Here is a 288358-nt window from a genome sequence, read left to right as displayed (position 1 = left end):
GCTATAGCCACAGGATAATAAAAATAGACATGACAACCAGTTACGTGTTAGATAAAAGACCTCACCTAAGGTGTGAAACCAAAGGATCACAGGAGTTAAATAATGAAAAATTAATAAAAATATCATGACTTCATCCTTTTACCTCTAGTCAAACACATCATCAAGGCACTAAAAGTGCATGATAGCATAGAAAACCATTATGTGTGAACCAGGCATGCTTCTAGTTGTGTGTAATAGTGTTGAGTTTGTTTAGGTTTTCCAGGAAGTAACTTGTTATACTAGGTGGATGGGAAGGCATGGGATGTGTCAGTGGTGATTTAGTAGTAGAATCTGGTAGTCAGTGTGCATCAGCAAAAATTTGGGTGGCTAAATGTTGAAGCCAAGGATCAAGTGTATCGAGTACTAGTGTAGTGGGATGCAAAGAGTGGATACATGGAAGATTAGTATAGAATAAGGCTTAGGTGATGGATGGCTATAAGGAGGCGAATAGTATGGTTATGAATCAAGGTAAGTGAGGAGTAGAATGTGATTATTGGATGAATTGAGAAGTTATGGAAATCGTGCAAGTGAAAGTATGTTGGGCTCACCAGATCAGTCGCAGCAAGAGGGTGATGCTAGCCAGGGAAGGTGGATGAGGCAAGGGAAAAGAGTGAAACGCGTTAGGAAAACTTTCAAGGAGTGGGTGGATCAGTCAAAACTCCAAGGTTTAGCTTTGGGTTTGGGTGAGGCAAGCCAACCAGGACGAGGGCTAGCACAACTTGAGGAGGTAGAAATGGAGGCAAAAGAAATGCCCTTATCAGCTTTAATGATATTATTAGGGACTATAGTGCAACAGGCATTGCAAGTGGTAGTAGATGATGAGCCAATGATGCAGGTGGATGATAGTCTACCCAAGAAGATGAAGAGTATGTCAGGAGTAGAGGAGGAAGTGGGGGAAATAAAATCTCCTAAAAAATCCATGGGAGAAACTCTAAAGGATGTGGGAGATGTTAGTGGTGGTGAATTAATGAGTGGGATGCATCAGTGGATTAGCCTTGGGATACTAGGACAAGGGTCAATAGAAGGGGGAACAAGTGGTGTAAATGTGGGGGAGCCATAGCTAAAGGTGGGGGACAGAGATCAATCATCATGGGATGTGGAGGGATTATGAAGACTATTAGCTATAGAGAGAGTTCAAGTGGAGAATGTAGAATAGGAGGTTGCATTTTAATTGGGATTGATGGAAAAGGCATAGGAGGATGGGGTGCAAATGAAGGAAAAATGACTACAGGCAGTGGTAGATGCAGAGTGGGCATGGGTGCAATCACTAGAGATAGAGTTGCATGTTGAACATGCATGAGTGGAGGAAACTAATGTAGGAATGCAGACCAAATAGTCAAGGGTTTAGTGGTTGCAAGAATCAATGAAGATGGCACAGGTGGGTTTGGAGAGTGTGCAGAATGAGCTAGTTTTATTGCAATCGCAATCTAATTCTTTAGGGAAGCAATCGCGAAGGTGAACTCATTGGTGTTGAAGTTGCAAGAGTGATTAGCATTAAGTGAGGGGAAGGTGAGGCAACTACAGTAGTGTTTGGGTGAGGTAAAAGTGGATGTGAAGCATTAGCAAATGATGACTAATCAAATTCAATAGGAGCGGGATGCGGCCCAATGAGCGATCACTGCATAGGGGGTAAGCAAGTTGGTGGAGAATGTGTTTGTGGAAATGCACCAGACAAAAAAGGTAAACCAAGAAATTTCTTATTGGATGGGACGTTATCATCAAACATTCCTGAATGATGACCAGTGAGAGACGTGGTTTATAGATAGGGAATTTATACATCTATTGAACATGCAATTACGTGGTGCAATGTTTCCAATTCCTATGGATGTGGTGTGGACACATAGGGTGTTGACACTAGAGGCTTCTTCATCTAGAGCTAGGCCAGAAGAGACACCATTGATTGAACACCCTATTTTACCACCTTCCCCGGGAGGCTAGAATAAATAATCTGCTAGACACTATCAGAATGTAATGCTATCATTGTCATCACTGGAGAATAAAAAGTTTGTGCTTGTTGTTGTGGCAATCAAAGGGAAAACTGATGTTGATTGTAATGCATTATCATGTGTATTTGTGGTATTTTCAAAATATATTTGGATTTTTTTGGGATGTTTGGTAAATATTTGAATGTTTTTATGTTTTTGTGATAAATGTCAGAGTGGTTTGACTCTTGTAAAAGTGGGAACAATATAATACATAGAATGAGGATGACCGTGACTAGTAGGCAAGAATTTCTATGTGTATAATAAGAACCATTACTGATAATATTAAAGCCAATGTGAGGATGTTTCGCTAGGTGCGTGATGAGACAAACATTCTTGAGGCTTATGAAAAGGTGTTTGGGGCCCAAAAGACATCAATGCTTGAAAAAGGCAAAACGAGGCCTTGAGAAAAAGGCGTTGGGGCCAAAGAAGTTGTTTGAGGCCAAAAAAGTCATTTGAGGGGCCTAAGAAAGGCACTTTGGGCCTTAAAAGGTGCTACAGAGGTTTGAAAAGGATGCTTGGCCTTGAAAAAGGTGCTTGAAGGCCCTAAAAGGTGCTTCGAGCCTAAAAAGGCACTAGAGGGGTCCGAAAAGGCTACTCGGGCCTTGAAAATGGCACTTGAAGGCCCTAAACGGCACTTTGGACGTAAAAAGGTGCTAGAGGGGTTCAAAAAGGACACTTAGGCCTTGAAAAAGGCACTTGAAGGGCCTAAAAAGGTGCTTTGTGCCTAAAAAGGCACTAGAGGGGTCTAAAAAGGATGCTTGGGCCTTGAAAAAGGGCACTTGAAGGGCCTAAAAAGGTGCTTTGGGCCTATCTCATGCTTACGCTTACTTATTCTGTGCATCTAGTTGAGTGAGGATGAAAGAGTCCAATAGATATCTAGGATTTTGTGGTAGAATTAATATACTTGTTGAAGGGGGCTAGACTAATCATGGCCATTGCAACTAAAATAAGACTAATGATCCATGGGGAATTTTTGTTCTTGGCAAGAGGAAGGAAATGGGGCACCTCTTGCGCTATCTGCATCGTGCCAAATTTTCCAAGGTCTCGTGAAATGTTTCAAGACACTACTATGCTACTTCTTAATATCACCAAGGCATGTTGGGTTCACATATCTGATGTCCTATGGTATAGCCTAATTGAGCTAAAGTGAGGTAGGAATTGATAGGAATTTTGGGGTGTTGTTAATGTTTCAAGCTTTCACGGCCATGTTTAGCAATTATGAGCTCCTTTTGAATGCTTTTGGGCTATTTGTGAATATTTTTCTATTTTTAGATGATTTTTGAATTTTCTTTGATATTTTAGGGTTTTTTTTTTTTAATAATTTTAGGCAATTTTTGAATTTTTTTGATATTTGGATGATTTTTGGGTCTATGGGGCTGAAACAGAGGATGTGAGTGAGATTTTTTGGAATATGGGGGTAACCAAGACCATGTGAAGTATCTAAAGAGGAAATGTAAGGAGTTTATGACATCAAATGGGTTGACTGCGGGCTAAAATAAAAATTGGAGATCATTGGCCAAGGTGGATAGTAGAGATGTGCATTGATTTTCCTGTAATTCATGTCTATGGTATCTCAATACATAATTAGACTCCTTGTTTTGCTGAATTTGTTGTGCTCCCCGTTGTTGTTGTCATACTAGTTGTCTCCACTATTGTGAACTACATTTGATACCAAAGAACCATGGAATTGTGACCCACAAGTGTTTCTTGAATCCTACTACTCCCACTTCTAGTTCTAGTTTAGTCTTTGCTTTACGGTATGGACAAGGGCTGTTGCATGAACATAAAGAGTTGTGGGTGTACATTCAATCAAGGAAAATGGCTTTGATTTGCTCTTGTTATTGTTATTGTTATTGCTATTATGGGCTTTGTTTCCCTTGCTCTATTGTTGTTGTCATACTGGCTATTTCTACTGCTATGAACCACATTTGATGCCAAAAGACCTTAGAACTGTCACCCACAAGTTTTTTTCAATTGGGTATGTGTGAAATTAACTTGGTGGTACTTGAAACAAGAAAAATTTGTCCAAAGATGGTTGCTTGAGGATTTTCTTGACTATTTTTCAGCATTGAAGGACTTGTGTTGTTTGAAGAAGTCCAAAAGTGCTATCTCTCACCCCTTTTCAAACCAAAGGTGGCATTCTCACTTCTCTTATACCAATTTTTTTTTTTTTTAAATTAGACAATTTTTTAATTTTTTTAATTTTTTTTGGTATTCTGGATGTGTTTCTCAGAGCATTTAGATATAAAACCATTTGAGATGGATGCTATTGATAGGTTCTACTAATTTTGTACCATTACAATCTAAAAGTTTCTAAGTACTAGTCCCAAAGGATTCTATGATAAGGTAAGGACCAATTCAATTGGCCTCCCATTTTCCTTTCTTTTCCCTCACTGCTTGGTTCTTACAGTTTTCTCTACGCACTAAGTCACCAATCTAAAAGATATGGGGTTTGACCTTTTTGTTGTAATGTCTTGATAATCTATTCCGATACACTTTGAGATGTTCATGTGTTGTACATTGATTTTCTTCTAACAACTCTAGCTATTCTAGATGGGCCACTTTGTAATCCTCATCTGATAGTACATCTCAAAAAGTAACTCTCAAGGATGGGATCTCAAACTCTAAAGGGAGAATAGCTTCATAGTCGTAAACCAAGGAGAAGGGTGTCACACCTATAGGTGTCCTAACACTCATCCTATTGGCCCAAAGGGTGGGGTTCAACTATAAATGTCAATCCCTACCAATATCATTGATGACTCTTTTGAGGATGTTGATAATGGTTTTTTTGGTGGCCTCTACTTGGCCATTGCCTTGGGGATAATAAATTGATGAAGAGTGGTGTATAATGTGAAATTTTTCACATAATTCATCAATTATTTGATTTTTAAAGTACAAGGCATTATCTATGAGAATGGCATGAGGTATTCCAAACTGATAAATGATATGGTTGAGAATAAAAGAGGAGATCTATTTTCCCATAGAGTTGGCAAGTGGCACTGCTTTGACCCAGTTGGTGAAGTATTTGGTAGAAGTGATAATCTATTTATTCCCACTAGAGGAGGGTGGATGGATGGCTCCAATCAAATCAAAGCCCCACTGATAAAAAGGCCATGGTGTGGCCAAAGGGTTGAGCTCTTGGGCTAGTGCGTGAACAAGGTTACCATGGATTTGACATTTTTTGCAAGTTTTGACATAGTCAATAGAATATTTTTTCCATGGTTGACCAAAAACAGCCCATTATAAGAATCTTCTTTGCTACTGTGAACCCACTAGAGTGTGACCCGTAAATCCCTACATGGACTTCCTACAGAGAAACTCTAGACTCAACCTTTTTGAGACATCTAAATAAAGTACCATCAAGACCTTTCCTATATAGCGTATCAGCCACCAAGGTGTAACGAGAGGTTTTTTGAATAAAATTTTGTTTTTGGTTACATGAGAGTCAAATAGAATGGTGTTATCATGGAGGTAAGTGATAATGGGGCTATACCAAAGGGAATCGAGAGTGTCTAGGTGGTAAACAATAAGGGAATCGAGTTGAGTAAATGCCAATTGAACCACGTATTCCATTAGGAACTCATATCACTCGTGTTTCTCTGGGAGCTAAAGTAAGGAGGCCAAGGTGGCCATAGCATCTATTGCTCTATTCCCTTCTCTGGGAATTTGTTCAAAAGTAATGTGAACAAAACATGCCTTGATTGTATTGACTATATGTTTATAAGGCAATAATTTTTCATCTTTGGTCTGATAAGTGTCAATAACATGATTGATGATTAAGTAGGAGTCACCATAAACCTCTAGGGCTATCAATTTCCATTCCAAAGCTAGCTTGAGACCTAGGCCCAAAGCTTCATAGTCGGCCATGTTTTTGGTGTAAGGGAAGAGCATTTTGTAAGATTTAGGGATGGTAACACCAAGTGGCGTGATGAAAAAAATACCAGCGCCTGACCCATGGTGTTTGTAGGAACCATCAAAATAAAATTTCCATGTTACTGGCTCTAACCAAAGAATGTGCATATCAAGAAAGTCAACTAAGATAGGATTGGAACTCTCTATAGGTACATCTGCCAATTGATCATCAATGGCTTGTCCTTTTATTTCCTTCCTATCAACATACTCAATGTCAAATTCACTTAGGATCATCACCCATTTATCTAGTCTACCTATTAATGTTGTCTTGCTGACAAGGTATTTGAGAGGATCAATTTTGGAGATGAGCTTGAATTTGTGTGTTAGGAGATAATGACGTAGTTTTTGGGAAGCAAAAACTATAGCTAGGCAAGCCTTTTCAATGAAAGGGTAATTAATCTCATAGTTGACCAAGGTATGACTAATGTAGTAAATGGCTAATTCTTTTCCTTGGTCATTTTCTTGCACTAGGAGGGCTCTGATTGATTTATCTATTATAGAAATATAAAAAAGTAATGGTTTGTGTGATACCAAAGGTACCAACATAGGCAAATTCATCAAATAGGTTTTAAGTATTTTAAAAACTTTCTAACATGGATCATCCCACTTAAAATTTATGTCTTTATGTAGCAAGTGTGTGAAAGGTATACACTTTTCCGCCAACTAAGAAATGAACTAGTGAATTGATTGAAGCCTACCTTGAAGAGAGTGTAATTAAGTCAAGTTCTTTGGAGGTTGCATACTAATTATGGCTTGTACCTTTTTGGGAAACACTTCTATCCCTTTGGCTGAGACAATGTATCCTAGGAGCTTGCCTAATTTGATGCCAAAAGTTTATTTCTTGGGATTGAGCTTGACCTTGAATGCTTCTAGGCGGGTGAATATTTTGGCCAATATGGGAAGATGTTCTTCTTGACTATGGGATTTGGCAAGAATTTCATCCACATAATCTTCCATGAAGATATGCATCATATCATGAAAGATGGTGGTAATGGCTTTTTGATAGGTAGCCCCAACATTCTTTAACCCAAAGGGCATTACATTCCAACAAAACATGCCCCATGCACAAGTAAAAGTTGTTTTCTCTTGGTCTTCTAGTGCTATTCTAATTTGATTATACCCTAAAAATCCATCCATGAGTGAAAAATGGAATGAGCTGCTATGAGATCAACAATAGTGTCTATATTAGGGAGGGGAAATTCATCTTTAGGACATGATTTGTTTGAATCCCAGAAGTCAACACAGATGCGTATGTTGCCATTCTTCTTTGATATGGGGTTAATGTTAGATATCCATGATGTATACGCCAGGGGCTAGATGAAATTGGTGTTGATTAATTTTTTCAATTCTATTTTGACTAATAGGGCTATATGGGGAGGCATCTTTTTGAGTTTTTGTTTTACTAGCTTGACCTCTAGAAAAATGTTAAGATGGTGGAGAACTAAGGTCAGGTCTAAGTCAGGCATGTCCGTGTAAGACCACGCAAATTTTATCTGTCTTTCTTTGAAGAATTCAATGAATGCATTCCTTTCTTCTATGCTCAAGGACTGTGCCAAATAAATGACCTTTGGTTCTTGTTTTGTGTCGATGTTGACTAGTTCGGTCAATTCAATCAAAATAGAAGATTTCTCCTTTGAATGTTTAGGTAAGGTATCAATTACCCCATCTACAGGTGCCACAGTTGGGTTTTCACCTTGGGATGCATCACTTCTATTTATTTCCATTTTTTTATCAAGATTAGCCACAACTTGGTGTTGTTCAATAAGGTTACAGGATGCTTGCCCTACTCTAGTGTGACTGAGGTGATTAATACCTAACTCGACCATATGCTCTTCTTCCATTCTTTTTTGACAAGATGGTTCAACCATGTTAAGGTAGATGAAAACTTCATGGTTAGTGTCAAAATGAGGGAGGTGATGAGGCTTGATTGTATCCTAGTTAATGAATTTGGGATGGACTAGGGAAAGTGATTCATAGTATGGGAAGGGTTAAACAAGGTTTAAAGACATAATTTCATTGGATGGCTCATACATTGTATCCATCAAATATATGACATGAACTTCTTCTAGAGTGTCAAGGAAAGTAGAGCTTGCAAGAGGCTCGTAGTAATCATCTTCAACTTCTATTGGAAAGAAGTTAGGGAATAAGGTTTGAAATTGAAACCCTTCAATGTGGTCATCATCTTCTAAGCCACTCTAATTTACTTTGTTTCTTGGTGAAGTGGATCTTGAACTATGAGTTGTTCTTTGTGTAGCCAAACTATCAAGGGTGGGTATGTGGACAACATCACATTCTTTATCATAGAGAGATTCCTTAGATAGTGACTCAAATTCCCATTTAGCGAAATCATCATCATCTTTTTTATTGGAGGTATTTATGGGTGGTTCTTCTACAGAACATGAACTTGAGAGGGATAAATTCACATTTATGATATCAGTTGTTGCCAAGGTATAACTATCCTTTTGTTTGGGTACCCACACCAAAGTAGAAGAGGAAGGATCATTATGCTTTGGTTGAGCTTCGGAAGAAGTTTGTGCCTTGTCTTGTCCACCATACCCTACCCCTATTTTAGACTTATTGGACCTCAACTGTGCCATTAGAGGTTTGATGATGTCTTTCCCTTTCCCTAAGGGACCATCTCCTGTGTATCACATTTTTTTCATTATGCCAAAGCATTTCCCATGTAGGTGGGAGGAGATGTCAATGTTTTGTTGACTAATGTCTTCCACTGAGTTTGGAGGTGTGCCACTTGCTTTGATAAATGTGCATGATATGGCTTGGTGGATGATAATTTTCCATGAGACCTCAGAGAAAGTGGGGGATCAAATAGGGATACTAAGTACTCGCCTACCCCTTTATGGTGCAACTTACACTTTCTATCAAATTCTTTCATTAGTTTATCCATTTCTTCGTAGTGTGATTGTTTAGGATCTTTTGATGATGACGGTGGTGAAGGAGTGGAGGGACTCGAACAAACCACTTTCTCTTTACCCTTAGTTGATGTTGATGAGTGGTTTCTTGTTTGGTTAGTAGAGTGTGAAGTGTTTGTAGCTATGGACTGGTTGATGTCATCTATTGGTGTGTCACCTTCTTCCCTATTATGAGGGACAAGTGAGTTACAATACTAGGCAAAGTGTTGATCTCTAGGTGTGGTCACCTCTTGACCCATGTAAGGCAATTTAAGGCATTGGTGGTAGGTGGAGGGAACAGCTTGCATGTCATGAATCCATGGTCTTCCCAATAGGATGTTATAAGTTAATTGTAAGTCTAAAACCTGACAGACAGTCTCTTTCACAACCAGTCCTACTCTAATTGGTAATATAACCATGCCTTTGGAAGATCTTTCTTCATCGTCATAAGCCTTGATGGTGATTTTTTTTCTTGGGTCAACAACATCCTTTGTGTACCTCAGGGCTTTCACTAAATTACAAATATTGAGATCAGCCCCACCATCAACCAATGCTATCTTAACTCGGTCCTATGGATGAATACTTCAATGTTCTAAAAAAGACACACAATGAGGGGAAACTAGGTTGCTGACCATGTTTTGAAATCTTCTCACATCTAGGTCTTTTGGCACTAAGGCTTTGGTGAGTATTTCTTTATGCTCTGGGGAGATTTGCAATAGTTCAAAAATAGAGATGTGGGCTAGAGTCTTGAGTAATTGGTTAACCAAGTTCTACTTGGGCATGAAGGAACTTGGAGCTGCTCGGTCAGGATTTGTCATAGGTCTTGGTAAGATAATTTTAGAGGCTTTACCTTGGTAACGGTGTTTGAGGACTATTTTTTGTTTTTATCTTTAATTATGTAAATTTTTATCTTTAATTATGATGACATTTACAATGTCATCAAATCTAGAAATCATGCCAATGGTATTATCATAGTGATGCGCATAATTAACCTTGGTTTGAGGAGGTGCATTTTGATTGGCCTTGGAAGACTCCCCCTTTTCATGACTCATGAAGGGGTTCTTGAAGGCCGTATGGTCTTCATTATTGCTGAGATTGTTTATTTCAATGGTTCCATCCTTTATTATTTTTTGGATGACCCCCTTAAGGGTGAAATAATTGTTTCTTAAGTGCCCTCAATTTTGATGATAGGCACAAATGTGTTTCTCGTTCCACCATTTCAGCTTGACTTGAGGTTCATATGGTTTGGCCTCAGGTAACACGATGAGGTCATCGGCCAAGAGTGTTTGTAAAGTAATCTCATAGGACACCCCTATGGGTGTATGCTCCTTAGGTATATCAAAAGACGAATATGTTCATGGGGGAGGAGCTTGATTGTAAGCAACTTGTTGATTAGACGTAGAGGGAGTCTTCATGTTACGTCGATAAAATAGGTAGGCATTATTTTGTTGAGGTGCGACAATCGGACCCAGTTGATTTAAAGGGGGTTGAGTTTGAGTTTTGACATGGCTGGCTTCAACTACCCCATCATTTTGGTGCTTTTTTTATTGTTTCTCCACCACAATTTCTATTTGTTAGTGGGCCAATTAGAGGAATTGTGCATCTGTGTGGAATTTTTGGAGAAACCTTTACCATCTTTGAATAATTTAATTGTCTCATTGTTTACCAAGGTTTCTTCCAACTTTGCTACGTTTTCTAAAGTGGTTTTAAAATCTTTAGGTCATTGGAGTTTGAGTCAATAATTCATTGTCTTTGAGAGACTATTGATTAAGATATATGTCTTCTGTTTATCTAGTATGTCTCTATGGTATTTGGCAAATGTGTGCCTCCACCATTGTAGGAATGCCTTGAATGATTCAATTGGGAGTTTTTTTGTGTTACATCGATCAATCATTGTAACTTCTCTTTCAATGTTATAAGAATACTGGGTGATAAAAATGGAGGCCAATTGATCAAAGATTTTAATATTGGAGGGTAATTTAGAGAACCACTCCATGGCTTGCCCCCTGAGGCTCCTAGGAAATAGACACATTAGGTATTTTGTGTCATGGAAAAAATCCATTCTTAGTTTATAGAATTTCCTAAGGTGATCTTGTGGATCTGACATACCAAAATATTTTTCATATTTTGGTATATGCATATTTGGAGGGAAAGGTGTGAAGGTAATGCTTTTATCAAATGGTAGGGGACACACCTTTTCAAGGCTAAACTCTGCGTGATTTATTTTCCCTCTTTTCATCTTTTCCATTTCTAGTTTTAAGTCTTGCAATTTTTGTGTGACTACGTGTAAAGGTGACTCTTCTTCATCTCATTTTAGATTAGTCACATCAAAGTCAGATGGCAATTTTGCACCTTATTTTGCTAATGTGAGTATGTAGCATTGTTTGTATTTTTCTAGTATCTTGTCCATGATATCGACAAGTTAAGGATTTTGCTTAAAATATTTGATTTTAGATTCAATACTTTTATCATCTCATGCATGCGATGAACCCATTGTGGCTAGAGATTCTAAATTTTGATTGAATAAGGATGACTCAGGAGTAACTTTGTTCTATGTGCAATCCATTGCTATAGTAGATTTGAGGAGGTTTAGAGGTTTTGTGTGTTTGACAGTTCTACTTGCTATCCTAGCACTCACTTGTATGTGTGACCATTTTGATTTTGTTGGTACACCTATTTTACATGGTGGCATGAAAGGTAAGTTGGATTCTTTTAGTTTTTAGGCATTTTTCAAAAGGTGAAGGTTTTCGTTGACCATGATTTGTTTGTAGCAACAAGATAGATTGGACAAGGTGTTTGCCACTGTTGATAGGATAAGGTTCACTTTCACGAAGTTAGGTAAAGTGATAGATGTGTGTCTCTGAACATTCCTGGCTTGATGTGCAAGGTGAGGTAATGGTAATTGTTGGGTTGATGATGATGTATTTTTTCTTGTTTCAAAAGATGTCTTCGGTCAAACATGGAAATTCTCATATTTTATAAAATACTAGCAAGGAAAAGGGTGATATTGCTATCAGGATTTAATTGTGTGATTTTTGAGTCAAACTCATTGACCCATGTTTCATGAGTAGTGATTCAATATGAATCCATCTCTCATGAGAATAAATGAAACACTTAGCACTCATTGGATCTAGGTGATGCTCACAGGAGTGAAGCACTGGGACTTCTCGGGAGGTCACCCATCCCAGTACTACTCTAGCCTGAGCGTGCTTAACTACGAAGTTTCCTCCATTGTTAAACCCAAAGCTTGCAACCCCATTTGAAAAACCTTCACCAAGTGTTGTGCCTTATGAACCATTCATTAGAAAGCCCCTTAAGCTCATCAATTGATAAGTAGGAGATAATTTCCATAATAAGTCAAATTTTGATATTGCTATCAAGATTTAACTATGTGATTTTTGAGTCAAACTCATTGACCCATGTTTCATGAGTAGTGATTCAACATGAATCCATCTCTCATGAGAATAAATGGAACACTTAGCACTCATTGGATCTAGGAGCATCTCCTAGATCCAATGAGTGCTAAGTGTTCCATTTATTCTCATGAGAGATGGATTCATGTTGAATCACTACTCATGAAACATGGGACAATGAGTTTGACTCAAAAATCACACAATTAAATCTTGATAGCAATATCACAATTTGACTTGCTATGGAAACAATCTCCTACTTATCAAGGAAAAGGGTATCCAAATTTATCATTTGTTCATGATTATTATGCACGCAAATAGCCTTTTTTTATGTTTTTTCTCAGATGCATCATAGGAATAGTTAGATGCAATGTTTCAATAATCAAATGTGTTATTTCATTGTTCATATGTTCTATTTAAATGCTCAGATGCGCTATTTTAACTATCATATGCAATGTTTTCTAAATCAGATGTGTTTTTTAAGTCTCAAATGCATTGTTTTATAGGTGTATGCGTCATAATAGAGATCAAAAGCATTATAGGAATATTTAGAAGCACTATTTTATGCAGTATATGTGCTACTTTTAGCAATGTCTTCATCTTAGACTTGGTTTCTCGCTATTGATTTGAGATTTGTCTTTCTAGAAGGTTTGTGATCTGCACTAGTGTTCATTATTAAATTTTAAAGCACTCCCAAGCACAATAGTAGTGAGATCAAAACAAAATGAAAAATCACATGCACCTAGAAAATGGAAGAAAAATGGCTTCCTATCAAGGTTATCTAAGGTCAGTGACTAGTGGGTCTTAGTGTTCCAACTATGTTTGGATTTACCTCTCCTACAATAGAGAGTTTCCCACCAATGCCAGGGAGGTTTGGCAGAATCCATTGTGGGACTACTAGAGGAAGGCTATGTTTCAAACACATGTGGTTTGCATTCAATTAGGAATACAAGATTAGGGGGCAATCCCTCTCATTGGCCCTACTAAGGAAACTCGAGAGGTAGCCCTTCTATGGCTAGATAATCCTACCTAATGAAAAGAAAGAAATGGAAGTCACAAATAGGTCTAGGAATTTGATCACTCAAGAAGAGTGAGAGCATATCCCTACTCTTTTGGCTCCCCAAACACAACAAACACAAAGGTTTAATTACTTGCCCTTATACTACTAAAGATAGGGGGACTCCTAATTAGACTATGTGTGGGTTTGTTCCTCATTCAATTGTGACTAATCTTTATAAAAGGTTAGGCATTCTGATCAACTCAAAGGAGTTGAGAGCATAGGCCTACTTCCTTATCAGATCAGCGAGATTGAACATTCTTATTAAGCTATGTTTGAAAACTTAGAAATGCCACACTTTTAATTAACAAAAGTTGAGGTCCACCTACCTGTTTCAGAGCTAGCAAAGGCTAGGTGCATTTATGAGGGTCTTCATTCCTGTTGTGTGTTGTTTGTAATCTAAAGGCCTTTTTGTTAGCATGGAAGGGACCTATAAGCAAAATATATTTGGATCTAGAAGTTAGATTCAAAAAGCTACAATTTTTACCAGATGTGCTACAAAAATGCTTATATGCATTATAGTAAACCTTATATGTGTTATTCTATCATGCAAATGCACTATAAGAAAATCAAATGTGTTGTAAAATGCTTCATATGGTCTACAAAAATGATTAAATGCATTACAAAACTAGTCAAAAGCACTATAAGAAGATGTAGATGCATTACAGAACTATGCAAATGCATTACAGAGCAATGTATGTTCACTACAAAATGATTAAATACATTAAAATAGAGCTCATAAGCATATCTCTTAGAAGCATTGAAACAAAGCGTAGAAGTATTAGAAGATTTAGATTCTGCCCTTCTATGCTCGAGGAATACTTTGGAATGTTGTTCTTGCTGATATGAGGTCTCCCAAGAACAGTAGAACCTGTATTTGATCAGATCTACAAAAGAGAATAGCAAAAAACATAGATCTATACTAGAAATGAAATATTAGACTTAAAAACTTGAAAATAGAGAGGCTTTTAGTTCAGCCCCATGGTGGGTGCCATTTTGTACACAGTGAGAATGCATATTCATGAAACTTTAGTGTAGAATGAAAATAGACTGATGATGAACTATGCTAGACCCAAGATATCATCATCAAAATGTAATCTCTACAAACGTCTCATGTTTCCCTCACTACATCTACTAAAACAGCTCTCAAACTAGCATCTTAGTGATAGTTCTAGAATGAGATTATGCTAAAAATGCAGACCTACAATGAAAACATGCAAGATCTATGACTAAAATGAAAATTATATGTGAAATATAACTCCTAGAAATGCTCTTGAAATGATCATGCCATGAACTAATATGTAATAAATGCTAAAATTCTATGAACTTGCTACAATGAAAATGTTAAAATGATGAGTCTAAATATGCTTATAGTATAGATGCATAAAAACTTGGGTCTTTTGCCTCTTAGATTTCCCTCCTATTTATAGGATTTCGAAAGGGGTAGGGGTAAGAACCAAGATTTTCACTTTCATTGGGGGTGAAACTAAAACTGAAAATATCTCATAAGAGACCAAGAGAAAGAGTCCAACAAACTTGGTTTTGAGGATAATATGAGGATTTTTCAAATTCTTTTAAATGGTAAAAGGGGGATTTTAATTCTTGTGACGATAAATGATTTTATTCATTTAATAAATGTCTTATTTATTTTCAACACTTTTGTCTTTTTCCTCCTTTTTTGAATTTCATTTTATGAATTTGAATTTTTTTCTTCCTCTTTTTAATTTGATTTAGATCTTGTCAATTTGATAGGTGATTAATGACCTGATGTGAATTTTGATTTGAAAGTCTATTGTTTTTCTTTTGATTTTCTCTTTAATTTAGACTTGATTGACTGGAATTACATGATTTAGGTCTTTGCCAATTTTTGGGTGTCTATAGGTAACATAAAACTTTCTTCTTTTTAGCTTCTACATGACCTATTCTGACATGGACTCAATAGAACTCTTATGTATATTCTTGAATAGACGAAATTGCTTGCTTCAACCCTTACATTTTCTTTAGAAGACCAAGCTTATAATCCACAAGAATGATTTTTTTCTTTAAGTTATCCACCATCCAATTCCATCTTTTGATTTTATCATTTTCCCTTCTATTTTACTCCAATTGATTCTTCTACCACCAAATATTTGCATGATGCTTCAATCTAGATTTTGCAAACTTGACCCTATTAGGATATTTGATATCTTCATGCTCAAAATATTCTTCTAAGTCATTGAGCCATTTGATTGATTCCTCTAGAATAAGATTTCTCAAAAATGTGGGGACTTCAATCTTGGGTCTCTTCCCAATCTTTGAGATGACACTAAAAAGTATTTCCTCCTCAAGATTCATAGCTTTTCCTTCTCCTTCCTAATCAACTTTCTCTTCTTCTTCTTTGAATTCATCATCACTTTCATCTCTTAATATGATATTTATCCCATTGTGAATCTCTTCTTGTAATAGGGCTCTAAAACCCTTAGGTGTCACACCTTTGGCCCTTCTATCACATTCCTTTTGTGGAGGCATTTTTGTGCTTATTTCTAACACTCTAAACCATGGTCCTTCTGTAAACTACCTCATTTTTAGTGATCTATCTACACACATAGGAATTTTTGACTTGGTGGTCACCACCTCCTTCAGGGTTCACGACATGGCTTAACCGTCTCTCATGGATTCGGGTAAGTCTAATGTTTGTGACATTCATTGACTACTCAAGATTTGGTGCAATGAAAAACATGCCAAACAATAGTATCAGAGTTTCAATGTAGATATCTTCATGTTAATAATGAATTCATCCTTTGTCATCTGTGTATGACTAATAACATGGTTTTTTCCTTCTTCCACTACTACTTTAGGCAACTCCTAAAGTAGGATTGTCTACATCAATTTGTAAGATATTTTTTGATCAACACATTTGATGCAAAGCACCATCTCAAGTAGCCTTGCATAGGGGAATCACCCTTAATTTACCTCTTAGATATTAATGAGCATTCATAGGTAATGATACTTGATAGCAATATGCTTAGTCTTTGTGTGCATCAAAGGATTCTTTGATATGTTAATAAAACTAGTATTATCAAAAAGATAACAACTAGATCAATGATCTCTTCCTTCATTCCTTTCAGCAATTTCTTCATCCATATGATATTTGAACAATTCAATCTTGCTACCACATACTTAGCTTTAGTTGTTGATTGAGAAATATAGTTCTACTTCTTGCTTCTCCATTAATCTAATCTCTTTCCTAGAAAGAAATCTCCTCCACTTGTACTTTTTTTGTCATCAATATTTTTTGCCCAATCTAAATCAGTGAACACTTTCAGTTAGAACTTATAATTCTTTTTGTAATACAATCCATAGTCTTATGTTCCTTTTAGATATCTCACTATCCTTTTCACTACCATCATGTGATTCTCCTTAGGACTTGCAAAAAATCTTGCAACTATCCCAACTACCAATGCAATATCAGGTTATCTCCTTGATGTATTTAGATTGAGTGATGAAGATACATTGCTTCATTTGATAAACTTATAAAGAAACAAATAATTTGTTCTCACCAAACATAGACAGTTAAAATTGTGAATCAGTACATCAAAAATTTATCCATTAAAGCATTCACCACACATCCACCTCACAATTTTCATGTCAACTAAAATACCAAAGTAAACATATTCATCCATATCATGGAAATAGTAAACATTCAACAAATATGACACAAGATATTTGGTTACCTAGAAACCCTCTAATGAGAAGGTAAAACCAAGGTCGAGATGACACCCACAAATATTCACTACTCCATTTGTAAAGTGTATTCAATGAAGGTTATAATTTTTTGATCATAAACTATAAGCTTTAAAAGGTCTTCCCTATTGAAGGCTTACAAAGATTGTTAGATGTTACCCTGTTAAAGGATTTCAACACCCTGTTAGAAGTGTGCCTAGTTAAAGGACTTCAACTTACAATGAAGCAAGCACTCGGTTAAGATATTTATACAAAAGTATACTAGAACTTGAAACCTATTAGGGCTACTTGACTAAGATATTTTATTGATTCACCTCTTAGAATGTTTCAACCTTGATCCTTTAGCTAGCACCTATTTGCTAGATATCAGATCACCTCTTTCCTTATGTATACTTGATCCTCTCTAATCAAACATATTCCTTCTTTCCTCTCTCTTCTTTCCTCTATTCTCTCTAACTGATTATGTAATTCAATCCTTTGTCAATACTCCTTGGTCAGCATGAATGATTTGTCTGCACATGCAAACTTCTCTCTTTGCTCATAAACTCTTTAATGTTTTCCTTCCTTAAGAAGACCTAGGTGACCTAAGGTTAGGTAGGAATCAACAATTGTGATTCACCCATTTTTTTGCTTAATTCATCCCTTTCACTAATTGGTTGCATGTATTGCATAGGTATTCTCAATATAGATTTTTTCTTATCATCTAGAATCGGAAAACAATCCTTAAGTTGGACCAAAAATGGTTTACATAGGAGTTTGTTCCATTACAAACAACTATGTCCAAAAAAAATTACTTGGCACTTGAAGCCTCTGATGCTCAACAACCACATATCTTCAATATTGTAACATGACCTTTGAATGACTCAGCATCCACTATTCACTCGGTACCTATATCACTTGGCATGTATTAACTTTCTCATCACTGGAATGACTCAGCACTAACTTTTTGCTTGACACATATTGGTGGTCGGCACATACTATATATCTTGCTCGGCATGCATTATCTAACATTTTATGCTTGGCATACACTACTTACTTGGCATGCACTAAGTGTTGTTAAGTAATGACTTTAAGTGTGTTGTCACTCATATGTCAAAACCAAAATGAGATCAACACTATCTCCATCTCATCTGCAAAGGATCTGCATAATACTTCATTTCCTCCAAATATGATATCATCAACAAAGATCTTAGATAATAATACATCATTGTTATTACTAGTCTTCAAGTATAAATTGTTCTTATCATTAGTTCTTGCAAAATTAATCTTTGCCAAATAATTTTGTAGTCTTTCATACCATGCTCTAGGGGCTTGTTTCAAACCAAATAGTTCCTTGTGCAGCTTGCATACCATATTCTTCTTGCAAGGATCTACAAATCCTTCTAGCTACTCTATGTAGACTTATTATTCTTCAAGTATCCCATTCAAAAATGTAGATTTGACACCCATCTAGTATACCTTAAAGCCTTTATAAGAAGAATATGCAAGTAGTGTTCTAACTCCTTCTAATCTTGGAAAAGGGGAAAATGTTTCCCCATGGTCAATTTCTTCTTCTTGGGCATATCCTTTGCATACCAGTCTAGTTCCTTGTAACTTTATCTTTTTCATTTAGCTTGTTCATAAATATCGACTTTGTTCCAATAACATTTTTTTCCTTAGGTCTAGGTACCAGTGTCCATATTTTGTTCTTTTCTCTCTACTGCATTTCTTCATTCATTGCTTGTATCCAATCCTTATTCTCTAAAAAAACTTTTATTGATTTAGGATCAAACTCACAAAGTAAGCATGTCTCACTTCTAAGTCTTTTCCTTGTCATAACACTAGATTCTTTATCTCTAATTATTTTCTTAGGTGCATGATGTCTTCTTACATATTTATCTAGTACAAGTTCTTTCCTTCTTTCCTCTTCTATAGGTTCATCTTGAAAAATGATTTCAAGATCATTTTCTCTTTCTAGTTCATGTTCTACTTTCTCAACATTTCCTTCTTTATTTTTGACTATGTCTACATGTACCTTAGCATCATTTTATTGTTCCTTTCCACCCACAGTCTATTTCTTATCAACTTGTTGTTGCAACTTGGAATTCATATTTTGTTGTTGATTTACATCTTTGTTCTCTTGTTCAAGTGGGGTGCCTATAGTCTTCAGGTTCTATCTTGTATTCAACTTCATTCTTTTTTGCATATTCATCAATTTTTGCATTTTCATTTTCCACAACTTTGTTAGTGTTACAGTTCAAACACTTATAAACTTTGCTCTTAGTGGAATAACCTAGGATTATGCCTTCATCACTTTTTGCATCAAGTTTTCCATTTCTATTATCCTTAAGTATATAAAATTTTTTTCCAAAACCTTTAAAATATTTTACATTAGGTGCAGATCCATACTATAATTCAAAAGGTATACCATTTGTACCTTTCTTGACTTGCACTTTGTTCATGGTATAAATTGTTGTACTTACATCTTCTCTCCTATATTTTTGTGATACATTCTTCTTCATTGTTAGTGTTTTAGCATAGTCCATGATTAAACTATTTCTTCTTTCATCTATCCTATTTTGAGGAGGGATCCTAGGTATTGACATCTTTTTTATTCCTCTATCATTGTAGAATATATTAAATTCATTGGAAATGAATTCCCCACCTCTGTCAAATCTCAATCACTTCACACTCCTTCCTATATCATTTTTAGCTCTAGCCAAATACCATTTAAACAACTAAAAAGCATCATATTTTCTTTAAGAAACATCACAGTCATCATTCTAGAATAGGCATCAACAAATAGAATGAAATATTTTTCTCTACAATAGCTTTGAACACCAATAGGTCCACATAGGTCAGTATGAACCAATTCCAAAATATCATTTTTCCTAATTGACATCAAAACTAGACTTTGTCATTTTTCCCAATTGACATTGTTTACCCATAGCATTGTCAGGTTGCTTTAGTTTTTGCAAGCCTCTTAATATTTTCATCTTACTAATGCTAACCAAATTGGAAAAATTTACATGACATAACCTCTTGTGCCATAACCATATATCTTCATATTGTGAAACAAACATGTCTCATCAAAAAAATCTAGATAGAACAAGTTACATTTTTTTTTATCACTACTTCCAATCAGTTCACCATCAATATCAAATATCTTGACTTTTTTGTAATGGAATTCAACTCTATATCTTGATTTTGTTCAATTGTGAAACACTCAATACTTTACAATTAAGTCCTTCAACCCAATAAACATTATCCCACTTGATCTTATCAGTCAATTGTATTGATCCTTTATCTTTCATAAGACATGGTACATCATTACAAAACTTAACACAACTACCCTTGTATGGTCCAATGGTCTCAAATTTACTTTTATCACCAATCATGCATAGTCCTTGTTTATCTTGCTGTCTTAGTCATCTCTTCTTCCTTTGTACTTGATTTCCCTCTTTACATCCTTTTCTTCTCTATTAGGACATATTACAACAATGTGACCAACTTTTTTGCATTAAAAAGAATTGTAGGAAGTTTACCTTTGCGGTTTCCTTTGCCACCTAGATGTCTTTTAGCCATCATTTCTTCATGCTTATCAAGTTTAGCATCAGAAGTATCACTATCACTTTTTACATATTTTCCATTTTATTTCTTACCAAGAACCAATTGTGATTTAAAAGTAGATTCAACAGAGGTATGAGTGAAGTTATCAAAATTTGACATCTCAAAAGAAGAAATCTACCAATCACACTTCAAGAGTTAGATCATTACCTGGAGTACATCTTAGATCTTGTATTGCAAAAACCCTAATAGCATAGATGGGAAGTAGAGTTCTCAACATCTTGTTGATTATAGCCTCATCATTAATCTTTCCATTGGCTCCTCTTATAGCATTTACAACCTCTTTGACTCTTCCAAAATATTGAACTATATTCTCACCTTTTATCATTCTCATTTCATCAAACTTACCTCTCAAGCTCTATGATTTTGACCTCAAGACATTCTTGTCTCCTCCATAGATGGTTTGCAGTGTGTCCCACATTTCTTTAGTAGTCTTGCAATATTTTATGTCATCAAACTTGACATAGGTAAGGGTTAATGAAATCTCCAACATAGCTTGGTTGTGTTCTTTCTTCTCCTTTAGTTGTTGAGTTGTTAGAGGAATTGTTGTTATCTCCACATATGCATTGTTCACAAAATGTATTGCAACTTCTCCAATTCTCACTGCATGTAGTCTCATCAAACTTTTCAATATAGGGAAGTTTTTTTTGTTCAACCTTGGGCACCTCCTTTTTATACATCTTGATCTTTCACTTCAAGTACCTCGAACTTTTCTCTACAAGTAGCAATAATCTGATACCAATTGTTGGAATGTTTAGAATAACCAAGAGGGGGGTGAATCAGTTATCCAAGGCCTAGATGTGTACCAATTGAAAAAAAAAAACACTTAAATTACTTTAGATCTTAACATCCATTAGCTCAACCTCTATGGTAAACTTTTAGTAACATAAACTAGCAATCCACTATCCTAAGTATTAAAAACTTGTAGAATGTAAACGTTAACAATAAATAATCACAAATAACATCCATATAAGTTTGATACTAGAATTTAATGTGGAAACCCAATTTGGGAAAAACTACTAGCAACTTGTCACCAATATTTTCACTCTTCTAAAGTGAGCTCTATTAGGAGCCAACCCTTTTAAAGGTTTAAAAACACATTGTTAAATGTGACCTTGTTAAAGGATTTAATCTCCTTGTTAGGAGTGGCCTTGTTAGAGGACTTTAGAACATTCTATTACAATGTTGTCTTGATTAAAAGATTTACATATGACTATTAGGTCAACCTTGATTAAAGGATTTCAATACTGATACACTAGTTAGAAAGTAACTAATGCAAGAGCATCCTAGGTGTAAGAGAAATCTTGCATCACCCAAAAATATTGTATTTCAGTGGTTTGAATAAGGGTTGTCTTAATGCAAAATTGTTGTCTATGGAGGCTTTCTACTTAGTAAGTCAATTATATGAGCTTGAAATGTCTTGATTTCAAAGGTGGATGTTCATCTTGGATATATTAGAGTACTAGTTAAGGCTCAGTGTCATATCATGAGTATTCATGGACTTATTGCATATTTTGGGTGTGCAACTTTAGTATAAAAACTTTAGGCTCATAATTGAAGGCCTGAATGTGCCCAGATGATGCCAAAAACTCAATGGATGGGTGCTTGCACCAATCCAAGCCTATAGATTAGAAGCTAAGGATCTTGAAAAGTGCTTATAATAGCCAATCATAGCAACAGTGCAAAATTTATGGCTTTTCGAAGTTGAGCTAACCAAAATTTCAAAAATAAATGTCACAAGTGTATTTGGTTGATTCTATATATATTGTTAGGGTATGTTGGCCTTAGGTATTAAGTTTGAGTTTCTATAACCTTCTCGAGTGGCATAAAATTGATTATTTAAGAAATGTTTGTACATTGTCTAGGACAGCTCTGGGTGATAGTCACAACCTTTTATTGCATAACATTGCAATGAAGGTGCCCATGTGTGTTAGCATATTGTAATTCTAAATTATGTAATTCCACATTTGTGGTGATAATAAGAAGCCCATATTTTATTCTCATGAATTGTTGTTATTTCTTTGTTTTTGTTATGTATTTATGGTATAAAGGGGAGATCCCTTCATCAAATGGTATCAAAGCCTACTTCTTGAGTGTGTAAATAGATCACCAACTATGAGATAATTGTACCAATACCATGGTTTGGGATGAGTGTGTAGACATATTTCCAATTGTGAGGTAGTTTGCACTAAGGATTTAGTGGAAGCACAAAAATGCCTCTATGAAGAGAGTGTGGTGGAAGAGTTGTAGGTGTTACACCTAAGTCTTTTAGAGACCCTCAAATATAGATGCAAGCATTGGAATAACAAATGTGTAGAGGAATAAATCTTCTCGTAAGAGATGAAAGTGAGGATGAGGATGAAGAAGAAGAAAATTATGAAGTAGAGGCAATTTTGAACCTTGAGGAAGAGAGGCTTTTTAGGGTCATCTCCAAGATTGGAAAAAGACCAAAGTTTGAGGTTCCCACATTTTTGGGAAATATTAACCCCAAGGAGCTAGTTGATTGGATAAATGAATTGGAATAATAATTTGAGTGTGAAGATATTGAGGATCTTGATAGGGTCAAGTTTGTAAAGGAAAAACTAAAGGGACATACAAAGATCTAGTGGCAGGAGATTCAATTGGAGAAAAATAGAAGAGGAAAGGAAAAAAATCAAATAGGACTAGATGATATCTAAATTGAAGAAACAATTCATTCCTATGGACTATGAGTCTAATCAACTAAAGAAAATACATGGGTTGAAGCAAGTGGGAAGATCTATTCAAGAGTATAATGAAGAATTCTACCAAGTTCGCATTAGAACTAGACATGTAGAAGATGATAAGGAGAAACTTTCTCATTATCTTCATGGGTTAAGTCTTAGCATTCAAGAGGAGAAAAGTTTGGTTTGAATGAAAAGTATTGAGGAGGCATACCAGTTTCCCTTATGAGTTGAGGAGAAGATGAGAAAAAACATTGATTAAAAAATAGTGAAAGAGATCGTGGTAGAAGGTCTAGCAGATGATCTTATGGATGCCAAAATGATGATCAAAAGAAAAAGGATGAGTCAAATAGTACTAGTCAAAACCAGAGGGAGAATAATTCTAATCATTTCCATGATCAAAATAATAGAGATTAGAGAGGAAGAGGCAGAGGGAAAGGATCTAGAAGAGGAGGCTTTTGTGGAAAAAGTTTTCATTGTGGAGAAGAAGTGCATATAGAATTTGAGTGTTCCCAATGCCAAGGAAGGACATATCAAAGAACCAAAGGTCAAGCCAAACTTGTGCATGTTGATGAAGATACCAAATCATCCCATTTTGAAGATGTTGAAAGAGGAGAAGTCCTAGTTAATAGGAGAGTCTTGCTAAGTGGTGAGAATGAACCTAATCAAAGGAGGAGTTTATTTCACGCCAAGTAAAAATGTGAAGATAAGTGTTGTGATGTGATCATTTATGGTGAAAGCACTAACAATCTAGTGTCAAAAAAGTTGGTCACAAAGTTGAATATGAAGAGGCATAAACACCTATATCCATATTGTATTGCCTGGGTGTAAGATGGCCACAAGGTCATGGTCAATGAGCTATGCTTGGTGAATTTCAAGATTGGAAGCTACTAGGATGATGTCATGTGTGATATCATACCAATGGACATATGTCATATCTTGTTGGGTAGGCCATGGTAGTTTCACAAGCATGTTATACATCATGGGTGAGAAAATGCCTACACTCTAACATAGGATCAAGTAAAACATAAGTCGAAGCCATTGAAGGACAAAGAAAAAAGATATGTAGTGCTTTCATAATATATTTTTTTGATGGAAAGGAGTTTTTTCCAAGGTATGAAGGATGAGAATATGTGTTTTTTTGTAATCCCAAAAGATGGAGAGAAGTAGAGGAGGTACGTACAGAAGTTGCAGATTTGTTGGGAGATTTTCTAGATATTGTGTTAGATAATTTACCTAATGGATTACCCCCAATATGGAAGATTAGTCACCAAATGGATAGGAATACAGGAGCTAGTTTTTCAAACAAAGCAATGCATAAAATGACACCAGTAGAAAGTGAAGAGTTGAATAGACAAATTTATGAGTTTTTGAAGAAAGGGTGGATTCAAGAGATTTTGAATCCATGTGTTGTAGTATCATTATTAGCAATAAAGAAGAATGGAGAATGGAGGATGCACACAGATTCACAGGATATCAACAAAATCACAATCAAGTACAAATTTCAATTGCCAAGGATGGATGATATTATGGACTATTTAGGTGGACCTATGTATCTCACAAAGATAGATCTAAAGAGTGGGTACCATCAGATTTGCATTAGAGAAGTAGACAAGTGGAAGACTACCTTCAAGACAAGGGAAGGATTCTATGAATGCTTAGTCATGCCTTTTGGGCTAACCAATATATTAAGCACTTTCATGTGGCTCATGAATGAGGTACTAAAGCAACTTTTGGGTAAGTTTATCATTGTTTACCTATAATTTTATCACAATTTCTTGCAAAATCAGCATTTTTGCAAAAATTGCAAAATTGCAAAAGAGCAACTTTTGCAATTTTTCTTGCTTGTTTTTCTTTAACACTTCTAATTTTTTATTTAGGCTATTCCTTAGCAATTCCATGCTAGGGACTATCCCCTAATCTAGTGAGTCATCCCTTAGGTTACTCATTACCCTATGGTAAGGTATACCTTGCTTTTTAAGCCATTTATGACTCTACCTGGGACATTTTGACTTCCTATGCCCTATCTATCACACTTAGGTCCAATGACCCTTATTTATACTTACAAAATCTCTCTTGGAGCACAAGACAACAAAATTGAAAAGGTGAGGGCCCCATGTTTCAAGGTGCCCCTTTACCATACTCCCCACCATAGAAGCTAAGTCCCCTCCAAAAGGTGGAGATCTATGCCTTTCTGCTTGAACTAATTCTTAAGAATCCATGTAGCCCTTGAGTCTTTTTTATCATGCCATTTGACAAGGTGTTCTTTGTATGTTCCATATCTAGTCTTTGCATGAATTCGAGAATCAAAAATCTTTTATGCTCGAGGCTTTGGCTTAGGAGATAAAGTTATTGTTTGAGTATCATTTTGAGCTTCCTCCATATACTGATCCACCTCAGTAAGAGTGCCTTTACACCTAACTAGGTCTACTACATTAAAATTGGGAGAAATAGCTAGATCCTCTGGTAATCCAATCTTGTAAGCATTTTTCCCATACTTGGCTAGTATTGGACATGGATCAATTCTTCTCAATTGCAACTTTGTAGAGGTTCCCTTATCTATCCTTTCCTTGTTAAGGTGAACGATAACTAAGTCCCCTACACCAAATTGGACTTCTCTTTTCTTAATGTTAGCTTTATCCTTTATCTTTTTGGTGCTATCAATGAAGGACTATTTTACTTGTTCATGCACTTCCTTCATAGATTGACTGAAATCTTTAGCATAACCACTATTAGGTACTTGTCCATCTAAGTTTCTCAACTCATATATAGCCCTAGGATGTATCCCATACACAATCTCAAAGGGACTTTTTCCCATAGTTCTACTAATGCTATCATTATAAGCAAACTCTTCTTGATGAAGGATCAAATCCCATGTCAAACTCCTTGGTTAAGCATCTTAGCAAGTTGCCAAGTGATCTATTGACCACTTCAATATAACCATCAATTTGAGGATGGTGGGCTGAACTAAAAGATAGATTGGTAACTAACCTTTTCCATAAGGATCTCCAAAAATGTCCCATAAATTTGCTATCTCTATCAGATACAATGTTAGTTGGAAAACCCTAAATTCTCACAACTTCCTTGAAAAATAAGTAGGCAATATGACTTTCATCATGAGTGACCTTGCATGGAATAAAATGACTCATTTTGCTAAATCTATCCACTACTACATAGATTCTATCAAAACCACTCTTTGTTCTAGGTAAACCAACCATAAAACCCATATTTACACATTCCCATGGTCTACTTGGTATTGGGAGCGACTGATAAAGTCCTACATTTTTAGAAGTACCCTTTTCTCTTTGACATATGATGCATTTCTCAACATAAACTCTAACATCTCACTACATTTTAGGCCAACAATAGTACCTTTAAACCAACTCCAAGGTCTTATTCAAGCCAAAATGGCCACTCAAACTTCCATTTCTTTTTTCTTGTATAAGGTTCTCCCTCATGGAACCTTTTAGCACACATAGTTGTCCACCTTTAAAGAGTAATCCATTCTACAATGTAAATTCTGCAAACTCACCATCAATGTGATTTTGGTGCTCTTGACATGCTTTGTATGCTACTGCAAAATCTTCATCAATTTGGTAGAGTTCTTTAAAATTATCCAACCCTATGATCCTTACTTGGATTTCTTGAACTATAAGCAACCTCCTACTCAAAGCATCAGCTACCTTATTGAGTTGCCCCTTATTTTGCTTTATGGTGAAGGTATAAGACTATAGATACTCCACCCACTTGACATGTCTATGGCTTAGCTTGTCTTGAGAGTTAAGAAAACTCAAAGCTTGGTTATCTGTGAACACTACAAAATCCTTGGCCAAGAGATAATGTCTCCACTTTGTAAGGGATTGAAAAAGTGCATATATTTCCAAATCATAGGAAGAATACTTTTGTTTTGTTGCATTTAGCTTTTCACTAAAGAAAGCCATTGGTCTATCACTTTGGCTTAAGGCTCCTCCCACTGCTATATTACTCGCATCACATCCTACAACAAATGGTTCATTGAAATTAGGAAAATTAAGAATAGGCTTAGTAGCTACCTCTTTCTTTAATGTTTCAAATCCCTTCTTTTTTTTTGGTGTTCACATAAACTTGGTATTTATTCCACCTTTGATAGTATCCATCATGGGAGCACATATCCCATTGAAGTTTCTAATGAACTTTCTATATTACTGAGCTAGGCCATGGAAACTCCTCACTTCACTAGCATTCTTAGGAGTTTTCCAACTCAATATTGTTGCAACTTTATCTTCATCCATTTTCGAATCTCCTTGTAAAAGAACAAAGCCTAGATAAACTAGTTCTTGCTTCATGAAATCACACTTGTCTAGATTGATGGTTAAGTGTTCCTCTTTTAATTTACACAATATAATTTTAATATGCTCTAAGTGTTCCTCTTTACTCATGCTGAAAATTAGTATATCATCTAAATATATTACCACAAACTTACACGTGAAGTCTTTCAACACCTCATTCATGAGCCTCATGAATGTACTCGAAACATTTGAGAGGCCAAATGGCATAACTAACCATTCATAGAGTCCTTCAATGGTTTTTAAAGGTGGTCTTCCATTAATCTCCCTCTTTGATTCTAATTTGATGATAACCACTCTTAAGGTCTATCCTCGTGTAGTACTTATCCCCTCAGCAATCCATTAAGTCTTCAATCCTAGGTATGGGAAACCTATACTGGATTGTGATCTTGTTTACGACTTTGGAATCTATGCACAGTATCCATGTTCCTCCTTTTTTTGGTACCAAAATAGTAGGCATATCACATGGGTTGATGCTTTTCATTATCAACCCTTGATCCATCAACTCTTGCACTTGCTTTGCAACTTCCCCATTCTACTCAGGAGTTAGCTTGTAAGGTGCTTTTTTTGGAAGAGATGCTCTTGGAACCAAGTCTACGTGATGGTTGATTGCTCTTTTAGGTGGTACTACTATTGGTGTACCATCTGATATAATATCCTTAAATTTATCAAGAATCTATTGCACCTCATGAGGTATTGCCTCCTTCTTAGCTTCTCCTTCTTCCTTGGATTTCACCACAATGGCATAAGCCACTCCCTCTTCTTTGTCAAGAGTCTTCATGAACTTTTTCCCCTTCAATAGAATAAAATTAGGTCCACTTCCTTAGTGTTTAGATTCTAGTAATGACTGAATTTTATAACTTACCTTGTCCTTCTTGAAGGTGTATGAATTGATCTCACCATTGTGTATGGCTTTCCTATCAAACTGTCATGGTCTACCTAGTAACAAGTGATAGGCATCCATGGGTAAAACAACACATATAATCTTGTATTTATATCCTCCTATGGTGAACTCATCCATGCTTTCTCATTTACCATAACATGTTGATCCTTGTTTAGCCAAGTGACCTTGTAGGGAGTGTTATGAGGTATTTTTGGAATCTTGAGTTTAGCTATGGCTTCCTCTAAAATTATGTTATCAAAAGACCCTGAGTCTATGATAACTTTTCATACCTTTCCATAATCTTGCATCTCACCCTAAAGAGTGATCTTATTTGCTTTGGCTCTCCTTTAATTGGTTCTTTGATCAAAATCCTCTTTATCATCATGTTCTCCCCACTTTCAGAATCCAACTGAATGTTAGTTGACTTCACACTTGAAGTATCTTCATGGATGTAGGCTATCTTCTTTTCTCCTTTTGATGTTGATCCCTTTTAAGGACACCTATAGGTAGGATGCCCAATTTGTTGACAATGGTAACATTTCATTGTAGCAAATTAGGATGGTCCCCTTCCTCCTGGTGATCTACCTCAGCCTCTACCTCTACTTGAACCACCTCTTTGACTAGTTTCTCCACTTTTTTTAGTCAACTTAGACTCACCTTGGGATCCTCCTTCATTACTCCTACATCCATAGCTTCCTCTTTGTCCTCTACCATCTCTACTTCTTCCTTTGTTCTTTGAGGTATGGTCTTGCTTTCTTTTTCCTTTCTCTTCCACCTTTAAAGCCATCTGATAGCATTGGTGGACTATTTTAGGAGTGACAAGGCTCATGTCTTCTTGGATAGACCACTTGAGTCCATTCAAATATCTTGCCAATTTGATGTTTGCATCTTCTACCACCTTGGACCTTAAGCATAGCTTTTGGAACTCTTCAGTGTAAGAGTGCACATCCATGTCTTTTTGCCTCATATTTTGTCTCCTCCTATGTAGCTATATTTCATAATCTTCAATAATGTAAGATTTCTTGATTTTAGCCACCATTCCTTTCCAAGTGACAATGGGACTTTTCCCTTCTTTTTCCCTCTTTGTTTGAACAAGCTTCCACTAGGTTAGAGTAGTACTTCTTAACCTTAATTTTTCCACCTTGAATTTTTGAGCATCAGAGACACCATCACATTCAAAATGATTCTCCATTCCTTGAATCCATTCCATGATGAGGTTTGGATCCATCTTGCCACTAAATAGAGGAATTCCTTCCAAGGCTTTACTATTTATTTCCTTTATTTCCTTCAAGAAAGGCTCTTCTGACAGAACAGGGTTTGGAGTTGGAGTTTCTTCTTCCAACTCAATCTCTTTCTATTTGGATTCTTTCTCTTCTTTCTACTCTATCTTTTCCTTGACTTTATCAACTGTGTCTTGGACCTTGCTCAACAACTGTTCAAGTTGTGCCAATCTTTCTCTCAAAGATGTGTTGTCTTCCTCTTTCTCTTCTACTTTCTTCCCTTTTTCTTCTATCTTCTTGGCCAATTTAACATTGGTCACCATTGCGCTAGATTCAATAGGTGACAACATTCACCTTACTTTTCACTTTCTTTTCCCACACCTTTTGCAGGCTCTAATACCACTTGATAGAGAGAAGTAGGGATGGATCAATCATTGATTCGTGATTCTTCTATGCCTGTGAGACATAGGGTGTCTTTCTAGACCACCACATGGACCTATAGGACCTTTTTCAATAAAATATCTCCCAATCCAAAACCCTACTCCACTATCTTGAACAATTTCCACTGCTTGTTGTCTGCCACGCTCTTATACTACATGAAGAGCATTCAAAGTCTTCAACAAAACTAGGTCTTTTAGACCATTATTCTCAATCACTTGTAGGATCATGGAAGGATTCTTAACAAATTTCAATTTACTCCTTTTCCATCCTAAAACATCTTTCTATGGTTATGTTTCTACCCAATTTCACCCTTTTTCTTCAAATAGGGCTATAAGGAAGAGCCCCAGTTAGCCCTATTTCATCTACAAAATAGGGATTTTCTCACTTTTCTTCCACTAAACCTTCCAAGTGTCTTTATGTACCTCTAATTATTTTATGGGGGCTTTAAAAAATTTTAGGTTTTAGGCCTTGGAATGGTCGTACAGTGTCAGTGTTGAAATGGAGGGTTTTTGAGGGTTTGTAAGGGAAAATTTATGTTTCATCTTGTTTGATGGCTAAATGGATTTGTGGAAGCTTATCCTTCCACACAAGGAACCTCCTCTCACTCCTATTTCAACCTCCAAAATAATTCTACAAAAATCTCCACAATCCTATAACAAACAAGCTCTGCAACAGCACTATTCCCTAGCCATGCATGCTTTAGCTCACCTAGGGCAAGAGCTTAAAAATTCTTTCCAGCATTTTGAAGGGCCCTAATTTTTCCAAAATATATTAAATTTAGTGTACTCACTATCCAAAATAAGTTGTACAATTCCAACAGTAGGATAGTGACTTACACCATTATTTCTACAAGTTGATGAAAACAGGGCAGCAAACTGTCCAAAATGGAAAGATTTTTATAACTATGAAAAAAACAACTTTCAAAGAAAAATTACTAAAGAAAAAATGTTCTAATTAACCCTATCTATGATTCCATTAGGTACAAAAACCAAGAGAAATGCCAAAAATGTCTTAAAACTCAGAAAATCAATAATTTTGCCTTCAAAATGTCACGCTACAACACTTGTCCATACAAGATGACAATCACTTATGGAATTTTAGGGTTTGAGAAGTCTATTATATCTCATCATATGTATTTTACCTCCATAATTATGGTTTTTATCAGCCTCTTTAGTGGTTTTAAAAGGAAAGTCACAATTTCTTGCAAAATCAACATTTTTGCAAAAATTGCAAAAGAGCAACTTTTGCAATTTTTCTTGCTTGCTTTTTTTTAACACTTCTAATTCATTATTTAGGTTATCCTTTAGAAATTACATGTTAGGGACCCTCCCCTCAGCTAGTGACTCATCCCTTAGGTTACTCATTACCCTATGGTAAGGTATACCTTTCATTTTAAGCCATTTATGACTTTACTTAGGACATTTTGACTTCCTACACCCTAGCTATCACAGTTAGGTCCAATGACCCTTATTCCTACTTAAATAAGCTCTCTTTTAGCACAACACAAAAAAATTGAAAAGGTGAGGGCCCTATGTTTCAAGGTGCCCCTGCACCAAGAAGACTAGTGATGTTGTTCATGTGGCAGAGGTGTTTTTCAAAGAAATGGTGAGACTACATGGTCTACCAAAGAGTATAGTTTTAGATCAAGATACCAAATTTATTGGGTATTTCTAGCATACATTGTGGAAAAAACTGAAGATAGATTTGAAGTTTAGTTCATCACATCATCCACAAATTGATGGACAAACAAAAGTTGTGAATCACAGTTTGGGAAAATTGTTGAGATGTTTGGTTGGAGATAAATCAAAAGGATGGGATTAGATTTAACCATATGCAAAATATGCATATAATAATTATGTAAAAAAGAGTACTAGTGAATCACCATTCCATATTGTATATGGGACTAGTCCAAAAATGCTTTTGAATTGAAGCAAATTGAAAAAGGAGAGATAAAAAGGGTTGAAGTAGAAGAATTTGTTGAACATTTGAAGGAAAACCATGAGGTGAGGAAGCACATTATATAGCTGAATACATAGTACAAGGGTAAGGCATATGTGAACAGGAGGTATAAGGAATTTCATATTGGAGATGAATTCATGGTTCATTTGAGAAAGGGACATTTTCTAGTGGGTACATATAATAAGTTGAAAATGAAGAAGTTTGGACTATGTGAGATGCTGAGAAGGCATGAACCTAGAAATACCTATAAAGTGGAGTTTTCTATTGAACTGGATGTTTCACTAGTATTTAAAATTTCATATTTGATAGTGTAGCAACTAGAAAATGGGTTAAATGCATAACATACTATGAGAAATCACAAAACTCAATCAACATACGTTAGCACCCACTAGTCTACCATGAAAGCCAAACTAATAAAGAAAGCAATAGAAACTCGCTCTTTCCTTTGTAGCTCCCATGTCCTTCTTTCTTCTCCAAATGATGTAGCTCCAAAGTTTCCTATAGTGCACACAAAATTGAAGCAAAACTCTATGATGTGGATAATGCCATGAGAATACTAGAAGTGTGATTTTAAGCTTGAGAGAAAATGGTGTGAAAATGAAAAGAAGTTAAGGATCTAATGACTTCCAAGACAAAGACTTCAAGGATTCAAGGACCAAAAATGAGAGAAAGAGTGTACAATTTATAATTGACATGGAGGATGAGAGCATTCGATTTGTCACCCATAGATATGCGATGTGGCAAGAGACTCCTTTGAGAATCCATGATGCATATGAAAAAATATGCCAATTGTAAGATTCTATGATGCATGAAAGTCAAACTTGGCTAAATGTGGAAGAGAATCTATGACACATCATAAGACACCTCAACCCACTTAAAGCCAAGAATCTATGATGAATAAGCCAAATAGGGACGTGCGTAAGAGGTAAGAATATTTGATTACGACAAATCTTAACCAAGTGTCAAAGGAGAATCCATGAGGTGTCATATCCAATTTTCATGATGATGCAATATTTTATGGAATATTCAAATTAAAAATTCTCTTATTCCACAAAATAAGAATTAGTAGAAAATAGAATTAATGATGGAAAATAGAACTTAGGAAATTGTAAATTTCCATGGTTTGCAGATAATGAATCAATTAATTAATAAAATTAATTAATTAAGGATGATAATTAGGAAGAATAATTAGAAAGAATAATAGAATTAAATTATGGGTTATTTAATCCTATAGAGAAAATTAGTAAATGATTGGCCAAATTGATTAAATGAATGCGACTGTATCCTTTGATGAAAATGTGATGATGATATAGATATCAAATAAGATGATGATAGATAGACCAAAGCCATGGTCAAATTGATTGATAGATCAAAATTGATAACATGCTAAGCACACATGACATGAATTGGTTGATATGTAACATTTAACCGACATCGTAAATGCTACAAGATTGAAATTGATTGAAAAAGGTTTGATCATAATAACATCGATGGACATAATCAATATTATTAAAATGGTTGATAATGCCATGATTTAAAATTGAAAGCCTCAACAACATCAAAGATCAAATGACATAAATGATAGTTTGACCTAGCACTGAGAGTCGTGACAGTACTAAGGTCAAATTGATAAGATTGATAGGTTGATCAGTTTCCAAGGCACTGAAAGCCACAACAATACCTAGGAGAAGATAAATGATGATTGATTTGGGATGTTTGATATGTTTCTGGTTGATTAGGACTGATTTCAAGTGATTCTAGGTTGATTTGGGGTGATTCTGAGTTGATTTGAAATGGTTTTGAGTTGATTTGCTATGATCCCGAGTTGATATGAAATTGATGTGAAAGGGGATACAAATGATGAAATATGGTCGATTTGGCCAAAATATTAGAGTTAGTAGAATGATAAAATGGGACAAATTAGTATAAAGAAGTAATGAAACTGTATATGTGAACCATTTTTTAGCATCTACATTTTTCCCCTCTTTGATACAATGTGATTTAGAGCGTTGTGTCAAAGAATGCTAATGGAAATTCCATAAAAGCATGCCCCAACAATATGGTATATATTTATGCCCCCTCAATAAATTGACCAATATAGGCATATGATAGTTCATTTTCATCGACAATGAGAAAACAAAGCCATAGCAACTGACGGATCAAAAATCGGAGTTAAAACACAAAAGTTATGGCCTCTGGAGTGCAAATAGGCATCGCGACCAACACAAAAAGGGTCTTTGGTACAGCCATCTAGGCAGTAGCAAGTTATAAAATGGCTTGGAGAGGAGTTTGAAAGTCATTTTCACTCTCTCATTTGGAAGGAAAGAGCTCTAGAGCAAGGAGGATGGATCGACTACCTAGGGAGCAACATCGTGGTGAACAGGTGTGAAACTTCTGATGGTGAGAAAATGTTGGACCTCCAATGAGTACATCGAGAGCATATTTTTACTTTTTACATTTTTTTCATGCTTTTTGTTGTATTTCCATTCTTTTTTACTCCTTTTTAGGCACCTAGGAGTTTGTCGAGGGGAAACAGGGTCAATCAGGGGTCCTGGGGCCAATTAGGGCTTCCAGATACCCAAAATGCAGCCAAGTGCATCAATGATGTAGTTGGTATGACCAACTCATCAATGACGCAGTTGGGAACCCCAACTGTGCCCTAAGATGCTCTGGGGCTCTGATCGAGGTCCGAATGGTCCTGGATCGAATTGAAACCTGGTACGGGTTAGCATAACCCTAGGGGGATGTTAGAAACATGAGAAAATGTAGTCAAAAGTAGTAAACATGCTTAGAATTTGGTCAAACTTAGGGAAAATGAAGGTCAAACCTAGGTAAATGCTGACAGCGAACAGTACAAAGGGCCCGAAAGGGTACAAATGGACTCGAAATGACTCAAAATTTGGAACACATGTTCAAAAACCTAGGAAGAGTTGAAAACATAGGTTAACTGAGGCTAGGATAGTTAAAAAAGTCAAATTTGGTCAAACTTAGTTTTGATAGAGGAAAAAAGGTTGATCGATGCATAGTGATAGGGTCAAAATGATGCAAATGAGCTCGAAATGACTCGAAACTTGGGAAACATGTTCAAAACCCTAGGAAGAGTTCAAAACATAATTCAAATTAGTCAAACATGCTCAAAGAAGTCAAACTTAGTCAAACTAGAGTCAAACTAAGTTAAACTTGAGTCAAAAGTAGGGTAAACTAGATGCAAACCATAGAAGGTTGACATAGGCTATGTGATTATGCAGGAGGAGCTACCCCTATTACGGGTACAGGGACATAAGCCATGAAGCCTTAGACTACATCATCAAATGACACCTGGTGAGTTAGGGATATTGGTTGGGTTAAGATTATATCATGTGACGTTTATGCCAGAGGTGAGGGGGAACAGGGCTTTGCTAACAGCTTTGATAGAGAGGTGGCACTCAAAGATGAGTTCATTCCACCTACCGACTGGGGAGGTGATCGTGATACTAGAGGATGTATGGCACATCCTTAGGATCCTAATCCATGGAGAGCTAGCAGTGTATGACCCGGCTATAGGGCGAGCAGCTCTACATCGACTATTTGGATGTGGAGATGCAGAGCTAGGGATTTGAGACTATAAGATCATATGAGACTTATTAGTGGCACGCCATGAGTGGCTAATAGTTGTGATATGTTGGGTGATTGGTGGATTGTTGATACCTGATAGATGGGGACATGGATTCCTAGTTGGATGGGGTCGAGTACTTGAGCAGATGATCATGGAGGGCACTATGTTTGCTTGGGGCCCATGCATGTTGGGGATGCTATATTATTATCTGCATTAGGTAGCGTACAGAGGGGGACTATCCTTCAGCACTAGTGGCACATTATTATAGATCTAGGCCTATAAGCATATTAAGGTATTTAGGCCTCTGGTAGAGTGAGTGTTGGTGGATGATATGCCATATGCTTATAGCTATAGAGGTGTCCTAGCCCAAGGACCATTGGGATATGCAAGGTATTTTTGCCATCAGATAGACACGATGACTCAGTTCATATGGAGACCATACAAAGATTGCCCCAGATGGGATGATGATGACATCCACTTACATACTATGGGTAGGAGTGCTACCTCATAGGGCACACAATGATTGGTCACCTGGTTATAGAGATGTACCTACCAGAGCAGGTGCAGAGATAGTTTGGGGAGACACAAGATGTGCCTACAGGGTTAGCTCTATTTGCCCAATCTAGAGCAAAGGTGTGAGAGTTGGGACCACCCATGAGGACACAAGTAGCATATGCATAGTTAGCAGAGTTACAGCCAAGGCTATGGGGGACAGCAGCAGATATAGTGGATGCAAGCACAATAACAGCATATGATAGGTGGTTTGCACAGCATCACCTAAAACCGTTGATAGATCCAGTAGTACCAGTACCTAGAGTGAGGCCACAAGACAAGGATGATGAGGAGGAGGAGGAGGATGGGGGAGAGGATGAGGAGGGATTTGATGATGGCGATGATGAGGAGGGAGATGAAACTGAGGATGATGAGAGGGGGGATGGTGAGGGTAACGAGGATGATGCAGGGGATGATGAGGGTGAGGATGAGGGTGATGATGAGGAGGATGCTAGGGGAGAGGATGAGGGCATTGATGAGGAGGAGGGTGGAGGGAGTGTGGTTGGGGATGAGGATGACTACTAGGAGGATAGGGATGCAGCTACGATGGATGTGGAGGGGGATCCCATGGATGACACTGAGAGAGCATTAGTACTAGTTAGGCAGGGCCTAGTCATTTAGATCACTTGGAGGTGATCAGAGGGCTATAGATTTAGTTGGGTCAGCATGTGACAGAGAGGGATTCCATTATAGTGGAGAGAGATCAAGCAATGCCTGAGAGAGATCAGGCTAGGGCTAAGAGAGATGCAGCTATGCATAGGGTAGAGATGGCAGCACAGGAGTCTCAAGAGTTCATTAGCAACATCAGAGATGCAAACTTCCAAGATATGGAAATGATGATGAATGGGGCTCACATGGAGGCACAGTATTGGTGAGATCAATATGAGAGGGTGGTGCCACCAGGGCAGAGAGTAGAGAGTTTTCGTGCATCGAGGTCTCATTCCCACAGGACATAGAGGACATAGAGCAGTGCGAGGGTGATGGGGCTTATGAGGCCACCACAAAGAGAAAAGGGATCATCCTCGAGGCTAGATAGAGGCCACGAGGCTAGGGATAGCATGGGATGACACTGACATACTCACATATAGAGAGGCCTCTCTATGTTACTTTTTGGCTTCTATTATGCTCTTTCATGGTTCACACCTATAGGCAGTTAGTGTTGATGTAAACCATGGTCACATACTCTGACACCTTTGTGTGACATTTATGAGATGGACTTATGTTATGATGACTATATGTTATGGATTATGCATATGCTTTAGATGTTTTATATGGATACATTTATGCTTGTTGTGTGGACTTATATATGATGACATCACATGTTGATTCATTAGATGTTAGGTGTAGGAAATGCCATCTTTTATTTTTGCCACATATTTTTCTCATGAATGATTGCTTAATGTAATGCGAATGATATGGAATGGATGTAAATGAATGCAAATGAAATGTAAAATGATAGGGAATCAATGAAAATAAAATGTAACATGGATGTAAATGAAATTTGAATGCCATATTTATTGCTTTGGATCATTTTGGACTTTGGACATATGCAGGAATGCAGGATGACAATGCTTTTGGTGTATCACAGTATGAGACCAAGGTAGTAGATGAAGAAGATACAAAAGACTGAGAAAATGAGATGAAGAATTGTTAGTATGATGGGAAGACTTTTTCTTGTAGAAAGTGCACTATATGTCAAATGGAGCTTTATTTTGATATGGCAAATAGAATGCAATGCATCATGGCATAAAGGGCCAGAGCGCAAATGCAAGCCTTTTGCGTAAACAAGCATGATGTAGACAAAAAATGACCTTATCCTTCCTAAGGCATATGTACATGCCCCAAACTCTGAAAGGTACATTGGAATAGACAAAAATAGAAAAAGATGACCATGAACCGTCCTGGCCACTCTCATAGATCAGTTTATATCATCAAGTAGCATAGGGACATGATCAAGAAACAAAGCAAAAATAAATCACTCACTAAACAACGTGAGCCAACAACTACTCTTTTCCATTATTACATTCTTGTTAATGTCTTAGGTGTGTAGATAGTGTTTGACATGTTGATAATGTGATAGTTTTGGTTGTGGATTGATTGTTGGTTCATGTTGCTCAGATATTGTGATTGGCATTGAAGTGTAGTGCTTTGAGTTTCAGTCTACAAAGTGCAAGTGTTTACGCAAAAGGGGTGGTTATCCATAGTGAATATGTACAAGGTTTATTGCATATTTTTGATGGGTTTTGTGATTTTTAGGGTTTTTGAGGATATTTGATTTTTTGCATTTTTTTAAAGGTCATTTTATGATTTTTAGTATTTTTTCAAGATCGTATTTGAATGTTTAGGATTTTTTCATGACATTATGTGATTTTTATAGAGTTTTTTAGGACATTATGTGATTTTTAGGATTTTTTCAGGATCATATAAACATATACAAGTGTTAGCTCCAATCTGTTATGCGATAGGTCCAATGGATAAAAAGCACATAGGGACATGCCCCTAGTTCAAATTCAAACTCATGCACCATGTAGGTCATATGCCCCTAGACAAGATGCAAACTATTTACAAAGGCTAATGACAGAGTGTGTACAGACTAGTAATGCTTGGTAAGATAAAAAAAGGACATTAACCAGTTCATGAGCCATGGTCAAGGAGCCAAGGATGTCTTGCAATAGGAAGAATATGATCAAGGAATGACAAAGGGGAAAAAGACCAGATGGAATCTTGATAGATGGAGGAGCAACAACTGATTACACATGGTGCCTGTTTGCCAAGTTTTCACCATGGTACTTGCCCAAAGTGCTTGTTTGCCAGGTTTTCACTTTTGGATAGAATTTTTCTCTTAACTCAAATTTTTGTGCCAAGACGCTTGTTTGCCAGGTTTTCATCAAGGCATCCATTTTTTCATGACTATTTTCACTTTTTTCTTTTCTTTTTTCATGACCTTTTTCTTCTTCTTCTCTTTTTGATATTTTTTCATGACTTTTTGTAAAAATTTTTGGTATTTTTTCATGACTATTAGACAGAATAAAGTGTAGTACTTGCAAAGATGCATGTTGTTGATGGACATGGGCAATGGTTCACCCTCTAGAGTTGCAAGCTGATATACTCCAGACCCAAAAGATGCAATAACTACATAAGATCCTTCCCAATTTGGCTCAAATTTGCCTTGTTTTTCTCTATGTTGTTGTGTCTTGTAGTTCATCTTTAGGACCAGATCACTGACCTCAAAATAAAAACCTCAAACTTTCTTGTTATAGCTCCATTTGAGTCAATTTTGGTAAGCTTGCAAGTGTGTCAAGGCAGCTCGTCTCCATTCATCAAGCATTTCTAGCTCATGGAGTCTAGATATTCGGTAGTTTTTATCATCAACAACATCTTGTAGGGATACTCTTAATGATGGAATTTCAACTTCAATGGGAAGTATGGCCTAAGTGCCATAGAGAAGAGAGTCTGGTGTTGCACCAGTAGGAGCACAGACACTTGTTCGATATGCCCAAAGAGCTAGATTTAGTTGGAGGTGCCATTCTCAACCCTAATCATTGACAATCTTTTGGAGAATCTTAATGATGGTCTTGTTAGATGCTTTTTCTTGGCCATTGCCTTGTGGATGGTAAATACTAGAGTATCCATGGTATATGTTGTACTTCTCGCAAAGCTTGTCTACATCTTTGTTTTGAAATGGAGTACCATGGTCAGTGATAATAGCCAAGGGTACTCCATATCGACATATGATGTAGTTCAGAATAAACCTTGAGATCTGATTGCCAGTGGTGAAGGTCAAAGGGACAACTTCAACCCGCTTGGTAAAATATTCTATTGCTATGATAATGAACTTATGACCATCAGAGGATGGAGGAGAAATAGCTCCAATAAGATCAAACGCCCATTGTGAAAAGGGCCATGGTGATATGACTGGCTGCAATTCTTGTGTTGGTGCATGGATTAGATTGCTATGTATCTAACACTTATGACATGTTTTGGCAAAGTCATGGGCATCTTGTTCCATGGTGGGCCAATAATACCTAGCTCTGACAAGTTTCTTGGCTAGACTCAGACCATTGAAATGGCCTCCACATATACCTTCATGAACCTCATGCAAGGTAGTTTTAGCTTCTTGCGAATCAAGGCATCTAAGAAGGGTTTGGTCAAAAGATCTCTTGTAAAGGGTGTCACTGATGATGACATATCTAGCAGCTTGACAGATAAAGGCTCGATGGTCATTTTTGGATAAGTTGGGTGGTAGGATTTGGGCATGTAGGTAATCATAAATGTCTTGATACCAAGGAGAATTGGGACCAACAAGTTCACACACAAACTTAGATTGGGGGAGCTTGAATGCTGGAATCAAAAGTTGCTCAAAAAGGAATTCATAGTGTTCCACATTTTGAGGCATATCAATCATAGAAGTGATGGTAGCCATAGCATTAGCTTTCTTGTTGTGTATTCTTGGTAGCTGATGAAAAGAGATAGTAACAAATTTAGACTTAAGGAAGTATGTCATCTGCTTGTAGGGCATTAATTTATCATCTTTGGTTTCATAGTCATCATTGACTTGGTGGATAACCAACTAAGAATCCCCAAAGACTTGTAAATTTTGAATGTTCCATTGGATGGCTATCTTGAGCCCTATGATTAGTGCCTCGTATTCTGCTATGTTGTTTGTACAATGGAATGCAATCATGTATGACTTGGGGATTATGTCTCCTTGAGGAGTGATAAAAATAATGCTAGCTCTTAAACCATTTTGTGTATGTGATCCATCAAAATAAAGCTTCCATTCATTAGCTACATCCATGTGAAATATGGCTTCATCTGGAAAGTCTATCAACATAGGATGATCATCTAACATAGGGGCTTCTTCTAATTGATCTGTTATCACTTGCCCTTTGATTTCCTTTTGGTCTACATATTCTATGTCAAATTAACTAAGGACCATGACCCATTTGGCTAAGCATCCTGTGAGAGCAGCCCTACTGACGAGGTATTTCAGTGCATCAATCTTAGAGATGAACATTGTTTTTTGATGGAGCATGTAATGTCTAAGCTTTTGGGCTGCAACGACAACAATAAGGCATGCTTGTTCAATTAGTGAATAATTTAGCTCATAGCCCACAAGTGCTCTACTGATGTAATAAATGGCTCGCTCTCTTCCTTGTTCATCATTTTGTGCTAAGAGAGCCCTTAATGCGATATCTGTAGAAAATATATATAAGATGAATGGTTTTCTTGGAATAGGAGCGATTAAAACTAGTGGATGTAGAAGATAATCCTTGAGTTTTTGGAAAGATTCTTGGCACTACTTATTCCATTGAAATGATACTCCTTTACGTAAGAGGTGTTGAAAGGAGTGACAATTATCGGCCAATTATGCAATGAATCTGCGGATAGACTGCAATCTTCCTTGTAGACCTCTTACAGTTTTTAGATTTATTGGAGGAGGCATGTCAAGTATTGCTTGTACTTTCTCAGGATCCACTTCAATGCCTCATTGAGAAACAATGTAGCCTAGGAGCTTTCTAGAGACAACTCCAAATACACACTTTTTTGGATTTAGACAAAGCTTATAGCTTTCCATTCTAGTGAATATCTGATCTAGGATGCCCAAATGATCCTTCCTTTTATAGGATTTCCAAAGTAAATCATCAACATAGTCTTCCATGAGGATGTGCATGAAATCATGGAAGATGGTGGTCATTGCTCTTTGATATGTTGCCCCAGCATTTTTAAGACCAAATGGCATGACATTCCAACAGTATGTTCCCCAAGGACATGTGAAAGTTGTCTTGTGTTGATCTTCAGGGGCTATTCTTATTTGATTATAGCTAGAAAAGCCATCCATTAGTGATAACATCTCATAACTAGCTATCATGTCTATAATGATATTTATGTTTAGTAAAGGAAAATCATCCTTGGAACATGCCTTGTTAAGATCACAAAAGTCTATGCATATCTGAATGCCCCTAGAGTGTTTGCTTACTGGTACTAGATTAGATATCCACTCTACATAATGAATGGGTCCTATGAAGCCAGCATCCAATAGTTTCTTCAATTTAGCTTTGACAAGGAGGGCAACTTGAGGATGAATTTTCCTCAACTTTTTCTTTACTGGTTTCATTCCTAGTTTTAGTGGTAAGTGATGAAGGACTAGTTCAGAATCTAATCCGGGCATATCTGCAGAAGACCAGGCAAAGTTGATCTGCCTCTCTAGAAAGAATCTAATGAATTCATCCTTCTCTTCTGGTGATAATGAGGCTACAAAGTGTATGACTTTGGGGTTGTTAGGAGTCCCCAGATTAATCTCTTCTATCATCTCCACAAGTAATGTTGATTTTTCCTTTAATGAGGGTGTGTCCAATCTTCCATCCTCGGGTGCCTCAAAGAGGTTTTCACCCTCAGATGCATCCTTTATTTTTACTTTTTCATGGTCTAATGGCACCTTTCAATTTTCACCAAGAGACCTACTTGTGTCTTTTTTTGTTATTTTCTCAATTTTGTGACTAGAAGATGGAGTTGACTCCCCAAAATATGCCATGATGTTGAGATCAACAGAAAATCTAAACTTGTGATCACCTTGTGGTACATCTTCATGGAGCTCAATGAATTCTACGATGGCATCATCATTTTCAAATTGGTCAAACATTGGTGGTCCTTTTTGGTCCCAATCAATAAGTTCAGGGAAAACTAAGGAAATGCCATCATTGGTGTTGAATAAGCTTTGTTCCAAGGCATATATATGGATATCTGCTTTAGTGATGTCATCGGGATCATGTTCAGAAGTAGGAGGGCTTGGATCCGAAAATGTTTTGATCCAAGGTGAGGAATTGGTTTGAGTGACAGGTGGATTGACATATTTATCTTCCATAGGTAAGCTATTTGGGTTTGCAAACATATGATCAAGACCAAGGGAGGTATCAAGATTGTCAACATTAGATACAGAGTGGGTGGGTTTGAGTTGGTTTTTTTTAGATGCCTTGTCATCGTTTGAAGCATTCACCTCCTTAGATGAGGATGACTCAGTATTAGGAAGACCCAAAAAAAATGGTTTGAATCCAAGTCTCAAGCTATGAGGTCATCTTGATGTAGTGATGAGTTGAACAATGCCTTGTTTTTGGAGTCACAGGCCACTACATCCATCATATCCCTTTTTCTGTATGATGGTGAATCCAGGTCCATACCTGTCGAGGGATATGGGAGTAATTTCTTGTTCTACTTTAGCCTTTTCAATCCATGTAGAGGTATTTTCATAGATGTGTTCTTCATGTAGCCCAACTCCATTGGTGAATGCCACAGAAGGTCTCTTTTGAAGTGCAAACTTAGGCTTGTTTGTATAAGCTAAGGTTTACCGTATGACTTGGGGGATAAAGGAAGTTTCCCAATGTGAAAGGCATGAGACATGGAGTACACACCGCAACCTTGGTCTTGTATTTTAAGCTTTCCTTTAGATGCGGGTGTGAGCGTGGAAGGATCAACATACTTGGAGGACTCTAGGGGATTTGTTGCATGGTTTGTTGGGACCTGGTATGTAGTAGTTCCTCTAAGATTGACATAGAATTGGAAGGGATTTGGATCACTTGGGATGGTTACCTCTACATTATTATAGGAGAACTTTAGGCATTGGTGATATGTAGAAGGAACTGCTTTCATAGCATGGATCCATGGGTAGCCTAGTATCATATTGTAGTTCATCTCTATATCTAGGACCTGGAGTAAAGTGTTCTCAATAGCTGGACCAACTTTGATAGGTAAGATGATAACCCCTATAGAGAAATGCTCACCATCATCATAGGCTTTGATTTTGATCCTTCGAGAGGGATCCACATCATTTTCAGAATAACCCAAACCTTTGACTACTTTAAGTGTACAGATATTTAGCCCTGCTCCTCCATCTATTGAGACACGTCTGACTTTAACATTGTGGACAAAGACTTCGAGGTGGAGGGGATCATTGTGGTTGGTTTTGTCTTTAGGAACATCCTGAGGGGAAAAATTGATATGTTGTGATGTAGATAAGTTCCAAACCATGGCTTGGAACTGGACAACATCAATGTTATCTAGGACAGCTGACTCTTTAAGGGCTTGATCCCAGATCTTTTGATGTTGGGGAGATGCACACAGTAGGTCCAAAATGGATATTTGTGTAGGGGTTTTTTCGAGTTGCTCAACGAGGCTATAATAAGATGAAGTAGGAGCAATAGGTCTACTTGGGGGTGTAGGTCTAGTAGAAGCAGTAGGTCTAGATGGGGCTCTAGGTAGGGTGATCTTGCTATGACGTGTAGTGATAGCACAATGAGGGTCTTCAACCTTCAATGTGAATGTGGATATGTGAAAATTAGACTCATTAAAGAAATTGATGGTGTAGTCATAGCCGGTGCATGTGTAATTCACATTACCTTGTGAGTTTGAGTTTGAACTTGAGGGCTTCTCTTTTTCATGATTACCCAAAGGATCTTTGAAAATAGTGTGATCAAAGTTGGATGCTAACAGTGATGGACCAATCCTGATTACACCATCATCCATAAGGTCTTGTATTACATGTTTCAATTGGAAGCACGATGAAGTCTTTTGTCCTTTGGTGTGATGGTAATCACAATACTTTTTGTCATCCCACCAATCTGCTTTAGTTAATGGTTCATCTTTGATTGGGGGTAGCTGCAGGAAGTTATTACTCAGTAACTGTTGTAATGCAATCTCAAGTGGTATTCCCAATGGTGTGAATTTCCTATCTTTGGTTCTAGGATGTCTTTGAGGTTTGTCTTGCGTGGAAGTCTCAATTTTCTATTGTGGATCTGATGTTTGATTAGAGGTTTGTGAATTTGTAGGGTTTGCACCTTTCAAAGTTAGTTGAGTTTGTGTTGTGCTAATTGTGTGAGCATCCACAATGCCATCATTAGTCGTATTCTTGTTTTTGGAGAAAAATTTTGCCTTGTCATTAGACGGGTTGGTGTTTTTGTTTTCTTTGTTTATCTTGAGGATTCCCTTATGGATAAGAGCATTTTCAATACTAGCCCCTTTTTGCATCAATTTAGAAATGGTGCCTAGACTCTTGATTTTAAGTTCATACATTAAGTCTGGGACTAAGTTTTCAATGCACAAGTTTACTTGTTGTTCTTCAGGAATGTCTAGTGATCATTGACTAACTAAGCTACTCCAATGTAGTAAGAATGTGATGAATGATTCTCCCATATTTTGTTTAGTTAAGCACAAATCAGAAAGTGTCACCTCATTTGTAATGTTAAAGGCAAAGTGGGAGATAAACTTGTCTACTAGCTCTGACCAAGATTTGATATTGCCAGGAAGTTTGGAGTACCATTCAAGAGTGGGTCCACCTAGAGAATGAGGGAACAATCTCATAAGGTAAGTGGGTTCATCACTGAGTTTAGTACATGAAACACAAAATTTTTTGATGTAATCAATAGGGTTGCCTTTTACTCAATATTTTTTGAACCTTGAAGCTTCAAAGTGTTTTGGGAATGGAGGCATATACAGACTTTTATCGAATGGGTTAGGATGTAGGTCCCTTTCTGTATATAGAGCCTGTTTCTTTTGGACTCCCAATGCCTCGACTTGTTTCAAAAGTTGTTTGAATTGTTGTAATAGTTCTTCATTGGGGTTTTGCATGATGGTCTTTCTTTCAAGTCTTTTGTGTCTGTGAGTAGATTGTTTGTTGTGGCGGGAGCTGTGTCTACTCGATTCTGACATTTCTATGTCTGATGAGTCTAGTGAAGTGTCACTAGGTGGTGGAGGTATGTTGGCACCTCCAAGATAGAAGGGTCCTTGTTTTTGGGGAACTTGTTGTGGTATTTGATGTGGCACTTGTTGAGGGATTGACTGTGATTTTTTTACCATGTTTTGTTGTTGTGCCATGTGTTGTGGTTGTTGTTGGGATACCTCTGTTGGTTGTATGTGAGACCATGTGCATGCTTGTTGTTGTAGAGGTATTTTTTGAGGTTGTTGTGGCACATGTTGTAAAACATGTTCTTGGTATGCGATTTTTTGCTCAAGGCATCTTTGGTATTCCAACTATTGCTTGAGCTATTCTTGTTGTTTAGCAAACATCGTTGTTGTTGGAATTGCTGCTGAAATTGTTGTTGATAAATTATGTGTAATTCAAGTGGGTTCACATGGGATTGCATATTAGGAATGTTGGATGTTTGCCCCACTTGAGATTTTTTTCATTGAGGTTGATGTTTTTTTTGATATGTGGGATGTGTGTTAAGTGGATGTAGACTTGGTGGTGCCTTGGAAGTGTGAGTCCTTGTACCACTATAGGTTGTTATTGTCGTGGGGGTTGACTAAGTCCTCGAGAATTGAACATCATATTTGGATTTTGGTTTTGGTACCTTTGTGTGTTAGATGTTCCTGCTTGTGACATCATATTGACTTGACTATGAGATGTGTCCATGTTGGGAATGGGTGTAATGTGAATAAGACTTTTCCTTTGTGTGTCCATAGGGATGGTTGTACTTGATGTTTCACATGTTGTACTTATGAGAGGCTCCATAGCGTTTGATGTAAAGTTAGGAGCAAAGGTGTACTTTGTTGATTTGCCTCCAGAGAAGGTATGTCTAGCACCCCTAGAGCACAAGTCCCTTTAGGTGCATCTTGTTGTTGCATCATGTGACTAAAATCAAGTCTTAATGTACTTTTGGGGTGTTTAGGGATTGGTGGTATTTTGTTGAACAAGGGGTTAACATTGATGTGTTCAAATGTACTTTGGAGGATTTCAATGGTTGATTCTTGATGGGACCTTATAGGTGCCATTATCGTGTTTGAAAACTCCAAAGGTTGTTTTCCCTTATCTAAGTCCAAATTGATCATGGGTTGTATGTTTCCAATAGTTGTGTTGGTTTGATGTTTGGACTTGGGTCCTTCCACGTTTGGGTTGAATTTGACAATTTCTTGGGCTGCCAAAAGTTTGAAGTTTTCATGGAATCTTTTGTCTTGACATGCTCTAGCCATTTCTTCATCAGTGATGCCATAATCAGTGTCAAATTCATCACTTAGGTGTTGTATGTTTGATGTGTTACGTTGGCTAAATTCAAAGGAATGTGATTGTTCATCTTCAACTGTGGTTGGTACACTTCCTCCTCCTGGTAGTATTGGCACGAATATAGGCTCAAATTCAGGACTCCATTGAACCATCCCATGTGTGGGGGAAGTGTTTGGAGGAAATCTCATGGTAGGTACATTGTTCAAGGTTTGTTGTTCCATAGCTTGATTATGAGGATCTTGCAGATACATGTTCAAGGGGTCTGCTAGTAATGGTTGTGATGCCTTGATATGGTCTTCATCAAAGGTTTTTTGGGTTTTCTTGCTCCTTCTCTATCTTGGACAAGGTTTTGGTTGTCCTTGTGGCTCAGAAAATAAAGGTTGATAGAGTTCCTCGGGTCTCTGAGCTGATTGCGTCCTAGTAAGTGCTGGCATGATACCTAAGAATGCAGATACAATGGAAATTTTGAGTGTTTTGAGTGATTTAGAGTGGTGGGTATGAAAGATATGAGTGTTTTTGGGATTTTTTAAGTCTTTAGGGATGTTATGCAATGTGAGGAAATGCTAAATGAATTAGGGGTTTGATGTACAAAGTGAAAATGTCCTAGGGATGTTATGAAAATACAAATGCAAGATGATGTGTTGAGGGTATTCAAAATGAAGGTTAGGGTTATGTTTTGGACTTGGTAATGACACTAAAGATAGGTGTATGCAAGGTAGACTATGCAAAGGATGGTTTCCAAGGGTTGATAATAACGTTTAGGATATGCAAAATGAGGGTAAATGATCAAGAAGGCAATTTGGTTGATGGATAATCTGATAGGGTTTGGTAGTGAGAATGATGCAAAGGTTTGGACCGCGCAAGATGAAGGGGATATACCACTAGGGTAAGTCAAAATGACATTTAGGGATGCCAGGGGTATGATTATGCTATGACAAGGGTATAGGGAAAGTTTTGAATTTAAGTAAAACCTTTAGAAAGTATTTTTCCTAGGAGTTTAACTTTGTGATAAAGGACTTTGGATCTTGACCAAAAACTAATAAAAGACAAAAAGATCAAATTGATAAAATATGACAAGGTCAAATCTATCAAGACATAGACAGATTTTAACCCAAGAAAATGATAAGAAAAGATAAAAAGACTAGTTAATATCCATTATCCGTCAACACTAGGAGATACTCTAAGACTCATACTTTGTCTAGATTTTTGACTAAATTCAAAGTTTTTGGGGGTTCAAAATGATGTTTTGGGGGCTCAAAATGGTGGTGATGTTGAGTGGATATGTGATATGGACAATGCCTATGATGTAAAATGGGATTTTGGGTGCAAGATGCAGCTTTGGGTCAAGTGTAGAATGGGGAGGTGTAGAGGCTCCTAGATGCAATTTTAGGGTTCTAAAGTGCAGTTTGAAAGGCCAAAATGGTCCTACAGGTACCCAAGTGTGCCCTAACAGTGCCAAGTGCACTCAAACAGTACCAACTATGTCATTGATGCATTTGGAGCCAATTTGGGTGCAACTGGTAGTTTTTGGGTGCAGTTGGTAAGCTAGGAAGAATGTTTGCTGGTTTTGAAGGGTATGGTTACCAAACTGATATGCCAGGAAGGGGTAAAAGCACAGATCTATGTCATCATTTGTGATATCAAAACCTGTTTTGATCAAATTTCATTTCTCTATCAAAACTCAATTTTATTCAAAAACTAAAAATACCCTTTTATAGATCTTAGATTCAATATCACCATTATATAAATTCTAGAGTGTTTTGATTAGTTATAATATGTTAGAATTTCAAAATATTATAAATCGATATTTCAACATTTCAAAAGATGCTCACTTAAAAAAGGGAAAAAAATAGTAAATCATACCAAAAAAAAAAAAAAATTATATTTATCTCTAGAGGAGAGAGTCCTCTTCATGAATATGTAATTTTTTCTTAAGAAGGTGTAGATTTGATTGGGAAGTTTTAACGGGAGGAAAAAATTGTTGGCTTTTGAGAAAGTCGAGCTTGAGTACTTATAACAAAGAAAATATAGATCAAAAATAATTATTTCTTTTTTTGTGCACTAGATATACATGTCATCTATAAGATATTTTCAAATCAAAACAAAAAAAGATGATTTGCATTTTATTTTTTGACGGGAACTACACCCTATATTTTTTACAGTTAAAAAAGGGACTTCAAAATAAAAGAAATGAATAAATTCTTACTCAAAAAAAATTTTTAAAATGATAGGCATAAATTTCATCCAATTCTACACATTTCATCAGTTTACATCATTTTCAAATTCTAAACACAAATACCAATTTTTTTTGTCATTAATGTTGAACTGTCACATTCTGATATCACATTTCTTCATAAAAGGTGACATAGGTTTGTGCTTTTACCCGAAGCTAAGATGTTGGGGTTGATGTTAGGATGGGTTGGGATATGTAAAATAGAGATTATGACCTACAGAATGATGTCTTAAGTGAAGGTGATGAAGACTAGGTGATGCAGAACACAGATCTGGGCAAGCTAATGCAAGGGGAGCTAACCAAGTACCTAAAGACACAATTAAAGCCCCAAAATGTTATCTGGAACCCAAAATTGGGCTCAGGACCACCAAGTGCACCCAAATAGTGTAGACTATGTAAATGATGTAGTTGGTATTTTTTGGGCACAGTTGGTAGTTTTTGGGTGCAGTTGGTAAACCAGGCTGAAACTGAGGCAATTTTGGGAGCTATGATTTCAGGATTGATGTTAGAGAGAGGTAAATGGTAGGGGACAGTGTTAGGGCTAGTATGAATGCTCAAAATGATGGTTAGGACACTTGGAATGATGGATAAAGTGGTCAAGATGATGAATAGGTATGCAAGGATGCAAGGTGGTGAATGCAAAGTGCTAATTTTGAGATGGGAATGCAAAAACTAAGGGAGGTAAACTGAACCTAAATGGATGCAATATGAAAGGTAATAGATGTTAAAAGAGGACTAAAAGGTGCAATATGAAGTCTACATGATGCATGAATGAGGCCTATACTAGGGTGAATGCAAGTGAAGTCTATGCAAGTGTGAGATCTACATTTTGCCAAGCACATTTAGGAGCACAAGTCACCATGTTTTCCAAGGTTTGAGTGTGTTAAACCAAAGTTTGCAAAGTTTGATAAAGGTTGTAAATTCTTGACAATGTGTAATGTTTGGAGAAGGTTCAAGGTGTAAATTTTAATGTTGGCTATTATCTTGATTATGTTTTACACACATGCAAAACACATTAGGACAAGAATAGCTATTGTTAAAAGTTAACAAACACACCACAACCTAGACTTTTAGGACTGTATCCACTAAATTCCTACTTGAACCGAAGTTTAGCCATGCTTATCCAAAGTTGACAACCTAGGATCTTGGCACCATAGGCTCCCCCTTATAGTGCACTGACTTCTTAGGGCTACCAAGATTCGCTTCCCAAGGGGCATGACTTCCCAAGGGACTGTTGCCTCTACTAAGGACCGCAAGAATGTAGGATGTCTTCACAGACATGGGTGACCCCTTGAGCCAGTGGATAGAAAGGATTTTGGCCACTAAAACACAATTTTTAGTAAGGGCATTTCATTCGAAAAGTGAATGATAAACTTCTGCAAAAGGTCTCCCAGCCCCAAGAATTGGGGTTTGAAACACCACAAGGGTACTGGAGGAGAGCTATCACACAACAATACCACTGACATGGCTTTCACCATAATCAAATTTTATATAGCAGTTGGAACATTGACCTAGATTTTGGCCCATTAATGCTCTGAGGTCATCCCCTAGCATACCCAATATCGAGTATCTTGGTCCAAGGCAAGCCTCCTATAGAAGTTACACGGATTTCTCTTACACCCAAGATCCATGAATGGCGAGGGGAGAGGATATCTCCAATGCAACTCCTAGGGATTTAACAATGTAGACACACCAGGCAGAAAAGAAAATAGGTTCATTTTAAGCACCAAATGAAGTGTTATCTAATCTAGGAAATCCACACACATAGTTTTGAAAGACACACAAAGTCTTCGACAACGTCCTACAAAGCACACATTAGTGGTTTCTTATGATCATTTCTTCATCCAACGATCACCACATGCTACAAATAGACCATCAGTAACACAAAATCACCTAATCTATGTCCTAGAGAGTGATAGGAACCTTAGATGCAAATTCTAATTGATGCATGTGCTTACTGTGAACCCAAGTGTGCTCTGACAGAGTAGATTGCTCCCTAGAAGGCCAAAATGGCTCTAAACACCCCCAAGTGCACCCAGATAGTGCATACTACATCAATGATGTAGTTGGGGCCTAGTTGGGTGCAGTTGGTAGTTTTAGGGTGTAGTTGGGAAGTCAGGTGCAAAGTGTGGGGATATGGTGCCTAGACAAGACCCAAAAACTAAAATTTTCAAAGCTACACTCCCAAGTGCACCCAAACAGTGTATACTGCATCAATGATGTAGTTGGGGCCTAGTTGGGTGTAGCTGGTAAGTTAGAAACAACAGAAACAGGTTTTTGTGGCTTCTGGACTCCTAAAACTACTCCTAGGGGTCCCAAGTGCGCCCTGATAGAGCAGAGTGCAACCTAGGATAGAAAGCTAATAGAACGCATGAAACAAGAGCATACAAACATCTTATTGGACCCCCTAATTAATCTAGGTGTGAAAAGGAATAGCAAATAGTCATTGTACCCTTCCAAGTGTGCTCCTTCCTTACACCTACAAGCACAAAACAAGAAAACCCAAGTTAGATATGCATGTTCACGTCGCATTCACCAAATGTAGCAACTAGAAAATGGGTTAAATTTATAACATACTATGAGAAATAACAAAACTCAATCAACATACACTAGCACCCACTAGTCTACCATGAAAGCCAAACTAATAAAGAAAGCAATAGAAACCCCCTCTTTCGTTTGTAGCTCCCATGTCCTTCTTTCTTCTCTAAATGATGTAGCTCCAAAGTTGCCTATAGTGCACACAAAATTGAAGCAAAACTCTATGATGTGGATAATGCCATGAGAATACTAGAAGTGTGATTTTAAGCTTGAGAGAAAATGGTGTGAAAATGCAAATAAGTTAAGGATCTAATGACTTTCAAGACAAAGACTTCAAGGATTCAAGGACCGAAAATGAGAGAAAGAGTGTCCAATTTATAATTGACATGGAGGATGAGAGCATTGGATTTGTCACCCATAGATATGCGATGTGGCAAGAGATTCCTTTGAGAATCCATGATGCATATGACAAAATATGCCAATTGTAAGATTATATGATGCATGAAAGTCAAACTTGGCTAAATGTGGAAGAGAATATATGACGTGTCATAAGACACCTCAACCCACTTAAAGCCAAGAATCTATGATGAATAAGCCAAATAGGGACGTGTATAAGAGGTAATAATATTTGATTACAACAAATCTTAACCAAGTGTCAAAGGAGAATCCACAAGGTGTCATATCCAAGTGTCATGATGATGCAATATTTTATGGAATATTTGAATTAAAAATCCTCTTATTCCACAAAATAAGAATTAGTAGAAAATAGAATTAATGATGGAAAATGGAACTTAGGAAATTGTAAATTTCCATGGTTTGCAGATAATGAATCGATTAATTAATAAAATTAATTAATTAAGGATGATAATTGGGAAGAATAATTAGAAAGAATAATAGAATTAAATTATGGGTTATTTAATCCTATACAGAAAATTAGTAAATGATTGGCCAAATTGATTAAATGAATGCGACCATATCCTTTGATGAAAATGTGATGATGATATAGATATCGAATAAGATGATGATAGATAGACCAAAGCCATGGTCAAATTGATTGATAGATCAAAATTGATAACATGCCAAGGACACATGACATGAATTGGTTGATATGTAACATTTAACCAACATCGTAAATGCTACAGGATTGAAATTGATTGAAAAAGGTTTGATCATAATAACATCGACGGATGCTGTCAATATTATTAAAATGGTTGATAATGCCATCATTTGACATTGAAATCCTCAACAATGTCAAAGATCAAATGACATAAATGATAGTTTGACCTAGCACTGAGAGTCGTGACAATACTAAGGTTAGATTGATAAGATTGATAGGTTGATTGGTTTCCAAGGCACTGAAAGCCACACCAATACCTAGGAGCAGATAAATGATGATTGATTTGGGATGTTTGATATGTTTCAGGTTGATTAGGACTAATTTTGAGTGATTCTGGGTTGATTTGGGGTGATTCTGAGTTAATTTGAAATGGTTTTGAGTTTATTTGCTATGATTTTGAGTTGATATGAAATTGATGTGAAACGGGATACAAATGAAAAAATATGGTCAATTTGGCCAAAAGATCAGAGTTAGTAGAATGAGAAAATGGGACAAATTAGTATGAAGAAGTGATGAAACTATAGATGCGAACCATTTTTGAGCATCTACAGATAGAGTATTATCAAAGAGGTGATGGATATGAAGTTGCAAAAGTGTAATGGAGTATTCCAGTAGCTAGTTCAACTACAAAGGTGATTAAGGATATATTGGCCAATTGTGTTGGCAAAAATACAAGGAACACAACTTGTGAAGAATACCTTGTCAAGTGGAAAGAGAGGCTAGTAGAAGATTCAGCATGGCTAGCAAGGGAGGAGGTTAACCATATTGTTTTTCCTCTAAAAACCTGAAACATGACAAGGTCACTTCTCAAATTACCCTGGGTGTCTAATGCAGGAGCATCCTGAGTTCAAGAGCAAGCTTGCATCACCAAAAATATTTTGTTTCAGTTCTTTGAATAAGGGTTTCCCTAAGGCAAAGTTTATGTCTATGGAGGATTTCTAGTCAGTAAGTCAGTTATACAAGCTTGAAATGTCCTAATTTCAAAGTTAGATGTTCATCTTGGATATATCAATCTACCAATTGAGGCTTGGTGTCATATCATGATTATTCATGGATTTATTGTGGATTTTTGTGTGCAATTTCAGTTTAAAAATTCAATCTCACTGTTGAAGGCCTAAACACTCCTAGATGAGGCCCAAAAACTCAATGGATGGGCCCTTACATCGATCTGAGCCTATAGATTAGAAGTTGAGGATTCTGAAAAGTGATTATAATAGCCAATCGTAACAATAGTTCGAATGTTATGGTCTTCCAAAGTTGGGCCGACTAAAATTTCTAAAATAAATGTCAAAGGTGTATTTGGTTGACTCTATATGTATTGTTAGGGTATGTCAACCCTAGGTATTAAGTTTGAGTTTCTAGAACCTTCCCAGGTGGCATAAAATTTTCTATTTAAGAAATTACTATACATTGTCTAGTACAGCTCTGGGTGATAGTCACAGCTTTGTCTTGCAAATTATTGTAATGAAGGCACCCATGTGGGTTAGCATTATGTAATTTGGAATTTTGTAAATTCTACATTTGTGGTGATATTAAGAAGCCCATATTTTGTTCTCATGAATTTTTGTTATTTCTTTGTTTATGTTATGTGTTTATGGTATTAAGGGGAGCACTCTTCATTAGTAATAGCAGGTTTTGATGTAGAAAATGCAACTCACTTTGCAAATACAAATCTGAAATCAGCTCAAATGTTGATCCACTGACTGGCCTTCATTGTCATCATGGTTTTTAATTCCCTTGGCAACCCTTCAAGAAATCACTCTTCACCTCTTTTCAACTATTCTCGACCTTCTACTTAAGTTCGCCAATCAATAGCATCAACAACTACTCTAACCTTACTAGGTTAGTCCTTGTATCTCTTTAAATAGGTAACTCAGATTATTTTCTGCTTAAACATCACTATAGATCTTAGTCTTTCATTAGATTCATCGAATCCTTCTAACATTTCATCTCTTATTTTCTCTTCTAGAAACTTCTCCAAACTTCTCCTTGAATCCTTTCATAGAAATGTGCAAACACAATTTCCCTTTATTTAAATGTTCTAGGTCATCTATTCTTATCTTCAACATGCTTTACATATTCCAATAAATCAACTTTTTCAGTTTGAAATCATGATTTTCTCATAAACTATCAAAATATTGTCCCTCGGCCAACACTATTTTCTAATGCTTGTTCATCACTATGTTGCTCAGTCGCTAACAAATTTTTGTTTGGCACATATACTATCTCTCAGTCAATAATAATGCTTAGTAAACACTAGCATCACTTAGTATGAAGTTCAGGTTCCTTAATCTTATGCTCTGTTTCTAAGTTATACATCCCATAGGTGGTGTCAAGCCTATGCATTTGGTCAATCTTTCATCATTTCTTCAAGGCTTCTCTACAATTTTATTCTTCACTTGTAGCATGATTAAACAAACACTTTATCTTGTCAAAATCTAAGTAATCAAGTGTCCATTGTAGTTGCTTCTCATAACTCAACCTTTCCTTTAGGTACTTTTGTTATGTCCAACTTCTGAAACCCTCTTAATCAAGCATCTAGATATAACACTCAAATCAAATAGAAAATTGTCTCACCAATAAGGTTTGACATATCATCCCCATGGATGTATGTCATATGTTACTAGGTAGACTTTGGTAGTTTGGCAAGCATGTTGTACATCATGGTCATGCAAATACTTATTCCTTGACAAAGGATGGAGTGAGGCATAAGCTAAAACCATTTAAGGACATAGAAGAAAAGGTATGCAGTAATGCTAGATATGTTTAGTTAATGGAAGAAAGTTTCTAGATGGTATATGTCATGAGCATATGTGTTTTTCTTTATTTTTGAAACTTGGTAAAAAATAATAAGAAGACATACCTACAAAAGTTGTAGATTTGTTGGATGATTTTAACGATACTATATCTAATAATGTGCTTAATGGATTACCACTGGTAAGGAAGATGAGTCATTAGATAGAGTTGATTCCGGGTGCCAATTTGTCAAACAATGAAGCACACAAACTAACACCAACTAAAAGTAAAGAGTTAACCCAACAAGTACATGAGTTACTACAAAAGGGATAGATTTGAGAGAGTATGATTCCATGTGTGATAACATCAGTATTAGCATGAAAGCAGAATGGAGAACAGATGATGTGCATAGATCTTGTGGTTCTCAATAGATAGATCACAATAAAGTACAAATTTTTATTTTCAGGGATGGATGATATTATGGACTATTTGAACAAAGCTATTTATTTACAAAGATAGATCTAAAGAATGGATATCACTATATTTGATTCAAAAAAGGAGATGAATAGAAGACTTCATTCAAATCAAAGGAAGCTTTTTGTGAGTGGTTAGTCATGTCTTTTGGGCTAATAAATACACAGAGCACTTCCATGTCGCTCATGAATGAGGTGCTCAAAGAATTTCAAGGTAAGTTTGTCATTGTTTACCTAGATAATATTTTGATCTTCTATAAGCTATTAAAGGAGCATATCTTGCATATTCATAGGGTATTTGAGAAGTTAAGGGAAGAGAAATTATTGAAGAATTTTTATAATTATAACTTTGTGAAGGAGTTAGTATATCTAGGATTTATATTTTCACTATAACTTCTTAAAATAGAACCATAAAAGGTGAGGTCTATCCTTGAATGGTCGAGTCCAAGAAGTGTGACTAAGGTGAGACCTTTACATAGTTTAGCTATAGTTGACACAAAGATTATCAAGAATTTTAGCAGTGTATGTGGATCCTTTACTGAAATAATGAGAGGAGATAGGAAGTCATTTAAGTGAACTATAGGAGTAGATATGAGTTTTAAAATGTTAAACAAAAACTTACAAAAAAAACTTGTTATAACACTTCTAGATTTAAATAAGGTATTTTAAGTAGATTGTGATGCTAGTGGTACTATGATAGGAGCTATTTTGAGTCAAGAAGGTATACTAGTTTCTTATTTTAGTGAGAAGTTAAACGATCAAGAGAAAATATTATGTTTATAATCAGGAATTTTATGCTAAAATTTTAACATTGAAGAAGTGGAGACATTTCTTCTTCTTATAATATTTATTTTATATATTTAGTATCAATACTTTTAATATTTCAATAGTCTAGTATTGTAACTATCTATTTATCTCTCATTGTTGTTAATATTTTTAGCATGGAGGTGCTCAATTTTTTTTGGTTGGTTGACCCTTTTGTAATACTAGCTCTATCTTTCAAACTATTGATGAACTCATTTAATATAATAGAAAAATTGAATAGTCAAGGAAATTTGAATCATACGCATTCAAAATGGGTTGATTTTATGCAGTTATACATCTTTAAACATGAGAGTGGGAGGTTTAATAGTCTTGTATATTCTCTTAGTAGCGATATGTTTTGTTAACACTAATGCAAATTAAGGTTTTTAGGTTCAAGGAATTCAAGAATTTGTATCTAGAGGACCTTGATTTTGGTAAAGCTTCAAAAGCTTGTACAAAACTTGTTACTCTGGACAAGACCAAGTAGTTGTATTTCATCATCTAGATTTGTATTTTATTCAAAGGAAGTTGATTGTGCATTCAAGGGATTTTTTTAAGGGAGAATATCAACAAGAAGAATCATAGTGGAGGGTTGGTTGGACATTTTGGTAAAGATAAAACTATTGCTTTGGTTAGAGAATTATTATTGGCCACAATTATAGTAAGATGTCAAGAAGTTTTTATAGAGTTGTAGAGTATGTCAAATGAAAAATGGAGAAAAATAGAATACAAGCTGTAACAACCATTAACTATACCAGAGAAGTCATGGGAGGATATTGGTATGGACTTTATTCTTTGTTTACCAAGGACTCGACGAAGGTGTAACTCAATTTTTTTGGTGGTTGAAAGGTTTTCAAAGATGGAACATTTCATTTCCTTTAAGAAGAGCAATGATGTATTTAATGTGACCAAAAAAAAAATTAAGTGGTGAGACTACATGGTCTACCAAAGAGTATAGTTTCAAATTGAGACACCAATTTTCTTCGGTACTTTTGGTGCACACTGTGGAAGAAGTTAAAGATGGATTTGAAGTTCATCTCATCACATCATCCATAGGTGATGCATAGACAAAGGTGGTGAATAGGAGTTTTGGGGAATTTGTTGAGACGTTGGATTGGAGACAAGTCAATGGGATAGGATTTAATTTTACCACAAGTAGAACTTTCATACAATAATTATGTCAATAGGAGCTCTGGTAAATCACCATTCTAGATAGTGTATGGAAGTAGTCCCAAAAATGCTTCTAAATTGAGGAAGTTGGACAAAGAGGAGATAAGCAGTGTTGAAGTTGAGGATTTTGCAAAGCACTTGAAGGACATCCATGAGGAGGTGAGGAAGCAGATTACCAAGATGAATACACAGTAAAAGACAAAGACAAATGAGAAAAGGAGGCATAAGAAATTTAAATTGGAGATAAAGTCATGGTTCGTTTGAAAAATGAGTGGTTTCTAGTATGAACATACAATAAGCTGAAAATAAACAAGTTTGGAGCATGAAAGATAATGAAGAAGCATGATTCAATAAATGTCTATGAAGTAGAGTTTTCCATTGAATTGAATATTTCACTAGTATTTAAAATTTTAGATCGAATTGAGTATTATGAAGGTGGTGTTGAAGATGATATTACATAAGTATAGTGGAGTATTTTGGCAACTACTTTAGCTACAAAAGAGATTGAGGATATACAAAACATTCATGTTGGCAGAAGCACAAGGAACAATACATATGAAGAATATATGGTCAAATGGAAAGGATGACCCACTCTTGACAAGGGAGGAGTTTAATTGTCTTAGTTTTACTCTGAATGCCTAAGACGTGACAGGGTCACTTCTTGAATTACCCTAGTTATTTGATGCAGGAGCATCCTAGGTGTAAGGGAAATCTTGTACCAACCAAAATATTTGTATTTTTCTTTTTCAATAAGGGTTGTTTTAGTGTAGAGTTATTGCATTTAGAAATTTACTATTTTAGTAATTTGGTCATTTAAGCTCAAAATGTTCTAATTTCATAGGTGGGGATTTATCTTAGATACACCATCTTACTAGTTCAGTTTCATTGCCATACCATCTGTATTGGTGAAGTTATTGAGGATTTTTCATATAAAACTTTTGAGCTCAATTTTCAAGTCCTTAGATGCTTTTTGAAGAGGTCAAGCCTTGCCTCACAACACTTACATGACTAAGGCATTGTAGATCAAGAATTTTCATTTCTAAAAAGTGGTTATAATACCCAATTATAGTTGTGATTAAAATTTTATGGTGTCTAGAAGTTGGGCTACTGGAAATTATAATTTTAAATTGTTTTGAGCCAACTCTAATGTAATAAATATGGAAAAAAAAAAAAATTAGGGTTTTTTGGTCTCAAGGATTAGGGATAGATTACAGAACCTTCCTAAGTGGTGGAAATTTTCTTATATAAGAAACACCCATAGGGTTGTCTAGGGAATTTTTGGGTGGCTATTGGTCACTCTTGCTTATAGAATATTGTAAGAAAAATGCCCATGTGAATTTGCATGTTGTATTTCTAAAATTTTTAATTCCATACTTTTGGAGGTAATAAGAAGTCCATTTTCTATTCTAGAAAATTGTTGTTCTTCCTCTATTTTTGTTATGTGTTTGTGGTGTTAAGGGGAGCACCCTTCATCACATTGGTCATAACATAATTCATAGTGATAATGACAAATAGAGATTTTGTATATCACAGGAAAATTATTGGCACAATGAAGATGGCATATAATAGGTTAATCTATAAGAGCTTAGGATTATGTTCAAAGATGAGAATATATATTATATTTATGTTCGTTGGAGATTATGTTGAGTTACAGTTCATTTGGTGAAGATTGGTAACAAACCATTGTATAGGAAACAATCTGAAAGATGGTAGCATATTGGTTGTGTCTTATCAGCAAGATTGAAGTTACATCTAAGCTTGAAAATTGTTAGAAGACACTTTTTTTATGCTATATTTATGATAGAAAGGCTTAGAGATCATTCTAGATTTGTTGTTGTAGTGAAATGCATAGTTTAGTTTACTTGAAGCCAACTGTGTTGAGGAGAAGTGTTGGTTATCATTGTGAAATGTATTAATTTTATTGTAACATATGATAATCTTAATTTAATAATTGTAATTATTCTTGAGAAGGCTTGTATGCCTTAGTGTGTTCCTATGTAAAATGTAAATTTGGGAAGCTCGAACAAGATGACCAAAAATAATTAGTGAGAGTATAAGGAAAGTCATTTCCTTGATTGAAAAATCATCATGTATGTAATGTATGTGGTCAGTTGATGTGAAATTCAATGATGGATGATCAGAGAAGAGAAGAGAGTGGTTTGGTTTATGATATATAACTTCAAAGGAACTATTTTGGAAGGTTGCATATTATTCAATTCACTTAATCTAGATTTCTTATCCTAAATTTTGACCTTCATTGGAACAATTTAGAGAGTGGGTATATTTATTTGTATTAACCTTCAATAGGGTCAAAAACTCCTAATAAAGGTTCAAGACCTCCTAGCAAGGACTTGTCCTCTAACAAACACTATTATATTGAATGTACTATAATTGGCTCCTAATAGGGTCACATTCCTTCATAAGGAACTTTTATATTACTACACTATCTTGTGGGTTTCATCCTCATTATGGTTTTCCCTCTAATAAAGGGTTTCTCTACTCAACAAAAGCATTGTGTTATGGTGTATAGTATCTCTTATTGTGCATCATTGTTTAAATTGTTGGATTTGAAATTTATAAGTTTGGATCATAGATAAATTTTTCACAACTAATTCACCCTCCCCCTTGCCTCCTCTATTTGTGTGTGCACTTAAATTATTAACAATTGGTATCAAAGCATTAGATCCTCTTTGAGAAGATAGATTTATAGCTTGAGGAGATTCATGGCTTACATGAAGGAAAGTCCTAAGTTTGATAGTGAAAACTATGATAGTTGAAAGAATAAAATGTGAACACATTTGATCTACATGGGAATTGACTACTAGTTAATTACAAAGACAAAAGTTAAGGTTAAGAAAGAAAGCGATCTAACTACATGCATAGATGAAGAGAAGAATATCTTTGAATGTAACATGATTGCAAGGAAAGAACTAATTAGCACACTTTTAGAAGAAGAATTAATTGAATTAAAATTTCTTGATCTTTCTTATAATATTTGGACTAAGTTAGAAATATTATACAAAGGTGGTGAACATAAAAAGAAGAAAAGTTGTGAATTAGAAATCTAAGTTAGAAAGTGCTAAGATGCACGAAGATGAAATTGTCATAACATATGTCCAAAGAATTACTAATATCATTATAGGTATATTAAAAGCTCCAAAGGAACCATATCAAAATATGAAGTTTGTTAGAAAATTTTGAGATCCTTGACTCCTTAAGATAAAAAAGTAAATGCTATAGAAGAATTTACTCCTCTTATGAAAGGTTTTAATAGATAAACTTTGATTGGAAACTTTCATTATTTTGAGACTAGAAGATTAAGAGATGTTTCACCTAGAGTTAAGGCTTCTTTTAAAGTGACTGTACATTATGATAAGAGAGAACTAACAAAGAGTGAAAGCACCAGTGCATATTATGCAAGAGATTGGATAAAGATTCAACCAGAAGAAAACAAGATTGATGAGCTTGTTTTATTGAATGCAAAAGACAACCTAAAGGTAAGAAACCTAATTTTGTTTGTTGAAATTGCAAGAAGTTTAGTCATTTTTATTTTATTTATCATAAGAGAATCAAAGGCTAAACATAGAAGACCTTACGAATCAAAGGGTCCTAAAGAATGTGTGTAAGTGATAATGGAACTAAAATGAAAGAAATTAAATTTCTAGATAGTCATGATGAAGATGAAATTGGATTTTTTTCTATTAAGGAAGAGAGTCTTGTGAAGGAAGAAAAGGAAAAGGGAATTGTTGCACATGTTGAGAATAAGAAATCATATTAGGTAATAGATAGTGGATGTTCACATCACATGACAGTTGATGAAAAAGATGAATTTGTTGAGTTTAAAATGTATGATGGAGGTGTATTTAGAGTTGTTAATAATGCACCTTGTCCTATTAAGGGAAATGGATCCATTAATCCTGCGTGTAAGACTAACACTGAGGACGTATGTTAGAAATAGGGAATACTGGGGGGGGTGGGGGTTGGTGTTGGGGTTGAATCAGTATTCTACAAACTTTAGCCCAAAACTAGATATTATTAATTACTTTATAACTTGCATAAGAAAGAAAACTAATTATATTTAGCAGTAAACATAACCATGCAATAAGAGAACTCATAACACCATATTTTTTTAACTAGGGAAAACCTGGCCAAGGGAAAACCCCGGTCTAGATGGTACCCAAAAAATGATCCACTAATAAAAAGTATATGGTTAAAGATATTGAACCTGTTAAGAGTATATTACATTTGTATAGTGTCTCGATCCTTGTTAGAGGACTTTGGCCTTGTTAGAAGCCTCAACCCTATTAGGAGTTGTTATACACAAATACAAAATGTATGCAAGAAGAGCCCACTACCCAAACATGCAATATACAATGTAGTTCCTTGATAGAAAAAGATAGATACAAAAACACATTTTCTTGTGGCTGATATCTTCAATATTTGATACAGCTCTCGCTACTTTTCATAGAATTTGCATTCCTCTTATCATACATAAGAATTTGCATCACATATAGTTTCCATACTCTTCCTTAAAAGCACACTTAACTTCACACTTCACATTCAACCTTTAGACCTTTACAATATACAAAATTACTATCTAGTTGACCTTCAAGCTTTCACATGCTTTACAAAATATATTGTTATAACTCGTTGACTTGGAGTTAACATCTAGGATGTTGTCCCTAGTTAATTAACTAATTATATTGTAAAAAAAATAATTCCTTAATATGTAATTATCTCTTTTCTGTCATGCTATGTTTTGTATGTTCTCTATTGTGACTGGTAAAATTGTTATATCTTCTTCTGTATTGATCATATTGTCTCACACTCACACATACGTCATCATGAAAATTTGATCTTTTTGTACTTAAATTTGCATGTGCCAATAATGCCTCTATCAAATACACATATCAAAACTATATCTTCTCTGCCAAATAAACTAACTGATACTTAGACAATTTTCTAAGTTTAACTAGTGTACCTTCAAGTACACATTATGCTCTCTTTATATATATATATATATATATAACTACAACTCATCAACCTTGATAAATTTCCCACAATATCCCCATTTTACATTGATGGCAACATATGGAAAATTTGACTAATTCCCAAATTGTTGATCAAAACTTTAAAAAAATCTTGGCCTTGAAAAAATTTACAAAACTTCTAAATTTGTGAATCATCGTATTTTCACATTCATCTTCCCTTATATATCCTATTACATTATAGCTCCCCCTTTGACTATAATACTTTACATTATTACTGCTCCTTTCTACATACATCATACAATTTTCCTATATTAATCCCCCTTTGACATCAATGACAAAGGTTTCAAAACTTATATATAGTTCAAAATTTGTATCTCTACTTTTGTATTAGGTAGATAGCCATGTCATATATTCATCAAAACTTTTCTTTAGAATCTTGAAGCTCTTCTCCCATGAATCTCTAACTCATTTTGATATGCTAAGAAGGGCGCAAAGTCCATGGGATGCAATTTCAACTACATTCAAGTCTAAATAGACAAAGTTATCAAGAGATGTCTTTGCCTAAAGACATTCATGTACTTGTTCCAGAGTTTCTATCTTCAAAGATAATTTTTCTCTGAGAAGTGAAAACCTTTTAGCAATTCTCTCTTTATTCATCTCAATAATACTTATATCATCATAATTCTTTCCAATATTAGCCTCAATGTCTTCTATCTTGTGATTAGGTTGTTGAAGCTGATTTACTAGTACTTGGAGTTCTTCATGCTTCTTCTTCAAATCTTCATCACTATCTTTAGTGATTTTAAATGACAATACACACTTTGAATATAGTGTCTTTCCTTCATGTTCACATCTTCTCAGCTCCTTGATACATGCATCAAGAGCTCCCAAGTCATTTCTAATATTTTGACAAATAGTGTCAAACTTTCTACATCATGTTTGGCATGTGCTTGAACGGTTGAAATATATGATAAACTTGTGAATTTTGCATCAAAATCTTGAACTACAGCTTTTTCTTTGTCTTGTGGATCTGACTCTATCATCTTCCCAACTAAAGTTTTTTGAAGTCTCTCTGTCATTTCCATCAGTGAACTTTGTAGACTTTTCACCTTCGTATTCTTCTCAATAACCTTGTTGAGTCATGAGATCAATTCAATCTAATCATCAACACTTGATCCTGTCAGTGTTGCTAATGTAAGGGGTGTCCTAGAAGAACTAATTACACTAGTCTTTTTCTCATCTTCCTCCTTTTTCTTCTTCTCCTCTTCTTCTTTTATTTTCTTCTCTTCTTCCTCTTTCATTTTCGTCTCTTCTTCTTCCTTCTTCTTTTCTTCAACTTTCTTCCTCTTCTTTTCTTCCCTTTCCTTTAGCTTTCTTTCTTCCTCTTTCTTTATGGTTTCTTCTTCTCTTAATATTTTCTCTGCTTCCTTCTTTCTCTTTTATTCTTTTTCTAGCTTCTTCTTTTCATCATCATCTTCTTCTAAGCTAGTATAGCTGGTCAAATTGCCAACATTAGTGCCAAAATCCTTGAAAAGGGTCTTTAGAAGTGTCAATAATTACCTTGGTGCTATCAATATGCAGGGTATCTTTTCTTATGGTAATTTATGGTGTTGTTGTTGGTGCTTTATTTAGATCTTCCATCATATGTACTATGTTTTTCTTTGTTGCTTAATTAACCTATTGATAATTTCCTCTCATAATTTATAATACGTCTAGTCTTTTTCCTAAGATAGGGCTCAAGACTCTTCAGTAGAATTGCTAGGTGCTCATCACTATCAATCTTACACAGTTTTTTCATTTGGTTTTCTCTAGTTCTTTTGTCCTCATCTTCTACTCCCTTTCTTTTGTTTATCATCCTCTCATAATGGTCTTTACGAATCTCATCCTTAAAATCTTCAAATCCTTTATTAGACAATATCACATGTCTAATAAGTGCATTTTCTAGTTGTAATCTATCAATTTTAATGTAAAGGTGGTAAGGCTTGTTCAATTACACAAAGTTACCTCCATCAATGATTTTGGAATTCAGCTTCTCAACTGTATGCTTCCATGCCTTTCTTCACGTTCTTGCAACTTCAAGTTGCTTCTCTTCTAGTTTTGAGGCTTTTTTTTGTCCTCTCATCTTCTTCTTGGGTATATTTTTCATTATCCCCTTGTGTCTCTTCCCAGGTCCTATTGTCATAGTCTTCATTCTTTTCTTCCTTGGGGAATCAAGAGACTTTTGTTTAACCTCGGCCAATTTGACTAATTTTCTCTTTACCTCAACTACTTCCACTTCTTTTTCTTCTTCAAATGGCTTAGATAGTGGAATAGTAGGTGTGACAGATGGTTGATCCTAAGATACTGCTACATAGGGTGCTATAGGTGTGGTCGTAGATGGAACTACTATAGTAACTAACACCTTTTTTTGGTCATGTCAATGCCAAGGGTGGAACATTCATCATTCCTTGCTAACATATGTGCATTATGCCTATAATGGTTTGCTTCACTTCACTCATCTCTTATTTTGACATGCTTGCCTCCTACATCAATTTCTTCATTACTGAGTCAACTTTCTTCTTAGTAGACTTTTTTATTTTTGCTTTTCTTGCTGATTGCATCAACTCATCATAAGTTCCAAGCCATCAAATTCATCATGCTTATCTAATTTAAGGATTATCTTTGCATATCCTTCAATTTCTTCTTCTGAGATCTCATAGCCAAGTGGCTCAACATATAGCATTCTAGGTTCTATTGCCTCAATGTATGAGAAATTGGTATCCATCATGAAATAAATAACATCTCTAAAATTTTTTAGCATAGGGGGTGGTATTTTGAGTCTTTCCCTCATCTAAAAAGTCTTCGTAATAAGATCTACATTGCTATTGATTTTATCAATAAGGTGTCTTTTATGCATCTCTATTATTTTCTTCATATTGCACTTATCACTGTGAGCGAATCAACTACTGACATAAAATAAAATATCTAAATTATATGGAGAAACATATGTGTGATCAATGATTGGAATCTAAATTGATTATTCTTAACCTTCTTAATCCTTTCAAGATTCTCAATCAACTGTGCTCTTAGGATTTCACTTAAATTGACCTTCTCTCTCAATACACACTTTATAGGTTGCTTGTATGAATCTAATCACCATGTTATCATCTATGGAACTGGAAAAATATTAGTTGCAATGATTCTACTTAAGAACTTTACATCATCTTGTTTGATCTTACTTATAACTATTCCTCTTCCATTATAAACTGATTTTGTGTCATCCAGAACTATCTTCTTAACATTCTTCTCATTAACAGGTATACTGCCCTCATTGCAAAGACCAATCACTTAATGGATTAGGTTATCTAAAATTTCTACTACATTATCTCCTAACAAAAACTTTCCATCATGGATTCTATTGAGTATAACCTTAGTCTATTCTTCATTATCAAATTCATAATTTAAAATAGAAATTTTTAGGTCATTTTCCTCCAAATGCACAAACTCTTATTTAAAACTCATATAACTATTCCTCTTCCAATATAAATTGATTTTGTGTTATCTAGAACTATCTTCTTAACATTCTTCTCATTAACAAGTATATTGCCCTCATTGCAAAGACTAATCACTTCATGAATTAGGTTAGTTGAAATTTCTACTACATTATCTCTTAACCAAAACTTTCCATCATGGATTTTGTTGAGTATAAACTTAGTCTATTCTTCATTATCAAATTCGTAATAAAATAAATATTTTGCTAGGTCACTGTCCTCCAAATGAAGGGAATTTCTAATGAATGGTTCATAAGGCACAACATTTGGTGAAGGTTTTGCAAATGGGGTTGCAAGCTTTGGGTTTAACCATGGAGGAAACTCTGTAGTTAACCGTGCTCAGGCTGGAGTAGTACTAGGATGGGTGACCTCTCGAAAAGTCCCAATGCTTCATCCTTGTGAGCATTACCTAGATCCAATGAGTGTTTAGTGTTCAATTTATTCTCATGAAAGATGGATTCATGTTGAATCACTACTCATGAAACATGGGTCAATGAGTTTGAATCAAAATCACATAGTTAAATCCTGATAGCAATATCACAATTTTATTTGCTGTGGAAATTATCTCCTACTTATCAATTGATGAGCTTACGGGGCTTTCTAATGAATGGTTCATAAGGTGCAACACTTGGTGAAGGTTTTGCAAATGGGGTTGCAAGCTTTGGGTTTAACCATGGAGGAAACTCCGTAGTTAAGCGCACTCAGGTTGGTGTAGTACTAGGTTGGGTGACCTCCAGAGAAGTCCCAGTGCTTTACCCCTATGAGCATCACCTAGATCCAATGAGTGCTAAGTATTCCATTTATTCTCATGAGAGATGGATTCAGTTGAATCACTACTCATGAAACATGGGTCAATGAGTTTGACTCAAAATCACACAGCTAAATCCTAATAGCAATATCACAATTTGACTTGCTATGGAAATTATCTCCTACTCATCATATACTAGTTGTGAATTAGACTCAATTCCTTAGAAACATGTTATTCTCCTACTATTTCAAACTTTCTTCTAATGTAGCTACTCACGTCTTCAAAGTGAATGACTATTTCCAGAACTTTAGAAAACGTAATGCTAGGGTCATCCTCTAAGGGTTTCACTAGGTGGATTTTCATCTTAAGTCTTACTTCTTCCTCAACATTGTGAATTAAAGACTTGTCCAATTTAACAATCAAACTCTGAACTCAACTCTTGCGTAAAATGTAAAATAACTCAATTTCACACTTAATTAGGGTTCTCTGAACTTCACACTTCAATTCACCTTCAATTCACTTGTACTTTGTTCTTTACTTCTCCTTAACTCTACACACACTCAAATGGTACACAAGAACTTGTTCACATCCTTTAAATATGACCAAATCAATCTTTGCATTAATTGCAAAAGTACGCAATTCTTATAAAGTTGTTTTTGATTATCAGTATACTTGACTTCTTTCATGCACTTCACATGCGATCTCCAAATCATATGCGCTCTTAACCATAGCTTCAACTCATCATGAAATACCTCATATTAACTGTTCATGTCTTTATTTTCCATCTGGTACCTTTTATATCTTTCTGATGATTATTTCAATTATAAAATATACTTAATTCAAATAGGATGAATCACATACAATTCTTGACTTTAGATTTCCTTCAGGTACATCGAATGATTGTTCTTCTAATACTACATGCGAGCTTGATGGATCTTTGGCTTTGACAAACACTTCTTTGAATTCTTCTATATGTTATCTCAACTCATATTTTAGAATGTCATTGTTTCTATCATTCCTTCTGACAGTTTTGTTTGTGTTCCTTTTGAAATTTGGGTTCTTTTTTATGTTCCTCATATCCACTCTGTAAAATATTTCTATATGATCGAATTTATTGCATAATTGACATACTAGTGCATTATTTCCAAATTTAGGTCCAAGCTAGTTTACAGGTGCTCTACAATTTTTGGTTGTGTCCAAAGTTGTTGCATTTGTAACACACAATATTGTTCATTGCTCTGTTACTTCCTTCATTGGATCTCCTTCTTTCTCCTACAACGTTAGTATTGTTAGGAATAAGGTGTCTCAACCTTGGATAATTCCTATTCTTATTATTTGTTTTGTAAATGTATTTTTTGCAAATAATGTAATTAACTGTGAGTGTACATATCTAGTAGGCATGTTGATGTGTCATTCCACTTGTATGTGTCAACGTCTTGAATTGTGTGTAATGAGATCATGGTTGAAATGGTTATGGTGAATTCATATGGCACGTAAGAGCTATCTTTGAAAGATTTGATGATGGGTGAAGATGTGAAGACATGTGACAATTGATCATTGAGTACTATACACTTGAGTCTCCATCTAGTGCACAAGGTTTGAGTTCCTACTTTTCTAGAGAATGGTAAAACCCTAATACAGTTGTTCTTAGGAAGTTTCCCTAAAAATGGAAAGCATGTGATATAAGCATTTTTAGGGTTGCAAATAGGAGAGAGTGAAAAGTGTACTATTGGTTGCTACTAGATTAGTCCTCCGTGTCCTATAGAACTTGCATTGCAAGTGTGTTGTAACCTTTCTGTTTAAGATAATACATTATGCAAGTTCTAGAGGGGTGGGGTTGTTTTACTGAAAGGTTTTTCCCCACCATAATATCTTTGTGTTTATGTGTTTTCTTTCTCTATCTATTTTATGTATTCATGGTTGACTGCAATATTATTGTTTACATAAAATTGAATCTAAAATTGCAAGGATTTAATAGGAATTTGCACAATACTTTCCTTAAGGGATTAGTGTAGGAAGTTGTTTCCGCACCTGAGTTTCCTGACAAGTACCTCTAAACATTCAACTATTACTATTATTATTATCAATTTTAGGTTTCTTACAATCAACTTCTCTATGACCAAAACCATGACAATTATAACAATAAAAATTAGTAACATATTTTAATGGCTTACCTGTGCATTCCCTTTTCATATCACCAATTTCATTACACGCAAATCATCTACCTTTGAATTCATACCTTACTTTCTTGGGTGATTTAATTTTCTCAAATTTCTTAGGTTCATCAATTTGTTTAGGTTGGTCAACTTGTTCAATCTCCTTAGGTGAATTATCTGTTTGATTTGGCTCAAATTTGTTTTGTTTTTCTTTCTCTTGTGTAACCTAATGAATCTCATTTCTAGCTTTAGATTTCTTGGCTGACTTTTCTACAATAAAATATCCAAGACCAATCTTATCATAGAAGGTCTCTGAAAATATAATTGCTCATCAATTTTCTCACTACTAGAGTATAACTTCTCTAATTTTTGCTTAGTCTGGGTTAACTCTCATTTCACAATAGTGTTCTACTTCTCAATTTTTTCATATTCTAATTTGGTGGATTCAAGTTTGGATGTAACTTTTGTAAGATGGGATCTTAGATCTGCATTCTCAGATTTTAGATTTGACTCGATTTTCCTATCATATTTCTTTAAACTTAACTTCAATTCATGTTTAAGGATCTCATTTTCTTTCTTCAAACTTGAAAATTCATCACTATCCTCAATTTGATATTTAGGTTCCTTTCTGGATTTGAGATGATTAATCTTGTCTTTTAGCTTACCAATATAGTCTTTTGCATCTTCATATCTTTCTTTCAGGTTATCTCTTTCTTCAGTGAGGATGTCGATCTGCTCAAGGGATTCTTCTTGGTTCTTTTGTAATTGTTTCATATCCATATGGATCTTACTTAATTTGTTAATCCTCTTCTGAGTGACTATGCTCTGATACCAATCGTTAGAAATAGGGAATACTGAGAAGGGGGTGAATCAGTATTCTATAAAATTTAGCCCAAAACTTGACATTATGAATTACTTTATAACTTACATAACAAAGAAAACTAATTATGTTGAACAATAAACATAACCATGCAATAAGAGAACTCACCACAGCATATTTTGTTAACTAGGGAAACCCTAGCCAAGGGAAAACCCCAGTGAGGATGGTACCCACAAAATGATCCACTAATCAAAAGTATATGGTTAAAGATATTGACCCTATTAGAAGTCTATTACATCTGTATAGTGTATTGGTCCTTGTTATAAGCCTCAACCCTATTAGGAGTTGTTATATACAAATACAAAATGTATGCAAGAAGAGCCCACTACCCAAACATGCAATAGACAATGTAGTTCCTTGATACAAAAAGATAGATACACAAACCTCTTTATTTGTCGTTGATATCCTCAATGTTTGATATAGCTCTCACTGCTCTTCACAAAATTCACATTCCTCTAATCATACATTGAAATTCACATCACATATATTTCACGTAGCCTTTCTTAGAAGCACTTTTAACTTCACACTTTACATTCTACCTTTATACCTTTGCAATTTACAAAATTACTATCCAGACACCCCTTCATCTTCACTTTATACTCTCTTTACATTATACTCTCTTTACACTATACTCTCTTTACACTATATAATGTGTGTGTGTGTGTGTGTGTGTGTGTGTGTGTGTTTTCATAAATGACAACTACAACTCATCTACCTAGCCAAATTGCCAACAACATCTACTTTGTTGATAGCTTGAAACATAACTTGTTGAAAGTTGGTGGCTTGTTGACAAGGGTTGTCATCTATAGCTCAATGAGAAGACATCTATAATCAAGGATAAGCATAGAAAACCAATTACAAGAACTAGAGGTAATACATTTCAATTAAATCATGTTGAGATCAGTTGTTTGGTTACAAAAGTGGATGATATTTGGTTATGGCATAGAAGATTTTGTTAGATAAATTTTGATGACATAGTGAAGGTGAGTAATACTAATGTTGTAAGAGATCTACCAAAGATTGTGAAACCTTCTACTATGTTGTGCAAGGAATGTGTAATGGCTAAATAGAAGAAGAGCACTTCTCCTAGCAAGACATTCACTACTTTAGAAAAGTTGAAAAGTGTTAATATAGATGTATGTAGTACTACAAAGAATAGAACTTTCCATGGCTAGAGGTATTACATTCTTTCTGTTGATGATTACACTAGAATGATGTGAGTTGCAATTTTTTAGGGAGAAGTAAGAAGCTTTTGACAATTTTAAGATTTACATTGCTAAATTTGTAAATGAATCTAGTTTAAGAATCAAATTTTTGAGGTTTGATAGAGGTCAATAGTTTACTTCTGATTAATTCAACGCTTTTTGTGAGGATAATGGAATTTGTTGTCAAATCTTAACACCTACAACACCACTAGTGGATGATAAGAAAAAAGAAGGAACAAAACAGTGAGTGAAGTAGCTAGAGTGATGTTACTTGAGGGTAAGGTATCACATGTCCATTGGAGAGAAGCAATTACTACTACATATACATTATGAACAAATTTTAGATCGGCCAAGGAACAAGTAAAACCCTTTATGAATAATGGTTTGTTCAAACACCTACAGTAAAGTATTTCAAAAAATTTGACAGCAAATATAATATCAAAAGAGAAGATGATATAAGGAAGTTGAAAACTATAAGTGATGAAGGAATATTTCTTGGTTATTTTACTAAGATTAAAGCATACAGATGTTAAAACCTAAGATTAAATAAGATTATTGAGAGTGCAAATGTTAGGATTGATAAGATTCCAGACACAAGAAAGAATATGTGATTATGATTTTGATGATGATACGAATCAAGCTAGTACAAGTAAGAGACAAGTAATAAATCAAAACACAGAACAAGAACAATACTTTGAATCAGACAATAAAATATATGTATAGATTGAAGAACCTAAAGAACAGAAGAGAACACGTAAATATGTTTCAAGGAATCATCTTGATAATTAGACTATTGGTAATGCTAGTAGAGGAGTAATGACAAGAGGTAAGAGAGGAGAAGAGATTTTTTTAATTTTACAAGTTAAATCTAACACCATTGATGAGGCGTGTAAGGATAAATTCAGATAAATGCAATGAAAGAAGAACTTGAGTCAATATAAAAGAATAACACATGGGAATCAGTACCAAGACCTAAAGATACAAATGTTATTGACACAAAATGGGTATTTAGGAAAAAATGAATGAACAAGGTGAAGTTGTAAGGAACAAAGCAAGGTTGGTATGTAAGGGCTATTTACAATGAGAAGGTATAGGTTTTCAATAAACTTTTTCTCGTATAGAAAGACTAGAAGGTGTAAGAAAGTTTTTTCCTTATGCATCTAACAAGAATTTCGAAATGTATTTGAAGTTAGATTTCTTGAATGGTGAGTTGAGGAACAGGTCTAAATTGAACAACATGTGCTTTTCATTGACTGAAGAAAAAGATATGGTATATATATGTTGAAGAAGGCATTATATCAATTAAAGTGAACACCTAGAGCTTGATATGCTAGAATGGATAAACATTTACTAAGTTTGGGTTTTAAGAGATGAAATGCAAATAGAAATATGTATTTGAAAACTAATATTGATGGATTGTTGCTTATTGATGTATTTGTTGACGATATCATTTTTGGTGGAAATGATGAGGCAGTAACATATTTTTGATGAAATGAAAGATGAATTTGAGATGTCTGTGATTGGTGAAATGAAATACTTTTTGGGATTGCAAACAACATAGAGTAAGTGTGGCATTCTTATATTTTAGGCCAAGTATCTTAAAGATTCATTGGTGATATTTGGTATGGAAAATTGCAAACATGTTGGAACACCTATGGTAACTAGATGCAAATTATCTAATAAAGATGATTCACCCAATGCTATGAAAACATGGTACAAATCAATGATTGGTGTATTACAGTACTTAACCCATACAAGGCAATATATGAAAATGACGTTGAAATTGTGGCAAAATTTCAAGATCATAAGGAGATGCACTAAGTAGCAATTAAAAAAAATTTCAAATATTTGAAAGGAATGGTATATTTTGGCTTATGGTATGACAAATCTAAAATTTCACATTGTATACATATACTGATGTTGATTGAGTAGAAAATTTTGATGACAGAAAAAGTACAAGTGGAGGAGTATTCATTCTTGGTGGAAGATAAGTATCTTGGTCAAGTAAAAAACAAGATTGTATTTCTTAGTCCATAGCAGAGGCATAATATGTTGCAGTAGCTAACGGTTGTAATTATATTATGCGGATAGAGTAAATGCATAAGGGAATTATTATTGTATTTTCTAAACCTACCATTATGCATTGTGATAACATGAGTACAGTAAGTTTGTCAGATAATCATGTTTTACATTCAAAAACAAATACATGCAATTAAGTATCAATTTTTGAGAGAAAAGATTGCAAAGAAAGAGATCAAATCGGAGTATGTGAATACAAAAGAATAGATAGAAGATATATTTACAAAACCATTGGTTGAGGACACCTTTGAGTATCTTAAGGGTATGTTGGGGCAATGTCCTCACCTAGTAAAGAATAATCGGTGCAATATTGCATCAGTCTTATATAAGAAGGGCATTATTCATTCATTTGCTTGGTATTGCTCCTTAGGGGGAGTGGTCAAAATAAGAAAAGCTACATAAATAGCTGAAGATAAAGCTCTTATGCTTATTGTTTAGCACAATAGTGTTTGTTGGCACTTGATACATTTCAATTAATATCGTTTACATATTGCCACCTTTATTATTGATGTCAAAGAGGGAGAAATTCAATGAAAAACCAAGAAGAACCAAGGGGAGAGGATGAAATAGAAAATATGGAAGCATATGGGGAGATTATTTGTAAAGGTTGTATGTGTTGAGGATATTCAAAACAAGGATATCCAGAAGATTATGTTTGGATTGATGGTTTTTCATCATATATTGCCATCAATGCCAAAGAGGGAGATTGTTAAGAATAGAGGTTTGGTTGGCACTTGGATATGTTGTTTATGTGTTGTATTGATCATAGGTATTTTCATTGATGACAACATGCTTTTATGCAATCATGATAAACAGAGATTCTATAATTCATTTGGTGAAGACTAATAGCAGACCAGTTGTAGAGGAAATAATGTCAAAGACAATTGGTAGCATATTGGCTATATTTTATCAGTGAGACTGAAGTAACCAACGAGCTTGGATTGTGGTAGAGGACATGTTCATGATGCTATGTTTGTGATAGAAAGGGTTGGCGATCATTATGTAATGGTTGTTGTAGTGAAACATGCAATATGATTTACTAACACTCGAGTGGGTTGATGAAACGTGTTGGTTATCATTGTAAAATTTATTAATTGTATTGTAACATATGAGAACCTTAATATTATAATTGTAATGATGCTTAAGAAGGCATATATGCCTTCATGTCGTACTATGTAATTAAGTATACATTGGAAAAACTCTAACAAGCCGACCTAATTTATTATTTATGAGGGTATAAAGGAGAATTGTTTCATTGATTAGGAAATTTTGTAGGTAATGTATGTGGTCAATTGATGCAAGCTTGAATGTTGGATGATCAGAGAAGAGTAAAGATTGGTTTGTTTGATGGTATTGGGCTTCAAAGGAACTGTTTTGGTAAGTTGCAAATTAGTCAAATCACTTAATTTGGATTTGTTATCCTACTACATCTTTAGAATATGAAGACTCTTAACATTTTCATTTACATGGGCAACAATTCCATTACTCTCATATTTTATGTTTATCATCTCTTGGTGTTAGGGAATCTCAAAAGATATCATTTTCTCTACAATTAAAATAACTTCCACAAAAACGTCCTCTTTTAGGTCCTAATCCAATTCTTTCTTTTCTCTTATATCTCAATTATTTTGGTCATGAGGATGGTAGGCATTATTTCCATTGTGGCCTTGACCACAACTATTTTTTTCTAATCTTCCTTTGACCTTCATTTTGTTTTTGACTTTTCTATTTAATTTCACCTTCAATAGAAATTGATAATAATCCACATTCTAACTAGACTGAACTCTTTTGTATACTTGCTTTTAACCAATTGAGGCAACAAACTCCTTTCTCCTTATCAACCTCAAAATGACATGTTCTAATCAAAATCCAATAGTATTCTCCTAAATACTCCTTTGTAGATATGTCTCCTTTCTTCAATCAGTACATCTTTAGCAACTCAAGCTCACAATCTATGGTAATAAGCTACCTCTTCAACTTCTCCACCATCTAATCATATATTTCTTTTTTTATTGTCACTTTTTAATTTGGTCTTTGCAAATCTAACCCTATCAAGATCTTCCACCTCTTCATATTTAAAATACTCCTCAATATAATTGATCCAACTAATCAATTCCTTTGAATTCAAGCTTGCAAAAAATCTTTAACACTTCAACCTCATCAAATTCTTGGATATAGCCCTCAAAAATCTATCCTCTTCAAGATCTCTTACAAACTCTTGCTCTTCCTCAAAATGAACTCCCTCTTCAAGATCCCCACAAACTAGTATCCTTCCTCAAATTGTTCTTACTCTTTAGATTCATCCTCAATTTAATCTCACCTACTTTGTTCCACTCTTCTTTGCAACTCCACTTGCATTGCTTGCACTTATCTCTAAAGGTCTAAAATCCTCATTTGGAACAACTTTCCCTCCACTATCATTTCTTCCACTATACATAAAACAATTGGTTTTGGATATATACAAATTAAAGCTACAAGCCTTCATCTTAAGCTCGATGATGGACTCAATTCTCAATCCCTAAACCTCTTTCGCCAGCCCCTATTTATACTGCTCTTTAGCATCTTGTGATTCTCATGCCCCCTCTAGGACATAAACAAATGGCATTCAATTAATGCTCCATTTAGCGCATACATACCTCTAGAACTTTTTACAATTCACATTATAGGCACCTAGAAAAATGTCATGTTCATTCTCCCTAAGCATTGAATCTTCCCCTTATTCCTATGCCAAGAAATATGTTTTCTTATTTTTTACAACATAAATAATAGGAAATTGTATCTATTCTTTGAAAATTTGCAATTGTCTTACATGGCTAAAAATTAAATAATCTAACCCTCTTTATTTCCTCTTGTACACTTTTGTAGGTATGAAGACACTTATAGATGCTTGCATTTATTTATATTCATCTATTCTTAACTAAAAACTAAAATAACATGTTTGGATAGTGCAAGACTTCCCTACACTCGTGGATATTCCTAAATTATAAATTATGAACATGGAGAATTATATCATTCTAAAAGTCTTGAGACAACTTAATTTAACAATGGATTGTTGTCCAAGAATGTGGAAGATCTAGCAATGGATTGTTGTCTAAGGCTCTGGTAGATCTATAACTTCATTAATTGCACTTAATTCAAAATATATATTTTCTACAACAAAAACTAATAATATATATATTTTTCCCAACCACCATGTTTTCTTGTGTAGAATGTAAACCTTATGGAAGGCATTGGAATAGTAAGGTTTACCTTTATAAATTCCCGTTAGTGACATGTTTATTTTTATTAAAGAATAATTAATTACATTCTTCTAAATTAGTTGAAATTTATTTAACAAAGACAAACTGTAATACATTGAAAAACAACCTTCTTATTAATACTATTAATTTGTTCATATTTAATACTGTTCAACTGTACATTTTTCCAATAAGCAACGTTGTTTGTAATATTTTATTTCACGGCATCCAGGTACTGTAGTAATGTCACTTCCAAAAGTTTGCATAACATGATTCCATTACAAATCAAATGCAATCTCCGAAGGTAATATTGGAAAATATTGTAAATGAAATTCACACAATACTCAGGTCTATGGGTTCATAGCAAATAACTAAATGTCAACCTACCATTTTTGACAAGTCCTGGCAGACCGTCGGCTTCCTTTGTGGTTGACAAATGCCATGATAAGGGCAAATAGTTACAAATCACATATAATTAATTAATATTTTATACTCAGTAAATGCTAACAAAATGCAATTTAAAACATGCGTCCTCTCACCTCTGGTGGCTGCTACTTTAAATGAACATTTTTTAGCGTTTCCACAATGGAAAAGGCAACTTTGATATTTCAAATCCTTGACCCGCTTCATCACAATAAATACATTATAATTAGTAACCTGGTCAAAAATTCGTCTCACTGCCATAATATCCAATGTGACATCCAAGCCTATGTTAAGCCCCAGGCTAGGCGAACTTCAATGGTAAGCGTAGCAATGATTTTATTATATAAGATCTGACCAAAAAAAAATTGTTAAAAAGTGATGTGGTTTTCAAAATGATACAGCCTTGTAGGCTGCATCCATCTCAACGTGCATCCTCAACAGTATCAAACAAAACCTTCCAAGTCAGATTACAAATGAATCCAACTCTTACCAACCACTGCTTGTGTATGGAAATATTACCATGGATATAATTCCAGAAGTGTAATCGAACGGAATCATATGCAGAGTTGTCAATAAAGAGATTATGTAAATATATCTGCTATAACATTGCCGGCAGATCACTTATAAAGCATTGATTTGAATAACTTATAGGCGTTTGCACCTTCCCACTCTACTTTGTTACAGTTTATTCCATAAACACAAGAGTATTGCCACATGTATTTTACAGTCTCAAGGATATTGAGCCCTTGATGATAAAATTTTGGCACTATTTTTGGGACCAAATAAAACGACGATATGTATTTCGAAATTCAATTATTATTGTGTTCATCATATGTTCAATTTAGCAGCAAAACCTGCTTTGAAGAACTGAATCTTTCCACGGGGGCAATAAACTTGGAGACAATTCTATCATTTTTTATTTTTAGCAAATGATGCGCAATACTAAAAGAGAGTACATTTTCTGAAGTACATTAAAAAAAATTGCTATGTACACAAGGATAGTCCAATCATGTCTTTAGGAAGAAGAATGACTTATTTGAGGTGTGTTTACCATCATCAAATTGTGCATTTTGAGAAGATTTGAAAGTTTCTAAGAAGGCTACTGCATTTGTCATCTCCACCTTCTTCCTTGCTTTGTCCCAGCCATGTTCTGCAGCAAGTACCTCTATAACACGAGGCAAGGATCTTCTAGCTGCATCTGTGTCAAGGAAGGCAAGCCTTGATCGCCTGGCAATGAAATCAACCGCTGTCTCACAGTACTCATTGCGTGCACAGTATGCAATCTCTGCCTCCAGAAAAGAATATCCATGTGCTAGCCTTTTGCCAAGATTTTCATTCTACAATTCACAGCAGAAATTTTATTTAAGAAATGAAAGCCAAATTCTTATAAGATGGTCATAGACAAAGCACATTTAAATTTTACAACCTAAGTCAAAAAAAAATTCCTTCTTATCAATTGAAGCATAATTTGGCATTTTTATCAAAAGTCAAATTAACTTGGGTTCAAATTTGATACACAAATATGCATAAAGAAAAACATTTATGTTGCTTATAACTTTACATTATATACTCTTATTAATTAAAAACATGATAGTGCTGACTTAGACGAGCAAAGCTTTTGACCTTTTGACCTAGAGATGATTTTAGAAATAAATGTAACACAGTGGCAGCAAAAGCCTTCTGACCTATTAAGTTTAAAAGTACAAAAAACAACATATGTTATTATTCAATCAAATGACTTACATTCTCGAATTGTACTTTAGAGGAAACAAATACTCTACATGTGAGTTGTTATTAACAACTCAACAAACATATATATGTACAACTAACATATTCTAATATTCCACATAATACTAACAAGCCTATAAAAAACTATGTGAACTTCAAGAAATATACCAACACTCTCCATTAATGACAAACCTAACAGATTTTGTCATTACAACAATTTGAACACACATAAGCACTTCTCCAAGAAATGTGGACATAGAATCTCACAACGTAAACAAACAAAAAATAAAAGAAATAGTTCGATTATACCCCTCCATTAATGACAATAACTGAAAGAATGCCCAACTTATCAATATGCAAATACTGAGCAGTTTTGTCATTATGTCAGCAACTTGTTCATCAGTTGGACAATATTGAAGACAGGGAATGTCAGATATAATGATGATGAATTTCAATATGTTTCGTGCTGGCATGATAAACAGGAATCTAACCGTCTTGAGAACACTCTAATTGTCACAAAAAATAGGTGTTGGCTAGAATTCAGATGTTTTCATAACATTTTGGCATCAGTTGCAAGGGTGTTGCAGCCACTGGAATATGGTACCACACAGTCTAAATTCAGTTATGTCAAGATCATAAAGAACTTCATGTAACCAAACAGCTTCACAGCTTGCACTACGCACCACTTCATATTTGGCTTCTATAGATGATAGTGCAAAAAAATGCTGCAATTCTCTCTCCAAAGAAATAGTGCCAGAACCAAGTGAGAACATGCATCCGATAGTTGATCGAGAATCATCAATGGAACCTACCCAATCTACATCTGTCTGCTAATAAATATACTAGAGTCAAGAGTACCTTTGATATATCTCAAAACTCACTTTGCTGCAAGCCAGTACTTTGTCTTTGGATTGGACATGAATTGAGAGAGAGAGCTAACGGCAAAACATAGGTCTGGCCTAGTAGCAGTAAGATAAATCAAACTACATAATAGTTAAGTAGGAGATATTTTTCCACAAGTCAAATTGTGATATTGCTATCAGGATTTAACTATGTAATTTTTGAGTCAAACTCGTTGAAGATTTAACTATGTTTTATATAGACTAGGATCTTAAGGACTTCTGCCAAAATGAAATACCATATTTCTAACTCTCTCTTGAATAAGGATGCTCGAATGCTAAACAGTGTATCTGAATTGTGTGATCAAATGAGACAACCTCAAGGTTCTTTCTTGTTGTGGACTTTCACTCAGTTTTATGATGTGATATGTTGGTTATCACAGAGGGACTTACGTTGCTCATTCAATTGATATTACTGCTTTCACTTCTTGGATCACTTCCAACAAAACAACTTGCAAAGAGATAAGTATTTAGAGAATCTAATGTAACTCTAAGAATGTAAGACAATGTTGGTGATGGGGTGAGCTTCTAATGAATCCTTACTTTGTTGTGACGACTAGGCATAGGAGGGTGCTATCTTCCAAGGATTCGGTAATGATTTTCAGATTGTCAATACTCATTCAAATACCCTATTAAGGTCCAATCTAAATGAACATCTCCACTAGAAATTAAAACACTTACAATTTAGTCCCAGACTAACCCTGCACTTAGTGTAAAATTTGGCTCTTTCATAGGTTAGTCTATGCAACAAGTGTAAAATGGAACTTTCGTAAAATTTGGTTGTGTGAAAATTAAGCAAAAATGGTAAAGTTTGGCAAGTCTGAAAATCAGAAATTGAAATTAAAAGTGACCCAAAAATATAAATCCTAAAAAATTGCCTAGGTTTAAATTTTCATAAAAGCAGTGTTACCCTAAGTTTCTAGGATGGGTATGATAGAGGATAGGAGACAAGTTTCCAGGATGACAAATTAGTTTGTCAATTCTGGGGATGGTTAGGGGATGGCAAAGGGGACAGCTATATAACAATAAGGAAAAAATTAAAAGATATAGAGAAATTTGAAATATTAATATGAAAACATTGATAAAGCATGTACTTATTATTTATACATATAAAATCCTCAAATATAAGAATTAGTAGAATTCATGTGCCAAATTTATGTTACTTTGAGAGTCAAAGTCAAATTTCCTCTAGAAATCAATGTGAAAGTCCCCTAGTTGTCCCCTATCCTTGGGACATTTCTCAGATGGACACGGCCACAAAAAATTACTAAGGGTAACATTGTATATAAGGGAAATAAATAATGAGAAAATAATTTAAAATATTTTCCCTTTTAATGTTGACGCTTGAAGAAGTCAATTCCGCCTTCTCAAGTGGCAAGGTTGCCACATCAAGGAGTGGATGCCACCTTCTCAAGTGGCATTGACACATGGAGAAGTGGATTCCACCTTCTCAAGTAGCAAGGTTGTCACTTTGAGGAGTAGACTCTACCTTTTCATCTGGAAATTGACAATTCGAGTGGATTCCACCTTTTCATGTGAGAAAGTTGCCACATCAACAAGTGGATTCCACATACCCATGTGGCAAACCAAGAAATTAAGCTTTTATTGGACAATGGAAGAAACACAACTTGATGAATTTAATGAAGGGAAAAACAATACAAAGTGGGAAGGCAAGAAGTTTGAACCAATCACAAAACCCCCTTTGCCAAGATTGATTGGCCTTGGAGAGGCTAAATTTACATCAAATGTAAAATAATGGGCAATACTTCGAACTTGCAACCATATAGAGCCTCAGCCAATCAGCAAAACCTTAAAATCAAACTTGAGGCCAAATTTGCAAGATCTAGGCCTAGGATCAATCCAAACGAAAGATCTACAACAAGCCCTAAGCTAAACCATGACTCAAAGCTCTATGCTTGAGCCTAAAACTGATATAAAACAGCTGCACAAGGAAACATGAAATCAGAATACATGCTTCAGATAAATCCACATAAGCCATAATTAGGGTTGCATAACCAGTGCTAACAAATACTCAATGCCTACCCACTTACAATTAAGCACCACCGTGTGGGCCAGTTAGAAAATTACATTGCTTCATGGGCCAATAAGAAGGGAGGTTAGGTAGAAATTTGCAAGAGAAGACACCTATTAATGGGCCAATGAGAAATTACATGGCCTTTTATTTACCAATCAGAAAAGAGTGTACTTAGAAGCTTGTAGAAGACAGAAACTTGCAGAAGACACCACCATTTAATGAGCCAATAAGATGATGCCACTTGTATTTACACCAACTTAGTGTAAATACAAGTTGTATTAGGGCCACAGTTATTGAATTTAAGGCCCCCATGTTTCATTCAAGACCAGATTTAGGGCCTCACAATACCTTGTGCCCAAGTTTAGGACCCACATTTAGCTGTTTAAGGTCTATATCTCGAGTTCTTTGCCCACGCACTAGGCTAAGGATCTGATTTCAAATTAGGGCCTTATTAAATCAGATCAGGCCCACATGCTACCTCCTTGGGACTGCTTTCATGTCCAATCCATTTAAATTTGCCATTTGATTTGTAACTTCAAGATCACACGCCTTATTCTAGGGCCAAACTTCACCAAATTTTGTGCCCAGATTTGTGTCTTAAACCCACACGCCTGAGATATAGGCTGATGGTTTTGATTTTTGAGCCTATGTTTCATTAACAAGGCCACACGCTTAAGGCCTGATGTAGGGCCTACCCTATCTCACGCACTTGAAGATGGATAGGATTTAGGACCTGACTCTGTTTGAAATTAGGCATGATGCAAACTTCAAGGCCACATGTTACACCTTTTAGGCCTCACAGTTGAGATTTAAGGCTATGTTTCAGATTTAAGTCTTGCTCATTTGGATTTAGGCCTGCACATTAGCTTTAGGGGCCCATATGTTTGGTTTATGGACCTGTTTAAGCCCATATTCTATTGAATTAAGGCCTGGTTCAATTAGATCAGGCCCACGTGTTTCCTTTTGGGGCTGTTTTATCAATTTTAGGCTCAAGCATAGACCTTTAACCCACGTTTTAGCTTAGGGCCCATTGTAGGCCTCTCATTTGGATCAATCCTCAGCCTAGCGTTTGCAAGTTTGGCCCACAAGTTTGATTTTAAGGCCTCACTGATTGGCTGAGGCTGTATACACTTGCAAGTTCGAAGTAGGGCCCATGATTTTGCATTTGAAGTAAATTTAGCTTCTCCAAGGCCAACCGAACTTGGCAAACAAAGTTTTGTGATTGGTTCAAACTTCTTACTTTCCCCTTTTGTATTGTTTCTCCACTCCTTCATTATACTCATCAAGTTGAGTTTCTTCCTTTGTCGAATAAAGCTTAATTCCTTCCTTAACCACCTTGGGGAGGATGAATCCACTTCTTGATGTGGTGACGTGTTGTGACCTAATCACACATTGCTCATCAAAGATGTGACTCCTATCTTTTTGCTCACTTGGCCATGTTGTTTTTCTCCATAGATCTAGTGGTAGTCTAATAGCTTCTCTCTGGTTCCAACTAAAAAGTGTTAAGTTTTGATTAAGTCAAGACTCTGTGTTATGTTCTTGCCCTTTTTAGTCTCATTTTGGAGCGTTTCCAATTTCAAAATGTGAATTTGATGAAACACTAATCACGTGTTATCCGAAGGATTTCCAAAGTCACTTGAGAAAAGACTCATTCCAAAGTCACTTGGGAAAAGACTCGATTGCACCTAAGTCAAGAAAGCATTGAAAAATTAAAAAGCAAGAATGCCAAAGATCTTAGTATAGATTCTGCTTGCATAGAGGAATTACATATTGACTTTTGGAATTCAAATTTGAGGCTTCTCATTCGAGAAGTGTATCCAACTGAAGGCAAGGAAAGTCTCATTGAATTTTAAAAATGGCAAGATACTCATCAAGGGAGCATGGAATGTTGTCATGCCTTCAAGGTCACCAATTTTCAAGTTGATCAGAAAATCGAGGTCAATGTGCAAAGTGAACGTTCAATAAAAGGGCATGAAGGGAGGACCAGGTATGTAAGGATTCTCTCGTCAAGACATTCAATCCATTTGCATGCAGAAATCAGTCATAGGTTTAAAAGTCCATCAAGAACCTCATGACTATGCCAAGAAAAGTTGTGTTCACAAATACTCTATGCTCCACGGAGTTTTCGGGACAGGGACGTTTTAGGGGATGGGGGCGTGTTTCCGGTACGAGTACGAGTCGAAGCCAAAATTTAGGGGACAGGACCTCAAGGGACGCCAATTAAAAACATAGGGGATTTTTTAATATATAGAGACAAATTCAAATATGAATATCATAACATTGATAAACCATTCACCATAGACATTTCAGAAGATCCATACATGGAATATTATCAAATGACAAATACTAAGTACTTCCATTATAACCATATCACATACATATATAGAAAAAATCAAAATACCTAAAGGCTCCAAGTATCATGCTGAAATCGGAATGAAATAAAGAGAAGTCCAACTAAAATATTTAGTAAATACTAAAGGCAAGCTTTCCTCACTAAACACAATCTTTCCTCACTGCTGCTATTGCACTTATGCTTTTTTTCTTCCTCTTAGCAAGTATGTCAAATCTAAAAATGACTAGAAGAATTAGTGTTTTGATTGGCCAAATATGGGCTGCATATTTTTATTATGTCTTTATGATGACTAGGGGCCGTGCGGGCAGCAAAAATTAGGAAAAAAAATAAATTTTTGGAGGCATTTTGCCTTTACCAGATTGGCTAGAAAAAAGGGGACTACCAGCAGTTTAGGGGACGGATAGGGGACAGCAAAACCGTCCCCGGTGCTGCTGGCCATCCCCAAGTTTCTTGCAAAACAAAAAAATTGCTCATTTCGAGGAAGTTTCCAAATTTGCCAAAAAGGTGACAACTCAGGGGATGGCCAAAATCCATCCCCGTTTCATCCCCGGTATGGGTACAACCCTAAAACCATAGGGGACGTGTCCTCGTGGAACACTGCAAATACTAAGTCATGCATACAAAGAACATATTTTAAGTGATAAAATGGTTACAGGATGGAATATTCTCATTAAAAGATATTGTGTAAGAAATGGATAAGTTTAGCAATGAGTAAGTCATCAGTTTAAATGATTAGGTATGCTTGCAAGGTACTCGGTATGGAAGAGGTAGAGATGTGGTCCACCGCCTTCAACTTCGGTCACAACCTCATGACTATGTACTAAGAGTATAAACGCTAAAATACTAAGGCAACGAAGGGCATTCAAAGCACAAAATGCTCCCATGGAGTCTATCACAAAGATAGAGGATCGGCTAAATACCCTTTGACATGACTGAAGAATCTGTAATCAAACAAAATCCAAGACAATAATCTATAACAGAAGCATAACAATCCATGAATAGAGCGTAAGAACATGTTGCGAGTGCTAGAAATGGTGAACATATGGAACCATAGTCCGTTCAAAATGCTAATTTAGAGAGCAAAGGAGGCATGGTACGCAGAAAGCATGTGGCATAGGCCTCAATAAGCTCATGGTCCAAAAATTATGAAATGAACAAATCACTAAGGGGAGAACGAGTTTGCAGATAAATAAGTAGTGCCTAGTACAATGGAAGAGCAAATTATAAATCAAATATAAAAAATCTGTTAGAGACTCAAAGGTACAGCGAAGGAAAGTTTCACCCACTATATCCAACAAGGGCAATAAAGAAGTCCGTAGAAAGAACAATGAAACATGTCGAGCACATTTTTACCAAGGGAGAGAATAACATTCTAAAATAAATTGTCCGTCATGGATACCCATGGTATGCAGAGTGGACTTCAATGCTTGTCAAGGACAGTCAAAGATTTTGTTAGAACAAAAATCCTTAATGGCATATGAAATGCGCATGGGTACATCATCAAGCACAGATGAGCACAAGTTATGGAATTCTCTAAAACTATAAAATCCACTACCCCAACCAGAATGCACTCTAGTACAAAAGCCAACACAAATTACTTTAGCAATAGAACTAACAAACAAGAAAAGTCTGCGACCCACCCTCAAATCTGCCAACGTACTCCTCCAAGCGCATATTGACCAAAGCTAAGAAATTTATCTAAAAAGGAATAATCCTTCACGAGCGTGAAAATGCGCTCCAATACAACTTAGGCCATGTTAGTAAATAAGTTAAAGATAAGTTCCAAAAGACCCAATCAATGTGCTCTAGGTATGGATTCTTCATGCTTTGGGAATGACTTTAATAGAAAATTTTAATCCTCAAAAAAGATCTTCACACACTAAGCATTGAGGGTTAGGGAGAAGAATTTAAACACATGGAAATCTTGGAAATTCCTTGGGAAAATTGTAAAATATTGAAATTCCAAAAAATTGAAAATTTGAAAACTCTTTACATTCCAGAGAAAATCGAAAAAGATTTAAAAATATTGAAATTCCGGAAATTCAGAAATCTTGCAGTTTCAGTAAAGAAGCAAATTTGTTTAAAATGTAATTTTGGGGATATTTTGGGAAAATTGGAAACTTCTCATTAATTATTGCGATTGTAGAAATTCAAGCTCTAGAAAAGGGGGGAGAAAAGAAAAAAGGTTGATCAAAAGGATTTAAAGCGATTTAATTAAATATTGATTATATTAATATTTAATTAATAAATTTTGGAAAAATTGAGAAAAAGCAAAATAGATCAAATTTAATAGCATATTACGTTATTTTGTGAAAAACTAAAAATGCTCACAAATTCAAACTGGTAAATTCATTTTTTGGGCTTTAAAATCAAATTAGTAATTAAATATTGATATTTCATTAATTAATTTTTGAAAACATAAAAAAATACAAAAATCTTTAAATCGAAAAATCATGATGAAACTTCATGGTGAAGTTAAAGTGCCAAAATTGGCAAGTTTTAAAAGCTAGAATAGAAAGGGCAACAAGTGGCAATTATGTAAGAGAATCTATACAAAATTAGTAACTTGGGCTGAAGAAAAGGCAGACTCCTAAATTTAGCCTACAACTTTTAATGCAAGTTTTTTGGGCTAAGAATATATAGAAGAGGTCCTCTCTTGTTTCATTCTCACACATAGATTCTAAGAGAAAATTGAGAAGTAAGAGTTGAGGTTCTAGAAAGTTTGTAAGAGGATTCAGAAGAGCTTTTTTTGAGAAGAATGAAATTCCTTAAGAGTGAGAATTATTTCTCCAAAAACATGAAAACATTCCTTGTTGAAAAAATTCTGAAACTATGAAATTTGGAAGGGAACTTTTCAATAAGTTTAAAAATTTATGTAAAAGCATAGACTTTGGGAGGAAAGAGAAACATATTCTTGACAGTTGTTGACAAATTTCCTTTTTGAAGAAATTGTTCCTGCTCTTTTCTCTTTCTCCATGCTCTTATGTAAGTGTGTATTTTATTTTGCAGGAAGCTGAGATGGCAAAAGCCAAAGGACCAAACAAAACCAGAAGGCAGCTGACAAAGAATGAAATTAGAGGATTCTATCCAAAATCCAAAATTGTATCAAAGTGGGCAAAAGTTGGAAACAAATCTCGGAGGCCTGGACATGAGCGAGTTTTACAGAAGAATGTTTGGTTACCAAGATCATTCCCCGATAAACCTCGCTGCTTGAATTGTCAATAGTGAGCTTGTACCTACAACTGGTTTCCATCTAGCTTTTTAGCATTCCGAGATTATCGTGGGATATGAAAAACATTATGATTTCATAGATAAGACAATCAAGGATACAAAAGGAAATATCATTCTAGATGTCTCTCTAGTAGCCACTTTAGGGGCATTCAGAATCTCTTCATCTGGTAAGTTGGTTCTAAAGATGAAAGAAAAAGAAAACACGGTCTACATCTAGAATTCAATATTGCGAGACTATCATGAATGATAAATGAAAGAAGAATAAGACCCACTTCACCAAATTGCCTATAGAGCTAGTGTGGTTAGATTTTCACCAAGAATACAGTAACTTAGTCATAATGCTAAGTAGAATCTTTGGCTTGTCGCATTCCTAATGTGGTATTTGTTGAATAGGTAGTTCAAGAACACACTCATGTGGATTGAGTTGGATTAATCAATGATGACTCAAATGAGCAGTTGATGTAAGAATAGTGCAAGGACATGAGCAGGCAACAATCCAGAGGGATCAAAGTGTTGTTCTACAAGGGGTGCGACAAACGATTCAAAAAATCAAGAGACGGAAGTTAATCATACAGTTGAGCTATAAGAAATCCTATAGAACAAATCAATTGACTAGAAGAGAAAAGTAAAAGCAAAGAAGTTTACGAAAGTTGTCAGAGGAGAATCAAGATCAAGAATTTTGCTAATTGCAACTCTTGTAGTTGACAAGACCAAGATTCAAATTGCTCCAGATGAGTAGCACATTACAAAAATTGATTTAGGTAATGCTTTCCCTGCACAAGTCATAGAAGAGTTTGACAATTAAAACAAGTCATAAAGACAAAATGAAGAAGCTTGAAGATAAATATCAAAAGGTGAAAGATGAGATCAAGACCTTGTGCGAGTTCATAAACAAACTACCTCGTCTACTGAGAGGAGGCCCATCTTTTGTTCCCCCACCAGCTATTCCAACTAAATCAATTGAGGATATTGACAAAATCAGGCAGATTGCTTAAGGTGCAGACGTTTGAATCGAAGGCGTCCAAAGTGAAGCATATGTCAAGGACTCAATACAAGTTCATGACAAGGCATTGGCCATCCTTCCTAGAATTCATTGCATGAAAGAGTAATGGGAGGATGAGTGCATTTATCTTAACAAAATGGTCTCGAATTTGCAAGAATTAATAAACACCCAAGTAGAAATTGGTTGATAAGGTCATCAGGCAAGGACTGCATATGACTTTCCTCTTGGTATGGCAAGGGAAATGTTTGCATATTTCACCAAAGAGTCCACTTAACTAAGGGGTACAGCTAACAATATATGATAGGAGATCTCCAACACTGTGCCTTATTACTATCACAAAAGTTGGCTGAAAATGAAATAACAATGAGCAACCTAAAAAGAAAATTGAACTTTTTCACTAGGGATGACTTTAAGAACTTATCCACATTCTCAATGACATGCACACAACCTAGTACTAGGTATCAAAATGGGGAGAAAGCTTGAAAAAAATTGAGCATGCAATGACAGCCTTGGAATTCAAGCATGAATCAGTACCAATCGTCATTATGAATAAATCAGAGACACTATTGGATAGATTCCAAGAATTGAAATGCAAGTCAAAGATAGGATGCAATTAATGCATAATGGGCACGCATTTTATTTCAACCCCACACTCTTCCACAACGAGCATGTGTAATGAGCATTTATTACCTACTACGGTAGTGGATTCCTTTTGACTACTCTTTGCATTCATGTAGATTCTTCTTTCTTTTCCCTAACCCTAATTAGGGCTGAGGTGGCAAAATTTGGGCCTCGATTATTGTTTTCATCCAAGCCACTTGTTGTTTCTAGAGATATATATAAAGGCCTCACTTCTCATTTGTAAGAAGTGGGTTTTGAGATTGTTGTTATGAGCTACTAAGACAATAGTGTTCATTGAAGTTTGGTGACTACGTGAAGTGTTTTGTGCTTGCTTCTTCTCTCATTTAGATTAAGATAGTTTAGATAGAGTGTTATGATTGAATGGAGAATATAATGGTGTTTTGATGAGTTCCTTCGGTTCATACTTTTGACAGTTTACTAATTGTAAGTCGTCGTACAAAGTTAGCTTGAACCATGTTCTTCTGTATGCTTAACTTCTATTGTTCACATGTATTGTTCTTTCTAGTAGTGTTTGTGATGATATGAAAGTCTTTTGCATTAGCCTTGAAGACTGCATCAGTTCATGTGTAGTTGTAGTTTAACTTGGCCAAGCAGAGTTGGGTTATTGAGGAATTTGTCCATCAAAGTATCGTTTGTTGTTGTCATTACTTTAAGGAGTAGATTAGAGTTGCTAAACTATAAAATCCCACAGTTAAAATGCAATTGATACAATGGACATAACAATTGATTCAATTTACCATAGAATGTAATTTCGACAAATTGATAATAACAAATCATCAGGAATAATGATTTAAAATCGTTTCATGAGACAATTACAGAGATATGAAGAATTAAGTATGCAAAATTGTGCACCTATATAGATGTAATGGTTCCAGCCAAAATATCTTAAGGAAAATTCTCTTGCCAATGTATATACTTGCCCGAACAGATATATAGTCAAGTTAATTTCTGAATAGTTCACCCGATGTCTTCAATCACCCATGCTTACTTGTGCATACGATTGGAGAATTATCAATACCCATTTGTCTTCAATCCTTAATGTAAATAACTTGTCAGTTGTGTGATCTCAGACTTCTCGCTAGGTACATGACTTGCCAAACCTGTATCACCCACTTCTCTCTGATATGTATGCATGTTCCTATAGCCACGTCCACCCTTCTTCTAAGCCTTTGCCACTAAAACAATTGAAGAACAATCACATATAGCAAGTCACAATCCTTGTCTTTTATTTGGATAGAATAGTCGACAGACTTGTCTTCCTCGCAAATGTATTAGTTACTTTGATGTCTTTCTTTCGCCACAAACAAAAACCAACTTTCCACGATATGATTTGGCAAATTATTAATTCACAATTGTTTGCTTCACGTGCCTGATACTTCTCTTCACATTATACGTTTTCACTGTATAGGTTGGACCTGTTGAATTGGTTTCACTAGGTCAGGTTATCTCCTGACGAAAGGATGATGACTTCCGATTCTTGAAGAATTCTTCAGGAATTGATATCTTATTTCATCTTTCATGCTTCTTCGTAGAGCATTTGCCTCTATTTAACAATGGAATCCCATAAACTTCCAAAACTAATTCATTCCTGTAGAACTGCCAAATAGTTATTCATAAAAGTTTTTATTTTATTAATTCTCATTATTAATTAATTTATATTAGTTTATGAAGTTGAGACTAATATAAAATAATTAACATGATATATATATATATATATAGACTTGTAAAAGACGGTCTTGGAGGGATATTACATAAACCCTTTCCCTTTTCTTTCTACATATTCCGTGAAAAAACGAAAAAAGTACTTGAGCGCAATATCTTTGTATAGCTCCCACATCCAATATGACTTGAAATCAATCTTAAGTGAACATATGTAAGGCCCCTTTTGATATTCAGCAGTTCACATCAACCACCGCTTATCCATGGTCAAGACCTGACATTAAACAAACCTTGAAGTTGTCGTATGATCTTCTCACAATCTTAACATACAGAAGACTTTGTTCAAGAGAGGATAAGATACATGAGTATTTTGTTCTATTGTTCAGTGGGTCATAAAACACACATCAACACGACCTTGCCACATGAAAAGATGGAATCTACTCAAAGTGTTAATTGCCAAATGAAAGGTGGTAACCATTCCTCAAATTGACGGCCTTGCCACTTGAGAAGGTGGAATCGACTTCTCTGTGTGTCAGTGCCACTTGAAAAAGTAGAATCCACTACTTGATGTAGCAACTCCGCCACTTGAGAAGGTGGAATCCTCTTCTTCAAGGGTCAACATAAAAAAGGATATATTTTTATTTATTTTTTCACTAATTATTTCACTTGTATGGAAATGTAAACTTAAGCAATTTTTTAGGACACTTATTTTTGGTTCAATTTTAATTTTAATTTCTGATTTTCATACTTCACGAAATTTTCCCATTTTTGCTCATTTTTCACCATTGTACACTAACGCGAGGGCATATTGGGATGCCCATGAGTTTCCAAGACTAGGGGGGACAAAAAGCCTCAATTTTGGGATGACATGGGACAGCAGGGTAATGGCGGTTGGGGGCAAGGGGGAGAAGGGGGTTGGTGTGTACATGCAAACCTTGAAATGCTAGTTATGAAATGATGTTTCAGTATAACATACCAAATTGGAATACTTGAACATAGCAAAATCGCAACACCAAACAAAACAAGTGAACATTCAACACAGTACATACCCAATACTAACATTCCAAAAGTCAAAATTCAAAGATAGATTCAAGTACCCATCCCATCAACAACATGGTTGTAGAATGGCAGAGGTGGGAGTAATTAGGTACTCCAACTACCCAGTGCAAGGATGTCTCAAGGATTGGTACTTCGAGGTTTTTGGGAGGTGCAAGTCCTCGAGTTTCACTAGTTTTAACCCAACCAAATTTTACCAATTTTCAATTTTTGGACAACTTTATTTTTGAAAAGGCTTGGAAAATTCAAATTGTTGCTAAATGTGCTCTACCACCTAAACCTATTGAAATAAAAGGAAGTGATTCCTATTTACAATGAAGCAATGATGTGAAAACCTCACAACCATAGTTCAAAATCTCATTCTCTACCACTTGTCAGCAAGGCCAAAAAAAAAAATCTCGGCAAATATTAGAGAGAAATTGGCAACTTCTCGGGAAAATATCGAGAATTTTTAAAATGACCTTAATTTAATTAAAAATGAATATTTTTCGCAAAATTCAATAAGTAGATGCCTGTATTGAGTTAGTAAATGAGCAAACAAACCAAACAAGCTGATCTAGACATATATAAATGCAATAAGTAACAAAATCGCATCCTCATGTGGAATGTCAATGTAGTCGGAGACTCTTAACCCTAAAGCAAACTACAAATACCGGATTGTCTTTGTAAAAATATAAACAAATACAAATGTCAAGTTCAATGTGACACTAGTCTACATCTTCCTCTTCCCCCTCCCAATAGTTCTAGCAAAAACTATGGAAGAGGGAGGGGATCTAGCAGCTCTAGCCGTAGTAGTTGTTTGTGGTGGTGGTGTTGTTGGCCCTGGCAATGACTCCTCATCCTCCTCATCCTCACTATCACTTTACCCATTGTCAGTGTCCTCACTCTCACTGCCCTCCACCTAAATGTCATCCAGTCCCACTGCAAAACCACCGTCCTCCATAGCCTGCCTCTCCAACTCATATAAGTCATCCTCTATGAACAATGAAGGTTGCTCCTATGCTATCTAATCACCAAAAGGATCTCTATCATCCAGATCAAGTGGCTCAACTACTAATGACATTAACTTTCTAATGCATAACTTGAGCTTATAATGCACAAAGACAAGGTCATTTAAGTGTTTTTTGTGCCAACTTGTTTCTCTTCTTTGTGTGAATGGATTGGAATAAGCTCCAATTATGCTCACAACTAGATGATTTGCATAGCTGACATAAGATGCGAAGAGCAAGTTTTTGCCAATTTGGGACATTGCCACCCCAATTTCGCCACCAAGCATCTACAAGATAAATATTAAAGAGTTTGAAAGCAAGGTGAGGACATTTTTTTATAGCTTAGTATTTATCTACTTATCATGCATATGAAAGACTACAAATTCCAAATATTGTACCTAGGATTTGAGTGTGTCTGCCTCTCTTTGCCAAGGCTGAGGAGAATAGTTTACCCGTTGCATTTTGATACACTTCCATCTCGGCCACAATGAGGTCTCTCACTGCAATGTCAGGTATCTTTGCATACATTCTCTAAAGCCCTAAATGACCTCTCCATTGGGATCCGCATATGATGGAGAGAAGTGGTAACAAGGTTTGAGGAAATACCCCACTACATGAATGGCTTTGTGGAGTTGATTGCTCCACCTCCTATCAATAATATCCCATATTGGCTTAAGTTTTAGGCTTTCCCCCTGTACTTATTTCTTACAGCCTCTTTGGCCTTATTCATGGCCTCAAAAAATGGACCCCATTGGGGTTCGTTCCCCATCTACCAAGCGGAAAACTCTAACCAAGGGCTTCACCGCCTACAATTAAAAAGACAAAAAACAATTATTAATCAGAGAGTAGGGCTATAAATTATCAATGAAAGACTTGATTAATAAATACAAAAAAAAATATTCAACTTTTGAAGTTTCCAAGTTTCCTCAATTTCTATAGCTCGATCAAAAAACTGGATGTCAAACACAATGCGTGCAACACTCTATCCATCGGCCTTCTTTGAATAACTTGACTGTAGCCATTTTGGACACACAAACATCTAGCTCAAAGGATTCATATGATGAAGAACATTTTCCACCATCAAAAAAATCGTTACAAATCTTGTGACTGCGGGTCTAACCAACTTCTTGTCTTCGGTGAAGTCTCTCATCAAGCGAAGGACCCAAGGGTGATTGTCGATATATTTTGTTATCTTCCTTGCTTCCTCTACAACTGGTTTCACGGTTCACCCAATCCAATTTCCCTATATCCTCCAAAAGAAGGTCAATAACATGTGTTGCACAAGGAGACCAAAAGAGTGTGTTATCTTTTCTTGTAAGATCCAACCCGCTACCACATATGGCGCTGCATTGTCAGTTATGATTTGCACCACATTTTCAGCCCCAACCTCCATCACAACATTCTCTAGCATTAGAGACAAAGTCTCAGTCATCTTTATCTTGTCCGAGGCATCCAAGGATTTAACAAAAACTACTTGATCCTTGCAAGAAACTAAAAAGTTGATGATGGTACGATTTCTTCCATTTGTCCATTCATCTAGAAGTATGGTGCAGCCATACTGTTTCATTTGTAACTTTTTCTCTTCAACCACATTTTTACCCCTAGAAACGACATCTTTCAGCAATCTGCAAGCACAAAATAAAAAATGAGATTAAGTACACAACTTTGATTTTAAAAAATTACTTTCAACAAAAATAAGTAAATTGAAAATTTGTAAAAGTATTAAAGTTTGAAACAAGTAAACTAACCTCCCCACTCAAGGCTGTTGGAGTAAGTGGCTTGTAGCCCTTTCCCGCTACAGTACAACTAGTCATAAAAATTTAGAATATATGGACTTGCTGCAACATTGAAGGAGAGGTTAAAAAACCAAAAATCAGCACATTGAATGTCAAGTTGCTCATACACATCACGGTTCCATCCAGTACCCTCCAATGATGGTTGTGATCTAGGTGTGTTTCTATGCACAAAATAACCATCAATAGAAGAGTCTTATGGTCTACTAGAGCTAGCAGATGCAGAAGTTGAGCCCAAGGACCTGCCACGGGTAGGTGTGTTCCATACACGGATTAGTGGGCCACGAAAAAGGCCCACTATCACCTCAATTGCATCTTCTTCTTCATCAAGGGTGATTGGGATACCTGGTCACAACCCACATCATTTCATAATGAATCATGATAATTGTTTTAGCACAATCATTAGTTGTGATTAGAAAATGATAAATGATTATTAAAAAGGAAACATACCTTACGATTCGTAAATGGATGCCCTCATGGCCAATTTTGCCCTTTCCCTTTTCAACTTCTTCTCTTCTTGGGCACTAAGAAAAGCAATCATCTCCCTTTTAATTTCCTCTGTACTCTCATCACAAATCCTTGTGTCACACTTTTCTATACCAGCAAGGTGGTACTTCAAACAAGATATGCCTCCACAACCTTGTTTTTCGCATTTTATGCATATCACACTATCATACTTTGTTCCTTCAAAGCCATATTTCCGTGCAAAGTATGTAGCCCCTTCAAGGCGCGTGCCTATGAATCCAAATGGACATGTTATGTGGCCATTGGAATATGTTGCATTTGACCCAATTGTAGAGGAAGCCATATTTGCCATTTAATGTAAAATCAACCTACACATACAAAATAAGCCAAAAATTTAGAAATTTAATAAACATATTTAGAAACAAACTATATTAGATTAAAACTTCAAACAAGTTTAAACACAAGCTGCAAATTCAAAGAATAAAACAAAAAATGTATTAGGTTAGGAAATTATTGAGAAAAAAAAGTTTTTTTTAGAGAAATTGCAAAAACATGATGTTAGATCTTTCTCATTACTCTCTAAAACATGTTAGAGAACATTAGAAATGGTATTCGTAGAGTCTTAACTAAATTAGATGCAAGATATGCAAGTATGGCAAGGAAAAATGTTTTTTAACTAAAAAGAACAAAAAATTAAGAAACTTATATATGAATTCGGATTTGCTTGAAAAGAGCTTCAAATCCACTCTAAATCAACCAACAATCGCTCTAAATCACTAGCAAACACCTATTTTCTCCTCCCAAACCTTTCTCCCCACACCCAACAAACTCAATGCTGCAAAAAGGGAAAAATGAAGTCATTTTTGGGCATCACAGTGTTTTAACTGGCAACTCACGCGTTGCCCACGAGAACTTAACAACTTCTCGCAAGAAATTGCAAAGAAATTGTCGAGAAGTTAATGTTTTATCACCGCAAGAAGTTGATTTTCTCTAGAACTGAATCTCACGAGAAAAGGATAGAATTTCTCACTGCAAGAAGTTGATTTTCTCTAGAACTAAATCTCGTGAGAAAGGAATAGAATTTCTCACCACGGCTAGAATATCACGATAAACCGAGATATCACCGCTATTTTGGCAAGAAGTTGAACTATGCTCACAACAATATCTATTTTTGATTGTCAAAAGATTGAGTTGGAGAAGAATTCATGTATCCCAAATGTATTTTTCATACACCAATGTGGACTATCCTTCTCCTTGGCATCTTCAAACACTGAATCTCAACTACTTAATGAATCATCATATGTACTTGCAAACTCTTCCTTGACAACAAATTCATTGTCTAGAACCTCAACTGGTTTACAATCATCTTTGAAGTAAGTTGTCTTTCCAAGAACAAACAAATCTCTACTAGCAATGAATTTGTTAGTAATTACATCAAGTGATACGATTTTGATTTTTCATTATAGCCAACAAACATGAAATTCTAAATTTTCCATAGTTTACCTACATTCTTTAGTTCAAACAGCGCAAATGCTACACACCCCAAAAAACAAAAATACAAAAATAATCAGCACTAGGCTTAAGAATAGTCCAGACATCGATTAAGAATGTGTACAACAGTCTCTAATGTTTTTACACAGTAACAGTATGTTACTTTCTGACTATGCACATACACCGAGCCATTTCAACTATCATTTTTTTACATTTGACCACTCAATTCTCTTGTTGGGTGTATGGTGTAGGCATATTGTTGATGGATAACCTCTTGCTTGCGAATGTTGGTGAATATTATTGAGGTAAACACTCCACCATTGTTTGTCCTCTAAGTTTTGATATTCCTACATGTTTATTTTCAACTAAAGATCTGAACATCTTGAAAAAACTAAAATATTGGGATTTTCTTCAATGAAAAACACCCACATTTTCATTGAATAGTCATCTACAATTAGCAAAATATATCTAGCCTCACCAATGGATGTAACTCTAGAAAAACCCTATATATCCATGTGAAAAACATTTAATAGACCATGTACTCTCTTATGCTGCCCCTTTGCAAAATGCAATCAACTCTACTTTCCCATCTGACAACCTTCACAATCATCTTGTTGATTATGTATTGTAAGAAGAGCATAAACAACGGACCATATCAGTCTTGATTAACTTAGTTAGACAGTGATAATTTATATGACCATATCTCTTCTGCCAATGTGAATCATTATCATCTTCTATTACTCAGGTATATGAGTTTAATGTAGCTATGTCCACAAGTTTGTACAAACCATTGTCACCAACTTCAAGGGTTATCAACTTGTTTACGTGAGTGACTTCACACAAGTTATCCTTAAAACTTACTGAGAGATGTAGATTCTTACTAATTCAACTGATAGATAATGGATTCTTATCCATATCTAGTACATATCTCACATCTCTGGAAGTGCATGTAGCCTTATCATCTAATGTTTTCCATACATCACCATGTCCTTGAACGAAAAAGGTGGCACCATCACCCAGAGAAGTATTTCCTTTTTTATCTGAACAAGCTGCAAAAGAAGCAAACCAATTGTTTCGACATGCATAGTGTATTGATGATCCTAAGTTGAAGTACTACTCCATGGACTTCTGTAAGTCTTCTTTTAATGAGATGAATGCAAACTCCTCATCTTGTTCATTAGGCTTTACTATAAGCAACATTACAAATATTGCCATTATGTCCATGTTTCTAACAAATGGCACAAACCATACTTGGTTTAGATGATTTACCTATTGTCTTTGAGGGTTAACCAGCCACTCTTTTTATTAAACCTATCTTCCTCTAGACTCCTTTTGTCTTTTTCCCTTGAATTTTGTTGCAAAAGCACTTTTTGTGCTTCCTAAACCAGATGCTTCTTCCTGCATCTATCTCCTCTCCTTCTGTAGAAGCAATATAGACATTCTGTCAAAGTCAAGGATCTGTGTTTCAGTAATCAGAAACAAGGATTCTACAAATCCTTGATATGAGTGTGGTAAACCACAAGTACTACATTTACCTTGTCCTTATTGTCTATCTGCATTTCAATAGCAACTGATTGCTCAAGCAGATCCTTGAGTCACATGATGTAGCCTGTAATTAAGCCTCCCACCTGCAATTGAGATGAATATAACTAATTCTTCACAAATAGGGATCTGCATGCCTTTGTGGTGTAGTACTCGTCGTATAACTTTGAACACAAGTCTGCAACAGATTCTTTATTGTGAACTTTGGGAAACAATTCATCTCCAACTAATGCATGTCATTATCATCGACATTGATATCTGGTCTCTTGTGTTTAGCAGAATTTTGCGAGATACCTATACTCACAAATTGTGAGGATTTTATGATTTGACACACTGTAGTTGGTACGAGTCAATTTTTGCGACTCAGATAGTAGAGCAGAGTCTAAATGGTTGCTGCCAAATGAGCCTCACAATTCCAGTGGTTGAAATTGAGACAGTTTTCCTACAGATTTAACTATGGTAGGGATGGAAAACATCAAACCTATGATGCATAACTATGAGACATTTTATGACCAAATGCATACAAATCAGAGAGGCAAAATTGTTGAACTTGCATAGCAAGAATCTTGTACACCAGATATAAAAATGTAATTTGCAGCAATAGATGCAAAAGCAAAATGTGGGGAAGAAAATAATAAAATTCACTGAGACCAAAAAGAATCATTACTATGCCTTAATCAATGCCATTTATTTATTTCCCTATCTGAATGGGAGCACTCCTTTCAATTCATAAGAAGCCTCGTGGTGCAAAGAATGGAAGAATTGACAAAAGAAACCAGAAAATGACAGCAAACCCTTGCCAGGAATGTGAGGAATGAGATGCCAGTAAGATTAAATCTTTTCATGTAGCGACAACAAAGAATTCAAGGCTCTTCACTTTTCATGGTTGTGCATGGAAAATCCTTTGGATTCTTCAAATTCGAGCAACTTGCCGCCAAGTCAATTTTTTGGCTGAATCATCACACTGGGGACAAAATGTAGCTAGCATTCAATGACTCTGCACAAAATCAATTAATCTTTCACTCTAGAGGAAATCAATCAAGGGGGCAAGAAATTAACACAGTTTCGTCTGAAAATACAAAAGTGAACCTCCATCGCGCATTCATTCACATCTTCTGGCAGCATTGCTAACAAGTCAACCGGAGTTTCTCATTGTGGTTGGAAAAGTCGACAGCAACTTCTCAGATTTTGCACAGGCTAGTGGCACCACTAGAGTATTACACACAATTCAAAAGTCAGTCAACCATAAACATTAGAAAACTATCTTATTCTTATCAGAGTTTATTAAGCGCATTTGCATTTCTTTGCATCCGTACTGCAGTCACTTTCATTCCTCTAACAGACCAAGGACGAAAGTTTCATCAAAGGAGTCTCAAGGTAGTGAGAAACAAGCTCCTCACCTCTCTAGGCTACATACATTTCAGGCCTGAGTGGCTATAAGACCATCGAACCCTCAATGGCACTTCCATCTAAATCTGCAAATAATTCTCTTTAAATTTCATCCTATAGCAGCACAGATTAATGTAAGACAGGTTGCAACTCAAGAAACAATAGACCAAGATATTCAAGGCATTCAAAATGCCAGTTTTCTCTACTTGTCACTAGAAAATAGGCACAGAAAGTACCATATTAAGTTCCAGAACACACAAACAATATATTTTATTATTCATTCAAATAACCTACATATTTATAGGATTCTTAAATTCTATTTTAGAGGAAACGAATCTTCGAAATATATGAGTTGCTTTAAGTTTTTAACAACTCAAGAAACATATATACATACAACTAACATGTTATAATAGTTCACATAATACTAAAAGCCTGTTAACAAACTATGTGAACTTTAACAAGTATACCAAAACCTGCTCATGGTCATCTGGCCATTTGATAGAAACTTCATAAAATTTAACAAATGAGAACCATGTGAATGAACCAAATGGCTTCTCTTCAGAACCTTTTAGTATTCACTAGTAAAAATTGATCATATTTGCATCATGATGCTAAGCTTTACATCAGCGTATTAAAGACAAATGCTGATTCCAGCAATTACCTCTATATCCCTTTCTGTGTGAAATTTGATCACTAAAGCAGAAAATTGAAGTAGTACCACCATGTCGGTGGTGCAACACGATGGCCAGAGAATGTGTAGGAAGACATTAAAATGTACGTGCATACCTTGCTTGAACTAAAATTAATAAATGCATTTGATTTTTAATATTGTAACAACTTTATGGTAGCCAAAAACTAGTTGATGAACAAAACAGGCAATATTGCCTGCCTTGAAATGAATATGAAAATACATTGGAAAAAAACATTCCACTTACAACAAATCTGTCTTATAATAGAAGAAGAGATGGGTAATGAGGTGATAGAAAACCTGTGCTATTAGGGCAACTCTTTCTGCCATACTACCATATGCATGCGCCAAATGTTTTGCAACAGCAGTGTCCATTGCCCCAGGAACTATCTTCCCTGAATATGTCTTCTTCATACGAACATACTGTTGTGCAAGTTTGGTAAATGATGCAGGGTCCCAATTATCTCCTCCAATAACATGAAGATGAGCTGTCAGACAGTTATTTGATGGTTTCAATTTGCCAACTTTAATAGCTGCATTAGTTGCATCCTCTGCCATGCTGCAACAAAGATTTGATTAAATTAGCCTTGTCGTATCAGAAAAAACCAGGAAATAATGTCAATACTGCTACCCATTATGTGAATGACAAAGAATCAGTGGAAAGAGAAGATTCCTAATCTATTCCACAGTTCAAAAAGCCAGTAACCAGATAAATAAACCTTGTATATAATTTTTGATCATCAGTAATCAAAAGCTATTCATCAAAAATCCTTCCCCAAGGTCCTGCATTGATTTAGGGATTCTATCACAATTTGGTTGAGAAAAACTAGAGCCTTCAGAGTTAAGTTTTGATTGTGTAATGTTCTTCCCGACAAAGTTAAAATCTCTTACTGCCTTCAGCATATAGAATTCAAGGATAGATAAGTAACTGGCACTTAGGGAAATTTGTCCTTAGATATCCTTCAAGCTGCTGTTGATTGGCCGTGGCCCTCATCGGCTGTTACTATTAGCCTTGAAAAAAAATCTGTTACATCAATAAGAATATACTAAAAGAAGAAGCAACTAACAAATGAGGTTTGTGTTTCAGTTGTTTTATCTTGCTCTGAAATAAACAAGTATAAATTTCCCACACATGAAGTACTGCAAACATTTAAACAAATTTATTTCTATGCTGCTATGTTTACAACAATATGCTTTGAAGTTACAGTTAGAATATTACCTTCTATATGTGGTCCACTTTCCACCAGTGATAGTTACCAGGCCGTCAATATCTGTGGAAACTACATGATCTCTAGAAATGCTAGCTGTGTCATTAGCTGAGGGATCTGTTGCTAATGGACGAATCCCACTCCAAGCAGAGAGCACATCTGAGCGGCGTACCTGAAGAAAATCATTAGATCAGATTATTTCTATTCCACAATCTACAAACATTCAAGAATAAATTTATACAGGAGTCCACTAAATCTAAAATAAGTACACAAACTTGTTATCATGCATAATCCATAAGACCTAGATTGTAATCACAAATGAATATGGCAGTATCCTAGGCTTGATCAAGGCCTCTGCAATCTGATATTCATTGCTCCCCAGAGCAAAGTGCAACTTTGAGAGTAAATATAGATACAATTGCTAAAATCAATCCCAGTTTGGCTCGTGCAAAAGCATAGGGAGGAATCAGGAAGGCAAGACTATTCTCAATTATCACAATCCATTTAGGATTGTATCTGATATCATGGCTGGGCCTAAAGCTTTAAAGAAATGCCATCAGCTAGCACAAGATAAAGTTGGAGGAAATGTCAGTTTGTGGGAGAATTGGAAATCACAATCAATGCCATTAAAAATTCCAAATGAAAGACTACAAACCCAAAAAACTTACAGATGACAGAAAGAGATTGTTTTCAGAATTAGCAGGGAAAAATAGCAGTTATATTAAGAGAACTGAGAAAGAAATAGCTGATTATATTGCACACCTCAGCATAAACTTTAAAGGAAGCAGATTAATTATTCAGAATTCTTATTTCTTGCAGGGGAGCCAATCATTAATTATCCGGCAAGCCGAAATTTGAAGCGTTGCCATCTTGCCATAACGATTAAAGTGGGTTGCACATTGCAAGTAAATAAGGAAATTAGGTTTTTAAATGCCCTTGAGGATGCAGACTTGCATTCCCAAGGGACAAACTTTTAAAGGGTCTTTTCCATGCTGAACCTTCATTTGGATGATGGCAGCTTAGTTCCTATATAGTTAACCAGCAAATTCTTCTAAAGTATGTTCTTTCTACCACTCGGCTTCCTTCCTGCTAGCCATTTGGGATAGACCTTACTCCTGCAACTATGTAATCTAGCACATTGCTTGCCTAAACTGTCATTCTTTTGGCTTTATTGTGTCACTCCACAATTTGGTAACAATATCGTGAAAGAATTTTATATATTTATTTCAAGACTTTTCTCTGGTTTGACACTTGAGGTGAATTTTTGAAAAGGGCAACGTGTTTTGGGGCAAGAGGAAGATATCCTCTTCTTCACACAGAGAAAAATATCCCTTGTTAAAAGGTTTTGGTAAGACTTATGGAATGGTAGTGTGAGAAGAAAAATAAGCAGGTTTCTCCCTCTAGTTTTTTAATCCAAAATCCGGAAACAGTTAACTTGCACCTAAAAATAGAGCTCTGGTATGGAAAAAGCTTGAATATGGAGGAATATTGAAGTTTTCCTGTGTGGCCAGAAATTTGGTATACTACAAACCCCGAAAATTCATTTTCCTTCAAATGATACCTTTGTAATGAATGGATGTTAATGAGGAAAATGCAGGATTTGGCATCCTATAGATTACTTCCCTTATTTTTCCCTCCATGTTGGACTGATTGTGTTATTCCTAAAATGGAAAAGGGGTATTGGATGGACTGTCAGCACCCTAATCAATATATTTGTCTCATCTTTGTACAGCTCTAACAACAGCTAGTCAGCAGAAAGGAAAATCAAGATTTTGGGGAGGGATCTCCTTTAATAGATCCCCAAACAGGTCATGCCAGGACATTCTTTGAAACGGTTGTGGGAAAACAAGATGAAAAAGATGGTGTTTACGATCTGGAGGATGTTAACAGATCACGTGTTGGCTTTGCTGAGGGCTCCAAGCTTTAGCAGCTTGACAGTGGTCATGTGATGGGCGACCCTGCTAGAGTCACTACAGATTAAGCTTTGAAGATATAAGTTTTCTCTTGCTGAGGAAACAACAGTGAGAAAATATTTATTGGGGAAATTGTGAGCCTGTTTAAAGCAAGACTGTCAGCTCACTTGGGAGAATAGTAGAGGTACTATGGCAGGCCATGAGAGAATCTAGTCAATCAACACCACGATTGAACACACTAAAGATGACTCAAATGATTCCTTTCAATCAATACCATAGCTTTGCACAAAAATCTCAATATGAAAGACTGGACTAGTAAAAAAATTTAAACGAGAAAGGCAAAGGCCTGAAATTATACATAAAGATACAAGGAACAAAATACCAGCCTTAGCAAGGAACAAACTACTGCCATAAGACCAAAAACCTGGAATTTTTCAGAATAATCTTTGGATACATAACAGATCAGAGTCACAGAATTTTTCCATGAAGGGATTCAGTGCAGAACTACAATACCTTACAAAATACCCTTAACCAGCTGTGTAAGAACCTAGAATTTGAAAACAGCCAAGATATCAAAATAGTCCCATGAAAGGGACAATAAGCCAGTTTGGAGAAGCCAAAAAAGATTGTGTAAACAAAAAACCATTACAATTTACTAATTTAGTAATTTACCCTTCACCAGCCAAGACTACATGGCTAGTCTCCATTTCATCAGCAGGAGGCTTGGGCCTTATCATCATCTGCAATGGGAAAGACACAGCAGAGGTGATCATAAGAGGGAACAAGGCAGTGAGCTTTGTGGGTGAGTGGGAGGAGCAGCACCTAAAAATGTTCATGAATTCAGGCTGGGCTAATAAATTATAATACATTTGGGTAACATGTGGAAAGCCCAAAATCCAATTACCTATGAAACTGTGACTGGGAGTAAGATGCCAAAGGATGTTCGGGATAGGCTACATGCTGATCGGAAACCTTACAAGGTGGCTGTAGCTGATGTTGACAACTTGGAAACAGCAATGGCAGAAGCATCTGTGGAACAGCAAGCTCTCCCAAATGATCACAAGCAAGGAAAAAAAGAACACAAGTACAAATTGATGCAGCAATCAGGACCTTGGCTCTATGTTAATCATTTTAAAAGATATTCGCTTTTATTTTTGTATGTAATAGGCAATGGCATGGCAGGTTAGCAGCCACATTTGCCACTTCCCTTGCCTCATAGGTAGACATGCATAGCTTGCTTTGACAGGTTCTGATAGTTTATTTAAGCTAGTACAATTATCAATTGGATAATCTGTAATATCTGATGAGTTGTAGAACTCCTATTTAAGGCGATTGACTTGATCAAATCAATGCAATAATATAATCTTCCTTAATCAATACGAACTCAGAATTCAGTTCAATAAATTTCATCTGAAATTTGATTATACATACGGAGTATAGTGCAATTACTGTATTTACTTAATCACAATATTTTCAACCATATGTACTTCTGATCTTGTTTGGTTATATCGCTATTTCTGAATATGATTTTATGATTACCTGTTGCATGTATGAAGGCTATGCCTCAATTGAGTATCTGTTCCTGATATCATCTCTATACTCCTGTTGTACATTTGGCACTGTCTAAATATTGTCTCTGTACACATGTGTTCTTCACCTTGTAATGAGACAGGTTTATACCCTCTTTTCTCAGCAGTCTAAGGATCTTCTAAGCACTTGTGATAAATGAGAATAAACATATAAAACTCCTCACCTCCTCCTCTATTCCACCAACTACATGCATATCTATAGACTATATCTCTTTGTTTTTACATGAAGAGAGACGTCTTTTCAGAAACATGTGATTCCTCCAAGAGATTGACTTTTAACTATTCAAAAATCAACACACTTCAGCCTTAATATATACTTAATAAGTTCTTTAAAGATGATTGCTTGCCTTCATTAGTTTACTTGACCAATTCTTAGGTGGAAGTAAATGGGTTGGGCTCTTAATAATGTTTATTGGTATATATTACATCGAATTGCTGCTAAATAAATAAAACAGTCTTTACATGTTTGCCAAGACTTCTCACTCCCAATGATATTGCTTCTTAATGTATGCCTCACTGACAAGATTGCATGTTATTACTAATGAATCTCTGCTTATATTAACTACAATGTTTATTAATGGTCACTAACCAAGAAACATAGTTGATTTCCTTAGAGACATTACTCAGCTTACTGTTCCAATGATGCAGAGGCCTTCAGCCTCTAATGACCGGTAGGGTTATCACAACATACTTCATTAAGTCTATAGGTGTGCAGCAAACAATTAGGCATGGTGATAATTGTTATGTCTCAGGTCTTGTACTTCAATATAATCGAAGTCAATGCTTTCATTAAGTCTCTTTTATTATTGTATTACATGTTTATTTTCTTCATTTATTCGGTGTTCTTATTCCTTCTCCTGTTGTTAGCCCCCTTTATCCATATTCTATTAGCAGTTGGTTACAACAACATTAATTATTATAGTTGACAATCCATAATGTTTTTCATACCATCGTTCAATTCTTGTTGACCAAACCTAATGAAGGGTGCTCCCATTAATACCATAAACACATTATAGAAACAAAGGAATAACAACAATTTGCGAGAACAATCTGGAATGGTGATTTACCAGTACTCTTATTATATGCAAATTCTATCTGTGGTAAAATCACATCCCATCCATTTGGTTTATCTCCAACCAAACATCTCAACAAGTTTCCTAAACTGTGATTCACAACTTTTGTTTGTTCATCAGTCTGTAGATGATGTGATGAACTGAACTTCAAATATATCTTCAATTTCTTCATTTGTGTGTATCTCAATGCAATTTTCATTAGACTCCTTTCCACCGACCAATGACTTACTTTTATCTTTAAGCCAAGGAACTATTTAGAATGCACCAATAGTTACAGTAATTTATCTTTGCTTTTTATTGGCTTGGACTCATCAGGATCATTGAAGCTTTGCAAAGGATGAACTGAACTTCAAATCTATCTTCAAGATTTCCTTCATTTGTGTGTATCTCAATGCAATTTTCATCCAGACTCCTTTCCACCGACCAATGACTTACTTTTATCTTTAAGCCAAGGAACTATTTAGAACACACCAACAATTCCAGTAATTTATCTTTGCTTTTTGTTGGCTTGGACTCATCAGGATCATTGAAGCTTTGCAAAGGATGATCAATGATTGTTGTTGTTGTATTCGGTTATTGTATTTGGTTAGTGTATCAATTATAATCATCATTGAACACATATATTACTGCCTATAATTATCTTTTTGTACAAGTGCTTACAGCTATCAATAATCCTTTCCCAAGATGAATTTGAATTCCCGAAAATGTCTTCTCACATATGAACTACAACTTATTCAGATACAAGCAATATTTCTCTTCTTCAAGGATATCATTCAATATATCACAGTTGTAGATTTCATTTTAAATCATGTCCATTAATTTTCCTTTTTGTCTTTGCATATTTGACATTATTAAATTCTCAGTGTACTATTGATATCAATGACAACATTTCATCATGAATCTCCAACACTATTTCACAAATGAAGGCCCTAAACTTTTGCAAATAATTTGGGCTCCATCAAGTTCACTAAGGTCAAGGAATTAGATTAACTTATGTGATCTAGACTAAGTTGGAAGCCTTGTATGAAGGAGACAAATACACAAAGCATGCAGAGTTGCAGAATTGGAAAGCAAAGTTAGAGACAGAAAGAATGTAGAATGCGGGATGATAAGCCTATCAGATCTTATGTTCATAGGATAACAAAGATTGTTACAAGTATAAGGAATATTGGTGGAACCATAACAGAAGATGAAATTGTACAAAAGATTTTGAGATCTTTGACACCAAGATTGAGGTCGTTGAGGACATGATACCTCTCATCAATGGATTCAAACAGGCAAACATTGATTGGTAAGTTGCAAGCTTTTGAAACTTCTAGATTAAAAGATGTTTTCCCTAAAGTAGAATTTGTTTTTAAGGCTACTATTCATAAAGATAAGAGGATGCTAACAAAGAGTGCAAGTACTAGTAGAGCTTGTGGAAATCTTGGTGAGTATGCCACAGATTGGGCAGAGATACAGGAAGAAGAAAGGAAGCTTGAAGAGCTTGAGGCATTGGTTGCGAAGAGAGAATTCATAGCTAAAGGTAAATATGAAGGAAAATTGCCTTTGAAATGTTTTCATGTAAAAATATTGGTTATTTTTAATCTAGATGTCCAGCTGGAGTGCCTGAGTATAAGCCTAAGCCTTACAAGTCTAAATATCCTACAGAATGTAATTATGCAAGTGAATGAGTATCAGATAATGAATCAAAAGATAGTGATGATGATGAAATTGGTTTTGTTCCTATTAAAGATGAAAGTCTTGTGAATGAGGGAAAAAGCACTAGTTTCACACATTGAAAAGAAATCTGAATAGATCATAGATAGTGGATGTTCACATCATGTGACAACTGACAAAAATAAATTTGTGCAATTGAAGAAGTATGAGGACGGAGATGTTAGATTTGGTGATAACACTCCTTGTTTGATTGACAAAAAGGGTTCTATTACTCTTGATGGAAAAACTATATTGATGATGTCTTATTTGTTAATGGATTGAAGCATGACTTGTTGTGTCGGTCAGTTTGTGGATAAGGGTTATCATTTGCAGTTAAAGGATGGAAGATGTACAATCAAAAATCAGTCAAGGAATACGATCGCATCTAGTACAAAGACCACAGGGAATGTATTTTAGTTAAATCCTTTTGAAGTAAGTTATTTTGTTGCAAAGATTGATGGCAATTATGGCATAAGAGATTTTGTCATGTGGACTTCGATAATATGGTAAGAATCGATAATTCAAATGCAATCAGCGATTTAACTATGATGGTGAACCATTACTAAAATGTTATGCAAGGAATGTGTAATGGGTAAACAAACCAGGAATAGCTTTTAGAGCAAGTCACACTCCACTACAGGAAAATTGGATCTGGTGCATATAGATCTGTATGGTCCTACTACAACTAGATCATATTTTGGTGAGACATACTTTATTCTCTTTCTTGATGACTATTCTAGAATAATGAGGGTTGCACTTCTCAAGGAGAAATCTAATGTCTTTGATAAGTTCAAGATTTACAAAGCGAAGGTAGAAAACAAATCAAGTTTGAAGATCAGGTATTTAAGTTCAAATAGAGGTGGAGAATTTACATTAGACAAATTCAATACATATTGCAAAGAGCAAGGTATATTCAAGCAAACATCAGCTCCCAGGATTCCATTGCAGAATGGGGTAGTAGAAAGAAGGAATAGAACAATACTTGATACTATGAGGACTATGATGTTTGAGGGCAAGGCATCTCATATTCATTGGAGAGAAGCAATTACCACAATAGTTTATACATTGAATAAAGTTCAGATTAGACATGGTAAAGTTAAAACATCATATGAACTTTGGTTTGGTCATGTACCATCAGTTAAGTATTCCAAAAAAATGGTAGCAAGTGCTATATCAGAAGAGAGGAGGAAATAGGAAAGTTTGACCCTTGACGTGATGGAAGTATATTCCTTGGCTATTCAACTAAGAGCAAAAGATATAAATGTTATAATTTGAAATTGAGGAAGATAAATGAAAGTGCTCATATGAAGATTGATGAAAGATTTCAAATACAGGAAAGAAAATTTGATTAGGACTCAGATATTAAAGCAAATCAGACATCTACAAGTTAGAATCCTAATTACAACAAAGAGCAAGAGCAATTCTTTGAAATTGATAATGGGATACAAGTACAGACTAAAGAACCAAGAGAAGCACCTAGAACTCTAAGGTATGTTACTTTGAATCATTCAAATTATTGATAGAGCTTATAGTGGTGTGATGACTAGAGCAAGAATGAGGAACGAATTTTGTTTGATTTCACAAGTTGAGCCTAAAACTGCTGATGAAGCATGTAAAGATGAATCATGGGTTAAAGCAATGCAAGAAGAATTAGAACAAACTGAGAGGAACAATACATGGGAATTGGCTCCTAAGCCTAAAGATATGAAATATCCAAAGTGGATATTTACTCTGCTGCTGCTATAAATTTTATTTAAATAATTATGTTCTTCTGTAAGTGTTTTAATTATCTTGCAAAACTAGACAAAAGTTGAAGAAGGAATGATATTATTTGATATTTTCAGAATAACATGGTACATTGTAAAGGTAGTAACAACAGCAAACAGATAACAATAACAATAGCTTGATACAAGCATATGAAATTCTGGAAATGCTTTTATCTATGCCAATAAGTTTGATATCAAAACTAATAAAGCTTGGTACCTCAAATACAATCAGCGTCTGAAATAAGAAGCTGCTAACAGCTGCAATCTTCAATAATTATGCCCACAAAATCCAACACCCAGCTGGTATAGAACTGCTACACAAATCTGCTCACAATGATCAACGCCCAGAATGATGCAATCTGCGCAACTCTGTAGAGATAGTCTTCACTTTCCCACGCCAATGATATGAACTGCTGTAGGAACTCCACCAATGTCGAAACCTTGTGCAAGAATCAGCAAATCCAATCCAGTTGAGGGCTACGTCCCAACTCAATCAACTCTCAGCCTAGGGTTTGATGTCCTAGTGAGGGAATGCTCAAATCAAAGCCAAACACCAAATTATGTTTTCCAAAATGTTCAAAGATACTTTTCCTTTCCTTGCATTGGCCTTATATCATCTTCTCATGTAATTCGAACCCTAAAAGTAATACTTGAGAACTTTATAATATAAAGTTATATTCTTTAATAATTGGCATCCAAGTGCCTGAGAATCATTATTTCACCAATAAGAATAGTTCCAAGTGTCAAATAGGTCCCTGAAGATGATAATTAAATAAAAGAGGCCAAGCTCTTTCCAACGGACTATCACATGATGGCAAAACTCGCCAGATGGAGCCAGAAAACTCCTTATTACTCCCTAGTGGCTAAAAACTTAGCCTTATTTAAATTATTATAATGTTAACTTAAGAGAATATTTAAATATATTAAAATATTTCCCAAATAGCGAATTGATAGCCAAAACACCTCTACAAGGTGAAACTAAACTCATCACCTCCTGTGACTAATGCCGGATAATCTGAAATAACTGACAGTCTCATCCCTCAAAACTAGGGATACTCCTAAAAAATAGGAACATCTCCAAATCTCCCGAAACTGAAACCATAGAATGATCTCATAGAGACTCAAGACTATAACCCATCTCCACCTCCTAAAATGTAGGAAACTCCTCCTACAATTAAGGAACTGCTCTCAATTGCCCTCCTACTATCTGAAACTCTAGATCCGAACACTGTATACCTTGACTAAGTCTCTAAACACCATTGCCAGCTTACGAGATCCCATAATAGGCTAACTCTCATGTCACTGCTAAACAGAGCTAAAGAGGGGACATGACAAGATAAAAATGTTAGAGGAATTAAGTGGGTATTTAGAAACAAAATAAATGAACAAGGTGAAGCAGTGAGCAACTAACAAAGGTTGATTTGTAAAGGATATTCACAACAGGAAGGTATAGATTTTGAGGAGACTTTTACTAGTGTGGCTAGAATTGACGTAGTAAGATACTTTTGGCTTTTTCAACTAATAAGAAATTTAAGGTTTACCATATGGATGTGAAGTCTGCATGCTAAATGGAGAACTTGAATAAGTATATATTGAGCAACCTAATGAATTTCCTTTAACAGATCAGGAAGACATGGTTTGCAAGTTGAAGAAAGTGTTGAAATGGCTTGAAGCAAGCTCCAAGAGCTTGGTATGCAAGGTTAGACAAGTATCTTTTACATTTGGGTTTCAAGAAAGGTAGTACAGATAGCAATTTGTATTTGAGAACTAATGCTGAAGGTATTTTGATTATTGAAGTATTTGTTGATGATATAATCTTTTGTAGCAATGATGAAATGAGTAACAAGTTTTCTGAAGAAATAAAGAGTGAATTTGAGATATCTAAGATAGGAGAGATGAATTTCTTTCTTGGTTTGTAAATGACTTATAATTGGGATGGGATATTCTGTGATATCCTCAATCTCAAGTGTCAAATTAGTTAAATAATGACAATGAATAATATAATATCTAGTGATAAATATTACAATATAATCAATTATTATTATAATAACATATTATTAATGTAATAATAATACTTAAATCTTAATAAATAAAAATAATAGTCGAATAAATAAATAATAATAATATATGAAATACAATATTAATATTGGTCAAATATAAAATAAGTTAATCCATGAAATAATTAATAATTGATATTATTAAATGAATATGTAATCGATCAATACTCGCTATTTAATGATCCCATACAAATTGGATTGATTATCTAATTAGAATCAACGTTGTTTGAATAAATCGTTGTAATACGATTAATGGATATGAAGAGGCAAATAAAAGGACACATCTATTAGTTGTCCCTAGGGACAAGCTATAAAATTTATGTCATGAAGAAAGCAATATAATCAGAAAAAAGAAGGAATAACATGAAAATAACTTGTGTAAGATTCAGTCAATAGCCACATTAGGTTACTGCTATCCATATTCAATCTATATTTAATAGATAATTTTTCAGATTCCGAAAAAGAAATATAGGAAGAGGATATAATGAAGAGACACAAATAGAAAGGAGGAACATCGAACCATATCCCTTGCAAATTCATTGAAGTGGTTCATTCAGCAGAGTAAACATAGAAATAACGATTGGTTAGCACACAGTCATCACAATTGGCAAATGGAAATGAGAAGATGCAGTCAGTGATACAATCAACTACAAGTCAGCATCTTATACTATTGACTAATTATTTGCCCAAATAGACCACTGTCAACTTCAAATACACCCAAAAAAATAATGAATGAAGCCAGCCTTGACGCAAATAGATGTTGTTGAAGTAACCGCCAATTAGTCCTTGGATGATAGAGAAGCAGCACAACTCAAAGATTGAAGTTTATAATCCAAGTAAATAAACTCTCACCATATTGGAACTTAGCATAGTCTGTAATCTTTAAGTAGACCCTTGAGTTGATAAAAGAAGATCATTGAATATAAAACACTCAAACTCAACAAGAAACTTGCAGACGCTCAACGAAGGTGGTCTACACAACCTAGCGACAAAGATCCAAAGTGTAAGAACCAAGGAAGACAAGTTAGGGATTGCAATCATAGCTAATAATCGCTTCTTATAAATCAATCAAACTCTGTTTCTAAATATTATATTTAGCTTATTCTAAGTGCACATAAATTATCTATTCATAGTCTAAAAGTGAACAGATTTATTCCTTAGACATTTATTCTAGTTATATTCAATCTTTGAATACTTGTCAAAGATTACGAGTATATAAGAGATCATCAAATTGTTTGATTTTAAAACTATACGAGCTGAAAGGAAAATATTTAGGTCTAAAGGGGATAACACATTGATATTTGGAAATCTGATTTCTAAGAGCGAGTCAAATCATCATAGATTCTTAAGCCATCCTACCAATGGACATTACAGTGGTATCAAAGCATAATCCTAACATCCTGTGAGTGAAGGCTAATGCAAGCTTACGAGAGGAAGACAAAGAAGACTACAATGAACGACTTAGCGAATGAGATGAGATCCTATACGGAGAAAAACAACCAAACCAACCAACTATATTAAATCAAATGGAAAAATCAAATGAAACACTTCTCCAAGCATTGCAACATATGGGAAATGCTATCAACAATTGGAGAGGTCAACCCAACTAGGCAAGATACACTAACTCCACTCACTCAGAAAATAATAATGTCTTTTCTGTAACCGGAATGCCAGAACCACCATTCTTACGCAGAGAAAAGCTACCAAGAGAAGAAGAAATAGAGCAACCAATGACTAGGATTGAAGATATTGCAAGGGCATATGCAGCTCTAGAACCTAACATTAGTGAAGTGGTATCATTTAGAGAATTTTCTGAAGATAAACGAAGGGAGAAATCCAGGAGGCTTGTATACAAAGAACTCAATCATAAAATCAATAAAATAAAAATCACAAATTTTGATGGGGGACATCGAATGGTATTTCCAAGAACTAACTCAACTCAGACAAACTAGAACAGAAGAAGAATTCGCTCACAAATTCCAAGATTATCAGTTATGGTCCCAAACCTTTCGCAAAAGAGGCTTACTCATATGTTTATAGAAGGATTGAAAGACTCAACCAAACATGTTGTAAAAACACATGAACCTCAAAACTTGGAAGAAGATATTAGAAAAGAAAGAATGGTAGAATCAAATCCTTCAAAGGAAAGATCTAAGAATTTCTAAGCCAGGACAAGACATAGGCACAAAGATTCAAGAAAAGATGATAAGGGGAAAGAATGTTATTTCTACAAAGGGAAGTGGACTATTGGGCACCAATGCCAAGGCAAGGATGCTCTCAAGCAAAAAGAGGATGTAATGAAGAAAGGCTTATGTTTTATATGCACAGAACTATGGGCACCAAGACACAAGTGTGGCAAAAGGAATCAAATCAATAGAATAGATGCAATGCCTGAGAGGGAAATAGAAGAGTTGCATAAGAAAGTAAGACATGATATAGGAGATCTCAATAGTATCCAATCCCAAAATGAAGGAGAGAAGCAGTGCACTTGTGAAGAAATTCCACTTGATGCATAAAGTTTGAGAATGAAATTAGTAACCAATACTAGAGAATAAGGGAAAATTAAATGGAATAAGAAATTAGTAAATTTATTCACTTCTAGTTAGTGAAAACTATGTTGAATCAACAAATAAGACGGTGAACATTTGAGTACCAAATTGAAGAAACAAAGTTTTTAATAAAATAAACAAATTAATGAAAAATATTCAGTTTTATTTCTTACACTCAGAATTTTCCTTGTAGGAAACTTTAGAAACCATACACTTTTAGAGACCTGGGAAGGGATAAAGACTCTCCCAAGCAGGGGTAAACTTTAAGAAACCCCCCTACAGAAAAAGAAATAAAATATTGGCGAATCTTTCATTATTTTGAAAATTAAAATTATTTCTATTAGTGAATCTCTCAATTTTCGTTTTTAAATATTATTTATATCGACAATTATTTTGGATAAATAATTTGTGTATAAAATATTGGCGAAAATCAACAATAATAGGAAGTTCATTAATCACCATTACATATCAAACTTGAACATTTTTTACATCATAGAATATCATGAGGATCAGTACTTTATATTTTAAATCAATAGTAAAAACTAAATATTGGTGATATATCCCTAAAGTAACTAATAATTATGATAATTTTTACTGATTTTTTTAAATTTCTCCAATAACAAATAATATTTAGGTGAATTAAAATTAATCATATATCGAATATTGTCGTGAATCTTTGAGTTTAAATTTTTAGTAAAATAAATTATTAAACGATTTTAATATTTTTAAAACCAAATTTTATCAAAATGTGGCGATTTAGTTTGCATGAAATCTTAAATTATTAGCCAAGTTATTAGCAACAAAATTCTAAAATTAGCCAATTGGCGAATATTAGCCACTAAACATTACCTTGCGAGTCCCAACGATTATAAAGATGGATAGTCCTAAAAAGACATCCATATAGGCCTTAGGGAGAGATTAGGGTGAGATAAAGTTTGTCCCAAGGATTACAGAGATGGGTAATCCTAAAGGGATACCCATAGAGGCCATAGGACGAGATAAAGTCTCTCCTGAGGATTATATAGAGGGGGATAATTCTAAAGAGATATCCCTAGTGATCTGGGATGAGATAAAGTCTCTCCTAAAGATCACAGAGATGAGTACATCCTAAAGGGATACTTATAGAGGCCTAGGGCGAGATAAAGCCTCTCCAAAGGATTAAATAGAGAGGGATAATCCTAAAAGGATATCCCTGGAGACCTCTGATGACATAAAGTCTATCCTAAGTATTATAAAGAGGGATAATCCTAAAGGGATATCCACAGAGGCTTAAGGGCAGGATAAAGTCTCCCCTAAGGATTACAAATGCATACAAAAAGAAAAAAAATACAAGGCAACACATAACAAGGAGCAAGGGAATACTAAGATATATCAAGATAAGTTTTCTTTCTTATTCTCATTATTTGAAATGAAATATTATGTTTTTCAAAATTAGTAAATTTGTATTGTTGTTCCAACTCCAAGATGAAATTTTTGTTTCAAGACTATTGGATTGAATATCACAACGACATTGAGAGTTTGGATCGCTCGAGGAAAAGCAATTTCAGGTGGGATGGATTGTGATATACCCAATCTCAAAGGTCAAATTAGTTAAATAGTGACACAATGATCAATATAATATTTAATAATAAATAAGACAATATGATCAATTATTACTAAAATATTATTAATGCATTAATAATAATTAAATCTTAATAAATAAATATAATTGTCGAATAAATAAATAATAATAATTATATATGAAATACAATATAAATATTGGTCAAATATGAAATAATTAATAATTGATATTATTAAATTAATATATAATTGATCAATATTCATTATTTAATTATCCACGTACAAAATTGGATTGATTATCTGATTAAAATCAACACTGTTTGAATAAATGGTTGTAGTACAATTAACAGATTTGAAGAGGCATATGAAAGGACACGTCCATTAGTTGTCCCAAGGGACCAGCTATAAAATTCACGTGATGAAGAAAGAAATTGAGATAAGAAAAAAGAAGGAATTACATAAAAATAACTTTTGTAAGATTCAGTCAATAGCTACGTTAGCTTACAGCTATTCATATTCAATCTCTATTCAATAGATATTGTTTTCAGATTCAGAAAAAGAAGTATACAGAGAGGATATAATAAAGAGGCACATATATAATTAGAAATGAGGAACATCAAACCATATTCCTTGCAAATTCATTAAAGTGGTTCATTGGGAAGAGTAAACAAAGAAATAACGATCGGTTAGCACACACTAATCACAATTGGCAATCGGAAATGAGAAGACGCAGCCAGAGAAGAGATTGAACATGTCATAAAATCAACTACAAGTCAGTAACCTATACTATCAACTAATTATTCGCCCTAACAGACCACTAAACGCCAACCTCAAATACACCCAGAAAACTAATGAATGAAGCCAGCATTGACACATACAGATGTTGTTGAAGTAACTACCAATCAGTCCTTGAATGACAGAGAAGCAGCATGAATGAAAGGCGGAAGTTCATAATCCAAGTAAATAAACTGTCATCATATTCGAGCTTAGCGTAGTCTATAGTCTTTAACCAGACCCTTGAGTCCATAAATGAATATCATCGAATATAAAACACTCAAACTTAACAAGAGACTTGCAGACACACAACGAAGGTGGTCTACACAGCCTAGTGACAGAGATACAAAGTGTAAGAACCAGAGAGACAAGTTAGGGATTGCAATCATAGATAATAATCGCTTCATATAAAATCAATCAAACACTGTTTCTAAATATTATATTTAGCTTATTCTAAGTGCACATATATTATCTATTCATAGAGTATGAAAGTGAATAGATTTATTCCTTGGACATTTATTCTAGTTATATTCAATCCTTGGATACTTGTCAGAGATTACAAGTATAGAAGAGATTATCAAATTGTTTGATTGTAAAACTACAAGAGCTGAAATAAAAATATTTAGATCTAAAGGGTATAATACATTGATATTTGGAATTTTGATTTCCAAGAGCGACTCAAATTATCATAGATTCTTAAGCCATCCTACCAAGGGACATTACATATACATATCACAAACTAAGTATCTTAAAGACTTATTGGTAAATTTATGAAAAATTGTAAACCAGTAGGTACATCTATGGTGACTAGATATAAATTGACTCCTACTGATGACTCACCCAATACATTTTACACTAGATATGTATCTACATAGGAGCATTGCAATATCTAACTCACACTAGGCCAGACATATCTAATGCAATTGGATTTTGCCAGATTTCCAGTAGAACCTAAACAAACACACTTAGCAGTTTTAAAAAAAAAAGAATTTTCAGATATTTGAAAAGAAAATTGGATTATGGATTATGGTATGACAGATCTATGGATTTTACATTGTATGCTTACATTGATGCAGAACGGGCAGGTAATCTTGATGACAAGAAGAGTACTAGTAGAGGAGCCTTCTTCCTTTGTAGGACATTAGTTTCTTGATCGAGTAAAAAGCAAGAATGTATAACTCAGTCTACTCCTGAAGCCCAATATGTAGCTGCAGCAAACAGTTAATACATAGTTGATATTGATGATGCAGATGTTGAAGGATATTGGTATGACCTGAACCTAATGTTACGCATTGTGAAAATACAAGCACTATCAATATGTCTAAGAATTCAGTGTTACATTCTAAGACTAAGCATATATCAATCAAGTACCATTTCTTGAGAGAGAAAGTAGTAGAGAAGGAAGTGAGATTGGAATTTGTAAGCTTCAGTGAGATTGGAATTTGTAAGCTTCAAGGAACAGATCGCAGATATCTTTACAAAGCCTTTTCCTAGGGACACCTTTGAGTACCTTAGAGGTATGCTTGGAGTGGTGGCGGCCCCACTTTGTGAGCATTGATTGATGTAAGTATACATCAGTTCATAAATTATCAAAGCACAATCATACGCCTAGACTTGATGCTCGGTGTCACTCCTCAAAGGGAGTAGCCACATTGTGTAGGGCTAAGCTTGAGAGCTCTTTGGATCAGTTTTTAGCTTTCAGTCTTTGGTGGCACTTGATTTGTTTTATGGTTGCAGGTACATTTGAACCAGACAGCGGACCTGATTAGACAAAGGTCCGAGGAATTGCGAAGATCAATATCAAAGGGGGAGAGATTGTTTCGGAAATTTAATGTTACTTTGGCACCCTTTGCTATTGATGAAAAAGGGGGTGAGTTTGTGTGAAAAACCTTTATTTGAGAGAAGTATTTCCTAGTGGAGAAAAAAAATGTCTAAGGGAAAGCTAAGTTGAGAATATTCAAAAAGTTGTATCAGATGCTATTTTTGGATTGATGGTTTTTCACCATACGTTGCCACCAATGCCAAAGGGGGAGATTGTTAGGAATAATGGAGAATGTTGAGTTGGAATTCTTGTTGACATGATAATTTTGGTCACAGGTTTTGTCATTGATGTTAACATATGTTCCGTAGTTTCAGAATGGAGTAAGACAGATTTTGTGTGCTACAAGCTATTGATTAGTACAGTACGGTTAGTATATGGCATTCCGAAGTATGTGAGCATGGATATATGTTTTAGGATGACTGTAGACCTTATGTCTGAAGTTGCAGATCTTTATCTGATGATTTGTGTGAGCTACAGTTGATTTAGTGAAGACTAGTTGCAGGCTAGTAATAGAGAATTATGCCAGAGGTAGTTGTTGTATTTAGGGTATAGCATGTTGGCAAGCTAGACATAAGGTTTGCCAGCATAGTGCAAGGTAGAAGACTTGGATTTGTGCATGCTTTAGCATTTGTTGGTCATTTGATTCATGCTAGACTAGCATGTACTGTATAGAATATTGTTTTTGGGAGCTGACTTGTTGGTGTAGCGTGTTGATTAATGTGGCGAGTGTTAATTATGGATCTTGGTGCATATTTTTTCAAGTACAATTGTTGCATAATTGCTTAAGAAGGTGTGTATGCCTTAGCATGGGCTTATTTATTTATTTGTGCATTGAGGAAATCCTAACAGGCCAGCCTAATTGCTTGGTTGTAACTGGTATAAAGGAAAGTAATTTCCTTGGTTGTAATGTATGGAATGATTATTATGTATGCGAACCTTGATAACGGATATCAGAGCTGAGTTGAAGGATTGTCAGATGCTTTGGTAGAGGTATGAGTGGAATTTGTTATCATTCCTAGTGTACTTCATTGGAACTGTACAGGTAATTGAGATGTCAATATTTTAGTTCAACAAAGATGGCTTTAACCTTACTCTATCAAACACTGAGTCTTTTAAAGGTGGCTTTAAGCTTCACCCTTTGAGCAATGAGCATTTGTTCTCGTCAACTCCTACTAGGGTTGGATACCTTTTAACAGGGGTCCAGTCCTTTATAGAGAACTTGTCCTTTAACAGGGCTAAATGTACTAAATGTATTGTACCGACTCCTAACAGGGTCAGGTCCTCTAAAAGGGATATTTCCATATTCGTGCATGGTCTTTTGGGTATCGTCCCCATCGGGCTCCTCCCATAACAGCGTTTTCCTTAAGAACAAAAATCCTTGTGTTATGATGTTGGCTTTCATATTCTTGTTTGGTGATCAGTTTAAGAAGAATGAAATTTATAATTATTACACGCAACTGAATCACTCCCCCTACCAACCCTGCCCCCCCAAGTTGTGAAGTGCGGTCTATGATTACTAACAGATGAAAAGGATGCTCGCATTGTGAGATGAAGGCCCAATGAAAATGGGAAGAAGAAAGGAATCGAAGGTCTAAAAAGTCAAATTTGAAATGTTGGAACTCTAGAACATCAAGACATAACTAAAGGGAATGCAAGTCTAAGAAGACTAATAGAAGTTATCAGATGATTTTTTTTTCAAATTCAATGTCCTTAATGAAGAGGGAGATGAAGATGGAGTTGTTTATGGCATCTTCAAGCATTTAGGAATGCAATTCTTTGAGAACTCTTTGTAAGGAATGGTTCAGAATATAAATAAAGAATGGAAGTAATGTCTTCTTGGGTGACTGCAAAAGACGATAAGGTGAAAGAGATGTTCAAAGTTGCGAGGATTAAGAAACTTTCAATAATTTTGCATGTTCTTAGTTTATGAAAAAATACAATTACTATAATCAAGATGAGTGATGTGGGAGTGGAGACTGTATTTTGTAAAGATGGTTACGAAATGGTTAGAGAAGTTATATATTCTATTAGCAAAAGAAAATTTTCATGGGAGTTTGTACAAATTGGATACAAGTACCATGAGTGGTAAAAATGACGGTTCCATGGTTTTTGTGAATAATTATAAGCGAGATGCTAGAAAATAATTGTAAAGTGTGCTATGAACTTATGTGTCTCAAATGTATAGGAAATTTGAGGTCTTTAAGGTGTTGAATGTGAGTCATCTTTTTGTGGGAGTTGTAAAGACGTAAATACGGAAAAAACATTAATTAAGGTGGAGTTATTTACATAAATAAGTAAATAAAGAAAATTCTTGATGGATAAGAGGTATGGAAATTCCTCCCATCAGCAACCTTGTGCAATGCATACAAGATGCAAATTATTAGGTTAAATATTGTACAAGTTGCATAAAAACCAATGTAACACAAGCATTGGGGTACATCAATACACTGAGATGTCGGGACGAGTTTCCAGGATGGGGAGACCAAGGGCTTCAATTTTGCATATTACACATAGGGCTTGAAATGCTAGTTATGAAACAATGTTTCAATATAACATATTGAATTGAAACACTTGAACTTAGCAAAATTGCAACACAAATCATAACCATTAAAATTTTAACATAGTAACATAGTATATACCCAATCATAACATTCAAAATCAATATTCAAATAGAAATTCAAGTATCCAATTCGAAAGCGGTATGGTTACAAAGTGGAAAAGGTGGGGTTATTGGGCTACTCAACATAGTTCACAACATCTTCTAGCTCACTCAACAACTTCTTCCATATCGACTTTCTAAGAGCACCATAGGTATCTCTTTTGCCTCCCCTACTATTAAACCAATGCCAAGAACATCAAAAAAATGTTGAGAGTTCTACCTATACTTATGCTTTGTAATAGAAATCCCTCCCCAACACCATCTTGATGACATAAGAATAAGGCCATGCTTACTTATAAACACACACACCAACCCCTTCTTCGTTACCTCCCTCCCCTACGAATGCCATCTACCACTTTTGGCCTATAAGTGTCACTATTGTGTCCATGATTTCGTCGTTTCTATACTCAGCAATATGCAAAGAAGCTTGCCTAGATTAATCTTTAAAATCTTAGTCCCAATTTGTACTTTTCTCTCAAAGCTCAAGGGATAGCTTGTCCTTTCATCATTACTCAAACACATCCAACCAGAACTAAATTGCCTCTGCGTGATGACACGAAATATTGCTTTATAGGGATAGTAGAGTACAAACAACCAGCATAGTATCATGTTCAAATTATGACAGGTTGGATTCCATTGCCTTTTTTGCCCAATTATTTGCCACCTCGTTCATTTCTCTAGAAATATGAGACTTTGAATTCCTTGAAAGATTTTAATGTTTGCAATGTAGACCGTAGTCATTGTCTCAACCATTAGTTTTGTGTCCACTCTTGCCAAATTGCATTATTAGTGTTAATCAATCTCAATGATCACAAACGTCTATCTCATGTGGGCTTCCATATTGAATGTAGTCTATGTTTGAATCCGTGGAAATTGCATCTCAAATGCAACTCCATGTTTCTAAATTTCATCATTCTATGTTAAATTATTAATGTTCATTCTAAAGTTCAGTAGTTTTTTAGTTTTACCACTTTGCCAAAGCATTTGTGATTCTTATTTTCAAAATCTCTTAATACCAATTTATTCAAGTACTATATGTATATCAGTGTCACCCTCGCCCTTGTTGTCATCAACCCCGAAACCTATACTCATGTCCCCCCATCAGGAAACTTCACGAAGCTATGTGCAAAACTGATATAAGACAACAAATTAACACAAAAATTAAATTGACCCTCTATTTTTTCTCAACATAGAGCATACGACAAAGAATGTATGTAATTATTTGTAATTTTACCGTCTACTTAACCACTATCAAATTGAAATTTTTTTGCACCTCACGTCTCCACGTTCCAAAATATATTTAAGCTTTACCAATAAGGTTATAAGGGCCATAATCCATAGCTTTTCCTTTAAAAACATGATGGGGTGCATTTTATTCTAATACATCTAGTGTAGAATGGAAAAACGTTTTGCAATTCAACAATGTGATGGAGGTGTGAAGAGTGAGTGAACTTTTAATAGACAAAGTTGTCATGACCAATTAGGGCAAAAACACACCAACAAAATTGTTTTTGAGGCACTAAGTTTACTAAGTTGAGCAATTGGATTGCAACGGTGATTAAACTTGATTACAAGCAAATATTAGTTTGCATTAATATGAAAACGATGCAAGAGGCATCATGACTAGTGTCAATTGCAAGGTTGTCCCACCACCACAACTGACATAGTCAACCTCCCTCTACTACATACGTTGAAAATTTGACAAGGTTTAAAAATAGATTAACAGCTACAGGATTATGGTTTTCATCTCCAAGTTATTCTAATGTTAACCCTAACAGATAGAGTTCAACATTACACTAAGGTTCACCTAATCATTTAAGTAATAAATTAATTAACTAACATCACTAGTTAGTTTAATAACTCTACAAGATTAACATTTTGCCTTAATATTTTACCCCAATTAATAAGTCCAAGTAATGCTCCCACCTTAACCCCATGAAATTTCCTTTCTTATAATTTCACTATAGTTGAGTTTAAAATATGTAACTAGTACGAGGACTTAATATAGTTATTCGATTACTTATGAGACTTATAGAAGAGCTTTATTTGCACCTTCGATAACAACACAATTGGTTTAGCCATTTTAATGATCAGCTTAAGTATTACTCATTTGTTAAGTTGTATATTAATAACTTGGTAGAAGGTTTAATTGTTTGATCTTTACATTCCATTTATATATTGGAAATCAGGAGGGAAACATTTTGCAAAATAATTGAGGAACACGTTTAACTTTTAATTGAAGATACTCTCTATTGGACTTTGGCTTTGAAGCATATGAGGAGGAAAGTAGATAAATTGTGAAATTACACCACATAGTAAACTAATTAATGGAATTTTTATGCAACTCAAGTATCTGCCCTCCTAAACCTACTAGAATTTTTCAACCATATGATATGCAACTCATAAAATGTTTAGTCACAAGTTAATAACTACATGCACATCTATATTATCAAACTACAATGCATCCATTAAGGACTAACAAAGTGAGGAAAATAACAGAATTGAATCCATCGAGCATTTTGAAGAAGGGAAAATTAATCCAAAACACATTTATATGTTAGTTTCCCTCCTAAAAATGACACATTTCATGGCCCCCTTCAGCACTCAAAAGAGTCAATGTCTCATAGAATAGCTTCAAAGCAAAAAAGGAGGCTCATCTAGTGTCATGCAAATTTAACCACTAAAGCTGTCTATTTCCTATTCACAGTTGAGGCATGTTGGCAATCCACAATGAACCAATGGCATGCACCAAAGGTAATCCATAATGAACCAAATGATTTCTTGACCTATCGCATGCACCAGTCATTAAACAAGAAAAATTGCTCTTAAAATATTTTATTCAACATGTATGGGATTTAAACACAATCACAAACACCTACTATTAATTACTTTGCACATATAGTTTGGCCTTAAACAAAACTAACCAACATCTCAATCACTTCAATAATTGCATGATAACATTCATATATCTAATAATAGACACAATACTATGTAGAAGATAGATCACACATACCATGAGATATTTGTGAACCAAAATGCCCTAATATCCAATATATGCAAAATAAACCATTGAGGCAAGGTAAATTTGTACAACACCACTTATGGAATAGGCTACTTCATTTTGCATCTCTAAGGAAACCCAGAAACAATATCATGCTCTTCATAAGTCATTACAATGATATTCACCTTCTTTAGATGGACCTCTTAATAGCATAATGGATGGGCAAACAACTAAATCAATGTAGACCCCCGAAATACCTAATAAAATTCATTGCCCAATTTTAGAAAGGCATGTATGTGCATATTGGCATGTCCATCCACCTATATTCATAATAATATCATGTTTCTAAACAAATAACATGTCCTTGAGATTTCCATCCCCAAAACACAAGGAGCCAAGTTATAAGACTTTTGCAAGTCATTGCAAATATTATGCCATGTCCTATCATCCAAATAGGTGATATTCACAAACCTTTTACTTCATGGTACCTAGTTCCCATCATTAATCCACACTTTGATACACCTTTCTGGTTTCATTCTGGAACATGGCATATCCTTTCGGACGAGAATAGCTCTTACTTCAATGGCGCCACTCATAGTTGTAATTGCTCTTGTGATTCCACATAAATTCATAGTGATCAGCTTCTTAAATCCATGCGATATCATTCATTCATGATGGTTTGCTCCATGATTCTTTCCCCTCAAAATGATGTGGATGTCTATACATTGCACCCTTAGCTATCTCAAGGACTTTCTCTGAGTCTTGACCAATTTATTCAACTATTTTGTTAGCTCATGATGGATGGAAAATAATATTTTCCTCTTTTTTTATTGAAGCTTTGCTACTCTTGTTTATTCTTTGATTCTTCAATGCAGTCTTTCTTAGATTCTTGAGCTTGCTCTACCTTGAGTTTCCTCCTGTCTCCATCATGTATAATATTGTACAATGTAACTTTTGTACTTCTATACCAAAGATTTATGAAGTATTTTGTACATTCATATTTGTTGTTTCCAAAGATTTTGGCAAAGGATATCTAAGAATAATATCAACCCCATTTATATCCAAAGCATAAAAATTAGAAAGAAAGACATTTTTATCCCAAAAAGAGATTTCAATCGTTCGAAATTCTGATTATCATTATCTTATATTTGACTCTCATTGATTTGATTTTCTTCTACTGATAGTTCCTTGGATAATCCCATGTTGATTAACTCATACTTGATGCCAACATTTACATAAATAATAACATTTGTCTTTTGAATACATCCATGAAATTGAAAGATAAGAACCTTCCTTCCTTGGAGCTAAAGAACATGTATTTGTATCCTTCATCTTCTTTTCATCTTGGTCTCTTCCTCCTCCTCACTTGTCTATTAGTCACAGTGTCCATCTATCTAATCAAGCTCAATCTAAACCATCCAATTAAGAAATGTCACTATGCAATGGAACTATCTAATCTTTCAATTCTCTTTTTTAAATTAGAGAAACATTTGTTTTCCATTTTTTAGCGTCACTATGACCTCTATTAAATTAGTTTTGTCATTCTAATATATCCTCGCTTCCATCAAAATCAAGACACCGCATAAAGATAATTTTTAAGGAGAAAAAATAGTAGATCGCATTCCCCTATAGATCATTTACTCAACTTTGATCAAATTAATTCTAATGTTGTCGGCTTTAAAACCAAAAATACAAAATATTAACCCCCAAATGTATTTTGAACAACTTCTTATAAATGAATAAAAATTCCATGATTTGGTGCCTATAAATGAAATTAGGAGAATAACTTAAATTACAAATATCTCCCACAATATCGTTCATCAAAAGCTAGAATTTGGCCAATAAATTCCTTATATAATCCTCATATGTAACCTCCCCTTTCTAATGCTTAGCCAAGTCATGCACATTTAGCCTATTTCAAGTCTTATGGGCTAACTGGTTACTTAGGGAGAAGTCCCATGTGCTTGGAGAAGCTTTTCACTAGACTTACAAAGCAATTGTTCTTGGGGTTGAGTTCAATTATATAGATGGAGCCTTTTAATACTTTGGGATCACTTTCCAACCTTTTTATGCTCTCCAAACTTCTTCAAGGAGCGGGCTATTTTAGGAAGTCAACTAATTGCCTTCAATCATAATCTATAGTCTTCAATATCACTTCGGTATGATCAAAATTGCAAAATTATATCATTTGGGTGTTTTATGCAACTTGGATATATTATTGAGTTATTTAAACAATATTCCACTTGAGTTGCCTGATGTTAGAAATAATGAAAGGGAAAACTAAGTGTAATAGCTCATTTTCAAGGTGTTGAAAAGTTAATTCTAATGGGACCATTGAAACAGGGACTTTATTCATGAGAAAAGATTATTAAGTCTGAGATGTCTTATTGGTGGAGAAATCGTGCTCTTGAAAGAAAGATCACAAGTTTAAATCTTGCAGGGGTAAGGTAAGTATGCCTCACTTATAGCACAAATAGGTACCTCTTGTAAGGAGTACAAGGTACTCTCATATTACTGGAACTATAAGTAGACACAAATACATATGGATGGTATCATGGGCTACAAAAGCTCCTTTCCTATTTTATACTCCTCTAAAAGGTGAAAAGCACTCCATAGAGTTAAGTATGGCACCCTGCTTCATATGGCAGCCTTTGAACTAAATTCAAAATGGCATGAACCCGAGCCTGGAACATCACCTCTTTTTCATGACAATGAAGTGAGATGCAGGTTAATGAAGACACTTCAAAATATGTACTCACTTGAGCAGTCTGGTATACTTCATAAAAAATGGGTTGCCTTTTCCATTTAGCTGGTCCAAACTTCAACACACTAGAGGTGAGGGTGGATAGGGTATTAATCGCACAATAAAATCCTATTGGATGGTGTCAATGGCTTGAGTCGCTCTATCCACTCCATCAAGTGGATAGGCTTACCTCTGGAGGAGTAGAGAAATTTGTAATTGTGCATAGTGTGATGTGACTTCAGGATCATCAAACTCTAGAGTATCAACAAATTCCAGCTTTATGCTGAGATATTAATTCCACAGACACCATGCAAGTTGATGAGGATAAGACATGGGAAGGATTGGTTGGGAACCAATTGGATGATGCAACCTTTGAGTTTGAGGCTGACAATGCCAGCGACACTGATTTTGATGAACGTTAGGGGCAGTGGCATACTGATTTACTTTTGAGTCTTTGATTCTTTTAAGACTTTTTGACATGCATGTTATTTGAATTTTGTTATTGAAACTTGTAGTCTTCAGGCATTTTGATATTCCTATTAATAATTATATGCCTAGTGGCAATGATTCAATGAATTATATTTATGAATGTATGAAAGCAGCTTAAACTACCTGTAGATTGCAGGATTCACTATTAAGTTACACCATATGTAATATTTTATGAATTTCAACACTCATTTCCACTCAATTGCTATGTATTATGTATATGATGAACAATTTATCAATGTTATCATACTACTATTTGAATTTTCCTAATATATGTTAAATTAACCTTGTTTTTTTAAATAGCTGATCCCTCTGTTGACCTCTTTGTCCCCAAAAATGCCCAAAAAAAAATGTCCAAGAAACCTCTCCCCCCATCTCAGAAACTCCAGGTAACACAGAATATTCTTCATAGTTACTTTGCCTAAAATAGCAGTCCTTGTGATGAAAATATTCACCCATATTCTAAAAACCCTCTTCTGGGTTTCCTTGGTCATTTTTAAATTATGTTTAACTTCAGAAATTCTACATTTTTCATCTTCTAAGAGGTCTATAATCAATAAAATATGACCATGATATTTAAGAAATGACAACTCAAATAAATGTACAGTACAGCACCTTAACATTTAAGTAATCACTGATGGCATCTAAAATGAATTGAATCTCTTCCTCATGGGGTTCTGGCAGCATTGTCAAAGAAGTATTGGAATCTGTAGTTCCTGCAATTGTCCTTCCAAGCCAAGGTAGCATAAAAACCACCCTCCCATCCTTTGTTTTGGGTACAATTAAACCCATGCCCTCTGGTGAGTAATAATCAGGAAGAACAATATGCACACCACTGCTGGGACAAATAATTTTTTGTACATCTTTGTCAGCCATCATTCTCACTTCATCACAAAAAGGTCCAGCAGCATTCACTACCACTTTTGCATAAATATCAAATTCCTTTCCTGCAGTTGCAAACAATCACATCAATAACAAATAACTTAGTGACCTATCAGTCTACATACCATGCATGAATAGAAAATCAAAACAGTATGTCATAACGCCAGTCTATGAGAGCAAGCATTGGGCATCCAATAAAAAGAAGGCCAGTCTCCAGCTGTTATGATTGATTATTCCCAATACATGCAAATTTGTTACTTTCTTGTCGTATTTTTTATGGAAATTTTTTATTTTCCTTTCCTTGTAACACAATAAGCTGGATGTTAATAGCAAGTAGTCAAAAACTAGCCTGCTGTGGAAACTGAAAGTTTCCATTAGGGGTCACTATTAACTTATTAATTTATAAAAAGCATGTGTAGAAAGTTTGAATCAAACAAAGAATTCCAAGCAAAACAGAATAGCAACTCTGCTTTGAGGACCTCCTTGAACAGCTATAGTAGTAATAATATTACACTTGCATGACATTGAAAGCACATTTAGAAACACCTAAATAGTCATTAATGAAAAACAAAAAGGATTTTATAAGCAAAATTTGAGGGTTTCTGTAAAAAGTGGGAATAACCTACAAGGTATTAAATAACCCATGTTTTAAAAACAGGTTATTCAATAACTTGAACGTTTTCCCAGTTTTTTCCTGAGATTAACCAAATTTGACAAAGTTTTCCCAAAAAAATGCATGCCAGTTTGAATTAGCACAGAGAGATGCAAGGTGCCAATTCATTGCAGGCAAATGAGTAATTGAATATTTTCCTGTTTTATGCTACCATAGACAGATTACTATCAAGCATATAGGATTCATGGTCTATATGCACAAAAACTCACTTGATTTTGATTTCCATATTTTGAACACCAGTTATAGCCCCCCAGCCTAACCATGGTCTTGAACCTCTACAGTGTACATCATTTTAATAATAAGAATGTTTATAGTATCATACTAAGGATGATATAAAATTAGAAAATGTTTGCATCACCAGAAAATTGTCTCAAGATCCTCTACAAATTTACTTCGTCTTGCTTTCTCACACACATGATTTACATAAATCTTCAAAACTAAGGACAAGTGTGCTTCAGATACGAATATTCAAAGCTCCTTAAGGTTGCTGCCATTGTATGGAAAATGTGTTCTCCAAGCCAATCCTGCTTTATGTATGTTTCCTATCTTAAGGAGGATTTACAATTTACAAGTCTTAATTTCTGAAAAATTTAAATATATTTTTCCAAACAAGTCTTCTCATTCTTTGATATGTAAATTAGTTTTTGACGATTCATTGGATGTTAACATCTTGCAATATGCTTGCAAGGAGAAAGTTTTGTTCTAGTTTTTTGACTATTCATTGCATGTTAACGTCTTGCGATATGCTTGCAAGGAGAAAGACTTGAAAATTGACTTTGTTAGTATCTCATCGATATTTCCTAATACAGCTATTGAATACACCCAAGATTACTATAAACAGCTAGTGAATACACCCAAGATTACTATAAACAGCTATTGAATACACCCAATATTACTGCAGAAAAAGGAACTAGGTAAGGCAAAAAAAAAAAGTCCAGAACCTGAACAACTCTATAAAGCTTATATAATGGCAGAAAACTTTGATACACATTGCATTAAATAGTACCTTCAGCATGTAAAAGCATGAAAAGATAGTTGAATCTAAAGAAAGTTGAGACTGACTGCTTTGGTGCTGTTACTACTGAATTCTCTCTCTAGGTAGTTGAATCAAAAGAAAGTTGACACTGATTGCTTTAGTGCTCTTACTGAATCTTATGAAACTAAATTCTCTCTCTCTCTCTCTCTCTCTCTCTCTCTCTCTCTCTCTCTCTCTCTCTCTCACACACACACACAGAGTGAGTACATCAAAACAAGAGCCTCTATTATCGAGAGCATAGTTCTATATTTCAGAGAGCACATGCAAGTTGAGCAGATAGGCAAGTTTAATAGTATATCGTTCAAGATATGTATATCAACACCAGAGCCCCTTTTATAAGAGCGTACTTTTAAATCTCGGAGAGAAGTAGCAAGTTCAATAGATAGGCAGGATTAGTAATAAACCATTCAATAAGGCAGCCAACACAGATTGGGATGCATTGGCAAATGCCTTGACTGTTACAAGTGCATGATTTATGACAAATTCTACATGATTTCAATACCCTATTGTTAAAGGAAGCTATTAAAAAAAATAGACTATAATACCAAAAGAGAATATGGCAAAAAAAGGCCTGTGGCATTTGATCTGATAGGTGGTCAGAGTGTACAATTAAGACATGCAATAGGTTGAAACAAACTTTTCTACTGGCACATAAGTGTTCTTTTACTCCTTAGATGCCTCCCACAAAGCCAAGCATGCAAAGACTTTGTTCAATCTGTTTGAGGCAAGAGGTGGGAGTGGAGGTCTTTCAAATTATACCAACACATGCACAAGTGTGGCTATTGAAATACCTCATCAAGAGAGGCGTGTGACCATATTTTAGGGCCCTTGTGCTGCTTAGTGAACCAATATAATGTTTGAGGACAATGGGAAGATTGGATGAAAAAAAATATATAAAAGATGCAAAAAAATTAAACAAATTATTTACAATCACAATCAGATGCTTAGCTTGACAAGAAAGCATGCCAAAGGAAACAAGTTTACACAATTTGCAACAAGCTTTATTAAGGTTAGGAAAATTGGAATGGAAGAAAAAAGGATGGGGAAAATAATTAAGGATAAAGTTATAAAATATAAGATTTATATTAGGAGGGATATAAGGAAAAGGTCAATAAGGAAAAATAGAGAAAATAGGAAAATTATAGACAACGCAAAAATAAAGTGGTTAGGCTTCTCAAATTAAAAGAAAAGTTCTCATTAAAACTCAAAATTATAAGGAGCCCAATAAATTGAAATTATGCCCAATAATTCCTATCATATTGGCCAAATGGAAGGGAAAGAGAAACAAAGTGTGCACGGCAAGAAAACAAGGAAAGGAGGTAGCAATCATACAACATACACCAGGAGGATTACAGCAACAACTATGTACGGACCAGAGAAGAAAGACTATTTGCTCCATACCTCGTGTCATTGGAAGGCAAAGGCTTGGTAATACAGGTGGTAAGGAAGATAGTGGACCCAAGAAAACAATCACATGGCCATGCCCCATGGTCATACGATCCTTACAGAAAAGGAAACTAGAAGAGAGCAGTGTACAAGTATAATACCAAGTTGCAGGAATTTGTTCTGAACAAGAGGCAATCCTATACAACTAGGTCTATTCTGTACAGCAGATAATCCAAAACAAGGAATTTGTATAGTCTGTACAGAAAAAAGGGTGCTTCCAAGGGTTGCTCATGCAGCAAAAAGTTTGCTTCCAAGGGTTGCCCATACGCTCCATACAGTGAGTAATTTCGAACTTCCAAAAATTGTTTTAGTGTGTACAAGAGGTAGCCTCCAAGTTAGCCATACAATTAGTAAGCCTTTGAAAGAAAAAATCAACAAGTCGGAAGTACGAATTCAAAATTTGAACAAAGGATTACAAAACTTATACCGAATGGTAAAAGAAAGCTTTGGGAACCCTAAAAAAACAATTATGGCATTAGCTATAAGGCTTAAAAGAAACGGTTACAAATACAGAGGGACAGCAACCTCTAGAAAGAAGGACAAAGCACAGTCAAAAAGACAAAGATGAGGGAACTATAGCAGAAAACATGATGTTCAAAAGCATCACTAGGAGTAAATACTGAGTCTAGTGGGAGAACACCAACAATGATCACCAATTGAAGACTTCATAGTGCAAGGTCGAGGTAGACAAGATTGTTTTCATGCCTATTTTTAATTTGAAAGAATTTCAGCCAATCTTGTGCACCATGGTTCATAGTTACAACAAGAACACACACACATCCACAATAAGGTAACTGCATCGGACTGTCAAAGTATCTTATCCAAGGAAAGAGTTCAATAGGGTATTTGGGGTGTCGAATAAAGGACACTCAGCAACCAAACCTTCTTCCAAAATGACTACAGAGGATAAGAAATTTTCTAGAACTCATATGCAGACAAGACCTCACACGGAAGCAATCAGCTGGCTATGGAGTGGTAACAGTAGCAGGGGTTTGAAGGAGTCCCTTAATAACCTCCCCAGAGTGAAGGTGTATAATGGATTTATTGAAGAGTAGTCCACATGTGGAAATAGAGCATCCGACAATGAATTGGATTTTACATCTAATGTATGGGTTGAATAATGGCATAGTATACAATTGGGATCAGCACTTGTCGGATAGGATTAAGGAGTTCCTATAACTCAAGCATAAAACCTTCTATATGCCACACCATGCTATTGTGTTGTTTCTAGAGGCACTTCACACATAGGTGGCACCTGAACACTGGGGTAGTTTTAGTCATGCCAGTCGAGTAGAACCGTACAAGCCAGCAATGAATTACTGGTTGCATCTAGACACATTTTCAGCAAGAAATTTTGAACCCTTGAGGAAAAGGGTTAGTCAAGAAAGCACAACCAGTACGGAGGAGGGTACTGACAAAGATAACAGCTATGGGGAAGGAGAAACAACTAAACAAGATATCTCTTTGAGTTCAGAATAGGAGGGTTTTAGGACGGCATCTTGTCGTACTAGACAAAAGGCAATAGAAGAGTAGGGGAAACATCAGATGAGATTGAATTTTATCCAATCCAACAAGAGTCGCTAATGAGATCAAAAGCCTCTTCCTTATCGCAATTGCATGTCCTTCACAAACAAATTTCTTGATTGGGAGCTTAAAGTGTGTCATCCATCATCAAGAATCCTTGTTTACCTAGTAATCGGGGAAAAAAATGAATTCCTGTTCTCCTTCCCCTCTTTCGGTCAATCATGATACTTTTGTTCAAAATCTCCTCTTTGAGGAAGGATCCCTTCCTCCTAAGGATCTCTTTACAATTGTCGCAAGATATCTTTTTAACGGCTATCTCTCCTTTACCTTAAAAGACTTATGCCTTTTTGGCTAGGGTTGCATTTAAATTGTTGCCTAAAGGATATCTCCTTGGTGTTTAAGGTGGGAATCTGTCTTCTACTTTTCCTTAAAATGTAATCATAGCTCTATTGTTTCCTAGTGAATTATATCGTAAGCTTCCTTGGACACAATGCTTTTCTTGATTAAACTTTGGCATTATTTTATAGCAAATTAATTTGGATACAAAGCTTTCTTTGGGGTTATTGTTGATGTTTGATAGCTTCAATTGGATAAATCTATATATAATTATATATGAGATATAATTTATATGTGTGTGTGTCTATTCTTTATATTGAAATATAAGGTCATTATTATATCAAAAAAGTTAATATAATATATATATATATATGAGATTAAATTTATTATTGTTATTTATTATCTGATTAATGAGTAGACATATCCCATGAAGGGACGTGTCTATTCATGGCCTATTCTCTATATATATAAATCTAAGAGGATGTTGCATTTGGAGAACACATACCTAATAAGACAGTGCTTAATATATTTGCAGCAGATCCGGGAAATCTAACATGGTATCAGAGCTGAACTGCAAGTGTAAAAAGAGATTGAACATTTGAACTTGCATACACATTCGGAAAAGCAGACTAGAAGTAAATCTACGTGGAGGATTGATCAACATTGACATGTAAGCTAAATGCATATAAGCATGTGTGTCACTGTTGATGAATTCCAATATAATTGCTATCAATACTAATATTCTAAGATGATAATTCATAGAAAATGTGCTGCAGCAATCGATGTTTCTCACTAAATATGTATTTCGTGAACCGCTATCAAAGATATGTGATTGTCCCAGGTGTGTTAATACTGAGATATCTACAATAACAATACTCAACAAGTAGCGATTGGAATTAAACTTCATTGCATCGATAAATTATTGAATCAAATGATAATCAGTTTCACTTCAGATGTGTTTCCTTCATGTGAATCACAACCACTAATCAACATTCATGACACCAGCTATGAGATCTTTGAAATTGCAGAATTTAATAATCAATCGAGAGATGATTGCCGTGAATAAGTCACGAAGAAATTTTTACTAGAAGACCATAGTTTGAGAAGCAAACGTTCCATGACACTTAAGGACTATGAAATTGTTCCAAATAGTTTTCATAGTCTATAGATGTGATTGAAACATACATATACAAATTCATATCTTCTGAAATAAAGTTGTAAGGAAATGTCAACTGAAGATTGGAGGGATCAAAAGGGCATTTATTCTTATTCAATTTATATTTCAAATGTTGTGCAAGACGATATAAAAGAAACTAGGTTTCAAAGAGGTACAATGTTTGTTAGAAAAGTGAATGATTTCAAATGAAGTAGGAACAAGACAAAAGGCAACAGAGAAATCCCTGGCAATCACTGCATACACTACCTGTGATAATCAAGATAACAATCCCTTGACATAGATGTGATGTGGGCTAAGGAATTCGGTCTTGCATGACCTATAAGTGCATACATAGAACAAAATCCACAAAGGATGGGCACAAGCGTCTAAGCGGTGCGCATAAACTGACACATATCCCATTGCCATTCTGATTATGAGAAAAGAACATGGATACAAAAGTTGGGTATTGGAGACTCCTTCGAATGTATAGATTGCCAACGTGGCCAAGGGCGGCCCTCACACTAATAATTAGTCATTAGACCCCACATAGAGGCTTACGAATATAAGAGCTCACTATGTAGCGCTCCCAGAAAGGTTTCCAATCTGTTTCTATAAATAAAATGTAAGGTGGTGGCCAGTTTATAAACAAAGAGTTGCATTTTTTGAAGGAAATGTAATTTGTCTATTAAAACAAAAATCATATGGTATGTCTACTACAAAGAGAGACATTCTTTTCAAAATATAAGAAAAAAAGACTGAATGGTTTTTGGAATAAAGGAGATTTCAATTGAATGAATAAGCTCATAACCAAGATAATGAGATAAGTATTTCTATTGAGTACTAGTTTTATTGTAGTTAATCTCTTATTTGTAATTTTCAATACGTACTATAAGAACTATTTGCCTTAATCTTTTCCTCCGAGAATGTTTTTGCAAGAAGAGGGAGATTGAGATTTAGAGGGAGCCTCACAATTCATTACGGGTAACCTTGAAATTGAGGGAGCAGATAGAGGATGTGATTCAATCAACCTTCAATGATCTCGGTCTTATTGATTCAGAGGGAGTAAACCATGTTGAGAAATTGTTATTTGTAATATTACGTTTAAGTTATATTTATTCTTATGTGTTTATCCTTCTAAGCTAAGAGGGAGTGTTGATGCTTGATAGCTTCAGTCGGATAAACCTATATATATTTATATATGAGATATAATTTATATGTGTGTGCTCTTTATATTGAGATATAAGATCATTGTTATATGAGAAAAAATTAATATAATATATATATGAGATTAAATTTACTATTAATTATCTGATTAATGAATAGACATGCCCCATGAAGGGACATATCTATTCATGGCCTATTCTCTATATATATAAATCTAAGAGGATGTTGCATTTGGAACATGCATACCTAATAAGGCAGTGCTTAATACATTTGCAGCAGATCCGGGATATCTAACAGTTATCCTTTTACAAATTTCCTTGAAAGGAATGCTTTCTTGGTTATCTTTTTGCATTGTTTTTAGAAGATTTCATTGAAGCCAATGCTTTCCATGGTTATCTTTATGCACCATTGCAGCAAATTTCCTAAACAATGCTTTACTTGGATGAGCTTGTTGGTAATTTTCCTTGCATCCAATGCTTTCCTTGGTTATCCTTGAGATATATTGACTAGCATAACACAACTAGCTTGACCATCAACTCCATCTTTGCACCTACCTCTCTCTTGGAACTAGCAATACACAACTCGCTAGACTTTTTCCTACTCTTCCTCCTTTTTTGTCTCACCAATGACACAACACAACAATACTTGCTGCCTAGTAGAATCTTTTTTTTTCTATGGATTACCTACTGTGACACTTTGCTAGCTTGTATAATTCATGCCTTCCTTTCTTGCTTTCTATGTGACCATCGCTGCTCTTGCAAAAACATAATGAGTATGATACTTGCAGTTGAAATATTTGTTTATCAAGGTGTCTTCAATTGGTTGATTTTGAGCCTTTGTCTTTAGTACTAACCCCATTGTTGTGTGTCTTTTTTTATTGTGATGTCTTACCTCCTTGCAATCTTGCCCATGACCATTACTCTCTATCTTCTACTTTACCATGTGCATGTATGTAGGCTCATCCTCACGTTAAAGTGAAGGCTAATATAGAGTTACAAATTGTCGAATTCTTGCTTATATAGGCCCCATTTTAGTAAGTGTGGGCTCCCTAATATGTTTCCACTTATCAAACCTTGATTTTACACATTTCTAACATCCCCATACCAAATCAAGCACTCAACCCAAATTTGGGCCCGTATTGCGATCCAAGGCAGCTAGGCAATTTAAGGTTGAGTTGGGTTGCTACTAACTTAAGAGTGGTCCCTCGCCCCGAGAATTGAACCCAGATTCGAAGTGGGCACCAATTATTCAGTTTTGAAGGATTCCAGATCCATGATAGCTTGTTGCGTTGTGAAACATACATGCCCAAATTCCAAATGGGGACCCTCTCTTTTTCCTTTCCCCATAGGTAGTTTGTTTGTTTTGACTTTTGAGTATAGTATGGTAACATTTTTGAGTCTTAAACATTATTTTGGTAAAGATTAAACTAGTCTCAAATTGCCATTACAAGTCATGGTCTTCATTGCACGTCTGGGTTTTAGTGGTGAGTCGTGATTTATACTTGGTGCAACTTTGATCACAAATCAAGGCAAAAAATTTGGGCAAACATCTGAATTGAATTGAATATTCATGAGAACCAAGGAAAGCGAAGAGTGAGGTTTGATTATTACTTGTTGAATTTCCAACACTTAGCACAATTTAAAGATCAAACTTTGACAAGGAGTCCAAAAATGATCACGTTTCCACTCAATGGATCCCTAATCACCCCTGATTTCTGCTCACCCTCGAGACCGGATTAAGATGATGAATGGTGATGATAGCCTTTGATATGGCGAGGGGCAAGATGAGGATAGTCTTGAAAGCAAGCATGATTAGTCCATGCAAATGAGGGGTTCGCTCATTTGATGGAGCTATAACCAATCCCTCTTGTATATCCTCTTCATCAATCTGGGTTGCTTCCTTTTATCAACATCCCATTAGAAAGTTGGGGTTTATCAATACATGATCCTAGAGTTGCAAAGCACAATACACAACCACTTGTTTCTATATAATTCTATAGGTCAACCTATTTCTCTTGATAGAGTTATTTGGGGACTAATTCCTCTTTGTAGTAGATGAAGCAATAACTTGTTAAATAAGGTGAACTGTGAGTTTCCTCAACTCGGTGCACCTTTCCAATGCCATGTCCACCATCCACTAGGGCCCTTTTGACTAAATGTGGCTCTATCTATCTTCGTCTTTGGTTTGCCAAATGTTGGATCATGAAGATTAGTAAAGCCAAGCCATTGTGTGCAAAGTTATCGACAACATCTTTTCAAGGGCATCCATAAACCTTTCTTTCACCTTTTCATAATTAGGATGCCATACCATTTGGGATTGAGAGAAAACGCTGCCTTATGAAGTGAGGTGTTAGGATTCCACAACTACATCACAATGAGTTTAGTTTGTTTCTCATGCAATCTCAAATTAAGATCCCTATTAGACATAGTTTGCTTCATTTTTGCGAGCTTTTAATCAAAAGTCTCATTAATCTCTCTAAGACTTAGAGAGTCAACATATCTAATGACATCAAGAATTGGTGAAATGCAAGAACAAATACATCTGCAAACAATAATTTGAAAAATGACAAGTTAGTAAATTAAAATCATTTCTTGATAAATGAACAATCAGATTATGAATTCTAGATCTATTAATAGAATGAAAATAAGCACATTATTAAGAAAACACTATAACAATTTTTTAGTCACATATTTGACTATATTATGTGTCATTTATGGTTCAAATATGTCCCTGTTTACGAACACCTGGAACAATATCATTTACTTTTTGCCCTTCAATATCACATGAATCTGGTTGCCATTTCATTCCAATGTTCTCTCCTATACTTTCAACACCTCGCACATATTCTCGAACAAATTCATTTCATTCTCTATGCAGGTTTATCTTTGCCATAGTTTAAGAATCCTTCTGCCATGTCGATCCAATCTGGTGCTTGGCAAATAACTTGGTCTTATGCGTGTAACCTGGCAAATTTGTCTTGAATGAACTTCACCATTCATGCTGATGAATTTATAACTGCCATCTTTGTTTGTAGCCGATGATTGCTGGATTGAACTCCATATTATAGCCGTGTCATATATACCCTGACTGAAATCGCAGTATGCCATTAGTTGCTTATCCCTTTAATCATTTTGTCGGGCTTTCGAAATTTGTTATCAATGTCCTCACAAACTTGATTTTCATCAAACTGTAATTTACTCTTGATGCATTCCAGTGCTCAATCATTTACAGCCATGACTCCGACACATTAATTTTCCATTTCACTTTAGATTGATCTCCAATATTGTATGGTTTTCCAAACATACCTTCCATATATCACTTATCGAACTCTGTCTACTCACATTGGCCTCTCTTGCTTGCTTTTTAAGAGGCACATAAATTTTCTATTGTTCCTGTTAATTGCCGACTAATGACATTGATGTTGGAGGACAATCTATATTTGAAACACCCCTACTCTTTGACCAATTCTTCATGATGACCAGTCTATGCCTGTATACATCTGCCATCTTAACCTGACTTGTAACAGGTATATATCTCCTGCATATGGCTCACGATCATAGGAAATGTAAATCACCATGAAATGAATGCACAAGAAATATCAGTGTCATGATAGAACCTTGGCCTCAAACATATTATTGTTGTACACAAGTCAATGACTTTCCTAATTATTGTATATCGGAAATAGTAAAATCCATTGTGGATGTATTTGACTTTATTGTGACCACTGGTTATTGCAGAAAAACTCTTCTTTGCTCAGTGTCAATTTCCAAAATCTGTAAGGTTATGATTAGTCCATCTGCATATACTCCATACTCTACCTGTGGCAAATCCGCTTCATCTGATAGTAATGATTCCTCAATTAATTTGTTACTATCATATTTATCTAATTGTATCTGGAATTTCAGAAACATGGAGTGGGACTGTTGTCTCAGACAGGAGCTGTAGAATGCCATCGAGTATTGCAGAATAGGCTTCAAAAGAATTGGAAGCCAGTAGGTTCCAAATATAATTATATGTTATTGCTGTATATTTCTATATCAGAGCATTACTGTCACAGAAGTTACTCTTTAAGTTCTTTAATTCCCATGATACAGTTACGGCCATACACATATTGGATACTTAAATCTGAGTGCTTCAATATTTATAGTAGTTGTTGCCTTTACCTGAATGTCTCATTAATTATTTCCGGTAATCAGTATCTCGCAACTCTTCTGATTATTATGCAATGACACTATCCACTGTTTCTATTCCAATGCTGCTCTGTTCTATATTTTTCTGTCATATATTTGAACTCGTATACTTGTTCCTTCTGCATAATTAAATATATTGTTCATTATATATGCACAACTTTTATTTTGACACAATCTGATATACCAGTGTTCAACATAATTCTGGATATTTATTTCCACCTTATACCTAACATAATCATTGATTTTGATCACTGATTTAGGCTGCCCATGAATTAATAGATTTGTATAATTTTCTGCATATACTGTTTTGCTGAAATATCCCAAACCGGATATTTACTCGATTTCCCTTTCAGCGGTATATTCAGGACTGAACATTGCAGATCTATTACGAAAACAATCAAAACCAGTTGAAATTCCAACAGATATTTATCCAGCTTCTTTTTGAATATAATATTCAAACTCAAACATAGACAAATGTAATATGAGACAACAATAAAACCAGAAGATTCTCCACAAGATAATAACTCGTTCTTTCCAAAATAACATTCAAGATTCGAGCATATAACAATGTGTTACAAACCAGTAATATAAAAACCAGCCAACAATGATTCCACCAAAACTTTTATTCAAATGTGTCAATGACAATCCTGAGAAGTGGTAACATTTCTGCAAGAGACGTTTTGCTTACCCGCTTCACCACTCACCCATGGCAACCAAATAGCAAGGTATGTTTAAGTCCCCAAGGCTTGTGTGTTATTTTTTACAATAAACATTGTGTTAAACTCCACTTCAAGCCGCAACCACCACATTCAGACATATGATTCGCACACCAAAAAAAAAACTTCCATGTGGCACTTGCAAACCTATGAAGCTTTGCTAGAAAAATGTAACGTTACATAGAGAAACAAAATCACAAACTGAGTATAACGCACCCAGAAATGATGCCATTTGTTCAAATTCAAAAGCTTCTCACAATAACTTCTATAGGAACAACTTCTTGTAACGGATGTCACATGCAAAGGTATGTGAAGGCCCCAATACAGAACAAACTAGGCAGAGGTTGTGCAAATTTATCCAATTTTAAACACTAGACGTGGCATGTATTGAACTCATGTAAAGACAACAATCTTACTTAAACAGTAGATATCGAACATATGTCAATTCATGTGCATATCTCACATAAGTAGCTCAAGCTCTTTGAACTGGTCAAGCTCCTCAGACTGGTCAAGCAGCTCAAACTCCTCAAGCTGGTTAGACATCTCAAGCTCCTTAAACTTGACATCAATGACAAAAATATTCAACAATTAGGAGCCAATTTTAGTGCATTCAATACAACGATCCTTGTTAGAGGGCAAATCCTTGTTAGGAGACCTTGCACCCTTGTTAGAAGGTTCTAACCCTGTTAAAGATTGATAAAGAAACAAATAGACCCATTGACGAAATGCTTCAGCAACTGTGAAGAACAAATCTTCAGGATAACATATCCAAATCAATACACTGACTAATTTGCAACTTACTTGACAAAAAATTTCAAATAACATATCCAAATCAATGAACTGGATGATCTGCAACTTACTTGCCAAAACAGTTCCTTTGAAGCTCAACTCAACCAATGCTCTACTCTAATCATGCAACATGAAAGCTCGCATCAACTGACCACATACATGATGATTTCCAACTAAGAAAAACAACTTCCCTTTATACCCTCAAATATGATCAATTATGTCGCCTTGTTAAAGCTTCCCCAATGTACAATTAATTACATAAGACCATGCTAAGGCATACACGCCTTCATAAGCATCATTACAAATATTAAAATATGGTTCCCACATGTTACGATACAAATATTACATTTTACAATGATAAAATAAACACTTCCTCAACATTGTCGGCTACCAATAAAATATACTACACGTTATGCAATAACAACCTTCCCAAAATAATCGCAGTCTGGCTATCATGAATATAGCTGCATGAATAAGTCTTCTACCATAATCCAAGCTTGTTGACACTAATTCCACTTCGCCAATAAAGATTCAGCAAATATGCCACCGTCTCTATCATTATTTCCTATACACTAGTCTATTATTAGTCTTCAACAAACATAGTGCAACTCAACCAAATCGCAACATGAGATCCAACGAACATAGATATGATATCTATATGTTAATTCCTTGTAACTTTGACAAGACAAGTGTTCTGATTTTCAGATCAGTCTGATCTGGATGCATGAGTTCCCTTAAGTATTGGTCACTAGAACATATTGTCCCCTCTAAACAGATCGGAATTTTCCTTGTAGATGCGCATTCAATCTTGAGGAAACAATTATGTTGTTAAATAGGCCAACCTAGAGAGGGACATGTCCATTCAATGAACATTCCCCTTGAGTTAGGTATAAGTGAGGGCTAGATTGCAGATTAGAAGAAACGCAGAAATCTATAAGTCTGCTCTTCTAACAATCTGCCCAAATAGAATCATCTACAGGAACGTAAACATCTGCAGAAGTTCCATGAATTTAACATGGTATCAGAGCTTAGTTCCTTCGTGGGAAGCTTAACCGCTTGAAGTTAGATCCATTCAAATTCATTGGGTTTAATCTGAGGTTTCTGAAGATTGTTGTGACTACTTGTATTGTTTCTACTATTGCTTGATGAAGAATTTGGCAATTCAAGAGATTGTCATTGTGTGGGACTACAATGATATTCTGAGCTGTAGAATGATAATAATTATCTTTCAAAGTTGGGCGGTCAACATTGTAGATTTCAGGCATTGCAAATCCCTGATAAAGATGCATAAGTAATATTGTTTTCAGCATGCAAAGACCCTGTATCTGGATGTGATTTACCTGGCTTCTTGGACGCTGCATTGTTGGAGGATTGGACGGCAATTAAACCCTACTAACAAGACTACGATTTGGGGTTATAACTGGCCATTACGACCTGCAGTGTGTTCCTTCAATACAACAGCTAGTTGTCTGCCTGAAACATCGTTATTAGTCTCATCCAGCTTTGTTATTTGAACCTGTGATTGCTTGGTATTAAGAAGCGCCATCACTACAGACCTGCATTTAAAGAGAATAGTTGTCTGTGAATTGGTGTGGGAAGTAAATGAGAGACTCCTGTTGGAAATCATGCAACATTACTCAGATAATCAAGAACCTTTAGATCGTATTGAGGCGGACTTCATTTTGTTTGCTGATCTTTCTTGACATTCTAGGTTGAATTGAGTGCAAGTACATTCATAGCAGTGCCGGCGGGCATCTTGGTTCTAGCATGAGCATTATCTAATACCAGCGTCGGTATTATTGAGGCACATGGGTGAAGTTCTTTGGAACTGTGGCTGCGTTTGGAATATTTGGAATACAGATCCATCACCAGAAGCTTTGTAATAATGGAATATGTTTAAGGAGTCAAGATTGAAAATTGCAAATGAAAGAAAGGAATATAGGGAGATATACATAAAAAAATAGTTATTAATCGGAGATGGTTATGATCAGAAATGGTTATGTGCTTGCCAGTCTGGACAAATGATTCTTGAATTCACATCTAGGTGCATAGAAGGCCATCATTAGAGGATATGAATGGTCATGCCTTTCGCAAGGAAGGAGCATTGGGATATGAAAACATGGAATATGTAGAGATTATCTGCCAAATTTAATCAACACTTCTATACTCCTGCTGTAACACATCAAATGAAAACAAAGAACAAGAGATGACTCATATTAACTTGTCTTGTAACGATTTTATCAAGGGTGGCAATTATATTAAGGAAAGTCACCTCCTTACAAATCTGCAATTACTTCAATGTGAGAGATCATCAATTTTTGTTTAGAATATAGATTGGATAACACCAAACTTCCCAAATGTTAGACGGTCGAATTGACACATGGACAAGAAAGTGTCGTCATGTATAAAGTGCTTGAATCCCACATGGATACCACGACAAGGAATACAAAAATAGATCAAATTAGCGGGGCATAGCAATTTAGCAATGGCAATGTCATGTGGATTAAAGTCTGCAATGCTATTTCTAAAGAATTGGATCGATTGCGCTTTATTCTTGGGATCAGGACTATGATATGAGGAGATAATATCAGACTGCGAACAAATCAAGGAAAAACTACTCCCAGTTGGCAACGTATGTGGCAAACATTTGACGCGGCATTTCCATCAAGGAAAATATTGAATGCTATATGTCGGGCTAAACTAGCAAAGAGGAGCACCACTTTTGATATGTGAAATGGTGAGACTTGTGGGAATGGTCTCATTTAATCAACACCCATAGCAAAACCAACAAAACATAACCAGATTAAGAGGATAAGTGGTAATGCGAATGATTAATTGACGTACTGGGTTGATTGATGAATTTCATTCTATGGTCAGTAGGATATGGAGTTGTTTGTCACTTCCTGGTAATTGCTTACGTGTTCTTCCAAAAGGGGAGATGGAATTAAGTTAGAAAGTTTTCTTGGCACCCGTCAAGACTCAAAATCAGAGAGTCCGATTTTTTTTTAATCGTAAGATATGGAGACATTTGGAGAGTTTACAGCGAGTAAGCCAAATGTCGCTCTACTGAAAGGAAACTCCCATTCATAATAAGTTTGATCCACTATAAAAGGGAACCTTGGAATAAAAACCAATGATTCTATCATCTTAGAAAAACTCAATTATTTTGTTTGAGGGAGTTCATCATTGAAGATAACTCGTGGATATAATCACTGATGAGATGCACATGGATAAAGATTACATCATGAGACTACAAATCATTTTACTCAAGGCATTTCTGATCTTCCCTCAAGTCCAAGAGGGAGTGTTAATGATTGTGGACTTAGAAAATATGCATTCTATATAATCTTATGACTATTCAGATTATGGTTCTCTTAGAAAGGAGGGAATAAAGTGACATCATGTTGTGACACTAAGATCATGGATATTAGCATGGTACGCCTTCCTGACAAAGGAGAAGCTAAATGATCTACAATGGTGAATCTTGACTCAGAGGGAGTAGACCATGCTTTATTGATTCCCGAGTAATAAAGAATTTGTAGCAGAGAATAATAAGTATCATCTTATAAGAAGGTTATATGTCAGAGAGAATACCTAGAAGATCGAGTTGACTCCCCAGGATCTAGGTCATACAAACTCAGACTGAGTGTACCATGTCAAGTTGGTGTATACTCATAAAGCACAAAAGCTTTCATCAAGGTTATGATGGAAAGATAAGTATCTATTGTACTTGAGTTCTTTTACCTTATGTCTATAATATCTTTCATGTGTATTTTTTATAAGAAGAGTATATTCCTTGATTTTTTGAAGAATGTTCTTGTAGGAAAGAATTTTTGGATTCAGAGGGAATTTGACATCTCATCAAGGCAACCTTGAATGAGGAGCTCGGAAGATTTAATTCCCAATAGGAGTCTGGAAAATCTAAAGTGAGCAACCATTTGATGGGCCTACCTTTATAAACATCATGGTGTCGAAGCATTTCTCAGCAAACAGTCTTGCAACATCAGTTTGCAGTAATAGAAAACATTCTTCCAGCACGAATTTGCAATGATAGCAAATGATCGTATGGTGTTTTAAATCAGTAGAGGACTACTGGCAAATCTTGAATAGATTCAAGATTGTGTTGTGAAAGAGACATTTCGATGTCTATGAATCACAACTTGGATAAAGAGAGAATTTAATTATTCTCTAGACTTTATCCTTAAGTACTGGAAATTAGAAAGCAAGTATTCTTATCAAACCTCTTTGAGAGTGATCATCTTAGGAAAGATCCAAGAATTATTGAATTGTTTTTATGATAATTTATATTATTGTCAGGATATTGATTGTTATGGGGCTTCACCATTTCTATTTGTTATTTAAGAGGTGACGATCTCTGAAATAATGAACACTTGTATAAAGACATTATAAGAGGTGACGATCTCTGAGATAATGTTCTGACCAGTAGAGAACTACTGGTAGATTTGGATGAATTTAAGCCAATAGAGGCATTTCTATGTCTATGAATTGCAACTTGGATAAAGGAAGAATTTAATTATTCTCCAAATTTTATCTTGTGTACTAGTAGATCTTAATTCATGATCATGTTGTGTGCCTATGAGTCACAACTTTGATAAAGGAAGAATTTAATTATTCTCCGGATTTTATCCTGTGTAAGGTATTCTAGTAATGGATTGCTGGTAGAATCTAGATCTTGGACGAAATCAAGATCATGTTGTGACAATGACATTTTTTTAAACTCCAGACATCACAACTTGGGTAAAGGGAGAATTTAATTATTCTCTAGTCATCATCCTGAGTATTGCATTCTATGCAATATTGTTATCACAAGTTCAGGTAATACTTCATATCACAAGCCTTGTCAAACACTTTGTGTTACAAGCCTAGGTGATTTGATAGTTTGTATTACGAATGATGCTTAGTGATCTGATCACAAGCTCCGGTGATAACTTATATTACAAGATTTGTAATATGATGTGTTTTCAGGTATCATTTGTTTAATGATAAATCATGCTTGAAATTCAGAAAGGTATAGAGTGTATATCTATGCTTAGTCATCTCTATTGATGTTGCTAGATATGTTTCTATCACTTATCTTATCAAGTTAAGAGGGAGTGTTAATTCCTTGTAACTTTGACAAGTGTTCTGATTTTTAGATCAGTCTGATCTGGATGCATGAGTTCCCTTAAGCATTGGTCACTAGAACATATTGTCCCCTCTAGATAGATCGGCATTTTCCTTGTAGATGCGCATTCAATCTTGAGGAAACAATTATGTTGTTAAATGGGGTGAACTCTTCATCCTCGATACACCCAATGAACGTTTACAATTCGATAATTAAACAACTCAGCTTTTATCACACCAGCACATACCAATGTGGTTGTACAAAGTAACCTAATTGTACAAAACAACATGGGTACACATAACAACACAAGTATTAAAAAAAAGTGGGAAAAAAGAAGCTAACGATGGCAAGGCCTAAGGAGGAACTCCCTAAATTTATTGGCGAAGGGATGGTTGACCCAATTCGACACTGTAAAACATGTGAGATAGATATATAGGGCATATGTAACAGGGAGTTGGCCTATATTCTAAAGGGGAGATAGGCCTGCAAACGGCCCTGTATATGTATATATGACTCACTCGACCCCCGCTACCATCCATATATCTAGAGGGGAGGCGTCTGCTGGGAGAGGGGTAGTTGGATTGTGCAGAGTGGACGCCGTCGATATGAGATGCTTGGAGAGGGCCCCTACAATTCTATGGCCCTAAGGGCCGAATCAGCCGGGTTCCCCCCAACCCCAGCCGCCTACTATTATAAGGGCTATGGGGCAATTCTAGCCCTCCCTTATTATAGCAAGTTTCTCGCTTTCTAGCAAGCATAGAATTGGCACAATAATAGAATAATAGGGCCCTCAAATTATATGGTACTGATTCCCTAGAATTTTATGGAGGGAAATTAGACTCTGCATAACGATTTAAGTTCGGGCCCGGTTCTCCGGCCATTGGTTCCGAAGTGGGAAGTATCGGTAGAAACGAGAGGTGTCCCATCAGTAATGAATCAATCACCCGGTTTCTGCCGGGGTAGCAGGTCAATCGGTAGGGTTTCTCATTCGCTACTCCATTCTATCTTTTTATCCGATCCGAGCGATGGAACCAAAGGAATGCGATGTGGAGAACCCGGGAAACAGCTTTCCTTCCGACAACCAAAATCTAGAAGGGCGTGTCAGATATCGATCTCCCCATTCTTGATGGTGGAAGGACAAATCGATCCTGCATTGACACAAAAATGATTGATCTTGGACTATAATATAGGAGGGCGTGTCAGATATCGATCTATCTTTAGACGTAACAACTCATCTGCCTTGCCGCCCGAGATCGATTCGATTGTAGAGTTGGTCATGAATCTGCATGCAGAGGAACTTTCTTTCATGATTCCTATCCCATCCACCCGGCAGGTCAGGTGTTCGTAGATTGATTCCGCAGCTGCAAAGGTGGGAGGATGGGCCTGGTTCCAGGGGTTTAGGCTAACGAACCCAAGCATCTTGGAAAGGGAGGTCAGTGAACGAGTCAACAGCAACAGGTAGATCGACAGGCACCGCTGGGCTGCTAAGGACAGGTTAAACTCAACTAGATGAGGATTCATATCCCGTTCTTAGATCGGTAGGGCGAGGTAGGTTCATTTGATAACTGAGGAATTCTTTAGCTTTGGAAGAGTTGGTCGAACAACTGCGATATAGGTAGGAGGGGCAGCTCCGGAAAAAAACGGCCCGGAAAGGCCTGATGCTACCAGAAGCAGCAGGTTTGAATGCTTGGAGCAGCATCAATATAGCGAAAAGGGGGCCCCCTGCAGGCTGCAACCTCCCCTAATCTACCTCCCGCCATATATATTGCCCACACACGGGCGCTTCACACCGGTCGGGGGCCAAGCTCCTACAATGATGCATCCGATCATATTACGTAGATAATAGACCCATTATCTCTTAGCCTTCCTGTCGAACATAAAAGTAACTCTTATCCTCTCCGGCACAGTCGTTCCGTTCAGCCGACCTCCGAAAGCGAAGAAATAACCTTGTTCCGCCCGGCCCCCCGGATGCCGTTTACGGGTCGACTTCAAGTTACTGAATCCTTCTCTCCCGATCTTGGGAAGTGCCCTACTATTATAAAGGGCTGCCTTCGAAGACAGAGCAGCCAAATCCATGAATGCCATTTCCCCTTAGAAAACTAGACTAGCAACTGGGGCGAATGCCGAGTCACCGTTGGTTCGAACCAACCGGTAATACAGAAATAAAAAAGGCTCTGTGGTGAAATGTTTGCCTAGGTGGGAGGGCCGTTCACTACATGCGTACCGGTATCGGGCTTCCAGTGGAGTTTAGGAAGGATGGAAGCCCCATAAATGAATGCTTGTAGCCTAACAATAAATTGATTATTGCCCGATTTCAAATTTTCTTCTAGCCGAACTAAAAGAAAGCCCCTACCTACGGAACAAACAAATAAGAAATTCCACTTCTGCATGCAGAGGGCCCCCCCCTATCCATAGTACGCGCTCGACCTTGACCCTGACCTCTACCTCGACTATTCATGATTCCAGCCGGGTTTTGTTTTGGCGGAAGGAGTCAATAATGTCACATTTAGTACTAGGAACTAGGTTAGTTCCCAGTGAACAAGTAAGAATTGGTTTTCAGAGATTGACCAAACAAAGGTGGCTACATTGGTGGATCTAAAGGAAGAATTTACAGCAGAATTCTGATTACTAAGGGATGACAATGAGATCGAAACGGAAATCTCTAGTACTAAGCAAGGGAAGAATGAGACAACCTGCAATACACAAGGAGACTGAAAGCGCTAGTGGGGAAGATGGAGAGCCCACCAGCCGACGGTTTCAAAAAATGGTGGTTTAACAAGGGGCTATGGCCAGCACTTCGAAAGAAGATGAAAATAGTGCCTCTGGCATCGTACATTAAGGCATATAACCGAGCAATGGACTTAGAAAGCGAACACAAAACAAGGGAAAAGAAGAAGAGCAAATCGTCTAACTTGGAAGACTCGTCCTCCAAAAGCAGCGATCAAGAATCAAATAAAAAGATTCGAGAATTACAAAAGATATGTTGCGTATGATGAAAGAATTAAAAAACAATAAGAAAAACACAAAAGGGGAACTGCAGTGTACGGGCTGCAAGGAAGAAGGCCATGCAAAGGGCACTTGCCCCAAGAACTAGTTTTGCGATATCTACCAGATTGTCAAACATTCCACCAAAGAATGTTTGTTCAATATGAAAACAAAAGGTCACCAGCAAGTGCTACTGAGGCAAGAAGTGTCCACCTTAGGAGCTGCGGGAACAAACACAAACAATGACGCGGCAACTTCAGGAGAGTATCGAAACATCAACCAATATGGAAGAGGAGGTAACAACAATAATAACAGGGGCCACAACTGGATACAATATGATCCAACTGGACAACCGATGATACAATGTCACGCATGTAACCTGGGCGGCCACTTCGCCTGAGATTGTACTACAAAGGGAACACCACAACTATTGTGCAGATGGTGTGGCCCTGGAGACCACGAAGACTCGAAATGCCCCAAGCCTGGGGTGAACCTATTGACTATAGAAAGAAGTGAGGAAGAAGTATTAACAGTCACTTGTACACAAGTGAAAAAGGCAACATACCCAAATCCTGAAGAGAAGAGAAGGATGAACCAAGCAAAAGCAGAAATAGAAAAGGAGATGATGACCGAAAGAATACAAATGAATTACACTGCCTCAAGGAGGACCCAAGTAGAATAGAACATTATACGGTAGGTAATGCAAGCTGAGGTTACTATGAAATTAAATGACCTTCTTGCAATGCCACAACTAAGAACAACAATCCTAAACATGACACCATCCCCAAAGACGGTGAACTAGCCAAGAAAGAACACCCATGGTGGAAGTGAAGCCCCCATGACAGACCCAATGTTACTCGAACTGAACATAGGAAGACACCCTACTATGGTAGAGATGAGTATTCTCAGAAACCATCCTAACGAACACCATTGTAGACAAAGGATCTAGCATAAATAGATTACCAAAGGAATCGTGGAAGAAGTTAGGACAACCAACCCTATGGCCGCCCACATTCCAATTGCTTAGCATGAACCAACACAAAATCAAACCCATCAGGACTTTAATGGCACAAGCTGTAGCAATCAGAACAAAGCCCTTTCTACTCGACTTTGTAGTCATTCCGCTGAAAAGGAAGGGTTACGACACCATCCTCGGAAGGGGCTGGCTAGTGCAGGAAAAAGTGAAACATGACTAGAAAAGGAACACCCTTTCGATGGAAAGAGGGGGTCACAACTTCATAATTGACCTACACACCCAGATGGTGGGAGAAGACGTAGCATCCTTGTCGGACTCTGAAGGTGAAGAGGGAGACGACGAAGGAAAAAAAAGGATGAAACACAACAAAGAAGGAATCCTGAAACTTGGAGTACCAAACAATGACTTGGACTCGGTGAATGTGCTATTCTACTAGAAAATGGAGGACTATGAACTCTTCCCAAGTTGTCACGTGTTAGGAGTGAAAGAAAGAAATAAGGAGGATGAAAAGAACGAGTTTCTAATAGAATACAGAGAATTCAAGAAAGGGGAGGCATCGGTAGATGAAACATCCATGCACACATTTAGCGAAGACAAACCTATTAAATATGAAGAACCCTCGGTGAAGATTGTGAATTTAGGGGACGAGGCCAACCCAAAAAACGTTTTTGTCGGAGATGACTGGAATCCTGTACTGAAAGCGGTAGCATTCAAAATATTCATTGAATACAAGAATGTTTTCGCATGGACATACAAAGACTTGAAGGGAGTACTGCCAGAATTGTGTTTCCACCAGGATCCCACTGATGCAAGGAGCGATGCCCATACGAAAGCGACTGTACCAGATGAGATTAGTCGAATGCTTGATGCAAGCATTATCTTTCGAGTACAGACAAGTGGGTGTCTCCAATATTAATCTCACTAAAAAGGATACCACTCAAATAAGAATATGTGTGGACTTCCGTTGTTTGAACATAGTGACAATTGAGGATCCATTCCCAATACCATTCACTGATAGCATTTTGGAGGAAATGGTTGGGCAAAAAATATACTCATTCATGGATGGATTCTCTAGCTACAGTCAAATATTCATCGGCGAGGAGAACAAGCTAAAAACAACCTTTGTGGTGGACGACGAAGTTTACGCCTACTACCGAATGTCATTCGATCTGTGCAATGCCCCATCAACGTTCCAAAGGATCAGCCTACACGTCTTTGACAAAATGTCTGTAGGAAACTTTAAGGCCTTCTCGGATGATTGGTCAATTTTTTGCGTAGAGGACAAACACTTGGCCGCACTCAAGGAGTGTATGGAGAGGTGCAGACGTGCACAATTAGTGCTAAATCTTAAGAAGTGCAAATTTATGGTGCTTAAAGGAAAACTATTAGGACACATCGTCTTTAAGGCAGGCTTGAAGACAGACTCGGACAAGGCCCAAGTGATGTTGGAAATGCCACCATTGACGGACGTGACCCAAATAAAATCATTCTTGGGACACATCAGGTACTACAAACGGTTCATTAAAAATTTTGCCAAAGTATCTTACCCTCTCAACAAACTAACTTGCAAGGGGGGACCCTATAAGTGGGAAGCAGAACAGGATGAAGGTTTTCAAGAGTTGAAAATAAGACTAGTCGTAGAACCTATTTTGGCTTACCCGAACTGGCACAAGGAGTTCACCGTACATGTTGATGCATCAAATTTCACAATTAGAGCAACACTCACATCGACAGGTGATGGATTAGACCACGTGGTTTACTTTACAAGTACACTCTTGTTGAAAGTAGAAAAGAACTATAGCATGACCAAGAGGGAAGCTTTCAGAATGGTATGTTGTACAAAAGTTCAGGCACTACTTACTAGCAACCTCATTCGTGTTCTACATAGACCATCAAGCTTTGCTATATTTGGTGAATAAACCAATCATTCAAAGACAAATAAGTAGATGGTTACTTCTCATACAAGAATTCACATTTACTACGCCCTGGAAAAAGCCACGTGAGCACAGATCACCTTTTAGAATCAAGTCAGGGGAACTACCTGAGGGAGTCAATGATGACTTCCTAGATGCACAATTGTTTCAGATCATCGTACTTCCATCTTGGTATGCAAGTATTGCAGAATATCTTTCAATTGACCAGTTCCCTAGAGAAATGCAACCAAACGAGAAAAGGGAACTTGTATTGAGAAGTCAAACATTCCAATTGATCAATAGACTACTGTACAAGATGGGACTTGACCAAATCTTGCGGCAATGAATTCTCGAAGAAATACCAAAAGTATTAAAAGAGGCACAAGAAAGGCCAACAAGCGGACATATGAGTCCGACACAACTGCACGGAAGATACTCCTTGTAGGACTATGGTGGCCTATTGTGCACAACAACACCAAGCAGTGGGTGGTTGGATGTGATACATGTCAAAGCAAGGAAGCCACTGAAGAGGGATTTTATGCCCCTGAACCCCTCACAGATGCAGGAACTTTTCGAACGATAGGGACTGGACTTTGTTGAACCCCTGAAGGTGAGAAAAGCCTGCAGATGTTGATACATCATCGTAGCAACAAAGTACCTCACAAAGTGGGTAGAGGCACGGGCCTTACCAGATAACTCAACATTGAGTACACCAAAATTCATTTATGAACAAATCATTAAAAGGTACAGCATCCCAATCCAACTGACAAACGACTGCAAAGGGCACTTTGTCAACCATGTCATTAAACTACTTACGATACAATTTAAAATCTACCATTCCCTTTCAAGCCCGTACTACCCGAGAGCGAATGGGAAAGTTGAATCAACAAACAAAATCTTGGTTTCAATGATTTATAAATCTTGCGGTGTTGAAGGCGGAGATTGGGAAGAGAAGTTGTCATCGGCATTATGGGCATACCGTACCTCCTACAAAGTCACCACAGGACAACCCCATTCCAATCAATGTATGGTCAGGAGGCCGTAGTACCAACAAAGTTCATGGTACCAAGCTTATGAATAGCAATTGAGAACAAATTGGGAGACTTGGAGAGTCTTAGAGAGAGGTTATACAACCGAAATAAGCTTGATGAACAAAGACTACAAGCACAATGGGCTGCAAAGATCAAACCAGCTTAGGCGCAAAGTTTGGCACGACAAGCATCGAAAACTAAACAAATTCATGCCAAGCTAACTAGTACTGAAATATAATGGGCGTAATGAGATCAAACCAGGTAAATTCAAGGTGAAGTGGGTCAGGCCATATAAGATCCGTGAAGTTGGCGATAACAGAGCAATCAAGCAATGGGCATTGGAGGGGAAAAATTGACCGACCTAGTAAATGGTTCAAAGTTAAAAGTTCATCATCAGAGGATTGAAGCCCGGTGAGATAATGACACCCGAAAGAATGATTCAGATAGAATGTGAATATTTAATAATAATTATAGAATATATATATATATTTTTTACAAAACTTTAGGCGATGTGGGAATTACTGATTTTGATATTGATCGACAAACAATATAAAATTCTGATTTAGAGACAACTTAAAAATAAACATATGAAAGAACAAACATCGTACAATGTACGGCATTATAAGGAATTAATCAAGGGGGAAGGAGCCAAACACCGTACTGACATTTGAAGAAACCAAATACCGTACAGCCCAGGCAAAAGACAACATAAATGACCCTAAGCAGAAATCGTACGACACCATGGAATTAGAGTGTTGCACGACCGTACGACATATTCAAGAAGACATTGTACGGCCATGTTAAAGGGCACACTGCACGCTGAGAAGGCACATCGTATAGCCAAGCTGGCAGGCATAGCATTAGAAAGCACCATCCACCATACGGCCAAGGAAGGAATAGGATTTTTTAAACAAAGCTCACTATGTTGAAGACCCGTATAGACCGTACGATAGTGAAAAGTATTAAAGAGAACAATTAAACACAGTACGGCCACAACAACAATACAAAGAGATAAGCGGCATTAGACAGAATATAACACCATACAATAGAAACAAACAACAATGAAAGTAATAGTTATTACAAACTTATAAAGGCAACAATTGCATCGAAGGGAAAAGGTTTGATTTCCCATCTACCATAGAAAGGACCTCATGTGTATATTATCAAGGGTTCTAGAGAAATATTTATTTAGTGTGGGGATGTATACGGAAATTTACAAAGAGCGGGTATCAAGAATAGAGGAAAGAAGAGGAATTCACAACATTCGTACGACCATAATAGCCCATTTATCGAGGTGCTCCATTTGTCAAGGTGTTCCATTATTAAGCGGAGAGTAAAGACAAGGAGTCGTACGGACCTTGCAATCAAGTAGCCTTGAACCCTAATAGTTTCACCTAATCGTTCCTTGAAAATAAGAAGAGTGATTATAGCGTGGGCAAGGAAAAGAGCCTAGAAAAAGAAGATGGAAGAGGATTTGACTACCAGTAAGTGGATGAATAAGAATGTGCAAACATTGCCCTCAAGCATCCGCATTGCAGGAGGCACGAGCTCAAGCAAAAAGGACAAACTGCAAGCATAGAGGACTGCAACAATGCATCTCCCGCCTCAAAACATACCCTTTGAAGGTCTAAATGGGTTGGCGTGCAGGAAATGGTGGCAAGATACCTCGAATGACAATGCGGTAAAGCCCTGCATAAGGAAGGCATAGGCGGGATGGGCAATCCGGATGTGGGTCTTCTGCATTCAAGCGTATGAGGCCTTTCTATGAACTATGATAGGTTTTCCAGAACAAGCACATTTTCCTACCTAGGCAGAACCTCATAATTTCTTTCACAGCACCAGACTTTACAAGGGTACTTGGCATACCCGAACATGCACAGAGTCAAGAAGATTGATGGAAAACCCACGAAATTGAGTCGAGAGGCAAAGGTGTCCCTAATAGAGCTGGTGCGCAGCAAATTGTCTTAGACAAAGAAAGAAGCAAGCAAAGGATTGAAAAAATCCAACATTTAGGAGGGAAATTGGCATTGGTTGATGGACTTGGTTACGAGCAGGCTCACAGGTTCAAGCCACCCATCAGATATTTCTTTCCCACAATTAATGATGATGAACAGAATCATGAATGGAAAGGTGTACGATTGGGAAGCAATACTTGCAAAATGCATGTATTAATTCATGACATAGCACAAAACATTCTACATGCCCCATTATGCCATTGGACTATTCCTTGATGCTACGGCACGAATGATCCCCATTGATAGGCTGGAGGTCAAGCCTAGCCCACTCACTCCAGGTGAGCCCTCCATTATGCAATGGAAGCATTTAGACACAGCAAATGGGCAGAAGGCCACGGTCGAGCAGAAGCAACTTAGAGAGGGAGGCTCAAAACACAGGAACACAGATAGCAGCAAGTGGGAGACATCAGCCGAAGATACCAATGAGACAGGATGCAGAGAATGAGGATAGCACGCAAATGGAAGATGATGAGGAGGTCAAAGTAATCACCGCGACACAATTACTATTTCCACAGTCTTCCCTCTACGTGACATCTCATTTGGCTCCTGTAGGTGTACATATTCCTGGCTTTCCTGGCTTCGGACAGTTTAGGCAGCCCATAGTCATGACTCCCATTACAGTAGTAACCCAACCAATACCCGAAGGGATCCTAGAGCCTACAGTTATTCTAGAGGCAGTGGTTATACATCACGGATAGTCTCTTACATCGCCACCTACAGTTGTACCGGAAGAGGTGTTGGAGACACCTGAGGGGGTGATGGAGATACCTACACAAGAGGAGGCACCTGAGAGCCCGAGGGCACCACAAATTCGATTGGACGTAGTTGATTCAAACATTGTAGTCACCTTGGATGTTGCATTATTGGCTAGGCCAACCAATGAGGATAATAGTAGGGCAAGAACAGCACAAGACTTGAGTGCTTATCTAAGTTGGAGGTTTAACATCAGGCCAGTAGCACGCCATCCAATCTTCTCTCGCCTACGAGGGAAGTGCCTCAGGAGGAGGAACCTATAGTCCCGCAGGAGGAGAGTCACCCCACTGGTACAGATGAGCTACCACCTCCACTTCCAACAAATAGCATTGTTGTGATGATGTTAGAGGCAGTTGAGACAGCTATGGGCACACAAGAGTAGCCCGCATCGAGATCATTGACAAACATGGGGGAGAATGTAGAGGCATACTTAGCTAATATAGTGACTCGAGGTCACCAAGTGATGATTTCAGCGGAGGCACGCGCACTAGAGATAGTTGTGTAGGAGCTAGAGCTTGTTCTATCCTTTATGTGAGTCGGTTGCCCAACTTCATTTACAACATGCTTTGAGGCACGAGGGTGGCCTAAAATTGAGACTCTGGAGATGCAACAGGAGTGGAGTGTGAGAGAGCCCAATGGAGAACCTTACCCAAGAGATAGTGCAAGTGTATTGAGACGCCTACTATGCTCTACGAAGGAGTCAAGCAAATCAGGTAGTAGCAGAGAAGGTTCGGGAAGAGACAGCTACCCGATTAGCGATAGTAGAAGCAAGTTTGGCTACACAACAATCAGCTTGGGAATTAGAACAGCCAGCACTCATTGCCCAATTGGAGGCAGTTAAACAGGAAAAGGAATCAAAGAAGGCAACATTCTTATCTCAACTTGAAGAAGCAAAGCAAGCAAACAGTCGGCTACAGGAGTCGAAAGCAAACGAGGTGGAGCTAGGCAATATAGTACAAATGATGAAGAAAGCTATAGAGATTCAGATGCAGGCTGAGGCGGATTTGAAGACAAGGACTCAACAGGTGCACGAGTTACAAGCACAGTTGCACCCTCCTGCCTAGTCATGTTTTGATGTACTTAGTGGTCTCCATTTTGTCGTCCAGAGATGACTTTTCTTTTGGGGGGATGATGTTATCGGCAAAAGTATAACAAAGCCGATAGGATTAGTTAGTACCTGAAAGGTTGCATGACAGTCGACTTGCCCCTTCGGAATATATATGTATATCATCCTATTGGACTATGAATCATCATTATATTGGTACTTATTTTTATATGCTCTACTTATATGACTAATGTACTATCTTGTTCTGTGTCAAATGTTGGTCTCTAAATGCAATAAATATCCGCTTACCCTGTGCAATAAACACACTTGATGAATCATTCCCTCCTATATAGGATTTAGATATAGCTTTAGAGACTGACTACCACTAGAAGAGGGGAGAAAAAGTTGCAAAGTTATTTTACATAATCCATCTTAAATGTCAAGCTTTGTTAACTTCAAATCCGAGTAAAGTTTTTGGGCTACTGAGTTTTATCCAAGTAAAAAATTTAAAACTATGGTCAGGAGTTTGACAAGAGAATGGACAAGCAGAATACAAATTGGGCACTGAGGCAAAGCCTATAATCAAAAGAATGGGGCCTAACACTATTAGACAAAGTTACGATGAAAAATAATAGGCTGTGACACCAAGAAAAAGATCCTAGTGCATGAATGTGAGTACATATTATCAACCTGAAACAAGAAATGAAAAACGAAAAAACAAGGCATGTGCAAGAAGAGTTATTGAGAAGCAGGAACTGCCCCATATAATTCATAATGTGTAGATGAGAGAGTTTATAGGATCTTTCTTTGGACATCCTCTCAGGTGATGGAAGGCTGCATGTACCCTTGCTATATTGGACAAATATCCTGTGACATTTGCCTTCTAGGTGGTTGCCATCATTACAAGGAAAGCTGGCAGTTAAAATGGGCATTAATGTTGCTCTACTTCAAAACAAACTCTAGAAAAGTACAACTCTATATTGAAGACAGCAAAGATCCAAAGAGGAAAGGAAACTTCATATTGACAGAATGAGAAGACATTTCAAATTCAGTGTTCAAATTGGTTCATAATGTGTCGATGAGAAAGCTCATAGGACCTTTCTTTGGACATCTTACTCGGTGGTGGAAGGCTGCATGTACCCTTGCTATATTGGACAAATACCCTGTGACATTTGCCTACTAGGTGGTTGATATCACTACAAGGAAAGCTGACAGTTAAAATGGGCATTACTGTTACTCTACTTCAAAACAAACTCTAGAAAAGTACAACTCTATATTGAAGACAGCAAAGATCCAAAGAGGAATGGAAATTTGACATTGACAGATTGAGAAGTTATTTCAGATTCAACGTCCCGATTGGGCTTCTTGTTGAGAGAGGGTACCACTTTAAACATTTTTGTTGTCTTGTCAGATCCTGCATTGATCCTTCCACAGTGGTCGTCAACATCGATGGTCTTAGCTCTTCTAGCTTAGGCCTTGCTGCAAACATGTGATAGCACCATTTCCATTTATATCTCCCATTTTGTTTATCATAAGATTCATGCTTCATTGAGGTATCTTCCTGTGAAATGGCTATTTGTACTTGTACTTAGATCTTATGGTATGAGGTTTATTTTTTTTCGTTTAACAGACGCTATATTATTTCTTTGCAGTTTGTAGTTAATGTATAATTTCCTTCATAAATCAGGACTCTCTTTGCTGAGTACTCTATTCTAATAATCATACTTTTTAAGTCACGTTGATCTACTACCGTCATGTGAGGACATTAAAAAATTACATCCTCTCTTTCTAACTAGATGTCCAACAGGAATCAAGATTTCAAAAAATGCTATCACATTGCTAATTCAGACCCATCATTTTTATTTGGTAATCCTACAAAAATTAAGGCTTTTGACATAAACACAGTGATGGAAATTTAGTTTGGATTCTAGTATGGTTGCGAGTTCAAGATTTGGGTTCAAAATCTGTCCAATTTTTTTTGAGTTGGGTTCAGATTCGCTTTGCATTTGCCTGTACAAGATATGCATATATATACATCATAGTAATGAGAATCGCCATGAAATCGCTGGTTTGATGATTCAATTCATGGCTGCTGATTTTTTGTGAACCGGTGAATCAAATCACCAAATTCATGGCATGAATTGCATGAATCAATTCATGCAAAAAATCACCTAAATCACCTTGATGAATCACAAAAAATTGGTCATGCGGGTTGTGAAAAAGTCAAGTCAAAATTTAATAAAAACACATCTTTTTATTTATTTTTTTGCCTTTCCCCTTTGTTTTAACCCTAAAGGGCATTCTAACTGTTTAGCACAAGTAGAAGAGAGGAAAAGTGAGAGAGAAAAAGAGAAAAGAAAAACCACATGTTTGCAACCAGCAGGAAAGAAGAGCACCAAAGAGATCAAAAATCCATTTAGGAATGCCATCAAATTGCATTGGGGCCATTAAGGAGTCAATAGCAACACTCTTCAACTCATTTGCAAAAGGTTAGTGTTGATTTATTTATTTTATGTTAGTGTAGTATTTATTTTTTGTTAAATTTTTTAAGTTTTCATTTGCAAATCTTGAATGTTTTTCGGTTTTGCTAAATTGCAAAGTAGGCTTTGCTATTTTGTTTATTAGTTTAAAACTTTGAGGTTTTACTTGAATTTTCTTATTGCAGCAGCCTTAAATTTCATTTTCCACAATGGGTAAAAACAATGAATGTTAAAAAAATACCAAAGACTTTCCTGGAAGAACAAAATATCAAATGAAATGTATGTTTTGTAAAGATATAAATTTAGGTGGCATTTATAGATTTAAATACTACATTGCTGCTATACCCGGACATAATATTACAATTTGCACTCAACAAATTGTTGAGGCAAAATGCACTTGTTTAGTGGTATTAAAAAAATATGAACAGGAGAAATTAAATAAGAAAAGGCAACTTGAAGGGTTAAGCGCTATTGGCTCCCATGCTCCCATAGCCGCATTGGCATCCACATCTATAAGTTGTGTTGGAGAGGATTCTTCCAGACCTCCTTTTTGTCCGAGTGTTAGTGCTCATGCTAGTGTTGTTGTTGGTGCTAGTGCTAGTCATTCTTATACTGAGAATGAGTCCAACCTATTGCAGCCTAGACTACAAAAGAATAAATCGAATAGTTACTTTGTCCCCCGCACTTCTCCTAACTCACAACCCACACTTGAGGGCATGGGTTTGAACAATGAAATTCATGATGCTGCTAGAAAAGAAATTTGCAAATTTTGGTACTTTTGCAACATTCCATTTATTGCAGCCAGGTAATTGATTCTTTTTTATTTGTTTTCTTTAAGGTTAACCATTAAGTAAAATTTTAATTATATCTATTTGTTTAATGATTCATTGATTAATCAAAGATTTACTTTACAAGTTTACATAATGATTTGTCATCTGCATTTCTAATCATAATCTATTTGTGACAGGGCTCCTTATTGACAAAACATGATAGATGTGGTCACAATTTGTGGTTCAAGATTTAAAAGTGGATACATCTTAGATGAAAGGGTGAGGATATGAAGGTTGAGCTTGAGGACAATCAAAAAGAGTGGACCAAAAAGGGTTGCACCATAATGACTAATGGTTGGATGGAAAGGAGGAATAGAACACTCCTCAATTTTCTTGTTTCCTGTGGAGGTGATTGATCATTCTACTTTCCTACATGCATTGTTGTGAATCGTGATTGAATAATTTAAATTTTGATTTGTCGATTGCTAATTGTTGATGATCCACAATAATTCATTATATTGTAGGGTATACAATGTTACTCAAATCCACTGATGCTTTCATGCATATGAAAAATGCCACGTACTTATGTGAGGTTATTGAGGACGTACTTATGTGAGGTTATTGAGGAAGTCAGAGTAGAGGTGGGGGAACAAAATGTGGTGCAAGTGGTGATCGATAATGCAGCAAGTTATTTTGTTCCAAGTGAACTTTTAACTTTTCAAGTTTGAAAATAAACTTAATTGAATTTTGAGCTTTTTCCAATTCTAAGTCTCCTAAATTGTTTAAATTTCTAATTAATTTTAAATTGTTGTAGGTAAACTTTTGATGGCGAGGCACCCCACCATATTTTGGTCTCCTTGTGCGGCACATTGCCTTGACCTCATATTGGAGGAAATTGGCAAGCTTGAGTGGGTCAAATCATGTGTAGAAAGGGCCAAAAACATATGCAAGTTTATCTACAATCATACATTCGTCCTCAGCACAATGAGGGGCTACACAAGAGGCAAGGAGTTAGCCGGTCCAGGCATCACGAGGTTTGTGTCAAATTTCATCGCACTACAGTCCTTGTTGACATCAAGGACAAATTTGAGGAGCATGTTTGTTGGGCGGGAGTGGACTACATATTCCTATGCTATGACCATTGCAGAAGTAAATGTGGTGAATTGCATCTTTGATGAGGATGGTTTTTCGAAACTTGCTAAAGAGATTGTTGAGGTCAATTTCTTATAATTTAACATTTAGTATTTAATATTTATTATTTAATTGTTTAATTATTTAGTTTTACTTTTAGTTTTGACTCATGTTTATTTACATTACATGCAAGTCACTGAGCCCATCGTATCTCTCCTACGAACTTCTGATGGGGAGAAGCCCTCTATGCGCTACATATATGAGGGCATGGATAGGGCCAAAGAGGCCATTAGAGCCCAATATGCAGGAGTGCAGATTTGGCAGATCATTGATAGGAGATGGCAAAATCAGCTCTACCGACCCATTCATGCAGCAAATTATTATTTGAATCCAGCATTATGTTTCCATCTTGACTTCAAGGTGGATGAGGAGGTTTTCACCGATCTATATACAGTGGTCCAGAGATTGACTTGTGATGAGGATAGCACAGTTGCAACCATTGAGCTAGACAAATTCAATAATAAAGAAGGGTCAATTTTCTCTAGCAGGTTGGCCATCAATGCTCAGACAACAATACAACCAGCTAAAAATAATATATTCTTAAATCTTACATTTATGGCTTATAACTCGTGCATTTTAATTTTTGATCTTGTCATTTTAGAGTTGTAAATGAGACTAATTGTTTTTGTTTTCCCTTATTTCAATAGATGGTGGCAAATGTTTAGGCCAACCCCCCAAAAACTTCAGAAAATTGCCATCTGTATTCTGAGTCAACCAAGCAATGCTTCTAGATGTGAATGTCTGAGCATATCCACTTGAAGAGTAGAAATAGGTTTTTTGTGCAGAGGTTGAATGATCTTGTCTTTGTTCATTACAACCTTCGTCTTAGGATCAAACAGATTTTGGGTGTTGACTCCTCTCTGATCATTATGGAGGAGATTGATTTAGAATCAAAGTGGCTCACTGACGCTATCGATCCAGTCTTCACTGAGGCAAACCATGAGTGGGTTGACCACGTAGATAGAAAGGTTGAGGCTATGGCCTTGGCAAAGGAGGTAGGTAGAACACATTCATGTTGGAAGCATGAATGCTGATGATATTCCTATGGGGGAGTAATGTAGAAGCATGATTAGATCATTATTTTGATGATATGTTACATTCATAACTGTGTTTGTCATTGATGTCAACATAGTTGTTTTATGTGGTATCTGACAGAAGAACAGCGGTAAAGATAAAGTTGGTACGAACAAATCATTGAGTATTTTCACTAGCAAGGTTAATGGGAGATACTACTAAATGTCTAGCATATGCAACTAACCTCGTGTACAAAAGATATTAAGTCTGGAAGAAGTTATGCATGTTTTGGTGAAGACTATTCTAAGATAGAGTTTACAAAAGCATGTTTTGGTAAACTTGTTATATCTCTTAGCAGAATTGTTATTCTGAGAAGCAAGGTAAAAGGTGTGTAGAAGAAATGTTGGATATGACATGGCTAAGCTTGCTCGTCATAATATTACATGTACGAGAAGTTATTCAAGTTACAAGGCGACTGATTAATGTTATCGCTAAGTAAAACATGTTCTTTACGAGGTCCTATAATAATTAATTGAGAAGGTGCAATACCCGACTCAAGAGAATTGTTTTGTGGACTTGGTATAAAGGAAGGACATTTTCCTTTGTTATGTATGGAAGAATGCAATAAGCAAGAAGAGCGAAAAGGAGAAGAAAAGATATAATTGTGAAGATAAGCAGAGCAGAGTGAAGTTGGAGAAAACTTTGTTGCCGAGGTTTTATTTTGAGATCCGCAATTTAGTATTTGGATCCAAGGTTTGTGACCTGGCCTACAAGGTCTAACAATGATTGGTCCGGTTGACATGACAGAGGAAAGAGGATAAAGCACAATACGAACAATTATTCTACAAGGAATAGATGAGAGATCAGTTGGATAGTGAACTTCAGTGGTCTTGCTCCAAAAGCTGTTTGGGCAATGAGTCCTTCTGCCTTCTACAACTCCTAATAGGGTTTGCACAACTCCTAATAGGGTTGGAATCTCCTAACAAGGATTCAAAGTCTCCTAATAGGGTCTCTTATGTACTAAATGTGTTTATAGACTCCTAACAGGGTCCATCCTCTAACAAGGAATATATATATATCAGTATATCTTTGTGGGCATCATTCCCATTGAGGTTTTCCCTTTGATCCAGGGTTTCCCTCGTTAACAAATCTGATGTAATTGTGTATGTGCATCTTGTTATGATTGTTGTTTAATTTGGATAAATGGTTAAGATTAATTAAGGTTGATAAATGTTTTAGTTGGAAAACTGATTCACCCCCCTACCCCCCCTCAATTACATTGGTGGACTATTATTTCTAATAGTTTAGGCATTGGCAGACGCGCACGCGCACGCACAGACACAAGCCCTAGTGATGTTTGTGAGCCCATCTTACCTACAGGGACTATGGCTCAGTAGTCCTCTAGGACTTACCTTAGACGCCTTTGTAAAGACAAGATACTTAGTGGTTGAGGCTGACACTGAGCTTGAGGATGACGATGGGGCTTGAGCTAGAGCCTTGTTTTTTCATTTTGTTTATAGATACCGATAGACATACGTTTCATGGATCTTCATCTTATATACATTTATGATTTGATGTCTTATGGATCATTATCTTACATACATTCTATGATTTGACTCATGATCGTATGATTTCTATTTACTTTAGCTACATTTTACATTTTACGTGTAATGTAGTTACATATGTGATAGATTTACCATTTATGTTCCAAACTTCCATGTTTATGTATGTTAGCTTCTATTTGATGATATTATAGTGTGTTTAAGTTATATTCAATAAAGGGTGCATGATATAAGTTTTAAATTGTTAAAATCTCTAAATTTCAAGGGTTTTTAAATTTGTCAATTCATGGCCGATTCACAACTCGATTCGAGCTTGCTAATTCTGATCTAATTCTAATTCTCATTACTTTGATACACACACAAACACACACCTCTGTGTATGTGTGTGTTTGCAGCAGCAACTAAATTCATACACCATTATGCTAAGCTCTTCTTTGTTAAGTTTGTCTCCTCTCCATAGAAAGAAGTAAGCACTCTAAATCTATGTTGTATAGATAATTGTAAGTTGTTTAAGCAAAATCATAAATAGGGCCTTCGAAAAATCCATCCCACCTTATACCTGCAACATAGCACTAAGAAAGGTGAGTTTACTTTTCAGCTCGGTAAGACACCCTCTTTTGCATGGGAATATTTCTTAGTTTCTCTTCTTCTAGATAACCAAAAATTCTCATTAGTCAAGTAAATACAAAAAATATTAAGCTCACAAGAAAACCCTAATATATCTAGCAAAAATTTTAGACTAAATAAAACCATACTTACAATCCTAGCCAATAAGGTTGCCCACAAATGAAGACCAAAGAGAGAATGCGTAATAACAATCAAAAAACAAAAGCACAAAGATCTTAGTAACATCACATAGATCAGAAACTCTAGCAAGGATACCAATGACATTGAACACACAGACAAAAAATAACTTTTTATTAGAAGCAAACATCTAAAGCTGGCTATTTTTGAGACCCATGATTTGCCCCAAACATGCCCTAATCTAGCACGCTACAAATCATTGAAAAGTCAAATATACTACCATTTGCAGCCAAATTCAGCCCAATCTTCCCTGGCTCACGTGGCAATCTCAAATTCTTCTCATGTTCACCTGTTAGTTTGCAAAGTCGGCCAAATTCTTCATAAAGTCGCCCACGGTCCTATAGAATGAATTCGCAACGAACTACTCAAACTATGGGCGACTTTTCGGCAAATTCGCAGCATACCAGAATTTGGTGTGAACCAGCTTCCAACCTTCACCCTTTCTTAGTGAATCTAGTAAATTAGCATATTTTCTATGCCACTAATACCTAATCACAGTCATTCCCTGTTGTGGTATATAAAAAGGCAGTAAAAATAAAGTACAAAATAACTACAAGATTGAAAGGTTGTACAATCACTGTTTAGGTTCTATATCTACAGGAAGGCAAAATGAAACAACAGAAATTAGAATCAAAGCAAAAAAAGTAAAACATGTTGAGTATATAACTGGATAATCTATTGGTCTGAATGTGCAAACCGCACTTGATCTTCTCATCCTAAATATCATACGTATGGCATTATATATATTCCAGGTTTTCCTCTTGTGAGGTGGCAACTTCCTAAAAGATTCTTTGATATTAAACACTAATCTAACACATTGTGTGTGTTAGTGATTAATGGTAATTAAACTTGCAAATTGCCGATTTATGGAGAAGTCATATGTGCCGACTTAGGAATGGGACATGTCCCTTTGAGGGTCATGTCCTTTAGTCGGGATATTTAGGAAGGATAGTATTGCAATTTGAAGGACACACAAATACTCTCAAGTTTGCTTCTTCAAGCACTATTATCTAATCGATTTATTGCAGAAATAAAATACTATCAGATCAGTTTGAAAATTGACAGCTACTTCAGAATTTAAGAAATTCGATTTTAAGCTTTCAAGGATACATCAAAAATCTGATTAGAAACATAATATTGCAGAAAATTTACATGGTATCAGAGCATTGGTAGTCGAACCTAGGCTTTGCAAAATTCAATAATCAAACTTCGTTTATATCTAGCAACCATCTCCTATGTTCAATGGCATACACAATCAGACCCGAGGACAGATTTGATGGGAAAGAACACTTCGATGCCTGGAAATTCAGAATCATGATTATTCTTGAAGAGAATGATGTATAACAATTTGCTGAAAGAGCATCCAAACAACCTTCAGTTGAACCTCATAAATATATATGGAGCAAAGGAAATAGAAATGCAATTCAAATCATATTAGATGGAGCAAAAAATGATATCATACCCATGCTTACAAAACATCAAAATGCATTTGATATGATGAAAGCATTACGAAAGGCATATGAGGTCAACAATGCAACTAGGGTTCTCACACTAAAAAGACAACTAAATCACATTCAGATAAAGAAAGGAGAATCAATGAATTCTTACTTCCTAAGGGTTGCCGACATTAGAGATGAACCGTCAAGTGTAGGAACCATTATTAGTGACACAGAATTAACACTAATGGCTATAGATGGATAACCAGATTCATGGGAGACTTTTGCACAAGGGATAAGTGCAAGAAATAATCTTCCTGACTTCAACAGAGTGAAGAACAATTGTCTTCAAGAAGAATCCAGAAAACTAAAGAAAGGAGGGAAACTGAAAATAGAAGATGAAGAACTTCATGTTCTTAATACGAACTCCTATAAGGGCAAGAAGAATCAAAAGAATGGAAAACCCAAGAAAGATTTATCCAAAATAGTGTTTCAAATGTGAAAAGTTCGGACACTACAAATCTAATTGTCCTGCGAATTCTAAACAAGAAGCAAACTGTACAAATGTTACTAGAGAAGAAGATACCTATGATCCTGAGAATCGTGTATTGTACTCATCACTATCAAATGAAATTTCAAGTAAAGCATGGGTAATTGATAGTGGATCTTCTAGACACATAATGGGATACAAAGAAGCACTAGACTCTTTTTCAGAAAAAGTTAATGGTGAAGTCACCATTGGTGATAATTCAGCACATTCTGTCGAAGGAATTGGAAATTGCACCTTGAAGCTAAAACCTGGGAATTCTCTTCTTCTCAAAGGTGTACTCTACGTACCAAGAATTAAAAGAAACTTAATCTCAATTACAGCAATAGAAGATGATGGGCATAATGTAGCATTCATGGACAGCAAAGTAATAACTTGGGCAAAGAACTCCTCAATCAAGAAAGCAAAGTTGATTGGTCAGAGAAAAGGATATTTGTATGAATTGAATACAAAATCTAGTGGACCTATCCAAGCCTTAATTCATGAAGCTACAAACATAAATGAAATATGGCACAGAAGATTACGGCATCTAAATTTCAAAACCCTATCAACAATGGAGAAAATGGTTATTGGGTTACCTAAACTAAATAAAGACCACTCAAGCATATGCAAAGGGTGTGCTCCGGGTAAGAACACACGAAGTCCATTTCATGATAGCACTAGGAAAACAAATAATGTATTAGAATTAATTAATTCAAATTTATATGGACCTATGTGTGTTCCTTCTCTTGGAGGATTTTCGTATTACATTTTGTTCATAGATGACTTCTCTAGGAAAACATGGATTTACTTCTTAAAATGCAAAGAATCAGAAGAAATCCTAAAGAGATTTTTAAAATTCAAGACAATAACTGAAAACTTTTCAGGACATAAAATTTAAACCCTTAGAACTGATAATGGAGGGGAATATACCTCAAACTTGTTTAAGTGGTTTTGTAAAGAATCAGGGATTAAGAGGGAGTACCTGTTCCTTATAATCTAGAACAAAACGAAGTAGCAGAAAGAAAGAATAGAACAATTATAGAAGCTGCTAGAGCTATGATTTTTGATCAAAATCTAGAATAATATCTTTGGGCAGAAGCCTCTTCTACTACTGTCTATATTCAAAACAGAAGCCCTCACTCTTACTTTAGAGATAAAACTCCTGAAGAAGTATTTACTAAGGTTAAACCCAATATAAGAAATCTTAGGATTTTTGGGTGCCCCGTATATATCCATGTTCCAAAACAAAAGAGAACCAAGTTAAAACCCTCTGGGAGGAAAGGTATTTTTGTAGGGTATAGCGAAACATCTAAGGCATATAGGATTTTCATACCTGGACAGAAAAGAATTGAACTTTGTAGGGATGTGATTTTTGGAGAAGACCTTGCATTCAAAAGAACCCTAAGTTCTGAAGAACCTTCTCCTTAATCTAGTTCTGAAAGAAATAGTGAATCTAGGTCCCAGAGGGAGAACTTAGAAGAAATTGAAGATGAAATTCAAAATTTGAATCTTGAAGAAACTCAAAATTCAAAGACAACACCACTTTGGGCCATTAAAACAATCGAGGCAGCTCAAGACTTTGTTGCACCTTCCGAAATAGTCAGAGAAAGCAAAAGACCTAAAAGATTCTCTAGTTATACAACAAACATGAATGATTTATCCAAAACAGAACCAACCAATCCTTTTGATACTATTAAACATACAGCTTGGAAAGAAGCTATGACAGAAGAATACCAATCTATTATGAAAAATGATGTTTGGGAAATTGTTCCAAGACCTAAAGGAAAATCAGTTGTTTCTTCCAAGTGGATATTTAAAATAAAGCATGCTACTGACGATGGCATTGAAAAGTATAAAACTAGATTTGTAGCCAGAGAATTTTCTCAAAAGGGATTGATTATGAAGAAACCTTTGCTCCTGTTGCCAGATATACCTTCGTAAGAGCAGTCTTAGCAATTGCAGCATCGAAGGGATGGAAAGTGCATTAGATGGATGTAAAAACAGCATTCCTAAATGTAAAGATTATAGAAGAAGTATATCTAGAGCAACCTAAAGGATTTGAAACTCATGATCCTAACGCTTTTGTTTGCAAGCTCAAGAAAGCTCTCTATGGTCTTAAATAAGCTCCCAGGGCCTGGTATGAAAGAATTGATAAGTATCTCACCGGCTTAGGATTCTCCAAGAATGAACCCGATTCAAATTTATATTATAAAAGAGATAAAAATGATATGGTAATTCTGATACTGTATGTTGATGATTTACTAATAACAGGTGATGATCATCTTATAGATCAATGCAAGAAAGATCTAATTAGAAAATTCGAGATGAAAGATTTGGGACTCCATTACTTTCTAGGACTGGAAGTACGGCAGAATTCTGACAGTATCATACTTAATCAAGGGAAGTATACATCAAACATTTTGAAGAGATTTGGAATGTGGAATTGCAAGCCTGTGTCTTCTCCAATGGAGACTAATCTACATAAACTTAAGGAAGCAACAGCAGAATCACCTTCGATAGATTCTACTCTCTACAAACAAATGATTGAGTCCCTTATGTACTTAGTAAATACAATACCAGAAATTTGCTATATTGGTAATGCCTTAAGCCAGTTTATGTGTGAGCCAAAGGAAATTCACCTAGTTGCAATTAAACACATTATGAGATACTTACAAGGCACTCTTAATTTTGGACTCAAATACGAGAAGGTTGGCTTAGACTTACATGGATTCACTAATTCAAATTGGGATGGAAGTGTTAAAGACAGAAAAAGTGCTTCAGTATACTTCAGTCTAGGATCAGCAATGATATCTTGGATATGCAAAAAGCAGTCTTCAATAGCGCAGAGCTCCACAGAAGCCGAATACATTGCAGCAGTGATGGCTTCTCGAGAAGCAATCTAGCTAAGGAAGTTACTTGTGGGATTATTTGGGCAAGTCGTGAATCCTACGATTATTCATTGTAATAATCAAAGTTCCATCAAACTTTCAGTGAATCCATTTTTTCATGACAGGTCCAAGCATATTGAAATTCCTTACCATTATGTAAGAGATATGGTAGACAGGAATTCTGTAAAATTAGAATACATTTGCACTGGAGATCATACAGTAGACATATTCACCAAACCTCTATCTAGAGTGGAGATAGAACACTTCAAGAGGAGACTTGGTATGGCTCAGTTGTAATCCATTTGTACTCTTTAAATTATTAATAAAATAATTATATTTGTCAGGCTATTGACTGTTATGGGCTCCACCATTTGTATTCATTATTTAAGAGGTGATGATCTCTGAGATAATGAATACCTGTATAAGAGACATTATGAGAGATGACAATCTCTTCGATAATGTGCTAAACAGTAGAGTTCTACCGTAAGATCTAGATGAGTTCAAGATCATATTGTGATGTAGACATTGCTATGTCTATGAGTCACAATTTGGATAAAGAAAGAATTTTAGTATTCTCCGAGTTTATCCTATATTCTGGTAGGTCTTAAACTCAGGATCATGTTGTGATATAGAAATACCAATTTCTATGAGTCACAACTTGGATAATTGAAGAAATTAAATTACTCTTCAGATTTATCCTGTATCTTATCACTAGTAGTAATGATTTGTCATATCACAGGTTTAGTAATATGACATTGTATCATGTGTTCTATGATACCACATACTAAGAAGATTCAGACAAATATAGAGTATTAATTCTTGCTTATTCATCTGTATTGATGTTGCCAAATATGATATCTCTCTGTATGATTATCAAGTTAAGAGAGAGTGTTAAGTATATAACCAGATAATCTACACGTCTGAATGTGCAGACCGCACTTGATCTTCTCATCCTAAATATCATAAGTATGGCATTATATATATTCCATGTTTTCCTCTTGTGAGGTGGCAACTTCCTAAAAGATTATTTGATATTAAACACTAATCTAACACATTGTGTTAGTGATTAATGGTAATTAAACTTGCAAATCTCCAATTTATGGAGAAGTCATATGTGCCGACTTAGGAAAGGGACATGTCCCTTTGAGGGTCATGTCCTTTAGTCGGGATATTTAGGAAGGATAGTATTGCAGTTTGAAGGACACACAAATACTCTCAAGTCTGCTTCTTCAAGCAATATTATCTAATTGATTTATTGCAGAAATAAAATACTTTCAGATCAGTTTGAAGATTGACAACCACTTCAGAATTAAGAAGTTCGATTTTAAGAAACATAATATTGCAGAAACTTTACAAAACAAAGAAAGTCGTTTCAAATGCTTTCAGTAGCAAAAATGAAACAAAAGAGACTGATCCGACCTCTCTTTTATTTCGCTACAGCAAACAGATTAATTCATGACAACAAGCTCTTATCTTCAAACATTTCTCAAGATGGGGGCTGAGGCATGGTAGCAAAAAGAAATAAGAGAATGAATATGGGACATCCTTGGATACTCAATTTGTCAATATTTTGCTGGAATGGGTGAAACTCCAAGCAATTACACTGACTTGTTAATAATTTAGAATATATCTCTACAGTGTAACTGTTAAAGACCAATTTCAAAAGCTCAAAAAGCACCAGTCATCTAAAAAGGCTATAGAACCTATTCCCAAGCACAGGATGTGTCTATGAACCAATCTCAATTGTCATTTCCATTTATTTGGAAGAGAATCACTGACAATAAGAAACAATTATAACGTGATGGTAATATTAACAACTAATATAAGTCATGTGACCACTTGGAAGTTCCTACCCAAAGCAATATAGTAAAATGGGCTACTTTTAAAAACAAAATATAGGATTTTGACTATATCATTGTGCATCCATTCAATCAAAAATAATACATTTGTTGAAAACTACAACGTATGCAATTATGTCTAAAAGAAATGTCTCTAAACCAGATCCCAAACTCACCACAAGTTAGGTAGGTTAGGCAAGTTGGCGAGCAGAGTCCACTTTGTCGAGTAATGCTGACTCGGCTGCTCGGCTCGCCAAGTAATTGGCTTATAACTCGTCTAACTCGGCAAGTTTGCAAAACTCGCCAAACTCGTCGAGTGTAAGCATGCATAACTTGGCCAAGTCCAAGAATATGCTTCCAAGTTTACTCTGAAATTCAACACTTGGCTCAAGGGGCGAGAGTATTTATGGAATGTCCCCATTTTTGGCAAGTCTATGCAGTTGATGGAGTTAGCTCATCATAGCCACACTCGTTAACTGACAGGATGTTTTTGGGGTCCCAATTGTGAAATTAATATTTTTAGTAAGTTAATTCTTGGCAGTCGCTATTTTTGGCAGTATAGTGGGTGGCTCTGGCAGTTGGTCGTCACTTGCAATTAATCAGGTTAATAATTACATGAGCTCTTATTTAGTTATTTTTCATTGAGTTGCATTATTATAATAATGTTTATATTATTATAATAATGACTTTAAAAGATATTTCTAAAAAGCATGTTGGAAAGTTTCTAGTGTTGAGTTCTTTTTGGAAACTTCCACAATTTCTGAAGTGAAGTTTTTTAAGAAACTTTGGCCAATGAAAGGTTATAAATGAGAGCTCGTTTCATTAGGAAAAGCACGCTTGATTATATATTTGATTTTGTGCCTTTGTGGTTTTTTCTGAGTTATGAACTGTACGCCCTTGCTGAAGTATAAGGGTTGGAAATTCTAAGAATTACACTTGCGATTTAGCTGCTAAGGTATAGCTAAGATTGCCTAACTTCTCTACTATTCATCACAGTAGCTCAAAAGTGTTTTTCAGTCCACTGCTGAAGTATAGTGGATTTGTTATTTACTGGATATTTTCTCCTACTGTTTCTTCTGTGCCTTGGAGATCAGAGTTGAAGACATAGGCTGATTAGTGGTGGATTTCGAATGAGATCATTCACATTCTGTGAAGCTGAATATTGGTGTTCAAATTTCTCTGAGAAGTTTGTTGTTAATTCCTCATAGCTGATGTGGGGTATGAAATCTGCATTTGATTTGGACATAACAGCTGGATGGCTACTCCTTTATTAATTGCTATCACTGCCTGAGGAAATCAAGGCTTGTGAAAGTTGCGTTTTGAAGATGGGCGGGGTTACGGCTGATTGGTAGTACCTGTGATAACTGGATGGGATTAAATTGCCCACGGATTAGTCTATTTGGAGTTGGCGGATAATATCTTTCATGGTGTAATTGAATCCACCATCAGCGTTCAGCATTCTTGGCTTTGAATTGGTAATTTGGAGTGGCACCAGTTTGTATGTGTGAACTGGCCAGAGGTAGTCTCCAAATCAGTGGATTGACATCAGCAAAGGACAAATCAGGTTTTCATTATTTTTAATTTAAAACATACTGAATTGTAATCTTGTCTTTCCTTATCTGGTTGCATACAGTAGTGCCATCCTTGTGTTTATTATATATTCTGAAAAAATTCAAAAAAAAGTATATATTTCATAAACAAACACAAAAGAAACAACAAACATTGTTCACTGGAATACATAATATAGTTGGGACACACATTGGGTTTTTACAATTTATACAAGTATAACATCAAAGTTATAATTTATGTTTGGATAAATACTATCATGATGTTTGAGATTTTAGCTTCATCGTAGTTAAGATGCAAACTCTAGATTAGACTCAACCAAATTTCAAGATTCAGCACACCTTCAACACTCTAACCCCTCATAACCTATCCTAACCTTCTAAGGTCAAACTGAAGCTAGAACAAGGATTGCCTAAAGGTTTTAAGTTATCAACTGATTTCATCCAAAATCCCTTTGGTTTCAATTCCATATTATAGACAGAATTAGCTACAATTGACATTTTACATTAATGATAGATTTAGCATTTATGTTCCTTGTTTATGTATGTGATGACAAATTAGCTTCTGCTTGATAATGTTAAGTTATATTCAATAAAGGGTGCATGGAACACATTTTAAATCATTAAAATCTCTAAAATTCAAGGGTTTTTTCATTTTGTCGAGCCGTTGGCGAGTCATAACCAAGTCACGAGTCGGATCCGCCTTGCAAAGTCCGAGCCGAGTCCGAGTTTGGGAACTATGCTCTAAACAAGAGCATAAATAATAGGTCATTAATTAAAAATGCAATATGAGGTATATATATGGTGGACCATGACCATGAATGCACATTTTTGTCTTTTCATGAACATTAAGAAAATGAAGACAGGAAATTCTGGGAAGTTCACCAACAAAGGCTGATAGGCGCATCAAAAGAAGGGATATTTAATCTCCTATTTACATCATTGTAAACTAACATATATCTTGCAAACAAAGAGTTGACTGCAGTCATATTTTCAATTTTTGGTTACTAGCCAGAAAAAAAATCAAAGAATATTTCTGCAAGAAAAGATTACGCAATCCTTATACTGATTAATACTAATCATGAAAAATCAATAGAGTAAATTCTTTAACTTCATTAGCAATCTAGATACCATCTATAGAAATTCACATCTGATTCTATGAATGCTACTAAAGTAAAGCCATACGTTACCTGTCAAACTATTCCGAACACGAGCACCTATGATCTTGTCAGTGAGTTCATCCTTGTTAAGTGCTATGGCTTCTGCATGATTAAGCACTGCTGCACCTGCTAATGCAGCTGTACAGGCCAATCCAACATTAAGGCGTGCATCATTCATTTGCCCATCATAGTAAACTACAGTTCCCTTCAAACTTTTATCATGCCCCATTTTTGCAAGAGTTGGAAAGAGTTCAACTGACTCCTGCGCTGAACAGTATCGTGACAAATGCAGCATTCGTGTTCCTGCAACTACATCATACAGCTTTAGCCCAGCCCAAAAATATAAGACTTCAAACCAGCTATAACAAGGAGTCATTGTCGGCAACGCATTGCAAAGATGTGGTGCATTCTTGATAATTCGATCCCGCTCCTCAAGAGCATGAAAGACCAACTTTAACTGTCCATAATCAAAGTTAAATACTGCCTTTTCCAAGTAACGGACACCTGTTTCAACAAAAATAAAAGTAGTATATTAACCTCACCTAAGCATTCATAGAAACTAAAAACAGCAACAAAACATAATCAATTAAAATTTAAATCTTACTATCAGAAATCTAATTTGTAAAATTAGAAAAATTATCGAGTTTGTGCTTCAACACATTCCGTATATGTCATTGGATTGCTTTGATGCAAACAATTGCCATTCATGCAGGCTAACAATAAATACAATGTCTATTCCTTGTTTCATAAGTTGAACAAATAAGACAACTTCCCTTCAACCCTAGCCAGATAAGTTTTACAAATCAAATAAGTTCCCTTTTTGCAAATTCGGCATATTCAGCATAATGTTCCAAAAGGCACATTTTAGTATAAAGCATGTGCCTGTAAATATTATCTAGAAATGGCACAACAAAGATCGTTGACATGTTTAAAATTTAAAATGGTCTCAAGAATTGCACAATATTTTAAGGTGAGCTATTGAGTGCGAAGAGAAGCATTTCAGGGTAAGGGCAGGTGTTACTGCTTCAAAACCTCCACTTGGTTCCCATGCTTTAAAAAAGCAGATTAAATTGAGAGATGCATCCCACACTATTAAAATTTAGACTTATAACATAAGGTTTAATCAAAACACTATGCAATATTGTTTATATTCCACAAGGTATGTTAAGGATACACACACACACTTAACATAAATTCCCCCACATTCAGTTATGGACCAACCACACTTCCGCTGCACTTACTTTGATGGATGAAATGTAATATAAAATGGAAATCAACTACCTTTCCCACAGAGGTCAAAACCTTAGAAGACTGTTGTGTTTTCTGTGTTCGAGATTTCAGAGCTCTTGACGGGACAAGGAATAAATAAGGGAGGAGTGAGTCATGTCGCTGATAGGACATGACTCCACATTGGAGTCACGTCCCATCAGGTACGTGACTCGCAATGAAACTCAAGTAATTTGCCACCTTCGGTGATAAATACTATTGACCCCGATCTATTTTTATTAATGCATTAATATATAAGGTCTTCAATATATATATATATATAGATATATATATAATGAATTTATGATATCACCATGTAAATAATAATAATCATATAAATGTGGAACATAATTTTAATAATGAGTTTTGTCCTTATCAACTAACACATCAACACTCCCTCTTAGTTTAGAAGGAAAAAAAAAGAAATGCGAAGACAACAAATGAAGAGAAACAATCCAAGAAATCTTTGATCAAAAGACTTTTTATTAAATGATAGCATAAAGATATTGTCCCATTCGAGTGTCAACTCATGACACTCGCCATTTATATTTTAATAGCATTTTAATTTGAGCATTGGCCTATCAGAACATCAATCAAATTATATTCACCAAGTACTCTAAGCAATGGCCTATCAGAACATCAACTGAATAGTATTCACCAAATACTCAAAAGTGGTAATGGCCTATCAGAATATCAAGGCAGGATATTCACCAAGTATCGAAGATATATCCATACAAGCAACTTGTAGATAGTCAATTAATGGCATCTAACGCCTAGTTGTTGATTTATAAGATGAAGTATTTCATGAAAACATTTACACTATGTATATCATGATACAAGTTATTGTAAGGTCGTCACCTTTCAATAACTTGTCCTAATAACAAGTGAAATCATTTGAAAGTCGTCACTTCCTTATGAAATACACAGGTTTCATAAAAAATTACAATATATATATACAAAGTACAATAATCAATCTATCTGAGATGTTTTCTCAAAATTTACAACAAAGCTCTTTAAAAAAATGTTTCACTTTTTTCACAGCAAGAGATTTAGTAAGAATGTTGGCAATCTGATTCTCTGTACTGATGTATTTCAACTTGATCACATTCTTTTCAACCATGTCTCGTACATAGTGATAAGGTATCACAATATGTTTAGATCTGTTGTGAAATACTAGATTTAGGGAGAGTTTGATGCATCTCTAGTTATCACAGTAGATAATAGTAGGTGGTAGATGCTTTCCAAACAATCTGACTAGAAGCTTTCTCAACCATACCGCTTCTCGAGCTCCCATGGATGTTGCTATATATTCTGCTTCAGTAGAGCTTTGAGCTACAAATGATTGTTTTCTACTAAACCATGATATCATTGTTGATCCCAAAGTAAAACAACATCTTGTTGTACTTTTTCGATCTAAGGAGTTTCCAACCCAATCTAAACCAATATAAACCACTTAGATTTAATTCAACATTTGTGTATTTTAGACCATATTCAATCGTCCCATGAAGATACTCAAGGATGTGTTTTGCTACTACTAAGTGAACTTGTTTGGGTTCACACATAAACTGACTTAAGGCATTCAATGCATAACAAATGTCAGGTCTTGTATTTACCAAGTACATTAGGGCTCCAATAATTTGTCGATAGAGAGTAGGATCAACATTCTCAGAATCTTTAGTAGCTTCTTTCAACTTCTGCAAATTTGTTTCTATAGGAGTCTTCATGGGTTTGCTTTCCAACATTCCAAAGTGTTTACGTATATCCAATGTATACTTCCCTTGATTTAGAATGATCTCATTAGTATGTTGTCATACTTCTAGTCCTAGAAAATAGTCTAAAAATCCTAGATCCTTCATATCAAATTCAGATGCTAGGTCTTGTTTGCAGTTTGCAATGAGATGATCTTCTCCTATAATCAATAGATCATCCACACATAATACTAGAATCAACATATCACCTTTTTGTACTTTGAAGTACAAGTTTGCTTCTTCATCATATTTAGTGAAGCCAAGTTTAGTTAAATGATGGTCTATTCGTTCATACCAAGCTTGGGGAGCTTGTTTTAGTCCATACAATGCTTTCTTTAATTTGCAAACATGTGACTGTCGGTTATGTACAACAAATCTTTCGGGTTGCTCAAGATACACTTTCTCTATGACTCCATTTAAAAATGCAATCTTGACATTCATTTGATGAATTTTCCATCCTTTAGAGGCAGCAATGGCTATGACAGATCTAATAGAGGTATATCTAGCTATAGGTGCAAAAGTTTCTTCATAGTCGATTCCTTCCTTTCGAGAGAAACCTCTTGCAACAAACCTAGCTTTATATTTTTCAATACTTCCATCTGGAGAATGTTTAATTTTGATTAACCATTTTGAAAATACGACGGATTTATTTTTCGGTCTAGGAACAATATCCCAAACATGGTTTTTAAGGATAAAGTTATATTCTTCAGTCATGGCATCTTTCCAGTTTTGTTATTTAATGGTGTCTCTTATATTTGAAGGTTCAAAATTTGATAGTTTACTCATGAGTGCAGTATAACTAGAAAATATATTTGGATGTTTTCTTTCTCTAATGGATTCTAAAGGAGCTGAACTATTTTCTTCGATTAGTTTTCTAGCCCTTAATGGTCGCTTCTTTTCTTTAGAAATGTAAGTCATATCCATAGGTTCAGTGGGATTTTCTTCTTCTACTTGATTCTCCCTCTCAATCTTAGAGGATGCTTCTTCTATATTTTCTTCATTATTTCATTCATTTTCAAATTTAGATCTTTTGTATACAGTGTCTTCATCAAATATTACATTTGTACTCAATTCAATATTTCTTTGCCCAGTGATGTATATGTGATATGCTTTAGAAGTTCACTATATCCTATAAAGATTCCTCTTTTTCCTAAGGGTGCTAGTTTAGATCTTTTATCTTTTGGAATGTGAATAAAAACATGGCACCCAAATATCCTTAGGTGACTGAAATCAGGTTTCTTCCTAGAAAATACTTCTTCTGGAGTTTAAGATCAAGACGAGAGTGGGGACATCTATTCTGAATATAAACAGCAGTGTTAGAGGCTTCACCCCAAAGAAAGGTTTCTAAGTTTTGATCATCAATTATGGCTTTACGGGATTCCACAATAGTTTTGTTCTTTCTTTCTGCCACCCCATTTTGTCATTGATTGTAGGGTACTGAAAACTCCCTCTTAATCCCAGCATTTTTGCAATAGTTTTGAAAAATATCTTAAGTATATTCCTTATCATTATCAGTTCTTAGAGTTTTAATTTTCTTACCACACTAGTTTCCTACAAGTGCTTTGAATTCTTTAAACTTTCAAAATCTCTTCAGATTCTTTGCATTTAAGAAAGTAGATCCATGTCTTTCTAGAGTGATCATCGACAAAGATGATGTAGAAAGAGAAACCTCCTAGAGAAGATACAGACATTGCCAATTTTGTAAGCATTTTCCATATTTGAATTCTTCGGCTAGGCTAAAACTTTACCCTCCATAAATGTGACTCGGTATCCTTCATCTTCAAGTACAGATATAGACATCAAAATTCTCTTTATACCTAGTACATAAAGAACTTTATTCAGTTCTATTGAAGTTCCTGAATTTAGGTTTATTACACGAATCCCAATGCCTTTTACAGGAAAACTGGTGTCGTCTCCAATGGTTACATTATCAACATAGTCTTCTTTAATTGAATCAAATTGTTCTTTGAAACCAGTGATATGACGGGAAGCTCCACTGTCAATTACATAGGTATTTGATCTATTTGATACTTCACTAGAAAGGGCTGAATAGGAAGCATTATTCTCTGAAATTCCATTCGAATTGTTTAATTGAGCAAATGTGGCTTTGTTGTTTTAGCCTATCAGGACATTTCAATGCTGGATGTCCCTACTTATCACATCTGAAGCATTGCATTTTGGAGAAGTCTAGTTGTCTTCTCTTTCCTTTAAATTTTTGTTTCTTCTTTCTTTTATTTACTTGAGTTAGAAAGAGCTTGTATGTATTCTTTTGTAGAGGAGATATCTATGCCTCGAGATATTAACATACATTCCTCTTGTATGCAATCTGCTTTGAGTCTGCCAAGTTTAAGAAACTTTGATCGAGAGCATACTCCTTGTCTGAATGTATCGCAAGATGTCGGAGACCTTTTAAAGCCATTATGGTTAGTTCCTTCCCATCACAAATATGACCTATTGTTGACAGTTGATTTTTTAACCCGGTTATCCTTATAAAGTATGAAGATATCGTTTCTCCCTTATTCATTTTGATGTTAGAGAGTTTGTCTCTTAATGTGATAATCTCGATGGTATTGTTGATTTCAAACATATCTTCAAGAGCTTTGTACATTTTATATGTTGTGTCTAGCTCTGCTATGATTGGAAGTAAATGAGTTTTAACACCATCCACAATTAACTTCATGGCTTTGGTGTTGTCGTTTTCCCAATTTGCCAATTCATCACTTTCTTTGGGTGGTTCAGAGTTTTCAATAAGTTACTTTAACCCATTCTCTTTTAATGTTAATTTCATCTGCAATTTCCATCCTGCAAAGTCTGAATCACTTTCTAGTCTGTCTTCTATCCTCATACCGTTCGCCATTGAATTTAACAAATTTAGAGAATATTTGGGTGTAGTATAGAGAAGTCTGAATCAGACCAATTTTCAGGCCTGCTCTGATACCATGTTAAAATTTAGACTTATAAAATAAGATTTAATCAAAACACTATGCAATATTGTATTGTGCAAGGTATGTTAAGGGTGTGTGTGTGTATATATATATATACACTTAACATAAATTCCCCCACATTCGGTTAAGGACCCACCACACTTCCACTGCGCTTACTTTGATAGATGAAATGTAATATAAAAAATGGAAATCAACTACCTTTACTGTGGAGGTCAAACCTTTGAAGACTGCTGTGTTTTTTGTGTTCTAGATATTCAGAGATCTCGATGGGACAACGAATAAATAAGGAAGGAGTGAGTCACGTCCCATCGGGTACATGACTCCCGATGAAACTCAAACAATTTGCCACCTTCGGTGATAGATACTATAGATATCACCATGTAAATAATAATAATCATATAAATGCAAATCATAATTTTAATAATGAGTTTTGTCCTTATCAACTAACACATCAACAAAATATCAGGAATACATGGACTGATTTCTTCGTATGTTTAAGGGGTTCATCTTCTGAAAACTATTTTCCTCCTTTAATCTACAGTTTCCATGTACAGCATGGAGATAATTAATGGACAAAGTTATGTGAAAATTCAAGATAAACAAAATCCTTGCTCACTGTGTGATGAACTTGAAAAGGAATTTACACAAAGTTTAATCTGACAATAAACAAGGCAAAGGTGTGAACCCTTGCAATGACAATTAAACAAAAATGTTGCTAGCTATGAGAGAACAAGCAGAGATGAAGGTAAATTTGCTCCTCCACACGCTTCAGTTGGAAGATCCATGTTTCCAAAAAACAAAGAGAGATCATTCAAAAAATGATTTTGATTGCAGATCCTTGTCAAGATTTCACATCTAGCACTGTGATCTCACCATACAAACCATTCAAAATCTTCTATATTGGCAAATCCAACATTACTGATCTACCACAATGGATGCTTAGGATAGCCCTTCATTGGTAAACATCATGCTATTTTTCAGTAGTAATCCATCCTATCTAAGATCAGTTGAGTGTAAACAGTAACAAAAGATCCTCTTATCAAAGATTGGATAATTGAAATCTTAGAACACTGAGGAGATACAAGCATCTAAAATTGTACAATTTATTACAAAAAGGCCCTACTTAAAAGAGTTGCAAGCAGAAAATATGTGAATTTTGTACCTGTTTTACGTGCATGCAGTGACCAGTATACCAGAAGACATCAGAAAAATAGATTGTATTGCTCAATTAGCTGATAATGAAAAAACACTAATGCAGTTTATATGCAATCGCAAGTTATTAGATATAAAATCAGAAAGGTAAACTTGCAAAAGGTCATCAAAGCATGATTTTATAACCATTTATTTTGTCCTTGTTGCCAATATGAAATAAAAAGAGCTTCATGTGCCACTTTTACTAGTGAACCGTGGACATTATGGAAAAGATATTCATCCAGCATAGGAATTCCTATAAGATAAGAAATTTCTCTACAAAGTTAAAAACATTATCAATCTATGCCAAATTTGCAGTTAATGTTATCAAACTACTCTGAGATGGTGTTACAAATCCAACTTAAAACCTGCTTGAGCTCCAAATTTTTCAAAATCTGAAACCGTAATGAAACAGAGACACTCATAGGAAATCTAAGGCAAATGTAGAAATCCAGGAATGCAAAGCTATAAAGTTTGATCTAAATTAATGACTAAAATTTATTTTATATAAGTAAGAAACAAATGGACAGTATTAAATGAAACTTTTGAAAAACCAAATTTTGAATGATATCTTGAAAAGAACACTTAAAACCATAGTTGCAACAGTACAGGATATATAAAAAAATCAAATAGCAGAAAAATGATTTTGTTTTCATAAGGGTGTAGATGCTGACTCGGACTCCAGCAATATGGGTGCTAATGAGCCAAACATAATCTTTAGAATCGTGTACACATGCTTCTTCCTTCCCAAAACATGTCATATTTACTTCCTACTTTAGTACTTTATCGTCTTGCATATGATATAATTAGTTTTCTTACAAAAAGTACACATCTGATAAACCAAAATCCAAATGGACAAAAGAGTATGGACCACTACTACAAAAAGAATGAATTGGACCCATTTGATTAGTTTCATTGCACCAACAAGCTTATTATCATTGAGTGATGCCACAGATTCATCCTTAAATCACTTCCCCATCAAGTGATTTCTAGAGTATTTCTGGGGCCCCTCACCCGTGACATCCTTCAAATGTAAACCTGTAAAGTTCCCTATCTCAAGACTCAAACTACTTTCTCTCAACATTCCTCGGATCAGGCATTTATTTTCTTGATATTATCAACATGGGCAAACAGAAAACACATAACAGAGAATGGATGTTTAACCAAATCATAACTTTCAGAAATATGCTACTCATATTTCACTATCAGCAAGAATATGATAATATGGTATCCAGCTTCTTGTCATGTCCCCTTCTCAATTTTAGTTCTGGGCAACAGGATTAATCTATCTCCACATCCGGATAGATTAATAACTATTTATAACAGGATACTTTCCAGTCACAATGGGGATTTAATTTAATTTATTCCAGAACTTTATTAAAATGTGCAAAGCTAAGTCATTTTTAATGTTTTAAAGTTATTTACTTTATAAATAGCTTTAAGTGACTACAGGACGAAAATGACATTTAATCCCACATTGCTTGCTCTTTGTACTTTCCCTCATTCCGAGGCTATATATACGGGTTTGCATTGGGATTAGCAACACAAGAGATTTATGAAATCAAACACCGAGTTCTAGTTGCTTAAATGTGACTGGTTGAGTCTTGAGGACGAAAACTCTCAAGTCTGAGATTTTCAAGAAGGTTGGGCGTTCCCCTAATCTTCTTTCCTAGTTGGTATGATACAGAATTGGGCAAAAAAATTGGCAGGTAAGAAAGATTTCAGTAGAGCAAGTTCTGGAGGTAAGAGTTATTTGATTATTTTTCAGTCTGTGGTGCTCACTTGTTAAATTTGAAATCTCTACCTACAGTCTGTTTGAAGAACTATCCTGGGTGAAATAATAAGAAAAAAAAATCCAAAAGAGTCACTGGTTTTTGCATTGCTGCTTGGACGTCATTTTATGGAGACTCCTATTGCCATAGTTATGTACAGGTCAGCCTGATACAGTGGGACATCTTGGAGTATTTCCTCTACCCAGTCAGATATACCTGGTTGAGGACATTTGACCTTTGGCGGGTGGAAATATCAGTCATTTTCAGTTGTAAAAATTGTGGGTTTGAAAAAACGTCAACTATATATATTGCTGCAGGGTGTTCACGTGCTGACTATTTCAAGCACGGGTTGATTATTCCCACCATTCCGCAATGACAAGGATACTAACAGGGCGAGGTTGAATACATATTGCATTGAGTCAAGGTTATTTACTAAGTCATGTCCGGCCGACTAGAGTGCCGTGGTTCAGGTTTTCAGTCGGGTTATGATAAAAACGCGGGTTGGCTTTGAACTCGTGGTCAGTCGGATTACCAACAGCCCTCAGGAAAATACATACCATCGACACAATACTGGGCGTGTTATACTTCAGCAGTTCAAGGAGGGAGCAGACTTGGTTGCACAGTTCTTACAGCTGATTATGGAGTAAGAGGTCTGTATGTTTTATCATATGTCCATTTTGGATTGTTTATGAACTGGTCAGTTGTTTCAAATTTGCTGAATATTATATTAAGTGTGAACACATTAGAACTTGAAGTCTGGAAGAAGAATGTTTGTATTGTTGTATCCTTGTTATGTTCTAATATAAAAACACTTCCAGTGCTGTTAAATTACTTGATAGTTACAAATCTGTGGACTACTCCCAACTGTTTGACGTAATGCTTCCTTGCACTATTCTATAGTTTGTTATTTCTAACAACCGGTAACCAGTATAGCACTTTCTTAAGTTTCATACAGAGGAACTGTGAACTGTTACGAAAATTTCATCTCAGTTTTACATCAGCATTGTCAAAATTAAGGGCAGAATATTACACTTCTACTCCACGATAAAGAAGATACTGATGCTCACCATTAAATGGTGCTTTGCATTATTAATTATAGCATTGAAAGCAGAACTAATATCTATAACCCCAACCTTAATTACTCCCGGCATACAGAAATGATGAATGGTGAATATGAATCAATGATCAATGTACAGAATGGAGCTATTATCTCCAGCTTCTACTCCACGATAAAGAAGATACCGATGCTCACCATTAAATGGTGCTTTGCATCATTAATTATAACATTGAATGCAGAACTAATATCTACAACCACAACCTTAATTACTCCCCACATACAGAAATGATGAATGGTGAACATGAATCAATGATCAATGTACAGAAAGGACCCATTTTATTAGTTTCATTGCACCAACAAGGTATGAATGCTGGAGCTTATTATCATTGAGTGATGCCACAGGTTCATCCTTAAATCACTTCCCCATCAAGTGATTTCTAGAGTATTTCTGGGGCCCCTCACCCGTGACATCCTACAAATGTAAACCTGTAAAGATCCCTATCTCAAGACTCAACTACTTTTTCTCAACACTCCTCGGATCAGGCGTTTATTTTCTTGATATTATCAGCATGGGCAAATAGAAAACACATAACAGAGAATAGATGTTTAACCAAACCATAACTTTCAGAAATATGCTACTTGTATTTCACTATCAGCAAGAATATGATAATATGGTATCCAGCTTCTAGTCCACAATAAAGAAGATAGTGATGCTCACCATTAAATGGTGCTTTGCATCATTAATTACAGCATTGAAAGCAGAACTAATTTCTACAACCCCAACCTTAATTACTCCCTGCAGACAGAAATGATGAATGGTGGACATGAATCAATGATCGATGTACAGAATGGAGCTATTATCTCAGTGATATATCTATTAAAGATTTGGGCCACGCGCTGAATATTGAGCTACCGGTATGGTCTCCAGATTCTGTGCAGAGATAGGAGCAGTAATCACTCAAGAACAGAGAACAATAGCCTTATGCAAATGATACCCCACTTTCTACAAGATTGCATGGTTTGCCACAAATCTGACCCACCATCTTGAAACACTCCTCAAGCCAACTATTATTTGCTTCTGACCACAGCAAACGCCTCTTTGAAATTCCATGAAATGAGCAAGAAGTGATGGCAAAGGTCGCGCATTAATTTCCAGGAAGCTTTGCTATCAATGTCAACACAGGAATACTCAGCTTCAGGTTATTTGTCTCCAAACACAATGCATGTGAAATTCTTCTCACGTTGAAAGCCATAGAAATGACAGAAAGACCAAGCACTCTGCAAAGCATGCAATCACAAAACTTAATCCCATGATTGATAAATATTAATCTTTGGCCTCAATATATGTGGTGAATATTTTCATGCAGCACAACATCAATACAAATGGCCAGTGGTAAATTTATTATTCCCAGCGGACATTAGCCTTATTTTGTCTGTATTAAAAAATGTGCTCTTATTTCCTCAGTAAATCAAGAAGTGCTTACTCCCAAAAGGAACTAACTTGATTACGTAAATGTGCGAAAATAAAATTCTATTAAGAACGCACTCTTAAGGGATTTCAAACTCCTTCTAAGAGCTACCTGGTTAGAGGATTTAGACTTCAGATCCTGTTAGAGATCCTGCTCACCCTTTAGAACTGACATCACTAGAGGATTTTAAGTTGCAAGCTTATTAGGGCTTGCCTTGACATTGACCTAAGATGAAAATGATCTGACCATGACACTTCCTATCTTACAGATCCACTTCAGCACCGATCACTGTTCACCTTATCCATCAAACAAGCAAACTTTGCAATCATAGCTTTGTCTCACACGCAAAAACTCGATTTCACCATCAAGTTATTACAACTTCATTAGGGTTGGTTACACATTTTTTCACCACCTTAAATCAGGTTGGCCTACCACCCAAATCTTTCCACCGACCACCAAAAACCAAAATTGAAATCTATGTGGTCAGCGCTAAACACAACAAATGAAAATTAGAACAGTGTCGGCGTTATGATTGACCAATGATCGATCAAATCAAACTATCCTTCCGGTTTCCTGTTCTTCCTACCAACCTCTCTTGAATCTTCGATAACTCTTGCAAATCTTTCAATTAACCTATGCAATCACAGACACAATTAGATATGCCTATGTAGCTGATAACTCCATGACCATGCAATCAGAGCTTCATCTCACATGCAAAAACTCGATTTCATCATTAAGTTATTACAATTTCATTAGGGTTGGTAACACATGTTTTCACTGCCTTAAATTAGGTCGGCCTACCACCCAAATCTTTCCACCGATCGCGCTAGAAACCAAAATTGAAATCTATGTGGCCGGCCCTAAACACGACAAATGAAAATTAAAACAATGTCGACGTTATGACTAACCAATGATCATCAAATCAAACTATCCTTCTAGTTTCCTGTTCTTCCTACCAGCCTCTCTTGAATTTTCAATAACTCTTGCAAATCTTTCAATTAACCTATGCCATCACAAACACAAGTAGATATGCCTAAGTAGCTGATAACTCCATGACCATGCACCTTAACTCATTCTCCACATTTTGATTCAACTCGCTGACCTAGAGGATTGGTTCTTTATCAATTGCCTAGAAATTTAGACAAATTTATGATCCGACTCTTCAATTGTATTAGCATGGCTTATCTAAAGCTTGAACACAAGATGTTGCAAGCATTGATAACATAACAACACCCTTCTATGATCTACAAACAAATCATCTGCATCAAATGCCAACAATCTCCTCCTTTGGCATTGATGACAACACTTAAGAAAAATGTGCTAAGGGTCAATTAACTACCCTTGACCCTTATAAAATTTACACTTGTGCACTACTCCCAACATATCACTACTCCCCCTTATAGAAAATTTTACAAATATATTGCAATACTTTCCATTTGACAACAATGACAAAGGCAATACAGAAGTGAGCAAAACTTTATTAACAAAATAGAGTAGCAAAGTCATTATTATTTACATTTTGCTGAAAATAACCTTAAAGTCCTCCGTTAGAATCTTCAAATCAACCTCCCATGCCTTGACGTGATTCTCCATAAGGGCCATCTATCCACTAAGTAAAAATGTTAATCCTTCCAAGTTATCAAGAGATAAGATAACATTAATTTATTAATGTCCAACAGAAGACCACAAAAGGGTTTAAGGGACTGAAAGCTTACAAACAAGGAAGCATCAAACAAAAGGAGCACCAAATGGTGTCTAGGAAAGAGCAAGCTAAAGACTAGATAGAAAGTAGAAGAGATAAGACCGAAGAGGCGAGGATTAGGGGTCCTTCCTCAGTGGAAAGAAGTCCAACACTGAAGGGTACGGGCTAGGGCGGCTAAGGGCCCTAGTCTATCTCTAAGAACCATTAGAGGACTAACATTGTCAAGTGTATCCGCATCAGGGTCTAACAAACTTGGAATGACAAGTGGTAGGAGTGTTGGGCGGACGCTTCTTACCCAAAGTGAAGGACAAGGGCCAAAAGAAGGTCGTGATAAGCTTATCAGAAGCCTAGTGTTGTAGGAAGAGGAGTTGCAGAATGTGGACACAGAGCTAAGACGCCTCTCAAAGATAAAGTGCGAGATACCGTTGGTCTATGTAACTGAAAAAAGTGGAGAGGGACCAACACTCTCTGAGTAAGCAATAGAATGTGCCTCTTATCTCATAGTATATGGGGCAATGAAAAACAAAGTGGGCCCTCGTTTTTGCCTCACCCGAAGTGCATAGATGGCATGTTTGGTCTTCTCTATCAAGGTCGTGATCAATCTAAATCCGAAGCCTGTGAGAACCAACACGTTAGGAACCCAAGGAGATACGCAAAGCATGGCTCCAACGACGAAACAAATAGCCTAGGTGACGGATAATCTTATCCTAGATATCAAGAAAGTGCTCAACATAGAAAGTCACTTGCAAACATAACCCGCCAGGGGGGGTACTCTAGGTCATGTGAATGTAACATCTGTAGATATCTAGTCTAACATGCTCATTCAACTCCTATTGAGTAGGAAGGAGGTGAGCAGGAGCATCCAACGAAAACTAGAAGGAAGAGAGACAATCAATATCTATCCTGATCGATCCCAACAAAGTAGTGGCCTGAGCGTACCAAGAGCGAGCCCTGGTGGTAGTGTTAGAATCGGCGACAATGACAAAGAAGCAATAGGCTAGATAGGAGTAGCGATGACGACCATCCGCAAAGTCTGCAAAACCACAAAGACGGTAAAGAAACTAGATCAAATCAAAGATGGCCCCAAGTCGAAAGGGACGTGCACCAAACTCAACAATGATAATATTGTCCAATGTGGACAGATGACATTTGATAATACGTCGAAGGAAAAGCATTTGCACACACTCAATCAAGGCCCAATTCAAGTCCAGGAGGGACGGACCCCACAAAACAAAACCATAAAGCACAGTAGGTCTGACTAAGGAGTCTAGAAGAGACAACTTAGAGGAAGTGTCCCACAAATGATGTCTAAAACATTGTCTCTCCACCATGGCAAGGGAGCCAAGCTCTTTGCTAACCTTGGGTTGAATCACAGATCTTAGACTAAAGCAAGGCCCAGAAAACTTGACCTCGAGGTAAGTATGTGAGGAAGCAATCTCAATCTCTTGGCCCTGAAAGTGGAAATGGAAATGTGAGGTCTTCGGACAGTTGAAGACGATGACCCAAGTCTTACTTAGATTCACAACAAGCAACAAGGTCGTTGAGAAGTCTTTGAAGGACTTGTTGGCCATTTTGGCCCCCATTCAACCCATCACTCATAACCGATCTAAGAGATCTTCAATGTGCTAGATTATTTGATGTGGGTTAACACACTTTTCGATCGGGTTAACATCTTGTGTTAACATGGTTTCTTCATAAGCCGAGTTGGCTTGGTTCCTTCATGTGTCGAGCTAGTTTAGCTTGTTCATGTGTCGAGTTGTGTCATTTTTTCTTCATGTGCCGAGTTGCAGGTTAACGCGCATTTTCTGCCGAGGTTAACATTTCGCGTTAACCATTTTCGTCATTTCGGAGAGTGGCTTTTTTGCTCTTTTTGAAATCATGAAATCGTTGCTATCTCTTCAACCGAACATTCAAGAAATGTGTCGATCAACTATTGCATGCCACATGGCGAATCCTTCTTATCCGGGTTGCTTTTAATCGGACAGTGGTCGTATTTTCGCATTGCTTCCCTTTGCTCTTGCAAAGATATGATGGTTGTTAGATCTTGGGGCTTCTTTGGATATTTTGAGTGCATCTCAGTCGTCTGTGTGTTTAGGTGGAGATATTAGATCAATGGTTGTGTTTTATTCATTGGTTGGGGATATTTTTGTAGCATCTAGGCCGTCCATATTCAAATGAAGATCTACATTGACAACTCACACCTTTGGGGGCAAATCAGATTTATTCCACATGGGTCAATTCTATAATTTTAGCGACGGGTTAACTTGCATGTTATCCCATCCTACATTTTTTTGACAATGATGCGGATTTATTTGTTGCAGTCATGGCACGTTACAAGCATTGTTTCTTCAATGCGAACCAACATTTTGGGCCTTGTTACATGGCGTTAATGCATCTCCATACCCCTTTATTACATGTAATGATCAAATCTCATGAGATTTGATCTCTTACAACTGGATGCGTTGATTTTGGTTTCTCCCTGTCACTGTTGCATCTGGAGTTGTTCCATGATCAGATTTCTTCCAGATTTGCAGTAATTGCTAGGTGTAGTGGTTGAGTTTAGTTTACGGCATCAAATATCTCAGTTATGCCTCAGCTATAAAGGCAGATTTTGTAAATTTTGTTAAGGTCGGACCCTCTGTTTCTCTGGCATTACTCTGGCTTGCTACTGTAAATCCCCTTTGCCTCTGAATTGTATGACATTCTTCCTTATCTCCTTCAGCCATTGATGTATTGTGCCAGACCTATTTGCCTCTCATTGGTGTATTGTGAATATCTGCAATTTTACATGACAGTATCTCTCTAACCTATGAATGATATATAAGTGAATCTCATTTTCCTTGCGTCATTTATTTTGGTTTTTTTTTCTGCATGTGATGGTTGGATTAAAACAAGTCTGGATGTGTATATCTTTGGTGTCATGATGGTTCGAAAGTGCATATATGGGCAGAGATTGGTTAGAACATTCTATTTTGGTGCATCATCTCCTTAGAATAGATTAGGTAAATTTTGTTTCTTACATCTCCTTCTCCCTTTTCCTCTCAAGAGTAGTTAGGTGCATCCTGATAGCAAAGGAAGCCAGCCTTCTCCAGAGACTCAACCTCACAATTCAAGTCCCATAGCTTGGAGGTTGTTTCCATGTTTCACAAGGTTGTCCTTAGGTAAAAACTTTGGACAAGGGTGCAAACTTTTGTGACAATAGTTTTTGGCACGCCCGATGGGACACAGATTTCAGCCTCATAAGTCCACTGCTTAGCGAGTTGCAATCTTATTCACTAAGAATTTTGGTGTTATTCTTAGTGCCATCAGCCTTTGGAAGCATTTATCTAACACCATGGCAACTCTAGTGCAAATGTACTGGTTTCAAGATGAAACAGTGCTGGTATGTAAAGATCATTCTTGATCTTTTGATGATTTTCAATTTTTCCTATGAAATTGCAATTTTTATGAAACTCTAACCATGGGACCCATTTCATAGAAATAGCTACTTTTCCCCCCATATCATGACAATACTATTCCTCAACCCTCATATTGCCAATTTCAATCTCAGCCCCAAACTGTTTATGGTCCTTAAAATTATTACTCCCTTCCCACCCCTATTCCACCAATCCCGACATCCCGATATAAAAAGCTTAAAGAGATGATGTTAGAGTCCCAAAGGCAGATTGACTGCCTATAATGGGGATTCCATGAGAGAAGTGGGGGAATGGATGCATGGAGTAGGAAAATGGATGAGCAACCTGAGAAAATGTTGGACCTTGATAGAGGGCTTGATGAGATTGCAAGGCAACAAGAGATCGAAAGACAGTAGGAGGAGATGGCATACCAAGCCTATCTCCAACAACAAGAAGAAGAGAGAGAGAGAAAGAGAAAGACATTTTGAGGAGAATCTTCAAGACAAGTTGATGTAGCCTGAGAGGAGGAAGTGAGTCTACAGTTGGCTCATTTTCAAACTAGGGAAGCAGAGGCAACCCCTTCTCCAAGATTTGTCATCCCAAGCTTCAAGAAGCCCCCTCCATCACAAGAGCCAGCTACTGTAACTTCTCCACTCCCTGTGCAAGAAAACTGGTTGGGTCATGAGCCTTCCACACCTATCACCATTTCACTCTTTGAGGGTGGACCAGTTGTATGGACTCCTAATGCCCCAAACATGGAGTCTTGGGCGAATGAAATGAAGCAAGTAGAACCATGAAGGGAGAAGTTGTAGCCAACTTAGGAGGACAAAGAGGTTGCTATTGAGAAGAAGGAATAGGATCCAATCCTCTTATTTGATGAGCTTCCCTCTTTTGTTGAGGAAGAAAAAGAAGAGAAGGTTGTTCCTTTCTTTGGGGAACAAATCATGGCTTCTGAGCCTTTACAAGAAGATGAGGATCTACTGCTGGAGAAGGAAGAAGATCATTTGTTGCAAAAAACAGTCCTCCATGATGTGGAGGATGAAAAGAGAGCCTCAAGGATAGCTCTATCCTTGAGGAGGAACATGTTGATATGCAAGAGGTTGCCCCTCAAGACAGAGCAAGAAGATTCTTATGAGGAGACTTTTTGGGATGAGTTGGAGATGTTTTGTTCATCCTTGGACATGAAACGGTTCGCTCCTTCATCAGAAGATCATGAGTTGCAGCAGCAACAAGTAGAGAGTCACACCATACAAGTAGCTCCCAAGGAGGTGGTTCATGAGCAACATGAGCAAGATGTAGAGATTATTTCTTCACAAGAAGAGGAGGAGCCACTTCCAAACCAAAAGGATACCAAGGTTGTAGAGAACGACAATGTGGTCAAGGCTGATTGCTTAGACCCAGTACCATCAAGAGGATGCCCCATAAGGCATCTAGCTCTGCAACAAATCAGCAAGTTGCCCCCGGTCACGCTTACTCTTGAGCATGAGGATGAAGATCACAAAGAGGAGCAAGTATGTTTTGCTCCACAAGGTAATGCCCCAGTGCTAGAAAGCTTCATTGTTTCCAGCGTTGGGAGGAAAGTATTCCATGCAGCAGTGTGTTTGTCATACTTCTTGTCATCTTTAGTTGCCCTCATGCATGAAAAAAGAAATCAACTTGTAAGGAAAGGTAGCTACTTTAACAAGCCAATCAATGGCTTTGTTTGATGTTTGTATTGTAAATACTTGTACATAGAAGAGTAGGAGTTTTCTGCTTTCCAAGAAGTGTATGAGCACAATTGCTCCCTTTTTCAGAGCTCTGCAAAGTTTAGTCTTTTGCTGGTTGCAGGATTTACCTAGTTGTAGGTGGGATAACATGTCAATTATTGGTAGTGACTCTATGCCCAATGGATTTCTTAAGGCCGCTAGTCTATGCTTAGTAGGAAAGCATCCCCTCTAAGTCGCCAAGAATGTTGGCCATTTTGGTCCCCATTCAGCCCATCACTAATAAGCAATCTGAGAGATCTTCAATGGGCTGGATTCTTTGATGTGGGTTAACACGCTTTTCGATCGGGTTAACATCTCGTGTTAACACAGTTTCTTCATAAGCCGAGTTGGCTCGGTTCCTTCGTGTGTCGAGCTAGTTAAGCTTGTTCATGTGCCGAGTTGGCTCACTTTTCTTCATGTGTCGAGTTGCGGGTTAACACGCGTTTTCTGCCGGGGTTAACATTTCGCGTTAACCATTTTCGTCATTTCAGAGTGACTTTTCTGCTCTTTCCAAAATTGTGAAATCATTGCTCTCTCTTCAACCGAACATTCAAGAAATGTGTCAACCAACTGTTGCATGCCACATGGCAGATACTTCTTATCCTGGGTTGCTCTTAATCAGACGATGGTTGTATTTTCGCATTACTGCCCTTTGTTCTTGCGAAGATACGATGACTGTTAGATCTTGGGGCTTCTTTGGATATTTTGAGTGCATCTCAGTCGTCTGTGTGGTTAGGTGGAGATATTGGATCTACGGTTGTGTTTTATTCATTGGTTGGGGATATTTTTACAGCATCTAGGTTGTCCTGATTCAAATGAAGATCTACATCGATGGCTCACACCTTTGAGGGTAAAACAGATTTATTCCACGCGAGTCAATTCTATAATTTTCGCAGCGAGTTAACTTGTGTGTTATCCCATCCCGTATTCTTTTGACAAAGGTGCGGATTTATTTGTTGCGGTCATGGCATGTTACAACTATCGTTTCTTCAATGCAAACCGACATTTTGGGCCTTGTTCCATGGCATTAATGCATCTCCATACCTCTTTATTACATGTAATGATCAAATCTCATGGGATTTGATCTCTTAGAGCTGGATGTGTTGATTTTGGTTTCTTCCTATGACTGTTGCATCTGGAGTTGTTCCATGATCAGATTTCTTCCAAATTTACAGTAACTACTAGGTGTAGTGGTTGAGTTTGGTTTAGGGCATAAAATATCTCAGTTATGCTTGAGCTATAAAGACAAATTTTGTAGATTTTTTTTAAGTCGGACCCTCTCTGTTTCTCTAGCATTGCTCTAGCTTGCTACTGTAAATCCCCTTTGCCTCTGAACTATATGACATTCTGCCTTATCTCCTTCAGCCATTGATGTATTGTGCAAGACTTATTTGCCTCTCATTGGTGTATTGTGGATATCTGCAATTTTGCATGACTGTATTTCTCTAACCTATGAATGATATATAAGTGAATCTCATTTTCCTTGCGTCATTTATTTTGGTTTTCTGATCTGTATGTGATTGTCGGATTAAAACAAGTTTGGATGTGTATATCTTTGGTGCCATGATGGTTCGAAAGTGCTTAAATGGGCAGAGATTGATTTCAACATTCTATTTTGGTGCATCATCTCCTTAAAATAGATTAGGTAGATTTTCTTTCTTGCATCTCCTTCTCCCTTTTCCTCTCAAGAGTAGTTAGGTGCATCCTGATAGCAAAGGAAGCAAGCCTTCTCCGGAGACAACCTCACGGTTCAAGTCCCATAACTTGGAGGTTGTCTCCATGTTTCACAAGGTTATCCTTTGGTAAAAACTTTGGACAAGGGTGCAAACTTCTGTGACAACAGGACCTCAGGGGAGGAGGCCATAAGAACCACATCATCAGTGAAGAAGAGGATGGAGATCAAAACTTGGTGCAAGTAGCAATTGTCCCCGGGGAGCAAGGAGTAATTGAGAAATGCCTCGAACTAATCGATATAGATGCTAAACAATGTGGAGGAAAGAGGATAGCCCCGCTTCACACCAATGGTGCTTTAGATAGGATCAAAGAAACCCTTAGGAATCCTGAATCTGCCAACAACTATCTCGTAGAGTCTCATAATAATTGTCAAAAGAATCTTTGGAATCCTGATGTCTCTGAGCCTCTTAAAAAAAGCCGCCTAGGGGATGGAATCACAGGCCTTGCGAAAGTCAACTAAACAATAGTAGACTTTTGCCAAGCAGTGTCAAGCCTCCTCAATGGTAGCCCGCAACATCAAATTGTGGTCCATGGTCTTGTATTCTGTTTGAAATACCGTCTGGCCCTAGGCCTGACAGAGATTTCTATCGAGCTCTCTAGAAAAAATAGTGTTCAACACTGTAGCATAAAGCTTGGTGAAGGTGTGGCTGATCATAATAGTCCTATAGTTACTCAGGTCAGAAGTTGCCCCAGCCTTGTGTATCGGGTAGATCACATGTCTTGCCCAAGAATCCGAAAAGCCCGTGCACACCACTCTGTTGAAGAGTGTGGAAAGACAAGAACCCAAGACAGAACTACCAAGCTTGAAGAGTTCCACCTAGAACCCTTCCTTATCCACCGCTCTGTTGCATCTCATGAATCTGATGGCCTCACAAATTCTAGTGGGAGGGAATTGTTGTCAATCAAGATTGCACCTATAGCAAGATGCAAAATCTAGCCACCCTGTTGAAACATGGAAACTCTCTCAAGTGATGGGTTGTCCTAAAACGAGAGATGAATCTCCAGAAGCTAGGTCGGTTCCTAAATAGTGATCACCTAAAACCTAAATTATATGCGAGAAAAGGGATGAGAAGTGAATGAAAAATAATGAATACTAACCTAAATGAGGTGATACACCAATGATTTTGAATGTAACTTTAATGAAATCAACACGAATTATGCAAGATACAATTGATTCACAATACTCAAACAAACACGCAACTACATAAGTGATTCTATGCAAGGACCCGGAATCTTCTGCTTCAAAAGGAAAACCAAGGTTTTACCAATTTTCTGCAAAAGAATAATGGACACAAACAAAGACATGTAATCACACTTATCAAGATTCAAACCTGCAATAAGGAATGTAACTTAAATGAAGGAAGAACACAACATAAAAGTAAAGAATCCACAATATTGCACAAGAATCAATGAGAAGGAACTGCTGAATCTATATAACCAATGCTAAAAAACCTCTACTACAAATTGCTCTTATAATCAACTCAAAATTTGCAATGCGCAAAAATCTGAATCCGAAAAAAAGATCCTCTCATAATGAGATGAATGTACAATAAATAGAGCTCATAACCCTAATTCGGATTACAAGATCATGCATAAAAAAAATAAGTCAAAATTGATCCAAATAATGAAGAAGCCCCTAAAAATTGCTCTCAACCACCTGTCCAACTAATAGATAACTAGAAAAATGCCTCTAACTCCTCAAAATCATGCATAAAACCCTAACTCGGATTTCAAAATCAACCCTAAAATATAGCATGTAAAACTCCTCAAGAATATGCAAAGTATGCATAAAACAAGTTCCCATAACAAACTGCATGCCAAATTGGCTTTAATTGCTCCATAAATCGCCAAAAATAGCACTAAAGTGCTCCATCACTGCATGTAACATTTAGTTAAATCAAACAGTCCATCTTTGGTAAAAATAGAACTCTTTGTCTTTACATGAAAGACTTAACTCAATATTACTTCGGATGTTAAAATAGATTTTCAACTTTGTATTACTCCAATTTGTTCTTTCCCCTTTTATAATAATTAATAATAACAAAGGCTTAATAATTATAGCCATTTGATATATTAATTTTACAATATTTATAACAATATTCTTCTTTTTATTATATTTATCCATATTAATGTGTTTAATAATTAATGTTATTTATTTACTAATTTTTTAAACATATTGATATTGATAAATATGGGAAAAAGGGGAATATAATAAAGCATTTTATAAATTTTATATATATTAAATGATAAAAATAGACATCTTCATTTAATATGTATGAAGTTTATAAAATGTTTTATAGTTTTAACACCAAAAGCTTTCACCATGGACCCAAAATTTTATCAAATAGGGCTTAATTCGGCCAAAGGCAAAAAGGCAAAAAACTTGTTTGATTTTATTCATTTGGTGATTCATGCGAATGAGGAGAAAGAGGGTTTTGGGAACCCTAGCCTCCAGATCTGCTATTCCTATCAATTTTTTTTGCTTTCTTCTTGCTGGACGCCATTTATTCTGGAGTATTCGGATGCTATTTCATATCATACTGCTGGGTTTTCCCGGGTTTATGGCATTTTGTATGCCGTGACTCCATTTCTTATATTCACGTGTTTATCTGTTGTTGAATCTTGGACGCCATAAAGGTATTTTTTTGCTTGCGGATTTCATGAAAGTTTCATTTGTTGGTTATGGACGCCATGTCTTCTATATCTTACTGCAGCTTATGTGGTCACCATTTCTGCTGGTTTTATTTAGTTCATGGCTCCATTTCACTAGCCATGAATTTCTACCTTCATTTCGTGAGTTTCATTGGACGCCATGATGGTTTCTTTTATTCACAGGTTCCTGTTGGTTATGGGCGGCTGTGTTGTTGATTATCTTCATTACTAGCCGCGGGTTGCTGGTATAATTGCCATTATGCTGGACATTTAGCATTGTTCAGGCCGTGGCTGATGCCATGGATTTCTTTCTCCATTTTCACTGTTATTTCATGGCTGGATGGAAGTATGCTTCTATGAAGTTGTACCTTCATCATTTTTCCAGATTTGGGTTTATTGCATGAGCTATGATGTTTGTATCTACAGTATTTTTATGATAGAGTTACAATCTGTATTTCTTTTACTGTTGTAGCTTCATCATTACTTCATGGAGTTTCTTGTTGGGCTGTTATATTGGACGCCATGAAGGTTATTTGTTGTGATCTCCTGTTATGCTGTTGACGGCATTTTAAAAAGAATGGAAGTTATTTGCTGTAGATGAATGTTCACTGTTGTAAATGGCTGCTGTAAAACCTTCATTTTCATGGTAGTCCCTGCTATAAGTTATGAAGTTTTACTCGGTTTGCTGTGAGATGTTTTTTACTCCATTTACTGGTTTAGAACACATGCTTATTCTGCATTTGAAAAAGAAATCTGGAAGTTCTTGTGCTCTATGGTTTTTTGCTATAAAAAAATATATCTCTGCAATTTAAGGGTTTTCTGTAAAACTTCATAGCATGGCCTTTGGGAAAATAAATAAATGTTGAAACCTCTCAATATGTGCTCCCATTATGACTGATCTGCCCTGATGCAGCTGATTACACCCTAGATTCTCCATTTCTTTTGCTGTTAATGACATGATTTTCTGGTATTTTCCTCCATTTCGTGATTACTACTGTCATGAAATTCATGAGGGTTGTATTTTGTCTTCAATAAACATGATAGCAGCGTCCCTGTCCTTGAGTAATTGCAAGTAATTTGATTTTATCTTTTATCAGATCTGTCATTAGCATATTGGATGGTACTATAGTAAGAATTCTCTTTTCTCCTTTAAAGTGCCTTTGATATATTTTGCTTCCAAATATTGTATTGAAAATATTCTTGTTGTTACCATGAAATCTGCAATTTATTTCCCTGTGCTGTATCTCATTCACATGTATGCTCATATACTGAATATCTGATTTTGAAAGATCACAAACATCTTTCTATTTATGCTATAGCTTGCTGCCTATTTTCTTTTTTCTGAATGTTATCTTCTCTATTGTACATGCTTGAAAACTCTATCCCTGGCTGTATACTTATAAAGATTCAATTCCTTCAGCTTGTAGACTAAGAATTCCATATGCCCTCCGTGATTCCACTAAAAGGTTTCATCCCTGTAACATATGTATGTCCCTTTGACAATCTCCTCGTGTCTTCAACCTTCCACTATGGTCCAACTAGAAGGTCTCATACTTGTAATTTACATATGCCCCCTCAACAATCTCCCCATGTCATTAGTCTTCGCCTCTACATGATTTGACCAGAAGGTTTCACGCTTGTAATTTATGCGTATCCCTTCGATAGTCTCATCATGTCATTAGTCTTCGCCTCTACATGATTTGACCAAAAGGTTTCACGCTTGTAATTTATGCGTGTCCCATCGATAGTCTCCTCAATCCTTCAGTCTTGGCCTCTACATGATTTAGTCGAAAGGCTTCATGCGTGTAATTTATGCAAGATCCTTCAACAACCTCAAACTTCATAACTGTATCTGCACATGAAACAAACTCATTAGCATAAAACCTATTTTGCTTTCAAATATATCTCTTGCCGTCATATCTTTTAATGTAGTTATCTTAATAACCATGTTGTAGGAACATTAAGTAGTGTAGGGATAATTGGAATAGTTTCCATTGCTTAGTTCGTATGAACTAACCCTCCTCTTTTTTCATTTTTGCAAGTCTATTCCCAAATGGAGATGTGAACTCAATCCTTCAACATTCAGAACAACAATCCTTCCATTCAAGCAATGGTGGCCTTTCCCTTTATCTTATCAGTTCTTTTATGTTTATACAGTGTGTTCATTCGCATATTATGTTAGGAGCTGAGGATGCTTGTGTGGTATCTAAATGCATTGTATTAAGTACTATTTAAAATTTGAACACTATGTACCTTATCAAAACAGTTTTAAATATTTCAATAAAATGTACTATTTTGGTACTTGTATCTCGAATAAAAATGATCAATTTTCCTTGTTTACTGATTTTTGTACTTTACTTTCTACATCCATTTCATTCTGTAATATGTATGCTCAGCAACTTAAAACACCTAGCTCAGTATAAAGGCAAGCATAACATAGCAATTTAAGAGGTATGTTAAATTGGTAACAGGAATAAGTGCCAATGACGAGGGATGAGATGGATAGAGGGCTGGTTGGGAATATTGTAAAGAGAGGTAGCATGGGTGTTGAGGGAGTGAAGCTCAACGGTGGAAGGATGAGGGGATGGTCAAGGAAAAGGGTGCGCCAGAAAAGCTTGGGGTTGTGAATAAGCATGTCGCAAAAGAATCTACACTACCAGATGATGAATAGTCATTTCTTATGGCAAAGGAAGCGGCGATAAGAGAGATGCAGCTACCAATGCTTACTTTGCTTCCCTCAGACCATGTTGCAAGTTGTCTAGCTTGGTAATCAACAAATTCTACAGCATTGAGAGATTGGCTATCTCTTTGTCCTCCTCATTCTAATACTAGACCAACTTGTTATCAATGCCATCACCTTGTTGCCAAAATTTGTACCTAGTTCTTCCAAAGTATCAAATGTTATCAATCAAAAAGTCAAGCTCTTTTGTACTTTACCTTTTGTCTTCACTATCTCCTTGGTAAACCTTAAATGATCAAAGAGTATTTTCAATAGGCTACCTTCTTCTCTAATTGCTTCATTTACCTTATTTGTTGCCAGCAAACATTACAATCTGTAGCAATTGCCTAAGTGATCTTGCTTGTCCTTTTCTTTTCATACTCTTTCTATATCGTAACTATTGTTGCAACTTCCAAGGTTTTCATTCTCTCGCCAATTACAGTGACCAAATGAGCTAACTTTTGTATCAGTGTAGTATTCTCATCGTATTCTACTTTTCTCATTAACACCAATAGGATGTCTCTAGCCTCAATAATTACCTGAGCTTCCTTCTTCATCTTTTCCGTCTTGGCCTTAGACTTGAGAGCCATGGCATAAGCTATCATCTTATCTGGGCTCATATCAATAAAGTCTATCTATCCATTGCTCAAGGAATCATCTGCATCAATGCTCACGATCGGCTGGGATGAAATAATTCCTTTTACCTTTTACGGTTCCTTGCCTTTGTCCTTCTCGAGATCCTCCGGTTGAACTTGCATTTGATTGTCCTCGGTCACAATTGGACCAAAAATTCTCTCGTTCCTTTTCTTGCTCCTTGTCCACATCATTTTGCTCCACTGTGTCCCGTTCATTTTGAACACCTCAAGGTTCCTCTTGTACCTCTACCTCATGTATGTTGCTAGTATTGTCAATCACACCTCGATCTACATCAAATGTGACATTCGCACCATCAATTGTATACCCTTCATCAGTCAGTATGATCACTAGATCACCTTCTAGTTCCTTTACTAGTTCATCCTTGTAAGCTTCTTCATTTTTGTCCTTGGGTAGATTTAGATATTCTCTCAACATCTCCTTCATATCCTCTACCGATTTAGACTCTAGATTTAGTTTTGCACAGATGTCTTATTTTTTTCATCATGCCCTCTACCTCTTCAAAACATGCATCTGGATAAGACTTAGTAATACAAACTTGATTATCTATTTGGCTTGTGCCAATATTGCCTTCCATCTAGAATCTATCTTATTATAAAATTCCTTTGTGATTTGACCTTGTAATAAAACTTGACTAAGTTTATGCATACTAGCAATAATAGCATCTTCAATCTTAGTTTGATCTTCCTTATCAAACAAATGATAGTACTTCTTCACTCCAACTAGAATTCCATACTTATAAACATGCTAAATAAGTGAATTCACAATCATTGCCTTTTTAGAAAGCCTCTATGGACTTAGTTGTGGGAGAACCTACCACTTTAGTCTTCTTACCTTTTGATTTCAGTACTTCATCCTCTTCCTCTAACTCAATTGCTTCACTCTCGTCATTAATCACTTTTTGCTTCGTTTCTTTCTCTTTCTTCCTCTTACCAATTGTTTCTCTTGTTGCATTTGGTGCCTTCTTTGTTGGTGGAGTTTTAGGCTTGACACCTTTTGTTGGTTGCTTGGCCTGGGTCTTCACACATGGAGAGGGTTTCTCCTTCTTGACATGTGTGCTACTTCTTGTTTGTCTACCAGTGGGGGCACTACTAGTTGCACCAACTACTTCAAGATCATCACTATGATGGGTTACAAATTATTTACTAGCTTGCTCAATTGCATGTCTACCTCTTGTTTTATCTAATGCTTCCTTGGTGAAGCCTTTCTCAGTGAAAATTTTGTCCACTTTCTTTCTTACTTTCCTAGTTTAGCTACTACCAATTGCTTTAGTTCATCATGAACTTTTTGATATTTTTCTACACGTGTCCCAAAACTTGGAGTACTGGGATCTACCAGTAAACTTAGAATCTTCTCAACCCATAGGGTAAGAATGTCTCCTTCCTCCTCATAACCCATTGACATCATCCAAGATGTTTCTGGCTCTACTATTTCCATTTGACATGTGTCAGTATCCACCATGAAGCATGTAGTATCAACATACTTGTTGACAAACTCAAAAGAAATTCTCTCCCTTTCATGCATCCTCTTCTGGAAATCCTTGAAATATCCCCAAATTGTACTAGTGAAATTATTCCCTAACAGTGTGATATAACTTTTAACCTAAATGTAGACAAGTGTATCTTCTAACCATTGGAGATTATCTATACCGGGGAACATGTTTTGAAAATAGAAGAAAAGGCACATGATTAACTCATTGTCTTTAAATTCCTTTCTCTTGTCCTTCTTGATCTTCTCTAGGTTCAACAACAATTGTTCCCTCAAGGCTTCAACAAGATCAAACTCCTCATTTTCTTCCACCATCAAATAGGTCGTATAAATTGCACCTCCCAGTAGACTATTCAACCGACTAAAGTGATAGATCTTGTACACAATTGCCATAGAAGCAAACTTTACCTCTTCATTCTCTATGTCATTCACTGTCATTGCATATCCATCTTATCTGGATTGTGTCAATCAGATGACTTCTTTAGGGGTTGTGCATTAAACAGGCACATCACGGTTGCACACAAACCGATTACTATATGAATAGCCTCCTTAGTGATTTTGCAGGGTTTGTCTGACCACATGAATTGATCATGGACTCTACTGAATACATACCTAACTTGCTCTTCCTCAATATCATCTATGCGATGAACTGCATACTGTAACCCTGTATGACTCAATGACTTCTTTAGGGGTTGTGCATGGAACATGCATATCACTAGTTGCACACAGACCGATTACTGTATGTATAGCCTCCTCAGTGACTTTGTAGGGTTTGTCTAACCACATGAATTGATCATGGGCTCTGGTGAATACATACCTAACTCGCTCTTCCTCAAAATCATCTATGTGATGAGTTGCATATTGTAACCCTGTATCAAAAATTCATTTGTGCCCATCCCTGTAACATCCACTTTTCCCAGATCTTAATTAACAACTAACATATTCAAAAGAATACAATTATTACTTATTTTTCATAGGAAGATAGTTATGTCAGTCATGTTCATGTGAATGAGATTTACAGTTAAAATCAATTAAACAAAATTTCATAAGTAAGAATTGAAAACACCATCAATGAAATTAGTATGGAAAATAAAATCTACATACCATGGAATTCGAGATCAAAATCAATCTAGGGATGCTTCTGCAACCACCCAAGTTAGTCCTTAAATACCCCTATAACATTATCAAATGACGACTACCATCCAATATCGCTATATCAAAATCAAATGACGATTACCATTAAATACCACTATATCAATTAGGGCATCACATACCACTGTATCAATTAGGGCATCAATTACCATTGGATTATTTATGGCATCAAATACCACTATATCTTTTAGGGCTTTAGATACCACTGTATCATTTAGGGCATCAATTATCATTGTATCATTTACAGCATCAAATACCACTATATCATTTAGGGCTTCGGATACCATTGTATCATTTAGGGCTTTGGATAAATCATTCTTTTCCTTCCAATTTGCTAAATTGTGGCATTAACATAAGATTAGAAGATATGCTCATAATCATTATTCTTATATATGAAAAATTGAAATAACAATCCTATAGATATATTCCATATTCAGTTAGAGGATCAACCAATCTAGCTGGTTGCCAATTATATTCACGATAAGAATTGCTTCCATTTTAAGAAACAACTATAACGATGATACAACTCAATTAATCTTACCTTCTACTTGAATATACATCATAAAAGTAAAATTACCTGTTTCCAACAAACGTTTCAATGCATAACTTATCTTATCTGGTGCACATCCAACAACTTGTGGAGAGGCAAAACATTGTCAAGGGCTTAACCACCCAACCTCAAACCACAACTTATCCCTACACAATCTCTAATGAGAAAGGCCCTCCCTACCCGGAATAGAAATGGTACATCTTGTCATCCACCAAGCATCCTGGTATCTAATCACACCACTCATCTTGACAGCAGGAGAATGCACTAAACATGATCATGCATGAGCTACTAAATGTTTCCTTTTTAAAATGATAAACATTGTATGTCATAACTAATTTTGTTTCCTGATATTGCAAATTCCTTTCTCTCACCTCTTCACCCTTTTCCTTGGCTATACAACGGGGTGAGTCCCAAGTGTTTGAATCTCAGAGCAACCCGCTCTTTCTATTGATCCTTACTAGTAAAAGAATATTATATGTTTCCAGCTTATCACAAACTATGACTTGAAAAAATATGTTCTTTAAAACTAGAATAAATATCATTAACTCTTATTTCCAAATTTTATATTTAAATCATGATTTTATTGCATCTTCAAAAACTTTCTAAAGAGGTTCTATCTAATGATTATAACTACAATTTAGCTGTTAAGAAAATCGGAAACCAGTGGGAAATGATAAGCAGTATACAGCTATGTATGAAACATGATTGATTATATACTTCCAGCTATTCACAATCCGTGATTTGAGAGATTATATTCTTTAAAACATGCAGAATTAAATATCATGCGATTCCAAAGTCTATTGGCAAAGATAACTTATAATTCCATGTTATGGACACTTCACTATGCTTATTGGTTAGCAACTCCCTAGAGTTATATAGTTATAAATGAGGATAATCTACAGCTGTAGATATAGAAATAGATTGTAATAAAAATATTGAAATAACATTAATTGGAAATGATTAACACATGACTTGATATAAGTTTGGGTTTGTCCTAATGTATTTGCAATTCGAATTGGTAACCAGCTCTCCTTCAATTGTTGTGGTCATATCCAAAATGCAAAGATACTTAGTCTTCAATGATCATCGTATCACATACGACAGAGTTCTAAGGTGTTGCTTATGAATGGAAAGTGCAGATTGAATTAATAGTGAATTTTGGCACATGAAATATTTGGAAGTCAGGTGATATGGAGGGCAGAGAGAAGACTGGAAACGTAGCAGAAGATAGTCGGGTGTATGAATTATACATCCGTCTCTTCTCACGGCTTCCATATTATAAGAACAAAATCGTGACTCTTTGGCTTCCATAACATAAGAATTATCTTGGCAATTGGAAACGCCAAGTGTTAAATTGGTTATAATCAAAAAAGAAAGGAAAAATAAAAGGATGGAAGAAAGAGTTGGAAAATTATAATTCGATTATTGTTATCATATATATTTACATACGTTCATGTAAATATGTCAATGGGGTGACATCATTTTATTAAGTTATTATAATAGAATGGTGTCATTTCATTTTTATATCTATATGTACATATATACATATATATTATTATAATATGATGAAAGATCATTTAAAATCCTTTGAGGTACGTTTTATAATTCAATTAAATTATTTTATGTTTTAAATTATTTATTTAATAGTTCATGCGGTTTCATCGATTGTATCCTAGTGTTCAAGTCGCTAGGTCCCCAACCATGGTGATTCACAATTCATACCCATTTGCCCAGTAATGGTGATGCTCCTATGCCGAATTGTTTTCTGACAATGCTTCTACCCCTTAAACGCGCTTCCTACAAAGAAATTCACTGCAGTTAAATCATATCATCATAACAAGTTATAAATAATCATAACGGCTAACTGCCTTTTCAATTCCATGAATTCACGATAAATAAATATAACTACTAACCATCTAACCATTTTGCAAGATTATAACAAATTTAAATATCAACTGACTTCATGTGAACCACAACAGCTGTATTTCAAATCACGTCAAAAATTGGGATGTAACAATCCCTTAGTTTAAAGTTGTCAGCACACAACTTGTATTGTAAACAAGTTGCAATAGTTCCTAAACTTTCCAATTTATAGTGAATATAAGATCTCACATCTTCAATATGAAAAACAACATAGGAAACATTTGTTAGGGTACCAGTGGGATCATTTTTCCATCAATTTAAATGGGTACCTTTTGAATTCAAGACAGGGCCTTTGTGTAATGTCAACCAATGTCTGTGTATCCATCTTGAAATCTCAAACACAATGCAAATACCCGATTAAAATACCTCTAATACCACGAGCTAGAGTTCTCCACAATGATACGGCAATATCAATTGAACTCTGCTTCCAAATCTTTGCAAACAATCTTCCTTCTGCTCAAATCCTCTTGAACACTCTCATCTTTGCTCAAACAACTCTCAAGATATGCAAGGTGAAAATGAAGGGACAAAATGACCTTTTATTCACTCATATATGCATGCAATAAATGCTTTCACCAACTCCAAGAAAAACATCGATGGATTAAAGCATTATGTGGCTTATTAAAACTTTGTAATACATCTAAGATTACCACACATCTAAAAGGGGTCTGAGATAGATTCGACAATATTTGCTCCCCCTAAGCTAATGTATAGCTTAGTTTGATGACAAAGTCTCCACCTTCGACAACGATGTGGTACCTTCAAATACTTTGCTTCCTTCATTACTTTATTTCTTCTTCATTTGATTTTTTACCTCCTCAACATTAACTAGTTACTTTCCCTTTTAATTCTCTGGCTGGTTAGCTGATTGGTTCCTCAGTCAACAATTTCTAGCAAGATGACCAATCTGATTACAAAAGAAATATGCCATGCCAATTGACTTCCATGGTCATGTGTTTCCTCTTGGTGACCTCACTCAACAATTCAAAGCTAAATGACCATGATTATTGTTGTGGAATTAAGATTGTTTCTACAAATGTAATAACACTATCATTTTACCAATATGTTCCAAACGCAAATTTGAATGACTTATAAATATGAGAGGAGACATGTCGCATGAAAAGACACATCTCTATGGTTAACCATCATTAGATAATAATAATAACAATAATATATATATATATAAGTAGATGTAAGAGTATTTGTCTAGATGATGATTTACCAACAACAATGCATCTCATGATCAAATCAATCCGACTGAAGCTACAACCCTAACACTCCCTCTTAGCTAAGGAGGATTGTTATAGAACACATTATGCTCTTAATCATATGAAGAGATATCATCTCAATGAGATATTCCTAGAATGGCATATTGAAGGATATCAACATATATACATCGACTCATATGTTATCTTTCAATATAATCCTAAGTATGATTCAACAAGAAATATCAATCATATTCTAAATGTCTATAAAAAGAATATCTTATATCTTAGAGAGATATGTGTTATCTGATCTCCAACACTCCAGGACAACAACTAAATGTAGTTTATCAAATAATAGAGCATGAACACAAGAACAACAAATGTAGTGAAGAACTGGGGATGATCATAAAATATCAAATAACTTGTGATATCAATATGTGGAGGAAATCAAACATATGCATATATGCATGTATATACATGTGTAAACATGTTCCATATACTAATATCAATTTTATTAGATCCAACCGAAGCTATTACTTTAGCACTCCCTCTTAGTGAGGAAGGATGTGATCAATTTCTCAATCTCAATAATCTCATATTTGAGTTTGCATCAAAAATTCTTATCCACAATTATATCCTTTTAAGAATATACACTATTTGATTTCCGGCACATTCTGAGACAAAACATAGTCTATCAGATAAACATTCTTGATCTCAAGTAACAAGGATCATGATCTCTGGCTCACTTCAGGACTAAAGTAGTCTATCATGATTTACTTATTGTCATGACTTCGGGCACAATCTGGGACAGCAAGTTAATGTAGTCTATCATGATAATAGATCAAGAATACAACACAACAACCACATTATCATGATTTCTGGCACATTCTGAGACAACAAATCAATGTAATCGATTATGATACATTTTGTTAACATCATTTTCGACACATTCTAGGACAACAACTTAATGGAGTCTATCATGATAACATGGTCAAGCTATTGCTAAGATCGTCACCTTAAAATAGCAACCTCACACATTTCAAATAAAAGATCGTCACCTTTCATGACAAACCACGTGCAAAAATAGTAACCACCATGAGCCAAGTCAGAGGGTGGATTTACTATAGCTGCTCCTAGAAGATGGAACAAGGACTTTCACCTTAAACTTCTCTCTCACAGAGGAGAGATCATTAACAAGGGACCGTGCCTCAAAATTCTACCTCTGAACAATGATCCTAGGAAGTCAGATCTTCTAGTTACTCCCTTAGAGGATCTCTTCACCAAAGGATGCCTGTCGAACTCCCTCTAAATCTGATATCAATCTTCATTATGTCCTCATGATGTACACAGGGTAGGCCCATCAAAATCATGCAATCACACACATGTATCTTTAGACTCCCTCTGAATATGAATTTGACTGAACATATCTTCTATTTGCTCCCTCTCTTTGTCCAAGGTTTCCTCAAGAGCCTCACTTTATCTAGACTGGTCAATAGATGACTAATAAACATAGTTACACCACCCTGGGGGACGGGGGGACGGCGAAACGAGGGGACAAGTTTCCGGGACGGGGGGACAGAGGGGCCTTGATTTGGGGACGGCGGGGGGACGGTGGGGGGACGGCAGCAGGGGACAAGAGCGGTGTATATATCTATGCATATGGTATTTAAAAATGTTAGTTATGAAAATATGTATTGCAATATAGGATGTAAAGATGTAAAAGAGTGAATACTTGAAACATTGCATTGAATTGGAACATCGAACATTAAACATAAATAGTCGAATTTGCAAATAGTGAATAGCAGGATGTCCCCCATCCTCGGTGGAGGTGGTGGAATCTAGTGGCACCGCTGGGGACGGGGAGACGGAGTCCCCAAGTCTCCGGTGCGTTGAAGTCTTCGAGACGTCGGGCAAAAAGGGGGGGGACGCGTCTCCGTGTTACTATGCTAATAAATTCTAGATCAAAGCTTCTTTGGAGCTATTGTCATAAGATTGAGTCTGCAGAACCTTATTTTTCTTCTTAGATTATTTTGAGAATGGAACACCTCCCCTCTAAAGATGGTTCAAGTGGGAATGGAACATTGGTTATTATTCCCCCCACAATGTAAAAATTCCAACTCATTTGTAACGTCCCCACTTTAGCAGTTGCCGGGTTGTGTGACTGTTAGCCTTTTATTTTATTTTATTTTATTTTATTTATCCCACATTGCTTGTGAAAAGTAGTCAACCCTATGAAGTAGGAATAAAAGGAGAGCTTGTGGCTAATGTTAAGCAGGTTGAATATGAGAAGAAATTGGATGTGTGAGTTATAGATTTGTTCTTGGCATTAGAGGACGTCTATCCTCTCTTGTGACATTCTAGACGTATTCCCTTGGGGTTTGGCCTTTGGAATTCATTGCTATTAGCTTCATTAACAGGCAGTTTCGGCACATTTGCAGCTACAGGCGGATTGGGTGTTGCTCTCTCATTCCTTGTCCAATACTTATGCCATTGTGGAGGAATGTTTTTATGAGGGTCTTGGACTGATTGAAGGCAGTTTTTACTGTACCAGCACTGTAGCGCGGCACTATTCATATTACCATAGCAGCAAGTTGGGAAATCATGAGTGAAATAACATGTTATAATGTTGGAGTAATTAGTGAGTTGGAAAGTTTGCTATGTGTTTGATTTTATTCGCTTGAAAACTAATATTATTTCAATAGTAGTTCAAACTTCAATTTTGCATAAATTCCTTCTTGCTCATGTTATGTAGTTTCAAAACTATGCAAAGACTTTAAAATCACCATCAGTAGTTGGTTCGGTTTTTTGGGCATTTCTAGGGTGTCCATTACAGTGGTATCAGAGCTATAAGTCTTGCCATCCAATGGAGGTCTTATAGGGAATTTGGGACAGCCGGATAGAGGGAAAAGTGTTTGACAAAATGTCAAAACACTAAAATCAAAAATTAAAAGGGCTAAGCATTTATGTTTGAGCATGCGACAGGGGCTTTATAATTTCTGCAATACTAGAGCAAGACAAAGTAGGAGTTCAAACTTGCAGAGCAAACAATCTAGTTCATCCATACAGAGGGACATAGAATCCAGTCATACAAACACAGAGGAGATGTTCTTTGAACAAGACAACAGTATGGGTGACTGAGATGACAGGGATACAAAACTAGGTGGAGGCAGAAATACTGATCTAAATCAGGAGGAGGTAATGTTCAGACGGTTACTGGGTACAGTCGAGGAGAGGCAGCGTATGCAATAGGAGCAAAATAGGCGAATGGATATGATGTTACAGCTTATGGCTAGACAGATGGGCGTCAATATTAATCCAGGTGATGCCAACAATGAAAACAATAACAATGGGGGAAACAATAACAATAGGAGCAATGATAATAATGGAGGCCGAGGCAACAACAATGGTCCAAAGAATGACATTAATGGTAATAATGGACATAGCAACAATGGGAATGAGACTAATAACTTTAGACATGTTGCACGCCCAACTTGAACAGCGAGCTCAAGACCTCTTCTACCCACCTTCCCACCCAGAGATCCGGTTGAACCAATTAATGAACCACAAATTACTGAGTTATAAGATTAGTTCAGGAGGGGCTAGGAGGCTAGTGGACCAGAGTTTCAGGCGGATATTTCCCTCAGAGATTATATGGACTTGAGGATGAGACACATGCGCAGATCAGGAGGGAGAAATCAAAACTTTAAGCTCAGAAAGAAAGTTGGGAAACTTTCTTTACCTTATTATAATGCTTCAGGGAAGATGACTGCACAAGCTTGGGTGCAAAAGGTAGATAAATACTTCCAACTGAATCCTGTGCCTGAGGAGGAGGCTATCAAGTATGTGGCTATTCATTTGGATGGTCCAGCGCATGAGTGGTGGCACCATGGCATGGTAACCCTGGGACATAATCAGATCACATCTTACGAGGAGTTCATTGAGAGACTCGTAGAGAGATTTGATACCAAAGATCCCAAGTTACAGTTTAAGGAGTTGGCACAACTCAAGCAGTGGGGACCAGTTCAAATGTATAACAGTTATTTCAGAGATTTGTTGTATTGGTCACAGATATCTCAGAGAGGACATTAGTAGTGTTGTTTATGGATGGACTTTCAGATCCCTTGAGGGGTTGGGTCAAGGGGCATGACCCGGCTACATTACAGGAGGCTACTAAGAAGGCTCGTGATTTAGCACCTTCTTTTAAGAGCAGATTTCAGCATAGGGATTCATATATGAAAAAGGCCAAGGAGAAGGACAAAAACTATTTTCACAAGGATGCTCAGCCAAAAAGGGATAATAAGTTGGATAATGACACCCTAAATGAGTTGAGAAAGAAGAAGCTATGTTTTCATTGCAGAGAGCCTTGGGACTTATCTCATAAGTGTTCTCTCAAGGCTAAGGCAAATCAAATGGAATATTTCTCAGCAGAGGAGTCACAATCAGAGAGGGAGGATCAACACTCTGACTCAGACGAGGATAGCACTACAGAGAAGAGCAGCATTCCTAAGGATGAGAAGTCATTGGCACAATTAATGGGGGCTCAAAAGGCAATCACATTTAAGGTTAGGGGTACTATCCAGGGGTAGAAAGTGATCTCACTCATTGACACTGGGGTTACACATAATTTCATAGATGCACGATTGGTAGCCAAGAGAGGTTTACAGACCGAGGAGCACGTCAGGTTTAGAGTCATGGTAGCTAAAGGTGACAAATTATTATGCATTCGAAAGATATCTAATCTTCACATCAAGTTTGGAAATGGCTATGAGTTGGAGGATGAGTTCTATGTAGTAGCCATGGGAGACTATGATGTCATCCTCGGCATGACATGGATGGCCTCGCTAGTCGAGTTCCCAATTAACCTAGCAAAATTGGAGATGAGGTTTCAGCATGAGGGTAGAACTATTGCACTTAGAGGACTTTCAGATGGGAGCTGCAGAGTAATCTCCTTGAGGAGAATGCAGAGACTGTTTCGGCATGATGACGAAGAGTGGGCAACAGAATGTTTTACTATGCCAGCCTCACAAGAACCACAGGTGAAAAGTCATCCAATAGATATCCAGGAGATACTTGATAGGCATGCTAAAGTTTTTGGTGAGATTCTACATGGGGTTCCTCCTGACAGAGGGATGGAGCATGTTATTGAACTTGAAGAGGGAGCCAAACCAATTATGATTACTCCCTATCGTCATCCTAAGAAACACAAGGATGAGATAGAAAAGGTGATTAAGGATTTGTTGGAGATGGGGCATATCAAGCCTAGTAAGAGCCCCTTTGCTTTGGCAGTAGTATTGGTAAAGAAGAAGGATGGGACGATGCGCATGTGCATCGATTACAGGGTATTAAATAAGAAGACCATTAAGAACAGATATCCCATCCCACGATTTTCCGAAGATTGATTTATGGCCAGGGTATCATCAGATCAGGATGACGGTGGAGGACATTGAGAAGACAGTTTTTCGGTGTCACTATGGCCACTTCGAGTTTTTGGTTATGCCATTTGGGCTAACCAATGCCCCTACTACGTTCCAAAGTTGCATGAATCAGGTATTCAGGTGGCAGGTTAGGAGATTTGTTTTGATTTTCTTTGATGACATTTTGGTCTTCAATAAGACTTGGGAGGAGCATTTATAACATCTTGAGATGGTGTTGTCCATTTTGGAGAAAGAGTCACTATATGCCAAGGAATCTAAGTGCGAGTTTGGGTTGACTGAGTTACTACACCTTGGGCATATCATTAGCGCAGATGGAGTTCGGGTAGATCTCGAAAAGACTAGAGCTATTGTTGATTGACCTACTCCTACGAAGCTTACATAGTGTAAGGGGTTCTTTGGTCTTTGTGGGTTTTATAGGAGATTTATTAAGGGATTTTCACAGACCACTGCACCCTTGACAGACCTTACTAGGAAAGGGGCTTTCACAGGGACAGGGGCAGCTAAAAGAGGCTTCAATCATTTCAAGAAGGTGATGTCATCATGTCCAGTATTAGCTCTACTGGACTTCATGAAGTCATTTGAGCTTTCATTGTGATGCATCAGGTGATGGGATTGGGGCGGTCTTGATGCAAGAGAAGCATCTCATTGCTTTTGAGAGTAGGAAACTTTGTGGAGTGGAGCTATTCCATCTATGATCGAGAGATGTTGGCTATTATGCATGCATTGGCAAAGTTTCAGTCCTACCTAGTTGGGGGAAGTTTGTTATCAAGACTGATCACAACAGCATCAAATACTTCATGAGTCAGCGTGATTTGAATGATAGACAACAGATATGGATTACGAAGTTGCAGGCTTATGACTTTCACATTGAGTTTGTCAAAAGTAAGAAGAATGTGGTCGTAGATGCTTTATCCAAGAGAACTCATATTTGTACTCTAGCTAAGATTACAGGAAATTGGAGAAATAAGATTACAGCAGAGTATGTGAGGGACACTTGGGCTTCTGGAGTGATTGCAGGCACCATACAAGATGATCGTTATGTGGTGATGGACGGATTGATCAAGTTCCAAGATAGGATATATTTGATTCCTTCATCACAATTTAGGGAGGTAATAATGAAAGCATTTCATGATGCACCTACAGTTGGACATCTAGGGGTCTTTAAGACCTACAGGCAGATTCGTGAGCGGTTCACATGGAAAGGGCTCAAGGATGATGTTCAAAAGCATGTCAGGGAGTGTGCAGTTTGTCAACAAAATAAGGGAGAGCACACGTATCCTGTAGGGTTGTTACAGCCTTTGCCCATTCTAGATAGGAAATGGAAAAGTATTTCTATGGACTTCATCACCGAGTTACCACGAGTACAGGGGAGAGATTGCATCTATGTGGTAGTTGATTGGCAGAGGAAGTTTGCTCACTATTCCATCCACTTACATAGCAGCACAGGTGGCCGATCTTTTCTTCAAAGAGGTATTCAAGTTACTTGGGCTACCTAGTTTCATTGTCAATGATTGGGATAGTAAATTTATGAGTGCTTTTTGGCAGGAATTGTTTGGGTTGTGTGGTACAGATCTTACACCTGGCACTAGTTATCATCCACAGACAAACAGACAAACAGAGATTGTGAATAAATGGGTGGAAGGATATTTGAGGAACTGTGACTGGAAAACAGGGGGCTTGGGTCAAATAGCTACATATGGGAAAGTATTGTTATAACACCACTTATCATATGTCCATCAAGATGACTCCATTCATGGCACTGTACGGTTATGAAGCACCTAGTTTCATGGATCTGGTTTTGGGGGATAGTAGAGCGCCCAAAGCAAAAAACTTCTTGCAGGATAGTCAGAATAATTTGAGGGTGCTCAAGGAGAATATACAGCAAGCCCAAAATCAGCAGAAATTGTATGCTGACCGGCACCGAATAGAGCACAACTTTGAGGTTGGGGATATGGTTTACTTGAGGCTACAACCATACAAATAGTCATCACTCAAGAAGAGCGAAGCAGAGAAGTTAAAGCCTAGGTTTTATGGACCCTACAGAGTGATTCGAAGGGTGGGCGAGGTTGCCTACGAGATTGAGCTTCCAGAGGGCAGTCGGGTGCATAATGTGTTTCATGTGTCGAGGCTTAAGAAAGCCATCAATCAGAGAGTTGTGCCTTCTGCAAATTTGCCACCATTAGATGAGGAGGGGAAGCTCATATTGATTCTTGAGGCTATTCTGGATACCAAGGAGAGGACTCTACGGAACAGGGTGATTAAAGAATATTTAGTCAAATGGAGAGACCTGCGAGAGGAAGATGCTACTTGGGAGAGTGAGCAGGCGTTACAGCAAATAGGACTGAGATTGCTTGTGGACAAGCAATTTTGAGGGGGGCGAACTGTAATGTCCCCACTTTAGCAGTTGTCCGGTTGTGTGACCGTTAGCCTTTGATTTTATTTTATTTTATTTATCCCACATTGCTTGTGAAAAGTGGTCGACCCTATGAAGTAGGAATAAAAGGAGAGCTTGTGGCTATTGTTAGGCAAGTTGAATATGAGAAAAAATTGGACGTGTGAGTTACAGATTTGTTCTTGACATTAGAGGACGTCTATCCTCTCTTGTGACATTCTAGACGTATTCCCTTGGGGTTTGGCCTTTGGAATTCATTGCTATTAGCTTCATTAACAGGCAGCTTGGGCGCATTTGCAGCTACAGGCCGATTGGGTGTTGCTCATACCGTTCTCATTCCTTGTCCAATACTTATGCCATTGTGGAGGAATGTTTTTATGAGGGTCTTGGAGTGATTGAAGGCAGTTTTTACTGTACCAGCACTGTAGCATGGCACTATTCATATTACTATAGCAGCCACTTGGGAAATCATGACTGGAATAACATGTTATAATGCTGGAGTAATTAGTGAGTTGGAAAGTTTGCCGTGTATTTGATTTTATTACCTTGAAAACTAATATTATTTCAATAGTAGTTCAATGTTCAATTTTGCATAAATTCCTTCTTGCTCATGTTATGTGGTTTCAAATCTATGCAAAGACGTTAAATCACTATCAGCTGTTGGTTCGGTTTTTTGGGCATTTCTAAGGTGTCCATTACATCATTCCATTTTGTAGTGTTGATTCCAATGATGACCAACATGGACTTTTAATGGTCACATTGCTACATGAGCTTGCACTTTCCCTTTACTCAAGTTCTAACTTATTCTTTCTTTTTCAATAAGTGATACGATCAGTTTTACAAAAAGAAATCTGTATCCCATAATATCCAAATAAAATCAAGACATTGGTACTGCTGAAATAAGCTCTATGTCCTTTTCTGAATCACCTGTTTAACAATAAGCTAACCTCAAAAGAAACATATTTCAATTGCATTTAATAAACTTCCTCTTCTTTATACAAATTCAAAATCTTTTGAAGTATTTGCAATAAGAATAATAATAAAAACATTCGTTTACACTTTGGTCCTTTGTAATTTTCTCTATTGATTCCATGAAGAACATGATATTCATACTTTTAGTTTAGAAGAACAAATGGTCCTAAGGGTTTTTTTTTTCCATAATGAAAATCATTTTACTTTGTAATGTGCTCATGTATTGGTACATCAACCATTGGCATGAAGAACATTTATTCAATCAAAATATTGTCTCTCAAATGCATATGTATTCTAATTTCATTTTCAACGTCTCTCTATATTATGACTTGACATCCTCTTTCTTGACGATACATGAAACATAATACTTGACAACTTCAGAAGATGTTATCATTATTCTATGATGAACTGTATCCAAAGGACATGAACCATTTGTAGCACTTTATCAAATCTAGAAACTTAATTAAAATTATCTTCAAGATCTTTGTTTACTATAGTAACAACACTTTAAGAGACCAAATTTGTTAGTATAGCCAAGTTGAAGCATTTAAATTGAATCACTATTTTGAACTATATCATGTTCTTCCTTACACATGGGGTTGCTTTATGATCCAAGCCTACTTGAAAATATTCACTCCATCATCATTCAATAAAACCACTTGAATTTGTCAATATTACTTGATGTATTTAAACCTATTCACATCATTCTTCTTTGCCTCTGTTTATTTTATACTCAATGGATGACAGGATGTGCCACAAAACTTTTTGTCCCTCTTTGAAAGCCTTCCTAGAAAATTCATATTCTACAAATTTCAAAATTGTTTATAGTGTCCTTCAATTCCGCTCAAAGGTTTGCTGCCAATTCAAACAAGAATCTTCAAGTTAATAAGCACCATTAGGGTCATGTTCTCTTCGAAATGCTTTGTGTTGGTGCCTACAAAATGGTGTGCATTATGACTATCCAAGAAGACCAATTTGGAGATGTTGTTCGACTTGTAATATACAATATTTCTCTTGACAATACTCTGTCACTACTTTCTTGAGGATGGTTGCTTATTCATAGTATTCACCCTCTTAGAATCATATTTTGTTTGTTCTGGATAATATCAATTGCTCATCATCATCATTAACGTGGATGTTGTCTTTGACCTATGTGTCCCTCGGCTCTACATCCGGCTAATGTGTGTTTGAACAGATCCTTCATTGATGTAATATGCTCGTATCTCGCAAGGTCTACTGAATCAACATTCGATAGCATTTTGACCACATTGATTTCGTAGTTGGGTACTACATAGTATTTGAACCTCGTGAACAAAATTCCTACTATGTTCATCCGTGTTTGACTGTCTATATATTTCCTTCCCATTCATTCTGCGAAAAGGGTCTATGCTTGATGTCCTCCTTTGTTGATGACAATCTAATCATTATTGTTCTTTGTCATATGTTTGTTCCTTTCTTATGTTGTTGCCTCACTGCCTTATGTGTTTACATGATAGTTTTTCCACTGAGGACTTATTGTCCTTGAATCACCCATAATTCATATCACCCGGTTGAATCCAGATTTGTCACTTGTAGTGCATTAGTTGTCCATCCACACTGTTGGGAGTAATAATCATCTTTATAATTTTCTATACTAAAAATGTGTATTCTTGTCTGACTTCATGCCTAATGTGTACATTTAAAGTCTTGTATTGTTTATCTGGGTATTTGAATCTCCTTTGGTTTTGTAAATATTTGACTTCTAATATATCTATAAACACCACTAAACTATGATTGATCAATCCTTGTATAGAATTATTTGACAAATGTTCCTGCAGAAGGATATGTTCTAAAAGCTTTTCGGATGAAATGCAAAGAAGCCATCATCATAGATAACTCTCAATCAACTGGACCCAAAGTCACCTTTTCTTGTTTTATTGCAACTAGTGTCGTTGATGAGTTCAGAAAATCTATGTTATAAATTCTCCCACACAATGATTATTGAGCAGCGAATCACACATCTCGATAATTATACTCTACGGTAAGGAAATAGGTCTACAATTATTGGTTTAGGCAATTATAGAATGGTGATTAGGTCCTTTTGTTCTTAGTCTACCAATTATAGCAACTGTTGAGTATAAGTTCTATTGTTCCAAGACGGCATAGATTTTTATCTCCCTGTTTGATATCTTTGACTTTGTAGGCATAGATGTTCCTTCTCAAGGAAAAGTGTCTATTATTATCTGCAATAAGATCGCACGTGTGTTGTGTTTTGTAAATGTTACTTTCCTTTGCATATTCATGTGTCTCCCCACCCAATACTACATAAGTTGCTTCTCCATGTCCCTTGTGCAATGCATTTGTGTATACTCTCTTTGCAACTTTGTCGTGAACTTCACTTGTAGTTTATTTCCATTCTATTTATTGACGAGTCAGAAAATAATATACCAAGATTCTCCTTGCTTGTGTTTTTATTAATTGTGATTTCAATCCTTCATAATCTCCTTCACAATCTTCATGACTATTGCGAACATGAACCTCTATTACATGTACAATTGTGATCGTAGTGTAATATATGTGTGTGTGTGTGTGTGTGTGTGTGTGTGTGTGTGTGTGTGTGTGTGTGTGTGTCCTTGCCATTCTTGTCTAATTTGGGAGTAGTGTCTTTGTTCCCTTAATTCCTTCTTAATCTTTCTCTTGTCCTTTTCCATCTCCTTTTCTACATTTGCAGTTTGGCTCTGATACCATGTTGTGGAATTAAGATTGTTTTCTGCAAATGTAATAACATTGCCATTTTATCGGTGTGTTCCAAATGCAGATTTAAATGACTTATAGATATGAGAGGAGACATGTCTCATGAAGAGACACGTCTCTATGGTTAACCATGATTAGATAATAATAATATATTAACAATAATATATATATCATATATATTATATATAATATAATATAATATATATGTAGTAGATGTAAGAGTATTTGTCTAGATGATGATTACCAACAACAATGTATCTCATGATCGAATCAATCCAACTGAAGCTACAATCTTAACAATTACCTCTCATTGAGCATGTGACATTGAATTGCCTTTCTCGGTTCACTGATGACCTTGGAATATTCACCTTTGTCCATTACTCATTAGCTTTGTGGCCATATTTGTTGCATACATAACAATATCCATCAAAGCTAGCATTACAGGATCTACTCCTAGGCCTAGATCTACACTCACTTGCAGTATAACCATACTTGCAATGGTTATAGAAATATCCATCAAAAGTATAGTGCCTAGTCATAAGTTAACTTCTGCAAACATAAGATGTTTGACCAACCTTACCACAGTTGAAACAAACAAGTTTGTAGGGTTTCTTACCAGGTTTGCTTGGATTCACCTTTGGATCTTGATAGGGCTTCTTTGGTTCAGATGATTTGTTAATAAATAAGGATCAGATTAGTATACCTTTTTATTTTTTGTGTGCTTGATATGATGAATAGAATCTCACAGAATCTCCTTGATGATATGACTGATTTGATTTCTTTTGCAAATTTGTAAGAGTTAGATGTGGTTGTCAACCTGTAAGTGTATCTTATATTCAAGTTGAATACGAAATGCACATATATCTAATTCAGATTGCTACAACTTGTTTAATACTATTTTATGCCTCTATGTTCCAAGTGCTGCAGATCTGGTTATATATATATGAACAAAAAAGGCACATCCCACGTAGAGACATGTCTGATAATCCCTGATGTCACAATTCATACCATTTGATATATATGTTGTTTCAATACAGCAATTAATCTCATTAACTCATGTTAATACCACACGATGATAACTGGTACTGACAGGTAATTGTATTGCAATGAATATCTAACCTGATCTTGGAGTATATAAAGATACATTAATAACATTAAATTGATAACAATTGCTGCACATGGATTATGATCATTGATTCAATCAGGTCGATATATTTATGATCAATAATTTTCATTGATTAATAACCATTAGATAGTATTCAGCTACTACAATATGTGTGTGTGTGTGTGTGTGTGTGTATTGATCTATTGATTATTGATCAGTGATAATGTTTAACAGATAAACATTACAATCTCATCAAACTAATCTGGCTGAAGCTACAACATTAACACTCCCTATTAGCTAGAGCGGATAGTTTATATGATCAACACTATGTATTCTTCAATTGTGAGAGAAGAATATCATCTCAATATGATATATATTAAAAATACTATGTTTAAGGATAGCAATATATATCTGTCATTTAGATGTTACCTTACAATATCATCAAACTATGGTACTATCGAGAATATCAACCATAAGATATTCACCATACTTATATTTTCTTTGGTATGTGCACTGGCATCAAGTCTCATGATGCCCACCGAAGAAAATATCTACACATAATGTCTCCAATGATACTACGTCTCATAGTGTCCACCATGCCATATCTCAGTAATATAACTTATAGTAGTATGAACACTACTTAGTTATAAGAGATATGTACTATCATGGTCTCAATAGACTTCATCCATATGACATCCATCATTATAGTAGGTTAAACTAATGTTAAGATCGTCACCTTAAAATAGTAGCCACGATCAAACATCAATGAAAGGACATCACCTTTCTTGATGTTTCTATAGAATGATGTAGTAACTCACATGATAAGAAAAGAGTATATACACAAATATCTTTTAACATTAAAACTTAATTGAGACTCGGCCTCAGAAAATATATCTACATTTTTATCATACAAAGTTTACCTCTAAAGTGATCCAAATTTAGTTTTGAGAGGGGCTTGGTTAAAATGTCAACAATTTGCTCATGTATGCTAATGTATCTCAATTGTATGACATTTCATTGCACCATGTCCCTGATATAATGATAGGGGATCCCAATGTGTTTTGATTTGTTATGAAATATTGGATTCCCTGAAAGTTTTATATAACTTTGATTATCATAGTGTATAATAGTGGGGTTCATGGATTGTCCAAACAATCCGACCACTAGTTTCCTCAACGATATTGCTTCTCAAGCTCCCATCCATGCTGCAATGTACTGGGCTTCCATAGAACTCTATGCAACTGAGGATCATTTTCTCCTAAACCAAGATATTATGGCAGATCCTAAGTTGAACAATGACTTGAGGTATTGTTTCGATGAACAACACTACCAACCTAATCTAGGTCAAAATATCCATGTAGACATATATCTACATTATCATATTTTACTACTAGTCCAATAGTTCCACGTAGGTACATCATGATATGTTTTTTTGCTACAAGGTGTATTTCCCTTAGTTCGCACATGAACTAAGTGTTGGTGGCATAACAAATATCTGACCTAGTATTCACAAAATACATCAAGGATCCAGTATCGACTTATTCTAACTCAGAGGCTACATCTTTTTAATTTATGTAGATTTGTTTTCATGGGCGTAGACATAGGTTTGTTGTCTATCATTCCAAATCTATTTAGAATGTCATTAGTGTATTTAACTTGATTTTGAATGAGAGTTGTCTTCTTGCCATATTTCTAGTCCCAGGAAGTAATGCAGGAGACATAGGTCATGTTGATATGAGTTTTATTCCACTACAACATTCAGAATCAAACACTCAAAGTTTCGAAGTGAAACACCAAATGTTCACTCTCTTGGTATAAAGTCACTTCTTGTGCTAAGTCCACAAAGTAAGATCACAAGGCAACTCCAAGGTTCTTTTATTGTGGATACTCGCTCAGCGGAAATGATGTGATTTGTTGGATTATCAAGGGGACTTACACTAGTTCACTCAAGATGTGTCAACCTAACTCTAATGATTTGACTTTACACTGTGCAATGAAAAATATAGCTTGACTTTTACTCTAACTTAGACTTAATTTCCACTACTACTTTACTTCTAACAACGAATACAAGGAACATTGATGGACTTAAACTAGATCTACTAGGTGTAATCTCACCAATGACTCCACCCACCTAGTGCAAGCTTCTATGGTAGGTACTAATGATTTTCAAATCAATATCTCACCTTTAGTCCCATTAAGTAAATGCAAACTAAAGATTCTGTATCAATTGAATTTATGTACTTTAATCACCGGCTTACCACACAAGGCAATTCTTACAATCCGTGAGAAGCTAGTGGCCCAGATTTGTTTGAGTCTAACAAGTAACCATCCACAATTTCTTTCATCCACATAAACTAAACTACTTTAAAGAAAAATCTACTCTAACAACTTGAAATGAAAATCTATTCTAAATGAGAGATGTAGATAACCATGCAATAGTGCAAACTTGATCACAACAATTCACCATGCAAGACACAACAATGAAAAGTAGAGCAAATTTGGCACTATATTCGCAACAATTCTCCAACAACCTCCGTTACAAATGAGAAGGAGTGGGGTTTATATAGGAGCCCCAATTAAAATGAATGGCCAAGATTGATTCAAAATCAAGGGCTCATATTAATCTGTTACAAACCCTAACTAGGGAAACCAAAAGTACCCTATTGAATGAAGCACTACAAAATGAGCCAATGAAAAAATTCAAAGGCTTGAGAACCAATAATAAGCATAGAAGTTGCCTAGTCATCATCCAAGTTGTAGATTCCCTTCTTCTCCTTCAAGCAAAATCAAGGAACTTAAGCAAAATTCTACTAAGTTCCTCCATGTCAATACTATGAAGGCTTCCATGTTGCATCTCCATAACCTCTAACTGCTCCATGTATGTGTCCAGTGGGTTATCTCAGTCGAAGAATGAAACTATAGATCATTAATAGGGAGCATGAGGGAGAGGAAGCCATTCAAGTGACTCTCATCAAGAGAATCCATGTCTGTGAAATAAAGTGATTCCAACCTATCCACTAACTTCTCTAAACCTAACTCACTAAAAGCATCAAAATCAAGACCAGGCAGCTCCTTGATTGCAATAAAAACCTTTGAACAAGCCCCTACAACAGGATCCTCAATGCTGCCACACTGCATGCCAGCATGCTCATATGTAGTCTTCTTGGTAACCAATGAGACATACCAATAACCAATGACATAGGTGCAAGTGTTGAATCCCCATGCCTTGTTGGGCTCACATATTCCTTTATAATGTAATGCCCCGCCCGGAGATCCTTGGAAACAAGGATTCAAATCAAGCCAAGATATTTTTATTTTTTTTACAAGTATGAATGCACAAGACAACATCATACAGGGATCACAAAGATCGCAACAGAAGACTTCAACACAATCCCGGCAACCAACGAATCTCCGAACGCCACTACCAAACTGACACACACAAACAAAGCCAACAAAGACAACGCACATGATGAGGGCACAAGAAACAACCACTCATCAACAAAACACCAAGCTGGGGTAAAATGCAGAATCCCGAAATTTGGCTAAGCCTGAAATCCTGAAGCCCTGAAAATTGGCTAAGTCTGAATTTCTGAAGCCCTAAAATTTCCTAGAATCCATAACTTATCTTCGAGAGGTCTGAAACCTATCTCAAACAATTTGTCGCATATATTCAAATATATCTTAAGTATAAGGAATTAAATATACGTCAACTTATACTTAAACGATATATTTTAAACCTCTAGGAAATCTGTTTTGAACCAGGAAGGTGTAAGAACCAAAAGGGTGTCCAAAACCAACTTCCGAACTTTCATCCGAAAAGCCTAGATAGCCCCTGTTTCTCGCGCAAGAAAGAAAACTGGTCTCAAGTTTCACGCGAGATCTTTCACCGCTTCGCGCGAGAAAGTGCGCACTTTGCGCGAGGACTACTGAGCTTCGCGCGAGGATTCACATTCTCGCGCGAGGATTCCTATGCGCCACGCAAAGATTTACATTCTCGCGCAGGAAGTGTATTCTTTCACACGAGGAAGAAACAGTCTCACGCGAGCAAAATACAATCTCGCGTGAGGAAACAAATCAGCGCGACACAAAACACAAACAAAAAGCTAAACAAACAAAGGAAACCTCCACACCGGGGAGTACCGGATCCACGTAAATCGAGGAATGAACACTCGAGAGCACTAACAGCAAGGAAAGAGGAACATCTAACCATCTAAAACATAAAAGCAAAGCACATACTGAAATAAACATCGCAATGAACAAAATACATTTCAAAACTAAACAACCAAATAAATGCGCGGTTCCTCCCAACCGTCAATAGCATCATAAGACCAACGTGGGTCCTAGCCATCCCCCGCGCGTAACATCCCAAGCCACCAACCAGATCGTCGATACTGTCGTAATAGGGACGTCACTACTAAAAACATGCAACAATATTAGCATAAGGAAATCTAACATGCTAGTGATAACGCATAAGATAATCCTACAGTAGATAACATCACCTATCACATGCTAAACAGCAGTAAGCAACAGATATACTACTAAATCAAATAACATCATCTAATCATATGCTAAACATCATGATAAGGGAATGCGTCAAGTAAACTAACATCATCTAAACATGATATCCAAGCATTCCAATGAAAGCATAAATCACAAGAAAGCATACTCCAGAACCCGAAGTACCAAGTGAAAACATCCAGCAACGGTCGCACTAGGATAAGAGACCGTCTCTATACACTAGTCCCTAGCAGTGGTGAAGGTAGCTACGCCTCCCAACCACGTGGCACCCGTAGGTCCACACCCACCGTGCTGATGGAGATAATGATCCAACCACAAACACACATAAAACACAACATCCATGGCTAACACTCACGCCAGACAGTATGATGGCTGCAACCAAGAACCTAAGACAATGCAAGGAGTAAAGGTCCTCGTCAAACACTCAATAGGCTACTATGTAGGGGCTGACATCCTGGAGAGTCGCTTGGCATCAAAAAGCCCAAGCTTGGATCGTGTGTCCTCAAACTTAAACGGGTGCTCACACATTGTGTCTTCGAACTTAATCGGGTGCTCACACATTTTACTTAAGTTTTATTACCAGTCACACATTTTATTTAGTTATCACTTATATAAAGCTTCCTCTGCCAACCCATGACGCTATGATCGTCGGGCTGCGAGATAGAAGCCCCCTACATATGCTACCCTACCCTACCCATGCTCATCCTACGACAAGTGCCCGTGGGCATGCATACTCCCATCCCAACCCCAATGATCATAACTTCCGGCAAATCCACGGAAGATCGGGCCTCGCAAGTCACCCAACAAATGTATGCGCACATACTCGTGTGTGGCGCACCACCATCACGAAGATCATAACACAAGGACAGGAATGAGAACACAATGCAAAGAAAACACCCAACTGAAAGCAACACGGGAAGGACAGATTCTACACGAATCCCAAAGCCGATAAAACCATACATCATTAAATCACTCAATCGGCCTCAATCCGAGAGTATGGATTCCACACGAATCCCAGTGATGCAACAAGACCAAACATCATGAACTCACTCAACCGGCCTCAATCCGAGAGTATGGATTCTACACGAATCCTAGCGTTCACAAACAAAAGCAAAGGTCTAAAAGAAACAATAACAAGTATAAAATCACTCAACCGAACACAATGTCGGGAGTACGGATGCAACACGCATCCCAATGCAACATAAAAGTGTAGAAGTGGTCTGACTGATATCCAAACGGATCATCCAGGTCCACGACCCACATTGTGCCAAGAAAACCCGAGAAAACAGGGTGGCACGCAAAACGAGGTAAAAACTCCAAAAATTTGAAAAACTTCAAAATTAAAACCCATTTGGCCTTTGGGTTCAGAAACCCCAAAAATCCAAAAATAAATAGAATCGGACACCGTATGCAAAAACGGCCAGCATAACGACGTAAAATCCCAAACCCTCATCCCAAAAAACAGGGAAATGTTCATACCCACCCAACCGAGTAGAACTAACATACAGAAACGGAGGGGAACACTAGTTCTCAGCCTCCAAACAAACGGCTACCAAAAACAAAAGCTAAAACGGAGCAGAAACAATAAAACGGGAAAGCCCTACCTCACAGCCAAAAGGGGAAAACGGGAATCTGAACCATAAAATAAATATCCCGCAGAAGTAGCTGAAAATCGCGGCAATCCAAGGTTCCCCGAGCCGGATCCAACGAGCCAAACCTCGCGACAATCCCACGCCCGTAGCTCCCACAACGAACAAAACAGTAAATCCTCATGAAGAGGATTTTGGGTTTTACTCTCCAACTTTCCAATTTGAAAGTGAGAAGTGAGGAATTAAATTCCTCTTTGGATACTTATTCACTTTTCGAGTGAATAATCGATTAGGGCATTTAACCAGCCAATCTAGTTAAACCCCAAATAGACCCAAACAAAAACAAGCTATTCCTATAAATAGGAATTTATCTATAGCAAAGCTGCCAAAAATTAAAATAAATCAAATAAAAAGCCCGACAACCCAAAAACACAAAACTCACCTTAAACAACTTTCGCGATAATGCGAACCTCTAAATGCACAGACACGCTTACTGGTCTAATCACATAATGCAAATGAGTTCGGATTTAATAATCACCGAAAGGTTTAAATTAACCATTTTAATAAAGGATACGTCGACCATATAAAGACGACATTGGTAAAATATGAATGGCTGAATCACTAACTCCATGTGCCACTGCCAGGGATATAAATCCTGCACACTAAACAACACGATCAAGTGCAATTGCATATAATAACATAGCCGAAGCAATAAATGCATTAAATCACCTAATTTAACCATTTATTTAATTATATTAAAATAATCTATTTACATCACTCACGTTCGCATAAAGCATAACAACGCAGGAATGAAGTAAATAACCATAGCATTAAATCCATCACATAACATAATCAGAGGTATGTCCAAATACCAGATAACCAGATATCATCATAAAACACACTGTCATCTCAAAATGGCATCATCATGCAATATGATTAACTGAACAGCATAGTAGTCTAATATCTATGATACTGAAATCAAAGAGTAACATTTGACCCTCAGGTCATCTCAAATGTAAAACATCACATGAGTAACAAATATCTCTCTAATCAGAAATATAACAAGGTAAATGTCCGCAGCACATAACCAAATAATCCCACAACAACAATCCACTCTAATTACTTAAGCATTTAATAATGATTGATTACTCTGCATTAAAAAGGCATTTAAAACACATAAGCAAACACAGTCATAAACATGACTAACCACTGCTACAGGAACCTAGTCCAGTGTAGCATGGTAATGGTATACAGTGCAATCTCTGCACAAATCTCAGGGTAAGCACGGAACAACCTCATGATACCACATCGATCCTGGTAACCACTGGCACAAACCTCAGTGAACCAAAAATCACATCATAGTCTCATAGATCAGTCAAAAGCATAATCAAAGCAACTGATACAGAAACATAAATCTAAACACCTCAACGGTGTAGACCACTCAGGGTCACAATCATGATCCATCACAACAAAAGATCAGCAAGGTTGCATCCATCAGGACGACTTACAAAAGTCAAATGGGAGAGGCACTACATATAATTTCTTTCAACATCAAGTTCTCTGCCACCAGCTCATCGTTTTATTTTGTCAACTTACACACTCTTTCTTCTATAGCACCTGCATTACCCCTTAATTCCTCAAAATCTTGCTTTGTAGTTGTTGGTCCAATATCGAATGAGGAGGTATGGTAATCATTAGGAGTGATCTCATCCCCATTCTTGTCTCCTATAGGACTAGTCAAATGCATGGCACGAGACCCTGCCTCATCCCTGGTGATCCTATGAATCTTCTTTGTCAATTCAGGTTCCCTTGTTTTTTGAATTCTATTCGAATGTGTGTCAATATCTTCAATAGAAGGAACCTTTTCTTCCCTTTTTCTTTTCTTTAAGCCTTCCTTCAGCAACTCAAGAACCTCGGATAAGTCCATATTGTCCTTCATCTTCTCAATCTCATCAAATCCTTTCAATGTTGAGATTACCTCATCATCCTCCTCTTGAATGTTAGAATTAGGCAACCTCATGTCGTCATCAAAATCCACTACCAATTGGACTGTAGTGGAAGATTGCAATATCTGTGCATCTTGCTGAACTGAATGTGTAAATGAGGTTGCATCCTGATTGCCTTGAGGTAATATCTCTATATCTCTACCTTGCATTGAATCATCGTCTGAAACATGCATTTCTATCTCACTAATTGATGAAGAACTAGAAATGGGAGTAGTTGTGGTGGAAGTAGGTGTGGTGGGCTTGTGCTTATGGCTCCTCGGCTTTCTACTAATTATGCCACTCGATGCACATGATGCTTCTCCCTCCTTATCTTCCTCTTTTATGACTTGTCTTGCCTTTTGAATGTGTGATCTTGAAGTACTACAGGTTCCTTAATTGCCTTTGGAAGAAGAGCCCTCCTTTTGCATCTTTGCATAATTGAAGGTGATATCTTGTCTCATCAGTCTGCTTACTTGCTTGTTTACCCATGCCCTTGATTTATTAATTATTTTGCTCATCAAGATCCTCAAATCTAAGAGGTCATCCTTTTGTGACCAATTAGGTGGCTCAATTGCTTTGCTCTTCTCATACTCATAGCTAGGATGAAGTATGTTCCCATCATCTTTAACTTAATCTGGAACAGGGAAGACCCCACATTTTCTCATGAAATCAACTAACATTCTAGACCCCTCTTTCTCCTCACAACCTCTTTGTCCATAAGATTTGTCCAATAATCCTCTATATCTATCTTGTGTTTTTATATCATTCCTTTGTGGGTTTAGATCGGAACAGATCAAAATCTTTCCTTGCAACATATGTTCCCAACTGATAAAATTGTAGCTCCACACTTGTCATCCTTGTTGTCTGTAATGAAAGGCAAGACTCGAGCATTTTTTCAAAAGTGACGGGTGAGAGTACTCCTTGTTTGTGCATTTCCTTCTACATAAGATTAAATTCTAAAAGTTGCATTATCACCTCCAACAAAATTGTTTCACCTCCAACAAAATTGTTTTATTAGTAGGGTACCTTAGGAGCCTGTATGGTTCAGAGGAGAATCCCTGGATCCTAATATAAGTGAAGGTAGGGAATTGAATATACCAATTTCCATATTGTTGAATCAATTCAATCACCTCCTTGGATAATCTCCTATGTATTTCTCCTTGAAGTATGCAAGTGATGTTCATACTGAAGATGTCATTTAGCCTCCTGTAACTCACTCCTCCATGTAACAATAACTTAGGATGGCAGTTATAGATCTTTAATTGTCCTTTTCCATTCCCAAATTCGCCCCAACATATTAGGCTTGGATACTTTATTTTCCTTGCCAATAGGTAGACTATATAAGAACTCATGTAGAACTGCTTTGTTTTCCTTAAGTCTTTTAACTGTGCATCTATGTTGTCACTTATTATCCTGGCCCAATTTATCATGACTTCACCCACGGCTATCTCCTCTATAAAGCAGAACATTCAAGTATCAAAGAAAGCTCCTTGGGGTGTTCCCATAATTTTGTTCAGCATGTATACCATGTCTATATTCATCCTTGAAATCATCACTTACCAACTTCGGAATAGTGCTTCTTTGGTTCACCGACCCATTTCTTATTTATGATATCCTTGCAGACATCTGGTGTTTCTTCAAATAGCCACTTGGTCTCTTCCTTAGTCCTGATCCACATTCCAAAGTGATATGGGATTCCAAAAATCTCTCTTATTACCTCCTCACTCAAGAATGCAAGCACCCTTCCTTGATCCCTGATCATCCTAGTGTTTCAATCATAGTTCTTTGCACATTCGACCATGAGCTCACTACACTAGATGGTTGAAGGAAATCCAGCTGCTTGGTAAAGTCAATTCTTTACTATATTCATTGCTAGCTGTAAAGGTAAGTAATCTTTGTGCCCCATTCATTCTCCTCCTTAACTTCTTCAAATCAAGGTGCTCCATATTTGTGTTTGTGACCTTCCCCACTTGGATAGTATCGAGGACACTAGATAAAAGCCTTTGGATAACCTCTTGACAAGCATTGTCCTTGCTGCGAATCCCTTTGGCTCTGCCATCCCTATACAAAGCTTGAAGTTAGTGAGGGCTAAAGAAATAAACAAAATCATAATTTTCAGACTTCACAATCCTTGAATTAGTCTATGAATTCTTAGTGATCCTATCGATTGATAGGTTGTAATTAAAATAGGTATTTGGATAAGAATACTAACACAACATTTGATCAACACTTAGCCTAAAAAATAAAATAAAATAATCTTGCTTCTGAATCTGATTTTGTGAGGACAAATTGGACAAGTCTGAAGATTGGCTATGGATTTGCCTTAACAATTTGGTAAACTTACCATACATCACGTCCGTGAATTCCCTAGTGAATGATGAACCAATTAATCATGCATTAAAACCATTTTCACCATGGAAGCTAACCTTGAAATGTCTGAAGACTTGCCTGCAACTGCCTCGTTGTGAATGAATTCAAGCACTACACCTAGCATTTTGATGCCTAATAACCTCAAGAATACCAAGCAATGTCAAATTCATGAGTTGGAAGGAATAGGAATTCATTGTGAATTTTTAAGTGAATTGCCCATGTTTTTTACATCTGCAACTCAAGCTTTTCACACTTCAAAGTGGCTCTAAATGAGCCTTAGGATGCCACCATAAAGTCTGCAACAAGTTCAAATCAAATGGCCATCACAAATCAAAACCCAACCTAAATATAAAAATATCAATTTCCAGACCTCGTCTTCAAACATTTGCATGTAGCAGTCTTACCTTAAACCCCAAGTGACTGCAAATGGTTGAAAATAGTAGTCTTTGATGTGTGGATTGATTTGTAAACAAGTTTGGAATGCTTTGGGGACTTAAAGACTTTATATGAATTTTCTGACAATCGCCCCTGTTTCTGAAATTTTCAGATCTTGGCTTGCCTACCTTTGATTTGGCCCTCAGATGGCTTCAGGATTGATGTCTAAGGATGGGGTAATGATTTAGAACAAGAACATAGAAGTCTGGGCACATAACGAATCTCTGAGATTTTTTTTTAAAATTATCGCTTTCCAAGTAGTCTGCAGACCTGGTCTGTAAAATCCTTGTCTTTGGCCTTCCAATGGCCTTCAATGTCTCAGAATATACTCTCTATGAGTCTGTAGTCATAGCTAGACCAGTTTAGAAGGTAGGATGAAAATCTCCAGTTTGGCACAAAATTACTTCCATGGAGATCATTCTCAGGTTTCAGTCACATTCATGGCTTATCTCAAACTTATAACAATGTCAGGCCTCCTTCCAATGGCAGCCTTATTCCTTCTTCACCTAGACTCCAATCACCAATGTTGAATCATCCTTCGCTTTGGTCGCTTGCTTCAGATTTTCCAGAAACTTAGCCTTTTCCTTTATAAATCCTTATGATTTCTTCTCTCAGTTCATGGCCTTTTAAAGGGGTCCGGCTTGTTGATTTACCTCCCACAAGTAATGTAAGATAAAAGTTTGACACCCTTCTAGAGGCTTCTTACTTTATTAATTTCCCTTTATTTACTTTATTTAATGATTAAAAAGGCCATAAAAGGGAAGAACAACCGAGGTATGGATTCCCCCCAAAAAATGCTTAATTCCACATTTCCCTCTCCAACACATCATCCATGGATCCAAAGGCCACATTCATACTCTAATTACATCTGTGCAAAATGAGAAAATCAATCAAGATTTGGATAGGATTCATCTTGTACTTATTAAAAAGTCTGATCTTGCTTTGCCATCATAAGGGGAAAAATTACCTTAGTTAGGACAAATTTGACACTTATAAAAATTGGACTCTATACTCACCACCTAGGGAAAAACGACCCTAGTCTAGATAATTTCCAGACTTAAAAAGAAATTCATGTTCTGCTCTTCGTCTTGGGCGAAAAACACCCCCTATCAAGATTTTTCCCATACTTAGAAAAATTTCAAGTTCCAAACTTCCTTCAAGGGAAAAAAACCCTAGTCATTTCCAAACATATAAGATTTTTAAGCCCACACTTGGTGGAAGTCACCTCTTGTCTGGACTTTTCAAACACTTTGAAAATTTCCAAGTCAAGATCCTTTGAAGTGTTGGAAATTCATGGTATGCCTGGATTTTGACCTCCAACACTTCAAAAAATTTCTGAAAATGTCAAAATGATACGGGAAATCCATGTATAGTCCAGACTTTGCCCAAAACAATATGGGAAATTCATGTATAGTCCGGATTTTGGCCAAAACATGAAGGGAAATTCATGTATAGTCCGGATTTTGGCCAAAATATGCATGGGAATTCATGTATAGTCTGGATTTTGTGTATTTTTATAAAGAAAATTTGATTTTCTTTAGGATTTTAGCCATTTTAAGTGTTAAAAACCAATTTTATAAGGATCGTAAGGCCCTTATGCATGAAATATGCCTTAACACTGAATTTTGGACTAAATGACTAGCAAAAACTTATAATAAACTTAGGATTTTACATTCAACCCATTTTAACATGGTCCTGACAAACTTCAATTTTAACGATCCCACTTTAAAATCAGGACTTGGACATTTGGCTTCTGAGTTACACCTTTGTCTTTTAAAGCTCTAAATTGCACAATGTAGTGCCAAACCTAACAGCTACAAGCAAAAAAGGGGGGTCCCCATTCACAATGAAATTGATGGTTTGAGAAGGTCACAACAGGTCCTCCATATCAAATTTAGAAGCTAGAACTTGTTTGTGTTTCATAATGAGATGATCTTTGCCTGTAACTATTAAATCAACAACATAAAGAACAAGGATTAGCATGTCACCATTAGTTACCTTGAAGTATAGATTAGGATTTGCTTCGCTCTTGGAGAATCCCAACTTGGTGAGGTAATCGTCTATCCTTTCAGACCTGCTCTAGGGGCTTGCGTGAGGCCATAAAGAGCCTTCTTCAATCTACAAACATGAGAAGTACTATCATGGATAATAAACCCTTCAGGTTGCTCTAGGCATACCTCCTCTTTTATAATACCATTCAAAAATGTAGTCTTTATATCCCTCTGATGTATCTTCCATCCTTTTGAGGCGACAATAGCAATTATGGTCCTTACTGAAGTGTACCTGACAACTGGGGCAAATGTTTCTTCATAAAAAATTTCTTCCTTTTGGGAGAAACCTCTAGCAGCAAATATAGCTTTGTGTTTTTCAATAATTCCATCTGTTGCATGTTAGATTTGAAATAGCCATTCAAATAAGACAACTGGTTTTCCTTTAGGCCTAGGCACAATGTCCCAGACATCATTCCTCAGAATGGATTAATACTCTTTGATCATGGCATCCTTCCAAATTTGATGCTTTAGTGCTTCCTCGACATTTAGAGGCTCAGACTTAATGAGTTCACCCATAAGAGCAGCATAATTTGAGTAACCTCTTGGTTTCTTGATTTCTCTAAATGCACCCTCAGGTGCAACATAATTTTATGCTTCTTCAATTATTTTCTTTGCCTAGAGTAGTTTTTTACTATTATTAGCAGGTTCAAGAGGTTCACAAGAAGAATTCATAGGTTCCTTATTTTCTACAAGTATCTCCCTTTAAAATTCAGTGTCAGGAACCTCTTTCATGTCTTGAGGAGATTCATCATCTGTCTCATTGATGTTATTAGATGTTTTGAATGTGATATCTTCTTCAAAAGTTACATCTCTGTTAAGTTCAATTATTTTCTAACCAAGAACATATATCTTGTAGGCTTTAGATGATTCACTACATCATTCAAATATCCTTTACTTTCCTGATGGCTCTAATTTGGATATTTTCTCCTTAAGAATGTGGACATAGACTAGGCAACCAATGTTAATGTTTGTGGTCTTTATGGCAAAGATCAACAATAAATAATTAAATATGCAAAAGTAAGCCAAGAGTGACTACATATTTAATGGCAATATAATAATAATAATATGAAATATATTATTTTACTATATGATAATTCAATTAAGTGGGAAAGCTTATTTGGCCCCATTTAAAGTGTCATGTCTTTTGGAAGATGCACCTCTTCATCTCATATATATATTATATGTGTTGGGTGGTGAATAATGAACACACCAAAACATAATGTGCAAGTAATTATTCACCATTGTTGCACTATACCTCTTCTCTGCCCTAAAATCTGAAAACTTGACAACCAAATATTCTTAAGTGACTTAAGTCGGGCTTGTTTCTAGTAAAAGCTTATTCAAGAGTTCTATTGTCAAGACTACAATGAGGACATCTATTTTGTATGTAAACTGTAGTATTAGAGGCTTTTGCCCAAAATAATGTAGAAGGTTCTGATCATGCATCATAGCTTTAGCAGCTTCTATTGTGGTCTTGTTCTTCCTTTCTACAATCCCATTTTGTTGAGGGTTATATGAAACACTACTCCCTCTTAATCCTAGTAGTATTACAAAATTCTTTAAAGTTTTTGGAGATATACTCTCCTGCATTATCTGACCTTAGAGTTTTGATTATTTTCCAAATCATATTTTCAATTAAGACTTAACATTCTTTGAATTTAGTATTTCATTAATTTTTTAAGTTTTAGAAAATAAATCCAAGTTTCCCTGAAATAGTTATCAACAAAAATAACATAGTACAAAAATCCCCCTAAGGAGGGTACAGTCATTAGTCCACATATATCAGTGTGAATAAGTTCAAGTGCATTTTTGGATTTGTGCTCACTACAATGAAAAATCTTTTTAGAGTTCTTACCTAACCCTTACATATTCCATCATGTTCTAGATTTAATTTGGGCAATCCTGTAACAAATGTTTCTATAGCAGGTAGGGCACGGAAGTGAAGATGTCCTAACCTTTTGTGTCATATTTCATTTGTGGTGGAAACATCATGAGTTAGGGCTTGGGTTTGAATATTACAAAGTTTGTACAAACATCCATCACGAACTCCAATTGTATATGTGTTTTTCATGTTTGAGTTCTTACGCCAAGTAAGAACTTCCCCATCCAAGAAGGTGATTTGATACCCTTTGTCTTCAAGGGCTGAGATGAATACTAGATTTCTCTGGATCCCTGGTACAAATAGCACTCCAATTAATTTGAAGAGAAAACTCTGGATTTTAATTGAATTGTGCATATTCTAATTCCTTTCACAGGGTAGGTGGAGTTATCTCCAATAGTGATTTCTTCATTTAAATTATCTTCAAGACTATCCAGTTGTTCTTTGAATCCAGTTATATGACGGAATGTTCCACTGTCAATGACCCAAGTATTTCTATTGGTCATTAATTCGCTTGATAATGCTGAAAAGAATACCATTCTTCTTGTATCCTTAACTTCTGCTGGTGAGGCTTGATTCATGAGCCTTTCCGAGCATTTTACGACCAAATGTCCATACTTGTTACATGTATAGCATTGCACCTTAGATATGTCCTTTCTTTTGAATGAATGTTTATTGTCATTTTTTTCCCTTTTTCGTTCAAAGATTTCTTTCTTCCCTTTCTTAGGTGAATTTGTATTTAATACTTGAACCTCTCCACTAGAATTATTTATTCCAATCCCTCTAGCGATTAGTCTTGATTCTTCTTGAATACAATAAGCTTTAGTTGGCCAAATTTTGGAAGTTTGGATCAAGCACTTATCCCTTGTATGAACCATTCCCAGGATGTGGAAAATTTGTTGAGAGCCAGCATTGTTAATTCTATGTTGTCAATTATCTTTCCAATTGTAGATAAGTGGTCTCTTAACTCAGCTATTCTTATAAAATAAGATGTAATAGATTCACCCTTGTTCATTTTTACATGATGCAGTTATTGTTTCAGTGCGAGAGCTCGACTGGTGTTGTTTATCTCACACATGTTTTCTAGGAAGGTAACCATGGCATGTGCAATGTCCAACTTTGATATAACATGAACTATATGATCCTTTACTGCATCCACTAGGATCTTCATGGCTTTGTTTTTCTTTTTGCAATGAATTTTCTCATTGTCATCATCTCGTATAGATATAGTATTTTCTAGTGTTACCCCAGCACGGGGGTGTGGTGGGACCTCAGGAATAGTTTTGGGTGCGGGAAAAAAAGGGCCTCAATTCGGGGACGACGAGGGGGAGCGGGGGTGCAGCAGTGAGGGTGTGTAAGGGGGGAGGGAGGTGGTTGCATACTATATATATAATATATATGACTAAAAATGCTAATTATGAAATGATACTTCAATATATTATATAACATATTGAATATAGTTGAACAGAAAAAATTGAAATGTGATTCACAAACCATAAGTTCAAACTTGGAACTTGAAACTTCATAACCATTACCAATGACCATTTAAGAAATTAACTTAGTTCAAGATGCAAGATTCAAAATTCATTGTTCAAATATAAATATCATATATGATATATCATAAAGACGCTCATGATGACAATGAGTTGAGTAGCATAAAACAGTGAAATGAAATAATGTAGTGAAATGAAATAATGTATCGTAGCCATATCAAAGTGAGTACAATCAACAAAATGACAAAATGTCAATGATGAGAATGGAATCATCCCAAGTGCTCTCTAAGAATGCATAAAAAACAAATTAAAAAAGAAAAGAAAAGAAAAAAATTTAAAGCTTTTTGGGCCATTCAGCCAGCCGCACCCCATGAGCACCCCCACACCTGAGCACTCGTGACACACCCAAGCACCCACAAACCACCTTGGTGCTCGACTAGTGCGGCCGAGGTGCGGCAGCGCATTTTCGGACAGCGGGGGTACTCGGGTGCATGACGCACCCGCACCGGGTGCTTTGGGCTTTTGACCCGAGTGCACGCACCCGGGTTACACTGGTATTTTCCTCAAATGAGTCTAATTCTTGTTCTCTAAGTGTGTGCCATCATTATTCTGAGTTTTCATGAGATGAAATTTGCGGCACCCTCAAGTCTATCTTCAAATCTGATTCTGTTCGCTATGATTAATATTTTTTCTTTTTATTGTGTATTAGATTTTATGTATTGTTTATATTTACTCTCAGTATTATCTTCAAGTAGTCTCTGATAGCATGTTAAGGAATAAGGATCAGATTATAATACCTTTTTATTTTTGTATGCTTGATATGATGAATCCAATCTCACAGAATCTCCTTGATGATATGACTGATTTAATTCCTCTTGCAGATTTGTACAGTTAGATGGGACTATCAACCAGTAAGAATATCTTTATATTTGCTTGAATATGAAATGCTCATATATCTAATTGAGAACATGCAACTTGTCGTAATACTGTTTTATGTCTGTATGTTCCAAGTGCTGCAGATCTGAATATATATATATATATATATATATATCAACCAAGAAAGCACATTACATGTAGAGACACGTCTCTACATGGCTCAAGCCATGCAGGCACATGTCCCTACATGGGACATGCCTGATAATCCCTAATGTCACCAATTCATAACAACTTACCATTTAATATATATATACATCATTTCAATAAAACACTTGATCTCATTAACTCATGTCAATTCCACACGGTGATAATTGATATTGACAAGTAATTGTATTGCAGGGAATAATAACCCGATCTTGGAATATATAAAAACACATTAATATCATTAAATCAATAGTAATTGATGCATATGGATTATGATCATTGATTCAATCAGGTCAATTTAGTTAGAATCAATAATTATCATTGATTAATAACCATTATATAGTATTGGCCTACTACAATATACATATAAACACTCAGTTTCATATATGTATGCATGTATGTAAACGATCTAAGATTATTAATCAGAGGTAATGTTTAACAGATAAACATAATAATTTCATCAAACTAATCTGACCGAAGCTACAATGTTAACATTATTCACCATTTTCAAAAGTGCTCTGACCGGTATATACAAGTCCTATAGTCTCATTACTTCTCCTTTGACTTCTCAACTGCTCGTCAAGCTTCCCGGAGCTTTCACGTCAAACTTCCCGGAGCTTTCATTGTACTTCTTCAGTTTTCCATCAGCTTCATTTTCAATCTTTAATTCACTCTGCAATTTCTCATTCTCTTTTCTCAATTTTTCATTTTCACTTAGGATCTGTTGGTTTTCTTCACTTGTATCATGAAGCCTTTCATGCATTATAGCATTTTCTTGTTCAATCTTGAAAAATTGTTCCTCTTTTGCCTTTAGGGGATCCTCAACAACTTTCTTGGCTTCTTCTGCAACTTTTCGTGCGATCATTTGGAGCTCTTCTTGCTTCCATCTCTTCACATATCCTCATTGCGTGACTCTCAATCTCTTTCCTTAGGTTTTCCTTGTTTTTGGTCAGCTTTTCATTTTGCTTCATCAGATCTACAATGGCTTCCTCAGATTCTTCAGATCAATGTTCTAACAGGTGTTCAACATGTCTTGGTTTTTATTCAATGGTTCACAAAGTTCTTGCCTCTAAGCAATGGATGTATTCAATTGATCTTTCAACTCATTGATCACCTTTTATGCTTCTGCAAGCTGTCTTTTGTACTTGTAACTCTTTGTGCCTTCATTAGGGATCTCACCCAAGCTATTAGGCTTCTCCAAAGGCACTTGGCTCTGATACTAATTGTTAGGTCTCAAAGACATTGAGAGGTGGGTGAATCAGTGCAACCAAAAATCTGACACTTAAATAATTTTAACAGCAAAAAGCATGCAAAGTTAAATAACACATAGAAACTGATCACATAAAGCATTCACGCGGATAAAACACTTAACACAAGATTTTTCCTATGGAACCCCTGATTAGAGGGTGAAAACCATGTATGGGAATAATGCTTCAAAGTTCCACTAGTGCACTAATGAAATCTGCCCTATTAAGAGCAATTACAACATCTTGTTAAGGTATACCCAGTTAACAATATCATTAGCCCAATCAAGAGCTCAAAGCAAACTTTTGTTAAGAACAACTTGTTAAGGGATTTCAAACTCCTTCCAAGACCTACCTGGTTAGAGGATTTAGACTTCAAATCCACTTAGAGATCATGCTCACCCTGTTAGAGGTGACCTCGCTAGAGGATTTAACTTGCAAGGTTATTAGGACTTGCCTTCAAATAGAACCAAGATGAAAATGATCTATTATGGTGCTTCCTATGTTACGGATCCAATGCAACGCTGATCACTATTCACCTTATGAATCAAACAAACAAACTTTGCAATCAAATGAAAATACTCGATTTCACCATTAATTTATAACTTCATTAGAATTTGTAACACGTTTTACCATCCCCTTAAGTCAATTCGACCTACCACCCAAATCTTTCCATCGATCGTGCCAAAAAACAAAATCAAAATCTACAAGGTCGTCCCTAAACAATAACACGTTTTACCATCCCCTTAAGTCAATTTGGCCTACCACCCAAATCTTTCCATCGATCGTGCCAAAAAACAAAATCGAAATCTTCAAGGTCGTCCCTAAACATGACAAATGAAAATTAAAACAATGTAGGAGTGATCGATAAAATCAAGCTATTCTTCTCATTTCCTGTTCTTACTGGAAGCCTTTCTTGAATTTTCGATAACTCTTGCAAATCTTTCAATGAACCTGTGTAGTCATAGACACATGCAAATATGTATGTGTAGTTAATAAGTCCATGCCCCACACCTTAACTCGATCTCCACAATCCGATTCAACTTGTTGAGCTAGAGTATTGGTTCTTCACTTATTACCTGGACAATTAGACTATTTTATGATCTAACTATTCAATTGCATCGAACTGATTGATCTAAAGCTTGAAACAACATGTTGCCAGCAATGACAACATAACACACTTCTATGATCTACACATGCATCAAGTGCCAATATATGCAACTTCTCCAAATTTGTTTCAATAGGTGTTGATATGAACTTGCAATCCAGCACACCAAATCTCTTAAAAATGTTCATAGAGTATTTTTTTTGACTCAGAATAATCTCATTAGGTCTTTGCCACATTTTTAGTCCTAGAAAGTAATGCATTAGACTGAGATCCTTCATTTCAAACTCAAAAGCCTACTCTTTCTTACATTTGATAACAAGATTATCAACTCTAGTAAAAAAACATAAAGAACTAGAATTTTATTGTTATCATCAATTACCTTAAGTAAAGATTTGGATCTGCATCATTCTTGGAGAATCCCAAGCTCAATAAGTATTGATCAATTCTCTCATACCATGTGCGTGGTTCTTGTTTTAGGCCATACAAGACCTTTTTCAATCTAGATGCATGATATTCCTTCCCAAGCATCACAAAATCGTCTAGTTGTTTAATAAACACCTCTTATTCAATCATACCATTATGAAATGTGGTCTTTAAATCCATTTGATGTAATTTCCAACCTTTAACTGCTGCAACAGCAATGATAGTTCTAATGGAATATATCAAGCTCCAAAAGCAAACGTCTCCTCATAATCTATACCTTCCTTTTGAGAGAAACCTCTTGCCACAATCATGTTTTAAACTTTCCAATACTCTCATCAACTACATGCTAAATTTTGAACAGCCACTTAGAAGATACATCTGATTTTTCTTTAGGCCTAGGAAAAAAATCCCACACATCATTCTTGGTGATAAATTAATATTCTTCTGCTATAGTGTCTCCTGACTCTCCTCATACTTGTTGATATGATGGCTCCTCAAAATTTGAAGGTCCAGACTCATTAATGCAACATAAGCTGAAAACTTGTGTGGTCTCTTTCTTTCTCTAAAGGTGCCACGAGGAGCTGCATATTTTTCAGCCTCTTCTATAGTGTGTCTAGTCTAGCCCACAAAGGTTTCTTTCTATCTAATGAAACATTACTTTGTTCATAGGAATGTTCAATGGGATCAACTAGATCAATAGATTCTTCTAATTCAGTAGATTCCCTTTGAATATCTGAAGGAGAATCGAGAGTAGCAATGTCCAATCATGAGATGTCCCTTGACCTTCCCTATCTATCTCCATGGAAAGATCCCTTTGATCATTTGAATACTAGTTCAAATGATACATCCTTGCCCACTTCAATCCATTTTTGTCATGGAATGTAGATCCTGAAGGAGGCCTTAGAAGGGTCACTGTAACCAACAAAAATACCTTTCTTGCCTGAAGGTACTAACTTAGATCTTTTGTCTTTAAGCACATGAATATAAACAGGACACCAACAAATTATGAAATGACTAACTTCTGGTTTAATATCTGTGAATGCCTCTTCAAGAATCATAACACAAAATTTGATGCGGATTTTGATTCTAAACATAAATAGTTGTTCTATAAGGTTTTGCCCAAAATAAAGTTTGCAGATTTTAATCATGAAACATAGCTTTTGTTGCCTCACCAATCTTTCTGCAACCCCATTTTGTTGCAGATTATTTGGAACACAAAACTCCCTCTTAATTCCTGCCTCAATATAGAAATTTTGAAAGACTCCAGAATTATATCGCCCTCCATTATCTAATCTTAAAACTGTTAATGTTAGTGTAGTTTCAGTCAAATCAAACTCACTTAAGATATATATATATATATATAGAGAGAGAGAGAGAGAGAGAAGGGTTATATACTTTGTCTATATATGAGATATATAATTAACTCAGCTAACATATAACACACACACACACACACACATAAGTTATTATCATATGCTCGATCATAGTAATAAGCATATGTTATCGATAACTAGTAAGAATTAAAGAGACATGCCTCTTAATATCATATACATAGCATTGAGAATGTAACTTCAAAAACACATAAAAATCTACAAGTGCTATTACAAGTTTGAGCATATCTAAAATTATGGGATCTTTAACAAACACTTTGATCGTTTTTTCAGACATGTTGTCAACTTGAGCTTTGAACTTTTTAAATCTAGAAAGCACTTCATCCAGCTCTTAAGATTTCAAAAACTAAACCCAAGTCTTACAAGAAGAGTCATCAAGAAAAGTCACACAGTACCAAAAAACCACTCAAAGATGCAATAGACATAGGTCCACATAAATCAGAATGAATCAGAACTAATATCTCTTTTGCTCTATTTTCACTATTGTGAAAGTGGCCTTTAACATTCTTACCTAGAGCACAACCTTTGCATATACCATCATCCTCTTAATTAAACTTTGGAAGACCGGCAACCATATTTTCCACGGAAGAATGAGTTCTCAAATTTAAATGAGCAATTCTTCAATTCCACAACTCACTTATACTGATGGAATCATGAGCTAAAGCTTGAATAGGACAAATAGAAAGTCTATATAGCTCTTGACGAACAGCAATCTCACGAGTTGTCTTAATGCTAGGGTTTTCTTCCATGCAAGAACTTTACCTTCAGCAAATGCAACTTGATGCCCTTTGTCCTCCAATGGTAAAACTGAAATCAGATTTCTTTTGATTCCAGGAACAATCAAGACATCACTCAAATGAAGAGGGATGCCTAAATCTAGAGGACAAGTAGTCCCACCACCTTTCACTGAATAACAAGCATCATCACCAATTATTACTTGCAAATGAGTATCTTTTTCCACCAAGTTAAAAAGGTAATCTTGGTATCCTGTAATATGACGTAAAGCACTGCTATCAATTAACCAAGTATCTATCAGTTGGAACATTGCTTTAAAAGGCTGAGATAAGTGAAAATCCCTTCGAATTGTCACTAGATTCTTTATGAGGTGAAGCATTGTCAACATTTGCAGGCTTGCAGCAGCAGCATGATGTTTTGGTTTTGTTAAATAATCTTTGGCAAAGTGACCACATTTGAGACATTGAATTCTAGAAAGATCCTTCTTTGGTTCAGGAGCTGAATCTGAATTCCTATCTCTATTCCTCTTGAAATTTCCTTTTCTTCCTTTCCTTTTAGATGTTTGAGCAGCAAGGATGTAATCTTAGTCATGATGAGATTTTCGTCCATTTCCTCTTGCTTCTAATTTGCATTCCTCTTGAATGTGCAATCGGCTCTTAGACAATTAAATAGTAAAAATTTAGCTTTATATGAAATCCCATATCATAAATATTATTATGATTGGTGATTATTCGTTCTCTCATTATTAAATAATTACTCTAATTGTTTTGCTCGATGCCATAGAAATCTGTATGCAGTTTGTGTACAGGTTTTATGTGTCCTAGCAAGAATATAAGACACGTGAACAGTTTGAAGGATTTACGGTTGGCTGATTAAAATTTCTTAATCATCACTCAGATAAGAGCAGTTGTCCATTAACCACCCCTCCTCCTTGTAACCGTGCCATTTCCTGTTTCCACATCAATGTGTGACTAATGCTCCCATTGACAGCCTGGAGTGTCGTTTATCATCTCAGTGTGTGACAAAGGTGATCTGTGAGGTGTCTTCATAAAGATAATAGCGAAGAACCATTCGCACAATGTTATTATTGATGTTTGCATGATAACGGTTTTCGGCCTTTGTGTCTACCATTCCTGAGACAATGTTTTGCGCTCTTGGCATTTGAATATAATGAACAGTCTTGACAGGAATATGTTTGAGTTTTCTGCGATTCAGAAATTTCCGTTCCTGTGATCGTGATTTGCTGGAAAGATTGATTATTGTTAAAAGCATCTTGAAGTCGGTATAGCACAGCTTGTGTTTTATATGCATTTTCTTATTATGTTGATGTTGTTTAATCTCTTTCAGAACCATGTATGGTTTCAGGTTCTCTAGTTATCAGAAGTCTTTTCTGCCTTATATTGCTTTGCTAAGAATGTGGAAGTAAAGTATAGCACAGCTTGTGTTTTATATGCATTTTCTTATTATGTTGATGTTGTTTAATCTCTTTCAGAACCATGTATGGTTTCAGGTTCTCTAGTTATCAGAAGTCTTTTCTGCCTTATATTGCTCTGCTAAGAATGTGGAAGTAAAGTATGGAGTTAAATATGTTCTCAGCTTCAATCCTCTACTGAATGGGATTTGAAGAATCAACTTTCAAGAACTGTGTAATTCTTTATACCTTAATAAAATTCACAAGTTTTGTCAGCTGGGTTATTTCCCTCTATGAAGAGGGTTTTTCCTAGGGTTAATTGTATTTGAATTTTGAAACTTGATATTTTTGGACTAAATTTAACATGGTATCAAAGCCAGGTTGTTGTCATCAAGCTTGAACCAGAACTTTTATCTTGATTCTCTTGCTCATTCCTGTCAGTTCATTAACTTCATTATGGTGCTTCGTCTTGAAGTTAAAGATAAGTTGGAAGGAGCCTCAAATTTTATATCCTTGAAGTCTAGAATTTTATCAGTTCTTGAAGAAAATGATCTTCTCAATTATGTGGAATCTGATGTAACAGAGCCAACTGGTAATGCAGAGAAAGAAACCTGGAAGAAGAATAAAATCATGGCAAAGAGGAGCATTATTGATTCTATGAAAGATCACCTAGTTCCAGCAATCTCCAAGTTAAATTCTGCTAAGGAGATGTATGATTATCTTCACAACATCTAAGAGTTCAATAACACAAGCAGAGCTTTGGCCCTTTGAATGCAACTACTCCACATCAAGATGAGCAAAGGAGACTCCATTGTTTCCTCTTTCTGAAAATTACAGAATTAAAAGATCAGTTAAGTGCTATTGGAAAATCGATTAATGACAAAGAACTTATCATGCTTGCTATGAATGGTCTCCCACACTCTTGGGAATCATTCATCCAAGGCATTAGTGGTAGAAATGAAATTTTGATACACCAATATCAGATTGTATTCAAGAGAAAAATAGGCTGGAGGCTAGAGGGAATTCTCGTAAATCTCATAATGTAGAGGATCAAGTTCTTGCTGCCCATACTTCAAGCGAAAGAGGGAAGAAAAGGAATTTTAAGAAGGTTGATGATAAGAATCCTTCCTCCTCCTCTTCTGATTTTAAAAGAAAAAGAGATTTATCCAAGGTGATATATTTTAGATGTGAAAAGTATGGTCATTTTTCTAGAAACTGCACAATAAAACTAAAGCATCAAGCGGCAGTCACTAATGTGAAGGATTCTTCCCCGTCCAAGAATTCTAGTGATCACTCGGAAGGATTATTATTCATTTCAGCATTGTCTAGCAGTGTTCCAGCTGATTGCAACACATGGTTGATATATAGTGATGCTTCTCATCACATCTCTGGATACAAGAAACATCTTTCAAACTTAGTTGAAAAGAATTCTCACTTGCAAGTCATATTAGGTGATGATGCACCATACTCTGTCAAAGAGGCTGGTAACACTTCTTTCAATTTAACTTCTGGTATTCCTCTTCACCTTAGCAATGTGCTATTCATTCCCAGAATCAAAAGAAACTTAATTTCTATTTCTACTTTAAAGAATAAAGGTCATAATGTGGCTTTTACTAATGGTAAAGTGTGGTTGCTTGGAGGAAAAATTCTGATTTCAATACAGCTCAAGTGATTGGAACTCGAAATGAATGTCTATACAAACTTGTAGCAAATCAAGTTCAAGTCTTAAATCATGGTGCATCTAGTGATAACTTGTTATGGCATAAAAGGTTTGGTCATTTAGATTTCAAATCACTTTCTTCATTGGACAAGCTTGTTGTAGGTCTTCCTAAGCTTAGTGTTGATAATGAAGGTATCTGTAAAGGTTGTGCTTTGGGTAAAAATACCAAGAGTCCTTTTCATTCCAATGTAAGTAGAACCAAGAATATCCTAGAGTTAATTTATTCTGGTTTGTGTGGGCCTATGTCTTTTGCATCCCTTAGTGGTTTTTAGTACTATGTAATATTTATTGATGATTTTTCTTCCAAGAAATGGATTTATTTTCTTAAATCCAAGAAATCAGAAGACGTTATGTCCAAACTTAAGGAATTTAAAGCTCTTATTGAAAATCTTTCAATTAAGAAAACCAAGATCCTTAGATCAAATAATGTAGGTGAATTCATCTCATGTGTATTTCAATCCTTTTGTGTTGAAGCAGGGATTAAGAGCGAGTTTTGCATCCCTTATAATCCTCAGCAAAATGGTGAAGCTGAAAGGAAAAATAGGGTTTTAGTTGAGTCAGCAAAAGCCATGATTCATGATCAAGGATTACAGATTTTTCTTCGGGTTGAGCCACTGAAGCTTGCTAAACAGCAGTATATCTTCAAAATAGAAGCCCTCACAAGATTCTAAATGACTCGACTCTGGAAGAAGCCTCCTCTGGTTCTAAACTTGATGTAAGTAATCTTAGAAATTTTGGTAGTTCAGTTTACATTCATGTTCCCAAAGACAAAAGATCCAAATTAGATCCTGCTGGGAAGAAAGGAATCTTTATTGATTACAGTGAATCCTCTAAAGCATGCAGAATTTATATTCCTTGTCAAAAGATGATTGAACTAAGTAGAGATGTATCTTTTGAAAAAAACATTGAGTGTAGAAAATCTGTTGAACCTTCTCTAGAAATTGAATTGGAAGATTTTGTGATTCATCAAGATCCTCTTCTTGCTGCACCATCTTCTCCTAGTTACTCTAAGAGGAAGGATCCTATCTCAAATTGTTGTCCTCAGAAAAATCAGATTGTCTCAAATGCAGGGCCCAGTGTTAAAATATATTACAAGACAAGACCATTGTGGGCAAAACATACTATGCAAGAAGCTGAGAAATTTTCAGCCCCTCATGGAACTTTTCGGGAGAGTAAAAGGCCTCAAAGATTTGATACTTATGTTGCTTTAATGTGTAATATTATTGACTCTGAACCTTCTTGTTTCAATTCAGCCATGGAACAGCAGGTTTGGAGAGATGCTATATTAGAGGAATATGAATCTATCATGAAAAATGAGGTATGGCAGATTGTTCCTCGTCCCAAGAACAAATCAGTTATATCTTCTAAATGGTTGTTCAAAATTAAGCATGTTGTTAATGGTAGTGTGGAAAAACTTTAAGCTAGATTTGTGGCAAGGGGATTCTCTCAGAAAGAAGGAATAGATTATGATTTGACTTTTGCCCCAGTAGCAAGATACGCCTCTATCATATCCATCATTGCAATTGTGGCTGCTAAAGGATGGAAACTACATCAAATGGACATCAAGACAGCCTTCTTGAATGGTGCAATTGATGAGGAAGTTTATGCTGAACAACCTGAAGGATTCATAATTCATGATATAAGATCTCATGTATGCAAGCTGAAAAAGGCATTGTATGGTCTTAAGCAAGCTCCTCGGGCATGGTATATACAAGTTGATGGTTATCTCTTGAGCTTGGGCTTTATGAAAAATGAAGCTGATCCAAATCACTACTTCAAAAGGTATAATGATCTTATGCTGGTCTTAGTTCTTTATGTTGATGATCTATTTATCACTGGTGAGGATGAATTAATTATTAAATGTAAGGAAGAAAAGGCTTTTGAATTTGAGATGAAAGATCTTGGTTTAAAGCATCACTTTCTTGGCTTGGAATTTTGGCAAAAGTCTAATGAGGTTCTTCTTAGTCAAGGGAAGCATGTTGTAGATAATCTTAAGAGATTTGGTATGCTTGATTGTAAACCAAAAGTGTCACTCAAGAAGGTAAACTTGAAGAAACTTCAAGAAGTTGTTGTTGGTTCAGAATGAATTGATTGCATACTATATAGGCAATTGATTGGCTCTCTCATGTATCTTGTTAACATGAGGCCTAACATATGTTATGCAGAAAACACCTTGAGTCAATTTATGTGTGAACCTAGAAAATTTCATTTCATTGCTGCTAAACATATTCTGAGATATGTTTGGGGCACAATAAAGTATGGGCTGAAGTATTCAAGTTCTAATGATCTTCATCTTCATGGGTTCTCTGATTCTGATTGAGCAGGATGTGTTGTAGACAGAAAGAGTACCTTAGGTTTTTGTTTCAGTCCTGGATCTGCCATGGTTTTTGGTGCAGCAAGAAACAAGGATGTGTAGCTCAAAAAACAACTGAAGCTGAATATGGTGCAGCTTGTATGGCACCTTGAGAGGTTGTGTGGCTTCACAAACTTCTCAGTGAGTTATTTGAGGAATCTTTGGACCCCACTACAATTTTTTGTGATAATCAAAATTGTATCAAGATTTTTGTAAATCTTGTTTTTCATGACAAGTCTAAGCACATAAAAATCAAATATCATTACTTGAGGGACATGGTGCTTCGAAAAGCAATGGAGCAACAATTTATCAGTACAAATGAGCAAACTGCTAATATGTAGGAGATAATTTCCACAGCAAGTCAAATTGTGATATTGCTATAAGGATTTAACTGTGTGATTTTTGAGTCAAACTCATTGACCCATGTTTCATGAGTAGTGATTCAACATGAATTCATCTCTCATGAGAATAAACACTCATTGGATCTAGGTGATGCTCACAGGGGTGAAGCAGCGGGACTTCCCGGGAGGCCACCCATCCCAGTACTTCACCCCTAGACTTATCGGGACTTCCCGGGACTTACTGGGATGGGTGACCTCCTGGGAAGTCCCGGTGCTTCACCCCTATGAGCATCACCTAGATCCAATGAGTGTTAAGTGTTTCATTTATTCTCATGAGAGATGGATTCATGTTGAATCACTACTCATGAAACATGGGTCAATGAGTTTGACTCAAAAATCACACAGTTAAATCCTGATAGCAATATCACAAACTGCTAATATCTTCACCAAACCACTATCTAAGGTGAAGTTCTCTGATTTTAGAGATAAGCTAGGTATTCTTGACTTTGTGACATCTTATGGAAATGAGTCTCAGAAATAAAGTAATAATTTACTTTCTTATTGATTATGAATAATTTATTAAGGATGTAAGAACAACTATGATAACTCTTTCACTATGAGAAAGTAAACATCATGTTGAGAGATTCCATGATGGCATCACGTTGAGAGATTTTGTGATGAGGGTTGGATGTCATATTCAAAGAGTCCATGACAACATCATGTTGAGAGAGTCTGTGATGTAAGGCTTGTTGTGATCCTTACAAGTTCATCATGTTGAGTGATTCCATGATTGTTACTTATGAATAAATCATTTCTTTTATCATGTTGATTGATTCCATGATTAATTAATAATGTGTAAATTATTTCTAGCTTCATGTTGAGTGATTCCATGATTACATATAATGAGTAAAGTGTGCTCTTATTGTCATCTTGAGAGAATCCATGACCGGTTTCTAATTTCATATTTGCTAAGGAGTGTTAAAATTTAGCTTCATATGAAATCCCGTATCATAAACATTATTATGATTGGTAATTATATATTCTCTCATAATTAAATAATTACTAACTATTTTGTTTCCTGCCATAGAAATCTGTATGTAGTTTGTGTACAGGTTTTATGCATCCCAGCAAGAATATAAGGCACGTGAACAGTTCAAAGGATTTATGGTTAGCTAATTGAAAGTTCTTATTTATCACTCATATGAGAGCAGTTTTCCGTTGACCACTTCTCCTCCTTGTAACCGTGGAATTTCCTATTTCCACGTCACCGTATGACTAATGCTCCTGTTGAAAGCCTAGAGTGTCATTTCTCATCCCAGCATGTGACAAAGGTGATTTGTGAGGTGTCTTCGTAAAGATAATAAGGACGAACCATTCGCATGATGTCATTATTGATGTTTGCATCATAATGGTTCCTGGTCTCTGCGTCTACTGTTCCTCAGATGATGTTTTGTGCTCTTGGCATTTGAATATAATGAGCAGTCTTGACTGGAATATGCTCGGATTTTCTGTATAATTGATTCAGCATATTTTTTTTCTGTGATTGTGATTTTCTGGAAAGATTGATTATTGTTAAACGCATCTTGAAGTTAGTCTAACACAACTTGCATATTATATGTGTTTTCTTATTACGTTGATGTTATTTTCTCTCTTTTAGAACCATGTATGGTTTCAGGTTCTCTAGTTATCAAAAGTCTATTCTTTCTTATATTGTTCTGCTAAGAGTGCGGAAGTAAAGTTTGGTGCCAAATATGTTCTCGGCTTCAATCCTCCACTGAATGGGATTTGAAGAATTACCTTTCAAGAACTGTATAATTCTTTATACCTTCATAAAATTTACAAGTTTTGTCAGTTGGGTTGTTTCCCTCTGTGAAGAGGACTTTTCCCAGGGTAAATTGTGTCTGAATTTGAAGCTTGATATTTCTAGCCTAAATATAACACAAACTTGGGTAATTCATCTCTTCCACTAATACGTAGAATAAATTATTCCCAAGAACAAGGGAGACCGTCCATGGCCGACATAACCAGGTCTTTCTTCAACTGAAAAATCCAATGCCACTAAGTTGAGCTTTCAATTACATAATCTTCATGAAAAAGGAGATAATTAGTTCTCCTCAAGCTATACTTATATGGAGGAGCTGACGTCTCAAGGTCAAAGCTCTGTTAGTATTGTTGAATTTTACAGCTTTGTAGATTGCAAACATTTCTTTAGCTAAATTCAAATGGGACATCATGGCCACAAGATAATCCTTTGCAGAATCAATCAATATATTTCTTGTCATAATGTTATTCTTCCTCAATTGAGCTTTCTTAGAATCGTTCGTTGGCTCAGGCACATTAGGTTTCACATAGTTTATAAGATCATTTTCTTCTAGTGCAATAAGGACTCTGAATTTCCATGATGTAAAATTCAATACACCATCCAACCTATCTTCGGCCTTGAGTCCATTCTTTTAAACTTGAAGGTATCGACCAAGCAGAGAAGAAAAAAATGTTGAGTTTTAACCGAGAAATCAATGATAAATAACAACAAAGAATAGCTTGAATAGATGCAAGAGACGCAGAAATATCCTAGGGAATCCCTTCTAGCATGAAGGGAAAAACCCTTCCACACAACAAAAATATCATTTTATTGATAACGAAATGTTCAAATGTACGTCTTTCGCTAGATGCGATATATATAACACGAGACTCTTCACTTTACAACGAAAGGTCTCCTGAAATTCCCAACAATATAACTCTTTCTTACAACTCTTCGTATTTTCATGCCTTAACGTATGATGAATGACACATGTCATTATATTTAATATTAAAATTATCATCAACGTCCTTTTCAGCTGAAGGTGACTATAGTGGAATTAACGTCCAGAGATAAAGATTTCTACCGCAACTACAAACTCCAACACTCCCTCTTAGCAAGAGAGAAATCTTTAGCTAAGCAGTCACACAATGCTGCAACCAAAATGTCAGTGATAATATCTAATCACATAGATCCTATAAAATTTCATGGAATCACTCAACATGAAAATCCTGCAAGAAACACAACCAGATTCTCTTATGACACTAAGAGAATAATTTACTCATGAAATCACTCAACATGATAGACTTGAAACCATTAGCCATAATCATGGAATCAATCAACGTGATAGATTTGTAAGAATCCCAGCTAAGCCTTTAATCAGGGATTCTATCCACATGAACTGACATGGAATTACTCAACATGACATCCAACTCCCATCACGGATTCTCTCCACGTGATGTCATTATGGATTCTCTTCAAATAATGATCACTCCCAAAGCGAAAGAGTTATCATAATTGAATCTCACAATCTTATTTATTCACACAAGAATAGAAATAGGCATAACAAAAGGAAAACAAGACTTAGTTCCATTTAAGTCTTAAATTTTACAAATGCCATAAGTATTATAAGCATATACGAGAAAGATGGCAATTCCATAAGCACTCCCTCTTACTTATGAAGCCTCCCTCTGAAGCTAAAATCTCCCTCTAAAGCTCAACATCTCCCTTTGGAGCCATAATCCTTATCTTGTTGCATCCTACAATCAAGAGAGATGAATCTAAGATAAATATCAATATCAAAGGCATATTATTTCTAGCTACATAAAAATTCATGAACTAGAATACATATCTTTACGTAGGTTAGTCTTCTTCAAGAAGAATAAGCACACAGAGTCATGCATCAAGACCTCCAACCATTTTTTATGCTCTCTTTATCATCCTGATGATGGATCATGGAGTGTGATTCGAAGCGTTGATGAAAAAACTATTACACAGTCTACCCGAAACATTGACAAACATTATTTATGGATTGTGGAAATCTATTCTCTTTAAAGGTTTTAAAGTTCAATCCACATAGAATTATATCTCATACCCGCAAGCTTTTCCAACTCACTAATGTCGTATTTACACCATTGGGCTTCTTCAAAACACACTGCTTATTCCACATGCAGTGACCAAAAATGATCATAAGATATGATTTTAATACATTTATGTATTAGAATAGCATTGGAAAACATGCATTACATAGAATCTTCTCATCTATTAGAGTAGCCACTCTTAAAAGGAAGAAGTTCTTTGGGTATTTTATTTGTAAGCAAGCAAAAGGCATATTGTCTCTAGACTTTGCTTTCCATGGTTCATGTAGACCCCCCCTTTCCTCAAGCGATCGCAAATACCATGATCAACAACTTGAGAGCAATGATGCCCAACTGCAACACTGCCTCCGCCCATAAAAATTCAACTTTATTGCATCCTGCGAGCCCCTAACTTTCGTTGCTGATATAGTTCCCCCTCCATCAAATTTGAAGATAGGACTGCTCCACATAAATGAAAGATTTGACTCAGCCAACCAATCATCCATGAGTCTCTTTCTGTAATGATTGAACCGACAAGGCAGCCAAAAATTCATGCACATCAAATAATTCATGATGCCAAAGATTCTTCGAATTCAATGTCTCTGGTCCCGTTTGAAGCAGCAAAATATCTATCCTAAGGCACACATGTTCTCTCTTATGGCATTTAATTGCCTTTAGGAATATCAAGAACAATATCACCTCTAGATAAGATAGCCTCCTAATTAGTCTTCACTTGAAGACTGCACACGATACTCAAACGTATTGGCCCATAACAAACGCATGAAACAATAACAACACACTCATAAATGGATCGAGCAAAATAATGATTGCCTTCTTTGAGTGGTTACAATATAGCTCTCGACTAATGTCCCAACATTTTTCTTGGCTCTATCTTCGCGCCATAGACATTGCCGTCAGTCTAGACATTGTCGTTAAGCATAAAGAAGTAGTTGTTAAAAAAGATAATAAAGATAGAAAACACACATATGAGTAAAAAAAATTGCAAACTGAGAGATGAAAGAACTCGTTACAAAATGAAACTAAAGAGAGTAACGATACTTCCTTGACTACACCCATGACCTCCAATCATCCAGAGAACAACAGGGTGTCATCTGCATGAGAACAACAGGGTGTCATCTGCATGCTTCTTCGAGACTCAAAGTCGAAGATTGTTTTTGCAACAACCGAGCAGATAATACCTGGCATGATAACCGAGGTCTTCAAGAGTGCGCAAACATCCTATTCTTGGACTCCCGATGCACCATATCCCTCGATCAACCTACTGTCAACACTAGTTTTGTAGACTCCTTTTGTCATTACATTTTGATCCTCAACACCTACATTCTCTCCCGATCTTCTTCTACATTTTGTACCTCCTGAACTAAGTATTGCATGATAAATACTTGTGCAGATCAATCGACCCCATTTTCTTCTAATGGATATCTCAACAATATGGTCTGAAATTTTTGGGCAAATATATGAGCGGTACCTCCGGCATTTTAGGGGCAAGGAAAGCTACACTTACAAGAAACCTCATAGGAAGGTAAGGGAAACAGAGGGACTAACAACTAAGCAAGAATTGTAGACGCCCGCACATAAAACATAACACAAAAGGCATTGATTCATGAACATGATAAAACAGGAATATAAAATATGTAAACATAGTGTCTCTAGCGAAGATGACAACATTAAGAATCAAAAAAAATCATTCTTGCTTTGATAAATGAATAATGCAAACAAGCATTGAAAGGATTGAATACGCAAACACACTAAATAAAACAACTTCCTTATAAGCTGTTATCAACCCTTGCTCTAATACCATGTTGCATTTTAACCCAGAAATCAATGATAAACGGCAATAAAGAATAGCCAAAATAGATGCAAGAGACACACAAAAACATCCTGGGAAAACCCTTTTAGAATGAAGGGAAAAACCCAGCCACACAACAAAAATATCATTTTATTGATAATGAAATGTTCAAATGTACAATGCCTTTCACTAGATGCATATATATAACAAAAGAGAGACTGTTCACTTTACAACAAAAGGTCTCTTAAAATTCCCAACAATATAACTCTTTGTTACAACTCTTCGTATTTCCATGCCTTAATGTATGATGAATGACACGTCATTTTATTTAATATTACAATTATCATCAACGTCCTTTTCAGCTGAAGGTGACTATAACGGAATTAACATCTGGAGATTTCTATTGCAGTTACAAACTCCAACAAAGAAAACTTTGTTAGTCGAATAATTCTGATTCCAAATCTTTACAAAAACCCGCTCTAATACCAAGTTAAAAATTTAAACAAAGTAGTATAAAACAAATAATATATATCTAAAAACACAAGAACACCAGCGATAGCCTGGGAAACCCCTCCTCGAGAGGGAAAAACCCAGCCAGCCAAGAAAAATTACTTTATTGAAAATGAGTCTTAATAATACTAAGACTGCATGCTTTGAATGAACACTATACTGTTTTCCGTTTACAATAATATAGACTTAGATATGCTCTTCTCAAAGACTGATAAATGTCTTCTGACAATACCGAGAAAACACAAAACAAAAACCATCTACAGATGACTTGCAATAAACACATAAAGATTGCCTACAGAATAATCATAACAATCTGCGACAGATTGACATACTGATAAACAAAAGAAACTCCTGCTATTATCACATATACACCATGACACACAACAGATAGATTTCACAATAATATTGACATTAACAGCTCCAGCCTCAATGCTAACAATGCATTCTTAAAAAAATTTCACCAAAGATTGTGAAGCGCTCAGATAGAAAGACCCAACACTTGTAGAACTCTCTTCTGTTGCACACCCAGTGACACCATTGTGATTAGACTGCCACAACAGCCACATAAGGAACAGTTACCAAAGACTCTTTGGATTCCAACTGCTACGCTAGAATAAGACACTTACATTTTGATGGTCGATATAATAAATGGACAGTATTATGAAGCTTGACTGCCGCAACAGTTACAAAGAGAGACCATCCATATGCCAACATTGAAGTCTCTTCATAGTTCTTCAGCGTTTGAGATCAAATAGACAATCCTCTACAAATAGGTGAACTGATGAAAGAAGAGGACTCTTTAGAGTCTTAACTCACTCGACCACAAGGAAGGAATAGTGTTTGCAGCAGCAGAGAATAGTCATCCTCTTTACATAGCATAATGCTGATGTAATCATCACAGATATGCAGTTAGCTCCTGCAGCTACCAAACTTCAACGTTAACAACTATTTCCTTATGTAGACATATAGGTGCTTCCATAAAGTACAAGAACTGACAATGGCTATGTAAGACTTGACAGCTCAAACACCAGATCTTTGTTGAAAATGAATGCATCCTGAATCGAAAGTCACACAGAAATCTCCCAAACTTTCCACTGTCAATAAGTGTTGAAGATTTCTTTGAGATGGATTAAAAGGAGATATCTAAAAGTTTATAGCTGAAATCTTAGTAGGCCAACTGAATTTAATTCAACTGGACTATTGCAGCCTTATCACATGTTCCACATTCCAAATGGAAGGAATCTCCATGGATTTCTTTACAGGGTTGCAAATATCTAAGGGCATGAGTTTAATTCTGGTGGTGATTGATAGATTTGCCACATATACCCCATTTTTCACAAGCAACCATTCTCAACAAGCACAATGACAGAAGAATACATCAATTGTTGAAAGATGAGCATTAAGTGGTCTTAAATTTGGATGTTGACCTCAACTTCAAGAGCTCAACATGACGAGGTGAACGGTGGAGAATCCTGAGGGCTGAATGCTAGCCTAGTAGATGTAGAACGAAAATAAAAGTACCAAGACTCGAGAGTCAAAACTCAAAGAAATATGTGATTATCAGTTTTACGCTTGATAGAGCCAAAAGGACCGAAAATGGGAAGTTATTTTTCTCAAGGATCACCATCGACCAAATTGAATAGCCAATTTCCAAAAAGAATCATAGACTAAGATAGGCATAGACAAGAATTGATATACACTAAATATCAGAGATTGAAACTAGCTGCCCATTTTGAGCAATTTTACAGTCACCTGAAAGAAAGAATTATTAAGCTGGAGTTTGATTACGAATTTCGTCACGAGGTAGAAATCCGGGAACCCAAACTTTGATAAACAGATATACCCTTTCGGGCTTCCCCGAGACACACCAAGCGACAAAATGGTTTCTCCTTTAGATGGAAGTGACCTAAATTTTAATCGCAAAAGCCAAAATATTGAGGTAGAAATTTAAAAACCACCTTTTAAGTCATCTAATTTTTATAATCAACGGGCAAAACTAATTCAAAATGCATACCTGCAATGCACATTCATCCAAATGTTATACTCAAAAGGAAAATAAAAAATTTATAATTTCGTGAAGAGGTTCACGCACCATAGAAACTATAAAAACGAGTTGCAAGCACATGGCATATGAATTCAGTTTTTCAATTGGAAAGGCAGTTGCGTCCAATTCGTTTCAAACATTCAATGAAAACGAGAAAGATGCGAACCTCCATGAACAAGCTTGGTAGAGCGGGACGAAGTTCCAGACGAAAAGTCATCTCTTTCAACAAGTCCCACGCGCAGACCCCTCGTTGCAGCGTCCAGAGCCACACCACAGCCGGTTGCACCGCCTCCAATCACAAGAACATCCAAAGGGCTGCTGGGACTGCTTCCTTTAAGCGCAGCTTCTTGCACTTCTCTGCAAGGGACAATCCCCTCGCTCAACTGAATTCTCCTCTGTACACTTTCCAGTCCATCTTTCTCCCTACCCAATGCGCTACCAGTGTAAACACTTACAATGCCCACTGATCCTGCTGCCGCAATGGCCGCGGCACGCCGCAAGTTGAAACGACGCATGGCTGGAAAACTATGACAAAACAATAATGGGTTTTCTAACCCCTTTATAAATAATGGTCCCCTGATATGAGCAGACTATCCCAGTAGCCGTTGTATGGGCCCCCTTTGATTTTCTAAAGATAGAAAAACCTTTCGCCAGTATACAAACAGCTCAAAAGCAGCACCAAAACAACAGGTACTGTTTTGCTTCTTTCCTAAAACATATCAGGGAATAGAATGAAAAAAATAGTGCATCAAAATTGTAGACTAAATAAATCAACAGTTGACATCTCTTCCATGAACCAGATGAAGTTTATCTGAACACCATCAGATTCCGTTTGAACACAAATATAAAATAAGAATCAAATGATCCAATATCCATTACGAAAATTTACGCGAGTCCTGCTCTCAGAATTTTCCGATCTCTGATGTGAGCAGCGAACTTGTCTTTGTTTCCGAAAGGTCTGTTATTTTCGTATGAGGTATGTGATGTGGCATTTGTGGATTAAATTCGATGGCCGTATGACTTTGTTTGCGTTCTATAAAACTGCAAAACTTTAGCGGTGGCTTGATTAAAAAATTCAAAACATCAGGATTGAAGAACGAGCGACTTTTTAAAATTCATCAAATACGAGGGTCGACCGTCTAATAGTACCGGTAGGGTACGGTCCAGCTTCCTAGGACCAAGTATACAATAACAAAATTATATATATATAATTAAATTTTGATAGCAATATTACAATTTGATTTAATGTGAAAAATATCTTTTATTTATCATTGATGAGCGTAACAGGGTTTTATAATGAATTGTTGAGAAGGCACCACACTTGTTAAAAATTTTGTAAATAGAATTGTAAGCAATGTTGATTTAACTTCGAAAGAAACTTCATGGTTAAGCACACTTGAGCAATACTAATATGAGTTGGTTGTCCTTCGAAAAAGTCCAAGTGCTTCACCTTTGTAAGCATCGTTTAGATGCAATAAGTGCTAAGTATTACATTCATTCTTATGAACCACTACTCATGAAACATGGGTCAATGAGTTCAACTAAAAAACTACACAGTGAAATCCTCGTAGCAATAATAAAATTTACTAATGCCAATAGGCATTCTACAATGGCAAAAAGGGGGAGTGGGATGGTGTGAGCGTGTTAATGTTAACTTTTATTCTTCTAGATTAAATTTGACAACCATCTACATGTCAAAAGTTTAAATCTTATTATAAATAGTATATACTTTTAAAAATAATTGAATAAATACCGCATAAAAATATCCATTTAAATTAGCATATTTGGAGATATAAATTATCCATTTTTTAAGAAATTTAAATAAAAAGATCAAAGTTGGTAAAAAATTAAATAATTGAAGATAAGGGAAATATAAATAATTTTAGATGTAGTAAATTAAATTATAATTATTTTGTAGTGGATATCTATCGACATTTTTTTAGATAGATTTATTTAAGATATCTATACTAGTAGTTCAAATAAATGTATTTTTCTTCTAAGAATATCATCAATTTAGAATTTAAATTGAAATAAGAAAGATGGTTAAAATTATCAAGATATTTTTTTTTTTAAGAGGGAGGTGAGTGAAGTGCTCTAAGGAAACCAAACCATTTCTTGTCATTGATGCCCTTGGAGTCTTGCCCTTACATTTGTGACTCATTTTTGGTGCTCTTTCTTCTCATTGTATGTTTTGTCTTATTGTTTTATTTTGTGTTTATTTCTTTATTTTGTTGATCTTTTGCAAGCATCCTATCATATGCCATTTTTGCCCTCCCTTGACCTTGGTGTCTAACACAAGTATTACTAGTAGATAGCATTACCTCCCAAGGCAAATGGCTCATGGGAAAAATTGAAGAAGGGGATGAGCATTATAAACAAAACAAAAAAGCCAAAATGATTCATCTAGTAATATAGTCATCGGTCGTAGGCAAAACACAAAGGCAACAAGAAGAAAATCTTCATCTAGAGAAGTGGTGGTTGCATGCTCAAGTAAATCTAAGTGTCATTCCTCAGTTGCATTCAATGGACAAATCAAATTGTTCCTAGATAACTCATTAGGGGGCCATAAATTTATGGGGCCCAAGCCACTGGGCAATGGAGATGGAGGACTCATCAATGTAGGAAACAATGGCAAAAGAGGAATGAGTAAGGAATTATCTTCTAACCCAAAGATTATTTTCATATATCCTAACCAAGCTATGATAAAAGCTATTAAAAGTGAGTAGAAAAGACTGAAAAGTGTTGCAATTTTTTTATTTATTTGGATTCTAATCGACTTCTATCTAAAAAAAGATGATTGGATTAGCATAGTGTTGGGTAAAAAAAGAGAATATATGTCAAAAAAAAAATATTACAAAAAGAATTATTTGTGGTTGTATCTAAAATGCACTTGATGCAAGAAAGAGTGTTAAAGAAGGAATTTCAGAATGTGGAACAAACCCTATATAGGTCTTTTCCCTTGTCCCAAAGGGGGAACCTATAAGAGGTAGTTGTACAATCCTTTGCTAATTGCCTTGAAATTTTAAAAAAATTGACATAATATTATAAATTTCTTCCCCAAAATCCATAAAGCATTGGTACTATTATGCAAATTAAAGAGTCCAAGGTTACTCTCCCTCATCTAAATGTTAGTGTTTCAATTGCTCTTGATCTGGAAGCCAATGTTTGAAATAAAATTGCTTTGAAAATGGAAGATGGAACTTGTATTTGGCTCAGTAACTCTTGGGTAATCTAAATGTTTATTTATATTGTAAAATGAATAGACATCTTAGAATAAATTGTCCTAATATCAAATCTAAGAAAGTTGGAGTTTTCAACACTAGTAAAGAGCAATAATAATCTAATGTTACTTGAAATAACCACACTCAACATGACGAGGAACCAAAATTCAATGTAATGGCTATTTACAGACATCTCATGAACTAGTTGGGTCCTATTAATATTAAAATGTCAGAAACACCAAGCCCTCCTATGGAGGAAAGGAATGAAAATGAAGATTTAAGACATACTAAACAAAAAATGTCTCTAATAGCCCCTCTACACAAAGAAGAACTTGTGATCTCAATTGTGGGTATAATTGCTCATATATCCCACCCGACCCCTAATCTAAACAATGTGTTGATTTCATTCAACAAAACAAAGTGCTTAGAAAGTACTCCAAGATTTTATTCAAGGAAAGGATGTCAAAATTAGACAAACCATAATATCTTCTACTCGTTTGATTTTACAAGACTTGTATGCCATAGATTTCGACCTTGATCCTTGGGATAAGATGATGGGGAAAGAGATTGTTTTGGATAATCCTAGCTCTATTATGGAAGAAGATGGATTGCCAACTCCTTCTCGAGCTCTATCTATTATTCTTGGTAAAGAATATGAGAAAAAAGGAATCTCAAAGACAAACAAATTAACTTAGAGTCTGGTTCTTATAAGAAACTGAGTAAAAGGAAAAATTTGTTCCAAAGTGCTTTGATAGATTATATAAAAATAAAAATAAAACCTTCCCCAAAAACCAAATAAATTTCAACATATGTAGTCAAAATGTGAGGGGTTTAGAGAGTGGAGATAGAAAGTATGTTGTCAAGGCCTTATGTAATGCTAGACAGAATCTAGAGTTCATTTGTTTGTTAGAAATAAATGGTTACTAACTTCTAACCCCAATCTATAATAAAATTCATATGGCACAATGCCAAGGCATTTATCTTAGAGCATGATATAGGTAAGGTGGAACTATTGTTCTTATACATCCCAAATAACATAAACATGTTGTTCAACTAAGATCATCTCCTTGTAACAAGGCATTATTGATTGTCTTAAAAGTTGAGGAGACTCTTTTTGGCGTCTGCTCCTTATATGGCTCTATAGTTATAGGAAGAAGATAGTCCTTTGGAATTTATTGGCTTCCAATCTTCTCAAGGTGTCATGGATATGTATCAAATATTTCAATATGAATAAATTTAAAGAGGATAAGAAGGGTAGGAAGGATGTTCTATGGGAGGGTGATGAGATGTTATTTTGGGCTAGATTTTAAGAGATATCTTAATCATTTGGACCCCTTGCAAAGAAGAAGACTAACTCTCAACTCATCTTGTTCACATGGTGTAATAATCAATCAATGAACAAAAGAGTACATGTGAAAATATATCTTTTAATAAACTCAGTGGGGGTAATGTTCTTACTAGTATCCCTTCCTTTATGTTTGATCATTCCACTATTTTTACTAGGGTGATATAATATGCATCTTTTACTCCTAAAGGGTCTCCTAGATTTAGAATCTTCAAGTCAAATATTTCTCTACTTTATGATGAGGATTGTTTGGGGTCATGCATTTGGTTACTTATATCATTATCCCTTAATAAGAAGTTACCTCACTCAACTATGGGAATCCCTAGTGTCATTGTAGAGGAAAATGTTCAAAATCATTAGGAGGAAGAAAGCTATGCACAAAAATAGAATTGATGGTGTACCATAGCAAAATTTCTTCTCTTGAAGGTCAGTTGCAAGAAAATATCCCTGGCTAGTGGTTTGAAGCTAAGATGATCTTAACCAAATCTTTAAATTGAAAAATCTAAAATTATAAGTTTTGGGGGGAACTATTAAGTTCAAGATGAGCTAGCTTGAAGAGAAAGATAGAAGCTCTAAATACTTATTTAATCTAATCAAATATAAGAAAGAAAAGGAGCTTATTGATTTAATTGATTACAACAGTCATACAACCAATCATAAAGATTTTCCTAAGACTATATTTCATGAGTTCTTTAAAAAAGTATTCTCTTTGAAATAAGATTCCCAAAATTGAAAGGCCAAGGATTTGTATTGTATTTTGACTCTTAATAAAGTATTTGAGGAAGAATCCCTATTTTTCAATAAAAATATTTTGGCTCAAGAGATAACTACTACCACATATCTATGGAAAATGGAAATTCACCAAGATTAAATGGTCTCCTTATTGAATTTTACAAGAAGAATATTAACTGAATTAGTCTGAAACTCCTAAAACTATATAATGAAACCTTTGACGAAAATTATTTAGGTGAGGATATCAACTAGGGTGTTAACAAACTCATTCCTAGAGATGGTGATAAAACTATTATAAAAAGTTTCCACCCAATTACACTTATTAGCCTTTCTTATAAGATTGTGGAAAAATCTTTGGATTGAAAGCTTGCTAAGTTATCACAAATGATTAATTTTGTGACTCAAACCAACTTCAAAAAATGAGATTCATTCTTAAAAATCAATTTACTAGTTGGTTCATTCTTTAAAAAAATTGTACTAGTTGGTAAGGGATTCCTTAGGCAAAACAAGATGGATAAAATGTGTCAATGATTCTATTGGATTTTGAGAAGGCCTATAGGGAGAATAATTAGAAGATCAATAAGGATATGAATAAGAAGATAAAAAGGGGATAAGTACCAAAGGGGGAGAAGTATGAGAAGAACACAAAGATCAAAATCATGTTGTAGGAGAAGTATAGATTAGAGGTTGGATTATCTCAGGGGGAGAAATTAATTGTATTAGTTATTATATTTTTTATATTGGTCGGATTGGTATGTCTCATCATGATCTTGATGTTTCCATTAATGCCAAAGGGGGATATTATTTGCATAACTAATGTAGATGTGTTGAAGCATATGTTTGATGGTTTTTGGATCAGTTATAATGTTGTCATTGATGTCAAATTGATGGTTGGCTATGAACTATTTATTGGGAAGATAAGTTCTAACAAATCAAGTGTGTGTAGTTGATTTTTGTGATGATTTAGCATGCACAATGGATATGGGAGACTTAGAGGTGTTTCTAAAGGCTATATATGTAATTCCATGTTCAACACATAAGTATTGAGTGAGTTATGATTAATTGAAGTAAGATAGTGCAAACATGTTGATCATTTTATGGCATATGATGAATTATTTGTCTTGTCTATCAAGTCTATATTGTTTCTATTAGGATTATTAGGTACAAAGAGGGGGGGTGAATCATTACAAATAGGTAATATGAAAATTCAACCACTGATCTATTGACCTAAAATATTAAGTTCCAGACTATAAAACATATAATTGATACATGTAAACAATGTTAAGAAACCACAAAACCATCACACATAACACAAATATTTTGGTATCATGGAAACCCTTGTTAAAGGGCAAAAACAATGGTGGGGACACTACCCACAATCTCACTATTGTGGTAAATGGGTTTGCCTATTAGGAGCTATAATAACCCTTTCTACAAGTTCACCCTATTAGGAGTGATTTATACCTTGTTAGAAGTACAAACAAATATATAAAGATCTATCTTGTGAGAGGATTTCAAATAATCTTTCGACTCCCTAGTTTGACATTATTATTTTTTGTGCCTCCTTCAACCCCATCATGAATCGGTGAAGCAATTATCTAGTAAACAAACTAGTTTGAGATCTACCATGTTTGATCCTAAAGACACTCATTGAAATGACTGACATACACACATGTAGAGCCAAGGAAAGAATGCCATGGAACAAAAAATGTTAGGGTGATCAACAAATAAAGATGTTTGGTTGGAAGCCCTTGGGGAGGATGAAGAAAAATAGAGTGGTCACCCTTCTCGCATGAAGAGTAATGCGAGTGAGGAGAAAATGGAGGAAGATACCGGTAAGGAAATTGAGGATAAAGGCCCTGTCGATAAGGATAATAGCCAAAGTAAAGAGGAAAAGGAGGAGAGGACGAAGAAGCTAGATATCAATACTGATACCTAGATCAATATTGTGACTACTGTGATTGATTTTGAGCCTAGGGCTATGGTAGACGAGAGGGAAGACTCTTAGGAAGCGAAACTTTCCTTTCTTCACACTACTAAGCTTAAAGCGGAGACTTCCCTTTAGGGTGATTCTTGGTTGTATAATGAAATAATGGTTCTCAAGAAGAAAATGGGGGTTATGCAAAAAGAGTTGGACTTTGAACACACTATGAAGCTCAGATGGAAGTGCAAATTGGTAGCATCCCTAAAAAGCTTAAAGAATATGAGTAGGAGCTTCGTTACTTAATTAAGGAAAGTGGTCAAAAAATGGAACAGGTCACTTCTAGTCTGCGTGTTGCGGTGGCCAGTCTAGGTAAGAAGAGTAATGAGGAGATAATGTCTCTTGGTAATGCAAGGATGGGGAGTCCAGGAGGACCTAGTAAGAGAACTAGGTAGAGCATGAGGAAAAAGGTTGTTGAGGCTCTTGTTCTTACTCTAGCTAACATAATCCATAGTACTGCAAAAGCAGGTAAAGAGGTGGCAAACATTATCAAAGAGCTGATGTAGGTGTTGGTTGTGGAGTAGGTGTGCTGGTTGCTAGTCTGGGCAATTTTTTTGGTTTTTACTTTTTGCTTTCCAACTTATTTAAACTCTAGGTTCCAAGTCCTTGTAAAACCTAGTTACTTTTATGGTTTAAACTTTTGGTTTTAGGTCCCTATAAAACTCGATTTTGTTGTTTAAAACTTTAGGTTTCAGATCCTTGTAAAACCTAGTGGTGCTTTAATGTTTATCTTTAGTTTTTTGTAAAGGGTTTCGGGTCCCTTCAAAACTTGTTTTTACCTTAATCTAAAACAAAAAAAGATTAAAAAAAAACAACCCATGACACAAGAGCAATGAAGGAAATAATCATGAAACCACACAATGATGGAAAAATCAAACAAAAGCATACTGACACCACTTGCTTGGCCTAAAGTAAAGGCATGGAGAAAATACTTGGAAGCACCAACATGTGCTTCTTGCAAAGCACAAGCCTACGTGGAATGTTAAACTTCCTAAATTGAAAATCTTTAAAATAACCTAACATAAAAGAATTAAAATTCTCACCTAATTCCTTTATGAATTCACCAATTTGAGTAATCATCGATGTGTCCTTAGACCATGTAACCTTACCTCTACCAGAAAAGAAGTTATGGATGTAGAAAAATATATATACCAGTAAAGCTAGAAATTTGAGTGATTCTTCTTATCTTTCTTTATTCTCTCCATATTCAATAGAAGTTGAGTCCTAATCACCTTACACAAATCATACACTACATCATCTCTAGCAATTTGTAGGCTTTCTGAAGAACACCACTTGGTATGATATTTGTTCATCTAGGTTGGTAAACTTCATAATCTATAACTAATGAAGCAAAATGAACTTCTATGCCTGTAATATAATCAATTGTTAAGGCTTTCTCATTATATCTAGATTTAGTTAGCTTGGCAACCAACATTTTTGTTATCAGCTTCAATGTACACCCTTCTCCTTGTGGACGAAAACATGTGACTATGAATGATAATTTTCCATATCATATGTAGTTTGTCCAATTACATAGATTAATTATGCACTCTTCTTAGCATGTAACGTATTCAATTAGATGGAATTCATTAGGAATGTCCACTATGTATGCTAATCATTTGGTCTGTAGATGTTTGTTCTCACCTTTTAGAATTCCATCTGTATAGATACTTTTATACCACTAGTAAAACTGGGGTCAAATTTTTATGATAATTGGTTGGATGTTCAATGACAATTGGTTAGATGTTCGACCAAGACCGTCGTCATAGTTTTTTGGTCATTATTTTGACGATCACATAAAGAGCGTCAATCTTTTGACGCACACATCACTGTAAATGAAACCCAAATTTGGCATGGGAAATCCATTGGGTTCATCAGAAGTCTAATGTATGTCTTCATCACAAATAAAGTCCAGATGGCCTAATCGTGACATGGGAAATCTGTTGTTGTTATTAGAAATCTGACGCCTACCCTCATCAGAATGGAAGCCAAAATGGCCTAACTGTGGCATTGGAAATCCTTAGGATCATCATAATTATGACTCATGCCAAAACATGTTGCGACAATGATGCCATACCAACAATACATTGCTCGTTGTAAACCTCATTGGTCGTTGGAATTAGACACAAGGGTTTGCGATTACAGAAACTTTGAAAAGTGTGGGTTGCGTCAAAATTACAATGACCCGAATTGGTTTTAAAAAACAAAATCTGGATCCAATGTGAATATTAATTAAATGTTACTATATATGGAGTTTACTGACATTCTTTCTGTGGTTGTATGTGAGAGACGTACATTTCCTTCTTGACTGTTATGTCTTGGAGGGATCAAAAGCTTATTGATTGATTGATCAAAGAGCTCAATCATAAGGAATATGTTTATTGTAGTTTGAAAAACTCAATAAAGGATTAAATTTTTGTGGGCTTAGTTTTTCAGCCTCAAGCATAGGGTTTTCCCAGGTTAAGTCTCTTGTGTACTTTGTGTTTTGGGTTTTTCATTCTGGTTGATTGCATAACATTCATATTCTGGTTAAAGGACAGGGATGAGAACACTGAATTATTTATAAGTCCACAAATTTCAAACATTTTCAAATAGAATCACTAGCATCTAGGTCCATTCAGATCAAGATTTGAATAAGGTTGAAAATATCAATGAGCTTGCATTGAACCACATCAAGGATCTTATTAAACAGTGTGGTTGCACCCCATGGAGCTTAACTATATTTTTTCGAGAAGTATATCTACATAGGATATTGATGAACAAAATGTGCTTTAGTAAGCCTCTCATGTAAGGGGGAGTCAAACTGATTATTTAATTGGCAGCTGGCATATCACTTGAAACTATCCAACTATGATTGCAGATGAATCCAAAGAAGACAAGCAATAATTCAAGTTGTTGGACTGGATCAAGATTACAACTTCAATTAGTTGTTTGGATTTCAGCAAGATGATTCTCAAATAAGATTTTATACTCATCTCTAACCTTTGAATGAAAGGAAATTTAATCTAGTGCAATTGAAATTGTTCCTAAAATAATTTAAGTTGAATCTTTGAACACATGTCTTATAGAAGGAAAATTATAGGGTTGTCAAATCAATATCAAATAAAGGAGTCGCATGATTCTTTAAGATATATTTTACTACATGAAAACTATAGGGTAGACAATAATAAATTTGTTGGATTAGTCAACAACTTAAAAAACAAAATTGTTTGGGATTAATTAAAAGCAACCGGGTTTACCAATTCCAACTTGACAAGTAAAACTTTGAGGCGGTCATTAATTAAAAAAGCATATAGGTACCATTGTTTGATTGCACAATAGATGAACAAGATATCAGGTCGATGAGATGAAGTAAACAAAATCTATTTCATCAATAGAATGAATTTATGTTCATATGGCATCTAGTTATTACCTTAGAAATAATAATTGCTCTAGTACAAACTATTTACAGTTTTTGACCTCTAGAATTAGGGAAAATGGTGCAGGTGTCTTAAAACACCCCGCTTCTATGTTAAGTCATTGGATGGATATAAGAAATATTGAAACTGTGGAGACAAAAAAAAACAAAGAATATTATAAGTTATTTATTTAAAATTTTAATCTACGTAAGATTTATGTATCCCATGATCTTAGATAGTAGCATTAAAAATTTAGTATTTACCTATACGAATTAAGCAATTCTATTTTTATTATTGCTTTCATTTTTATTAAGATGGTAGAAATTTGAAAATGTTGATGTTGTGGGTTAAATACTCCAAAAATTACAACATCATATGATTAAGTTGTTTTGACTAAATGCCTCAAGAACATGTCATCTTACATGATGCACTGAGTTTGAAATGTGTAGAGAATGAATCTATTAAAAAGGCTTTCAAAAAATTCAAACACATGAAATTGTCAAGTACAAAGTCAAATTATATTCCATTATCCACTTTGTCCACACTAGAATAGGTAAATAAAATTAACGAACCCTAAAAAACTTTATGGTCTTTCTAACCATTTTGATGCGGTCAATGATTCATGCGATGTCATCATTGCATAATATTGTCGCCTCCATTGCAACTTATAATTGCTCTGTTCTTATTTGTGCTTTTTCTTTTCAATGAGCATCAATTTATGATAGCAATATTAGTAAAACTATCAAAATAAATCCAAATCCATAAAGAAAAAAATATAATAATATGATATTTTGTTTCTATCTAATTTTTACAGTTGCACTTATTAAGGTTTACCTTCGCCAAAGAAGGGGTGGGAGGAACATCCCCACCTCTACCATGTGATGGATCCATGTCACCCTGTGACAGATTGAATATAAAAACATCAGCGAAATGATTAAAGTAATAGACTTAGTGAAAGAACTTATTAATAAAATGGTAGATTGTGTATTGGAGTCATTAATTGGAGGTAATTGGTTTAAATCTGATATATACCAGTCATATTATAGTGAATTGTTTTGTATCTATATGATTCAAATTGTAATCTATTAGTAATTCTTCCCCTACACTTATTGATTTTATTGCACAGTAAAAAATATGATTTCCCTCACTCACCTTGAATATGCAATTGGGTCACTTATTAGTTGACCTAGGTCACGTACTATTTATAAAACCTGTAAAATTTTGTGTAGCTTTTGGCCTTCCATCAATGTACATAGCGAGCCTTTTACTTTGATCATTTTATTTGTATTCTATATAATTTATTGACAATGCATACCTACACATACTTTTTTTACATTACACAATCAACATCCAATTATTGTAATTATAACAAAGCCCTCCACACTCAATCAATTCAACAACTTCATAATAACTGAAATTTATGCCATCTATGGAAAATAGGTTGAAACCATGTAATGAAGATGGAACCATGTGATATATTCTCATGTTAACACAAAAATTAGTGTTAATTGGAGATATTTCCTTAGGTGCCCATTCTTTCTAAATATGTGTGTACCTCAAGGGAACTTTAATGTTGCCTTTGCTCTCATTGTCATAAGAACATGACCCCCCTTTAGTAAGTAAAAATTGCACATGTTTATTGAATTTTCTTCTAATCTTTTGACCTATGCTTGATCTCCCTATTTTAGACCTTCTACATGTCTCACTTTTTTCTTCTATTCCTGCATTTTCCTCACTCAAGGAAGACAAATCTAACAAATACCTATTTGGTGGTACCTACAATCCATCAAATAAGAGATATAGTTGGTAAGGATCTCTATAATTTTTCTAAATGAGGGTAATGTTGTTGATGTCGGCCTAAAGTTGATATTGACATTAAAGAGAAGGCAAAAAAATAATAAGGTGTTTCTATAGGGTGTATTGACTTATATTTGTTGATCCATGTCACTATGCAGATCCTTGTCAAAAGGGTTAAATTTCCTACATGTGTAAATCATTAATCTTAAGTTAGCCAAAAATTACATGATATGTATACCACAAATTACATAGAAGATAACATGAACAATATGCATTCATCATAATCATTGCATATTTTTAAATTCCTTACCTCTACTTTATGTGTGCTAGCTATGCAAGTGTTGGTCTTAGATTGGTTTTGACAATTGAGTGTCAACACACTTAACCAATTCTTAAGTTGACACCGAGTATAATATATAAGCCGAGCTACAGTGTGTGTCGAGCCAGAGATTCAATAGGTGTCGAGTGAACTTTAGGTGCCAAGTGAAGTTCAAGTGTTGAGTGATAAGTGATGTCGAGTCACTATAGGTGCCAAACAAACTATAGATGCTGAGTGAAACAAAATTAATATAGGAGTTGAGTGAGACAAAATTTCTATATGTACCGAGCATCAACAATTAGTAAGTGTCGAGTAACATAGAATCATCATATGAGTTTGTGCCTTCACAAACTCAGATGTAAACCATTTTTTGAGCTGACTCAAGATGAATCTCGAAGGATCTTGAAGATAAGATCAAATATTTTGCATTACCAATGTAATCAACATGCATCCAATAAGAAAAATGGAGAAGGCATGCAACCAATAGGAAAAGTGCAAGAATTGAGCAAGAAATGAAGAATGAATATTGATCATAGATTCATACCTAACCCTAAGTCTTTGAAGCCTTTAAAAGGAGGACGAAACCTCATTATGCATGTGTATGAGTAAGAGATTATGGGTGAATTATAGCAAAGTTCAGAGGGGTGTAAAGACTTAGAAAGAGCAGAACAACATTACAAAATTTAGTTGATCAATAATAGAGTATCAGAGTTTTGAAGAGAGACATATTGGATCAAGCAAGGATCAGAACAGACAGAGCAAAACAAGGATCTAGAATTAGCAATTGAAGATTTCAAGTCATCAGGTCAAGACTTTCTAATACTCTCTAGCCATTGTATTAGGAATAATCCTATGATCATAGGTTGGTTTAATAGCCATGTTGTAAGCCTTTAAACAAGGTGATAAATCCTTTAATAAGGTAACATTCCAAGTGAATGTTTGTAAATCCTTTAACCAGGTCACTTTTAACAAGGTGTAAAGTCTTTAATAGGACAGGCCTTTCACAGGGCAGACCATTGGAAGTGGTCAAACTTTGTAACCTTAAACAATTAAATAATGTTGTAGTGATACTTTGTGGGTGTCATCCCCACCCCAGTTTTACCTTCTCATTTTAGAGGGTTTCTGGGTTACCAAAATCTTGTGTTATCTATTTTCATGCATGTCTTTACTTTCATGTTTATTAGATGAATTAGATGCAAGTAAATGTTTTCGGTTAAAAAGTTTTGAAAAGGCTAAAGTTAGTTACTTCTTATTCCCCCCCCCCCCTCCCCACACCTCAGAAGTAAATCTTCCCAATTGTAAATTCCAACAATTGGTATCAGAGCTAAGATCTCACAAGAAGGAGCCTTACAACTTGGAGAAAAGATCTGGAAATGGAAGTCTACAAACTTGGGAAGACCATAGAGAATCAGGCAATCGATATACAACTTGCTCTACACACTTTGGAAGAGGTCAGGGAGAAACTGAGAAAATCCTTAAAGAGAAGAAGAGAGATTGCCATAGCTGAGAATGATACACAATACAAGGAGATTAACACCTCAAATTTGTTCACAAATGGAGATTCCAAAGAGTTTGATGCAACAATAGCAGACCTAATGGAGAAGAATGGAGCTCAAGCAGAAGAAATCAGAACTCTCAAGATTAAACAAGAATCACAAGCCATGATGCTTTGTGAGGTGACTAAACAGAAGAAAAGAGCCATTGAAGATAAGGCTATGCTAGAAGAAGACAAGAGAAATCTTGCCAACAGATTGGAAGAAAGGTCAATTGAGCTTGCAAGAATTTCAAACATGCAGCTAGACACCCTAAGTCAGATGATGAATGCACATCATGAACTAAATATCAAGGACATTGAGATCTCTACACTGAAGATGCAAAATGAACAACTGCAAAATGACTTAAAAAGAGAGAAGGAGATTGTAGAGAGCTTCAATAAACCCAATGAGGTCATCAAGTACTTTGAGCAACTACTGAAATCACCAAGGGCTAGCAATGATACTTCAGGACTAGGATACACCAGCATTGAACAAGGAGATTCATCCAAGACTGTAGAAGAAAGGAGTAACAAAGGTAAGAACACTAAACCTACTTGTCATTTTTGTGGTAAAAAAGGACATACCTCTAATGTATGCAGGAGCAAGAATACTTATCAGCATGACAAACCTAAGAATGTGAGTCACTGTCATAAGTGCAACAAGCAAGGACATCAAGCACATGACTGTAGAACCAAGACTATCAAAACACCAAGATTTGAAGGTCACTGCTACAATTGCAAGAAGTATGGACATAGAGCTTTTGAGTGCAGATCAAAGCCTATGTGTACACCTCATCAGCCAGCAAGAGGAAATAACCATGGACATCACCACAATTGGGACTACAACACCAAGTACAACTATCATTACTGTCAGGAATATGGACACATTCTTGAAAATTGCATAAGGACACATTTCAATGGAAAGTACAACAGATGGTTGAGTCAAATCACATGTTTCAGTTGTTTGAAGACTGATCATATTAGCAGAAATTGCCCAACAAGGTCAAAGGCACCCAACTCAAAGAACAATAAAGGTAAAGAGAAGGTAGATATTGAACACATCAGAGGAGAAATGAATAAGAGATGGAAGAAAAAATATGGGAGTAGCATATCAAATGAAGGGATCACTTCACCTAGAAGGTCAAGTAGTCACACTTCATCAAACTAAGCAAAGAGAAGGCATGAGGGACTAATTTACAAAGCTATATCATACATCAGTTCCTAAACAAGAAAATATTGAAAAGAAGAGATCAATATAAATAGAGATGCAAAGATAAAATTTCAAGATTTCATAAGTGTTGCCGAGTTGATTGCCAAAATCAGTAGAAGCCAAATGATTAGTTGCAGCTGAGTTGGTGAAGGAAGCCAAGTAAAGAGAAATCTTAGTTGAAGCTGAGTGAGGGAGACTTCTATGGATGTCGAGTGATGAAAAGACAATGGAAGCTGAGTAATGCAGAAATCCTTAAGAAGCTGAGTGGATAGTTGTAAACACACTAAGCATTAAATGCAATGAAAATAGGGTATATTATAGCATTTTGAATCAATTTTCTTCATCATGAACGAAGAGCAAAGACGAAGAATAGTGCAAAAATACTCCAAAGTAGAGAATCTAGCATTTGAGATGATTTCAACAATGATTTAGCACAATTTCATCGAATTTGAGGTATTTACATTTTTGTCGAGTTACACAGTTTCACATTTTCTTTGTGTTCAAACCCTAGATTGCACAAATGGCTTCTAGCTCTAAGAAAATACACGAGAAAGAGTCGTTTGAGGTTCAACTAGTGTCCAACAAACTAAAACAACCTAATTTTTGGCCAATCCCTGAAGTGGCATATAAAAATGACCCAACCGGAGCCCTATCTGTCATGCCTCCTAAGGTAGTTATGGTTCAGGGTGTTAGAAGATGTTACAACTGCAAAATTAGAGCCATAGGAGACATGGAGATGAGGGAAGCTTATGAGAGATTGTGTGAAAATGGAGTCTTGAAAGAAGAATATCAAATTGTTGAAAAGAAGGGTTTGACATGTGCCCTAGAGTTCCCTACAGTTTTCAAAACTGAATGGATTACGATAGTACTCAGCAGGATACATGATGTAAGTTTATGGTTAGAGGATGGTCCAGTAAAAATTACAAAAAGGGTTGTACATAGAGTGAGAGGATACCCAACCCCAGATTGGCCAAAGACCCTTAGGAGTGATTCTAAGGAAGCAATTGAAAAGAACACTGGTGCCAAGTGGAACAAGAGAGGAATGATAATAGACACCATCCAAGACCCTCTTGTTAACTTTGTTGTTAGGGTTATTGTACACAAATTCTATCAATCCAGTAGACTTAATAGTGTACCATGCATTGCAGTGGATGTGGGTTACAAATTAGTGAAAAAGGATCATATTTATGATCTTGCAGAATTGCAACTGCAACAAATCAATACAAATTTAGCAGCAATAAGGAGAACTAAGGGAGCACAGTGCAAGTTTGGTGCAATTTTGATTTGCATATTTTTCTATGTATAGAATGAATTTCCTTCTTTTGGTAAAGTTGTCTGGAAAGAAAATAGGTCTATCATAGCTCAAGTTAATGAATATATAGAACAAATGGGAGCTAATTTTGAGACCCTAATGACTAGCTATTTTGAAGACTTCAAGAAGACCATTAAGCAAAGGCTAAGGATACCAGTTTCATTGGTAGAGAAGCATGTAAATGATGTATGCTTTCTTGTAGATATTGATTATACTTATATACAAGCTACCATACTAGGAGTTAGATGGCTAAGACCTCTTGGCTATGAAATAAATATAGATGAGGCATCAACAACTATAACTGCACTACTAGTTGAGGAAGTAGACAAAAGTGCACCACATTTTGGTACATTTGATGTGGTTAGATCAAAGGTGGATATGGAGTTAAAGACTGCCTCCACATTGAAGAAGAAAGACAAACTTGTGAAGAAACTTAAAGCCAAATTCGGTGAGGGCATGACAGAAGAAGAAGAAGAAGGTGAAGAAGTAGAAGATGATGAAGAAGAACAAGGACAAGAAACACTTTCTTTGACCCAAGGCATGGGTGAGGATGTAGAAGAAGAGGAAGGTGCCAAGCAAGAAGCACCCAAGGCTGAACCAAAGAAAAGAAAGTCACAAAATAGCCAACTGCACAACCCAAGGGGAAGAAGAAAGCAACAAAGTCGAGCCCGATCGAGCTAACTACAAGGGCAGATACAAGGGAAACAACACAAGTGGCAAAGGAATAGGGGAAGAAAAAATCCACAGAGCAAGGAGGGCCTATAGAAAAAAAGAAAAGAAAAAAATATGTTGCACCCTCAGAGTCAGATGAAGAAAAGACAGAATTTGACAGTGATCAATTCAGATTGGTAAGACATTCTAACAAATCAAATTTGGAAAATATTTGTGATAACATTAGGGACAATGCAAATTTGACTGGGTTAAAGACCATTGATTTTAATAAATTGTCAAGACAAGAACAAAACATTGTGGAAGAGTCTATCTACACTATGATAGCTAAGTTCAAGACCACTCCACTTGAACTAGACAATTCTATGCCTAAGGAGCTAAGCTCCATTGTAGAGAATAAACAACATTACTACCTTAATATGGAGAAAGAAATAAGGGAGTCTACATTGGTTCGTGTGATGCCAGACCTTACAAAAGGTCAAATAACTAAGGCTAGTAAGAAACATGGGAGCAAATTTGCACCCAAATACAAAGCCTTTAGTATTTTACAGAATAAAATAGAGGATGTTGTAAAGAAATCCACACAAATGTGGAAATTGATTTATGGATTGACTACTATCAAGGAAGGGCAGGAAGATCCCTTTGAGGGAAGAAATGATGAGGAAGAAGAAGATAATGAAAATGACGACGAAGGAGAGAAAGAGAAAGAAGTAATAGTGGAGAAGACTCAAAAAGGAGAAGAGGCAACATCTGAGGAGCAACAACCAGAACAGAGTGTCCAAGAAACCCAATTGCCACCACCAAGTCCTTCACATATAGCACCTGTAGAAACTGTAATTGTAAAGAATGTTCTTGACAGCTCAGTTCAGAACACCAATCCATTGACTGTAGAGGATCTTAAAAAGATCCTTCACCAAACCACTTTGCAATCACAATTGTGCACAAATCTTGTTTTGGTGAGTGTGGAAGAATTGCAAAAAGTTGTAGCAGAGATTACTAAGGAGAAGGTGAACACAAAAGAACCACCTTCACAACCTCCCATATCTATAGAAGATCAACCAAAAGAGCAAGCAACACAAGACACAACTGCTAAGGTTGATCCCATAGGCATAGCAACAACAACTATCGAGGAGCTAGTAAAGGAGCAGTCAGGACAAGATGTTCCTACAACACAAAGCCAAGGTGTACCTCCTCAAATCATTGTTATTAATCAAGGTAGTCAAGAAGAATACCAGGAAGAGGAGAAAACCCCCAAGGAAAGAGAGCAAGAGACATTACAGACACTAGTAAACTTGCCTACTACAAGGACTCCTACCAAAGAGTCAAGCACTGATGTAGTACCACTACAGATTTCAGTACCAGGCTCGAGCTCCACCAAGGTAGCAAGGGTACTTTACTATGGAGACCTTGCACTTGATAAGGAAATAGTCATACCTAGTTATGACTACAAAACAATAAACCTAGCATAGATAAATTAAGTGCAAGAGGCACTTGAGAGAAAGAAGAAGCAGGAGATACTCAAAAATGAGTATAGACAAAAGCAAGCATTGGTAGAAATCAAAGACATATGTCTTGATGCATTTAGCTTGCCTGTACCCAATGAAACAAAGCCCATCATGGAGCAGTTGTCCAACATAGTGGACCAGGTACAAAATGAAGACCTTGATACAAATGTCAAATTATTAGAGTGGTCTGAAAAGAAATTTCAAATGAAAGTTAATTAGAAAATATCAAGTGAAATAGCACTGTCACAAGTTGAATTGGCTAAGAAGGTTGAGAAAGTGAAAACAGTACTTGAGAATATATTCTCATTATACTCCAATTTGTGTGACTCATCATATTTCACACAAGAAACTAGCCAGAGGATACTGAGCTTGGAAAAGAATCTTAAGATATCTAGCACACAACTACATAAAGATCCAACTCAAAGTGAGAAGCATTTTGCAACAATGCTTCACATTCAGAAGGAGTTAGCTGTATTGACAACAGAAGAGGCCAATGTCAAGGCCAAATTGATACAGATTCAATCTGCTATTACCCCACATCTGGAAGTACTACATAAGAAAATGGCCTATGCAGAAAATGTTTTAAAGAAAGATCCTAATCTTTCTACCTTAGAAAGCCTAGTACATCTTGCAACAGAGACAACCATCCAACACAAATCACTGAAAATTTCCTTAAACAATTGGGATGCTTCTTTGAAGATGATAATAGAGGTAAATAAAACATTTTTGGCTAAATATTCTATTCATTCTTAGGACCCTTTGACATAAGTGTCAAAAAGGGGGAGATATTCATCATTGCAAATAATAAGAATGGGGAGATAATACATTCTTTGATGGAGGTAATAAAGAATATCCAAAGGGGGAGATATTCATGTAACACAATTTTGAAGAAGAAATAGGGGAATAAAGCCAAAAGGATGAAAAAACTGCAAGAAGGTGTGAAAAGGGGAGCAAAAACCAAAGGGAGAGTACAAACAAACAAATATAGAGTACAGACAAGGCAAAGAGTATTAGATACATCAGCATGAGACAAATTCAACAAAAGAGTCTTTGGTTGTAGGACTGAAATTTTGGTTATAGAAATGGCATATCAGCTCAAGAGGAGTTACAAATTTTTGAGGTATATAGTCTTTTACAAAATTTTGAACAAGTCTTTGAAGTTTTGTACATAGGCTGAACAAAATGTGTAGCATGCTCATAGAGATCAAATTCATAATGCTTAGTTAAGTGTTTTTGCCACTCATGTCAAAGGGGGAGATTGTTGGTCTCTAATTGGTTTTGACAATTGAGTGTCAACACACTTAACCAATTCTTAAGTTGATGCCAAGTATAATACAAAAGCCGAGCTATAGTGTTTGCCAAGCTAGAGATTCAATAGGTGTTGAGTGAACTTCAGGTACCAAGTGAACTTCAGGTGCTGAGTGAAGTTCAAGTGTCAAGTGATAAGTGATGTCGGGTCACTATAGGTGCCAAGAAAAGTATAGATGCCGAGCAAAACAAAATTACCATAAGAGCCGAGTGAGACATAATTTCTCTATATATTGAGCATCAGCAATTAGTAAGTGCCGAGTAACACAGAATCAACATATGAGTTTGTGCCTTCACAAACTTAGATGTAAACCATTTTTTGAGTCAACTCAGGATGAATCTTGAAGGATCTTGAAGATAAGATCGAATCTTTTGCATTACCTATGTAATCAATGTGCATCCAATAAGAAAAATGGAGAAGGCATCAAACCAATAGGAAAAGTGTAAGAATTGAGTGAGAAATGAAGAATGAATATTGATCGTAGATTCATACCTAACCCTAAGTCTTCAAAGCCTTTAAAAGGAGGATGAAACCCAATTATGCATGCGTATGAGTAAGAGATTATGGGTGAATTATAGCAAAGTCAGAGGGGTGTAAAGACTTAGAAAGAGTAGAACAACATTGCAGAATTTAATTGATCAAGAATAAAGTATCAGAGTTTTAAAGAGAGACACATCAAATCAAGCAAGGATCAGAATAGACAGAGTAGAACGAGGATCTAGAATCAACAATTGAAGATTGCAAGTCATCAGGTCAAGACTTTCTAATACTCTCTAGCCATTGTATTAGAAATGAAAATCCTATGATGATAGGTTGGTTTAATAGCCATGTTGTAAGCCTTTAAAAAAGATGCTAAATCCTTTAACAGGGTAACATTCCAAGTGAATGTTTGTAAATCCTTTAACCAGGTCGCTTTTAATAGGGTGTAAAGTATTTGACAGGACATGCCTTTCACAGGGCAGACCATTGGAAGTGGTCAAACTTTGTAACCTTAAATAGTTACATATTGATGCATTGATACTTTGTGGGTGTCATCCCCACCCTAGTTTTACCTTCTCATTTTGGAGGGTTTCTGGGTTACCAAAATCTTGTGTTATCTATTTTCATGCATGTTTTTTACTTTCATGTTTATTAGATGAATTAGATGCATGTAAATGTTTTCAGTCAAAAGGTTTTGAAAAGGTTAAAGTTAGTTACTTTTGATTCACCCTCACCCTCCTCCCCCCCCCCCCCCTCTCTCAGAAGTAAATCTTCCCAATTGTAAATTCCAACAACAAGATCATCAAGAAAAGGGGTGACCATGTCTATAGTCATTTTCTTGTGTGCACAAAGGGTGATAATCATGCACAAAATATATACATTAGATATATGAGCAATATTTGAAACATGTGTATCATAAACCACCTGTATTATTATGATTATAATTGAACACAATGACATAATTATATATACCATGCCATTAGAGTTCAACATGTAATAAATTTATTATAATAAGTCAAACAAATTTCTATAAATAAATCAATACCTCATACATTACATCGATCATACCTCACACATTTCATTAATCATTTCATTGATCATTGTCTTCATCCATCTCATCGTCATGACCATCTTCATGATTTTCACCATGATCATTGTTGTCGTCACATCATCATGACCATCACCACCACCACCATCATCATCTTCATCACCATGATGATGATGATGATCATCACCATAATCTCCAACATCACCAACATCATCATCATCATCTTATTCTTCTTCTTCTTCTTCTTCTTCTTCATCATCACCATGATTGTGATCATATCATCATCACCATGTTCCTGATCATCATCATCGTCACCATCATTGCCATCATCACCAATATCATCATCATTACCATCTTCTTCTTCTTCTTCATCATCATTTTCTAATAGTTGTTCATGATCATCATTTATTTCATCTTCTACTTCTTTGATATCTTCTTCTTCCATCACATTATACTTTACCGACCTTCCTCTTGGATCATGTCTAACAAAAAATGACCAACCCGATTTATGTGAAACGCCAAAGTAAAACACTTACATTGGCTTGGAAGAACATAGGGCTCATCTCCAACTGGCTCAAATGACCTTGTATTAATCACAATAAATATATTATCATGTTTAATAATATTTCTATCTAGATCATTTTGATTTAGTTGTAGCCTATACCATTTGACAACGGATAGAATTAATTTGAAGGAATTAAAAGTGTACTCAACTATATCATCCACAATGCCATAGTGTCAATTTTTCATATTGTTGAGGACGTATGTCATTTCTAGATGAAATATTAGCGACCTTGAAGATTGTTGTTATCCCAAAATCACAATTTTTTTTCATGCTGTCCAAGTTTTTTATGTGAAATTTATGACCATGGCTGTACATAGTTTTGTAGTGTTTGCCGTACACATTTTCAAACATGTCAAGATTATTTGTATCAATATGTGAGTTGATATTAAACATATGGGACATGATTAATAAATGTATACATACCTTTCTACCTCTTAAACGGTATGCTAGGTCAGTTACCATTGGCATAACATTGAGATCTCCATTATGTTGAGCTTCTTTAATCAATGATGAAACACACTCCCATGTTAATGAGCGGCCATTTTCTTGAGATCGTTCAATCCATATTGTCATCCAATAAATATTACTTTCAATATACAAATGTGGTGCATCCCATTCATGACCAATTGTAAAAAAATAAAATAGACCACTTAGAAACAACTTATATTGAAGATTTATAAGAATTAATTAACTACAATAACATCTTATAATTACCTCTCACTTTCATTAATCTACTTTTCTCCATCAAGTACTCCCTTTCAAATTTGTTAATGAACTTGAGATCCCAAATGTGATCTACATGGATATTTGCTGTAAACTTGGGAAGATATTTGTTAATGTACACCATGGTCTGGTATACCATGTATCCCTCCTCCATAGAATGCTCAGGATGTGCTATTTGTTGAACCAAGACCTTCATAAATTTCAAGTACCTCTCATCCATCCAAATTGTCTTAGTTTGTACATGTCTACACAATTCAATCTCCTCAACTTGATGTATGAGGTAGTATTCTTGTGCATTGAAAAAAGTTGAAGGTAAACACTTTTGCATTTCACAAATAAGCTCACGAATTTTTATCTTCCATGTTTTTAGTATCTTTTTTTTTATAATCAATTTCTTTAGATAACAACCACCTAAAAGAGATTCAATGCGGAAGAACATATAAACAAGACTTTACAAAAAAATAAAATCAATAAATTACATAAAAGGTAAAGCAATTTGCAAATATAATATATATACAATAAATCTTAAAAAAATACTACTAATCTCATGTATTTTTCAAGATCATATATAACTTGTTTGACACTATTGTCGAAGCGGTGTGAGAGAGATAGAGGTAGAATGCACTACAATAATTATAAAACAATATTTTCAATATCTTATAAAATAATACAATGAACTGTACATGCAATCTTACAAATATATTGTAATTAGAGAAGATAATGACTTATCTAGACGAAGGTATGCCAATCACGTGTTTTCAACCCTAGCCCAAAATTACCTTTCTTTAATATGAGACTGCTTATATTTGCAACAAATCTTGTGGGGGTTTTTTTGTATGAATTCTTTTATGGCATCACTTTGCTGCTCTGTTAATAATCAAGGAAGGGCACTCATATTAATCCGGTGTCTAGTGCTATTTGATTCAATGATTTTTTTAGTGCATGATTCGATTTAAGAACACCATTACAAATTTTGACATTTTTTTCTTTATCACACCTTCCATCCAATATTTTTCATAGTTTTTGTATTATATTCTTTCAAATATGCATAACATCAAACAAATGCACGATTGTGAGGTCCTTGTAAAATGACAACCTACTAAATTGTCTATGATAACTTTTTAGTCCTTTTGGAAGTTGGTAATTAGTGCCTTGACAACCTTCATGGGTATCAATTACATCATTACTAAACAAAAGACAATATCAAAATAAAAATCATTAGATGGAATGACATTACCTCGACAATTTATTCTATTATATTTCAACTTCCATAGGTGAGGTGTCATTCTTCATGGCTTTGATGTTGTCTCTTCTTTCCCATTGAAAATATATTTTCTAGTAATTTTATACTTATTATTATTGTGGAGAAAGTTCCTAAACTCATTGAACATTTACTTTCCTAAACTTTTTGAATGATGAGATTTTATCTTTGGACCACAAACTGAACATGCAAATTTTCCCCTTATCTGGAGACCTACAAGATTGTGTATAATTCAATTAAATATGTTGATTTTGAGATTTACAATTATTATGCACAACTTAAACACACAAAAAAATGTGTTAGCACTATAACATACTAGAAATATATGTTAATAGTATAGCATACTAAAAAAATGTGTTAGCCTAGGGCATCATGTATTGTCCATACAAGTATTGCATGGAATTGAAATTATCTTTTTCCTATTGGTTTAGATATGTCATACATGACCCCATTCCATAACTTCAACAACTCATCAATAAGGGGCTCAATGTATACATTCATATTTTTAATTTGGTACTTATCTAGTTGAATGAACATATAGATTACACAATTATTATGACAATTTTGATGTTGTGTTAAAAAATTTATTTAGATGACTATTAAATGAAAAAATACTTGGTACAATCATTGCCAACATTATAATCTCCCTCTTTATGGAGATCCAAGGAGGAATGTTACTGTTAATAACAAAAGCAAGCCATGTTGAGTTAATAAATTTTATATCTCCAAATAGGTTGACACCATCTGCTACCAATGAAAGCTTGAGATTATGAGGTTCTTCTTTAAAGAGTGACCAAGTTTCTTTTATGTCCTTAAATCCATAACTATCCACAAACATTCTCATAATGTCATCTTGACTTTTATTGTGTGCATGGTAATCCATAAATTATGCCAAGCTAGTGCACTTGAATAATCACTGTAGATGTGGAATAATGGGAATGTATCGAAGACCCTTGTGAGGCACCTTTTTTATTATTTGATTTGATTGATATATTTTAATATGATAATCAGGGTATTCTATTACAAATTAATATTGTTTATGATATATAATATGATCATTGGGACATGCATGCATTGTTTAATACTTCATTCTAATATCTTTCATAATGGTAGATAATTCTTGATACAAGCAAGGTAGATTGTTTGATGGTGGTATTGAAGATGATAAAAATGGCATACCTTAGCACACACAAGATTTCTACATTGGGTAAACCATTCATAACCTTCAAGTTCACCAACAACAATACAACATAGAGAAGAGTTGTTTGAGAGCCTTGATATAGGAGCTCATATGCCTTCTCAACTATATGTATATCAAGACCATCTTCATCATCATGATCAAATGTGCTAGTACTATCATCTTGATCAGCTGCACTAGTACCATCTTCTTCTATTGTGTCCTATGGTACAGTATCAGCTATGCCAATACCATCATTTTCAATTGTGTTCTCTATCGTAGGATTGTCTTCTTCCATGGGAGAATTATCTTTGGCTTTCATATTCACACCTCCATGTTCCTCCAGTTGGAAATCCACATTCACCAATGGAAAAAAGCCATGCCCCCCTTCAATGTGACCATGTTGCCTACAATGTCTCTTAGCTATTGTGATTAGAAGTCTTTGAGCCTTTAATCCTTTGTAATTTTTTAAAGAAAAATAATATTTTCCATCACCTTTTCTTTGGAATGGAGAGCACAATCTAGTAATTGTCTCATTATTTTGTTCTGGGTTCATATTGTTAGGCATGGTCTTTCTTCACTTGCAAATATTCAGGATATAAATATATCAAATATAAACATACAAGCATTAGTAGTATATTCTATATAATAAAATAAAATAAAATATTACTATCAATTTAAGTATAGTGTACTCTAAATATAGTATCAAATACTACAAAATAGTTGTCTATCTAATTGGATACGATAACAATCCTTACCTATAGAATGACAAACAAAAAATTGCAGGCCAAGATGTGAAGCTTGCAACTCAAGTAGCACTGCTATCACTCTTAATCCCACTAAAATCTAAATGATGTTTGTACAAATAAAATAAGAAATAGTAAGTTAGATTATCATTCCAAAGAAAGAAAATATATTGATAATTAGAATAGAGTCTTATAGAAACATGTTTCATTTTATGTTGCATCTTTTTGTTTGAGTTTCAATCACTCACTCCTAGAGTGCTTATTGACACTTGGAATATGGATTGAGATATATGAATTAAACTAAACCAAACTCTAAAAAAGTAGAAGATAGTGGAGGAGATTGGACCAAACTCTCATCATGTCTAACATTCACTGTGGATGTATGAGTGGTGTGTGAATCAATTGAAACACCTTCGACATATCCTATTCCAAACAATAACACAAATTCCTCGAGATATGATCTTCAAATTCTTCACTTTTTTGTTATTTATGCCTTGTAAATCTTCAATAGACTGATTTGGAGGTTCTTCTTTCCATTCTAAAGATTCAAGGATAGATGAGCTCTCCTCAATTATGTGTCTATCTAGGGGATTCAATTCCAATTTCTTAGATCCATGGAAGAATTTGGAATTATGTTTCTCTTCACATTGGTATGGCTATGATATAAAAAGTAAAGGTTTAATCTATCTAAAAATAATATTGTACTATACATTACCTTATATTCAATATGATCTTAAAGCTTGTATCATTTCAAGCCTTAACTCTATTTTGTTAAGATACATTTCATAATATTGTTCTCCAACTTTATATGCTTCTCATTTGGCACGTATGCATGTGTCTCACAAATATAAGATTTCTTAGTGAAGGCTTATGATCTAATAATAGTTTTTTAGACATTTTATTAAAAATACTTGTTGATTAGGTAGCGAACACTGACAACTACTTTGATCCAAAACCTTTGTCCTAACCCAAAACCACTAAGCATATTTTTAGCCTTCTACACTAGTGTTTGTTTTTTCTACAACTCTAGTCTATTGTAGAGAATAAATATTTGTCTTATATCTCAAAATTCTACAATCTTTACCAAATCTATCAAAACCATAATAAACAAAGCACCACTATTGTAATTTCTCAAATATTTCATCTTCTTTTCAATGAGCAGCTCAATTATTACTTTATCAACTAAAAAATTTAGATTGATGCTTTAAAATATTTATATGCATGTCTCTCTATTTTGATCATGAAAAAATAACTCATAATACGTAGATTTTTTTAGTGGAAGAAACATCTAAAAAACCTTTCGCATAAAATCCAACAAATAATTATAATAAGTAAAAATGAATCATATTAAAACAATAATATTTAAAGAAGAATAATCATATTATAACAATAATATAAACATATATAAAACCTAACGTATAAAGTCCAAAAAATAATTATAATAAGTAAAATTGAATCATATTACAACAATGATTTGAGCATCAAGAAAATTGATTCTAATTTTACAACAATAATATTTAAAGAACAATCATCATCCAAACATTACCTTATTTCCATCAAATTTTTAATATTTAAAATGCAAATAATTGTTAGAGGTCATATGGAAAGATGCACTGAGTCAATTGACCACACAACATTACTTGCACAAGAGGTCAAATTTGCAATGATCACATTGCTATCTTATTTCTTTACCTAAAGAATCAAAATCATTTTTCCTTTGCATTACTTCTACCACTCTTAGCGGAGATAAACTTTTCTAAAAAATAGCTAAACCCTTTAACAAGAATATACAAACAAAATTTGTTAGGTGGCGCCCATGCCAAATTGAACGGTGATGCAATCTGACATAACTATTGGAAGTTTATTGGGAAACTAAGTTATTAAGAGGTGGGGGTGGGGAGGGTGAATCAGGACCTATAAAACTTGTATCCTTCAAAATAGCTTGATTGTATTCACCATATTAACCATCTCATATCTAGCTTGGGTAAGTGCACCAAGATGGTGTACAAAAAATTGGATACCCCCCCCAGAAAAAATAAAATTTTCAATAGCCCGATTGGGTTATTTGAAAAGTGAAATGTTGACTAGGTTTGGTATCCATGCCTAGCCATTATAGTTTTGTAAAATTTGATCGATTTTGTAAAACCTGATCAGGTTATTAAATAAAATAATTGAAAAAAACTAATCAAGTTTTATAAATAACCATTGACATGCTATTTTATTTACAGTTTTCAATAACCCAATTGGGTTATACAAAACCCGATCGAGTTCTGGTTTACTACTCCACAAAGGTAGATAAAGAGATAAAAGGGGATATGAAGAGGGAGAGTGAGAGAGAGAGAGAGGGAGAGAGAGTGGATATGAGAGAGATAGAGAGATTATGGGATAGGAGGGATGGAGAGAGAGATAAAGAGATGAGAGAGAGAGAGAGAGAGAGAGAGAGAGAGAGAGAGAGAGAGAGAGAGAGAGAGAGGTTAGGGGATAGGAGAAAGAGAGAGAGGGGATATGAGAGAGATTAGGGGATAGGAGAAAGAGAGAGGGGATATGAGAGAGAGATTAGGGGATAGGAGAATGAGAAAGAGGGGATATGAGAGAGAGAGATTAGGGGATATGATAGAAAGAGTGAGAGAGATGGAGAGAATGAGAGAGAGGGAGAGAAGGGGATAATGGAAAGAGAGCAGGGATAGGACAAAGAGAGAATGAGAGAGAGAGAGGATGGGATGGAGAGAGAGAGATTAGGGAATATGATAGAAAGAATGCGAGGGGATATGAGAGAGAGATTAGGGGATAGGAGAAAGAGAGAGAGGGGAAAATGATCCAAAGGATTGGGAGACTATTTTCCCTCCATTTTTTTCTCCCTTTAGACATTTTTTCATCTTCTAAGATGAATTCTCATCTTGCCTTCATCAGGTTTTCTAATGGTGAAGTGGGTATCTCTAAAATCACCACCATAATCTTACACGTCTTCTTGGCTTTCTAACCATATATCTTTTTCTTTTTTTGGACAACATTAACATTGTAAAGTTTAATTACTTTTACCAGTGCCTTGACATTCCTCACAGACATATGTCTACCATTTTTTTAATAAATTATTATATACTTAACCAAATTCAAAATAAATTATATATTATTATTCTACACTTGATTCTATACACTTAAAAAAAATCTTTTCATTTATTATTTTTTTGATGCAAGTTTTGCTCAACACACGAACAGGTACCAAAATTTCAAGATGTAGTCAGTTCAATAATTCATAATTAAAAAAATACTCATCATAAAATTACAAAAAAATGCACAACTTCTAGATATGACTCTTAGCTATCATCCTACCAAAGGGATATGTAAGATACTAAATATAATTTGGTCTTTTGTGCTGCACATGAAAATAACTATGTTATGTTTTCTAAAAAAAACCAGGAACCATTTTTCATGTGTGTAGGGTTTGACCCACCTAATCATATCCATTTTGTAAAAACTCTAGTAGTTTAGAAAGTAGATTTAGAGTACTACAATTTATACATTTGACACATCTTATCATTTTTAGTAAATGACCCTCAAATGTCTCGTCCAAGTTTAGGTTTACTTGATTTCAGAAAAAAGTTGTCCACTTGTACCCCCCTCTTGTACACCATCTTGGTGCATGCACAACATAACTTGAAATATCAAATGATGAAATAAATCTATGTATCACATCCATAAAATGTAAACACATAACACAAAATATTTTGGTAACTTAGAAACCCTTCAAGGTGAAGGTAAAAATGGGGTGGAGATGACGCCCACAAATCTTCACTACTATGATAATTTTTTTAGCTTGTTAGGACTACAAATTTGATCACTTCTAATGATCTACCCTATGAGTGGTCTACCCTATTAAGAGATTTAAAATATTGTTAGGTCTACCTTGATTAAAGGATTTAACAATTACAATGAAGGACTCTATTAAGAGATTTACAAAGGCCTTTTAGGGCTACTCTATTAAGAGATTTACCCTGAATCAATCTGCCATAACTGATTCACTGCCTGATCCTTCAGTTTGCACTTACAATATTGATTACAAATCTCCTCCTTCCAATCTTTGATATGATCTCTTATTTGATATAGCTTTATTTTTTCCTTCATGGCTTCATTATCTCAGTAACTCTATTGCTTCACAACTTTCGCTTGTAGCCTCCAAAATTTAACTCCTTCACACAATACTTTGCTTCCTTTCTCTTCTTACATATACACACTTCACTTCTCATCTCTCATATGAAATAGGATTTGGATCTTCCTTTTTAAAGACATCTGTAGAGTCTTCTATATGTTTCCCTTTTTGCCTCTTCATGTGATTGGTTGTCCTCCCTTCATAGGGATCGATGATCTATGTCAAAGTGCATAGCAACCATTATAGCAAACTCTATGATTATTAAATGTTGTTTATATGTCTACTCAAAATGGTTTACCTCAAAAATTGTACCATTTCAAACATTCGTGTTCACTCTGTTTTACTTGACACATACTATCTCTAATGCTCAGACGTAAGTATTCTTCCTATTGTTACTTGTCCTTAACTAACTTGGCTCCTTCTATATGACTTGACATCAATATAATTTATCTACTCAACATTTAATGAACTCATCTTATATGGAAGTACTCAATGACTAAAGACTAGCTTGGCTCCTATATAGATCGATATACACATGATTATTTACAAGTCTTTATATGACTCGACCTATATAGAGTAACTCAGTTGTAGTGATGACCGACCAGCTCTGCCTTATATATGACTAAGTGTTTGACACTAATAGACAACAAAACTTAGAGAGATCAACAATCTCCCTCTTTAATATTAGTGGAAAAAACACTTTGTCATGATTACATCATTACATTACAAAAATAATAGTGCTCGCCCTATGCATATGAGTCGGTTTGTATAGAACTTCAAAAAAATTCTTTTACAACATAGTATACAACACATATTTTACATGACTCAAAATAGTTTGATGTAGCTATCTCATTTTTATCCACTTTATTCTTTCGATCACCCTTGATTATTTCTTGCTTATCTATCCCCCTTTCACCTTTCTTTCTTTCTTATTTATCCCCCTTGATTTTGTTACTTATGTCTATTGTCGGGGTTGAGTAGATGGAATCAAACCATATTTATCAATGAATGGTTTATGAGTTTGAATGATCATAGCAAGAGCATGATCCCATGTGATTTTTACTAATTCAAAATGTGAATATTTATCTCCAAATTTTCAGCTAAGCCAATTAAGTTGTCAACAATAGAAGGATTATGATCTCTTTGAACTAGATCCTTTGCTGAAACCAACTCCCATTGCATAACCTCCAAGTGAGGTATCAATATTGATTGTAGGGAAATAAACTTGGCCTACATTCTACTATTTGTTGTATGTAGCTCGACTAACCTCCCTTGTGCAAACAATAAGTGATTATAATGCACTGAGCTTGATTCAACTGACTAAGAGATATATTTCCTTGATAATTTCATATTAGCCCGAATCTTCTGAATGTTTGCTTGAAACTCATTTGTAAATCTGGACATATCACAAAGAATTTTGTACAGATCTTGTACTTTCTTCATAAGTTCTTCCAAATTCTGTACAAGTGCTAACAATTCAACTTTTCTTACTCCAATCATAGTAGAAACTTTCTCCAATACTTTCTTTTGAAACTTTCTTAGACCAGGCCATTAGGTTTTCATTTGCTTCAATATCCTCAGTGTTGACTTTTTCAACTATTTGCACTAACTGAGAGATAATGGGGGCTTGTTCATCAATGTTTTGTATATCAAAAGCATCAACAAATATATCCTCGATATCATGCAACACTTGCCTTTGTTGCTGCTCTTTCCTCATCTCTTCTTGCCTATTATTTCTTGAGAGAACATCTTGCAAGATGGAAATTTTCTCAAATGTGAGATTCTTTAAATCCCAATCTATAACTCAATAACTTCATCCAAGGTAACAATAGTACCTGGAGAACTGTCCTTCTTCTTCTTTCCTTTTCCCTTCTTTGGAGTGTTGTTGCTCAGCATAGCTAAAGTCAGAGTAGGTGAGGGTGTTTCACCAGTTGGTCTAACTTGTATTTCAGTGCTAGAAATAACAACAATAGAACTAGGCATGAGTTTATCTGAAGGGTCTTGCACCTATTGAGTAGAATCTGTC

The 288358-nt window shown here is 35.9% G+C and overlaps 1 protein-coding gene and 1 long non-coding RNA gene across 2 annotated transcripts; both read right to left on the bottom strand.

Moving 5' to 3' along the window:
- Nucleotides 1-78399: 78399 nt before the first annotated feature.
- On the bottom strand, nucleotides 78400-256901 carry LOC149543503 (glycerol-3-phosphate dehydrogenase SDP6, mitochondrial-like). Its single transcript, XM_089798307.1, has 6 exons — nucleotides 256020-256901; nucleotides 174514-174987; nucleotides 128107-128438; nucleotides 101813-101973; nucleotides 100894-101152; nucleotides 78400-78967 (listed from the first exon to the last, which is right to left on the bottom strand). Exons 1-6 carry the CDS (start codon nucleotides 256366-256368, stop codon nucleotides 78638-78640), a joined length of 1905 nt encoding a protein of 634 aa, XP_089654433.1. The 5' UTR covers nucleotides 256369-256901; the 3' UTR covers nucleotides 78400-78637.
- Nucleotides 93586-95847, bottom strand: LOC149543504 (uncharacterized). Its single transcript, XR_016355645.1, has 3 exons — nucleotides 95469-95847; nucleotides 94974-95363; nucleotides 93586-94850 (listed from the first exon to the last, which is right to left on the bottom strand). It is a non-coding gene; the product is annotated as an uncharacterized LOC149543504 (long non-coding RNA).
- Nucleotides 256902-288358: the final 31457 nt, after the last annotated feature.

Source organism: Cupressus sempervirens, chromosome 8 (assembly GCF_028749045.1).
Source record: "Cupressus sempervirens isolate cs-2001-9-10 chromosome 8, ASM2874904v1, whole genome shotgun sequence".
Lineage (NCBI taxonomy): Eukaryota > Viridiplantae > Streptophyta > Pinopsida > Cupressales > Cupressaceae > Cupressus > Cupressus sempervirens.
The sequence above is the reverse complement of the archived record's forward strand: the minus strand, read 5'-3'. Positions and strand labels throughout refer to the sequence as shown.

Bases quoted from the DNA above. Each gene is read 5' to 3' on its own strand.
- LOC149543503 (XM_089798307.1), bottom strand. From the start codon at position 256,368: ATGCGTCGTTTCAACTTGCGGCGTGCCGCGGCCATTGCGGCAGCAGGA. The intron at 174,988-256,019 runs GTTCGCATCTTT...TTGTTGAAACAG, and splicing joins TACCAAGCTTGTTCATGGAG to GTGTCCGTTACTTGGAAAAG. The intron at 101,974-128,106 runs GTGCTGTACTGT...GATTTTCTTCAG, and splicing joins GTGATTACTTAAATGTTAAG to GTACGCCGCTCAGATGTGCT.